Source organism: Vitis riparia, chromosome 19, assembly GCF_004353265.1.
Source record: "Vitis riparia cultivar Riparia Gloire de Montpellier isolate 1030 chromosome 19, EGFV_Vit.rip_1.0, whole genome shotgun sequence".
Taxonomy (NCBI): domain Eukaryota; kingdom Viridiplantae; phylum Streptophyta; class Magnoliopsida; order Vitales; family Vitaceae; genus Vitis; species Vitis riparia.
The window spans coordinates 5,241,662-5,530,019 of record NC_048449.1 but is presented as its reverse complement, the minus strand read 5'-3'; the positions used below and the strand labels follow the sequence as shown (position 1 = coordinate 5,530,019).

Here is a 288,358-nt window from a genome sequence, read left to right as displayed (position 1 = left end):
TACTCTTATTTTTATACAATACTAAAAAACCTTTTTGTTATTTAAATTCAACATAATATTTAAAACTAAATATTAATAAAACATGTTCTTCTCAATTCTCTTAGTTCAAAGAATGAATCCTTTAAAAGAACATTTAAAACCAAGCCTTAAGAAACATGATCAAAACAACCTCACATTGAAGGACTACTATTGAAATACTGATGCTATGTTTGGTTTTTGCAAAATATTAAGTAAATAAAAATATGTTAAAGAAAATAGTTATTTCATATTTGATTTAATATGAAAAATATGAAAAAAAATCAAATATAATTAAAATTAATTAAAAATTTATATATTTAAAAATGATTTAATATTTATATACTGATGAAAAATAAATGAAATAAATTTTAAAAAATATATAAAAATAATTTATTGATTTTGAATCCATATTTTAGTTTCTTTTTGTTTTTTCCTTTCGTTTTTTTTTTTTTTATTATTTTCTTTTTCCCATATTTTCCTCGAGCTTTCCGGCAAGCCTAAGAGAATCAAACCATTAGGTAAAAGGTTTTATCAATCACCGCTCCAGATTCAAAATTTTATCAATCATTGCTTCAGAATAGTAAAAGATGGCCGGCACAACCGCCAAAAAGAAGTCTGTACGTGAATTTTTGTGGCCTGTGCCACACGTTAACACCGGTGGTCCAACACGTCTTTAATAACATTTATGCACCCACTCACCCTAAAATAACAAGTTTCACATGCACAAAAGATGAAATGGGGAATTCTACATCACTCGAACATTGAGATCATAATTTGTCCTGCTTGTACGTACAAGGATGCCTTTTTTAAAATTTTATCTAGTAAAGTCATCAAACCCACCATGGGGGCTTTTTTTTTTTTAACTTTTGTAGCTTTAAGGGACACTTTTCACAATTCCATAATTCCACAAATTCCAATATATACTAAAAACGTCTCTTAATGAGATATCTTCTATAATTTCAAAAAATTGAATTTATACTAAAGATGTCTTTTAAAAAGATACTTTCCATAATTCCACAAAATCTAATATGTATTAAAAATTATGAAAATGATTTTAAAATTAAAGATGTCTCTCTTCAACATAAATTCAAAATTTTTTACTATATATGAAAATTGTGGAAAGTGCTTGTTCAAGAGACACTTTCAGTATAAACCCAAATTTTTTAAAATTATGGAAGGTGTCTCTTGAAGAGACACATTTGATATAATTCTATTTTTTGGGAATTGTGAAAGGTATCTCTTGACACCTTCTACAATTTATATAACTAGAAATAGAAAATTGAAAGTAATCAAAAGAAACATTGTGTGGACCCCGCATTTTGGCTCATGCGTTTCCCACTCGATGGCGAGCTCGATTTTTATTTGAAAAATTGATTTTATTTGATTAAGAAAATGACTTGGAGTCGCCACTTATTTTTGTTTTATTTTTAAAAGGGTAAACAAAATAAGAAAGAAAAACCCTAAGTGTGACTCCTTATTTTGGAAAAGGCGGTTTACAGAAAACCGGATCGAGTTCGGGGGTCAGGTTACTTATCGGGAAGGTACGGTAAGGACCATAGCACCCTTCTAAGTCCCTAAAGTCGGGTCTCTACTAATAAAATGAAGCAATCATGGCAATTGATGAGGGAATCAATAAATACTCAGAGTGATCATGCACATGCGAGAATCTAAACATGCATACAGAAAATGACCTAAGCGGATGTGGATGCGTACCTGGGCAACGAGCCACCATGCGCTATCAAGAAAGGAGGTTAGTGCATAATAACAATCACGAGATATATCACAGGGCATAATAAAATCTATCATTCATGACAATTAAATCAATCAATTATAAATTCACTTATGTGGGGCCCCCACCAAAGCCCGATTGATCTTGCACGAATTAATCTCACAAATTCCATTATTCTGAAATTATGAAAATGACATTCATGCTTATATAAAGTCAAGAGGAATAGAAGGTTTAGTTGAGAACCCGAGTGGAAATAAAACAGTTCGAGGGGAAAATTTGATTTTTGAAATTCATTTGAAAATTGGAGTCTCGAAAATTATTTGAAGATTGGAGTCTTGAGAATTAGATTTAAGAATTGAAATTTTGGATATTAAATTTGAAAGAAATTAGAATTTTGGAAATCGAAAATTAAGTTCAAAAATTGGAACTTTGAAAGAAAACTGTTTAAAAATGGAAAAATAAATAAATAAATAAATGGAATAATAATATAAGGACGAAAATAATGATTAAATAAATGGGAATATTGGAATTTTTTGAAATTGGAAATTAAATTCAGAAATCGGAAATTTTAAAGAAATGTTTAAAATAGAATTTTAGAATGAATAAATAAACCATTAGTGATAAATTAATGTGAATATGAGAATTTTTCGGGATTAGGAATTTAATTCGGAAATCATAAGTTTTAAAGAATTGATTTTAAATGGAGTTTTAAAATAAATGAATAAAATTCTAATGATTAAATAAATTAATGGGAGTACGAGAATTTTCGGGATTAAGAATTTAATTCGGAAATCAGAAGTTTTAAAGAACTGATTTAAAATGGAATTTTGAAATAAATGAATGAAATATTAGTGATTAAATAAATTAATGTGAATATGGGAAATTTTGGAATTTAGAAATTAAAACCGGAAGTCGGAAATTTAGATGAATTGTTTAAAATTGAATTTTAGAATGAACAAATGAAATAATAATAATAAAAATAATAAGGATTAAATAAATAAATGTGGAAATTGGAATTCCGGAAATTAGAAATTGAATTTAGAAATCGGGATTTTGAAGAATTACTTAATGATGGAATTTTAAATAAATAAATAAACAATAATAATAATAATAATAACAAAAATAATGATTGAATAAATGAATATGGAAATTGGAATTCCAGAAATTAGGAAATTGAGTTTGGAAATCGGGATTTTGAGGGATTGCTTGATAATAGAACTTTAAGTAAATAAATAAATAACAAGAATAATGATTGAATAAATAAATATGGAAATTAGAATTCCGGAAATTAGGAAATTGAGTTTGGAAATCGGGATTTTGAGGAATTGCTTGATGATAGAATTTTAAATAAATAAATAAAATAATGATGATTTGAATAAATTGATGTGAGAATTTAAAACTTCGGAAATTGGAATTTAAATTTAGAAATTAGAATTTTGAAAGATTATTTTAAAGATTGAATTTTTAAAAATGAGCAAATGAATAAATAACGATGATTAAATAAATTAATGTGAGAATTAAAATTTTGCAATTTGGAATTTTAAATTTAGAAGTCGGAATTTTGAAAGATTATTTTAAGATTGAATTTTAAAAATGAACAAATGAATAAATAACGATGATTAAATCAATTGATGTGAGAATTAAAATTTCAGAATTTGGAATTTTAAATTTATTGAGGAATTGATGTTTTTAGGGAGATAAATCATGCAAATTGAAAACAAAAGGGCTAATTTGAGGTGGGTATGGGCTTGGAATGGGCATGGACTAACTTAAGGTGGGTGAACAAATCAACTTGAAGTGAGCATGGGCTTGGAATGGACATGGGCCAACTTAAAATGAGAGAACAATACAACTTGAAGTGAGCATGGGCTTGGAATAGACATGGGCCAACTTAAGGTGGGTGAACAAATCAACTTGAAGTGAACATGGGCTTGGAATGGACATGGGCCAACTTAAAATGAGAGAACAAAACAACTTGAAGTGAGCATGGGCTTGGAATGGACATGGGCCAACTTAAAATGAGAGAACCAAACAAAGGGCCTTTCATCAACGCATACGGGCCTGGGCTCCAACTTAAGCCCACATCTCCAACTAGGCCAACTTAAAATGGGTGAGCAAAACAACTTGGAGCTTTTTATCTTCACATACGGGCTGGACTCCAACTTGAGCCCACGTCCACTAGCATAGTGACCCCAAACCTAAACGGGCCCAAGGGCCTCACAGCCCACAACTTGCTTTAAAATAATCAACTCAAACCATGCCCAATTGCACCAAGGCCCAAGGGCTCAAAGCCAATATGCAAGACCCACAAACATGAAAAAAACGTCCACCGTAGAGATTAAAATGAGCAAACTCACCAAACCTTTCCCTCTAGGATAAAGGATAAGGAAGTGGGGTGGTGTAGAGAGAGAAAGGTGGTAAGAAAGGATGGGTAAGGTGGGCATAGAAGGGTGGTGGCATGCATGGTTCCATGCATGGCTTCATGCATGTGGATAGGAAGTGGGCATGAAGAACGTGGTGTAGAGAGAGAAAGGTGGTGAGAAAGGATGGGTAAGGTGGGCATAGAAGGGTGGTGGCATGCATGGTTCCATGCATGGCTTCATGCATGTGGATAGGAAGTGGGCATGAAGAACGTGGTGTAGAGAGAGAAAGGTAATGATGGGTATGTGAAGGTTTGGAGAGAGGAAGAATGAAGATGGATATGGTGATGGAAGGGTTTGCATGGGTCTCTTGTACGTATGAAGAAGATGTGCATGGGGTGAGTATGTTTGATAGACTTGAAAAGAAAGATGGGTATGAAAGAACATATGGTATAGAGAGATAAATGAGAGGGGTGGGTAGTGAAAAACGGGTATGTGGTGTAGAGAGAGAAAAGGTGGTAGCATGAAGTGGGTATGCATGGGATGAATGAAGTATGGAGAGTAGCCATAGCTGCATGCATGAGTAGGGTGGAGGGGAAATGAATGGTAGAGGCATGATGAGGTGACGGACGGGGACATGGGTATAATGTGGGTATGGAGGAACATGAAGGATGGGTATTGAAGGATATGGGTGATTTTGGGGTATGGTGAGCATGAACAATGAGGATATGAGCATGGGGATGATGAAAGGCAATAAACATGGGTGCATGAGAGGTGAGGCTGTGGTGTAGAGAGAGAAACCATGCGAGTGAGAAACGGGAATGGGATGTCATGCATGGGGGGTGAGGTATGGGTGTAAGAAGGTGGGTGTGATGAATGGTGCATGGGGGACTAAGGTCTTGGGGAGTGGCATAAGCATGCATGGACATGCATGGCCATGCAAACGTGGCGGGAATGAACGTGAAAGGCATGAGGGTCGTGCTTCAATGGGTATGGGTATCCGGAGAACTATGAGCTTGGCGTGACGTCTCAAGCATGGAATTATTCCACATGGAGCTTAGGCATGGCAGAAAATGGACTTCAATGGAGGGCTTAGAGGTGGGTTTGGGGAGGTCCTTGCATGCACGGGATTTAAAGATGGAAGAGAATGAACATGGTGATATAATGAAAGGAAGGAAATGGGTTTGTATGAGGGAAAAGGATGCAAAGGACGGATTAGTGACATGAGGAGAGAGAAAAGGTGGTGGGATAATGAGCATGGTGGTGAAGAGAGAGAAAGATATGGACGGGTATGTGTGGTTTGTGATTTGCATGGAGTTAGTGGCATGGTGGAGAGCGAAAATGGTATGGGTATGAAATAATGAAGGTGGGATGGTGAGGAAAAGAATGGGTATGAAGACGGGGCATGGTGATGCATGACACTGACTTAGGATCGTGAAGAAGCCGATAACCAATCTGATGCTCTAAAATAAGGTCATTCATAAAGAAAGCACGTTGAACACCTCCTCTATACTCAAATAGGATGCGAGCCAAAACCAGAGTGGTGTCATTGAGCCAACTGAGCCTCCTTTGAGCTAGATCCACTTCCTCACAGCTCTCATATTGATTAAGGCCCAGAAAACAGAGCAGAGAATGGACGGAGTATGAAACATAAAAGAAAACGAGTAGAAGTGATTATCAGAGGTTTCATTTCATGAGTCATCCATGAACCTCCTTTGAGCTAGATCCACTTCCTCACAGCTCTCATATTGATTAAGGCTCAGAAAACAGAGCAGAGAATGGACGGAGTATGAAACATAAAAGAAAACGAGTAGAAGTGATTATCAGAGGTTTCATTTCATGAGTCATCCATGAACCCTCTGATTAGGTGAGAAAATCCATTTTACATACAACATTGAGGCACATCCATAATGGAAGCAGAGTATACCAAAATCAGCAATGGCAACCGTGAAAGCAAGATTTCATCCCAACAAACTAAACAACACTCAAAATATCAACAGCAACTGTGGAGGAGCAATAAGAATCAAAAACTAAAAATAAACCTTTTGCTTTCATACCTGAGAGTGCTGATGTTCTATTCCGCTTCAAACGTGCCTCAAACACTACTCCAAAATACCTCTGTAAAACGATCTCCACAGCACCTCTTCTCCACTCTAAACACACAGCTCTCTCCCTCTCTCTAAAAAAAATCTCTCTGTTTTTGTGTCTTCCTCCCGAAAACCTCCTTCTCCCCTGTTGCCTTTCCCTTCCTTCCTGTTTCTATCTTCCTTGGCAAGCCTCTACTTGCCCTACTGTTCCTCTCGTCAGCAAGCATGGTCGGCCATCACCTTCTCCTGCTGTTGCACGTCTCACGCCGTCGGGCTCCATGCCTAGAGAGGGGGCCCCCCACTCTCTTAAAAAAAATGCAATGAAGGAATGAAAGAAAACTCTAACTCTCCCCCCCGGGCCCTCACCTTCAAAGGGGTCTACACATTGGTTGGTTATCTTGAAGAGTGAAAAATTTGTCAATGTATATAATTTGGTAGATAAAGCTAGTGTGAGTAGAGCTGCACTTTTCACAACATCATAACCAAATTCAAATGATGTGAAGTTATGGTACATGAGTATGACATTTAGGTGAATGGAGCATAATATAATTTATTAAGAGGTGTGAAATCATACAAATTAGACTTTTGTGAATTTGGTATGTGTTTGAAAATTTCTTCTACTCATAAGAACAACAATATATAGGATACACAAAAGTCCTGAGTCTCACAATCGTTCGTTACTAGATGAGCCTTATATGTGAGACTATTTCTATTTTTCATTAACTTAGACTTTTGGGAGTGCACGTAGTTTAAAATTATTAGGTATCAAGGAAGATGTTTGACCTACCTCACCCTTCACTTGTAGGTGTAGACGTCAATTATTGAGTAGTACATGTGGTCTAACATTAATATAAAATTAAATTAGTTTGTATTTATAGTTACAATTAATTAAATTAATTTAAAGATAAAATTGGAGATGAAGATCAAAATATTTTTTTAATCGATATCTAGCTTAATATAAAATAGTATTTTTTAATATGAGATCCTAAACATCATTTTTCCTTTTATAAATATTATAATTATAAACAATATATCAATGATAATAGACATAAAATCAGTTAACTTTACAACATATATATTTACAATAGTTTTATTATTATTAATATATATGTATATATATATTACAAAAATAAGACGATTTCTCCCTTTAATTTGTTTTTTTTTTTTTTAAGAAATCATCTCTTCAAGAGACGGTATTAGATTTTTTATTTGAATTTTTTTAAAAGAATTTTTAGAAAGAATCTATTTAAGAGACGATTTTAGCTTATAATTATTTTTAGAAATTGTCTATTTAAGAGATGATTTTTACCCATATATATATATATTAAGAAAATAAATTATTACTTCAACAGAGAATTTTTGCTTCAAATCCAATACCTCTTTTCTAATTGGCAAAAATTACAATAGATTTGGAAATATTTTTTTGACTACGTAGCTTACGATTTTTTGTTTAAACTACCATATACTTATAAAACTCAATTGAAAAAGGACATGAGAATAGCTCAGAATCACATGGCATATGGAGGCTTATATATCCACATATTTTTCTCCCATTTAGCTAGGCAGGGTAGGTGGGATCACATGCACATGTTTACCATTTATTTCACTTTTTTTTATTTCTTTTTTTTGCTAACTTATTCTTTGAACTAAGAGAATTGAGAAGGTTAGGGTGGTTAGGTAATGTTTTTTTAATGTCTGATTTTAATTTAAAGACAATCAAATTAATTTAAACATAATAATGATTAACAATAAAATTTAATTTTTTAATATGTAAATGAGCAAAGTTTTTCATTATATGCACATATTTAATACTCAATTACAAACACAATATTTTAGAATGATTTGATTTAATTTACAATTAATTTGATTAGTTTTTTGAGTCCCAAATGGTTAAGCTTATTAATGATCACTACAAGGAAAAAGATATATGGTGATATTTATAACGAGTCACCATAAATATAGGATGTCACTACAATATAGTGTCACCTTCTCCACTCACACTGAAGACTGAACATAAAAATATTTTTTCAGCACGGAAGACTGAACATACGTTTTTCTACTATGGTTTGGAAGTTGGTTATAATATTTTCTTTGGACTTTCAGCACTCATATTTATAGGGCACCAACGCCGAACACGGGCCACGGCAAGATGACCAAATTGCACCTGAAAAAAAAATGTGGATGACATAAGCTAGGTGGGTTCCACGCGTAAACCACAAGTTCAAAAAGGTCAAAAGAAAACGTGTTGAATTACGTACGTTAATTTAAAAAAAAACAATTAATTTGTCAAACACCCTTAATTTTATAAAATATTAAAAACTATTTTTTATTATTTAACTTTAAAACCATTTTTAAAAACAAGCATAAGAAAATGACCAAACCCCCAATCTTCTAAATTCTCTTAGCTAAAAGAATAAATCGGTAAAAAAATAAAAAATAAAAAAGAAGAAGAAGAAGAAAAATGGGTGAAATAAATGATAATCCTGTGAACCCACCCACCCACCCACCCTGCCCGAGCCAAAATGGCAGAAAAACATGTAGATATATGAGCCTCTACATGCCATGTGATTCTAAGGTGTTCCCATATATGCTTTTCAATACAACAGGTCTCATTTAATGTGTCTTCCACATGACATCTCAATAAAATGTTCACTTTGAAATCAAAGGACGAAGGATCTCCAACCATTCAAACTGGAAATTTTGTAGTCAAGGCGCCCCCCAGTGAAGCACCACCTGCTGCATGGTTGCCGACACAACTGCCAAAAAGAACTTTATATGAATTTTTATGGCCTGTCCAACATGCTACAACCACTATTAATATATGGTAATTCATATATTAATTCATAATATATATTAAAATAGCATTTTTATTTATAATTTATAATTTTATTATTATTCAAATTTGACTAAAAATGATTTATTTTAAAATTTATTTGTAATTATAAAACTATTTTTATTTTTAATAAGACTTAAATTAAATTTAAGTAATACTATATAAATTGAATTTATAATATTTTTATACAATCAAATTAAAAAATTATTTTTAAAAATAACTTATGTAAGCAAATGTTTTAATTTTTATTTTCAAGGAAACTGTTTTTATAAATAATTTGTCACATACTTTATTTTTATAAAATACTAAAAAACTATTTTGTTATTTAACTTTAAAGTAACATTTAAAACTAAATATTAAAAAAATATGACGATACTGTTCTAATCTTTTGAATTGAAGAAATATTTTAAAATAATATTTGAAACCACCATTCTAATTTTCTCAATTCTCTTAATTCGGAGAGTAAGTCAGTAAAAAAGAAATATAACAAAAGTGAAATAAGTGGTAAACATGTGCATGTGACCCAATGAGCTAAATGAGTGAAAAATATGTGGTATATAAGCTTCTATATGGCATGTGATTCCAAGATATCCCAAATAATACAAAAGGTCTTATTTAAGGTAGGTTTAAACTTCATGCCTTCCACATGGCAGCCTCAATAATATTATTCATTTTGAAATTAAGACGATGAAGGATCTCCTACCAATCAATGTCGGAGATTTAGGGTCAAGGCGTCCACATTGAAGGACCACTTCTGAAATACTAAGGTTATGTTTGGTTCCCGAAAAATACTAAGGAAAGAAAAAAAAATGAAGAAAAATGATTTTTTCATATTTGGTTCTCCTATTAAAAATATAAAAGAAAATCAAATATAATTAAAACTAATTAAAAACTTATGTATTTTTAAATTATTTAATATTTATATTAATGAGTTAAAATAAATAAAATGAGTTTGAAGTAAAAAAAAATAATTTATTGACTTTTAATCTATTTTTTTTATTTTTTTTCTTTCCTTCTATTTTTTTCTTCTTTGTATTTTCTTTCTTTTACATTTCCCATCAAATTTTATGGAACAAACATAGCCTAAGGGAATCTAAGCATTAGGTAAAAGGATTCTCTTTCAAAATTTTGTCAACCATTGCTTCATAAAATTAAAAGGTGGCCGGCACAACCGCCAAAAACAAGCTTGTACGAATTTTTGTGGCCTGTCCCACACCTTAAAACCAGTGGTCCAACCTCTTTTGAAAAAGCATTGATGTGCACACTCACCCAAAAATTAAGACATGGAATCATATTCATATTTTGGATATTTCTTTTATGGTACGAACTCATGCGCCCACTCACCCTTAAATAACATGTTTCACATGCACATAAGATATCATAATTTATCCTGCTTGTAAATACAAGGATATCCTCGTATGCCTTCTTTAAAATTTTATCTAGCAAAGTCATCAAAAAGTTCTCTTTGTTTTGGTTTATTGAATTCTATGCTAGTGAAGGATATTCATTATTATTTTATGTCAATAATAGTTAAAGCAAACAAGGATTCTTGATCTCAAAATTGAGTTACCTCAACGTGTACACATATAATTTTTTATTTCAGGTACGACTCAATATTGGCCTCAATTTTTTGTAAGAATTATGGACCATAATTTATTCACTATTATCTACGACATACCAACATAAAGAATCTAGTAGGTAAGGAATCCTTTTCAATATCCTCAGGATGAGAAAAGGCATGAAGGTTAGGATGCAATATCCTAAATGTAGAAAATAAGATGCCTAAAAGTTTTGATATATAAAAAGCAACTTCAAAATGCTTGGATTATGGATTGTACCTACTCTTACTGTGTGTGCCCTTATAGAAACTAGTTTGAGACGTATTGATCACATGATTGTGGAATGATTTTAATGGTTAATCATGTGGTTTGTAAGGATATTGAAATAGGCAAAATTAAATTCTGGAGTGTTTAAACTCCTCACAAGTGCTAAACACACTCCTAATTTGAAGAATAATTTAATTTCTCTAAAAGTGTTAGATAGATCAAAATATGTTTATACAACCAGAAATAGAAAGTTGAAAGTAACCGAAAGAAACATTGGTTATCTTGAAGAGTAAAAAAATTGTCAATGTATATAATTTGGTACATAAAGCTAGTGTGAGTGGAGTTGCACTCTTCACAATATTGGAATTATATTCAAATGACATGAGTAGTGTTTTAAAAATCAAACCGGTCCAATCGATGACCTTTTAGGTCCAGTTCTCCTTTTTAGGCCAGTTGAACCATTGAATCACTTGGGCCGGGCGGTCTAGAAGAACAAATGGTTCAACACCCCTTTTTTTTTTTTTTTTTTGGTTGAGTGGGCCACTCTCTCACGGCCTAACATTAATTGCCTACCCTTTTCTTTTTTTTTTCTTTTACAAATGGATTATATTTGAACCCCAGGTTTATAAAGCACTTTATCATTTAGCTCGAATACAGTGGGGTTGGATCACATATATATGTTTATCATTTATTTCATTTTCTTTTGTTGATAGATTCAATGAACTAAGTGAATTCGAAAAATTAATCTTTTATTATATCAATAGAGTTGTTGCTTCAATTGTATGCATGTTTATTTTCCATTGTTTATCATATTAAATGCTATTTGAAGTAAAAATTTTGTTTCCCCATATATTTTCAACTAATATTTTGCTAACCCAAAAAAATAACAAAATTTGTGAGCACTACATAGCATTGAAATGCAATAGTATTTTAACTGTATCTTTTAATGGTAGAGTGCCTTGACTTTAAAATTTTCACTTTGATTGTTTCGAGATCCTTCATCATCTAATTTCAAAATGGCTATTTCATTGAGGTCACCAAGTGGAATGGATAAAGTTCAAGCTTACCTTAAATAAATCATTTTGCATTGAAAAAGATAAGGGAATAGCTTAGAATCACAAAGCATATAGATGCTTATATGTCCACACTTTTTCTATCCTTTAGCACCAACAGAGTGGGGTTGGATCACATGTATATATTTATTATTTATTTCATTGTCTTTTGTTGATAGATTCATTGAACTAAGTGAATTCGGACAATTAATCTTCTATTATATCGATAGAGTTATCGCTTCAATTGTAATTTGTATGCATGTTTATTTTCCCTTGTTTACTTATCTTAAATGATATTATATTTAATATAAAATTTGAAGTAGAAATTTTGTTCTCTATACATTTTCAATTAAAATTTCTCATGCCTTAAAAATCATTTTAAGGGCATGATGATTATTTCATATTTCAAATCCGGAAACTTAAAGTGTAAATGACTTAATTAAACATCTTGTAACCAAAATGCTACCCATTACCAAATTCTTATTTAAAGCAAATAAAAACATGTTTTTTTCTTCAAAACACAACTCTAAAAGTAATGATCGGAACAAGAGTTAAAACTAATAATATCAAAACACTTCACTAGTATCCAAAGCATTTCAAACTTAAAACAATCTAGATAGTCACTATTTTCCAAGATTCAAACAAAATGCCAAAAATACAAGTTTAAACTAAAATCCTAGCAAAGAACAATTTTTCATTCCAATTATTACTCCTCACCTAAGTTGAGAGTACCTTAAGGGAAATGAGTTCAAAGCCCAATAAGGAGCTTTGTACCATAACTTCACATCATTTGAATCTAATTCTAATATTGTGAAGAGTGCAACTCCACTCCCACTAGCAGTATGTACCAAATTATACATATTGACAATTTTTTCACTCTTCAAGATAAGTTGATAACCAATGTTTCATATGGTTACTTTCAACTTTCTATTTTTAGTTGTATAAACACATTCTGATCTATTTAACACTCTTAAGAGAAATCAAATTATTCTTCTAATTAGGAATGTGTTTAGTACCTATGAGGAGTTTAACCACTCCATAAGACATTTTGAATTTAATTTTTCCTATTTCAATATCCTTACATACTGCATGGTTAACCATTAAAACCGTTCCAGAATCATGTGATCAATATGTCTTAAACTAGTTTCTATGAGGATACATACGGTAGGAGCGAGTACAATCCATAATCCAAGCATTTTGAAGTTGTTTTTTATATGTTAAAACTTTTAGACATTTCTTATTTTCTGCATTTAGGATATTGCATCCTAACCTTCATCACTTTTTCTCGCCCTGAGATATTGAAAAGGATACTTTACCTACTCGATTCTTTATGTTGCTATGTCTTAGACCATAGTGAATAAATTATGGTCCATAATTCTTACAAAAAAATTGAGGCCAATATTGAGTCGTGCATGAAATCAGAAACTATGTGTACACATTGAGGTAACTCAATTTTGAGATCAAGAATCCATGTTTGCTTTAACTATTATTGACATAAAATAATAATGAATTTCCTTCACCAGCATAGTAATTCAATTAACCAAAACCAAGAGAACTTTTTGAGCTTTGAGGAATTTAGGGTTGCTCAAGAATGATGTGTTGATCTGGATATTTTAAATTTTGAATATCAAGCATAGGTTTGATGACTTTGCTAGATAAGAGTTGAATCGGGCAATTAAATATTATACAATATTTTCTCTACTAGAAAAATTAAAATAGAGCAATCTAAGGGATTTTCTTATCTTTTATTTTGAAAAGGATATGAGATTAGGTTAGGACCGTAGGTACACAGGTGGTATATAAATTATTTTTCAAACATGTTGGACCACTGGTAGTTAACATGTTGGACTCGTTCGTTTTGATGGTTGTGCCGACAAACTTTTTTCTATAGCAGTGGATGAAAAGTTGTTGAAAGACGAATCTTTTATACACAAAAGCTTCAATTGTGTTAATGTTTCAACTGTGGTTTTTCACACAGCGACTTGACTCTAAAATTTCCACTTTCATTAGCGGGAGATCTTTCATCCTCTAATTTATTCTTTGAACCAAGAGAATTGAGAAGATTAATTTTCCACATATCAATAGAGTTGTGGTATCAATTGCATGGATGCTGATTTTTCCTTTGTCTGCTTTTACTAAATGTTATCATATTTAATATAAAAAATTGAAGTAAAAAATTTTGTTCTATATATTTTCAACTACAATTTTGCTAAATAATTTGTTTGTTTTTTTTAAATAGCACAATTCTTTTGTGAATGGGATTGTAGACAAAAAAAAAAAACATGTTTTGTCCTCACCTTTGAGAACTTTTGGTTTACATGTGGTACTCAACTATATGGGTCGAAAATTTCCACTTTTATTGGTTGGAGACTCTTAATCGTTGAATTTCAAAATTAACATTTTATTGGGGTTGTTTTGTGGAAGGAATAAAGTTCAAGATGACCTTACATAAGACATTTTGCATTGAAAATGATATTGAAATAATTTAGAATCACATAGCATATATATATAGATGCTTATATATCCACACGTTTTTCTATCATTTAGCTCTAGCAGGATGGATTGAATCACGTACACACATTTCATTTGTTTTTTGTTTTTGTTGATTGATTCTTTGAACTAAGGGAATTCAAAAGTTAATCTTGTATATCAATATAGTTTTGTTTCAATTGCATGCATGTTGGTTTTCCCTTTGTCTTCTTCTCTTAAATGTTATCATATTTAATATAAAATTTGAAGTAAAAATTTGATCTCTCTCTATATTTTCAACTAAAATTTCTTACGCCTTAAGACACAATCTAAGGATATGACAATTTTTTCACATTTCAAACCCGAATACTCAAAATACAAATGACTCAAATAAATATCTTAAAATTGAGAAGTTATCCATTATTAAATTCCTATTCCAAGTGAATAAAAACATTATTTTCTTCAAAATTTAACTCCAAAAGTCATGGTTGGAACAATGATTAAAACTAATAGGGAATTTATAATTGCATCCACTTAAGCCCTCTTCACATCCATCCTTTTAATAAAAAATTTTAAGAAATAAATCTCTTGTGAAATCCCTAAAGTATCCTTCAACATAAAATAAAAAAGTAAAAAATAAAAAATAGAACCCATGTTGTTTGGTACTAGAAGACAGTACATAGCACGTGTCTAACACTTATGAAAGAATTGAAGGACCAAACATTTTAGTTATGTCTAACCTTCCAAGATCAAACATCTCAATTATGTTCGACTTTTCAAGATCGAGCATCTCAATTGCTTAGTCTTCAAGGACTAGTACTAATTGTCTCTAACTAAATCCTTAGAGCTTAGGATTCAATTAATGCAATTACATTTCTTATCAAAAGAATGTAAACATTGACAATAATTCTTTTGCCAAGACAAACAAACTAGAGTTAATTAAACATTGTCGGCTGAGGTAATTAAACATGTCTTCCTTTCACCTTTGAGAACTTGTGGTTTATGTTTGAGACTCAACTAGCTAACGTTATCCACTTGTTTTCCACATGCCATTTGCCATCTTGTGGCCGCTCTGCCCTATAAATATGTGAGTACTAGAGTAGAGGCAAAAACATCGGGCAATACCATCAGCAACTTCCAAAACCAAAGTAGAAAAAATGTCTGTTCATTCTTCAGTGCTACTTCTTTCTCAATCTAAAAATGTCAACCCAGAGGTTGGCCGGCGCTGCGCAAATTATCATCCCAGCATTTGGGGGGATCATTTCCTTTCTTATGCTTCTAAATTCACAGTAAGATATGCCTACTAGCTACTGGCCATTGTTACCTAGTGCCCCCATGCTATCTATTGGGACCCTCCTAGTGCATTAGAATGTCGTAATATAAAAAATTAAACAGCTTATTCAGGGATGCTGTGAATTTTTTTAACAGTGCGCTCATGTTTATTTTATTAATTGCTTCAATTTGATGGTGCAGAACACTGATGATCATTTGAAGCAACATGTCCAACAACTGAAAGAAGAAGTGAGGAAGATGCTAATCACTGCAGCTGATAATTCCGTGCAAAAGTTGCACTTGATTGATGCAATCCAGCGGCTAGGAGTGGCTTACCATTTTGAGAGCGAGATTGATGAAGCATTAAAACACATATTTGATGTTTCCGTTGTCTCAGCTGAAGAAGATGATGTTTATACTGCTTCTCTCCGATTTCGGTTACTAAGACAACAAGGGTACAATGTCTCATGTGGTGAGTCTTTTCACTCGTATCTTCATTTTTCTCAATACTGTGCTACACAAAATATTTAGGACAATAAAGTATGAAACTTTTGCCCTCTATTAATATGAACCTCACACCTCATTTTAGTATTATCCACAAATTGGAAACTCAAAGAGTCATGTTGTGTGTCATGCAAAGCAGATTTATTCAACAACTTCAAGGATAATGAAGGAAACTTCAAGGAATCCCTCAGCAGCGATGTGCGGGGAATGTTAAGCTTGTATGAAGCTACACACCTCAGGGTGCATGGAGAAGATATATTAGATGAAGCACTCGCTTTCACTACCACTCACCTTCAGTCCGCAGCAAAATACTCTTCAAATCCTCTTGCTGAACAAGTAGTTCATGCCCTAAAGCAGCCCATCCGAAAGGGGTTACCTAGGCTAGAGGCCAGGCATTATTTTTCCATATACCAAGCAGATGATTCTCATCATAAAGCTCTGCTGAAGCTAGCAAAGTTGGATTTCAACCTATTACAGAAATTACACCAGAAGGAACTAAGTGATATTTCCTCGTAAGTACACAATTATGTAGGACTGCTTATTTGTTTGCTTGAGATTTGAAATTAAGGAATTAAATTTCTTGAGGAGTAGTTCTTTCGAATTGTGTATTTTAGGTGGTGGAAGGATTTAGACTTTGCACACAAGCTTCCTTTTGCAAGAGATCGAGTGGTGGAGTGCTACTTCTGGATATTGGGGGTGTACTTTGAGCCCCAGTTCCTCTTGGCTAGAAGGATAGTTACTAAAGTAATAGCTATGACTTCTATTATTGATGACATATATGATGCTTATGGTACACTTGAAGAACTTGAGCTCTTCACTGAAGCAGTTGAGAGGTTTATTTCATACACTTCTTGACCTTTGGTCTTCAATCTCATTGTTGAATCCATATTTTGTATAGTCAATAATCCACTTTCGTGTTAAAAGTTCAGCTTCTGCATAGTCATTTATAATTCAAGGTACTTGATTTTCAGGTGGGACATCAGTGTCATAGATCAACTACCAGAGTACATGAGAGTGTGTTATCGAGCACTCCTAGATGTATACAGTGAAATTGAGGAAGAAATGGCCAAGGAAGGAAGATCATATCGGTTCTACTATGCGAAAGAAGCAGTAAGGCTTACAAGTAATTGTTTTACTTTAAGAAGAAATGACCTTAATTAAAATACTGATGAAATAAAAACCAAATCCATTATTCAGATGAAAAAGCAAGTTAGAGCATACTATGAGGAAGCCCAATGGCTTCAAGCACAACAAATACCAACCATGGAGGAGTATATGCCTGTTGCATTAGCTACCTCTGGATACCCGATGCTTGCAACCACATCCTTTATTGCGATGGGGGATGTTGTGACAAAAGAAACTTTCGATTGGGTTTTCAGTGAGCCTAAGATTGTCAGGGCTTCAGCCACAGTTTCCAGGCTCATGGATGATATGGTTTCCCACAAGGTATGGTAATCCTTATGCTGTTTCAGACTAATAACTTACAAATCAGTAAATATGTTAGGTACCATGAATTATTGGAGCTGTTACATATGTATAATTTCTGAATTGCTCAAATAATGATTATGTGATATCTCATATTAGATAAGGAAAAAAAAAATTTGTTATATAAGTATGAATTCCTTTTAATTTTGTAGATACATTTTAAAGTTAAGAGAGTTCTTTTGGCTCAAAGCAAACAATATCTATATAGTTGAGAACAGGTTAATGGTATAAAACCTGATTCTTGACCTCGATGTGAGGATTTGTTTGGCCCCGTGAAGAGTGTCTATCTGTTTGACCCCATAATCTCATAGGACAAAGAACATTGTGTCTGCATGAGGGGTGATTGTGATATCTCACGTCCTACATGGAGGGTCATTGTGATATCCTACGTCGGATAAAAGAGAAAGTTTTTGGTGTTATAGAAGTATGAAATCTTCTTAACCATGTAAATATATTTTAAAATTGTGAGGATCATTTGGACCTAAAACAAACAATATCTATATGATTAGAAGTGTGTTACAAATTTTATGTATTTGCATTTTCCACTAATCTGTATGATTCCATATTTATAGTTTGAACAAAAGAGAGGACATGTTGCCTCAGCTGTTGAATGTTACATGAAGCAACATGGTGCGTCGGAGCAGGAAACACGCGACGAATTTAACAAACAAGTAAGAGACGCATGGAAGGATATCAATCAAGAGTGCCTCATGCCAACAGCTGTTCCGATGACCGTCCTCATGCGAATTCTGAATCTTGCACGTGTTATGGATGTTTTATATAAGCATGAAGATGGCTATACCCATTCCGGGACTTTTCTAAAGGATTTTGTAACCTCCATGCTTATAGATTCTGTGCCAATATGAAGCTAGCTTTCTTTCTGCTGCTTTGTTGAAAAGATTGTCTTGCATTTTAATCTACTTTCTGTAATATGTAACTGGATGCTTTGTTCAAATTTTAAGAATGCTTGGCATATGATACTTTCCAACCATATAATTGAATTGATGATTTGTCTTTTTTTTATAAAAAAAAAAAAAATTATTTAGTGATATGGTATTTTTTTTTTTATTTAGTGTTATGATACTTTTAACTATAAGGACATTTCATGGTAAAAAGGAGTTTTTCACAATAAATTTATTTTCACACCGAATTTTTACTATTGGCGATGAAATATTTAGTTATGGTAAAAATTAATATTTAGCCATGACATATATTTGTATTAAATTATTTTCTTTAAGTTTTGGCCACAAAATTAATATTTATAACAAAAAATATTTTATCAGTGCCTACATATAATAAAGTATGTTTGTATTTATAAATGTAAATATACTTCATATTTAAGAATGAGAAGATACGGATCAAGCATCATCACCGTTCATTTTACTTTCAATGGGGTGTAAGTAAGTTTGTGAGTGAGTTGTGATGATGTGTTAATTAGCCAGGAGTACAAAGGGGAAAAGACAATAAGAGAGTTAGCAGAGCTTAAATCTGCATCTTTGTAGCTAATACGAACTCTTGCCTAAAGAACAAAGCCTTCTTATATGAACTCTTACTTGAAGAATGAAGCCTTCTCTTATTTTTGTTTGAGAAGTGGTTTTGGATCTTTGAGAATTTTGATTTCTAGGTAGAGAAGCAAAGTGAAAGAAGCAGAGTTGATTTGGTCAAATCTATAGCTTCTGGTAATTTTCTTGAAGAGATTTAGTTGGATCTCAAATATAATTTCTCTTAATCTCCTTTGTTGGAACTCAAACTGATTTTCAATCAATATCAAATTTGAAATAAGATGAAGTGGATTAACAATTAATCTCAAGAGATGATGTAAATTAGTATTGCAATGATAATTACATGTCTCTTTAAGCTTAATGTTTGCAAAATCTTTTTAATTAAGATAGTACATAGCTTTTGAGTGTAATCTTTGGGTTTATTTATTTATTTATTTTTACTTAAACAAAATTTTTCTTTCTATAGATGGACAACCGTTTTAATGTAAACTCATTTTTTCTAGATTCCTAAGCTATGTGTGATACATCATGTAGAGGTAAAAGATTCCATGGAAAATTGCAAATTGTTTTTGAGTTATCTCTTTTTTTCTTTTTTTTTCTTTCTTACTCTTCTAAATGTAGTAAATGATGATGTTATTTATAAAGACAAACTTGAAATGATACTCATGCAAGAAACAATTGTCATGTGGATACTCAATTGTGTTTGATTTTGTTTAGTTGTGTTTCAAGAAAGAATTGATTATATAGGGATAGGTAGTGGAGGCATGTTCTATACTTGAATGCATAGTTCATATTTTTTACAAATGGATGGTTATAAAAGCATATCCCTATAATTGGCCTATACAAAGGTTTCTATTGTCCAGAAGGTTAGTGTTAAGCAAGAAAATGTTTTTATTAACTATTTCATTTGAAATGTTAATATTAATATTGGATTTATTAAAAATGATATTTAAAGCTATTATAGGGGAGATGAATTAAAGGTGAACTACATAAGAATAACTTTTTTATAATAAAATATATTTAAGTAAAAAAAAATATTTCATGGTAAAAGGGTGATCTTTCACCATGAATTTTGTTTTTTTTTTAATGGCAAAAAAAAAAGACATTTTTACCATAATTGTTTTCATTAAACAAAAAAGAAGACATGTTGCTATAAACAGAAGAAAAATGATATATTGCTACAATTTTATTTTGTAATGAAAAGTGACATGTTCCATAAATTTTATTTTATGGAAAAATTATTAACTTTTCTATAAAATTAAATTTTATCGTTAAAAATAATTATTTATGGACTTATATATATCAATAAACTCACCATAAATAATTTTTTATGGAAAAAATTCTTCTACCACAAAATACTCTATTTTAATCACAAATTAATTTATGGTAAAAACCCATATTTGTTGTAGTGGATGGAATCCTTATTCTCTTTTGTCTCTTTAGTTTTGAAAAGGATACGACAATATCTTATCACCCCAAGGTATATGATTGGCTAATATTAATTTGATTAAGAAACATGTGCTGATGGAGATCTCCTTAAAAATATAGAAATCCACATCACACCGACGTTCCATTAACATGTCATTTTTGGGTGAGTGAGTTGATACAGTAACTAGAAAAATAAATAAATAAAAAATAAAAAATCTAAGATATGAACATTACCTTATATCTCTTAATTTAATTAGATGATCCTCTACATAAATATTAGTTCTTTTTTATGCTTTGTAATATTAATACTTTAATAAATTTCCCAGTGGCAACACTAACAAATGCTTTAATGATGATTTTACAATTTTGAATATTTTTATAATTTTCTATCAATCATTACAAAGCATGTTGGACCACTGTTATCAGGTTGAACAAGCTAGTCACAAAAATTCAAGCCAAGGGTCTTTTCAGGAATCATACCGGTAACGATTTTTCTGAAATAGTGGATGAAATTTTTTTGAAAAAGGAACAGTGGTCCTTAATTGTCTAATTTCAAAAGAACATTTTGTTGAGGTCGTCACATCAAGTTTACCTCAAAATATCAGTCTCCCTGTTGTGGTTTACGTGTGATTTACGTGTTGCTTACCATGTCTTTTCACATGCAATTTGGTCAGTTCATGGCCACTGGGCTCTGGATTGGAGCCCTATAAATTCGTGAGCACTGAAGTTGAGGCAAAAGCATCGGGCAATAGTATAACAAACTTCCAAGGCAAAGTAGAAAAATGTCTGTTCAATCTTCAGTAGTGCTTCTTGCTCAATCTCAAAATGCCACCCCCGCAGTTGCCCGGCGCTGTGCAAATTTTCATCCTAGCATTTGGGGGGACCGTTTTCTTTCATATGCTTCCGAATTCACAGTAAGATATATGTCTATTAGCTGCGCGATATTGTTGAGTACTAGCGTGCCCATGATAGCTCTTGGTACTCCCTATCATAATTAGAATGTTGTGATATCATAAATTAAGTGGCTGATCCAGGGATATTGTGAATTTTTTTGACAAGGCAATAATTTTATTATATTCATTGCTTCAATTTGGTGGTGCAGAACGCTAATACTGATTTAGAGCAACAAGTTCAACAACTGAAAGAGGAAGTGAGGATGCTGTTAATCACTGCAGCTGATGATTCCGAGCAAAAGTTACACTTGATTGATGCAATCCAACGGCTAGGCCTGGCTTACCATTTTGAGAGTGAGATTGATGAAGCATTACAGCACATGTTCGATGGTTACGTTATCTCTGCTGAAAAAGAAGATGATGTTTATACTGCTTCTCTCCGATTTCGGTTACTAAGACAACAAGGGTACAATGCCTCATGCGGTGAGTCTTTTCACTCATATCTTCATTTTTCTCAATACTGTGCTCCAGAAAATATTTACGATAATAAAGTATGAAACTTTTGCCCTATATTAATATGAACCACACACCTCATTTTAGTATTATCCACAAATTGGAAACTCAAAGAGTCATGTTGTGTGTCATGCAAAGCAGATTTATTCAACAACTTCAAGGATAATGAAGGAAACTTCAAGGAATCCCTCAGCAGCGATGTGCGGGGAATGTTAAGCTTGTATGAAGCTACACACCTCAGGGTGCATGGAGAAGATATATTAGATGAAGCACTCGCTTTCACTACCACTCACCTTCAGTCCGCAGCAAAATACGCTTCAAATCCTCTTGCTGAACAAGTAGTTCATGCCCTAAAGCAGCCCATCCGAAAGGGGTTACCTAGGCTAGAGGCCAGGCATTATTTTTCCATATACCAAGCAGATGATTCTCATCATAAAGCTCTGCTGAAGCTAGCAAAGTTGGATTTCAACCTATTACAGAAATTACACCAGAAGGAACTAAGTGATATTTCCTCGTAAGTACATAATTATGTACGACTGCTTATTTGTTTGCTTGAGATTTGAAATTAAGGAATTAAATTTCTTGAGGAGTAGTTCTTTTGAATTGTGTATTTTAGGTGGTGGAAGGATTTAGACTTTGCACACAAGCTTCCTTTTGCAAGAGATCGAGTGGTGGAGTGCTACTTCTGGATATTGGGGGTGTACTTTGATCCCCAGTCCCTCTTGGCTAGAAGGATAGTTACTAAAGTAATAGCTATGACTTCTATTATTGATGACATATATGATGCTTATGGTACGCTTGAAGAACTTGAGCTCTTCACTGAAGCAGTTGAGAGGTTTAATTCATACACTTCTTGACCTTTGGTCTTCAATCTCATTGTTGAATCCATATTTTGTATAGTCAATAATCCACTTTCATGTTAAAAGTTCAGCTTCTGCATAGTCATTTATCATTCCAGGTACTTGATTTTCAGGTGGGACATCAGTGTCATAGATCAACTACCAGAGTACATGAGAGTGTGTTATCGAGCACTCTTAGATGTATACAGTGAAATTGAGGAAGAAATGGCCAAGGAAGGAAGATCATATCGGTTCTACTATGCGAAAGAAGCAGTAAGGCTTACAAGTAATTATTTTACTTTAAGAAGAAATGACCTTAATTAAAATACTGATGAAATAAAAACCAAATCCATTATTCAGATGAAAAATCAAGTTTGAGCATACTATGAGGAAGCTCAATGGCTTCAAGCACAACAAATACCAACCATGGAGGAGTATATGCCTGTTGCATTAGCTACCTCTGGATACCCGATGCTTGCAACCACATCATTTATTGCGATGGGGGATGTTGTGACAAAAGAAACTTTCGATTGGGTTTTCAGTGAGCCTAAGATTGTCAGGGCTTCAGCCACAGTTTGCAGGCTCATGGATGATATGGTTTCCCACAAGGTATGGTAATCCTTATGCTGTTTCAGACTAATAACTTACAAATCAGTGAATATGTTTGGTATCATGAATTATTGGAGCTGTTACACATGCATTATTTCTAAAATTCAAATTGCTCAAATAATGATTTTGTGATATCTTGGATGAGGGAAAAAGTTTTTTTGTTATATGAGTTCTCCTTAATCATGTAAATGCGTTTTAAAGTTAAGAGGGTTCCTTTGGACCTAAAGCAAATAATATCTTTATAGTTAGGAGCAGGTTATTATCTATAAACCTCGATATGAAGGTCTGTTTGGGCCCGTGAAAAGTGTCTATCTGTTTGACCCCATAATCTCATGGGACAGAGAACATTATGTCTGCATGGGGGGTGATTGTGATATCCCACATCATGCATGGGGGTCATTGTGATATTCCAGGTCGTATATGTGAGAAAGTTGTCATTATGCATGCATATGGGATGATTGTGATATCCCACGTCAAATAAGAGAGAGTTTTTTTATGTTATAGAAGTACGAAATCTTCTTAACCATATAAATAAATTTTAAAATTGTGAGGGTCGTTTGGACCTAAAACAATGTCTATAAGGTTAGAAGCGGATTGTTATAGATTTTATGTATTTGCATTTTTCACTAATCTCTATGATTCCATATTTATAGTTTGAACAAAAGAGAGGACATGTTGCCTCAACTGTTGAATGTTACATGAAGCAACATGGTGCGTCGGAGCAGGAAACACGCGACGAATTTAAAAAACAAGTAAGAGACGCATGGAAGGATATCAATCAAGAGTGCCTCATGCCAACAGCTGTTCCGATGACCGTCCTCATGCGAATTCTGAATCTTGCACGTGTTATGGATGTTTTATATAAGCATGAAGATGGCTATACCCATTCCGGGAATTTTCTAAAGGATTTTGTAACCTCCATGCTTATAGATTCTGTGCCAATATGAAGCTAGCTTTCTTTCTGCTGCTTTGTTGAAAAGATTGTCTTGCATTTTAATCTACTTTCTGTAATATGTAACTGGATGATTTGTTCAAATTTTAAGAATGCTTGGCTTATGATACTTTCCAACCATGTAATTGAATTGATGATTTGTGTCTTTTATTTTTTATTTTTTTATTTAGTGATATGGTATTTTTTTTTTTTTTTTATAAGTACCAACACTACAATAAAATTTCATATTTGCCACTATACTTTTAACTATAAGGACATTTCATGGTAAAAAAGAGTTTTTCACAATAAATTTATTTTTCATACCGAATTTTTACCATTGGTGATGAAATATTTATTTATGGTGAAAATTAATATTTAGCCATGACATATATTTGTAATAAATTATTTTCTATAATTTTTGGTCACACAATTAATATTTATAGCAAAAATTATTTTTATCAATGCCTACATTTAATAAAGTATGTTTGTATTTATAAATGTAAATATACTTCATATTTAAGAGTGAGAAGATAGGGATTAAGCATCATCACCATCCATTTTACTTTCAATGGGGTGTAAGTAAGTTTGTGAGTGAGTTGTGATAATGTGTTAATTAGCCAGGAGTACAAAGGGGAAAAGACAATAGGAGAATTAGTAGACCTTAAATTTTCATCTTTGTAGCTAATATGAACTCTTGCCTAAAGAACAAAGCCTTCTTATATGAACTCTCACTTGAAGAATGAGGCCTTCTCTTCAATGATATCATGGTCATTTCTCTTTACATTTCCTTTTTCTATTTGGCAGCTAATAAAACTTTAAGAAGCGTATTATTTTTGGTTTTATGGAAGTGGTTTTGGATCTTTGAGAATTTTGATTTCTATGTTTGTTTGAGAGATTGATTAGTTGATTGATTGGAGATAGTGTAAGGTGTTTTCTGTAAAATGTCTTTGATGTGTGAGTTTTTTTTGTTGTTAGAGAAATGAAGGTGATAGGTAAAGAAGCCAAGTGAAAGAAGCAGAGTTGATTTGGTCAAATCTATAGCTTCTAGTAATTTTCTGAAAGAGATTTAGTTGGATCTCAAATATAATTTCTCTTTATCTCCTTTGTTGGAACTCAAACTGGTTTTCAATCAATATCAAATTTGAAATAAGATGAAGTGGATTAACAATTAATCTCAAGAGATGATGTAAATTAGTATTGCAATGAGAATTACATGTCTCTTTAAGCTTAATGTTTGCAAAATCTTTTTAATTGAGATAATACATAGCTTTTGAGTTTAATCTTTTGGTTTTTTATTTATTTTTTACTTAAAAATTTTCTTTCTATAGATGGACAACCGCTTTAATGTAAACTCATTTTTTCTAGATTCCTAATCTAAAAGATTCCATGGAAAATTGCAAATTATTTTTGAGTTATCTCTTTTTTTTTTTTTTTCTTTTTCTTTCTTACTCTTCTAAATGTAGTAAATGATGATGTTATTTATAAAGACAAACTTGAATTGATACTCATGCAAGAAACAATTGTCATGTGATACTCAATTGTGTTTGATTTTGTTTAGTTGTATTTCAAGAAAGAATTGATTATATAGGGATAGGTGGTTGAGGCATGTACTATACTTCAATGCATGGTTCATATTTTTTTACAAATGGATGGTTATAAAAGCATTTACGTAACTATAATTGGCCTATACAAAGGTTTCTATTGTCCAGAAAGTTGATGTTAAACAAGAAAATGTTTCTATTAACTATTTCATTTGAAATGATAATATTAATATTGAAGTTATTAAAAATGATAATTAAAGCTGCTATAGGAGAGATGAATTAAAGGTGAAACATGTGAACTACATAAGAAAAACTTTTTTTATAATAAAATATATTTCACCAAAAAATATATTTCATGGTAAAAGGGTGATCTTTTACCGTGCATTTTTTTTATGGCCCAAAAAAAAAGAAGACATTTTCACCATAATTATTTTCATTAAACAGAAAAGAAGACATGTTGCTATAAACTTATTTTATGGAGAAAAATTATATATTGCTACAAATTTTATTTTGTAATGAAAACTGACATATTACCATAAATTTTATTTTATAAAAAAATTATTAAATTTTCTATAAAATTAAATTTTATTGTTAAAAATAATTGTTTATGGACTTAATTGCAATAAACCCACCATAAATAATTTTTTATGGAAAAAATTCTTCTACCACAAAATACTCTATTTTAATCACAAATTAATTTATGATAAAAACTCATATTTGTTGTAGTGGATATGGAATCCTTATTCTCTCTATCTCTTTTGTTTTGAAAAGGATATGAGAATATCTTATCACCACAAGGTATATGGGTGGCAAATATTAATTTGATTTAGAAACATGTATGGATAGAGACCTTTTTTATTTAGAAACATGCATGGATTGAGACCTTTCTTTAAAAAGTTAAGACATCGACTTTTCATTTTATGTTAAAATGAAACCAGTTTTTTCTTGGGCGAGAGTTGATATAGTAGTTAAAAATAAAATCAAAAATCAAAAATCAAAGATATGAACTTTCCTCTACATCTCTTAATTATTTAGATGGTCCTCATGGTAAAACCCTATATTTGTTGTAGTGCATGGAATCCTTATTCTCTTTTGTCTCTTTTGTTTTGAAAAGGATACAAGAATATCGTATCACCACAAGGTATATGATTGGCTAATATTAATTTGATTAAGAAACATGTGCGGATGGAACTCAAACTGATTTTCAATCAATATCAAATTTGAAATAAGATGAAGTGGATTAACAATTAATCTCAAGAGATGATGTAAATTAGTATTGCAATGATAATTACATGTCTCTTTAAGCTTAATGTTTGCAAAATCTTTTTAATTGAGATAGTACATAGCTTTTGAGTTTAATCTTTGGGTTTTTTTATTTTTATTTTTTGCTTAAACAAAATTTTTCTTTCTATAGATGGACAACTGCTTTCATGTAAACTAATTTTTTCTAGATTCCTAAGCTATGTGTGATTCATCATGTAGAGGTAAGAGATTCCATGGAAAATTGCAAATTGTTTTTGAGTTGTCTCTTTTTTTTTTTCTTTCTTACTCTTCTAAATGTAGTAAATGATGATGTTATTTATAAAGACAAACTTGAATTGATAATCAAGCAAGAAACAATTGTCATGTGGATACTCAATTGTGTTTGATTTTGTTTAGTTGTATTTCAAGAAAGAATTGATTATATAGGGATAGGTAGTTGAGGCATGTGCTATACTTCAATCCATAGTTCATATTTTTTAGAAATGGATGGTTATAAAAGCATTTACGTAACTATAATTGGTCTATACAAAGGTTTCTATTGTCCAAAAAGTTGATGTTGAGCAAGAAAATGTTTATATTAACTATTTCATTTGAAATGTTAACATTAATATTGAATTTATTAAATAATTAAAGCTGCTATAGGAGAGATGAATTAAAGGTGAAACATGAGAACTACATAAGAATAACTTTTTTATAATAAAATATATTTCACCAAAAAATTTATTTCATGGTAAAAGGGTGATCTTTTACCGTGAATTTTTTTATGGCAAAAAAAGAAGACCTTTTTACCATAATTATTTTCATTAAAAAAAAAAAGGAAATGTTGCTATAAACTTATTTTATGGAGAAAAATGATATATTGCTACAAATTTTATTTTGTAATGAAAACTGACATATTATCATAAATTTTATTTTATGAAAAAATTATTAATTTTTCTATAAAATTAATTTTATTGTTAAAATAATTGTTTATGGACTTATTGCAATAAACCCACCATAAATAATTTTTTATGGAAAAAATTCTTCTACCACAAAATACTCTATTTTAATCACAAATTAATTTATGGTAAAAACCCATATTTGTTGTAGTGGATGGAATCCTTATTTTCTCTATCTCATTTTTTTGAAAGGGAGAATTATGTTTTAAGGGTAGATGGACCCCCAAATTAACAAAAGGTCCATGTAACTCTTCAAATTGAGCCCAAGACTCAATGAAAGTATGAAAATTGAGTTGAAGGATATTATCCTTCAGTATTTCCAAAAATGCCCTTTGTTGATTTTGAGAAAAAAAATTAATATTTTTGAAAAATACTTTTATTTAATTTAATATTTTTTTAAAATATTTTTTATTTAATTTAATATTTTTAAAAAATACTTTTATGTAATTTAATATTTTTTAAAAATACTTTTATTTAATTTAATATTTTTTAAAAAATAAATTTATTTAATTTAATATTTTTAAAAAATAAATTTATTTAATTTAATATTTAAAAAAATTATTTTATTTAATATTTTTTTTAAAATAGTTTTATTTAATTTAATATTTTTGAAAAAAAAATTTAATTTAATATTTTTGAAAACAACTTTTATTTAATTTAGTATTTTTGAAAAAAAAATTATTGAAAAATAATTATTTAACTTAATTATATAAAATATTTTATATGTAAGGGTATATTTGTCCGTTACTATTTCATATCCTTCAACTCAATTTGAAAAGTTATATGGACCTTTTGTTAATTTGGGAGCCCATCTACCCCCAAAACATAATTCTCCCTTTTTGAAAAGAATATGTGAATATCTTATCACCACAAGGTGTATGGGTGGCAAATATTAATTTGATTTAGAAACATGCATGGATAGAGACCTTTTTTATTTAGAAACATGCATGGATAGAGACCTTTCTTTAAAAAGTTAAGACATCGACTTTTCATTTTATGTTAAAATGAAACCAGATTTTTCTTGGCCAAGATTTGATATGGTAGTTAGAAAAAAAAAAAAATCAAAGATATGAACTTTCCTCTACACCTCTTAATTATTAATTATTTAGATGGTCCTCGTGATAAAACCCTGTAGTGCATGGAATCTTATTGTCTTTTGTCTCTTTTGTTTTGAAAAGGATATAAGAATATCGTATCACCACAAGGTATATGATTGGCTAATATTAATTTGATTAAAAAACATGTGCGGATGGAGATCTTTCCTTAAAAATTTAGACATCCACATCACACCAACATTACATGTGAATTGATACAGTAACTAGAAAAAAAAATCTAAGATATGAACATTACCCTATATCTCTTAATTTAATTAGATGATCCTCTACATAAATATTTGTTATTTTTTATGTTTTGTGAAATTAATACTTTAATAAATTTCCTATTGGCAACACTAACAAATGCTTTAATGATGATTTTACAATTTTGAATATTTTTATAATTTTCTATCAATCATTACAAAGCATGTTGGACCACTGTTATCAGGTTGAACAAGCTAGTCACAAAAATTCAAGCCAAGGGTCTTTTCAGGAATCATACCGGTAACGATTTTTCTGAAATAGTGGATGAAATTTTTTTGAAAAGGGAACAGTGGTCCTTAATTGTCTAATTTCAAAAGAACATTTTGTTGAGGTCGTCACATCAAGTTTACCTCAAAATATCAGTCTCCCTCTTGTGGTTTACGTGTGATTTACGTGTTTTCACATGCAATTTGGTCAGTTTATGGCCACTGGGCTCTGGATTGGAGCCCTATAAATTCGTGAGCACTGAAGTTGAGGCAAAAGCATCGGGCAATAGTATAACAAACTTCCAAGGCAGAGTAGAAAAATGTCTGTTCAATCTTCAGTAGTGCTTCTTGCTCAATCTCAAAATGCCACCCCCGCAGTTGCCCGGCGCTGTGCAAATTTTCATCCTAGCATTTGGGGGGACCGTTTTCTTTCATACGCTTCCGAATTCACAGTAAGATATATGTCTACTAGCTGCACGATATTGTTGAGTACTAGCGTGCCCATGCTAGCTCTTGGTGCTCCCTATCATAATTAGAATGTTGTGATATCATAAATTAAGTGGCTGATCCAGGGATATTGTCAATTTTTTTAACAAGGCAATAATTTTATTATATTCATTGCTTCAATTTGGTGGTGCAGAACGCTAATACTTATTTAGAGCAACAAGTTCAACAACTGAAAGAGGAAGTGAGGATGCTGTTAATCACTGCAGCTGATGGTTCCGAGCAAAAGTTACGCTTGATTGATGCAATCCAACGGCTAGGCCTGGCTTACCATTTTGAGAGCGAGATTGATGAAGCATTACAGCACATGTTCGATGGTTACGTTATCTCTGCTGAAAAAGAAGATGATGTTTATACTGCTTCTCTCCGATTTCGGTTACTAAGACAACAAGGGTACAATGTCTCATGCGGTGAGTCTTTTCACTCATATCTTCATTTTTCTCAATACTGTGCTCCACAAAATATTCACCATAATAAAGTATGAAACTTTTGCCCTCTATTAATATGAACCACACACCTCATTTTAGTATTATCCACAAATTGGAAAATCAAGAGTCATGTTGTGTGTCATGCAAAGCAGATTTATTCAACAACTTCAAGGATAATGAAGGAAACTTCAAGGAATCCCTCAGCAGCGATGTGCGGGGAATGTTAAGCTTGTATGAAGCTACACACCTCAGGGTGCATGGAGAAGATATATTAGATGAAGCACTCGCTTTCACTACCACTCACCTTCAGTCCGCAGCAAAATTCTCTTCAAATCCTCTTGCTGAACAAGTAGTTCATGCCCTAAAGCAGCCCATCCGAAAGGGGTTACCTAGGCTAGAGGCCAGGCATTATTTTTCCATATACCAAGCAGATGATTCTCATCATAAAGCTCTGCTGAAGCTAGCAAAGTTGGATTTCAACCTATTACAGAAATTACACCAGAAGGAACTAAGTGATATTTCCGCGTAAGTACATAATTATGTACGACTGCTTATTTGTTTGTTTGAAGTTTGAAAGGAGTTAGATTTAACCTGAGGAGTTCCGTTGAATTGTACTGTATTTTAGGTGGTGGAAAGATTTAGACTTCGCACACAAGCTTCCTTTTGCAAGAGATCGAGTGGTGGAGTGCTACTTCTGGATATTGGGGGTGTACTTTGAGCCCCAGTTCCTCTTGGCTAGAAGGATAGTTACTAAAGTAATAGCTATGACTTCTATTATTGATGACATATATGATGCTTATGGTACACTTGAAGAACTTGAGCTCTTCACTGAAGCAGTTGAGAGGTTTAATTCATACACTTCTTGACCTTTGGTCTTCAATCTCATTGTTGAATCCATATTTTGTATAGTCAATAATCCACTTTCATGTTAAAAGTTCAGCTTCTGCATAGTCATTTATCATTACAGTACTTGATTTTCAGGTGGGACATCAGTGTCATAGATCAACTACCAGAGTACATGAGAGTGTGTTATCGAGCACTCTTAGATGTATACAGTGAAATTGAGGAAGAAATGGCCAAGGAAGGAAGATCATATCGGTTCTACTATGCGAAAGAAGCAGTAAGGCTTACAAGTAATTATTTTACTTTAAGAAGAAATGACCTTAATTAAAATACTGATGAAATAAAAACCAAATCCATTATTCAGATGAAAAAGCAAGTTAGAGCATACTATGAGGAAGCTCAATGGCTTCAAGCACAACAAATACCAACCATGGAGGAGTATATGCCTGTTGCATTAGCTACCTCTGGATACCCGATGCTTGCAACCACATCCTTTATTGCGATGGGGGATGTTGTGACAAAAGAAACTTTCGATTGGGTTTTCAGTGAGCCTAAGATTGTCAGGGCTTCAGCCACAGTTTCCAGGCTCATGGATGATATAGTTTCCCACAAGGTATGGTAATCCTTATGCTGTCTCAGACTAATAACTTACAAATTAGTAAATATGTTTGGTACCATGAATTATTGGAGCTGTTACACATGTATTATTTCTAAAATTCAAATTGCTCAAATAATGATTTTATGATATTTCATATTGGACGAGGGAAAAAGTTTTTTTGTTATATGAGTTCCACTTAATCATGTAAATGCATTTTAAAGTTAAGAGGGTTCCTTTGGACCTAAAACAAATAATATCTATAAAGTTAGGAGCAGGTTATTATCTATAAACCTCGATGTGAGGGTTTGTTTGGCCCCATGAAAAGTGTTTATCTGTTTGACTCCACAATCTCATGGGACAGAGAACATTGTGTCTGCATGGAGGGTGATTGTGATATCTCATGTCCTGTATGGGGGTCATTATGATATTCCAAGTCATATATGTGAGAAAGTTGTCATTATACATGCATATGGGATGATTGTGATATCTCATGTCAGATAAGAGAGAGAGTTTTTTGTGTTATAGAAATATGAAATCTTCTTAACCATGTAAATACGTTTTAAAATTGTGAGGGTCATTTGGACCTAAAACAAACAATGTCTATATGGTTAGAAGCAGATTGTTATAGATTTTATGTATTTGCATTTTCCACTAATCTCTATGATTCCATATTTATAGTTTGAACAAAAGAGAGGACATGTTGCCTCAGCTGTTGAATGTTACATGAAGCAACATGGTGCGTCGGAGCAGGAAACACACGACGAATTTAACAAACAAGTAAGAGACGCATGGAAGGATATCAATCAAGAGTGCCTCATGCCAACAGCTGTTCCGATGACCGTCCTCATGCGAATTCTGAATCTTGCACGTGCCATGGATGTTTTATATAAGCATGAAGATGGCTATACCCATTCTGGGACTGTTGTAAAGGATTTTGTAACCTCCATGCTAATAGATTCTGTGCCAATATGAAGCTAGCTTTCTTTCTGCTGCTTTGTTGTAAAGATTGTCTTGCATTTTAATCTACAATAAAATTTCATATTTGCCACTATACTTTTAACTATAAGGACATTTCATGGTAAAAAGGAGTTTTTCACAATAATTTTATTTTTCATACCGAATTTTTACTATTGGTGATGAAATATTTATTTATGGTAAAAATTAATATTTATCCATGACATATATTTGTAATAAATTATTTTCTATAATTTTTGGTCACACAATTAATATTTATAACAAAAATTATTTTTATCTATGCTTACATATAATAAAGTATGTTTGTATTTATAAATGTAAATATACTTCATATTTAAGAGTGAGAAGATACAGATTAAGCATCATCGTCATCCATTTTACTTTCAATGGGGTGTAAGTAAGTTTGTGAGTGAGTTGTGATAATGTGTTAATTAGCCAGGAGTACAAAGGGGAAAAGACAATAAGAGAATTAGTAGAGCTTAAATCTGCATCTTTGTAGCTAACACGAACTCTTGCCTAAAGAAAAAAGCCTTCTTATATGAACTCTCACTTGAAGAATGAGGCCTTCTCTTCAATGATATCATGGACATTTCTCTTTACATTTCCTTTTTCTGTTTGGCAGCTAATAAAACTTTAAGAAGCGTATTATTTTTTTGTTTTACGTACGAAAGTGGTTTGGGATCTTTGAGAATTTTGATTTCTGCGTTTGTTTGAGAGATTGATTAGTTGATTGATTGGAGATAGTGTAAGGTGTTTTCTGTAAAATGTCTTTGATGTGTGAGTTTTTTGTTGTTAGAGAAATGAAGGTGATAGGTAGAGAAGCAAAGTGAAAGAAGCAGAGTTGATTTGGTCAAATTTAGAGCTTCTGGTAATTTTCTCAAAGAGATTTAGTTGGATCTCAAATTGATTTTCAATCAATATCAATTTTGAAATAAGATGAAGTGGATTAACAATTAATCTCAAGAGATGATGTAAATTAGTATTGCAATGATAATTACATGTCTCTTTAAGCTTAATGTTTGCAAAATCTTTTTAATTGAGATAATACATAGCTTTTGAGTTTAATCTTTGGGTTTTTTTTTTTTTTTACTTAAACAAAATTTTTCTTTCTATAGATGGACAACCGCTTTAATGTAAACTCATTTTTTTCTTGATTCCTAAGCTGTGTGTGATACATCAAGTAGAGGTAAAAGATTCCGTGGAAAATTGCAAATTGTTTTTGAGTTATCTCTTCTTCTTTTTTCTTTCTTACTCTTCTAAATGTAGTAAATGATGATGTTATTTATAAAGACAAACTTAAATTGATACTCATGCAAGAAACAATTGTTATGTGGATACTCAATTGTGTTTGATTTTGTTTAGTCGTGTTTCAAGAAAGAATTGATTATATAGGGATAGGTAGTGGAGGCATGTTCTATACTTTAATGCATAGTTCATATTTTTTACAAATGGATGGTTATAAAAGCATATACATAACTATAATTGGCCTATACAAAGGTTTCTATTAACTATTTCATTTGAAATATTAATATTAATATTGAATTTATTAAAAATAATATTTAAAGCTATTATAGGGGAGATGAATTAAAGGCGAAACATGTGAACTACATAAGAATAACTTTTTTATAATAAAATATATTTCACCAAAAAATTTATTTCATGGTAAAAGGGTGATCTTTTATCATGAATTTTTTTATGGCAAAAAAAAAAAAAGACCTTTTTACCATAATTATTTTCATTAAACAAAAAGGAAGACATGTTGTAGTGCATGGAATCCTTGTTCTCTTTTGTCTCTTTAGTTTTGAAAAGGATACAAGAATATCGTATCACCGCAAGGTATATGATTGGCTAATATTATTTGATTAAGAAAAATGTGCGGATGGAGATCTTTCCTTAAAAATTTAGACTTCCACATCACACCGACATTCCATTAACATGTTATTTTTGGGTAAGTGAGTTGATACAGTAACTAGAAAAAAAAATCTTAATTTAATTAGATGATCCTCTACATAAATATTAGTTATTTTTTATGCTTTGTAATATTAATACTTTAATAAATTTCCTAGTGGCAACACTAACAAATGCTTTAATGATGATTTTACAATTTTGAATATTTTTATAATTTTCTATCAATCACTACAAAGCATGTTGGACCACTGTTATCAGGTTGAACAAGCTAGTCACAAAAATATACTTCATATTTAAGAGTGAGAAGATAGGGATTAAGCATCATCACCATCCATTTTACTTTCAATGGGGTGTAAGTAAGTTTGTGAGTGAGTTGTGATAATGTGTTAATTAGTCAGGAGTACAAAGGGGAAAAGACATTAGGAGAATTAGTAGACCTTAAATTTTCATCTTTGTAGCTAATACGAACTCTTGCCTAAAGAACAAAGCCTTCTTATATGAACTCTCACTTGAAGAATGAGGCCTTCTCTTCAATGATATCATGGTCATTTCTCTTTACATTTCCTTTTTCTATTTGGCAACTAATAAAACTTTAAGAAGCGTATTATTTTTTGTTTTATGGAAGTGGTTTTGGATCTTTGAGAATTTTGATTTCTATGTTTGTTTGAGGGATTGATCAGTTGATTGATTGGAGATAGTGTAAGGTGTTTTCTGTAAAATGTCTTTGATGTGTGAGTTTTTTGTTGTTAGAGAAATAAAGGTGATAGGTATAGAAAAGTGAAAGAAGCAGAGTTGATTTGGTCAAATCTATAGCTTCTGGTAATTTTCTCGAAGAGATTTAGTTGGATCTCAAATATAATTTCTCTTAATCTCCTTTGTTGGAACTCAAACTGATTTTCAATCAATATCAAATTTGAAATAAGATGAAGTGGATTAACAATTAATCTCAAGAGATGATGTAAATTAGTATTTCAATGATAATTACATGTCTCTTTAAGCTTAATGTTTGCAAAATCTTTTTAATTGAGATAATACATAGCTTTTGAGTTTAATCTTTTGGTTATTTATTTATTTTTTACTTAAACAAAATTTTTCTTTCTCTTCAAATTGATGATTGGTAGTTTTTCATTCATACTTTCATTCGTTCATGTACAGGATATATATAGAGGGTAATCACCATTCTAAGAATGGGAAAGGATGATACAAGGAAAGAATAATATAAGGAAATAACAACTAATATCCTAATATCTCAACTTTCCTAATATCTCAATATTCTTAATATCTAAACATTTCTAATATCCCAACACTGAATGACATAAGGAAAGAATGATATAAGGAAAGCATTCCTAATATCTCAACACTCCCCCTCAAGTTGGTGCATAGATGTAACACATGCCCAACTTGTCTAAAACTTTTGACAATACTTGACTTGAGACAGCTTTGGTAAGGATATCGGCCAACTAATCTTCTGATCAAATCTTAGGCAATTCCACAATCTTATCATCCAACTTTTCCTTAATGAAGAATCTATCCACCTCGACATGCTTTGTACGATCATGTTGTACTGGATTATGAGCAATGTCACATGGGCTTTATTGTCACAAAACAATCGGATTGGTTGCCTAGATAGGTAACCTAAATCCTGTAAAAGGAGTCTTAACCATAATGCCTCACAAAGTCGTAGAGCCATACCTCTAAATTCTGCTTCTGCACTTGAACGAGCGACGACATTCTGCTTCTTACTTTTCCATGTCACAAGATTACCACCTACAAAGGTAAAGTAACCAGATGTAGATCACCTATCATCCACTGCACCGGCCCAATCAGCATCAGTATATACTTCTATACTCTGATGATCAACATTTTTTGCAAACAAAATTCCCTTCCCATGAGCATTCTTCAAATACCTCAAAATACGCATGACTGCATTCATATGTTGCTCTCCAGGATTATGCATGTATTGACTCACTACATTTAATGCATAAGCAAGATCTGGTCTTGTATGAGCTAAGTACATTAATCTTCCCACAAGTCTCTGGTATCTTCCCTTATCGGTTGATACTTGATTAGACTCAACACACAATTTCAAATCTTCTTCTATTGGTGTATTAACAGGTTGACATCCCGACATTCCAGTCTTCTGTAAAAGATCTAAGGCATACTTTCTTTAAGACAGAAAAAATTCCTTCACTTGATCGAGAAACTTCAATCCCAAGAAAGTATTTCAGAGGACCTAGATCTTTCATTTCGAATTCTCTAGATAGATAATTTTGCAGAGCTTTTCTTTCTTCAGGATCATTCTCTATAACTACCATGTCATCCACATATACAATGAGTGTCGTAATCTTACCATGTTGCTTTTTTCAGGAACAAAGTGTGATCTGAATTACTTTGACGATAGCCAAAAGCTCTCATTAACTTTGTGAACCTTCCAAACCATGCTCTCGGGGATTGCTTCAACCCATACAATGACTTCTTCAATTTGCACACCTTCTGACATTGCTTTTTTGACACCATGCATCCTAGTGGAAGATCCATATATACTTCTTCAGATAACTCGCCATGCAGAAAGGCATTTTTCACATCGAACTGTTGTAATGGTCAATCTAGGTTTGCAGCTAAAGATAGTAATACTCGAACTGTGTTAATCTTAGCTACAGGTGTAAATGTCTCTGTGTAGTCAATTCCATAAGTTTGAGTGTACCCTTTTGCTACCAATCTTGCTTTAAATCGTTCAATACTACCATCTGCCTTGTACTTCACAGTATAGATCCAACGACACCCAACTGACTTCTTTCCTGGTAGACATTCTACAAGTTCCCATGTTTCATTCTTCTGCAATGATTTCATCTCTTCATTCATGGCTGTTTTCCACCTTGGATCAGCTAAGGCTTCCTGCACACTGTTAGGAATAGTTACAGTAGATAATTGATTTACAAATGACTTATTTGATTCAGACAAACGATGGTTAGACACATAGTTGCTCATGGGATATTTGACTTTAGTAGATAATTCAGGTTCATATGTGAGTTTAGGAATACCTCTATTATGACGGTGTGGTAACCGTTTCATGAATGGATCAGGTTCCAAATTAAGAACACCCTCAACAGACGATGATTGGTTTGGTATTTCAGTGAAGACATCTTCAGACCCAAATTGTTGACCACTCATATCCAACTCGCCCGTTTTCTGGTTCACTAGTTCAGATTGTCCAGATTCCTCCTCCTCAGAGATATGATAATCATAATCGAGAGTCTGAATTTCCTTATGGTACTCCCCCTGAAGTTCAGACTCGAATGAAAAATACATCGAATCTTCATGAAACACCACATCCATTGTAATAAACATTCGTCGAGTTGGAGGATGGTAACATCGATATCCCTTTTGGTGCAATGCATATCCAACAAACACACATTGCAATGCATGGGAAGTTAACTTGGTGCGTTGGTGTTTGTGTAGATGCACAAATGCCATGCAACCAAAAACACGAGGAGGTAGATTTAGGACGGTTGGGGCAACTATGGCATTAGTAAGAGCTTGGAAAGGTATTTGGAAGTTAATTGAGCTAGAAGGTACCCGATTGATCAAGTATGCAGCAGATGTGATTGCTTCTCCCCAATAAGATATCAGTATTTTTGCTGCTATCAAGGAAGCACGAACAACCTCTAACAAGTGTCGATTTTTCCGTTCAGCGACTCCATTTTGCTGGGGTGTATTGGAACAAGTAGTTTGATGAATGATGTCATGTCCTTCCAAATACTTTTGAAGATCATAACTCTGATATTCTCCACCATTATCACTACGCAGAACCCGAACCTTTGCATTGTACTGAGTTTCAATCATTTTATGAAAATTTTGAAACAACAAGTTCACTTCATCTTTGGTCTTCATCAAGCATAACCATGTCATTCTGGTACAATCATCAATAAAAGTAACAAACCAACGCGAACCACTCAAAGTTGGGACTTTGGATGGGCCTCAAACATCAGAATGTATAACCATAAAAGGAGACGGGCTTTTATTCAAAATTAATGGAAACGAAGCACGATGACTTTTAGCCAATTCACAAATATCACAACGGAAACCAGAAATATCACTCTTTGTAAACAAACTAGGAAACAATTTTTTTAAATAACCAAAGGAAGCATGTCGCAAACGTCGATGCCACAACCAAATTTCAGACTTTTTCTTCTCCCCCTTAAATCCATCTGTCATCAAGGCTTGTCGCAACTTATTTGAATCCTTTGACTGCAAGTCCAAATAATAGAGTTTTCCCCGCTTAATACCACAACCAATCGTTTGTCTTGTTTGGATGTCCTTAAAAACACAAAATTTAGGCCAAAAAATGACAATACAAGATAAGGCTGCAGTGATTTGAGAAACTGACAAAAGATTGTAATTTAAGGATGGAACAACTAAAATTGAATCCAAATTCAAAGTATCAGTAAGAGTTAAGGATCCTTCCCCAATGACTGGGGTTGTGTTACCATTGGCTGTGGAAACAATTTTTTGTGAGGAAGGTCTAAGCGGTGAGACCTATCTAGAATCAAAAGTCATATGATCTGTAGCACCAGAATCAATTATCCATGCACTATTAATAACAGGTGTAGAAATATTTAAAAACTTACCACCATAATCTGTAGCGGCTACCAATGTAGAGGCTTTCTCATCAACATTAGCCTCTGTTTTTATTTCGGCAACAACTACAGTCGAGGTTTTCTTGGAATCCTTCTTCCGTTGATCACGATTGTGATCCCACCAATCTGGATATCCCACAATTTCAAAGCAACGACTCTTGATATGACCAATCTTATTGCAGTGAGTGCATTTGAAGGTTGACTTATCAATATTAGGGTCTGTCTTAGGATGGTTGGTCTTGGATTGGTCCTGCCAATTTCGGGTTGATTGTTGTCGGACTACCATAGCTGAGGTGTCAGGGTTGTCAGATTCTGCTTTCATATTAGCATGACATACTGCCTCTCGTCGAATCAGTGCATAGCATTCTTCCAAATCGGGAAGAGGATCTTTGCGTAGAATCTCTCCTTGAACTTGCTCAAAGTCACCACCCAATCCAGCAAGAAAGATATGCACCCGTTGTCGTTCAATGGATTTCCGGTATGCTGCAATGTCCTCAAGGTCTTTCATGACTACCTTATCCTGATGATCCAATTCGCAAAAAATTTCAGTTAACTCTCCATAATATCCAGAAAGAGACCTGCCATTTTGTTTGGCAGTGAAGGCCTTTTGATTCAAAGTGAAAACTTGTAATTCATCACTTCCATCATAGAAGGCCTTTGATAATGCACTCCAAATTTCTTGAGCGGTGGGTAAGCTTAAGTAACGCTTCATAATTTCTGGACTCATGGACATTAACAACCATCTTTTCACCTTTTGATTCTCAACATACCATTTTTCATATCCATCTTCTGACTCTTTTGGTAGATTTGTCTTACCTCGAATGTAGGAAAGTTTTTCCCGTTCGGCAATATGCATCTCCACGAGTTGTGACCAAACGTCATAGTTTGATTCAGTCAAAATAATTCCTGGATTGAAAGTACCTTCAGATTGAAAAACAATAGTATTTTTTTCACTCATTTTTTTTTTCTCTCGCAAAGGAGGGACGATGGTTGGCCTTACCGACAAAATATCCAGGATTTCAGTTCCATGGCTCTGATACCATCTTCAAATTGATGAATGGTAGTTTTTCATTCATACTTTCATTCGTTCATGTACAGGGTATATATAGAGGGTAATCACCATTCTAAGAATGGGAAAGGATGATACAAGGAAAGAATAATATAAGGAAATAACAACTAATATCCTAATATCTCAACTTTCCTAATATCTCAATATTCTTAATATCTAAACATTCCTAATATCCCAACACTGAATGACATAAGGAAAGAATGATATAAGGAAAGCATTCCTAATATCTCAACATTTTTTATAGATGGACAACCGCTTTAATGTAAACTCATTTTTTCTAGATTCCTAATCTAAAAGATTCCATGGAAATTTGCAAATTGTTTTTGAGTTATCCCTTTTTTTTTTCTTTCTTACTCTTCTAAATGTAGTAAATGATGATGTTATTTATAAAGACAAACTTGAATTGATACTCATGCAAGAAACAATTGTCATGTGGATACTCAATTGTGTTTGATTTTGTTTAGTTGTATTTCAAGAAAGAATTGATTATATAGGGATAGGTAGTTGAGGCATGTACTATACTTCAATGCATAGTTCATATTTTTTAGAAATGGATGGTTATAAAAGCATTTACGTAACTATAATTGGCCTATACAAAGGTTTCTATTGTCCATAGAGTTGATGTTGAGCAAGAAAATGTTTCTATTAACTATTTCATTTGAAATGTTAATATTAATATTGAAGTTATTAAAAATGATAATTAAAGCTGCTATAGGAGAGATGAATTAAAGGTGAAACATGTGTACTACATAAGAATAACTTTTCTTATAATAAAATATATTTCACCAAAAAATTTATTTCATGGTAAAAGGGTGATCTTTTACCGTGAATTTTTTTATGGCAAAAAAAAAAAACCTTTTTACCATAATTATTTTCATTAAACAAAAAAGAAAACACGTTGCTATAAACTTATTTTATGGAGAAAAATTATATATTGCTACAAATTTTATTTTGTAATGAAAATTGACATATTACCATAAATTTTATTTTATGAAAAAATTATTAACTTTTCTATAAAATTAAATTTTATTGTTAAAAATAATCGTTTATGGACTTATTGCAATAAACCCACCATAAATAATTTTTTATGGAAAAAATTCTTCTACCACAAAATACTCTATTTTAATCACAAATTAATTTATGATAAAAACCCATATTTGTTGTAGTGGATATGAAATCCTTATTCTCTCTATCTCTTTTGTTTTGAAAAGGATATGAGAATATCTTATCACCACAAGGTATATGGGTGGCAAATATTAATTTGATTTAGAAACATGCATGGATAGAGACCTTTTTTATTTAGAAACATGCATGGATAGAGATCTTTCTTTAAAAAGTTATGACATCGACTTTTCATTTTATGTTAAAATGAAACCAGTTTTTTCTTGGGTGAGAGTTGAAATGGTAGTTAGAAAAAAAAAAAAAAAAAAAAGATATGAACTTTCCTCTATATCTTAATTATTTAGATGGTCCTCATGGTAAAACCCTATATTTGTTGTAGTGCATGGAATCCTTATTCTCTTTTGTCTCTTTGGTTTTGAAAAGGATACAAGAATATCGTATCACCACAAGGTATATGATTGGCTAATATTAATTTGATTAGGAAACATGTGCGGATGGAACTCAAACTGATTTTCAATCAATATCAAATTTGAAATAAGATGAAGTGGATTAACAATCTCAAGAGATGATGTAAATTAGTATTGCAATGATAATTACATGTCTCTTTAAGCTTAATGTTTGCAAAATCTTTTTAATTGAGACAATACATAGCTTTTGAGTTTAATCTTTGGGTTTTTTTATTTTTATTTTTTACTTAAACAAAAATTTTCTTTCTATAGATGGACAACTGCTTTCATGTAAACTAATTTTTTCTAGATTCCTAAGCTATGTGTGATACATCATGTAGAGGTAAAAGATTCCATGGAAAATTGCAAATTGTTTTTGAGTTATCTCTTCTTCTTCTTTTTTCTTTCTTACTCTTCTAAATGTAGTAAATGATGATGTTATTTATAAAGACAAACTTGAATTGATAATCATGCAAGAAACAATTGTCATGTGGATACTCAATTGTGTTTTATTTTGTTTAGTTGTATTTCAAGAAAGAATTGATTATATAGGGATAGGTAGTTGAGGCATGTACTATACTTCAATCCATAGTTCATATTTTTTACAAATGGATGGTTATAAAAGCATTTACGTAACTATAATTGGCCTATACAAAGGTTTCTATTGTCCAAAAAGTTGATGTTGAGCAAGAAAATGTTTATTTCATTTGAAATGTTAACATTAATATTGAATTTATTAAAAATAATAATTAAAGCTGCTATAGGAGAGATGAATTAAAGGTGAAACATGGGAACTACATAAGAATAACTTTTTTTATAATAAAATATATTTCTCCAAAAAATTTATTTCATGGTAAAAGGGTGATCTTTTACCGTGAATTTTTTTATGGCAAAAAAAAAAAAAAAAAAAACCTTTTTACCATAATTATTTTCATTAAAAAAAAGAAAAAAGAAGACATGTTGCTATAAACTTATTTTATGGAGAAAATGATATATTGCTACAAATTTTATTTTATAATGAAAACTGACATATTACCATAAATTTTATTTTATGAAAAAATTAGTAACTTTTCTATAAAATTAAATTTTATTGTTAAAAATAATTGTTTATGGACTTATTGCAATAAACCCACCATAAATAATTTTTTATACAAAATAATTCTTCGACCACAAAATACTCTATTTTAATCACCGGTAAAAATCCATATTTGTTGTAGTGGATGGAATCCTTGTTCTCTCTATCTCATTTTTTTGAAAAGGATATGAGAATATCTTATCACCACAAGGTATATGGTGGCAAATATTAATTTGATTTAGAAACATGCATGGATAGAGACCTTTTTTATTTAGAAACATGCATGGATAGAGACCTTTCTTTAAAAAGTTAAGACATCGACTTTTCATTTTATGTTAAAATGAAACCAGATTTTTCTTGGCCAAGATTTGATATGGTAGTTAGAAAAAAAAAAAATCAAAGATATGAACTTTCCTCTACACCTCTTAATTATTAATTATTTAGATGGTCCTCGTGATAAAACCCTGTAGTGCATGGAATCTTATTGTCTTTTGTCTCTTTTGTTTTGAAAAGGATATAAGAATATCGTATCACCACAAGGTATATGATTGGCTAATATTAATTTGATTAAAAAACATGTGCGGATGGAGATCTTTCCTTAAAAATTTAGACATCCACATCACACCAACATTCCATAACATGTTATTTTTCGGTGAGTGAGTTGATACAGTAACTAGAAAAAGAAAAAAAAGAAATCTAAGATATGAACATTACCCTATATCTCTTAATTTAATTAGATGATCCTCTACATAAAAATTTGTTATTTTATGTTTTGTAATATTAATACTTTAATAAATTTCCTACTGGCAACACTAACAAATGCTTTAATGATGATTTTACAATTTTGAATATTTTTATAATTTTCTTACAAAGCATGTTGGACCACTGTTATCAGGTTGAACAAGCTAGTCACAAAAATTCAAGCCAAGGGTCTTTTCAGGAATCATACCGGTAACGATTTTTCTGAAATAGTGGATGAAATTTTTTTGAAAAAGGAACAGTGGTCCTTAATTGTCTAATTTCAAAAGAACATTTTGTTGAGGTCGTCACATCAAGTTTACCTCAAAATATCAGTCTCCCTCTTGTGGTTTACGTGTGATTTACGTGTTTTCACATGCAATTTGGTCAGTTTATGGCCACTGGGCTCTGGATTGGAGCCCTATAAATTCGTGAGCACTGAAGTTGAGGCAAAAGCATCGGGCAATAGTATAACAAACTTCCAAGGCAGAGTAGAAAAATGTTTGCTCAATCTTCAGTAGTGCTTCTTGCTCAATCTCAAAATGCCACCCCCGCAGTTGCCCGGCGCTGTGCAAATTTTCATCCTAGCATTTGGGGGGACCGTTTTCTTTCATATGCTTCCGAATTCACAGTAAGATATATGTCTACTAGCTGCACGATATTGTTGAGTACTAGCGTGCCCATGCTAGCTCTTGGTACTCCCTATTATAATTAGAATGTTGTGATATCATAAATTAAGTGGCTGATCCAGGGATATTGTGAATTTTTTTAACAAGGCAATAATTTTATTATATTCATTGCTTCAATTTGGTGGTGCAGAACGCTAATACTTATTTAGAGCAACAAGTTCAACAACTGAAAGAGGAAGTGAGGATGCTGTTAATCACTGGGGCTGATGATTCCGAGCAAAAGTTACACTTGATTGATGCAATCCAACGGCTAGGCCTGGCATACCATTTTGATAGTGAGATTGATGAAGCATTACAGCACATGTTCGATGGTTACGTTATCTCTGCTGAAAAAGATGATGATGTTCATACTGCTGCTCTCCGATTTCGGTTACTAAGACAACAAGGGTACAATGTTTCATGTGGTGAGTCTATTCCATCATATCTTCAGTTTTCTCAAAACTATGATACACTCCCATTAGTTATCACGCGAAGAAACTTAATACACATGCAATACTTAGGTATATGTATGAATATCATCTACAAATTTGAAACTCCTAGTTATGTTGTGTGTTGTGAAGTAGATGTATTCAACAAGTTCAAGAATAGTGAAGGAAACTTCAAGGAATCCCTCAGCAGCGATGTGCGGGGGATGTTAAGCTTGTATGAAGCTACGCATCTCAGGGTACATAGAGAAGACATATTAGATGAAGCACTTGCTTTCTGCACCACTCACCTTCGGTCCATGGCAAAGTACTCTTCAAATCCTCTCGCTGAACAAGTAGATCATGCCCTAAAGCAGCCCATCCGAAAGGGGTTACCTAGGCTAGAGGCCAGACATTATTTTTCAATATACCAAGCGGATGATTCTCATAATAAAGCTCTGCTGAAGCTAGCAAAGTTAGATTTCAACCTATTACAGAAATTACACCAGAAGGAGCTAAGTGATATTGCTGCGTAAGTTCATTATGTAGGACTGCCTAATTTGTTTGTTGGAAGCTCAAAAGGTATTAGATTTTACTTGACTAGTTCCCTTGAATTGTACTGTTTTTAGGTGGTGGAAAGATTTAGACTTTGCACACAAGCTTCCTTTTGCGAGAGATCGAGTAGTGGAGTGCTACTTTTGGATATTGGGGGTGTACTTTGAGCCCCAGTTTTTCTTGGCTAGAAGGATACTGACTAAAGTAATAGCCATGACTTCCATTATTGATGACATCTATGACGTGTATGGTACACTCGAAGAACTCGAGCTCTTCACTGAAGCAGTTGAGAGGTTTAATTCATACACTTCTTGATATTTGGTCTTCAATCCCATTGTTGAATCCAGATTTTGTATATTTATGTTAAAAGTTCATCTTCTGCATAGTCATTTATCATTACAGCTACTTGATTTTCAGGTGGGATATCAGTGCCATAGATCAACTACCAGAGTACATGAGAGTGTGTTATCGAGCACTCTTAGATGTATACAGTGAAATTGAGGAAGAAATGGCCAAGGAAGGAAGATCATATCGGGTCTACTATGCAAAAGAAGCAGTAAGGCTTGCCTGTGATTATTATACTTGAAGAATCAATAAGCTTAATAACACTGATGAAATAAAAACCAAATCCATTCTTCAGATGAAAAATCAAGTCAGAGCATATCATGAGGAAGCCAAATGGCTTCAAGTACAACAAATACCAACCATGGAGGAGTATATGCATGTGGCATTAGTTACCTCTGCATACTCAATGCTGGCGACCACATCTTTTGTCGGAATGGGAGATGCCGTGACAGAAGAAACTTTCGATTGGGTCTTCAGTCAACCTAAGATTGTCAGGGCTTCAGCAATAATTTGCAGGCTCATGGATGACATGGTTTCTCATAAGGTATGACAGACCTTATGACTTCTGAATTCAAATGGCTCAAACAATTATTTTTATATCTCTCTAGTTTCCAATAACCTTAATGATTTTAATTTTGTAGTTTGAACAAAAAAGAGGACATGTTGCCTCAGCTGTTGAATGTTACATGAAGCAACATGGTGCCTCGGAGCAGGAAACACACAAGGAATTTAATAAACAAGTAAGAGATGCATGGAAGGATATCAATGAAGAGTGCCTCATGCCAACAGCTGTTCCAATGACCATCGTCACGCGAGTTCTAAATCTTGCTTGTGTTATAGATGTTATATACAAGAACGAAGATGGCTATACTCACTCTGAGACCACTCTAAAAGATATTATAACCTCCATGCTAATAGATGCGGTGCCAATATGAGGTTGGAATTAGGTAGCTTTGCCATCCTCCATAAACACTGGAACCTTCTCTCTGCTGCCTCGTTGAAGAGATTATCTTGCATTTTAATTAATCCACTTTCTGTCACATGTAACTGGAAGTTTAGTTCAAATTTTAAGAATGGTTGGTTTATGATGCCCTCAAACCAGAAATACTATTGAAAACCAACTCTCATGAAATTAAGAGTCTGTTTGCCACAGCCCTTTGAACTTTTTTAACACAAAATTTTTATCTTTAATATTAGGAAGAATAGAAACACTTAAATCATTTTCAAAATCATTGTCAAAGGCATTCTAATTTTCCAGTATTAAGTCGCTGGCGCTTCTACAAATTCAGCCTGGCCTCCAGATTGTTATCTTCATCATTTACAATGCACCATGTGATGGTACCAAGCTATCCATTATTCATCTTAGCAACTTCCTACAAAAATCTATAACCATATGGAAGAACTCTAAACGCCAAACTGTAGCACAAAAGCACGGCCATCTGAATCAACGTCATGATACCAAAAGCCAAACTCCCCTTCAGAGACATTAATACTCTGATTCCGATCAGTGGTACAGTGAAATCAAGGTGTTTTATTTCTGTATGTTTGCTAGTAGTGCTGGAAACATAAGCTTACCTTAATTAGAAGATAAGGTATTATTAATGAAAAGATATAAATAAATCAACCCGTCAAATTACTTTTTTTTCGGTTTTGAAAAATAGTCTTTCATCCTAATAAGTGCCAAAATATGATTTAATTTCTAAAGGTGAACTAAAATATTTTTAAATTGAGTGATAAATTTTAGATTTTATATTTGAATAATAAATCTTAAAATCAAATGTTGGGATTTTTTGTAAATTATATGCTTCATGTTTGACTCTCTTCATTGAATTTTGTTGTTGAAATAATATATTTTAAATTTCTAATTTTGTTCCCATATTCAACTATTTCATGGTCTCAGTTTCAGCACACACACTGTACTTCACTATTATTTCATTATAATCCTATTTTTATTTTTTTTCCGTTTCTTTTATTTCATTTTATTATTTTTGCTCTATTTCTACTTTCATTTTAAAAAAAATATATACAGGAGTTTTCTAAAGAAAATGGAAAGTTTGTGTTTACACTTGCACTCCTTCAGGCTATTGACAATGCAGTGTCATACTGTAGTTTCTGAAATTATACTGCACCCCTAAGATTCCTCATCAAACCTCAGGACCACCCCTCACTATTAACTTGGCTTGTATTCTGATGTGATGGTCTGATTTTATAAAAATGCCAAGGCTACACCTGAAAGCTTCAAGGCTTTCATCTCATCTATTCTCCTTTTCTCCTTCTTCGGCCATTACATCCTTTTCTTTAAAAAACGATTTATTCCCAATTTCTATTGGTTATTCAAATTATGGTTTGCCAAATGAAGTCTTCCATGGTTTTCGATTGCATTTATGGTCCTAGGTGCTCAAGATGTATATCTCTAGTAAAGACAAACCAGGATATATCAATGGAGAGTACTTCCCACAGCCTAGCCTTCACTGATAGACTCGAGTTTTTGGGAATGACAAACCAAAAATGCAATCATAAAAGGACGGGTAATCAACTCAATGGGCCCGCCCTTGATCGGTAATTTTATTCGCTTCCTACTCCAAAAATGGTATGAGATTCTATTGCTGTGACTTTTTTTGTGGAACTGATACATCTCGAGTTTACGATTTGAAAAAAATAACAGTAAGAAAAAGCTTACTAACCTAATGAGACAAGCTGGAGGATCCATCAAAAAGCATTATAATGATTTGCATGGCTTATATATAGAGCGAGATTGATTTTTGTTGTCCTAACCTAATGAAGTGTGTTGATGATACTTAGAAATATCGATCTAACAAGAAGAGAAGGTTTATATATATTTTTGGATGGTTTAGATGATAGATTAGATAAGATTCAGAGTGATGTACTATAGATATGATCGTTTCCTACAATCCAAAAAACCTACGCTCGTGTCCAGAGAGAGGATAATAGACAGGCGATGATGATAACAAGTACAAAGATCACCACCAGTGTTATCATGGCATCAAAGTGAATTAGGGCTAGGCAACCACAACCATAAACTCTTCAAATTACCAAAATCGAGTCCCCTGCTATGGGAAAGCCAAACATGACCTCCAAGGTGAAAGTACAATTGGAAGGACGAGGTTGTAATCACTGTAAGAATACGGAACATACCCGTAAAACTTATTTTAAGTTACATGGGTATCCTAAGGGGTGGAATGAATCAATGGTGCGGAAATAATGAGAAGTCGTTTCAAATAGAGGCTTAGAACAAACAATCATTGTAACAACTAAACCACAATTATCCTTTATTCCTCAAGAAGAATTTCCAAACGACCCAACTACTGATAAGCCAAGAACAGAGGCAGAGGAGAACAGAGGAGTTGGTTACTAATGTCACGAGATGAAGCCCAGCCCACTTGTTGTATAGCTTTATTGTTATTGAGTTGTTATTTTTACCAGCTGTTATTTACAGCCTGTCTCCATGTACTTTGAACACTATATATATATATATATATATATATATATATATATATATATATATATATATATATATATATATATATATTAAAATATCTCTCTCTTGTCTCTTTAACAAAGAGAGTAGAGTCTTCAGCTTCAGTTTTTCTATCTTGGTATCAGAGCTCTCAGTCAAGGTTTGAATTTTTCTTTGCTTTCTCACTTTCTCTCTATTTCTCTCGATCCAAACATGGCCTCTACTCCGACACAGTCTTCTTCTTCCTCTGGTTCACTGGATCTGGACACAGCTCAACAATGGCGTCCATTCCTTCCTATCAGATGCTTAATCACACTCTGCCTGTGAAACTTGATCGGATGAATTACATCCTATGGAGATCTCAGATTGATAATGTCGTCTTTGCTAATGGCTTTGAGGATTTCATTGATGGAACCTCTATCTGTCCGGAGAAAGATCTGAGTCCAGGAGTGATCAATCCAGCTTTTGTTGCTTGGAGGAGACAAGATCGAACAATCCTCAGTTGGATCTACTCGTCGCTCACACCAGGTATCATGGCACAGATCATAGGCCATAATACTTCTCACTCTGCTTGGAATGCCTTGGAAAGTATTTTTTCATCTTCTTCAAGAGCTAGGATAATGCAACTCAGACTCGAATTACAATCCACAAAGAAAGGATCAATGTCGATGATAGACTACATAATGAAGATCAAAGGAGCTGCTGATAATCTAGCTGCTATTGGAGAACCTGTCTCAGAACAAGATCAGGTTATGAATCTTCTTGGAGGTCTTGGATCCGATTATAATGTTGTTGTTACTGCTATCAACATTAGAGATGATAAGATCTCTTTTGAAGCTATACATAGTATGTTATTAGCCTTTGAGCATCGTCTTGAGCAACAAAGCTCGATTGAACAAATGTCTGCCAATTATGCCTCTTCCTCTAATAACAGAGGTGGTGGAAGGAAGTTTAATGGAGGTCGTGGACAAGGCTACTCTCCAAATAACAATAATTACACCTATAGAGGTCGTGGACGTGGAGGTAGAAATGGACAAGGTGGAAGGCAAAATTCTAGTCCAAGTGAGAAACCTCAATGTCAGTTATGTGGTAAGTTTGGCCACACTGCTCAAATCTGTTATCACAGGTTTGATATCTCTTTTCAAGGTGGTCAGACTACTATTTCTCATTCTCTGAATAATGGGAATCAAAACAATATACCTGCTATGGTTGCTTCTGCTTCTAATAATCCTGCAGATGAGAGTTGGTATTTGGATTCTGGAGCAAGTCACCATCTGACTCAGAATTTGGGGAATCTCACCAGTACTTCACCATACACGGGAACAGATAGAGTCACTATTGGTAATGGTAAGCATCTCTCCATCTCCAATATTGGCTCTAAACAACTTCATTCTCATACACATTCTTTTCAACTCAAGAAGGTGTTTCATGTTCCCTTTATCTCAGCTAATTTGATTAGTGTGGCTAAGTTCTGCTCAGATAATAATGCCTTGATTGAGTTTCATTCTAATGCTTTCTTTGTGAAGGATCTACACACGAAGATGGTTCTTGCTCAAGGCAAGCTTGAAAATGGGCTTTACAAGTTTCCTGTGTTCAGCAATCTGAGACCTTATAGTAGTATTAATAATGCTTCTGCTTTTCATTCCCAATTTTCTAGTACTGTTGAAAATAAAGCAGAGTTATGGCACAATAGACTAGGCCATGCTGGTTTTGACATTGTTTCAAAAGTCATGAAAGCTTGTAATGTTGCTTCTGGGAAATACAAATCTACTGTTTGTTCTGATTGTCAGTTAGCTAAAAGTCATAGACTACCCACTCAACTCTCAAATTCTCGTGACATCAGTAACCAACTAGTAACCAACTCCTCTGTTCTCCTCTGCCTCTGTTCTTGGCTTATCAATGCAAGATGGGCTTACCATATGGCAAAGAACCCTGTGTTTCATGCTAGAACTAAACACATAGAAATAGACCTTCATTTTATACGAGATCAAGTCATGAGAGGAAAGATACAGCTGCACTTTGTTCCCACTGAAGAGCAGCCAGCAGATTTATTGACAAAGCATCTCACAAGTTCAAGGTTCTTGTCCCTCAAATCTCAGCTTTGTATAGCTCCAAGACCCTTTCACTTGAGGGGGGATGATAAGCCAAGAACAGAGGCAGAGGAGAACAGAGGAGTTGGTTACTAGTTGGTTACTGATGTCACGAGATGAAGCCCAACCCACTTGTTGTATAGCTTTATTGTTATTGAGTTGTTATTTTTACCAGCTGTAATTTACAGTCTGTCTCCATGTACTTTGAACACTATATATATATATATTAAAATCTCTCTCTCTTGTCTCTTTAACAAAGAGAGCAGAGTCTTCAGCTTCAGTTTTTCTATCTACTACCCTTAACAATCAAGGTACCTGTGATTATACATTACTGAGTTCTAACCAGGATGATTATAATGGATGAACAATTAACTTTAGGGCAACCAACCAAATGACATTTAATCCAAGTGACTTTATATCACTTAACCAAAGGACTAGTATTGTCAATGCAAATGGGGTTACATATCCGGTTACAGGGATTGGAACTATTACTCTCTCACCTTCACTCTCTTTATCAAATATATTACTAGTTTTATCTCTTTCTAATAGATTGATGTTTATGGGTCAAACCACCAAGGAACTAAATTGTGTTGCTTTAATCTACCTAATTTCTTCGTCTTTTTCAGGATATTCTCACCAATAAGATCATTAGGCAAGGTCCTAAGAAAGGGCGGTTGTACTACATGGATGATTTCAATTATGGTAAAGTTAATACTATATTCTACTGTTGGAAAATAAGGGAGAAAAGTTAAGAAGGAAAATTAGAATGAAATAAAAATTTGAGAAAAAATATAGTATTTTTTTTCTTTATGTGATTATTCTTGAACATCTGAAGGAAATAAAATAAAATTTTTAAAGAATTACTTTCCCTTATTTTATTTTTAAAGGAAACTTGGAAGAAAATAGAATGATAATGAAAAATGACCTCCAACATCGATACTTTATAACTAAATATTAAGAAAAAAATTTTAAAATTATATTTTTGCTTTAATTTGTAATTAAAATTAAAATGAGTTCTAAAAATTTAAGTTAAAAAACATGCATTGTGACTCACTCATATTCACAAAATAAAATTTATGGTACTATGTCTATTTGTGAAGTTGAAATATTTTTAAAAGTCATGTCCTAACTAATATTAATAAGATTATTAATCCATACTTAAAACCATCAAATATTTTGAATTATATAATCATATAATTTCATTTTCTAATAAACAAATACTAAATCAATGTCATTTCGACTCATAAACATTACATGAATTTGATTCAAAATTTGATATTTCTATGGATGAGAAATATGTAATAATTGTTTATACATTCTCAACAAAACCAAATCTTTCAACTCAAAACTCATTTCAAGTGATCTCAAGGGACTTATGTTTATCAATGTCCAAAATTTGTTTTTGAGACCAATAAAATTATCTTTATTTATTTATTTATTTGTTTATTTATTCAATTTCACTATCTTATATGCACAAATATTGTTTTTAAGACCTAACAAAATTGTCTTTCATTCACACTTCTAACAAGATTTTTCGTTTTTTGGAATTTTCCTGACAAATAATAACATATGCTTGTTTGTTAAATAATAGAAATTTAATTATGCATAATTATATTAATTAATTTAATAAAAAATAATTAATTACTTTTTATTTGATATCTAAATTTTTTACTATAAAATAAACATATGCAAGGAATTGTCATGATATTGTAATATATTTTTAAACGCAAATACTTAATCATTTAAAGATTTAATTTTTTCATTTATTACTAAATTATTTTTTCATAATTTTTATTAAATAATTTAAAAATGATATAATATTAACTTCATAAAAGTGTCCACGTGCATAACTTAGTATTAATATAAAAAATTTCAAAGTCTTTTTTAAGCCCACGGTATAAAAGGATTGCAAAATGACTTAGAGCCTTGGAACTGTTTTTCAACTTTTGATAATTTTTTTAGTAAAATATTATTTTTGAGAACTTATTTTGTAATGTTTTACTAATATTTTTTTAATTATTTTTCTTAATTTTACTTATTTTTTATATTATTTTTAAAAATAATTATATAAATATAAAAAATGATTAAAATAAAATATATTAAAAAATATTTAAAAATAATTTATGAATATTGTTCTAAACAAATTTTTATTAAAAAAAATACACCAATCATTGTTTCTAGAAACTTCTTAAAAAACGGTTCGTGACAACTGTTTTGAAATTTTTTTTCAAATACCACGCATGTCCCCAGGATGGGTAAGGTGGTAATTTCAAAATACCAACCGCAATATATAAGCAAAAAATTTGGGGTTTCTTCGTCGGAGGCCGCTATCGATCCTCTCCGTTCTCTAGTCGTCTTCTCTCATCACAGGTGTGTCTTTTCTTCTCTCCTCCTCGCTTCATTGTTCTCTGCTATTTTCTTTTCAAATGTACTGATTTGATTCGTATATATTTTTCCTGATTTTACCCAAGTTTTTAAGGTAATAAAATACAGCATCTGTGCATGAAATTTCTGTGGGGTTCAAGAAACTGTGTGATGTGAAATTGGGGAAAATTGAGTTTGATATGTGTAAGAATTCAATCTCAGGATTATATCCTCTAGTACAAATCACATACTTAACTACTGGTAGGTCAAACCTAACCCAATAACCAAGGAAAATTTTTTGGATGCTACTCTCATCATGGAGGCTGGGCTTTGAGTAGATCTCGGGTTTCTGTTACCACTCAACAAAGCAGAAACTATTTCATAGAAAATTTGGATATGATTCATTCCATTCTTCATATAATCTCATTATCATATATAGAAAATTTCCAAATTTTCAAACTAAAATGAGTTCATTATGTCTTTATTGGAACATTTTCTTTCAATAAATTGAGAGAATTTTAGAGATTAATACTACCTACTATTTTTGAAGTAGTGGTATATTTTCGGGTAAGATTCATAAGTATCAGTTCTCCATTGAAAACATCACTTTTGACATCTTATATTTGAATATATTTTCAATTATAGTTAGGAGTAAAGCATGTAGACCAAAATGTGAAGAGGACTATGGCCTTAGAGAGCTTCTGAGAGGACTAGTGTCCTTATGGATATGTGGCTTGGTTTTTTTCCCAAGGCCCATCTTCAGAATCACAAAGAGCAAACTATCCAAATAATTTTTCCCCAAAATTCTTAAGGTATACCACAACAAGGACAGACTTGTTGTACTGTGAGGATGATCACTCAAATTTTCTACTTATTAGTGTTAGAATTTTACTAAAAGGGTCTTCAATTTTAAATTATAACTTTTATTAGACATGTAGGGAAAGTCTAATGAGGCATTAAACCAACTGATGTCCCAAAGGGGAGTCTACTAGCATCTTTACGTAACTAGAATCCCTCCTCCCTCTCCTTCCCTCTCCTTCCCTCCCCCCCTCTTTCTTCCACATGAAATTGTAATAATTTGCTTTTAGTTTGGTAGAATTAAGCATACCTTAATCCTTCATTTGACTTGTATGATAACCTTCAATGAGATAATCAAAGCAGTAGGAAGAAATGTAACAGTGCAATCATGCATGCCATGACATGAAGTGACTGGAGTTATGAGCAAACTTGAGTATTCTTTCAAATTATGGCATTTTAGGAAGTTAAGAGAAATGTGATGAAGCTTCAGAGATAGGTTCACAAAGGGGAAGTTGTTGGTTTAGAGTTGAATTGAAATCCTTTGAGATTTCAATAGAGCAAGTCAAGGGGAAGATGGTTGGTAAGATAGTGGAGAGGGGTCGGGGGTTTTCCACTTGGATTAGGGTTGGTGAGAGGGGGCTTGCTCGATTGCTGGAAGAGGTTGAAACTTGTTGTGAAGGAAAGGTGGGGATGGTCTTCAATATGAGGTGGATCGAAGGTGGAAAGGGCTACAAGCTGGTTCTTTATAGCTACAAGGCAGGGAGATTCTTGCTGTGCTCTGTGCTGTCTATAAAGGAGAGAAGATTCTCCTTAGTTTTACCTGAGGAAAGGGATGGTTTGAGGGGATGGAAGACCCTTGCTTCAAAGTTGAGGGGCATTGGTTTTGTTCTTGAGCATAGGCATTTGGAATCTTCCAAGGAGGTTGTTCGTCCTTTTGGGGGACAGTAGAGGTGGAGGAGCATTCTTAAAGGGTGAGTATTATGCATAAGTGGTGAACAAAGGAAAGAAAGAGGTAGGTGAGGAAGTATGGGTTCAAGGTGTGATGGAGGAGGTGTTGAATAGCTTGAAACCGCTCAAGAAATGCTTGGTGGGGAGATGGGGGATGTTTCTGACCAGGTTCAGGATTTAGGCTCTTTGGAAGCTTAGGCTAGGCCTTCTTAGAGGGTGAAAGGTAATTTGCATCTATCCTTGCTGGGGGACTCTCTTATTCTTTTCAAATGAAGCAATTGAAGCAATTGAAGCAATTGACTCAATGTTGAAAAGTAATAGGGTTGGGGTACTGTGCAAATTAGATATTGAGAAGACATATGATCATGTCAATTGAGGCTTTTTACTTGCGGTCTTGGAAAAAATGGGTTTTGGCCAGAGGTGGATCAGTTGGATTAGTTGGTGCATTTCTACTCCAAGTTTCTTGGTTATTATGAATGGTACCCCTTTAGGTTTCTTCCAAAACTCTAGAGGATTAAGGCAGGGTGATCCTCTTTCTCTATATTTGTTTGTGCTTGCTGTGGAGGCGCTTAGTTGTCTCCTTGGAAGGACAAGGGAAGACGGCTTTTTGACTGGCTTCAAAGTGAATGGGAGAGGTGGAGAGGGTTTGGAGGTTACTCATCTACTGTTTGCAGACGACACTGGTGTGTTTTGTGAGGCCTCCCATACCCAATTGACCTACTTAAGCTAGTTGCTTATGTGGTTTGAAGCCATTTTGGGTTTGAAAATTAATTTAACAAAGAGTGAGCTTATTCCGGTGGGGAGAACGGAGAACCTTGATGAGTTGGCTCTTGTATTAGGCTGTAAAGTGGGAGTGCTCCCGACCACCTATTTAGGGCTCCCTTTAGGTGCCCCTTTTAATTCGTTGGTGGCTTGGGATGGAGTGGAAGAAAGATTTCGCAAAAGATTGGTTTTGTGGAAAATATAATATATTTCCAAAGGGGGAAAACTAACGTTGATTAGAAGTATGTTATCTAATTTTGCCAATCTACATTTTGTCTCTTTTCCGGATGCCAAGGATTGTGCGGTTAAGGTTGGAAAAAATCCAAAGGGACTTCCTATGGGGAGGTGTGACCTTAGATAGTAAGCCTCATCTAGTGAAGTGGGATACCGTTTGCTCTAACAGAAGGATGGGGGGCCTAGGTGTTAGGCGCCTTCACTTGCTTAATAAGGCCCTTCTTTGTAAGTGGATTTGGCGCTTTGCTTCAAAAAGGGAGGCCTTTTGAAGACAAATCATTAGTGGTAAATATTGGGATTTGGAAAGGGGTTGGTGCTCTAAGGAAGTGAGAGGAGGCTATGGTGTTGGTTTATGGAAGACCATTAGAAAGTTGTGGGATGTAGTTAGTTCTAATTCATCCTTTTCGGTGGGCAATGGGAAAATGATAAAGTTTTGGAAAGATAAGTGGTGTGAGGATGAGTCGTTAAATGTTTCTTTTCCCTCTTTATTTGCTCTTTCTAACTCTAAAGATGCTTGGGTGGCGGAGTTGTGGCAGCATTCTAATGAGAGGGGGGGTGGTTGGAATCCTAACTTCCTAAGACCCCTAAATGATTGGGAGATTGTTATTGTGAAACACTTTTTGGCAAGACTTCAAGATAAAGTGGTAGAACAGGGTAAAGAGGATAAAGTGTGTTGGGTTGATATGAAGAGTGGAACATTCTCTGTTAAATCACTTTATGCTAGCCTAGAGACAGGAAGGGTAGTGCAATTCCCTTCTAGTGTTGTGTGGAATGCGTGGGTTCCTCCTAAGGTGTGCTTTTTTGCTTGGGAGGTGACTTGGGGAAAAGCTTTAACTCTTGACTAGCTTCAAAGGAGGGAGTGGTCTTTAGCCAACCGTTGTTTCCTATGTTTTTCTCATGAGGAGCCTATTGACCACATCCTTTTGCATTGTGACAAGGCAAGGGTGTTGTGGGAACTATTATTCGTTCTCTTTAGAGTTTTTTAGGTGATGCAATCCACAATTAAAGAGACTCTGCTAGGTTGGCATGGTTCCTTTGATAATACTTGTGAACTGAAAAGGGTTTTGCTTCTAGGAAATAGTCGGCTTGAGGGGAAAGCTTTGTGGTTGGATTGGTGGAACCCTGATGTAGGTTGCCTCAGGGTCAAGGATTGTGTCAAAGAGGTTTGGATGGGAGTCTTAGGGTTACCTTTACATTTTTGGGGAGAACAGTTCTTCAAGAGGCTCGGTGATGCTTGTGGAGGTTTTGTAACAGTTGATGAGGAGACGAAGGAGAGACGACTTTCGTAGTAGGCTAGGATTCTTGTGAAATCCAATGGGAAGAAGGTTCCAAGAAAGTTGCATCTAGTGGTTGGGGTTGAGGTATATGAAATTTCTTTAACTCTGCGTATAGAGAAGTTTGAACTTAAAATCTGTCTATGTGATAAAAACATCAGACAACTATGTCTGAACTTATCCATTAAAAAGGACATGTTGGACAAACATGAATTCATAGACAATTTGTAATTTTGCATCTCCAAAATTAAGGAAACAGATTTTAAATAAGCATTTTCTGCTATATAGATCGTTAAATAATTAAATATAGAAAAGGATTCACTCACAGTTTTTGCTTTTCTACTCAATTTATATTAGGCTGTGCCTGGGAAGCTGAAAAAGAACTTGCCTTGAGGTATTACTGTAGTAAAAACTGTTACGATAGTCTTTAATTTAATAGAGGAAAGGGTCATTCTTAGTTGAATTGGAACTGAACCTAACCAATTAAGATATAAGGCTTTATCTATCAAAAATAATAATAATAATAAGATTTAAGGCTTTGTTGCTGTGTTTCTGCTATTCTTGTTTCTGTGTATAAATTTGAATATGTATATTATTTTTATCTGTGATTTTACTGTGTGTTTATATGTATGTGTGCACTTGTGTGTATAATTTGTGGTTGTGAAAGATAATTGAACTTTTGCCTGTAATCCTAAAATATATTGATTTGCTATCTCTCAGGCATTTGCAAGGAGCAAAACCCATTACTTTGTGAACAAGGGTTTCTTTCCTTCAAATTCATTCCTGTTGGATAATATTGAAAAGATCCGGTGTATTAATTTAATAATTGTACAGGTATGTTTTTTTTTAACACTTATCACTTGTGTCCTGGCTTTTTTTAGTTATTTTTTGCAGCAAGGAATCCATATAGAAAGAATATTTCATGCATAATGTAGGTACACAGGATGTCCCACTACAATAAATAACACTTATGGTTAAAACTCATAGTTACGTTTCTTAAAAAATGTGGCCAAGTGGTACTAAATGTGTGGTGACTATAGCTTCCAGTCATGGTGTTTTGAAAACTATGACACCAAACTTCTAGATATAGTTATGGCCATAAAAAAATCATGCCTAAGAAGTATGAAGGTATGGGGAAAAATATTGGACTTTTTGGTCATGATCATGATCATTGTATAAAACGTGACTAAGGTATGCCTTTGGTCGTGGTTGAAGTAAATGAGGAAAATTTCACATGGTGACTACTATATGACTGTCTATACAAAATGAAAAATGGCATCAGAGTTTTGATATGAAAACTGGGCAACCAATTTTACAGGTTACTTGTCATAGCGAAAACAAATGAATCATAATCCAATTCAGAATATAAACACTAACAACCTAATATGGGACTAAAATATCGTCAATTGGTAATTGAATATCCTAGTCCATGTTTGGAGAATGGCTTTTCCTGTCAGCCAAACAGCCCTTTAATGACAATATCGCCTTCTACTGACCTGTGCATAAATCAATCTGTATAAAATTAAAAATGGGTTCTGGTATTAATCTCCAACTGTAAAAATTATTGACTGATCCTCCCAAATGTCAAATAATCAATTATTAACAAATAATTGATAACTCAATCGTCTGTGACTTGAATTCCATTCAACACACAGACCAATAAATTTCCCAGTAAGCCAAACAGCCTCCAAATAGTGCATTTCTATCTATCAAAACAAACATATAACATTACCTACTCAAAATCAAAACCCCCTTTCTAGCTCTTGATCCAAAACCCTAATAATTAGAGCATCCCCAATCGTTCCACTACAAAGACCAGATTATCAAGTATAATAAACAAAACATACAATTATCAAAACAACACATTACAATAATAAAGACCAATTATGAAAATGAAATAAAATAAAACAAGAAAACAGAACACAAGATCTGAGAAAAATGGATCCAAACTGTAGTGAGAACAGATCCAGATACTACAAAACCCAGCAGAAAAAGTGAATTAAGTGCATCATACCAACTGAAAATGGCAATTTAGAACAGTTGTAGCTGCAACAAGGAGAGAGATGAAGAAGCTTTGCTTCTCTTGCAGCTCAGATTTTGTACTTTGGCAAGTGGACTGTAGAGAAAGGTCTTAACACTGTGTTGTGAAGGTGTGGCAAATTTGAAAATTTGTTGGAAATTAATGGCTTTTTTTTCTTATTTCTTGGCTGCCAATAGGGTCATGTTAAACACATTCCAGAGTTTATAAAAACTCCCACCTAACTCTTTGCATGCCTACCATATTTACCTATACATTCCAAAAAACAAATTCTAACAACTTGTCATTGAATTGGAAAAGTTATTGAATCATGGTTTATTGGTCAAATGAATGGTTGAAGCTTGGTTTAGTTGTATGTATTTATGGCTTTTTTTTTCTTATTCCTTTATTGCTAATAGGGTCATGTTAAACACTCATTCCATAGTTTATAAAAACTTCCACCTAACTCTTTGCACTCCTACCATATTTACCTATTCAATTCCAAAAAACAAATTCTATCAACCTGTCATTGAATCAGAAAAGTTATTGAGTCACGGTTTACTGATCGAATCAATGGTTGATTTTTGGTTGAATCATGATGTTAACATGACATTATATATATATATATATATATATTGAAAAAATGGAAGTGGCTTTATTTTTAAACTTTTTAATATTATTATTCCTAAGTGCCTAAGACTTTTTATATAGAACTAAATAATTATAAAATCATTCACTTATCGATTGGTCTATGATTAAGTATCATAGGTTGGTTTTATACTAATTCTTGTCAAAGTCTTATTTCCCGCATCTCTACAACTTGGCAGCCAACAGAATTGTGAGGGTTGGAGACATGTGGGACCAGAATGTTGGGATAGGAGGTTGGAATTTGTGTTTTATAAGAGATTTTAATGATTGGGAGGTGGAGTTGGTGGGTGAGCTGCTTCAAGCGTTAAAAGGCATCAGGATAACTAGGGAGGATGACTCGGTCTTGTGGAAAGGAGGGGGAAATGGTCAGTTTAGAGTGAAGGATGCGTACAGCTGGTTGGACAGGGCTTTGGATGTCAACTTTCCAAAAAATCAGATTTGGATGGGAAGGGTTCCAACTAAAATCATGTTCTTTGCGTGGGAAGCGACTTGGGGAAAGATTTTGACCCTTGATAGGCTCCAAAAGAGAGGGTGGCAGCTTCCGAATAGGTGTTTTTTGTGTGCTTGTGAAGCGGAAAGTGTGGATCACTTACTTATACATTGTATAGTGGCTAGAGTTCTTTGGGACTTTGTGTTGGGTTTGGTTGGGGTCAAGTGGGTGTTCCCAAATACTGTAAAGGAGGTTCTTTTTAGTTGGGGGGGGATTTATGTGGGGAAAAAAAGGCAAAAATTCTGGAAAGCTATCCCTCTATTCATCTTTTGGATGGTGTGGAAAGAAAGGAACAGATTAGCCTTTAGGGGGGGGAATTAGCAATTCAGAGGTTTAAAAATTCTTTTGTATGTAATTTGTGGGGATGGGCTAAATTGTACATGGAAGAGAAACCGCTCTCCCTTTTAGATTTCCTGGAGTGGTTGGCCTCCAGTTGAGGGGTGGTTTGTTTTTTGCTTTTTGCTTGTTTAGGGCTTTGCTGCCTGGTATACTCCCTGTATACATTGGGGTTTCTTTCCCCTTTTAATGAATTGTTGCTTACCAAAAAAAAAAAAAAAAAAGATAAAATTTCTAAGATATTATTTAATATCTTGAAATTAGTAATATTTATAATTCTATCAGCATTTAGTTAGTAAAATTTTAAAATTTCCAAGTTATTTAATATTTTGTAATCATTAATAATTTTAATTTTATTAACATTTAGCTATTAAAAAAATATATCAGGAGTAAAGTTAAATTTTGTTATTTAATTTGATCAACATTTCAATAATGATATGTTACATTATACTCTTCTTTAAGAAACTATCATATTGTTTTATCTCATCCTAAGTTTATGTAAATTATTTAAACTTTTAAATAACTAATCGAAGTATTGTGTGTATATTATATGTGAAAGAGGCATTTGGCCTGGTGGTTGGCTAGCTCTTTCTTTTGCTCAAGATCACACCATCAACCCCAGCCAAACTCAAAAAAGGTGAGAAATCAGGGATAAAAAATTGACCAGCCCAAACTCAAAGTAAGAAATGCCCAAAGTTTTTAACCCACTCAGTTCTAAGATAATCAGCCAGTTCATCTGGTTGGATGGTCTAACGGTCAGGTTAAATGGTTCTCCTCCAATTCAACATATATAATTGAGCAAAAAAATGAGAACCAAAACAGTCAGAGAAAATGATATACATCATAAACCCAAATCCTATAAGCCCATGTGTTCAAATGTTCAAACTTCACCACCACATGTTTGTTTCTGCAATTTATTAAGCCCACATGTAAGTCAAAAAATGGAGGCTACACATAAGGAAGGGTGTTGGAGAGCATGATGTACATTATACATCTAAATCCTACAAGTTTAAGCTTTTAAAAAAATTGGTTGTCCAACAAGCAGTTGGTAGTTCAACCAGTTGCACTGGTCTGTCCAATTTGATTGGACAAAGATGCACTTATTTACTTTGGTGCATCTGGTTGAAATTCAAAAGTTATTTAGGGTGTAGAAAATAATATGGTGTGGGAGACAAAAAAATGGAAAAACATGTGAGGTTAATTGCAATTTACTCTTAGCTTCCTACCAGAAGAAACTATCCCAGTTGATCATTTATTATAATATCTCACCACAACACTGAAAATGAACAAACACTTCTCATGCAGTTTCAGGAAATGGACTTCTGAGGAGTTGAACTCGTCTCCTAGTTTATTATTTTGCTTCGGTCTTTTTGAATGGCTTGAAGTCTGTGAGAACTATATTCTTTTGAAGAGTTTAATTGTTTTGCTTTAGTGGTGAAATCTTTGACTAACTACATGTGGATCGATTGGTTTATTGGCCAGGCTTAAAAGGAGTTGATGGCTTCAAAGTTGCAGCAGTTGCAATCCAAGGCTGCTCAAGCATCACAGTTCGTGGCAAAGCATGGATGTGCATACCACAAGCAGTTGTTAGAGCAGAACAAGCAATATGTGCAGGAGCCACCAACTGTGGAGAAATGCAATTTGTTGGCAAAGCAACTATTCTATACTCGCCTTGCTAGGTAATTCTCTAAATATCCTTGTCTAACTGATATTTGGTTTCTGTGTGTGTTTTGGTTCAGGTTGGATTTATAATGACCATTCTACAATTGGATCATTTCATGCTCTCTCTTTCATCAACATCTTGCGGCTTGGGGGTACCATCCCTTTGACATTGCGAGATGTGAACTATAAGGCTTGGTTTGGAATGTGCAGTACTCATATCTAGCTAGGCTATTATTTAGGTACCTTGTTGCTGGCATTTGAGTTCACGTTCTTAGCTGGTTGGTCCTTGTAGGTCTTCCCAAGATCACGCCCACTACCCACAACCAGCCCTTCTTTTTCAGCCTTTAATAGGTTTACAATTGCTTGCTGGATACACCCTCAGCTTCTTTCCACTCTCTTTGGAGCAGATGCAGCTGCAGATGCTGTATTTTCATTAAACAAATATTGACTTTTTCTTCAATTCTGATCTTGATTTTACTAGTTGGTGTATTGTAATGGAAATAGATGAAATGATTGATTTTCCTCTTGGCTTTCACAAGGAAAAGGGTTTGTTCAGTCACATTGAAATGCTAACTAGAATGGGAAAAGAAAAAGAGGTAAATGGACTTCCAAGAGGATGTGTTAGAATTTCAGCCTGGGGTCGGTTTTCTGATTATGTTTGATGAAAATCAATTGATATAAGGAGTTCTGTGCGTGCCTCTGACCCATCCAATTTGATGGATGCTTTAGTGCCTGGTTTTTTAGCATTAAAAAACAGATTGTATTTTCTGTTGGAGGCAGCTTTTGATTGTGTCTCATGATAATTAATTGATAAAAGAGCTTTGATTGTATTTTCTTTCAGTCACATATCTTTAAGAAGCTGCATTTTTTCCATTTGTAATCAGTAGAATGCTCTCACATGTAGAAACTGGAATTTGTCTACCCATCTATACACATTCTGAATTTTGATGCTACAGTGCTCTAATATAGATCATATCAAGTATATCAAGCAAAAGAAACTAGCTCTGTTTGTCTATATGCACATATTTGCTGTGTTTTTTTCCTCACTTGTTTTTATTTCCTACAGTATCCCTGGTCGTTATGAATCTTTCTGGAAGGAGCTTGATTATGTCAAGCACATGTGGAAGAACAGGCAGGAACTTAAGGTCGAGGATGCTGGTATTGCTGCCTTGTTTGGGCTGGAGTGCTATGCATGGTTCTGTGCTGGTGAGATTGTAGGAAGGGGATTTACTTTCACTGGTTACTACGTCTGAAAACAACCATTTGGTTAGAAGAGCTTGAGGGTGTTGAAGTTGTAAGCCTCTCTTGTCATCTGGTTGGTTTCAATCATTTTCGCTCTACATGCCAATTTTTGTATTTCTGCAAAAAAATTTAAGCTGAGGAATCAGAAAGTTTGATAGCACCAATAATCCATGTACTTGCATCTGTGTGAAGTGGCTTATATGGAAGAACCTTCAAGTGTTCTGTTAATTCCATTGGATGTCGTGCTTCAATGCAGACACGTTAATACAAACATGTTAATGTAAAAACATAAAGGCAATCGAGCTTTTAATGTGGTTGACCGATCATGTGGAATGCAAGAATATTTCATTAAATGATAGAGAATATTATAGGGGATAGGAAACAAATATAATTATTAAATCTTGAAATATCTTATATTTTTACCTTCTTTGTATCTATATCTTGAATCGTGTTCCTTCGGGTTTGGTTTTCTCTCTTTCATCTTCATATGACTTTTCTAAAATATTTATAAGGATGCTCGTCTTATGTTTTCTTATTTTAGAGGGAATTTAATTATAATATTATTCTATATAATATTCTTTATATATATAGTAATTAAGAATTTAAGACATTTTTCGGTTGTGATTATGATGATCAATTAGTAAATATATTTTTGTGATGCCTGTTCATATTGATCGGTCATTTTGGTTTTCTTCATTTGATCAATCTTAAGAATTGATTCGCCATATTTTTTTTTCTTTTTCTTTTTTAACATAGGCCATAGTTTAGAGATATTTGCATGAACAACATTTCTTACATTAGATGAACCAGTTAGGATGTTTTGAGTGGGTTGAATTTTAGGTTATATTTGGTTCCGAAGAAAAAAAATGTAAAGGAAAATGATTTTTTTATATTTTGTTGTCCTATAAAAAATATCAAAGAAAATCAAATATAATTAAAATTAATTAAAATTTTATGAATTTTTAAATTATTTAATCTTTATATTGATGAGTTAAAATAAATAAAATGAGTTTGAAGTAACAAAAAAAATAATTTATTAATTTTTAATCTTTTTTTTTTCCTTCATTTTTTTCTTTCCTTTTATTTTTCCTTTGTATTTTCTTTCCTTTACATTTTCCTTTAAATTTTTTGAAACCAAACATAGCTTAGGGAAGGTATGATCAATCAAATCTTCCATTTGATTCTCAGAAAAATTATTCTGCCCTTCCATGAGGTTGTGAGTTGTGGTCAACCAGCATCCAATCAACATTCTATGAATTGGCTCATGTTATAAAAACCACACATTCTAACCAGTGTCATATCTTTTATGGAAAATATCAAGTAAAGAGGAAAATAGAAAAGTAAAGAAAGTATTGAAATAAAAATAAAAACATATATTTAAAGTAAATAAAATTAGCATTTATTCTACTTCAAATTCATTTTATTTGTCTTAATTTTTTATATAATACTTAAATCATTAAAAATTGTATAATCTTTTAACAGCTTCTAATTATAATTTGATTTTCTTTGATTTTTTTCTTAATATCTTCCTAAAACCAACCATCACATCAATATTTTTGTTCTTATTTCATCTTATAGTTCTTGAGTGAACAAGTGACTGGTGTTTCTATATTTATTTATTTCTCTTAATTTATTTATTTATTTAATTATTTATTTAGTTGTGTGTGTACTCCCTTCAATCTTCTTCCTTCTCTATTTATCTATTATCTATTACTAATCTAAAAGTATGGGCTCATGGTAAAACTTTTTTTACCCAAAACTACCCCTAGAAGTGAAACTCTTCTACCCAAAACCCCTTATAAAATGATTAATTTCTTTTTATATAAAATAAGTAGCATGTCTTTTCGATTTCTATTCCTAATGATCATTGTTATGTCTTGGTTTTTCAAACTTTTCTTATAAAAACATCCTAGAAAAAAATTTAATTCTCTTTTATATAAATGAGACCAAAAGTCAAACCCTTCTTCAAAAAACCATAATAAAAAACTAATCCTTTTTTAAATAAAACTAACTAATATATTAAAGAAACTACCATTTTTAAACAATTTTATAGAAAATCTTTCTATTATCTATCCTACATTTAATAAGATATCTTTTCGATGAAATATACCTTTTTAAATGGAAAATGTCTTTTAAGATGAAATATATCTTTTGAGTTCCCCTTTTTCAAATGAAAGATGTCTTTTTGGTTGGTAACCGTTATAATGATCATTATTGGTTAGCTTTTCATTTTCCCATCATAATGACTTACCTTCTTCTAATTGGTTTGTGCCTCTTTCTTTTTGTGCAAGAGAAGATCAAACAATGATAGTCTTCATCATCTAAACCCTCACTCTCTCTATTCCTACTTCAGCAATGGTGAGAACTCACACCTTATAGGGTTTCTTCTGTAATATCTTTTGAGTTTATTTAGATGCCTACGAGATAAGTGAAAATAAAATAAACCAAAAATTTTCATCATTTGCCTGTCATTGAGTGTTCTTGTTTGAACAAAATGATTTAAGGTTTTAATTGATTTTATTGTTTTTTTTTTAGTTTTTTGGGAGCCAACCTAGTAGTCATTTAATGTTCAAACTTATTATCATCTTCATTTTCTACAATTTTATCAATTTTTTCTTATCAATTTTTTTTATGGGTATTTTTTGCTTGATTACTCTTATTTTTTTGTTCATTTTCTCAACTTTTTTATTGAATAACAAAAGTCAATTTGTTTTCTTAGGTGATATTCTATTTTACCTAATGAATTTGGGTCACTTGTATCAATATTGTGTTTATTTTTCATTATTTTTGTAGTACTCAAACAATTATGTGTTTTGTCCTTTCTCAAAGATTAGAATAGTCTAAAGTCCCCAAAGAAATCAAATTCTTCCTTGAATCAGGTACATGTCTAACATCACACAACATTCTAAGAACACCATCAACCATTTTAATTCTGATATTCTCTATTCCAGAAACTTTACATGAGACATCATTACCCATCAAAACAGAACCAGAATTTACTGATCTGTATGTGTTAAACCAATCTTTATTGGGTATTATATAATATGAGCATATTGAATCCAAAATCCAAGAATTTGTAAGACGATATGAACTGGATGAAATTGACAACATATCACCATCACTACTCTCTGAGTCTTCTTTTGCCACTACATTCATAGACTTTGATGAACCCTTTTTATTTTCCTATACCGAGCCCCCTTTCTTTTTCTTTAGACAATCTTGTTTCATGTGCCCCCTTTTTCCGCACTTATAACATTGTATGTCCTTTCTCTTCTTGGATTTAGATCGAGATTTATTATTACTTAATTCGCTCCGAAACTTGTTTCTCTCATGTTCCTAATTACTCTTTGCCACAAGCCCTTCACCTTGAGAACTCTCATCATTGGCTTTCTTCCTCATATTAAAATCTAAAAGAACACTTGTGTTTTCCTCCAAATCAAGAGTTTCTTTCCCCCACATCAGAGTTGTAACCAAATCTTCATACGTAGAAAAAGCATGTAGGGAATTCAGTAACATCAATGCCTTGTCTTCATCTTCGAACTTCACATCAATTCGCTTCAAGTCACTAATGATTTGATTCAACACATTGATATATATGCTGGCTTAGATCTGAGCCCTCTGTCATCTTAAGACCATACAGTTTCTGCTTAAGATACAACTTGTTCATCAACGACTTAGACATATACCGACTTTCCAATTTCAACCAAATTGTCGTCGATGATTCCTCATCCATGACATGGTGCATCACGTCATCAACCAAATAAAGCCTGATAGTTGCCGCAGTCGTCACTTCCAAATCCTTCCAATCTATGTCGTTCATTCCTTTTGGTTGTTTTCTGTATAATACTTTCATCATACCTTGTTGTAGTAACAGATCCTTAACCTCCTCTGCCATAGACCTAAATTCCCAAATCCATCGAACTTGACTATGTCGAACTTTGCATAAGAAATCCCAGACATCGGAACTTGACACTCTGATACCAATTGTTGATCTTCGTGCAATGATTCTTAGTGAAGAAATTAGAGAAAAATAAAAAATATACATAGATTTAATGTGGTTTGACGGATTATCTATGTTCACGGGAACAAGAAAAAAGACTTTCACTATATTACAATTAGGGTTACATAAAAGGGTATTTATACTAACTCTTGGGTATTGAAATTCCAAAAATACCCCTAAACTTCGCTCCCCTCGTTCCACTTCCCTCCATTTCAATATTTACCTTCTTTTTTTTTTCCTCCATATGTTTTTCACTCAATATGAGCCATATACTATAACACCTTGTTGTCTTAGTAACCGAAATCAAAGAGCCGTAGTATAAACATCATCATCTTCTTTAGTAGAGATAATGTAACCATCGAACACGAGTTGTAATGCTTCATCAATCTCACTCTCAATATGGTAAGCCACACCTAGCCTCTGGATTGCATCAATCAAGAGCGACTTCTGCTCGGAATCATCATCATCAATGATTAGCATCTTCCTCACTTCTTTCAGTTGTTGAACTTGTTGCTCTAAATAAGCATTAGTGTTCTGCACCACCAAATTGAAGCAATTAATAAAATAGACACTGGTGCATTGTTAACATAATCCACAGCATCCATGGATCAGCAACTTTATTTATGATATCACAACATTCGGGAGTCCCAATAGCTAGCATGGGTATACTAGTTAACAATGGTCAGTAGCTAGTAGACAAATATCTTACCGTGCATTCAGAAGCATAAGAAAGGAAATGATTCCCCCAAATGCTAGGATGATAATTTGAACAGCGCCAAACAACGACGGGGCTGACATTTTGAGATTGAGCAGACATTTTTCTACTTTGCCTTGGAAGTTGGTTATACTATTGTCTGATGCTTTTGCCTCAACTTCAGTACGTAACTCACGTATTTATAGGGCTCTAATCCAGAGCACAGTGGCCATAAACTGACCAAATTACATGTAAAAGACATTGACAGCATAAGCCACACGTAAACCACAACGGGAAGGCTACCGGTGCGATTCCCTAAAAAGAAAATGTTCTTTTGAAATTAGACAATTAAAGACCACTCTTCATTTTTCAAATTTTTTTCATCGACTACCGGTGCGATTCCCTAAAAAGAACTTGGTTTGAATTTTTGTGACCAGCCTGTGTGACTAGCTTGTTCAACAACATGCTTTGTTATGATTGGTGGAAAATTATAAAAATATTCAAAATTGTAAAATCATCATTAAAACATGTGTTATATATTTCTAAAAGGGATAATTATGTTTTGGCCTAATTGGACCCAAAAATTAACATTTGGTCCATATAAATTCCATAATTGATGGAAACGGTATAAGATGTTAAAAGACCAATATATCCTTCAAATGTCTATATATTACCATTTAAGGATATAAAATAGTGATCGACTAAAATACCCAATGACCTTTTTGACATAAACTTTTTTTTGTCTTTATTGCACCACTATTCATGCAACCATAATAATTTTATTTTAACAATTTGGATTTTTCATTGTTTTTAATTTTTTTTTATAAATAATTGAAAATCAGCATTATTTTCTATTTTAAATTATAAATAAAGAAAAATTATGTTCAAAAATTATTTTAAAAAATACTTTCTGAAAAAATGGTAATATGATTTATATTTTTTATATTTTCTTTTTGAAAACACATTTAATTAAAAAATGAAAACTATTTTTAAAAATAAAAATTGAAAACCTTATTTAATACTATTTTTTATATGAAAATAATAAAAAGAATTAAATTTCATTCATTGATCATCCATTTTTATTTTTTTCCATTAGTTATTTTAATAATAAAATAAAAAAATATAGTATATTTACAATTAAACAAAGAAATTGATCAATTATGTGTTTTTTGTGAGACTATCTTTTACATGAAAAATAATTAAATAACTAAATTATATATATTTATTACTCTTTTTAATTTTATTTTCTTTATTTATTTTTTGTCTAATATAAAATTTTAATATACCCATAATTAAAAAAGGAATAAATCAATTGTGCACATTTTAATCTATTAAAATAAATTAATTTATAATTTAAATAAATAAAATGAAATAAGTAAATAAATTTGGGGTTATTTCTATTTTTTAACATATCTTATATCAATATTTTTTATGGTTAAATAAATTTTTTATTTTTTTCTTTAATTCCAAAAATAAAATGAAATAAATAAATAAATTTGGTATTTTCTAACTGATCTTATATTCATATTTCTTATGCTTAAATAAATTTTTTATTTTTTTTCTTTATTTCCAAAAATAAAAGGAAATAAATAAATAAACTTGGCTTAAATAATAGTTTTAATTAATTTCTTTGTCTTATTTTTAATTACATTTTGCATTGAAAATAAAATAAAATATCGTTTTATTTGTTTTAATTATTTTAAATGTCAAACTATTGGGAACATAGTTTACACACTTATGTGAATATAATTTATACATATATATGAAATTTATACCATTATACAAGGTTATTACACTAATTGTACAAGGGGTGTACAAAACTATACATTTTGAACAATTTTTTTTTTTTTTCTTGTCATCTAAGGATTATGCATTCTTCTACCACAAATTCTTTTATTTCATGTACTTTATTTAACTCACATATAACCATTTAAATACTTACCTTAATAATGATGTTTAGAGAAAAATTTTGTTTTTGCGTTCTATATCCTTTTTTAAATCAAATCATTGGAAACATGGTTCACACATCATATGTGGCACATAATGTATGCATATGGATGAAATTTGCACTATTGTATAAGGGTGTTATACTAATTGTACAAGATAAATGTTCAATTGGACAAGACAAATGTTCTAACTATACAAGACAAATGTTATAACTATATAAGGGATATACAAGGTTATCATTTGTGAAATATTTTAATCAATTTTGGACTTAACTTTTTTTTTTTTTTTTTTTGTCTTGTCATCTAAGGATTGCGCACTCTTAAGGTACACATTCCTCTATTACACATTCGTCTTATGCATTTTATTTAACTTGCATATGAAATTCGAATACTTATCCCACTAATGATGTTTGAGAGAAAATTTTGTTTTTCTATTTTCCACTCTTTTTTTAAACAAACCAATGAAAACATGGTTAACCTACTTATGGTTACACATTGAATAGGGGGTATATGAAATTTGAGTCACTGTACAAGGTATTTACACTAAGTATACATGACAAATATACTAACTGTACAAGGGTGTATAAGATTATTATTTGTGAAGAATTTTAAGTGATTTTGAAAAACTTGTTTGTTTATTTCCCCTAATCGAGAATAAATGACATTTCTTACACACATTGGTTAAGGATACATTCATCTCATGCACTTTATCTAACTTGTATATGATCATTTGAATAGGTACCTCACTTATGATGATTGTAAAGCAAAATTATACAACAATTTTTCTTCATTTTTAAAACCAAACCAATGCAAACCTGGTTAACCGACCTATTGTCAAATATTCATGAGATGATGTATGAAATTTGAGTTATTGTACAAGGGTATTACACTAACTGTACAAGACAAATTTACTAATTGTACGAAGGTGTACAAGACTACTTTCTGTTAAGGATTTCAAGTGATTTTGAAAAAATTTCCCATTTTTTTCCACTCAAAGATTTTTTTTCCCCACTCAAATTCTCTCACTCAAGAATTGTTTTGAATTTTATTTTTAAATTTCATCATCAAAATTTTGTAATTGCATATTTTGTTTTTGTAATTTTAGCAATGTTCTTTCTTTCCACTAATTTTTTTTTTTTTTTTATGAAATTTTATCCAAATGAATCTATATTTAAAATTATAATCATATTTATCAAATTTTTTACTAAGATTATCTTTAATTCTTTTAATATATTTATACTCATTTATTTAAAAAATGAAAAACTAATTTTTTTTTTTTTTTTTTGTAAACATATTCTATTACCTTTCAAGTAAAAAATTAGATAAGTTTGAAAGTCAATAAAAAAAATTAAATACAACTTTCAATAATTTTTAGATAAAATTTTATATAATATATTTTATTTGAAATTTAATTTCTAAAGTTTAACTAAAAAATTGTATTAACAATTTTCTTATTGTGAGTTAAAATACTTTGTATTAATCTATCTAGATAAGAAAAATTATTAATATAATATTAGAATATCATATCTTAGTTATTTTTTTCAAAAAATTTATCTTTTTAAAAATTTTAAATTAAAAAATTAAAAATTAAAAAGCTAAAAGGATATATATATATATATATATATATAATAAAGTGAAGTGATAGTCAATTTTAAAATTTTTTAAAATATGGTTAATATAGAAAATATCAAAAAATAATTAAAAATAAGAGACAAATATAAATGAAAGGGTGATATAAATTTAAAATAAAAAATGAAAAATAAACTAAAAGATAAATATAAAAAGATAAAAAATATTTGGATGAAAAATCCCAAAATTTTTATCATTACTTATAATAAGAGCAAAAAGATTCAATATCTTTAAAAATGAAATACAAAAAAACTGTTAGGAATTTGAGGCTAATCCAAACTATGGTAATCATCCTAGGGGAGGGGTAAATAGGGTGATGGTCTTTTTTTCACAAATTTAAACCATGCAAAAATAAGAGATAATTATATGCAAATATATAATAAACAAAATAAACACAATTGCATATAATTTAAAAGAGTTAGGGAAGAGAGAGTGCAAACACGAGAGTTTATAGTGGTTCGACACTTCCTTGCCTACGTCCACTCTCCTCAACCTCCTAACCGAGTGAGGGTTCTACTATCTTGAAGCTTCAACCAAACTTCCAATCTCTTTACAATTGGATTATGGTTCCAATTCACCCTCTTGGACTTTTGGCTCCAAGCACCCTTTACACTTCTCAAGAGTTATCCCACTCTTGAACAACCCCTCAAGTGATACCTCACACTCGAGAAACATCCTTTAAAAGGTTTACAAATAAAATGATCTCTCAAAAATCCTAGTACAAGAACTTTAAGCTCAAATGATCAAACACGAGAGTTTATAGTGGTTCGACACTTCCTTGCCTACGTCCACTCTCCTCAACCTCCTAACCGAGTGAGGGTTCTACTATCTTGAAGCTTCAACCAAACTTCCAATCTCTTTACAATTGGATTATGGTTCCAATTCACCCTCTTGGACTTTTGGCTCCAAACACCCTTTACACTTCTCAAGAGTTATTCCACTCTTGAACAACCCCTCAAGTGATACCTCACACTCGAGAAACATCCTTTAAAAGGTTTACAAATAAAATGATCTCTCAAAAATCCTAGTACAAAAACTTTAAGCTCAAATGATACAAGAGAAACTAAGATTGGATGGTATACTAAAGATATGCAAGTTTGGGAATAATGGTGCACTCAAAAATAATCTTCCAACGCTCAAATATAATCAAGAATGATTTGGGAAGGTTTTTCTCATGAAACAATGAAGATTGAAGCATTTTTATAGAAGAAAAAAGTCAAACCAGCCGTTGGGGGTTCGATCGGTCAAGTTAGGGGTCGACCAGTTGACTAGCTGTTGGGAAAAGTGACCGTTGGGCCTCAACCGGACTTCGATTGGACCTCAACTGGTTGAGGTCCCACCTTGATCGGGAAGAGAAGGCCACTGGGAGAGAGAGAAACTTTTTGGCCTCCTTCAACCGATCCTCGACCGAATGAGCACAACCGGTCGACCGGTTGAACCGGTTGAGCCATTTTTTTGGCTCAACACTCAACCTTTTTCAACTTAAAACCTTTTAACACAAATTTGAAAATCATTTAACACAAGGTTTTAGTTGAAAACATGAAATCATTCAATTCTTAAGATATTTAAAACAATATTACTCTTGGATGATTTTGGTGCATAAATAAAGAATGAAATGCATGAAAGTCTTAGTGCACCAACAACCTTACAAAGAGATCTTAAGAAGTTTTGGTCTTTGAAAAACTCTTCTCTTTGAGGTGGTCTTCTTCTTCATGATTTCTCCTTGACTTGATTTGTCTTTGGATTGCCACTTTGGAAGTCGCTTTACCTAATCACACTTGAAATATGATCATTAGTTCTAAACCTTGTTTTGTTATCATCAAAATCAAGATTAACCAAACCTTGATTTCACAAAAACATTATTGCTTTTTATTTGACATAAAATAGAAATGTAGATTGGAAGAAATAGAAAAAAAAAAAAGGTTAGAAATGAGTAATGCTTAATAGAGAATAGAAAATGAAAAAAAAAATACAAAAAAATTGAAATTCACATTCACTTGTGCCTACGTAAGAGTTAAGGGTATTTTAGGGATTGATGAAAGACAATATCCTTCATCTTAATTTTCATACTTTGTTTGGGTCTTGGGTTTAAATATGCATGATATATAGACCAAATGTTAATTTTTGAGCCCAGTTGGGCCCAAAACACAATTCTCCCTTTTTAAAATTAAAAAATAGTTGTTACCACTAGGAAATTTATTAAAGTATTAATATTACAAAACATAAAAAAGAACTAATATTTATGTGGGGTAAATATAAATTAAAAGTTGTCAGACTATGAAAATATTAACAAATGCAGATATATCAGTATTTTACGGATATATCAAAATATATCAAAAAATATCGGAAAACATCAATGGATATTTTGACCAAAAAAAAATCAATAGAATGAAAATTGATTAAAACTAGTAAAAATATTAGAAAAAATAGAAAAAAATGATAAAACAATAATAATACTTATTAAAGTTGTTTTATTAAAGAAATTAATATATATGTAATAATATATGAATTTGAAAATATATTAATAAATTTGGAACATTATGTAATAATATTCGAAAATATATTAATATTAAAATGATAATATGTTTAGTTTGAATATATTAAAGTACAAAAAGAAATAATGATATTTAAATAAATATTTTTTATTTATAAATTTATATTTGTCTTACATTAATTAGTATGTAAAATAAATAATAAGATAATTAAAATTAACTTATTTGTACTAATTTTATTTTAATTAATTTATAATATAACATATATTAATAATTTATCAAAGATGTTATGACTTATAATATATATATATATATATATATATATATATATATATATATATATATATATATATATATATATATATAATTCCATACGCATATCTGAACCAAATGAAGGATTGGCTCAATGGGTGAGGCCATTTCTTGATTTGTTCTAGGACTTAGTTTCAAGCTTTACAGCTGTGGGCCTGCTGAAGTAATTTTTTAAGTGAAGGATTACAACAATCCCACATCTAAACTTGGAGAGAAACAATGTTGATTTGATAGATGTTGCCCCTTTAACTGCCCTAGGAATTAATGGGCGGGTCAGGTGGGCTAGGTGGGCTGATTGTCCACATTGGGCCCAATGGACCCCAGCGGATTTAGAAGAGATACAATTGGTCTCTGGTTCATTATTTTTAAAAATTAGTAGGCACGTTAATGAAACCAATACATTAATTTTTGCTTGATTTGGAGTTTATTTGCATAACCGAAAAAATTTGCAAAAATATGATATATGCAAATAAAAAACTATTTGAAAATGAGTTTCATAACTTTTTAATACTAATTAAATCAATTTTTGAGTTTTAAATTACTTTTAAAAATTAATATTTTTTTTATATATCAAGTATAGTATGATTTGGAATTTTTTTGTTTAATGGAAAATTTTAGAGAAATTAAATTTAGAAAGAAAGAAAAAATATTTGAAAATAATATCACATACGAAAATTTTTTGTATCAATATTGGATCATGATAAGAGAAGAAGAATGATAACATGTTAAATTTTATTTACTTTTTATGATTTTTTAATTTGTTTATATATATTTTTGCTTTTAAAAACCGATAAAAAATAACTTATATTTGCTTTCTAAAAGTTGTTTTAAATTTTACTTTATTTTTAAAAATTTGAAATAAAAAACAACCACGAAACAATATCATGAATTAATTTTTAAAAATAATTTTTTAAAACGGTTTTTTCATCACATGATCCAACAAACTTTTACAAACAATAAAGCCAATAAGGATTCAAGCCGAATAAAAAATCCTCCTACATGCTTTACATTGATAGTGGCATTTGTGATTCCAGAACAACATTTGAAGATGACGTGGAGTCCTGATCAGACATAATAATAAGATGTTAGATTAGTGGGATGCCAATTTCTTAAGGCAGATCTATCACAATAGTTTTGGGCAAAACTATTAATAAATTTAATCCCTAAACACCATTAAAACCTATAATCATCTCGTCTTCGAAGATGTATGTCAAAAATCGAAGCCCTCAAAATAAGCAATCAAAGCCTAAAATAAAATTACTCAAAGTTCATTTATCTTGTGATTTAAAAATAGTTTTTTATTTTTAAAAACAGAAAATTATTTTTAAAATTTTCTAATATTGTTTGACCATTATTTTTTAAAATTAAAAAATAAAGTAAAATAGAAAATAATTTCTAAAGAACAAGTAGAATTTGTTATTATTAATTTTTAAAAACAAAATAAAAACGTACAAAAATTTATAAAAAAAAAAATCATAAAAGACAAATAAGATATCATTCTTTTTTTCTCGACGATCTAATATTGATACTATAAATGATAAAATATAATACTCCTTTAAATTATAAGTACTTTTATAAAAAAAAAATAACTTTTTAAAAAGTTTTCATTAATCAAATTGTATTTGATAAATAAAATTTATTAATTTTAAAAAAAAAACAATAAGTATTATTGAAATCATTAACTAGTTTAATAACTTATATAAATAATTAAAAACTCTAATAGTGAATCAATTAATATCATAAATTTATGAACATAAATTGGTTTAAAATAACTATTATTTTTCTTTTATATAGAATTATTATTTTCTAATTTCTTTTCAACCAGACAAGTAAATTTCAAATTAAGCAAAACTTAATATATTTGATTCATTAACAAATTTAGTAATTTTTAGAAATAATTTGAAACTCAAATAATAAATTTATTAATACTATAAATTCATTAATAAAATTGGTTCATAATAGTTTTTTTTTTCTACTCATAAAGTATTATTTTTATGAATTTTCTGGCTGTAAAAATGAACTTTAAATCAAATAATACTTTATATTGAATTTATTAATGAGTTTAACAATTTTTAAAAATAATTTGAAAATAAAAAAATAGATCTAAATTTCTAATCATTAAAAAATAATAATAGATCAAAATGATTTTATTGCTTGTCCTATATATACAAATATATATTTTGAATTTAAGTAAATAAATTATAAATTAAGTAAGACAAATAAATAATTTAAATTCTTTAATTATTTAAAAAAATTTTAAGAATAATTTTGAATTCAAAAAAATAATCTAAATAATTAATGAAATCAAAACATTTTAAAATATTATGCATATGTAACGAATAACTTGACTCATTTCCATTTTTAAAAAGTTAAACTTTATTCAATATTTATTTTAAATAAAATAATATTAAAAATTATTATTATTCATTTCTAATAAAACAAATTTACTAGATATTAATATCGTTATGTTTCTAATATATATAAAATGGTATATTTTTTTATAAAAAAAAGAGAGTATAATTTATCATTTTATTATAATATTATTATTTATGTTTTACTAAAAAATATTTTTTAATTTATTTATAGTTATAAAACTATTTTCATTTTTAATAAGAGCTCAATTAAATTTAATTTATACTATATAAATTAAATTTGTAATTTTTTAAAAAAATATTTTTAAAAACAACTTGTCAAACATTCTTGTTTTTACAAAATATTAAAAAAAAAATTATTCTTTTACTTGAAAATAGTTTTTAAAAACAAATTTTAGAAAATATGTTCAAACTGACGCTAAATATGTGGCATGTCCCAGAAAAATTGGTTTGATATTAGACAGCCGATTTTCTTAAAAATCTGAGCTTGAAGTAAATCATGCACTCAGTCTAACATTTCTAACATACGTTTATTCATATATAATATTGTGCAGGTTACCCATGAATCACAACTGAGAAAAGAGCTAAAAGCTACTGCCAGAAAGTCTTCACAACAGCTGAACTTCATAGATTCCATCCAACGCTTGGGATTGGCATAGCATTTTGAAAGGGGGATCAAAGAAGCATTACATTCCTATAATCTGGATGATGATGATAATGATGACCTGGCCAATGCTTCTCTTCGTTTCCGACATCTGGGACAAGAAGGTTACGTTCCTAAATTATCGTAGGAGAAATAATTCCAAATCTATAATAGTTTTGTCCAAAAAAAAAAAGAAAAAATAAATTGAAAATGAAAAACTATATCATCAAAAAACGATTTATGAAATTTTTTTTAAAAAAAATATAAACTCTTAAAGAAATGATTTTTACAAAAAATAAAAAAATAAGAAATGAGAAATCGTCTCTTTAAGAGACGACAATAAAGTGAGAAATTTTCACTTAAATTGAAAAAAAAAAAAAACTTAAGTAGGAAATCATCTTTTAAAAAAACGATTTCTACATATATATATGTGAGAAATTCTCACTTAAAAAAAAATCAAGTGAACAATCGTTTCTTTAAAAGACGACAATAAAAGTGAGAAATTTTCACTTAAATTGAAAAGAAAAAACACTTAAGTAAGAAATCGTTTCTTAAAGAGACGATTTCCACACAAAAAATATATACGTGAGAAATTCTCACTTAAATTAAGAAAAAAAAAAAACCTAAGTGGGAAATCGTCTCTTAAAGGGACGATTTTCACAAAATATATATATGTGAGCAATTCTCACTTAAAAAAAAAAACTTTAAAATATCCACTTTTTTCATTTTTTTTATTCTATTTATACAATAATACAATTATTATAAATATATATTATAAAATTAATTAATTTTATTTACTAAATTTAATATATAAATAATATATTAAATTTAATATAAGATAAATAATATTTATATATTATTTTTTGTTTCACTTTGGAGTTTTTATTAAAAAAAAAAAAAACTATTATCAATTTTATATGAAAATTGAGTTTAAAAAAATGTTATTAATTTATTAAATAAAAAATTAAAAAACAAAAACCTCATAAATTGTGTCTTCAAGAAAGGATTTAAAAAAAAACTTTAAATTAATAACAAATTTGTTTTTTAAAACTCATTTTTTCACATAAATTGATAATAATTTTTTTAATTACAAAGTGAAAGAAAAAAATAATAGATAAATATTATTTATCTTATATTAAAATTAGTAAATAAAATTAATTAATTTTATAATATATATTTATAATAATTGTATGAGTATAATTAATTTTTTAATTCGAAATTGGATTTATAATATATATTTTATATTAAATTATATTATTTTTTTTATAATATATAGATAATTAATTGTATTATAATATATATTAAATTTTATTTTTTAAAATTTTTTTTATGAAAATCATCTCTTCAAGAGACGATTTCCAAAAAAAGTCATAAATTATCTTTTGAAGAGATGATTTAAAATATATATATATATATATCCCTTCCTCTACCTAATAAAACTTACCATAAATTTAAAATTATTTTTTTTATTACGATAATTTAAGAATTATTTTTAAAATTACCACACTCTTATCAAAAATCTTGACCGGTTGTTGTCTCATGTATATGTCATCTCCAATTACATAGATATGCGGGTCCATAAATAACAACAAACTTTCCAAATCATTCCAAGAAGGATATTATTTGTTAAAAAAATATATTTTTCCTTATCATCCAAATAGAAAATAATGATTTTTTTTCTTTTACCATTTTCCCCATTCTTTAAGAATCCAACATACTCTTAATATTCATCATTAAAAGAAAATATTACCACGACAAATTTTGAATAATTCATCCTTTTTTTACTATTATTAACCATTAGGGGACGTTTTAAAGGTAAAATAAATTTATATATAATCATAATTATTTTTTAAAGGTGAAGTTAAATTATATTTAATCATAAATCTACATATAATTTATTTATTATTTATAATTAAATGATATTAATTAAGATGAAAAGTATGATAATTAAAAATAATAGATTTGTAAGAAGTATATTTTTAGACCCAAAATCTATCATAATTTTATTTTTATATTAATTTTGAGTTCAATTTTATATTTAAATTTTAAATTTTAATTATATGTGATATTTTTAAATCACTTATCCTTTAATTATTAGTTTTTATTATTTTATAAATTATTTTATTTTTATTTATATATATATATATATTCTCTTTCTTTTCTCTCCTCTCTCCTCTCTCCTCTCTCCTCTCTCCAGTCACCTACCCCATACCCCATCACGTGCAAACACCATCCCCATCATCTATTCCCTCTTCTCCCTTTCTCTTCTTCATCCCTCATTTGGGAAGGGGCGGCCCCATTTTTTTTATGGGGGGCTCCCCATTTTTCATTTTTCTACCCAACCCAAACTCTAGGTGGGCGGCCCCCATTTTCTCCTTGCCTCTCCATTCTTCCTTTTCTTCCTCCCGTATACTCCACCACACCTCCCTTCCAGCAGCACGGCCACAGCACCCCCAACCCATTTCTTTTCCTCCGTTTTTTTTTCTTCTTCCTACCCACACACTGCCAATCACGAGACCACTTCACAGCCCCATCTTTCTTTTTTTTATTATCTTCCTCCCTTCCAACACACCCACATCTCCACCCGAACAACCACTTCCCATCTTCGGCGGTCTCCGTCGCCATTGCCGGTGGCGTGACGCCGGCGCCCCTCAAACCCCAATTTTCTCCTATTTTCTTCTTCTAATAATTAAATCAAATCATTAATTGAAAATAAATTGAAACTTATTTTTTGTAAATAAAGAAATTAAAATCACTAATTTAAAATTGTTTTTAATAAAATCCTTTAAAATTTCTTGAAAACTAATTTTTTTATTATTTAGTTCAATAAATCATTTTGCATAATTCTCTTATTATATATTTTTGTGTATTTTTGTAATTATATTTCATCATTATTTTTATGTATATTGATTTTCATCATGATTTGTACATACTCATTTACATGATTATTTTTCTTGATATCCATAATTAATTAATTAATTAATTGTCACAATTCCCTTAATTAATTTACTAGAGTCCATACGTATACAAGTTTAGAAAGGTGTTATGGCTCACCATCGTATAATTTGACTCCCGAATCACCATCGTATAATTTGACTCCCGGATACGGACTTAGTCTTTCACATATCCGTTTTTCCTTTAAGAGTCACATTTATTGTTTTTTTTTTTTCTTATTTTGTTTTTTCCTTTAAAATAAAACAAAAATAAGTGGTAATTCCAAATCTTTTTCTAAAAATCAAAATTTTCACAAATAAATAAAAAGTGAATCTCACCATCGAGTGAGACGAACGTGAAAAAACGCGGTCCACAATAATAAACCATTTTTAAAATTAAAAATTGAACTTCTTTTAAAATAAAGTATTCACTATATAAAATAAAATATTAATTATTATAAAATTTAAAGTTAAGATAGAATATTAAGAAAAGTTTAAGTACCGAAAAAATAGATCACCTATACAGGATATTTTTCATTTGCAGGTGGAGGTCTCTCAAGGAACCACGTGTCACCTCGTAATCGGCCTTCAGTGGATCAAGTAGTGTTTTGCATACGCTAATCAAGGAGCGGCACCTGGAAGAATCTCCAGAGAGGGCAGCATTTTTCTGTTATGAGGAGCGCATGAGAGAGGGGGAGGGCTGGCAGAAGCAGAGGGTGGTGTGGCTTTTAGGGGTAATGGGCAGGAGATATTTTCAGCAGGAGTTTTCTTTCTTGAGGGGTGAGGCTGCAGAAGGTAGGGGGGTTTTCTTTTCTGGGAGGAGGGCTAAGAATAGAGGGGAGGAGATATTAGCAGAGGATTTTTCTTTCATGCTGCAGAGATCTTTTGAGGAGAGAAGCTTTTGGTTGGTTTCTTGAGGAAGGATTCCAGAGAGCTTCTGGGGGGATATATTTAGCATTGTATCTTTTCTCGGAGAGCTTCCGGGAGCTTTTGGGGAGAGTTTTCTGAAGCATTGTATCTTTTCTGGGAGTGAGAAAAAGAACGGCGATTCTGGAGAGTGACTTGAGAGTGAGGAGGTGTGGGTGTTCTGGAGCTGGAGGAAAGAAACAAGTCACGGAGGAGAATTTGAGGGATATTGGAGAGAGCTTGAAGGGTAAGTTTGAGGAGCGGAGGAGAAGAAGTCACAGAGGAGGCGGAGTGGGGTTGCGGAGCTGCAGGGAGAAGGTGCTTTTGCTGCCGTTTTGGAAGGCCAGTGGAGAGGGAGAGCTCTTTCGGGGGCGAAGCTACTAGTTACAGGAGAGGAAAAACACAGCAGCTGCTTGCTCATTTCAGCTGGAGGGAAGCCTTTCAGGTGCGTTTTCTGGACCATATACTTGTTGCAGTAGATTTCCTTGATATTGTTGTGACTGTGCTATGAATAATATGTGCCTTGTTCTTCATATAAAATTTATGTAAGAGTGATCCGATTCCTTTTTATCTCTCCATTGGGTGCCTGAGTCATATCTTTGGGTCTTATTTCCACTTATTTTCCCACCTACACACGAGCCTATTGACTCCAACATGAAATGGAGCTCGGGTCAGTGTTTTTCTTTGTTTCAGTTGGTACTTTGTTTTTGTGCTGGCTCCCTTGCTGTTTATACCCTGTTCTCGATGGCCATTCATACCCTCAAGGAGAAGGGTCTTGGGCCAGCATGAACCTTCGGTTTTCATATGGGCACAGTTTCTAAATCTTGGGATCAGAAGATGGTTTCGTGGAGCATGTTTTCTGAGACGGGGGATTTTCTGCACATGAATGGGTTTTAGGAGGGGCCGTGTGGCGCCTCGAAAACTTTTGCGCTCGGAATCCGCTAAATAGAGTGAGGAAGGAGGAGACCCAGGTTCAGATAGCTCTGCTTTGACTATTGAGTATCTGAAACCCAACCCTTTTTACAGGGATTGCAATGACAACGGCTGTAGCTGCAGGAAGCAGCAAACTGTATTTCAGAGAGAGACACTGTGCAGGAGACAAAGTTATGGCCAGGCCTCTTGGGTTTCCGGTGTAACATTCAAAGGATGTCCGCATAATGGGTTTTCAGGGTCTTCTTGGGTATCCAAAATCCTTCAGATCCAGAGACTGGAGTTGCTGGTCTTCGCTATGCTCTTGAAGTTGCAAAGCCTGCGGATAAGTGTGCAATTTGCCTGAGAAAAAGACTACATTTGTTCCAGGAGTGGCATCAAATAGGGTGCTTGGTGACGCATCAGAGAATGAAGCTAAAGAAGATACTCCTTTAGAAAGAAATCAGGGCTTGGATGATGGGACAGGGGTGTTGACTTTATTGAAACTGTGGAGATTTTAAGTGAACATGCTCGTCTTAAAGCTGGAATTCTCGTGCATGAAGAATCTAGCAGCAATGGGGAGTACTGTGTATGGACAGCTGGGAAGTCCTGTAGCTGATGGAAAGATTCCAACACTTGTTGAAGCAGAAGGAAATCTCTGAAAACTTCTTTTGCTCCAAACATGAACAAGCCATATCGCGTGTGTGATGATTGCTTTACCCAGTTGAAGAAGGCCCTGGAATTTGGATTGGTTCTGCGCATTCCTAAAGCGAGGAGTAGTAATATGCTTCAGAAGTCCAACGAGATAGCAGAAAGAGACACAATGGGTCCTAGAGTACCGAGACAACTGTCCAGACTCTCATCAGTTGACTCATTCAGTCTAGCTGAAAGCAAAGCCAAGTACGAGCTACATTGACGGAAAAGTTAGCAATGCTGAAACATGTGAATGAGTTTGCTTTGAAGGGACTTAGTCCTCCACGAGGAAATAATAGACTCTCTGGAGTATCTTCCATGTTGCCAAATACAGCTGCTCTAGTCAGTGTCATTTGCCACTCACTTCGGCTGAAGGTCTACGGAATATTCAAGAAGCTGGAAGGGTTTGATCGTATGCCATCCTCAGGCAAAAGCCGTTTGCTCAGGTGGTGGTTTGTAGTCAGAGCTATCTGCTATTGAGAAGTCAGTTAAGCGGCGAGCCAACTGGCTGCATGATGAAGATCGGTCCACCACAAGCCACTCAACTACCTGTTATTCCTCTAGAATCCATTGGACTGCCAGATGATGATGTCCCGCTGCTAGCCCCTTGAGAGGCAAAACCTCTTCTGAGAGTTCTTGGGATGAATTATTAGCAAAGGTTTCAAAGCCGATGAGGAAAAGATGAGGAAGGAAAATTCTATTCATCCAAGACTGCCTTCCCAGACTGACGTTGCTATTGTCATGAATACAAGCGGCAGTACCGGTCTGCCTAAGGGAGTTATTATGACCCACGGGAATATTGTAGCTATCTCAGCAGCCGTGTATACTGTGATACCAGAATTGGGTAGCAAAAATATTTACTTGGCATACCTGCCTCTAGCTCATGTTTTTGAACTGGCAGCTGAGACTGTGATGGTATTTGCGGGCGTTGCATTTGGTTATGGTTCAGCCTCGACTTTGACGGTTATGTCTAATGAAATTCAGAAAGGAACAAAAAGGGACGTCTCTATGTAAAAGTCCACTCTCATGGCAGCAGTTCCTGCTATTTTAGATCGTGTTCGGGATGGAGTTCTGAAACAAGTTAAGGCAAAAGGAGGTTCAGAGAAGAAACTTTTCAGCACTGGATATAAGCAACGATTGACAGCTGTAGAAGGAGTTTGGTTTGGAGCAATGGGTCTGAAGCTGCATGAGGATTGGGGAACTACTCCTGTTGCAATAGATGATTGTTTGACTGTTACAGAACAATGTGACACCCAGGTGCTGGTGGTGGCCATGCTCCAGATATCATCAAAATGTGTGGTGTGAAAAATGTTCTACCCTCATCCACAAACCCAACACGGCCTTTCACTTTCAAAACCATAGATGAGCACCTTGACATGCTGATGGACTGCCATCACCTTGATAAGGATATTCCAGAAGATGTAGCCTTTGCTGAATCGCGAATAAGATCCGAAGCAATTGCTGCTGAAGACATTCTGTATGATATGGGGGTAATTGGCATTATAGCTTCTGATTCACAGGCAATGGGTCGCATCGGAGAGGTGATAATTAGAACCTGGCAAACTGCTCACAAGATGAAGTTACAAAGAGGGTCGATTGAGGCTAGTGGAGTGGATAACGACAACCTCCGAATTAAACGATGCATTGCAAAATATGCTATAAATCATGCAAGGGCTAACGGGTTTTCACGATTTGTCGTCTCCATTGAGGTGGGGAAGGTAGCTGATCTTGTTCTCTGGAACCCATATTTCTTTGGGGCAAAACTAGAAATAGTGATAAAAGGTGGTGTAATTGCATGGGCTGACATGGGCGATCTAAGTGCTAGCATCCCTACACCTGAACCCCACTCTACTGCTTTTGTCAGCAAGGTTGCTGCAGAATGTGGAATAAAAACTCATTATAGACTCACATAGAGGGTGGAAGCTGTTGGCAATGTGAGGATACTAACCAAACTTGATATGAAGCTCAATGATGCTAGTGGAGTGTGGTCACGAGTGCGATCTATAGGAAACGGGTTCATGTGACTCTGGATGCAATGGTGGGCTGATGAACACTGCTTTTGGGTACACACTCAAAGCTGGTGTTCCATGCACTTGAGGAGAGTAAGCAAGTCATTGAGAATTGCTCCTCACCTTTGTCAAGCTTTGCCATGCATGACGCCATGTCTTGACTGGTTTGAAGTTGTATACTACTGGATGGGCTTCAAAATCATATGATCCAGTGACAGCACCCACACACCAAATGTGCAGAAAATCATACCTACGGGCCCCGCTCCTACATGGCCACTTCCTCTCATTATGGCACATTTTTTATTTCCTTGTGATTTTCCATTCTAAATTGGTTTTCTAAAATCTGTTTTCTATAGTTTCTAGGTTCCAAAAATCTCATTTTCAATAAAACAGATTGCCATTTTCTCTTCAGCAATTCAATTTTCACATCTCCTCCGTTTTTTTTTTTTTAAATGTTTTAAAATAAGCATTAATTCAATTCCGTAATTCCGAATAATAGAATTTATGAAATTAATTCATGTAAAAATAAACGGGTTTTAGTGGGGGTCCCACATACATGACTTTATGATTGATTGATTGATTGATTGATTCGATGGTCATATATGATTGATTTATTCTACTCTATGACATGCATGAGATTATTCTTTAATTGTGTACTAACCCTCTCTCTTGATAGCGCATTGATCGTTTGATGCTAAGGTACGTATGCCCTGCTCTCACTTCGATCGTTCTTTATTGAGCATTTTGATTGTCACATGTGCATGATCCCTCTGAGTATTCATTTATTCCCTTATCAATTGTCATGATTGTTTCATTTTATTAGTAGAGATCCGACTTTAGGGGTGCTACGGTCTTTACCGTACCTTCCCGATAAGTAATATGACCCCCGAATCCGATCTGGTTTTTTACAGACCACTTTTCTAAAATAAGGAGTCACACTTAAGATTTTTCTTTCTTATTTTGTTTACCCTTTAAAAATAAAACAAAAATAAGTGACGACTCCAAGTCATTGTTCTAAAAAAATAACAATAAATCAATTTTTCAAATAAAAATCGAGCTCGCCATCGAGTGAAAAACGCATGAGATGAAATACGGGGTCCACAATATATATATATTTCAAAATAAATGATGATGAAAAAATAGTAGTCCTATTTTTATAGAATAAAAAATGATATTATATTTTTTTTAGTTTTAAATATATTATTCCAAACTCTATTATTTAATGAAAATTTAACTATTTCACTGCTATTTTTATCTTCTTGAGATATTATATGTAATATTTAAAATTTTAAAGGATATAATAAATATAAGGGTAAATTTGTAGAAAATAAATGAACCATTTTAAACTTCAATTCTTTTTATTATTAAAATTTTTTAATATTCAATTTTCAGTTATATTAAACATCACCTTATCTTTTAAATAATATTTAATAATTTTAAGAATTACAAAAAAAAAATTACACTGATAAAAAAAGTGAGGATAATATTTTAGAAATGGTCGTTTTTAATCTTTTTATTTATTTATTATTGTTTTTATTTTCGAATTTGTAAGCTTTTCATAGTCGGTTCACGATTTTTCTTTCCTTCTTTTATATTTTTCTTCTCTCGTCCTTTTCTTCCATTTCCCGGGGCTAGTGTAGGGCCAGATTGTCCCTAAGCCTAACAACACATGTTGCGTCTGCTCCTAAGCTATCTTCAAAAATCAGTGAACCAAAACAGGCCAGGGTCCTTCCTTTGAATACCCCACTTCCCAGACTCAAATACGTACACAAACAACTACAACACTTTCTTTTAATGTTTCTTCTCCAACCAAAATATGTCTCTTCCACTCTCAGTCACAGCTCCTATTCCAACCCAAAGGCTTAATCCTGAGGTGGCTCGCCGCAGTGCAAATTTTCCTCCTTGCTTTTGGGGTGATCGTTTCCTCACCTATACTTCTGATGATCCGGTAAATGTGCTTTCATAATTCATGGAAGCAAAAACATGTTATTTTCGGTCATAAGTTAGAGGTTATTTATGACTGTTTTTAAAAAATAGTTATCAGAAAACATGGTTGTTCTTAATATTACGCATCTTGAAAATTCAAATTTATTTTTTTATTACTTAGAAAACACTTATCGGTTTATTATAAAAAATAATATAGTCTAAAAAATAGTCTCAAAACACTATTTTTTATAAAAAAATATTCTATTCTGAAAAAAAAATATATATTTCTTCGATATTTTTAATATATTTGTAAAATCCAAGTACTGATATATCCGTATTTATCTATATTTCAAACATTGACAATAATTAAATAAAACTCTAAAAATAAGAGTATTCAAAAGAAAAAATAATTCAAAAATATATTTTTTTTTCCAAAAGCTTAACATGGAAAGGGGGAAATAAACATCCTCCTACGGGGAAATAAACATAAAGGAGGTTTTGATTCCATATTAGGCAACTAACCAATTTTCTCTGTAAGGGACATAAGATTAATCATGTTCCCAATACCTTCCCTCACAAGCAACCTTTTTTCTTTTTGGGCTGAACAAATTGGAAAAGTAAATATGTGGCGACCTTCCGGAAAATTTGATCTAATATTGGACAACCATTTTCTTAAAGTTAATTTCAGCACGAAGTATATCATTCACTCAGTCTTAACATTTCTAACATACGATTTGTTCATACAATTTACTGGTGCAGCTAACCCATGCTCGTAAAGTGCAACAAATTGAAGAACTGAAAGATGAACTGAGAAACGAGCTAAAAGCTACTGCCAGGAAAGTCTTCACAACTGCTGAACTTCATAGATTCCATCCAACGCTTGGGATTGGCATACCAGTTTGAAAGGGAGATCAAAGAAGCATTAGAGGACATGTATCAAACCTATAATCTGGATGATGATGATAATGATGACCTGACCAATGCTTCTCTTCGTTTCCGACTTCTGAGACAAGAAGGTTACCATATTCCACCTGGTAAAATCCCATGACCCATTGTTGTCTAAACATATATATGTCATCTGCAATTACATATCATCAATTGAATGGTCAACTTCGCTGATAAACAGATGTATTCAATAAGTTCAAAGACGACGAAGGCAACTTCAAGGAATCATTGACTGGTGACTTACCAGGCTTGCTAGCTTTATACGAAGCTACACATTTAATGGTGCATGGAGAAGACATACTAGAGGAAGCTCTAGCTTTCAGCACTGCTCACCTTCAGTCCATGGCAACCGATTCAACTCATCCCCTTGCAGCACAAGTGACTCGTGCACTAAAGAGGCCTATTCGCAAGTGCTTAACAAGGGTGGAGGCAAGACATTACATTTCCATCTACCAAGAAGATGGTCCGCATAATAAAACATTACTCAAGCTCTCAAAGTTAGATTTCAATCTATTGCAGTCACTCCACAGGAAAGAGCTAAGTGAGGTCACTAGGTAAGTTGCGGAACCAACAATATTCAGAAAGCTACATATTTGGCAATTTTCTCACTCTGATAATCTGTTGATATATCTTTAAGGTGGTGGAAAGGTTTGAATTTTGCCAAAAAGATGCCTTTTGCACGGGACAGATTAGTGGAGGGCTACTTCTGGATATTGGGAGTGTACTTTGAACCCCAATATTCCCTTGCTAGAAGGATCTTAATCAAAGTATTAGCCATGACATCCATCATAGATGATATATATGATGCATATGGTACATTCGAAGAACTCAAACTCTTTACAGAAGCAATTGAAAGGTTTGATACATGCATGCCCATCAAAATTGTTGGCTTAATTTCCAAATTTCTAGTCAAATTTCAAAAAGTTCCAAGGATATCTGTTGCTTCACTTTCAGATGGGATGCCAACAGCGTAAATCAACTCCCAGATTATATGAAGCCTTGTTATCAGGCTCTCTTGGATGTTTATGAAGAAATGGAAGAAGAGATGGCCAAGGAAGGAAACTTGTACCGTGTTCAATATGCAGAAGCAGCGGTTTGCCTCCAATGACCCTTCTTCTAGTTCCTTACTCTTTCATAAATATTTTGTCTATCTTCAAAAAATATATTGTAAGCTAGCAGGATAATTAATCTATTTGCAATATTATGTAAACTCAGATAAAAAGGCAAATCCAAGCCTACTTTGTTGAAGCCAAATGGTTGACCCAAGAATATACACCAACATTGGATGAGTATATGAGTAACGCACTAGTAAGTTGTGGTTACTCAACACTCATAACCACATCTTTTGTTGGCATGGGAGATATAGCAACAAAGGAGGCCTTCGATTGGGTTTTCAGCGACCCTAAGATGGTTAGAGCTTCATCTATCATTTGCAGGCTCATGGATGACATAGTTTCCCATGAGGTATTACATCACTTATGCTGCCTCAGTTGTGTTGTACTAGCTCTATGTATCCTTGATTTTCTTCGCTTTTCTTTTTGTGCAGTTTGAGCAAAAAAGAGGGCATGTTGCATCAGCAGTTGAATGCTACATGAAGCAACATGGGGTTTGTAAGCAAGAAGCATATGCTGAGTTGAATAAGCAAGTAGTGAATGCATGGAAGGATATGAATAAGGAGTGCCTCAAACCTACACAAGTGCCCATGCCTCTTCTTACACGTGTTCTTAATTTCAGCCGTGTGATTGATATTTGTCATAAGGACGAAGATCAGTACACACATGTTGGAAAATTGATGAAAGATCTCATTGCTTCGATTCTCATTGACCCTGTGCAAATATGAGCGGAGAGATGGTTGTATATCATGCTCTATCCTATATGTCATATGAAAATATGATTAATAATATTTTCCTATAATATTATAAGGTCTATGCTCATCTTTTAATGAAGTTTATATATATATATATATCTTATTATGATATCATCTTATCATGTTTAACAGTATTTCCGCAATTGTTAGTTATCAAAATCTCTAGTTTTCCAAGAATGGTAGTCTAGTATCAAAGGGTGCAGTATTTATGTTCCGGTTATGGTGGCAAGAGCACTTGCCATGACGCAAATTGCAAGCAATCCAAGATCTAAAGACTAAAGGTTTGGCCTATAGAATTTTTCTTTTGGGAGGCGGGGGGGTCCAAATTGACAATTAATCATCTAATTAACTTTATATTTAATTAAATAGATAAAAATATTCAAAATTGGGATTTTATGAAAAGGTGATGCTAAATCAGTCTAAAAAGATGAAGGATGGATCATTTTATCCTAATTTTTATTTCCATACTAAATATATCTTGAAAATATATTTATATTTACTAAGGTCCAAGAAGTTTAACAAAACAAACCAAATAATCAAAATTGTATCATTTATATTGTCTAAAATATAATCATATAAATATTATTCTAATATGATAATAGTGAGTAATATAAGAGTATTTTCTTAAAAGACAACTCTCGCTAATATAACATCCTTTTCCACAAAAATTACAAATGATACTTGAATTATTATTTAAAACTTCTTCCACAAAATGATCTTTGTAATACATTCATTTTTATAAGGCTTATAACTTAATCCATTTTTATTAAAAATATATTTTTTACTTATTAAAATCATAGTGAAAATCTTTTGCCTATTTGAAAATTTCTAAAGACATTATGTCAATCATTTCTTTTTCTTCTCGAGAACATATTTTTTCTTGAGATAGCTTTTTCACATGTTCCAAACTGTTTTTCCAAAACATTAAGTTCATTTTGGAGAAAAACAACTTTCTTTTTTTGAAAAAAAACATTTTTGTATCAGATGTCTATAAATCAAGGTAAAGTTTTTCAAAAATATTTTATAATTCATCATTAATAAATGAAGAATTTATCTCCTCTTTATAGTCAATGTAAAGCATAACACACATGTTAACAAACCATTTGTGCACTTTTCTTACATGAAGTCTTTATCATTCTTATTCAATGTTGTAACAATTATTTCCTTCTGTCTAGTGCTTAGGGTTTTTTCTTTTAATAAAGTCTTTTCCTCTATATCTTTTCAAACTTAAAATGTTTTATGAATTTTGCGCACTTTTTCCATTGAATATTGGTCTCTTTTTATAAATTTAATAATTAAGAATATAAGTGACATATTAAATTATATGAGTAATCAAGTATAAAAAGAGAAGAGATAGAGAAATTGCAAACTCAAACTCCAAGTAAGATGCGAGTTTTACTATTCTAAGACCTCCAACCCAAGCTTCCAAGCTTTAGGTTAGATTATGGTTCAGAGGGACCTTTGTAACAATAAAACTAATATAAGTGAATGTTCCCATTCGACAAATGATAACTCCTATTTAATCACTTGGCATTTTTTATGAACCAATAAAATAGAAAAGTTATCAAAATAATAATGTATTTACAGAAAATTTAAGAAAATAAAACAAATGTGGATAACAAACAACAAAATAAAATAAAAAGAGAGGAGGAACAAGTGTACCCTTTATAGTGCAATCCTTAACATTAATGGCCCTCAATAACTCCCAAGATGAAGCCTAATAACACACAAAAACTCTCAACCCTCTCACAAAATACAAAGACCCCTTCCCCCTACCCTTTTTGTGAGCCCTAGGGTTTTTTATTTTGTAGGCTTCAGCTTGTTTGTCTGTTAGCCGTCACAATAACACCCGTGTAAACTCAGAAATCCAAATCAAAACAAAATAAACTGAAGCACAATACGAAGCAGTAATCCAAAGCAATAAGGCTCAAGCTCGGTATAAACAAGTCTAACTCAAATCACAATCAAATGCCAAGGCCAATATAACATGCAAAGCCCAAAATGCAAACAAGCCCAAACCCATCCAAAGTATTACAGGTCAAATAAAATAAGGAGTCAAAGCCTAAATAAATAAAATTCAAAGCCCATAATCCAAACTAAAATAAATCTAAATCATTACCCAAACCCATGTTAATTATCCAACCAAAGGAAGGCCCAAAATATATATCTTAAGCCCAAAACAAAAAATAATTACTACAGAAATCAAAAGTAAACTTACCCAAATCTTTCTTCCCATGATGAAGAACAAAGCAGTGAGGTCGTGGTCGTGAAAATGGAGGACGACCATTGGTAGTTAGGGCGGGGAGGAAGACAACTTGCTCACTTGGGGCTCTTTTTCTTTGGTTCCTCTCCTGTTTTGGGCTTTGTATTTTTTTGGTGAGAGAATCTCGAGATTTTACCTGTATTTTTTTTAGTTTTATCTGTGAAAAGTTATTATTGTACTTTTTCCCCTCTTTTTATTTATTTCTTTTCATTCCAGTTTTGTAAATATAACTTTTTATTTTTCTGTACTAGTTATTTATTCGGTTCGTTTTTCATTCATTTATTTTCAATTTTTTTAGCATAATGATTTTGTTGCATCTGCTTTCAATCTTTTATTTTTATTTGAATAGTTTATTTTGTATACTTTTTGTGTATAGTTTAATTTCATTTTTACTATTAGGTATTTTCAATCACTAAATGTGTAAAAAGAATCAAAATTGAATTTTTTTTTTTTTTTTAAAAGGAACAACCGAACACTATTTTTGGTGAACTATAATATTTTTTTGTAAGAATTATAAAATTGTTATAAAATATTAGAATTTGTCCCATTGCAAGAACTTGTGAATAATTATTCATATTAATGTAAATCTTTTTATGATTCCTCATAAAAGAGAAAACCTTTAATGAAGTATTCATTCAAGTTCTTTCTCAACGTTCTATTTTCTTCTTTCTAGATTTCTTCTCTTTCACTTTATTTTCTACAACATGTTATCAACACGAGCATGATAGAGGAGCAATAGGCCATAGCAAAGGAATATGAAACTACAGCAAAGTCTAAAAATCTTGTCTATTTTCAAAGACTCTTACATATAAAGAAAAAGCTAACCCAAACATTTAGAATAAATTTTAGTCTATGACTTACTATTATTATTGAGTTCTAAGACATTTTAGTATTAATTAAATCAATTTTTAAGTTTCAAATTATTTTTTAAAATTAATAAATTTTATTTATCAAATACAATTTGATTTGAAAATTGTTTGATTAATGAAAAAATTTAGAAAAGTTAATAGAAATTTTAAAAAGTACATGTAATTTGAAGGGATATCATATTTTAGGATTTATTGTATTGGTATCAAATCATGGAAAGAAAAAAACAATGATATCATGTTCAATTTTATTTGTTTTTTATGTTTTTTTAAAAAAATTTATGTTTTTATTTTGTTTTTAAAAACTAGTAAAAACAAGTTCTACTTATTCTATACAACTTGTTCTCTATTTCTCTTTATTTTTAGAAAACAATGGTAAAATGGTATTATGAATTTTAAAAGCGGATTTCTATTTTTAAAAAATTAAAAAAAATGTTTTTAAATTAGACAACCAAACAAACTTTAAAATACGATAAAATTGGGAAAGGTAGAAAGAATGTGAGAATTCTTCACATTCTACCTCCCAAATTTGTCCTTCTTTGAATTAAAAAAATAAAAATAAAAATCTATTTCAAATGAATATGAGATTGTTTAAAAACACTAATTATACTTAGAATTAATGGAAATGATACACAAAAATTAAAAACATAAAATACTAAAAATTTGAGGAGAGCACAAACCTCACAACCTATACTTTTAAATGTAATTTTAAAAAATTGATTGTTGTAATTTGTTTTTTTTTTAAAAATAATTTAACCATTAGGAAACATTTTGAATTCTCTCTCAAATAAATTTTGACTCTTTAAGAAAAATTATAATGAAAGTGTTTTTAACGCTTCTATCATAAACACTTTTAAAAAAAATCAATTGATATTTACATATAAATCAATCTAAATGCTTTCAAAGTGTTTTAATCATATATCACATAACAAAATGAAGAAATTTTTTTTTTTTTTGAAGGAAACACTAATTAAGTATTAAAAAAAAATACTTTTAGTGACTCTATAAATTTTAAAATAGTTTTAAAAAAAATTATAAAATATCTAATTTTGGCAACAAAACAAAAAAAAAAATATTACCAAATGCTTCTAACATTTAAAAAATATAACCAAATCCTCTCTTTATATTTTGACAATTTTAACAATTTTATTATCATTTGGATCTAAAATATAAAATCATTTGACATATGACATATGTTGAAATTTATATAGGTGAAGGGGAATTATGATTTTTTTTTTTTTTTTGAAAAGACACGTTGTTTCTTGATAGACACAACTTGTTTTAAAGGATGTATCTTGTATTTAGAAGATACAACATCCTTCAAATAATGTGTTTGATGTCTTAAGATACAACCCTTCAAATGATGTGTCTAGTACTCTAAAGACGCATCTTTTATGATAAATCACCAACAAATATATAAATAAGGACCCTCGTGACATTATTCATTCATTCATCTATTCTCTCCACTCCTTCCCACCCACCCCCCTCCTCCTTTTTTGGTCATTCAAGCCCTTCTTAGTTTCAAGTCTAATCATTTCCCTTTTCTACCAAATATTTGGTACATAAAATAATACAAATCACCAAACGATTCATTGTTTCTTGTGATTTAAAGTGTTACTATATCAAGAAAATGATTTGATTGTCAATAAACCATAAGCACATAAAAGGGATAAATTCATCCTCTTTTTTTGGTCATTCAAGCCCTTCTTAGTTTCAAGTCTAATCATTTCCCTTTTCTACCAAATATTTGGTACATAAAATAATACAAATCACCAAACGATTCATTGTTTCTTGTGATTTAAAATGTTACTATATCAAGAAAATGGATTCATCGTTTCTTGTGATTTAAAGTGTTACTATATCAAGAAAATGATCTGATTGTCAATAAACCATAAGCACATAAAAGGGATAAATTCATCTTAAGAATATAGAATCAAATTCTAACATCGACTAACTTTATTTATGAGTTTCAATTTTCAACGTACTTTATTTTATTTGTATGTTTATCAACACACTTATTATCTACGTATTTTCAAGGATTTAGATAGCAACACGTACCCATAAAAACCTATTCAAAAAGTAAAAAAAATCACTATCATAAATAAAACCTTCTTACCTCAAGAAAACATTTACTCCTTTTAAGTGAGACTAGTTAAAATTCTCAATTAAGAAATTCTCAATTTGACACTGGGTTAGGTTTCACAGGTTTCACATGGGTTGAATATAGTTAAAATTAAGAAATGAAATAATGGAGAGCTTTTAAGTCTTAAATTGTTGGCTTGAACTTGTAATACGTAAGCAACTTTCCACCTAAGTCAATGGTGATTGGTGGAGCAGCAAGGAAATTATTATTCAAATTGATATGATAGAATGTGAATGGCATCACGATTTAAGTGTGCAGCAAGGATATAGCTATCACTATTTGAGGACATGAGGTGACATGGCATGTCATTAGTCATTACTATATGTTCCCATGAGTACATCGTGGCGTGCTGGATTCTTCTTTTTAAACTTTTATTTCCAAATTACAAATTATTAATTATAATAGATACTTTAATTTATAAAAAAAAAGAAAAAAGAAAAAAAAAAATAATGCTTAGTAAAAACCAGTAAAAAATAAGTAAATATTACAAAAAAAAATTATTATCTCAAATTTTAATAATTTTTATAACAAAATTTTAAACTATAAAATAAATTTTTATAGTTTTTTATTAGAGTATTTATATTTTTTCTAAGAAATATAACTGTTTTTTTTTTAATGATAAAAAAATACATCATATCAACCATGTTTCCTTCCTGAAGATTGAAATGTATGGTGCAGGGGACAATTCTTAATCAAACTCTGTATTCAAATTGTTTGAATAAAAAGTTATTGAATTTTGGTGACAAATGTATGTGTGTTAAATTCATTTTAAACTCGTTTATTTTTTTTTAAACCCTTTTCATTGGAGATAAAGTAGGATAGGTTTCAAAAAAACCTGTCCCATTATCTTTCCTATACAAAAATAAATTTGAAAAAATTATTCATTCATCTGTATTTGTTCAAGAAGAATAGGATTTGTGATTTTTAAAAATTTATGATTGTAATTTAAAAAAAAAAATTAAACATTTGAAAACATGTTGGATTCTCTCACAAATAAATTTGACCCAAGATTACGGTGAAAGTGCTTGTAACCCTTTTATCATAAGAAAAAAAAATCAATTAATATTCACATGGAAATCAATCTAAATGCTTTGAAAGTTTTTTTTTTTTTTTTTTTTTTTATCATATATTATATGACAAAAAAGAAAAAAGAATAAATATTTTTCAAAAGAAACACTAATCAAATATTTAAAAAAAAAAAAAAACTTTTTGTGACTATTATTTTTAAAATAGTTTTAATTTTTTTTTTAAATATCTAATTTTGACAACAAAACAAAAAAAATATTTTAAATTTTATCAAATGCTTCAAACCTTTAAAAAATATAACCAAATCTTGGGATAATACTTTGACAATTTTAATAATTTTATGATTATTTGGTTCAAAGATATAAAATCATTGGATACCGATATCTTCATCTCAATTATTTTATCATGCTTTGCCCAAATACACATGGCATGAAGTTCCATCAACCTCTATATATATAGAAGTAAAGTTTTGGTACTTGGAAAAGGTAACTATCTTTTTTTTTTTTTTAAATATTTACATTCCAAAATAAAGATGATTAAAAAAAATAAAACATGATATTATATTTCTTTTTTGCAGTTTTAAATATATTATTTCAAACTCTATTATTTAATGAAAATTTAACTATTTCACTGATATTTTTATCTTCTTGAGATATTATATGTAACATTTAAATTTTTAAAGGATATTATTAAAACTTTTTAATATTTAATTTTCAATTTTATCAAACATCACCTTATATTTTAAATAATATTTAATAATTTTAATAATTAAAAAAAAAAACCCTAAAAAAGTGAGGATAATATTTTTAAAATGGTCTTTTTTATATTTTTATTTATTTATTTATTATTGTTTTTATTTTCGAATTTCTAAGGTTGTCACGATTTTTCTTTCCTTCTTTTATATTTTTCTCCTCTCATCCTTTTTTTCATTTTTTGGGGCTAGTATAGGGCCAGATTCTCCCTAAGCCTAATAAATCCAAAAGATTTAAAATTTCAAACAGAAGAAAATCGTGCTCGTAACCTATCTTCATAAATCAAGCAGGCCAGGCTCCTTTACTTGAACAATTGCAACACTTTCTTTTAAGGTTTCTTCTCCAACCAAAATATGTCTCTTGCACTCTCAGTTACAGCTCCTATTCCAACCCAAAGGCTTAATCCTGAGGTCGCTCGCCGCAGTGCAAATTTTCGTCCTTGCTTTTGGGGATCTCTATTTTAAAAAAAAAAACTCACATAATACACATAATTCAAAATATTCTTTTATTTTTATTTTAAAAAGAAAACATCTTTGAGAGGTTTGTTTTGCTAAATAATAAAATTCTATTTGGGCATGTGATTTAAAAATAAAATTATTTTTAAAATCTAATACCATCGTTTGGTTGTTATTCTTGAAAAATAATTTCTAAAAATAAAGTAATAAGTTTAATAATTTTTAAAAATATTATTAGAAATTATTAATTTTAAATTATTATTTATTTTAATAAAATAAATCAATCATGCTTTTATAAAATGCTAGTATCCATATTTTATAATATTTATATATATATATATATATAAAATTTATGATTTTATTATAAGATTACTATTCATATTTTATTAAAAATTAATGATTTTTTAATTTATTTGTAATTAAAATCATTTTTATTTTTAATAGGACTTGAATTAAATTTATTTTATGTCATATAAATTGAATTTACAACTTATTTTTTACAAAATCAAAATAAAAATTTATTTTTAAAAATAACTTATCCAAATAAGTTTTAAATTTTTAATTTTTGAAAAATATTTTTAAAAATAACTTCTACTAGTGAATCAAAATCTAATTCCTCCTATGAATGAATTGAAATCCCACTTATAAATGAGATTTTATTTTCTTTTCAATTATTCTTAATTTCATTCTCATTCTCATTTAAATTATCCAAATATGAATCCACTCTTCATCCCCATTACCAAATATGTCCATCTATGTTTAGGTCATGGGATTTTACCGGGTGAAATATGATAACTTTCTTGGCTCAGAAGTCGGAAACAAAAAGAAGCATTGGTCAGGTCATCATTATCATTATCATCCAGAGTATAGGTTTGATACATGTCTTTTAATGCTTCTTTGATCTCCCTTTCAAACTGTTATGCCAATCCCAAACGTTGAATGGATTCTCTGAAGTTCAGCAATTGTACAGACTTTCTGGCGATAGCTTTTAGCTGTTTTCTCAATTCATCTTTCAGTTCTTCAATTTGTTGCTCTTTACGAGCATGGGTTACCTACACCAGTAAACTGTATGAACAAACGTATGTTAGATCGAATGCATGATATACCTCAAGTGTAGATCTTAAAGAAAATTGGTAAATATCAGACCAAAATTTATGGGAGATCACCACATAGGATGACGTTTGGTGATATTTTTTAAAACTTGTTTTAAAAAACCTTTTTTTGATTAAATAATAAAAAATAATTTTTAGTGTTTTATAAAAATAAGGTATTTGGAAAGTTATTTTTAAAAATAATTTAAAAAAAAAAAAAAAAAACCTTGTTTGAATAAGTTGTTTTAAAATTTATTTTTTTTGTTTTGTAAAAATATTGCAAATTCAATTTATATAATAATTAAATTTAATTTAGGTCTTATTAAAAATGAAAATAGTTTTATAATTACAAATAAATTAATAAATATTTTTAGTAAAACATGGATAATAATATTATAATAAAATCATAAATTATATTTTTTTATAAAATATATACTATTTTATTATATGTTATAAACATAAGGTATTAACATCTTCATAATTTTTTTTATTTAAAATGAATAATAATAATTTTAACAATATTTTATTTTAAATGAATGATGAATAAAGTTTAACTTTTTAAACATGTAAATGACTCAAGCTTTTCATTATATGTACATAATATTTTAGAATGTTTTGATCTAATCTTCAATTAATTACATCGGTATTTTTAATTCAAAATTATTCTTAAAAATTAAAAAATTAATTAAAGAATTTAAATTTTTAATTATGTCTTACTTAATTTATAATTTATTTATCTAAATTCAAAACATATATTTTTGTGTATATGAGAAACAACAAATACATGACTCATAATATATCGGTTTTGATATATTATTTTTTAAATGATTAGATCTATTTTTTGGGTTCCAAATTATTTTGAAAGTTTGTTAAATCCATTAATAAATTCATAAAAATATGATCATGTACAAAAAAATTATAATAAAGTCATTATGAACCAATTTTTATTCACAAAGTTATGGTGTTAATGGGTTTATTATTTGAGTTTCAAATTATTTTTAAAAATAACTTAACTCATTAATGAATTCAACACATTAAGTTTTATTTAATTTAAAGCTTTGTCTAGTTGAAAATAATAATAATAATGATTCTATGTAAAGGAAAAACAATAGAGTTATTTTAGACAAATTCTTGTCCATAAATTTCTTGTATTGATTGGATTGTTGTTTGAGAATTAAGTTATTTTTAAAAATTACTAAAATCGTTAATGAATTCAACACATTAAGTTTTGTTTAATTTGAAACTCATTTATCAAGTGAAAAACAAAATCAAACAATAATAATTTTATGTAAAAGAGAAACAATAAAGTCATTCTAAACCAATTTTTATCTATAAATTTTTTGTATTAATTGATTCACTATTTGAGTTTGAAATTATTTTAAAAATTACTAAATTCATTAATGAATCCAACACATTAAGTATTGCTTAATTTGGAGTTTATTTACCTAATAAAAAATTGTAAATATATATATATATATATATAAAGAAAAGGGAGAATTATCTTTTGGGGATGGATGGGCCCCAAATTAACAAAAGGTCCATATAACTCTTCAAATTGAGTTGAAGGATATGAAATAGTAACGGACAAATATACCCTTTAAGAACACATATAAAATATTTTATAAAATTAAGTTAAATAATTTTTTTTCAATATTTTTTTTTCAAAAATACTAAATTAAATAAAAGTAGTTTTCAAAAATATTAAATTAAATAATTTTTTTTTCAAAAATATTAAATTAAATTTTTTTCAAAAATATTAAATTAAATTCTTTTCAAAAATATTAAATTAAATATTTTTTTAAATATTAAATTAAATAAATTTATTTTTAAAAAATATTAAATTAAATAAATTTATTTTTAAAAAATATTAAATTAAATAAATTTATTTTTAAAAAATATTAAATTAAATAAAAGTATTTTTCAAAAAAAAAAAAAAAATTTCTCAAAATCAACAAAGGACATTTTTGGAAATATTGAAGGATGATATCCTTCAACTCAATTTCCATACTTTCATTGGGTCTTGAGCTCAATTTGAAGAGTTACATGGACATTTTGTTAATTTGGGGGTCCATCTACCCCCAAAACATAATTCTCCCTAAAGAAAAAGCTAACCCAAACATTTAGAATAAATTTTGGTCTATGACTTACTATTATTATTGAGTTCCAAAACATTTTAGTATTAATTAAATCAATTTTTGAGTTTCAAATTATTTTTTAAAATTAATAAATTCTATTTATCAAATACAATTTGATTTGAAAATTGTTTGATTAATGAAAAATTTTAGAAAAGTTAATAGAAATTCAAAAAAGTACATGTAATTTAAAGGGATATCATATTTTAGGATTTACTCTATTGGTATCAAATCATGGAAAGAAAAAAACAATGATATCATCTTCAATTTTATTTATTTTTTTTATGTTTTTTAAAAATTTTCTATGTTTTCATTTTGTTTTTAAAAATTAGTGAAAACAAGTTCTGCTTATTCTATAAAACTTGTTCTCTATTTCTCTTTATTTTTAGAAAACAATGATAAAATAGTATTAGGAATTTTTAAAAGCGAATTTCTATTTAAAAATAAATAAATAAATGTTTTAAATCAAACAACCAAACAAACTTTAAAATACAATAAAATTGGGAAAGGTACAAAGAATGTGAGAATTCTTCACATTCTACCTCCCAAATTTGTCCTTCTTTGAATTAAAAATAAATAAAAATAAAAATTTATTTCAAATGAATATGATATTGTTTAAAAACACTAATTATACTTAGAATTAATGGAAATGATATACAAAAATTAAAAACTTAAAATACTAAAAAATTGAGAAGAGCACAAACCTCACAATCTATATTTTTAAATGTAATTTTAAAAAATTGGTTGTTGTAATTTTTTTTTTTTTTTAAATAATTTAACCATTAGGAAACATTTTGAATTCTCTCTCAAATAAAGTTGACTCTTTTAAGAAAGATTATGATGAAAGTGTTTTAACGCTTCTATCATAAACACTTTTAAAAAATCAATTGATATTTACATATAAATCAATCTAAATGCTTTCAAAGTGTTTTACAATATGGAGAAACTTGTAGGTGTTGGAGGTGGCAGGTGCTGGTTCGTTGTGGATTCAAAATCTTTCGAGATTTTGATTAACTCAACAGGGGAAGCTTTGTGGGATCATTTTGGAGAGAAGTAAAGGTTTCTCCAATTGGATTAGGTTTGGAGATTATAGTTTAAGGAGTTTGTTGGAGAGAGTGGAAGCATGTTGCAGGGAAGAGAAACTCGGGAAAGTTATCAGAAGTTGGGAAGAGGAGTGGAGGAGATTCAAATTGGAAAGGCGAGCTAATGAGGCGAGGAGGTACATTCTCTATTCTATTTGTGATTTGGAAGCGAAAAGATTCAGTTTGGTGTTTCCGGAAGGTAGTGGGTTAATTAAGGGATGGGTTCTGCTAGTTGAAAACCTTCGTTCTTTAAGTATTTATCTTCTATCTAAAGATAAGGTGGGTTTAGGTATGGTAGAAGCTAAGGAAGAAAAGAGAGTTGAAGAACAGGAGAAGGAAGAGGAGAATAAGTGGTCTTTTGTTGAAGTATCAAAGGCAAAGGCGGGAAGAATAAGGGATGCAATGTGGATTCAACTTGGGGGCAAAGCTTTGAGATGTAGAGATGAGAAATTAAGGTGTTGTCTTGTGGGAATGTGGGAAACAGAAGTTGATCAATGTCTAAATTTAGATTGTTTAAGGTTATGGGGAAGACGATTATGGAACTTGAAAAGGGGAGTGAGGTTTTCATATCTGGGAGGAAAATATTTTCTTGCAGAATTTGAGGTAATAGAAGAAGCTGAAAGAATGCTGTGAAGGGGGAACCGACGTTTTCAGAACAGGTTACTTCATCTAGAGAGATGGGGTTCAGAAGCAGGTTGTTTTTGGTTTGGAGTTCATACAAACCAATGTTGGGTGAGGTCGGTGGGGCTTCCTCTTAATTTTTGGAACCAAGAGGTGTTCAGAAAATTGAGGGATAACTGTGGAGGTTTGGTTGCAGTAGATGGTGACATAGCTAATTTCTCTCAGCTTCGATGGGCTAGGTTGTTAGTGAAGATGGATGGTAAGGATTTACCTAGGGCGTTAAATCTGGTGGTGGGTTTTTTGTGCTTCGCAATTCAGTTGTGGTAGGAGATGCCACCTTGGGTGTTGATGACGGTGTCGGCGCAAGGAATGGAGTGGTCGCAGGGTAAAGAGGAAGGGTGTTTGGCTTCACACGTGGAAAGCAGAGTGGGGCCATCATGGGTACAAGGAACTATGGAAGCAGTTGAGGTAGGCAGTGATGAGCAGGTAGGAGTTGATTCTATGGAGCATGGTATGGGTATAGCAGGAGGTACCGAGGCAGGTGAAGAATATGATGGGAAGGGAAAGAGGACAATTGAGAAAACGGGTGATATTTTAGAAGGAATGGGTTTAAGAGGGAAAGGTAGTGGACTTAATGTATTTTGGGTTGAGTCAAGTAAGAGGAGAAGCTTTAAGACGATGGGAGCCCATGTAGGCTGTTTGTAGCCTATGGGCTTGGGGAAGCCCATGGCCCATGAGGGAATTAGGATGGGCTTTAGTCAAGAGGGTCATTACATTTCTTTTGGAATTTTAAAGGAATGTGGGCTAAGGGATTTGGGCCAGCCTATTCAAGAGGGCTTAGCCCAGATAGGTCACGATGGAGGTTTAAAGAAAGCTAGGGCTCTTGAATATCAGTCTTTGTGCGTGGAGTCAAAACTCATCGAGGCCATCATCGGTGTTGCACTGTGGGTTGAAGAATAAGGGGCGACTAAAGCAAATGAGGCCCTTGGAAGAAATTTCTAGGCATCTCCATCCAGAAATTTGTTCTTTTCTTAGCTTTGAGGATCGGGGACATCCTTCTTCTTTTTCTTCTTAAGGTAGGGGAAAAAAAGGAATTTGTGGCTAATCGAGACTTGGTGGCGTTCAAGGGGCCTTCTTTGGCGAACGGAGAGGGGATGGTTGATCTGTTGAGGATTATTGGGGCTGATGGAAGGGAGAGGGAAACTTTGTTTGACCTGGAAAAGGGTTTTAAGGAGTTTGACGGGGGAGAAATGCCGACAAAAGTTGTGGGAAGAGTCTCGGAGGAAGATAACAAAAGTGTCTTGGGATCGTGGATGAACGGAGATTTTGTGAAACTTTGCTGGTGTCTGGGTGTGCCTACTGAGGGTTTTGAGGGGGAAGTTTTATTGTTATTGAGAACAATGGAAGAGTAAAAAAATTTTAAGGGTGTTGCGGTAGGAAAAAGAATGAAGGTTCAAAGGTCTCCAAGTCAGAAAGATAATTGAAAAGGCTTGAGTGTTCAATGAATTATTGTGGTATTGGGAAGAGTGTGGGGTTACTTCAGATTGCTAACTAAAGTTGGGGTCTTGGTCCCGTGAGGGGAGAGGGGATTTCCGAGGTTGTTATGAAATTAAGAATTCTATCGTGGAATGTTAGAAAGGCTAATGATAGTGAGAAAAGAAATGTGATTAAGGCATTGATCAAGGGTCAAAAGGTGGATTTGGTGTGTTTACAGGAGATTGAGATGTAGGAAATGTCAAGGATGATGGTCAGAAACCTCAGAGTGGGAAGATGTCTGGGTTGGAAAGTACTAAATTCGAGGGGTGCTTCTAGTGGTGTGTTGGGATAAGATGTTGCTTCATTTATTGGAAACGGAAGTGGGAACATTTTCAATGTCATGCAGATTCAAAAACTGTGAGGATGATTTCTGTTGGATTTTCTCTGAGGTATATAGGCCTACGTTGAAAAAAAATAGAGAAGATTTTTGGGCTAAATTAGGTTCGATGAGGGGGCTATGGAATGGTCTTTGGTGAGTGGTAGGTGATTTCAATGTTGTGAGATTCCCTGTGGAAAGCAGTAGGGGAGGCATATTAACTTTTTCAATGAGGAGATTTTCGAAGATTATTGAGGATTTAGAGCTGAGGGACCTGCCTTTGCACGGAGGCTCCTTCACTTGGAAGGGAGGTTTGAACAATCAATCTCATTCAATGATCGATTGGTTTCTAGTCTCGAATGAGTGGGTGGGTCATTTCTCTGGGATTGTGCAGTGTGTCCTTCCTAAGTCGGTCTCAGATCATTTTCTAATTCTTTTAGATGAGAGAGGGGTGAGGAGTGGTTTGATGTCTTTCAGGTTTGAGAATATGTGGTTGAAGGAAGAAGGGTTCAAGGAAAAAGTGCAAGAGTGGTAAGCATGGCTCAATTTTAATGGGTCTGTGAGCTTTGTGTTAGCTTCTAAATTGAAAGCTTTGAAGCCGCTGTTGAAAGATTGGAATAGATTGGATTTTGGTAAAGTGGAGGTCAATAAGGCTTTGGCCTTGAATCAGGTGGATTTCTATGACAAAGTGGAATTATCCCAACCTCTTTCTGCTTAGGAAATGAATGCAATGAGATGAGCTAAAGAGGATTTTAAAAAGTGGGCTTTGTTGGAAGAGATTTCGTGGAGACAGAAATCAAGGGAAGTCTGGCTGAAAGAGAGGGACATGAATACTAGTTTCTTCCACATGATGGCCAACACTCACATGAAGAGGAACATGTTATCCAGGGTCAAAATAATGGAGTTTGGTTAACATATGAGAATGAGGTTAGAGATGGGGTAGTGAATAAGTTTAAATTAATGTTGTTTGCTGTTGGAGGTTGGAGACCCAGCATAAGGGGGATATCTTTTGAGATGTTGGAGGTTGTGGATGCAGTTAGACTAGAGGAACCTTTTTCGAAGCAGGAGGTGTTGGAGGCTCTTAAAGGTTTTTATGGGGTTAAAGCACCTAGGCCTGATGGATTCGCTATGGATTTTTGGCAATCATCTTGGGAGTTTGTGAAAGAGGAGGTCATGGGGTTTTTTAGGGATTTTCATAACCATGGTCGTTTCGTTAAAAGCCTGAATGCAACTTTTATTGTTTTGATCCTAAAGAAAGGAGAGGCGGAAGACTTAAGGGATTTCAAGCTTATCAGTTTGGTGGGAAGTCTGTATAAATGGTTGGCTAAAGTTCTAGCCAATAGGTTAAAAATGGTGGTGAGGAAGGTAGTCTCCAAGGCTCAAAATGCTTTCGTGGAAGGAAGGCAAATTTTGTATGTTGTCCTTGTGGCTAATGAAGTTTTAGACTCGGTTTTAAAAGGCAAGGATGGGGTAGTGATGTGTAAGCTGGACATTGAGAAGGCGTATGACCATGTGGAATGGTCTTTCTTATTTTTAATCATGAGTATGATGGGTTTTGGGAAAAAAATGGATTAGGTGGATGAAGTGGTGTATCTCCATAGTCAACTTCTCCGTTTTGGTTAATGGGTCTTCCTTGGGCTTTTTTCAAAGCTGTAGAGGTTTAAGGCAAGGGGATCCCCTTTCTTCGTACCTTTTTGTGATGGTAATGGAAGCTTTTAGTAGTCTTCTAAGGAGTGTAGTAAATAGGGGTTTTGTGTCAGCTTGTAAGGTGAGGAGCAAGGGTGGTAAGGGAGTTAAAGTGTCACACATTCTGTTTGCTAATGACATGTTGGTTTTTTATGGAGTTTCCAAGTATCAATTGTTGTATTTAAGTTGGATTTTAATGTGGTTTGAGGCCATGTCGGGTTTGAGAATTAACCTTAACAAAAGTGAGCTTATTCCAATGGGTAGTGTGGAAAATGCAGTGGAATTGGTTGCAACTATTGGTTGTAAGGTTGGAAGTCTTCCAACCACTTATTTGGGATTGCCTTTAGGAGCGCCTTATAGATCGCTGGTTGTTTGGGACGGTGTGGAGGAGAGAATGAGAAAAAAATTGGCTAGATGGAAGAGTCAATACATATCCAAAGGAAGTAGGATTACTTTGACTCGGAGTACTCTAGCAAGTATGCCCATTTACTTTATGTCCATGCTCTCCATACCCAGAAAAGTTAGACTGAGATTAGAGCGAATTCAGAGGGATTTCTTGTGGGGAGGTGGGGCTCTTGAGAAGAAGCCTCATCTTGTTAGGTGGGATTTGGTTTACCTTGAGAAGTGTAATGGGGGATTGGAGGTTAAGAGCCTTTCTATCCCTAACAAGGCTCTTTTGTGTAAATGGAGTTGGAGATTTGCTATTGAGAGAGAGGCTTTTTGGAACCAAGTGATTAGGGGAAAGTATGGGAAGGAGCACGGGAGATGGAGTTCAAAGGAAGCAAGAGAGGGGGTATGGTATGGGTTGTGGAAAACTCTTAGGAAGGAATAGGAAGTTGTAAGAAGTAGGTTGTTTTTTGTTGTGGGGAATGAGCAAAGGGTAAAATTTTGGAAAGATATTTGGTGTGGGGATGAACCTCTTTGTGTTTCTTTTCCTTCCTTATTTGCATTGGTTGTTTTTAAGGATGCTTGGGTTAAGGATGTGTAGTGGTGCAATGAGGGTGGGGGAAGTTTCTAGATCGTTTAATGATTGGGAGTTGGATGAGGTTTGCAGTTTTTTGTGGCCTTAAATAGGAAGCGAATTCAACAAGCAATGGATGATAAGGTGATTTGGAGAGAGACTAAATGTGGGAAGTTTTCAGTTAAGTCTCTTTACAAATCGTTAGTATCAGGTCATCCAGTCTCCTTCCCTTCGTCGGCTATTTGGAAAGTCTCGGTGCAACCTAGAGTGAGTTTTTTTTTTAGGGAAGCAACTTGGGGGAAGGCTCTTACCTTAGATTAGCTTCAAAAGAGAAGATGGGCTCTAGCGAACAGATGTTACCTTTGTCAAAGACAAGAAGAATCAATAGATCACATTCTGCTCCATTGTGAAAGGCAAGGACTCTTTGGGTGTTGTTTTTCTCTATGTTCGGGGTGCAGTGGGTGATGCCAGCCACTATTAAAGAGATGCTTTTGGGATGGAATGGGACTTTTGTGGGTAAGAAGAGGAAGGGTGTTTGGAAAGCAAGTCCTTTGTGCCTTTTTTGGACGGTTTGGAAGGCAAGGAACAAAGTTGTTTTTGAGGAAGAAGAGCTATCAATTCAAAGGCTTAAGTCTTCTTTTGTTTATTTTGTTTGGTCGGAGACAAAGTTGTCTATAAAAGACGGTCCGTTGACCTTAGTTGATTTTGTTGGTTGGGTGGCAACCCGTTAAGGGTGTGGGTAGGGCTACTCCTCGGGCCTTGGCTTTCTGCTAAGGTATGAGGAGTGTTTTTCTGTCTTGAAATTTAAGTCATTGCTTTGGTGGTTTTTTAATACAATCTCTTTATTTATGAAAAAAAATGCTTTTAAAGTGTTTTAATCATATATCACATAACAAAATGAAGAAAAAAATATTTTTTTTGAAGGAAACACTAATCAAGTATTAAAAAAAATACTTTTAGTGACTCTATAAATTTTAAAATAGCTTTAAAAAACTTTATAAAATATCTAATTTTGGCAACAAAACAAAAAAATATATTTTAATATTACCAAATGCTTCTAACATTTAAAAAATATAACCAAATCATTTCTTTATATTTTGACAATTTTAACAATTTTATTATCATTTGGATCTAAAATATAAAATCATTTGGTATATGACATATGTTGAAATTTACATAGGTGAAGGGGAATTATGACTTTATTTTTATTTTTATTTTTTTTAAAGACACGTTGTTTCTTGATGACACAACTTATTTTAAAGGATGTGTCTTATATTTAGAAGATACAACATCTTTCAAATAATGTGTTTGATGTCTTAAAATACAACCCTTCAAATGATGTGTCTAATACTTTAAAGACGCATCTTTTCTGATAAATCACCAACTCCATGACATTATTCATTCATTCATCTATTCTATCCACTCCTTCCTTTTTTTTTTTTTTTTTTTTGGTCATTCAAGTCCTTCTTAGTTTCAAGTCTAATCATTTCCCTTTTCTACCAAATATTTGGTACATAAAATAATACAAATCACCAAACGATTCATTGTTTCTTGTGATTTAAAGTGTTACTATATCAAGAAAATGGATTCATTGTTTCTTGTGATTTAAAGTGTTACTATATCAAGAAAATGATCTGATTGTCAATAAACCATAAGCACATAAAAGGGATAAATTCATCTTAAGAATATAGAATCAAATTCTAACATCGACTAACTTTATTTATGAGTTTCAATTTTCAACGTACTTTATTTTATTTGTATGTTTATCAACACACTTATTATCTACGTATTTTCAAGGATTTAGATAGCAACACGTACCCATAAAAACCTATTCAAAAAGTAAAAAAAAAATCACTATCATAAATAAAACCTTCTTACCTCAAGAAAACATTTACTCCTTTTAAGTGAGACTAGTTAAAATTCTCAATTAAGAAATTCTCAATTTGACACTGGGTTAGGTTTCACAGGTTTCACATGGGTTGAATATAGTTAAAATTAAGAAATGAAATAATGGAGAGCTTTTAAGTCTTAAATTGTTGGCTTGAACTTGTAATACGTAAGCAACTTTCCACCTAAGTCAATGGTGATTGGTGGAGCAGCAAGGAAATTATTATTCAAATTGATATGATAGAATGTGAATGGCATCACGATTTAAGTGTGCAGCAAGGATATAGCTATCACTATTTGAGGACATGAGGTGACATGGCATGTCATTAGTCATTACTATATGTTCCCATGAGTACATCGTGGCGTGCTGGATTCTTCTTTTTAAACTTTTATTTCCAAATTACAAATTATTAATTATAATAGATACTTTAATTTATAAAAAAAAGAAAAAAGAAAAAAAAATAATAATTAGTAAAAACCAGTAAAAAAATAAGTAAATATTACAAAAAAAAATTATTATCTCAAATTTTAATAATTTTTATAACAATATTTTAAACTATAAAATAAATAGTTTTTTATTAGAGTATTTATATTTTTTCTTAGAAATGTAACTGGTTTTTTTTAATGAAAAAAAAAAATACATCATATCAACCACGTTTCTTTCCTGAAGGTTGAAATGTGTGTTGAATAAAAAGTTATTGAATTTTTGTGACAAATGTATGTGTGTGTTAAACCCGTTTTAAACTCGTTTATTTTTTTTAAACCCTTTTCATTGAGGGTAAAGTAGGATAGGGTTTCTAAAAAACCTATCCCATTATTTTTTCTGTATAAAAATAAATTTGAAAAAATTATTCGTTCATCTATATTTGTTCAAGAAGAACTTTGATAGGATTCGTAACTTTTAAAAATTTATAATTGTAATTTAAAAAAAATTAAATATTTGAAAACATTTTGTATTCTCTCACAAATAAATTTGACCCAAGATTACGGTGAAAGTGCTTTTAACCCTTCTATCATAAGAAAAAAAAATCAATTAATATTTACATGCAAATCAATCTAAATGCTTTGAAAGTTTTTTTTTATCATATATTATATGACAAAAAAGAAAAAAGAAAAAAGAATAAATATTTTTCAAAAGAAACACTAATCAAATATTTAAAAACAAAAAAAAAAAACTTTTTGTGACTATTATTTTTAAAATAGTTTAAATTTTTTTTTTAAATGTCTAATTTTGACAAAAAAAAAAAGAATATTTTAATATTATCAAATGCTTCCAACCTTTAAAAAATAACCAAATCTTGGGGTAATACTTTGACAATTTTAATAATTTTATGATTATTTGGTTCGAAAATATAAAATCAATGGATACCGATATCTTCATCTCAATTATTTTATCATGCTTAGCCCAAATACACATGGCATGAAGTTCCATCTACCTCTATGTATATAGAAGTAAATTTTTTGTACTGGAAAAGGTAATTATCTATTTTTTTTAAAAAAAATATTTACATTCCAAAATAAAGATGATTAAAAAAAAAAAACATGATATTATATATATATTTTTTTACAGTTTTAAATATATTATTTCAAACTCTATTATTTAATGAAAATTTAACTATTTCACTTATATTTTTATCTTCTTGAGATATTATATGTAACATTTAAATTTTTAAAGGATATTATTAAAACTTTTTAATATTTAATTTTCAATTTTATCAAACATCACCTCATCTTTTAAATAATATTTAATAATTTTAAGAATTACCAAAAAAAAAAAACCCAGGATAATATTTTTTAATATTTTTATTTATTTATTTATTTATTATTGTTTTTATTTTCGAATTTCTAAGGTTGTCACGATTTTTTTTTCCTCCTTTTATATTTTTCTCCCTCTCATCCTTTCTTTCATTTTTTTGGGGGCTAGTATAGGGCCAGATTCTCCCTAAGCCTAATAAATCCAAAAGATTTAAAATTTCAAACAGAAGAAAATCATGCTCGTAACCCATCTTCATAAATCAAGCAGGCCAGGCTCCTTCTTTAAATACCTGACTTCCCAGCCTCAAATACTTAAACAATTACAACACTTTCTTTTAAGGTTTCTTCTCCAACCAAAATATGTCTCTTCCACTCTCAGTTACAGCTCCTGTTCCAACCCAAAGGCTTAATCCTGAGATGGCTCGCCGCAGTGCAAATTTTCGTCCTTGCTTTTGGGGTGATCGTTTCCTCACCTATACTCCTGATGATCCGGTAAATGTGCTTTCATAATTTGTGGAAGCAAAAACATGTTATTTTCGGTCATGAGTTAGAGTTTATTTATGATTGTTCTTAATATTATGCAACTTGAAAATTTGGTCTAATATTGGACAACCATTTTCTTAAAGTTAATTTCAGCTCGACGTATGTCATTCACTCAGTCTAACATTTCTAACATACGATTTGTTCATACAATTTGCTGGTGCAGGTAACCCATGCTCGTAAAGTGCAACAAATTGAAGAACTGAAAGATGAACTGAGAAACGAGCTAAAAGCTACTGCCAGGAAGTCTTCACAACTGCTGAACTTCATAGATTCCATCCAACGCTTGGGATTGGCATACCAGTTTGAAAGGGAGATCAAAGAAGCATTAGAGGACATGTATCAAACCTATAATCTGGATGATGATGATAATGATGACCTGACCAATGCTTCTCTTCGTTTCCGACTTCTGAGACAAGAAGGTTACCATATTCCACCTGGTAAAATCCCATGACCCATTGTTCTCTAAACATATATATGCCCTGCAATTACATATCATCGATTGAATGGTCAACTTCGCTGATAAACAGATGTATTCAATAAGTTCAAAGATGGCGAAGGCAACTTCAAGGAATCATTGACTGGTGACTTACCAGGCTTGCTAGCTTTATACGAAGCTACACATTTAATGGTGCATGGAGAAGACATACTAGAGGAAGCTCTGGCTTTCAGCACTGCTCACCTTCAGTCCATGGCAACCGATTCAACTCATCCCCTTGCAGCACAAGTGACTCGTGCACTAAAGAGGCCTATTCGCAAGTGCTTAACAAGGGTGGAGGCAAGACATTACATTTCCGTCTACCAAGAAGATGGTCCGCATAATAAAACATTACTCAAGCTCTCAAAGTTAGATTTCAATCTATTGCAGTCACTCCACAGGAAAGAGCTAAGTGAGGTCACTAGGTAAGTTGTGGAACCAACAATATTAAGAAAGCTACATATTTGGCAATTTTAATTTCTTCACTCTGATAATCTGTTGATACATCTTTAAGGTGGTGGAAAGGTTTGAATTTTGCCAAAAAGATGCCTTTTGCACGGGACAGATTAGTGGAGGGCTACTTGTGGATATTGGGAGTGTACTTTGAACCCCAATATTCCCTTGCTAGAAGGATCTTAATCAAAGTATTTGCCATGATATCCATCATAGATGATATATATGATGCATATGGTACATTCGAAGAACTCAAACTCTTTACAGAAGCAATTGAAAGGTTTGATACATGCATGCCCATCAAAATTGTTGGCTTAATTTCCAAATTTCTAGTCAAATTTCAAAAAGTTCCAAGGATATCTGTTGCTTCACTTTCAGATGGGATGCCAGCAGCGTAGATCAACTGCCAGATTATATGAAGCCTTGTTATCAGGCTCTCTTGGGTGTTTATGAAGAAATGGAGGAAGAGATAGCCAAGGAAGGAAACTTGTACCGTGTTCAATATGCAAAAGCAGCGGTTTGCCTCCAATGACCCTTCTTCTAGTTCCTTAACTCTTTCATAAATATTTTTTCTATCTTCAAAAAATATATTGTAAGCTAGCAGTATAATTAATCTATTTGCAATATTATGTAAACTCAGATAAAAAGGCAAATCCAAGCCTACTTTGTTGAAGCCAAATGGTTGAACCAAGAATATACACCAACATTGGATGAGTATATGAGTAACGCTCTAGTAAGCAGTGGCTACTCTATGCTCATAACCACATCTTTTGTTGGCATGGGAGATATAGCAACAAAGGAGGCCTTCGATTGGGTTTTCAGCGACCCTAAGATGGTTAGAGCTTCATCTGTCATTTGCAGGCTCATGGATGACATAGTTTCCCATGAGGTATTACATCATTTATGCTGCTTCATGTTGTGTTGTACTAGCTCTATGTATCCTTCATTTTCTTCGCTTTTCTTTTTGTGCAGTTTGAGCAAAAAAGAGGGCATGTTGCTTCAGCAGTTGAATGCTACATGAAGCAACATGGGGTTTGTAAGCAAGAAGCATATGATGAGTTGAACAAGCAAGTAGTGAACGGATGGAAGGATATGAATGAGGAGTGCCTCAAACCTACACAAGTGCCCATGCCTCTTCTTACACGTGTTCTTAATTTCAGCCGTGTGATTGATATTTTGTATAAGGACGAAGATCAGTACACACATGTTGGAAAATTGATGAAAGATCTCATTGCTTCGATTCTCATTGACCCTGTGCCAATATGAGCGGAGAGATGATTCTGTATCGTGCTCTATCCTATATGTCATATAAAAATATGATTAATAATGTGGGTCATGTATATTTTCCTATAATATTATAAGATGCGTACTCATCTTTTAATGAAGTTTATTGATATATGTCATATCTTATAATATCATCTTATCATGTTTAACATCATTTCCGCAATTGTTAGTTATCAAAATCTCTAGTTTTCCAAGAAGGGTGCAATATTTATGTTCCGGTTATGGTGGCAAGAGCACTTGCCATGATGCATATTCCAAGCAAACCAAGATCTCAGGGCTAAAATTTTGCCCTGTAGAATTTTGGGAGAATTATCTTTTAGGGGTAGATGAGCTCCCAAATTAACAAAAGGTCCATATAACTCTTCAAATTGAGTTAAAGTATATAAAATAGTAACGGACAAATATACCCTTTAAGAACACATATAAAATATTTTATAAAATTAAGTTAAATAATTTTTTTCAATAATTTTTTTTTTCAAAAATACTAAATTAAATAAAAGTAGTTTTCAAAAATATTAAATTAAATAATTTTTTTTCAAAAATATTAAATTAAATTAAAGTATTTAAAAAAATATTAAATTAAATATTTTTTAAAATATTAAATTAAATAAATTTATTTTTAAAAAATATTAAATTAAATAATTTTTTTTCAAAAATATTAAATTAATTTTTTTTTCAAAAATATTAAATTAAATTAAAGTATTTAAAAAAATATTAAATTAAATATTTTTTTAAATATTAAATTAAATAAATTTATTTTAAAAAAATATTAAATTAAATAAATTTATTTTTAAAAATTATTAAATTAAATAAAAGTATTTTAAAAAATATTAAATTACATAAAAGTATTTTTTAAAAATATTAAATTAAATAAAAGTATTTTTCAAAAATATTAATTTTTTTTCTCAAAATCAACAAAGGGCATTTTTGGAAATACTGAAGGATGATATCCTTCAACTCAATTTTCATACTTTCATTGGGTCTTGAGCTCAATTTGAAGAGTTACATGGACCTTTTGTTAATTTGGGGGCTCATCTACCCCCAAAACATAATTCTCCCTAGAATTTTTGGGTCCAAATTGACAATTAATCATCTAATTAACTTTATATTTAATTAAATAATTAAAATTTTTCAAAATTGGGATTTTATGAAAATGTGGTGCTAAATCAGTCTAAAAAGATGAAGGATGGATCCTTTTATCCCAATTTTTATTTTCTTATTGAATATATCTTGGAAATATATTTATATTTACTAAGGTCCAAGAAGTTTAATAAAACAAACCAAATAATCAAAATTGTATCATTTATATTGTCTAAAATATAATCATAGAAATATTATTCTAATATAATAATAGTGAGTAATATAAGAGTATTTTCTTAAAAGACAATTCTCTAGCTAATATAACATCCTTTTCCACAAAAATTACAACAGAATTATTATTTGAAACTTCTTTCCCAAAATATTTTTTATAATAATTTTCATTTTTATAAAATTTTAAATATATTTTTGACTTATTAAAATCATAGTGAAAATCTTTTACCTATTCGAGAATTTCTCAAGACATTATGTCAATCATCTTTTTTTTTTCTTCTCAACAACATATTTTTTCTTGAGACAGCTTTTTCACATGTCCCAAATTGTTTTTCCAAAACATCAAGCTCATTTTGGAGAAAGACAACTTCTTTTTTTGAAAAAAAAAATATTTTTGTGTCACATTTCTATAAATCAAGGTAAAGTTTTTCAAAAATATTTTATAATTCATCGTTAATAGTTGAAGAATTTATCTCATCTTTATAGTCAATGAAAAGCATAAAACACATGTTAACAAACCATTTCTGCACTCTCCTTATATGAAGTCTTTATCATTTGCATTCAATGTTGTCTAGTACTTAGGGTTTTTTCTTTTAATAAAGTATTTTCCCCTTTATCTTTTCAAACTTGAAATGCTTTATGAATTTTTCTATGATGAGATAAAAGTCTTTATCTTCACTTTCTTGCTCTTCATCTTCAATGATTGAACTTTTTTAATGTAACATCATTTTTATTCTTCTATTCAGCCTATTGATACTTATATTCATATTTATTTCATGAGTTAAAAGTGACCCGATGAATTTTCCAAGTGGGAGCATGGTGAGATCTTTTATCATTTAAATTGTCGTGACCTTCACTTCCCACTTCTTTAATAGAGACCTTAAAATTTTCTTGAACTTTTCAACTTTTTAAGTCTCTCCCAAAGCTTAAAGTTTATTCGTGCTCTCCATGAACCCAATTAACATTTTATTAATAAATTTAAAATCCTTCATAAAGGATAATTCATAGTTATGCACAAGAGTGTTGATTTTAGATTTTTTAACTTGGTTAGTGTCTTTATAAGTTATTTCTAAAAGTCTTCATATGTCTTTAATTGGTCAATTCAAATAAAGAGATCCTATTATACTCATTTCTATTTATTGAACAATGTAAATAACATATAGTTTTAGCATTTAATTCTGCATTTTATTATCTTTTCTTACACATTCCACTCACGACTTGCATTTTTTCAATTTTGATTGGAGTATTAAAACCATTAATTTTGGATGACTTCTCATAAATCATAATCAATAAATTCTAAAAACTAAGTCATTGTTGTTCTCTAATACCCATAATCATTTTCGAAAAAAAAAAATAGAGGTCTAGAAATTGAAAAACCTTCCATAGGTAGTGAGTTAGGTTAATTAGTTATTTGGCTTATGTGTTAAACTCTCCGTCAAACTCTAATACCAATTGTTAAGTTACATGCTAAACAATATAAGGTAATCGCCCGAGGGAAGAGGATCAACGTAAGGTACCTAAGGGAGAAGGAAGAGGGAGTAAATTGGGTGTTGGTCTCTTTTTATAAATTTAAGGATGAATATAAGAGACATTAAATTTTATGAGGAATCAAATATAAAAAGAGAAGAGATAGAGAAATTGTAAATGCAAGATTTTATAATTGTTTGCACAATATGGTTTATATCCACTTTCCTCAAACTCTAACTAAGATAAGAATCCCAATATTCTAAGACCTCCAATCCAAGTTTCCGAACTTTAAAGTTAGATTATGGTTCAAAGGGACCTTTACAACAATAAAATTAATGTAAGTAAATGTTCCCATTCAATAAATGATAACTCCTATTCAATTACTTGGCCTTTTTCATCAACCAATAAAACAGAAAAAACATCAAAATAATAATGTATTTACAAAACATTTAAGAAAATAAAACAAATATGTATAGCAAACAATAAAATAAAATAAAGAGAGAGGAGGAACAAGTGTACCCTTTTCAATGTAATCCCCAACATTAATGGCTCTCAAAAGCTTCCAAGATGAAGCTCTAATAACATACAAAAACTCAGTCCTCTCATAAAATACAAAGACCCCACCCTTTTTGTGAGCCCTAGGGTTTTTTTATTTTGTAGGCTTCAGCTTGCTTGGCTTTCAGTCAACACAATAATACCCATGAAAAAATCAAAAGCCCAAATCAAAACAAAATAAACCGAAGCCCAAAGCAATAACTGAAGCCTAATACCAAGCAGTAATCCAAAGCAATAAGGCTCAAGTTCAATACCAGTAAACAAGCCCAACTCAAATCACAATCAAATCCCAAGCCCAATATAACATACAAAACCCAAAATGCAAACAGGCCCAAATCCATCTAAAGTTTTACACTTCAAATAAAATAGGGAGTTAAAGCCCTAATAAATAAAATTCAAATGCCAAAATCCAAACTAAAATAAATCCAAATCATTACCAATACCCATGTCATAATCCTACCAAAGGAAGGCCCAAAACATATATCTCAAGCCCAAAAAAAATTCCCATGATGAAGAAGAACAAGGCAGTGAGGTCGTGCCGTCGTGGTTGGAAGCTGCCATGGTAGAGAAGATGGAGGACGGCCATTGGTAGTTAGGGCCGGGGGGAAAAGACAACTTGCTCACTTGGAGCTCTTTCTTTTTTTTTTTTTTTTTTTTTTTTTTTTTTTTTAGTTTCTCTCCTATTTTGGCCTTTGTATTTTTTTGGTAAAAGAGTGTTGAAATTTGACCTTTATTTTTTTTTTACATTCATCTGTGAAGAGTTATTATTGTAGGAGGCTTGACTGCATAGGGTACTTTTTTCCTTCTATTTATTTCTTTTCATTCCTGTTTTGTAAATATAATTCTTTTTCTATACTAATTCTTTATTCGGTTTGTTTTTTTTTTATTCATTTACTTTCTTTTTTTTTTAGCACAATGATTTGTTGTATATGCTTTGAATCTTTTATTTATTTCATCTTATTTTTATTTGAATAGTTTATTTTGTATAGTTTTTCTGTATAGTTTCATTTTATTTTCATTAATAGATATTTTCAATCACTAAATGTGTGAATAAAATAAAATTTTAACTTTTTTTTTTGAGGAAAAAACAATTAAAAACTATTTTTGGTAAATTGAAATATTTTTTATAAGAATTGTAAAATAGTTATAAAATGTGAGAATTTATTTCATTGTGGGAACTTAATTATATAAATTATTATCCATATTAATGTAGATCTCTTTGTGACTCGCTATAACGTAAAGAAAACTTATAATGAAACACATGTCAAACAAGTCCTAGGTTGTGTGACCAAGTATTCTTAAAAATTAAAGTTTAAAGAAGAAAGAAATAAAAATATATTTTTTTTATAATCTTAAATTTTTGGTTAGTTAATGAACTTCGATTTGTATAGGTATATGTCTCCACATGTACATAACTTTGATTATTTGTTTATTAAATTTGATTAAAACTTTGTAATCGCAAATAAGTGAAATTTTTTAAGGCAAGACACAAGTAACCTAGTTTTAAGAAATGATTTGCATATTTATTCAAATGGATCATATAAATATAAGAAAAAAAATACACCTAGATGTCAAGAGTATAAGCATAATTCGATGAATCAAATCCAAGAAAGAGGAACAATAATAATATCTAACTATGTGACACATAGATATGTACTAAGTACTCACACTTTGACCATTGCGTGTAAGGTTTTTGGGTCATAAGGGATTGGTTTGACTCAAACTCTAGTACATAAAAGTGTTTGGCCCCATCTTAATTTTAGGGCTTAGCAGTTAACCCACGACACACAAAACCCATGATCAGCAAACCCTTTCCTTTACTCTTTTTCTTCTTTTGGATCCTAAGAAGACCAACTTTAATTTGTCTATCTTAAACAATTTGTCCACGATGACTCTCCCAACTTCTAGTGAAGAGTTTCTAATGGGTAACTATGGATAACTACCTAAAATAATTGATGGATCTTTTGATGTGATGGAATAGTTTCGGTAAAGTTATTACTTTTTTACAAATATGTTTTATTCTCGTTGATCTTCTAAAAGTTTTTAATTTATGCTTTGATACCAAATATTAGAATCAAATATTTCATCATCTTATCTGAATCTTCAACTTAAACTCTAATATCAATTATTATAATCAATATAAGGATTAATCATTTGAAGGTATACAATAGAGTCTGACCGTACAATTCGCGTATCCTAAAACCATGACTCATCCTTAGACTTATAACAATATCTAATCATATTTGAGTTTGCACCCTTATCTCAATGCCAATTTCAACAATAATTTTTCTTAGGAAACAATATTCTTGCATATCTAATAATAATTATTTAATTTTTATATTATGTTGTTAATATGTATACATTGAAACTTCTTCTAGCTTGACAAGTGGGAACAAATTTATATCATGTGTTCGAATTGTAAGGGTCGCATGGTAAGAGAGGGGTGACTAGGCATGTTATAATTTTATTCTTTAAGAATGAAAAATGACTTTGAGATGCACATGTTGTGTGGGAACGGTTAAGCCTCATTTCCGATATAAATATGAATAAGTGCGATGTCAAATACTAGTATGACCTTATTAGTGGTTAATTGGTTTTTTTAATAACATAACTAAAAGAGTGTTATATTCTAACTTCTAAATTTTCCTTTTTTTTTTTTTTTTTTATAACTATACAAAATAAAAAAATTTGGAACATTTTAATGAAAAAGTAATTCTTATAAATCAATAAAATAGAATTTTAGAATATGAATTCTACAATATTAAGAAATTAAAAACAAATAAAAATAATGATTATGATATATAGATGATGATACAAAAATTCCCTCAAGAAGCATATCCCCATGGAAATTCCCCCCTATATGAACCCCGTTCAAGCTCCACAGCCACCAAAAAAAAAAAAAAAGGGAAAAAATAATAATAATAATTCCCCCTAATATGCCCCAAACGACCTCGTTCCATGAGGACCAGGACCTCGCGTCGCCGTTGCTCCGGGCGGTGAAGACCCGTGGCGGAGAGCCCCAGAAGCTGTGCATCGATGACATGCTCCAGCGGCACTGCGGCGAGTTTGGGGTGTGGCAACTGAGACACTTCGTTCTCACCAGCCTCGCTTGGGCTCTCGAGGCCTTCCACACCATGGTCATGATCTTTGCCGATCAGGAACCGGCGTGGACGTGCGTGAGCAGCCGCGGCTGCTCCGTCACGTCAACCAACGTTTGTGGGTTGGACCCAGGTTCGTGGGAATGGAGCGGCGGTCCGGGGAGCTCGACAGCGGCGGAGTGGGGACTGGTTTGTGAGAATAAATACAAGGTCGGGCTGGTTCAGGCCTTGTTCTTCGGCGGCTGCATGATTGGTGAGTTGACTCGGTTTCTTTGTCTAAGATCTCTGCCCTCCCATTCTCTCTCTTACGTGTTGAGTCTAATTTTCTAGTTTATCTTCTCTTAATTTAATCTTCGCATGCCTATGATCATCGGAAAATGCCCAGCATTTTGGACCAACCCATCTAGTTCCGATTTTACCCTTCTTTGGACGATTTATAATCGAAAGAGTTGGTATAAACGAGGGTAGAGTGGTCGTTTAATAATCGTTAAATCAAATCAACGTGAGACAAAATATTATAATTTTATATGTTTATTAGGGGTGGCTGTGATTGTGTAGGCTGTTATTTTCTGGGAAGTGTTTGTCCATATCCAGTTCACAAAACGATTTATTTTGATTTTTATTTTTTTTATTAACTCTTGAAGGCTACAGAATTTATTTCCAATATTTTTCCTTTTAATTAATTTTCAAATTTACGTTAAAAAATAAAAAATTCTATAATGTGATGACATCACTTTAGGAAAAGAGATAAGGTGGTGAGCGATAAACATGTGAATAAATATTAATAGCTTGGGTGGGATGTAACCAATATGAATCCAGAGAGACTCTGGGGACAGTGATACATGTGACTAGCACTTCTATCTTGGGTTGATTGTGAAAATCACCCTACCATTTCAGAATTTGACCACCTGTTTTAGTTGCTTTACACGCGGACTGAGTGTGGTTCTTAAGAAAATGCCATATCAGTAAAGAATGTGCTAGAATTGCAGGCATGAAAGGGGCAATCATGAAAGTGGGAAGAGTGAGAAAATTAAAGGGAAAGTTAGATTGCGGCCTGCAGGTATCGTATTGGCCTCTAGATCCCCAAAATGGGTTCTCTTTATTTCATCTTGGGATCATGACCTTTTCCATCATATCACGCTTCTTGGTACAACCCATGTGTTGATGGTCAATGATCATGGGGTAATAATGTATATACCAACAGTTCATCCATGGTGGATCCTGCTCACATTTGATAGGTTTGGTGATTGGGACCCTCGTGGAGTCCTGACAAGTTGGGTACAATTGGATAAGGATAGGCACTAGGAGTGCTGAAATTTGACTCAAGGAAATAATTCAAAAAGGTTCTAGTGGAAGCATGACATTGTTGAATCTTGATTATACCAACTAAACTTAAATTTCTTTAATCTTTGAATGGAATATAACAGAAGTATTCATTATCTCCCCATGATGTGAAAACTGTTCTAAAAGAGTGTTTTTTGATATCTATTTTTGAAAACTTTTCCTACCATATCCATAATTTTTGTGTTGTGTTTTCAGGTGCAGGAGTCTTTGGTCATCTCTCAGACTCCTTCCTAGGAAGGAAAGGATCTCTAACTGTAGTCTGCATCTTGAATGCCGTCTTCGGCTGCTTGACCGCCTTATCTCCCGGCTTCTGGGCCTACGCCCTCCTCCGTCTTCTCACCGGCTTCAGCACTGGCGGTGTTGGCCTTTGTGCCTTCGTCCTCGCCACCGAGCCCGTCGGCCCTACCAAGCGTGGCGTAGCTGGAATGTCCACGTTCTACTTCTTCTCAACCGGCATGGCACTGCTTTCTGGCATAGCTTATATTTTCCCGTCATGGCGCTCTCTCTACATCGCCTCCTCCCTCCCCTCCGTTCTCTTCGTTATACTTGTCATTCCTTTTCTCTCCGAGTCCCCCAGATGGTACCTCGTACGTGGGAAAATCAATGAGGCCATGGAAGTCATGCGCGTCATTGCCAAGTCCAATGGAAAGCACTTGCCTGATGGGGTCGTCCTTGGCCTGGACGAAGAAACCAACGAGAATTCAACTGATACTGAGAGTTATAAGGAGGAATTGTCCACCAAACAAGCAATATCAGGATCTCTCATAGATGTCATTAGGTCACCTATCACAAGGTTTCGATTATTTCTAGCAGTGGTCATTAACTTCTTGTGCTCAGTAGTGTACTATGCAGTGTTCAAAAAATCGGCCGAGTCCGGTACGACTCAACCGAGTCGTATCCTCCTCGAAGTGGACCGCGACAAGTCCGATACCAGATACTTAGACTCGGCCTGAATCGGTTGGACTCGGATGAGTCGACCGATATTCCGAGTTAACTCGGTTAACTCGGGGAAAAAATTCAATAGATTCTCTGGAAAAAGCCCCACAACAAATATTGATTTTTCAGAGAAATCAGAGATTCCTCTGCAAAAGAAAACCTATGAAACCTATGAAAATTTAAAAAAAACCCGTGAAGATTTGAAACAAACCTGTGAGTCCGTGACCCTTTCAAAAGCTTTAAAAAAGAGGCTCAGTTGAAGAAATCCACCATTGTCGGAGTCTATAATCTTCATCTTTGGTGCGGTGCTTGGTGGAACCGTGGAAGGTAGCAGATCGTGCCACGAGAGGCTGCGTCTTCGTGGTTTGGGGAAGAAGACAGAGGGCTGCCGGCTGCATCAGTGCATTAGAGCATCTTCGTGGTGTTGCTGTGTTGGGGAAGAAGAAGAAGAGGGCAAAACGTGTGTTGCTGTGTAGGGGCTGTTGTTGTTTTGGGGAAGAAGAAGAAAGAGGCAAAACACGGTGTTGCTGACTTGCTGGGGAAAAAGAAGAAACAGAGGCAGGGGGTTAGGGCAGCCTGGGCAGAGGGTCTCCTGTTTGACCGTAGGTAATAAATTCATATAAACTTATATTGAATAATTTAATTCAATTATAAAATAGGTTAGAAGCAGATAGCAAAAGTCTTGCAAATCTTAATGGAAGTCAAGTGTTCCTAATTTATATAATTTATTATTCCTTTTTAATTTAATATATGTAATCTCTATATATAATTAAATATTATTGCTATATATAATTTGTTATTCATTTTCAAATATTATTGCCATATATCTTATAAACTAAATAAGATATAATTAATAATTTTAAATTATTTCATGAATTTTTTAATTTTTAAAAATAATTTTGAAATTAAAAAACTAATCTATATTTTAAATTAATAACTTTCTTTTTATTAGCATTATCATAAATAACTTTGAGCAGATACTTTTATAACTATTTAAATAATATTAAATGTGAGACAATTTTATTTTTTTAATTTTTTGAGCTTATTTAATTGTATATATTTTTCTGATGATTTACATAATATTTTTATATTTTTTTGAATTTTCTAATTAGCTTATTTTACGTATCGCCCGATACCAGGCCGATACACCGAGACCGATACGCCTCGGGACCCTCCGAGTCAGTGACCGATACCGCGACTTTGAACCATGGTACTATGGCCTTAGTCTAAACGTCGTCAACCTTGAAACCAACCTCTATCTCAGTGTGCTGCTCAATGCCGTGGCTGAAATGCCAGCATACACCTTGACAGCAGTTTTGTTAGACAGGTTCGGGAGGAAGCCATTGGCGATTGGGACACTCTGGTTCAGTGGATTTTTCTGCCTTTTGGGGACACTGGTGAAAAGCAATGGGATATGGAAGGTTGTCCGAATGGTATGTGGAGTTTTGGGAATATTTGGGATGGCCGGAACTTATAACTTGTTGTTCATTTACACGACGGAGCTGTTTCCAACTGTGGTTAGGAATGCGGCACTCGGGTGTGCGACCCAGGCGGCGCAGATGGGGGCGATACTGGCACCCTTTGTGGTGGTGGTTTTGGGCAAGGTATTGCCATTTGCAGTGTTTGGAGCTTGTGGGATTTCCGGCGGCATACTCGCTTTCTACTTGCCGGAGACTTTGAACCAGCCATTGTACGACACCATGACCGGAATGGAGGATGCTGAGAAGGCATTGAAGGAGTAACAAAGGGTGGTTCTTAGTCAGCTCCATTAGAATGAGCATGTAATCAATATGACCTTGCTTTGGTTTTTTTTATGCTTTTGGGGAATTTAATTTTCACGTACACAAAAAGAACTACTCAGAGGTGGTTAAATTTGGATTGAGAGCTATTGACCCATCAGTTCATTCTTCTCTTTGGGCTCTAGGTTGAGAACCACACTCAGCCCATATGTCTGGGCTCAAGCTACACACTGTCTGCCTTGGTCCATGCTCGGGTAGCCAAATTTGACTCATTTTTAAAACTAGATTGATTGTTCAGAAGAGCTTTGCAGTGTGTTATATTTAATCTAAGTAAAACACTTCACACTTTAAAGAGAAAAATGTGTCAAATGGAAGTATAGTTTGATCTGCAACTACAAGGTTAATTTCATTCACCTCATGATATTTGTGTTAGATACACCCAACTCATTGAAATTTTGTCAAAAACCTCTTTTACCCTTCTTATTAGTTAATTTTATTCACCTCCCTACTCAAAGTAAGAGAGGTTTTTAATAAAAATTTCAAACCCACAAGGGTGAGGTGTATTTAGTCCAAATCTCGGTGAGTGAAATTAACCATATAAGTAACATTATTGCTTGTCCCATAGGATTGGAGCCATTATCTTTGAAGTGGACTATTAAGAGCCCGTGATGTCATGATGGGTTATGATACAACAAACTTGAAGGCTTGAGAAGTAACTATTTTTTAAGCTCAATAAGAGCCTCCATACATGTTTGGTTTATTTTGTTCAAATAGTTTATCATGAAAGTCAAGAAAATGTTACTATTCGTAGAATTTCTAATCAAACTTACATAGAAAGTCCTCTTATGATACCGATATTATTCTTTAAAAATTATGACCCGGATTTTAGTTTTTTGTTAAAATAAAAAATAAGAAGTTATCCCAAACAGTACTCTAAATATGCTCACATGTCTCTAAAGCTAAGTCATAAGGTACAAGATCAATAATATGCCTTAAATATAACTTTATGGTATAAATGTGAATCTCGTATTAGATAGAGGAAGAAATTTCCAACACTATGTGTATTGGGTTTTTCCTCAGCTTGTATATGTATTAGAGTATGAGAGTCTCTTGAGCCCTCAACGTGAGATCAATCATAATGGTTGTCTAATCTTACAATCATGTGAAACACAACAATAATGATGTGTCCACGTAAATGTGATTGAATTTTAAATACAAAGTATCTATGGTTGTACCCGCACCTACTAGGTGTATCAGTGTATGCCACCTAATTTTTGCGCCTACTAGTGCCTTCCCGGCCCATAGTAACACCACATATCAACAGTGCAGTTTGAACAAGACCTTTTCTTTCTTTATCTTTGGACACCCTTCTTGGCTTGTACTCCTTACCAATGGCCTACAGGAAAAGTGAGATTTGGATTTGGAAAAGAAAGGTTCATAGATCATAGGTGAGTGAGAAGGTAGCTTTACAATTATTAGAGATGTGTGATATTGGTGGGTGAGGGGTTGATGAAATAATTCCAAAGAGATGATGGGGAATAAGATGTGGACAGTTAGCCTATAATCGCCATCCCGCCTCCAAAAAGCAATCTTCTTTCCATTATCTTGGAAAGATTCATTCAACCACTTTTCCTTCACAAAAGTTATAAGCATAGAGCTGCAATCCCTACCATCTGTTTGAATTTTCCCATGTATCTTCCCCCAGCAGAACAATGCCCGCATTTTGCTAGGGTTTGGTAAGAGAAGGAAAGCAGCTATCTTTTTTTAGAGCGCTACGGGGTAGGAGTCAGCACATTAATAGGCCAGCAAGAAAAGAAAAGAAAAGAAAAGAAAATTAATTTGTTTCCCACTCCATTTTGTGATGATAAATATGAGAAAAAGAAAAGAAAATAGTTGAAATTATTTTTGAAACATTTTTATACGTTTTACCCAACGAAACAGTCTGACACCCCAATGATTGAAGGCTCGCCATGACCAAACGTTGAAAAGGTTTCAGTTGATCAAAGTCGTAACCACTTACCCACAAGAAAAAGAAAAATGGAGAAAAAATAAATAAATAAAGCTGGAAGTCCGAGATATTATCAAAACTTTCTCCATTGATCATAACAGCACTGAATGCTTTGCAACATAATATTTTTTAATTTTCGCTTTACTGTTGCAGATTGATTACATTCGTCCGTTATCCTATTTACAGGTTTTGGGTGATGGACACCACTCATCAAAACATGAACGGCGCCGGAGAGAACGTCGGCAGCGTCATCGAAATTTGACTTCGCCTGAAAAAATAATTAATTAATTTTATAAATCATTTTAGATTTCAAAACGACGTCGTATAATCGAGATCGGGGACTGGAACACATGGATTTGCTTACCCGTAATCTTCGTTGTAGCTCCGAACATGAATCTTGGTACTGGATGCGGCCTTCCTCTTCGGCGTCCTCTCCGACTCCGCCGGCCGTTCTTCCTTCTCCAGGATGAGGTTGTCCTCGGAGATCGAGCACAGAGACGGATGCTGTTGGAATATGTGCCCATAAACAAATGAGATTTTTTTTTATTTTGCTGATTATTAATATTTTTTTAAGAATTATTTCAATATTATTATTGCATACATGTTATCCATGCTTTATAAATATCGAAAACCCTAGATTATTTAATTGTAACTTTAAAATTGTATATAAGTGTTATATACAGGAGGATAATATTTAAAGTAAAATAATCTAATATATTCATAATTAAAAATTAAAGTTGGGATCTTTAATTTAAAATTACTAGCGCAGTTCATTACATTCTGAATGAAATGATCTTATCCGGATTGTTAATAATGAGATTATTGGAATGAAATCGTTTTATATAATTTGATTATATAGGATTGGAACACGATTAATTATGAATGTCTGATAAATTCCGTTATAATATAGAGCATTCAATATTAATCAATGATGGTCATATATGCATTGATCTTAATTATGAGTGATTAATAGACTCCTATTTATTGTATTGTATTTTTTGACATACCGGGTAATGACACAAATACATAGTGTCAAATTCTTGGTGTATTGGAAGTATAATAAAATAAATAGCCGGGAATATTAATATACAAGATGAAATCCATTCCTTCGTTAAGAAGTCAGATGGATGGTTCCCATAAGTATTGGTTCGGGCCTTGAATGATAAGAGCGCTCAATTTATGATTAGACCATAAATATATTATTCATTAGAGAACCAATGACACTTAAGGAGAAAGATATAATTAAAAAGGTTAACGGAAAAACCTAGCTTTAATTATGAACCGTTTATGGAGGATTGACTCATATGTAGTGACTATATCAATGGGCAATTCAAATCCTTTGAATATATTTAATTTTATAATTTTAAGAGTGTAATTCCAAATTTTTAGTGGAGTAATTTTGGAATTAATAATTTTGATTTTTTAATTAAGTTGTTAATTAATTGTCAAAATTATTGGAGCTTAAAATTATAATGTCCATAGTTCCTCTCAACGGCTCCATTAAAATTATATGAACATTTTTTTTATGTTGGGTTGATTTTATTAGTTTGGAATTTTGAATTCTAAATTAATTTCACACAATCTTGATTTGATTTATTTATTTTATAATTTGATTATTTAAAATATTTTTGGATACAATGTGGTGAAGACCACACTTACTTGTATTCCCTAAGAAACACTTTTTAAGTGGAGATCATGGGGAGAGATATTCTCTGCCTTGTTTTTCAAAATTCAAAATATGTCAGTTATTTTTTTCTTCGTGGTATTAAAAAGTTTTTTTTTCTCAATGTTTTTCGGATGATGGGATGAGAATACAAGTTTTCAATATATTAAGTTGTGTGATATAAAAACCCATAAAGATAAAAAAAAAAAAAAAAAAAAAAAAAAAAAAAAAAAGACGTCCTCTCGTTTTGAGTTCATCATTATTTGGAGAAACGTTAGAGAAAGATCCATGGTGCTTTAGAGGATTTGGAATTCTAAGATCCTTTTGGTGGAGTTCAAATTTATCAACCTAATCGCAAGGTACAATTCTAAATTACCTATATTTGTTATTTCATTAAATTAATACAAGTATTGATCATTGAAAAAAAAAAATTTTTTGAGAAATTTTTTCTGGCTTCCATTTTTTCTTTTATTTATCTGGTTTCAAAACCAACAATTGGTATTAAAGCAGGTTGATACTCTGTATTAATTTAATGAATGATTATTTGATAATCTTTGCATGGCTTTCGGTAGGCACTTTTGCATATTGATGTTTGTTTAATTTTATGTTCATGGTGATGAATGTTTGTGGGAATGGATTGGTCGTTTTTTTATTGGTTTCATGGATTTTGTTATTTTTGTAATAATTATTTTATTAGATCTTTTGTAAATAGGATTCTTGTTGTAATTCCTATTTTATAAGATCTTTTGTAAATAGGTTTACTGTTGTAATTGTAAATCGGTTTTGGGTTGAATTTTATTGAATTTGAGAAATTCAATGGAGACAACCACAATTCAAGGAAATTTGAATTTTATTGAATTTGAGAAATTCAATGGAGACCACTACCTTTCAAGGAGAAGATGAAGATGGAGATTTACAGGAAGACCCAGTTTTATTATTTGTATTTTTTTTATTTGGGTTGTATTTAATGTCCATGGAACCCGACCATTTCCGTTTTTATATTTATAAAGTTGATGATTACTTTGTCCTGCAAGGGGTGGAGCCAGGGGATTCAAACCCATGAAGGATGGGTATTCCCTGCTGGTACCACCAGGCTATGGCTCCTGGCTGGTTATGTATATGAAGAAGGTTTATTTCACGTTGCCCCTGAACTTTATCCCTAGCTCCACCACTACCCTTGTTTTAGCATGTCATTTTAGTTAGAAAAGTGCCTACCTATTTTTGCATGTCATGCATTCATGCGTTTATTTTTATTTTATTTTATATAATGTCACAGATGACTTAATTTATAATTTTAAATTGTTTAAAATTATAAAGGCTTAGTAATTTAAAATGTTTAAATTGTCTAAGGTTTATGAAACAATAGTTGTTTTATAAATTAAATACACCTTTTGCAATATAATGAGTGGGAGCGGGTAATATTACAATATAAACCCTAAGTCTCCACCATTAATACAACACTATGAGTTTTTAGTAGCGCTTAGAGACGCTTTGATTTCGTCCTCCCTATGGAAAGTGTCTACTAATTTCAATAACAAGGTTGTCTTCCATGAGACAGGATTTTAAGATGTATTTTAGAATTGACCTACCCTACGGCGGCAATTTCTAAATTAAGTCTTAAAAATCTGATATGGTGGGTTACACTCATAAAGATATAATTAAATTGGTTAATTATTTTCTTGACCGAACTTAAAGGAAATTAATAAGTATTAGAAATATGAGATATTTTGGATAATATCTATTAATTGAGAAAGTCTCATTTTAATTAGCAATTATTTGACCTACCCTACGACGGCACTTAGTTGTGGTAATTAAAATTCCTTAGGCTGTTAAAGTATATTTTTTGGTGTATTTTATCATGAGCATTCTTGTTTCATATTTACTTTGCCTTCAATTTTCTTATGATATTTATGCAATTATTTATTGAAAATATTTCTTATTTTTGTTCAGCAAATATGTCAAACCCAATTTTCTCACTTCTCGCCTCTCAAGTTTTAACTGGTGAAAACTTTGTAAAATGGAAAAGCAACATGAACATTCTTCTCATTAATGAGAACTACCACTTTGTCCTTAAGAAGGATTGTCCTCCAGTGCCTCCAGCTAATGCCTCCAAGGCTGTCTCAGAAGAGTATAACCGTTGGATTATTGCAAATAACAAGACCCGTTGCTACTTGTTAGCAGCAATGAATGAAGTGCTTAGAACTAAGCACGAGGGCCTTGAAACTGCAAGCAAGATTATGGAATCTCTACAGCAGATGTTTGGACGCCCCTCTGAGCAGGCCCGCCACGAAGCTGTGAAAGCTGTTATGAACAGTAAAATGAAGAATGGTTCTTCAGTTCGTGAGCACGTCCTTAAAATGATTCATCACTTTAATGAGGTTGAAATCAATGGAGCTAAAATTGATGAAAAGACCCAGGTTGGCATGATCTTAGAGACACTTTCTCCCTCTTTCCTCCAATTCAGGACACACTACATCATGAACCATAAGAAATGTAATTTGACAGAACTCCTGAATGAGCTGCAATCTTATGAGACCCTTATAGATGATAAGGGAGGCAAGACAAATATTGCTAAGGCTAATACAGTTGTGGGAAAGGCTTCTTCTTCAAGGAATAAGAAGAAGAGAAATGTGAGAAATCAAAAGGACAAGAAGAAGATCCAAAAGAAGAAAAGGAAGGTTGTTGAACCTAAACCTAAGGGGAAATGTTTCCATTGCAATCAAGACGGCCATTGGAAAAGGAACTGTAAGAAGTACCTTGATGAGCTGAAACAAAAGAAGAAACAAGGTAAATTAGATTTATTAGTAATGGAAACATGCTTAGTTGAGAATGATTTCTCAAGCTGGATTATTGATTCAGGAGCATCTAACCATGTTTGTATTTCTTTGAAGATGCTTGAGTCATCTAAGGATCTTGAAGAGGGAGCTTTCATGATGAGAGTTGGCAGTGGGGCAAGAGTTTCAACGACAGCAGTTCGGACAGTACGACTGTCATTTGCTAATAATAAATATTTGTTATTGCACAATGTTTATTTTATTCCGGATTTCAAACGGAATTTGATTTCGGTTTCAAAGTTACATGAACAATTTATTTCTGTTTCTTTTGATATTGACTATGTTTCAATCTATAAGAATGGAATGAATATTTGTTCAGGTTATGTTGATAATGATATATATTTTGTTAAACCAATTTTCAATAATTTACTTCAAACCGAAATGTTTAAAGTCGCTGAACCAACCCTAAAAGAAGAAAGATTTCTAATGATAAAAATGACACATATTTGTGGCATTTAAGGCTTGGTCACATTAACATAGATAGAATTGAAAGACTAGCAAAGGATGGTCCTTTGAGAGAGCTAAAAGTTGGCACTCTACCAGTTTGTGAATCTTGCCTAGAAGGCAAAATAACCAAAAGGCCATTTTCGGCTAAGGGTGAAAGAGCAAAAGTACCTTTAGAGATCATACATACTGATGTATGTGGACCTTTGAATGTCAAAGCAAGAGGGGGCTATGAATATTTCGTCACATTTATTGACGATTATTCAAGATACGGATATGTATACCTGATACAAAGAAAATCTGAGGCTTTCGAAAAGTTCAAAGAATTTCGTGCTGAAGCAAAAAAACAGCTTAGCAAATCAATCAAAACTCTTCGATCAGATCGAGGAGGAGAATACTTGGTTTATGAAATCAAGGACTACTTGATTGAAAATGGAATATTATCACAGCTCACGGCACCTGGGACACCTCAGCAAAATGGTGTAGCCGAAAGAAGAAATCGCACTTTGCTTGACATGATGAGATCAATGATGAGCTATTTTTCTTTGCCAACCTCATTTTGGGGATATGCATTACAAACGGCAGTATATATTCTGAACATAGTTCCATCTAAGTCAATCCCTAACACTCCCCTAGAGTTATGGAATGGTCGCAAACCTAGTTTGAGACATATTCGCATATGGGGGTGCCCTGCGCACGTGTTAAAGGGAAAAACTGGGAAACTAGAACATCGCTCTAAGGTATGCATGTTTGTAGGATATCCTAAAGGAACAAGAGGAGGTCTGTTTTATAGAGCTCAGGATAACAAAGTATTTGTGTCAACAAATGCTACGTTTCTCGAGTATAACTATATGGCAGATTTTAAACCTAGAAGTAAAGTAGTTCTGGAAGAGTTGCTAGCTGATGAGATCAGCCCCACGCCAACAACAGTTGTTGAACGACAAAGAAAAGAAACCACTACTCGAGATCTAACACCACCGCCACCACGACGTAGTGGGAGGGAAATAAGATTGCCCATTCGCTATCGTGAAAATGGAGAAGCACAAGTTGCAGTCACTGATGGCAGTGATGATGATCTATTGACATTCAAAGTGGCGATGGATGATGTTGATCGAGAGAAATGGCAGGAAGCCATGAAACTCGAAATAGAGTCTATGTACTCAAATTCAGTCTGGGAGCTTGTAAATCTACCAGAAGACATTAAGCCTATTGGTTGCAAATGGATCTATAAGAGAAAAAGAGGACCTAATGGGAAAGTAGAGACTTTCAAGGCAAGGCTGGTGGCAAAGGGTTTTTCCCAAAAGGAAGGAGTAAACTATGAGGATACTTTTTCACCAGTCGCCATGCTAAAATCCATTAGGATTCTCTTGTCCATTGCTGCTTATTATGATTATGAGATATGGCAAATGGACGTCAAGACAGCATTTTTGAATGGCCATCTTGAAGAGACTATTTATATGGTCCAACCAGAAGGTTTCGTGGTCAAAGACCAAGAGTAGAAAGTGTGCAAACTACAAAGGTCCATTTATAGACTTAAGCAAGCTTCTAAATCTTGGAATATCATATTTAACGAAGCCATAAAGTCTTATGGTTTTGAACAAAATCTAGGTGAACCTTGTGTCTATAAGCAAATAGGAGGAGATAAAGTGGTTTTCTTAGTTCTTTATGTGGACGACATTCTACTCATTGGAAATGATGTAGAATCTCTATCCAAGGTAAAGAACTGGCTAGCCGGCCAATTCCAAATGAAGGATTTGGGAGAGGCAAGCTACATTCTTGGTATCCAAATGACTAAGGATCGTAAGAATAGGCTTCTGGCATTGTCTCAGGCAGCATACATTGACAAGGTGCTTGTCAAGTTTGCAATGGAGAACTCTAAGAAAGGGAATTTGCCTTCTCGACATGGAGTTCATCTCTTTAAAGAGCAGTGTCCAAAAACACCGCAAAATGAGGAGAAAATGAGACGAGTTCCCTACGCATCAGCAGTTGGTAGTTTGATGTATGCAATGTTGTGTACAAGACCTGACATATGCTTTGCAGTGGGAGTGGTTAGTCGATACCAGTCAAACCCAGGATTAGATCACTAGGTAGCAGTCAAGCATATACTTAAATATCTGAGAAAGACAAGAAACTATATGTTGGTATACTTTGGTAGGGAATTGATTCCCATCGGATATACAGATTCTGATTTCCAATCAGATAGAGACTCTCGGAAGTCTACTTCTAGGGTCGTTTTCACTTTGGGAGGTGAAGCCATTATATGGAGGAGTGTCAAGCAAACTTGTGTCGCTGATTCAACCATGGAGGCTGAATATGTAGCGGCTTGTGAAGCAGCTAAAGAGGTAGTCTGGCTTCGCGAATTCTTGAAAGAACTGGAAGTTGTTCCAAATATGCATGAGCCAATCAGACTCTATTGTGATAATAGTGGAGCAGTGGCTAATGCCAAAGAACCCAAGAACCATCGCAAAGGAAAACACATAGAACGGAAATTCCACCTGGTAAGAGAGATTGTCAGTAGAGGAGACGTTTCAGTTGAAAAAATCGCATCTGCGAACAACATAGCTGATCCGTTCACTAAGACTTTACCGGCTCGGAGTTTTGAGCAACATCTTGAAGGGATGGGACTTAGAGACATGTCACATTTGATTTAGGGCAAGTGGGAGATTGTTGGAATATGTGCCCATAAACAAATGAGATTTTTTTTATTTTGCTGATTATTAATATTTTTTAAGGAATTATTTCAATATTATTGTTGCATGCATGTTATACATGCTTTATAAATATCGAAAACCCTAGATTATTTAGTTGTAACTTTAAATATTGTATATAAGTGTTATATACAAGAGGATAATATTTAAAGTAAAATAATCTAATATGTTCATAATTAAAAATTAAAGTTGGGATCTTTAATTTAAAATTACTAACGCGGTTCATTACATTCTGAATGAAATGATCTTATCCGGATTGTTAATAATGAGATTATTGGAATGAAATCGCTTTATATAATTTGATTATATAGGATTGGAACACGATTAATTATGAATCTCTGATAAATTCCGTTATAATATAGAGCATTCAATATTAATCAATGATGGTCATATATGCATTGATATTAATTCTGAGTGATTAATAGACTCCTATTTATTGTATTGTATTTTTTTACATACCGGGTAATGACACAAATACATAGTGTCAAATTCTTGGTGTATTGGAAGTATAATAAAATAAATAGCGAGAATATTAATATACAAGATGAAATCCATTCCTTTGTTAAGAAGTCAGATGGACGATTCCCATAAGTATTGGTTCGGGCCTTGAATGATAAGAGCGCTCAATTTATGATTAGACCATAAATATATTATTCATTAGAGAACCAATGACACTTAAGGAGAAAGATATAATTAAAGAGGTTAACGGAAAAACCTAGCTTTAATTATGAACCGTTTATGGAGGATTGACTCATATGTAATGACTATATCAATGGGCAATTCAAATCCTTTGAATATATTTAATTTTATAATTTTAAGAGTGCAATTCCAAATTTTTAGTGGAGTAATTTTGGAATTAATAATTTTGATTTTTTAATTAAGTTGTTAATTAATTGTCAAAATTATTGGAGCTTAAAATTATAATGTCCATAATTCCTCTCAACGGCTCCATTAAAATTATATGAACATTTTTTTTATGTTGGGTTGATTTTATTAGTTTGGAATTTTGAATTCTAAATTAATTTCATACAATCTTGATTTGATTTATTTATTTTATAATTTGATTATTTAAAATATTTTTGGATACAATGTGGTGAAGACCACACTTCTATCCCCTAAGAAACACTTTTTAAGTGGGGATCATGGGGAGAGATATTCTCTCCCATGTTTTTCAAAATTCAAAATATGTCAGTTATTTTTTTCTTCATGGTATTAAAAAGTTTTTTTTTCTCAATGTTTTTCGGATGATGGGATGAGAATACAAGTTTTCAATATATTAGGTTGTGTGATATAAAAACCCATAAAGATAAAAAAAAAAAAAAAAAAAAAAAAGACGCCCACTCGTTTTGAGTTCATCATTATTTAACGTTTCTCTAACGTTAGAGAAACGTTAGACGCCCATAAACTTTTCTTCCTTTTTATCTCAAAAGCTTAACCATTTTGTTAGAATTTCTAAATTTAACGGGCGGTTAATAATTTTTATCAACCCACGCTATTTTTAAGATTTGTTATTATTATCGATATGGATTATTCAGGGGAAAGCAGGTTTTAATTCATTACTATGAAAAAAAAAATTCTTTAACTTTTTCGGGTTTGTTTTTGAAGAAAAAAATCTCAAATAATAATAATAAAAATAAACAAAAACATTGATGTGGAATAATCTAATTGTCAATTAGTGTTATGACATGACAAGTAAAAAAAATATTTAAAAAAAGAATTATATGAATCATCAAAAAGTAGATGCTAATATTAAAATAATTGTCCAAGTTATTCAAATAAGATATTTGGTTTTGATTAGATCAAAGTGTCTCAAATATTAGATAAGGATGAAAGTAGGGCCAAAATATGGTAAGTTTGGACACAACTAGATCTCAACCTTTCCGTTCCATAATGGGCTAAGCTATTATAAACCTGAAATAAAATTTTAATTAATACTAAAATTTATTTGTTTTATTACATAAAACTATGATTATGTTAACATCATATTGTTTCAGACTTTAAGATTATAAAGTTTGGTTTTCAATATGTTTAATTAGCTATATAATTGATTATATAATTTTTGTTTTTATTTTTAAAAACAAAAAAAAAAATTAGTAAAGCCCTTAGAATTTTACATTAACAAAATAAAAAAAATAAAATAAAATAAAACATAAGGTAAAGCTAAAGCATTGCTTTTGAATGGAGACAACTTTTGACACTAAAACATTGACCCAAGCCTATTCACTAGTTAACGAATTCTCTAGTTAAGGAGTATTATATTACTAATAATTTAGCTTTCATGGGAGAAATTATATAGTTATCCATAAATAAGTTATCTCCGCAGTCACAAATGTACAAATAGATGGGTTAAAAATATCGGTCATGGTAGACATATTTATTTATTTTTGTCTCTCTCGTATGATGAAGGAGAAAAGACATTTATTTTTCTTTTAACCTTACTCGTATTAAATTTCATGAAAAATGCATTTGTCATAAAATAAATATTATTAAAAATTCATTGACTTTGTCTCACATAAATCTCAAATCATTCATTAATAGTTGATGGAGAGTGGTGGGTGTGAGTAGTTAGACATCAATTGTCCAATATACATTTTTAGGGTTGCTTACGTGTCATCTCCTCATTGGTAAAGTTCTCAACTATATGTAACTTGAGACATGACTATCCGTTCACATATTTTACACAGATGTTCAATTGTCATCTCATTATGGTTACTCGATTGATTGGGTAATATTTATATCCAAAATTATTTGGAGTTTTTAAACTAATGAAATGTTAAAAACAAGTATCATAATTATATGATACTGAATATATATTATTAAATATTTAATAATTGTTTGGTGAAGTGTCATGAGGGGTGCTACTGATTTGATAAAACCTAAGAATGTGACTACATTGTTTTTTCTTTTTTTAATTGCCACGTGGAAGTGATTAGTATACATTGAATCTTGAGAATTTGACGATTGAATCGAGGGGATACTTTGGACATTTTTCCTTTTTGTCCAAAGTAGACTTTGTCAACTCTGTGTATTTTGAAAGTAATCTTCAAAATTGTGGTCAAGCCTTCAAATTTTATAAGAAAAATGCTTTTAATTATTAAAAAAAACATTTTTAACATCTTCAAGATTACATTTGGAAATAAATTCTAAGGTGATGTTTTTATCGTTGGAATGAAGAATGAAAATGAGGAATCAATTATATTGTTAGTCATTAATATGTTTGGGTTGTTTTTAGAATGAAAATAAAAATAAAGTATTCATCAATATAAAAATCCTAATACAAGTGAGATTTTTTTTTTTTTTTTGAGTATTTTTTCCTAGTAAAAAAATCGAATATATTAATGAATGAAAATGGAATTAATTTATATGATACCATAACAATACCAATGTCATTTACCATATCAATACGTGCCAAGGGATTATGGAAAAATATAGTAATTTTAAAAGATAATTATTAAAATGCGACACTTTCGAAACTATTTCCAAATTTATCTTACTTTAAAAAAAATCGATTGAAAATTGTTTTGTAAAAAGACAATTTCAGTTTAATTTTGAAGTTGTCATAAATTTAGAAATATTTCAAAAATATCATATTTTAATAAATAAAAAATTTAATTTTTTTTCCCCAAAAATCCCTATACAACTCGGCCCCAAATCACAAAAAAAATCTTTCCACATAGAAAGTTTGATGGGCATTTCAGAGCACAAATATTCCACATGCATGCATATCTAGGAGTATCAAAAACGTACAAATGTTGATTCCCACCTAGCCAATCTCTTGATGTAGAGATTGATTTTATCAACCTTTAATTTCACAAATTAAATGCACTTGGACTTTCAACTCCTCAAGTTGAAAATTATATTTAAAAATATATAATATATAATAATTTCACAAATTGTTTAATTTCACAAATTATATATTTTCCTTTAGAAAATATATAATAATTTCACAAATTGTTTAATTTCACATACTTAAACAATTTTATAATATATTTTTTTTCTTTTCACTATTCTTCATCTTCCACGAGTACGCATTCTTCTTTCTTCTTTTTTTTTCTATTTTTTTTTTAAAAAAATACTTCCTCCGGTACACACATCTTCTCTTTCTTTCTTTCTTTCTTTTTCTCTAATATTTTCTAATCCTTAAGCCACGTATAAAAATATATTTATTTACTCATTTATTTATTTATTAAAATTTCATTTCTTAAATCTATTCATCTAAAAAATTTTGATTTTCCCTATTTTCAATAGAACGATCTATATTCCTAATTTCAATATTTTAACCTAAAAGTTTTAAATAAATTAACACTGGCCTAAATCAAAATCTTCCAAAGAATCATTTTAAAAAAAAAAAACTTAAAATTTCCCCATTTCTAACAATAAAACCACCAATAATCCTAAATTTTCAAATATTTTGATATTAAAACGAATTAAAAAAAAAACTAACTTTAATCTAAATTTTTAAAAAAATTCAAAGAATAATTAGCGTATTCAGAATTAATTAACGAATATAATATATTAATTTAGGTTAGAATCTTATCTAGAAAAAACCATAACTTCAATTCTGAATCTCTAACCCTTGAGCCCTACGATCTCTAATTCTCTACTTCTAATAGGGTTTTTTGAATGAAGAAGATAAGAGGAAAAGTTCAATTTATACATAGGATTTTTAATTATAAAAGGACTCTTTCACTCTTAATGAATTTAATTAATTACTTAATTACTTTATAAATTACTATTTTGCCCCTAGATTAAAATTTGGGGTGTTACAGATATTATATTTTTTATAGTTTTAAATATATTATTCCAAACTCTATTATTTAATGAAAATTTAACTATTTCATTGCTATTTTTATCTTCATGAGATATTATATGTAATATTTAAATTTTTAAAGGATATAATAAATATAAGGGTAAATTTGTAGAAATAAATGAATCATTTTAAACCTCAATTCTTTTTATTATTAAATTTTTTTAATATTTAATTTTCAGTTTTATCAAACATCACCTTATCTTTTAAATAATATTTAATAATTTTAAGAATTACAAAAAAAAAAAATACACTGATAAAAAATTGAGGATAATATTTTAGAAATGGTCGTTTTTTATCTTTTTATTTATTTATTATTGTTTTTATTTTCGAATTTGTAAGCTTTTCATAGTCGGTTCACGATTTTTCTTTCCTTCTTTTATATTTTTCTTCTCTCGTCCTTTTCTTTTATTTCTTGGGGCTAGTGTAGGGCCAGATTGTGCGTAAGCCTAACAACAAATCCACCACGTTAAAAATTTAGAACAGAAGATACTCATGTTGCGTCTGCTCCTAAGCCATCTTCAAAAGTCAGTGAACCAAAACAGGCCAGGGTCCTTCCTTTAAATACCCCACTCCCAGACTCAAATACCTACACAAACAACTACAACACTTTCTTTCAGGGTTTCTTCTCCAACCAAAATATGTCTCTTCCACTCTCAGTTACAGCTCCTAGTCCAACCCAAAGGCTTAATCATGAGGTGGCTCGCCGCAGTGCAAATTTTCGTCCTTGCTTTTGGGGTGATCGTTTCCTCACCTATACTTCTGATGATCCGGTAAATGTGCTTTCATAATTCATGGAAGCAAAAACATGTTATTTTCGGTCATAAGTTAGAGGTTATTTATGACTGTTTTTAAAAGATAGTTATCAGAAAACATGGTTGTTCTTAATATTATGCATCTTGAAAATTCAAATTTATTTTTTTATTTTTTGTATCAAAATACTATGCGCTTTTTGTTGTATTTTCAATTGTTTATCATGATTTTTTTATTACTTAGAAAACACTTATCAGTTTATTATAAAAAATTAATCTAGTCTGAAAAATAGTCTTAAAAGTTTAAAACACTATTTTTGACTGTTGAAATAAAAAATTATTTTTAAAAACAATCTTCTTACTTGCTTCAAATGTTTTGGTGTAGGGCAAGGAGTGATATGCCAAAAACTCGGAAATATCAATAAAAAAATCCTAAAAAATAGGGGAGCACACGCACACGGAGGAGAATTTTTCCTCCAAAAATCTTCTCGCCGATCTTCTGAAAAAATCAACGATTTTTATGAAAAGTCAATTTTTTGGGTGACTTTTCAAAAAACACCCGTTGTTTTCTTTCTTTCTTTTTTTTTTTTTAATGATTTTTATGATTTTTTTAATTATTCATTTTTAATTTATCTTTCATTTTAAATTTATATTATCCTTTTATTTTCACTACTTTTCATATTTATCTCATTAATCCCATTTTTTTTAAAATTACTACCACTTCACTCCTAAATTTTTTTATATTTATCATTGTAATTTTATTTAATTTCAAATAATTTTATTTTAAAATATTAAAAATGTAATTTTACTCAAAAATTGCTACAATATAAAAAAAAATTAATGAAGTTCTAATATTTTATAAATTAAAATTAATTTGATAAGATAAATTATTGATAAATTTAATTATTTAAATAAATTAATATTAATAAAAAGTTGTCACCACAAATTTGTAATAAAATGTCAAAAATTAAATCTCAAATAAAATATTTTATATAAGTTAGTTTAATTTTTTATTTAAAATGTAATAAAACATATTTTAATAAAAGTATTTTAAATTTTTTAAAATAAATTAATAAATTAATTTAAGCTAATTTTTTATAAATATTTGATAAATATTATCTTTAATCATACTTACATCAATTACACTTATAAAATAACTTTAATATATATTCTTCTTTAATTTATCATTTTTTAAAAGTTTTTGAAGCATTTACATGAATTTTGAACCATTTCTATTCGATAGATATTTTTATCAAAATATTCATCAATATTTCTTCAATATTTTCGATATATCAGTTAAAATTCAAGTACTGATACATTTATGTTTACCGATGTTTTAAACCTTAATAACAACTAAATAAAACTCAAAAAATAAGAGTCTTCAAGAGAAAAAACAATTCTTTTTTTTTTTTTTTTTTCTAAAAGCTTAACATGGAAAGTGAGAAAATAAACATCCTCCTATAGGGAAATATACATAAAGTAGGCTTTGATTCCATATTAAACAACCCACCGATTTTCTCACATAATATTAATCATGTTCCCAATACCCTCCCTCACAAACAACCTTTTTTCTTTTCGGGCTGAACAAATTAGAAAAGTAAATATGTGGCGACCATCCGGAAAATTTGGTCTAATATTGGACAACCATTTTCTTAAAGTTAATTTCAGCTCGACGTATGTCATTCACTCAGTCTAACATTTCTAACATACGATTTGTTCATACAATTTGCTGGTGCAGGTAACCCATGCTCGTAAAGTGCAACAAATTGAAGAACTGAAAGATGAACTGAGAAACGAGCTAAAAGCTACTGCCAGGAAGTCTTCACAACTGCTGAACTTCATAGATTCCATCCAACGCTTGGGATTGGCATACCAGTTTGAAAGGGAGATCAAAGAAGCATTAGAGGACATGTATCAAACCTATAATCTGGATGATGATGATAATGATGACCTGACCAATGCTTCTCTTCGTTTCCGACTTCTGAGACAAGAAGGTTACCATATTCCACCTGGTAAAATCCCATGACCCATTGTTGTCTAAACATATATATGTCATCTGCAATTACATATCATCGATTGAATGGTCAACTTCGCTGATAAACAGATGTATTCAATAAGTTCAAAGACGGCGAAGGCAACTTCAAGGAATCATTGAGTGGTGACTTACCAGGCTTGCTAGCTTTATACGAAGCTACACATTTAATGGTGCATGGAGAAGACATACTAGAGGAAGCTCTGGCTTTCTGCACTACTCACCTTCAGTCCATGGCAACCGATTCAACTCATCCCCTTGCAGCACAAGTGACTCGTGCACTAAAGAGGCCTATTCGCAAGTGCTTAACAAGGGTGGAGGCAAGACATTACATTTCCGTCTACCAAGAAGATGGTCCGCATAATAAAACATTACTCAAGCTCTCAAAGTTAGATTTCAATCTATTGCAGTCACTCCACAGGAAAGAGCTAAGTGAGGTCACTAGGTAAGTCGTTGCGGAACCAACAATATTCAGAAAGCTACATATTTGGCAATTTTCTTCACTCTGATAATCTGTTGATATATCTTTAAGGTGGTGGAAAGGTTTGAATTTTGCCAAAAAGATGCCTTTTGCACGGGACAGATTAGTGGAGGGCTACTTGTGGATATTGGGAGTGTACTTAGAACCCCAATATTCCCTTGCTAGAAGGATCTTAATCAAAGTATTAGCCATGACATCCACCATAGATGATATATATGATGCATATGGTACATTCGAAGAACTCAAACTCTTTACAGAAGCAATTGAAAGGTTTGATACATGCATGCCCATCAAAATTGTTGGCTTAATTTCCAAATTACTAGTCAAATTTCAAAAAGTTCCAAGGATATCTGTTGCTTCACTTTCAGATGGGATGCCAGCAGCGTAGATCAACTCCCAGATTATATGAAGCCTTGTTATCAGGCTCTCTTGGATGTTTATGAAGAAATGGAGCAAGAGATGGCCAAGGAAGGAAACTTGTACCGTGTTCAATATGCAAAAGCAGCGGTTTGCCTCCAATGACCCTTCTTCTAGATCCTTAACTCTTTCATAAATTATTTTTTCTGTCTCCCAAAACATATTGTAAGCTAGTAGGATAATTAATCTATTTGCAATATTATGTAAACTCAGCGATGAAAAGGCAAATCCACTCCTACTTTGTTGAAGCCAAATGGTTGAACCAAGAATATACACCAACATTGGATGAGTATATGAGTAACGCACTAGTAAGCAGTGGTTACTCTATGCTCATAACCACATCTTTTGTTGGCATGGGAGATATAGCAACAAAGGAGGCCTTCGATTGGGTTTTCAGCGACCCTAAGATGGTTAGAGCTTCATCTGTCATTTGCAGGCTCATGGATGACATAGTTTCCCATGAGGTATTACATCATTTATGCTGCTTCATGGTGTGTTGTACTAGCTCTATGTATCCTTGATTTTCTTTTTTTCTTTTTTTGTGCAGTTTGAGCAAAAAAGAGGGCATGTTGCATCAGCAGTTGAATGCTACATGAAGCAACATGGGGTTTGTAAGCAAGAAGCATATGCTGAGTTGAATAAGCAAGTAGTGAACGGATGGAAGGATATGAATGAGGAGTGCCTCAAACCTACACAAGTGCCCATGCCTCTTCTTACACGTGTTCTTAATTTCAGCCGTGTGATTGATATTTGTCATAAGGACGAAGATCAGTACACACATGTTGGAAAATTGATGAAAGATCTCATTGCTTCGATTCTCATTGACCCTGTGCCAATATGAGCGGAGAGATGATTCTGTATCATGCTCTATCCTATATGTCATATAAAAATAAGATTAATAATGTGGGTCATGTATATTTTCCTTTAATATTATAAGATCCGTACTCATCTTTTAATGAAGTTTATTGATATATGACATATCTTATAATATCATCTTATCATGTTTAACATCATTTCCGCAATTGTTAGTTATCAAAATCTCTAGTTTTCCAAGAATGGTAATATAGCATCAAAGGGTGCAATATTTATGTTCCGGTTAGGGTGGCAAGAGCACTTGCCATGATGCAAATTCCAAGCAATCCAAGATCTCAGGGCTAAATTTTGCCCTGTAGAATTTTAGGGTCCAAATTGACAATTAATCATCTAATTAACTTTATATTTAATTAAATAATTAAAAATTTTCAAAATTGGGATTTTATGAAAAGGTGGTGCTAAATCAGTCTAAAAAGATGAAGGTTGATGGATCATTTTATCCTAATTTTTATTTCCATTCTAAATATATCTTGGAAATATATTTATATTTACTAAGGTCCAAGAAGTTTAATAAAACAAACCAAATAAACAAAATTGTATCATTTGTCTAAAATATAATCATAGCAATATTAATATTATTCTAATATGATAATAGTGAGTAATATAAGATTGTTTTCTTAACACATGTTAACAAACCATTTCTGCACTCTCCTTACATGAAGTCTTTATCATTCGCATTCAATGTTGTCTAGTACTTAGGGTTTTTTTTTTTTTTTAATAAAGTCTTTTCCCCTTTATCTTTTCAAACTTGAAATGCTTTATGAATTTTTCTATGATGAGATAAAAGTCTTTATCTTCACTTTCTTGCTCTTCATCTTCAATGATTGAACTTTTTGAATGTAACATCATTTTTATTCTTCTATTCAGCCTATTGATACTTATATTCATATTTATTTCATGAGTTAAAAGTGACCCGATGAATTTTCCAAGTGGGAGCATGGTGAGATCTTTTATTATTTAAATTGTCGTGACCTTCGCTTCTCATTTCTTTAATAGAGACCTTAAAATTTTCTTGAACTTTTCAACTTTTTAAGTCTCTCCCAAAGCTTAAAGTTTATTCGTGCTCTCCATGAACCCAATTAACATTTCATTAATAAATTTAAAATCCTTCGTAGAGGACAATTCATAGTTATGCACAAGAATGTTGATTTTAGATTTTTTAACTTGGTTAGTGTCTTTATAAGTTATTTCTAAAAGTCTTCATATGTCTTTAATTGGTCAATTCAAATAAAGAGATCCTATTATACTCATTTCTATTTATTGAACAATGTAAATAACATATAGTTTTAGCATTTAATTCTGCATTTTATTATCTTTTCTTACACATTCCACTCACGACTTGCATTTTTTCAATTTTGATTGGAGTATTAAAACCATTAATTTTGGATGACTTCTCATAAATCATAATCAATAAATTCTAAAAACTAAGTCATTGTTGTTCTCCAATACCCATAATCATTTTCGAAAAAAAAAATAGAGGTCTAGAAATTGAAAAACCTTCCATAGGTAGTGAGTTAGGTTAATTAGTTATTTGGCTAAGGTGTTAAACTCTCCATCAAACTCTAATACCAATTGTTAAGTTACATGCTCAACAATATAAGGTAATCGCCCAAGGGAAGAAGATCATCGTAAGGTACCTAAGGGAGAAGGAAGAGGGAGTAAATTGGGTGTTGGTCTCTTTTTATAAATTTAAGGATGAAGAATATAAGAGACTTTAAATTTTATGAGGAATCAAATATAAAAAGGGAAGAGATAGAGAAATTGCAAATGCAAGATTTTATAATAGTTTGCACAATATGGTTTATATCCACTCTCCTCAAGCTCTAACTAAGATGAGAATTCCAATATTCTAAGACCTCCAACCCGAGTTTTCAAACTTTACAATTAGATTATGGTTCAAATGGATCTTTACAACAATAAAACTAATGTAAGTAAATGTTCCCATTCAATAAATGATAACTCCTATTCAATTATTTGGCCTTTTTCATCAACCAATAAAACAGAAAAAACATCAAAATAATAATGTATTTACAAAACATTTAAGAAAATAAAACAAATATGTACAACAAACAATAAAATAAAATAAAGAGAGAGGAGGAACAAGTGTACCCTTTTCAATGTAATCCCCAACATTAATGGCTCTCAAAAGCTTCCAAGATGAAGCTCTAATAACATACAAAAACTCTCAGTCCTCTCATAAAATACAAAGACCCCACCCTTTTTGTGAGCCCTAGGGTTTTTTTATTTTGTAGGCTTCAGCTTGCTTGGCTCTCAGTCAACACAATAATACCCATGAAAAGTTCAAAAGCCCAAATCAAAACAAAATAAACCGAAGCCCAAAGCAATAACTGAAGCCTAATACCAAGCAGTAATCCAAAGCAATAAGGCTCAAGCTCAATATCAGTAAACAAGCCCAACTCAAATCACAATCAAATCCCAAGCCCAATATAACATGCAAAACCCAAAATGCAAACAGGCCCAAATCCATCTAAAGTTTTACACTTCAAATAAAATAGGGAGTTAAAGCCCTAATAAATAAAATTCAAATGCCACAATCCAAACTAAAATAAATCTAAATCATTACCAATACCCATGTCATAATCCTACCAAAGGAAGGCCCAAAACATATATCTCAAGCCCAAAAAAAATTCCCATGATGAAGAACACGGCAGTGAGGTCGTGCCGTCGTGGTTGGAGGCTGCCATGGTAGAGAAGATGGAGGACGGCCATTGGTAGTTAGGGCCGGGGGGAAAAGACAACTTGCTCACTTGCAGCTCTTTCTTTTTTTTTTCTTTTTTTAGTTTCTCTCCTATTTTGGCCTTTGTATTTTTTTAGTAAAAGAGTGTTGAAATTTGACCTTTATTTTTTTTACATTCATCTGTGAAGAGTTATTATTGTAGGAGGCTTGACTGCATAGGGTACTTTTTTCCTTCTATTTATTTCTTTTCATTCCTGTTTTGTAAATATAATTTTCTTTCTATACTAATTCTTTATTCGGTTTGTTTTTTTTATTCATTTACTTTCATTTTTTTTTAGCACAATGATTTGTTGTATATGCTTTGAATCTTTTATTTAATTCATCTTATTTTTATTTGAATAGTTTATTTTGTATAGTTTTTATGTATAGTTTCATTTTATTTTCACTAATAGGTATTTTCAATCACTAAATGTGTAAATAAAATAAAATTTAAACTTTTTTTTTTGAGGAAAAAACAATTAAAAACTATTTTTGATAAATTGAAATATTTTTTATAAGAATTGTAAAATAGTTATAAAATATGAGAATTTATTTCATTGTGGGAACTTATATAGATGATTATCTATATTAATATAGATCTCTTAGTGACTCGCTATAAAGTGATAAAGACTTCTAGTGAAACACATGTCAAACAAGTCCTAGGTTATGTGACTAAATATTCTTAAAAATTAAAGTTTAAAGAAGAAAGATATAAAAATATTTTTTTTTATAATCTTAAAATCTTGATTAGTTAATGAACTTCGATTTGTATAGGTATATGTCTCCACATGTACATAACTTTGATTATTTGTTTATTAAATTTTATTAAAACTTTGTAATAGCAAATAAGTGAAATTTTTTAAGGCAAGACACAAGTAACCTAGTTTTAAGAAATGATTTGCATATTTATTCAAATGGATCATATAAATATAAGAAAAAAAATACACCTAGATGTCAAGAGTATAAGCATAATTCGATGAATAAAATCCAAGAAAGAGGAACAATAATAATATCTGTGTGACACATAGATATGTACTAAGTACTCACACTTTGACCATTGCGTGTAAGGTTTTTGGGTCATAAGGGATTGGTTTGACTCAAACTCTAGTACATAAAAGTGTCTGGCCCCATCTTAATTTTAGGACTTAGCAGTTTAATTTGTCTTTTTCTTTACTCTTTTTCTTCTTTTGGATCCTAAGAAGACCAACTTCAATTTGTCTATCTTAAACAATTTGTCCACAATGACTCTCCCAACTTCTAGTGAAGAGTTTCTAATAGGTGACTATGGATAACTACCTAAAATAATTGATGGATCTTTTGATGTGATGGAATAGTTTCGGTAAAGTTATTACTTTTTTATAAATATGTTTTATTCTCGTTGATCTTCTAAAAGTTTTTAATTTATGCTTTGATACCAAATATTATAATCAAATATTTAATCATCTTATCTGGAATCTTCAACTTAAACTCTAATATCAATTATTATAATCAATATAAGGATTAATCATTTGAAGGTATACAATAGAGTCTGACCCATACAATTCGCGTATCCTAAAACCATGACTCATCCTTAAACTTATAACAATATCTAATCATATTCGAGTTTGCACACTTATCTCAATGCCAATTTCAACAATAATTTTTCTTAGGAAACAATATTCTTACATACCTAATAATAATTATTTAATCTTTATATTATGTTGTTAATATGTCTACATTGAAACTTCTTCTAGCGTGACAAGTGGGAACAAATTTATATCATGTGTTCGAGTTGTAAGGGGTCGCGTGGTAAGAGAGGGGTGACTAGGTATGTTATAATTTTGTTCTTTAAGAATGAAAAATGACTTTGAGATGTACATGTTGTGTGGGAACGGTTAAGCCTCATTCCCCGTATGAATATGAATAAGTGCAATGTTAAATATTAGCTTGACCTTATTGGTAGTTAATTGGTTTTTTTAATAACATAAATAAAAGAGTGTTATATTCTAACTTTCAAATTTTTCTTCCTTTTTTTTTATAACTATACAAAATAAAAAAATTTGGAACATTTTAATGAAAAAGTAATTCTTATAAATCAATAAAATAGAATTTTAGAATATGAATTCTACAATATTAAGAAATTAAAAACAAATAAAAATAATGATTATGATATATAGATGATGATACAAAAATTCAAAAATAAATAATATCAAAATAATAATTCTTATGAGTTAGTTGAATAAAGATTATTTAGTATACTAATTTTATCATATTAAATAATTAAAAATGAAGACAAATTTTAAAGGAAATTCATTAAAAGTGAATCTCATAAATCAATTAAAATAAACATTTTAAATTTTCATTAATTTTATTGTATTAAGGAGTTAACAATAAAATGTTTTAATTTAAAAAAAATTAAAATTGTATAATAAAAAAGATTCGACAATAAAAATTATTATTTATTATTTTATAAATAGATACGTGAAAAGTAATCAAGGCTAATTTGTTCAAAATGGGAATACACGTGTTAACAACCCTGACGAGGGTCAAAAAGGAAAGCTTTGAGTGGGTGACTCTAGTGGCCCTCCTCAAGAAGCATATCCCCATGGAAATTCCCCCCTATATGAACTCCGTTCAAGCTCCACAGCCACCAAAAAGAAAAAAAAGGGAAAAAAAATAATAATAATTCCCCCTAATATGCCCCAAACGACCTCGTTCCATGAGGACCAGGACCTCGCGTCGCCGTTGCTCCGGGCGGTGAAGACCCGCGGCAGAGAGCCCCAGAAGCTGTGCATCGACGACATGCTCCAGCGGCACTGCGGCGAGTTTGGGGTGTGGCAACTGAGACACTTCGTTCTCACCAGCCTCGCTTGGGCTCTCGAGGCCTTCCACACCATGGTCATGATCTTTGCCGATCAGGAACCGGCGTGGACGTGCGTGAGCAGCCGCGGATGCTCCGTCTCGTCAACCAGCGTTTGTGGGTTGGACCCAGGTTCGTGGGAATGGAGCGGCGGTCCGGGGAGCTCGACAGCGGCGGAGTGGGGACTGGTTTGTGAGAACAAATACAAGGTCGGGCTGGTTCAGGCCTTGTTCTTCGGCGGCTGCATGATTGGTGAGTTGACTCAGTTTCTTTGTCTAAGATCTCTGCCCTCCCATTCTCTCTCTTACGTGTTGAGTCTAATTTTCTAGTTTATCTTCTCTTAATTTAATCTTCACATGCCTATGATCATCGGAAAAAGCCCAGCATTTTGGACCAACCCATCTAGTTCCGATTTTACCCTTCTTTGGACGATTTATAATCGAAAGAGTTGGTATAAACGATGGTAGAGTGGTCGTTTAATAATCCTTAAATCAAATCAACGTGAGACAAAATATTATAATTTTATATGTTTATTAGGGGTGGCTGTGATTGTGTAGGCTGTTATTTTCTGGGAAGTGTTTGTCCATATCCAGTTCACAAAATGATTTATTTTGATTTTTATTTTTTTATTAACTCTAGAAGGCTACAGAATTTATTTCCAATATTTTTCCTTTTAATTAATTTTCAAATTTACGTTAAAAAAGAAAAAATTCTATAATGTGATGACATCACTTTAGGAAAAGAGATAAGGTGGTGAGTGATAAACATGTGAATAAATATTAATAGCTTTGGTGGGTTGTAACCAATATGAATCCAGAGAGACTCTGGCGACAGTGATACATGTGACTAGCACTGCTATCTTGGGTTGATTGTGAAAATCACCCTACCATTTCAGAATTTGACCACCTGTTTTAGTTGCGTTACACGCGGACTGAGTGTGGTTCTTAAGAAAATGCCATATCAGTAAAGAATGTGCTAGAATTGCAGGCATGAAGGGGGCAATCATGAAAGTGGGAAGAATGAGAAAATTAAAGGGAAAGTTAGATTGCGGCCTGCAGGTATCGTATTGGCCTCTAGATCCCCAAAATGGGTTCTCTTTATTTCATCTTGGGATCATGACCTTTTCCATCATATCACGCTTCTTGGTACAACCCATGTGTTGATGATCAATGATCATGGGGTAATAATGTATATACCAACAGTTCATCCATGGTGGATCCTGCTCACATTTGATAGGTTGGTGATTGGGACCCTCGTGGAGTTCTGACAAGTTGGGTACAATTGGATAAGGATAGGCACTAGGAGTGCTGAAATTTGACTCAAGGAAATGATTCAAAAAGGTTCTAGTGGAAGCATGACATTGTTGAATCTTGATTATACCAACTAAACTTAAATTTCTTTAATCTTTGAATGGAATATAACAGAAGTATTCATTATCTCCCCATGATGTGAAAACTGTTCTAAAAGAGTGTTTTTTGATATCTATTTTTGAAAACTTTTCCTACCATATCCATAATTTTTGTGTTGTGTTTTCAGGTGCAGGAGTTTTTGGTCATCTCTCAGACTCCTTCCTAGGAAGGAAAGGATCTCTAACTGTAGTCTGCATCTTGAATGCCGTCTTCGGCTGCTTGACCGCCTTATCTCCCGGCTTCTGGGCCTACGCCCTCCTCCGTCTTCTCACCGGCTTCAGCACTGGCGGTGTTGGCCTTTGTGCCTTCGTCCTCGCCACCGAGCCCGTCGGCCCTACCAAGCGTGGCGTAGCTGGAATGTCCACGTTCTACTTCTTCTCAACCGGCATTGCACTGCTTTCTGGCATAGCTTATATTTTCCCGTCATGGCGCTCTCTCTACATCGCCTCCTCCCTTCCCTCCGTTCTCTTCGTTATACTTGTCATTCCTTTTCTCTCCGAGTCCCCCAGATGGTACCTCGTACGTGGGAAAATCAATGAGGCCATGGAAGTCATGCGCGTCATTGCCAAGTCCAATGGAAAGCACTTGCCTGATGGGGTTGTCCTTGGCCTGGACGAAGAAACCAACGAGAATTCAACTGATACTGAGAGCTATAAGGAGGAATTGTCCACCAAACAAGCAATATCAGGATCTCTCATAGATGTAATTAGGTCACCTATCACAAGGTTTCGATTATTTCTAGCAGTGGTCATTAACTTCTTGTGCTCAGTAGTGTACTATGGCCTTAGTCTAAACGTCGTCAACCTTGAAACCAACCTCTATCTCAGTGTGCTGCTCAATGCCGTGGCTGAAATGCCAGCTTACACCTTGACAGCAGTTTTGTTAGACAGGTTCGGGAGGAAGCCATTGGCGATTGGGACACTGTGGTTCAGTGGATTTTTCTGCCTTTTGGGGACACTGGTGAAAAGCAATGGGATGTGGAAGGTTGTCCGAATGGTATGTGGAGTTTTGGGAATATTTGGGATGGCCGGAACTTATAACTTGTTGTTCATTTACACGACGGAGCTGTTTCCGACTGTGGTTAGGAATGCGGCACTCGGGTGTGCCACCCAGGCGGCGCAGATGGGGGCGATACTGGCACCCTTTGTGGTGGTTTTGGGCAAGGTATTGCCATTTGCAGTGTTTGGAGCTTGTGGGATTTCCGGCGGCATACTCGCTTTCTACTTGCCGGAGACTTTGAACCAGCCATTGTACGACACCATGACCGGAATGGAGGATGCTGAGAAGGCATTGAAGGAGTAACAAAGGGTGGTTCTTAGTCAGCTCCATTAGAATGAGCATGTAATCAATATGACCTTGCTTTGGTTTTTTTTATGCTTTTGGGGAATTTAATTTTCACGTACACAAAAAGAATTACTCAGAGGTGGTTAAATTTGGATTGAGTGCTATTGACCCATCAGTTCATTCTTCTCTTTGGGCTCTAAGTTGAGAACCACACTCAGCCCATATGTCTGGGCTCAATCTACACACTGTCTGCCTTGGTCCATGCTCGGGTAGCCAAATTTGACTCATTTTTAAAACTGGACTGATCGTTCAGAAGAGCTTTGCAGTGTGTTATATTTAATCTAAGTAAAACACTTCACACTTTAAAGAGAAAAATGTGTCAAATGGAAGTATAGTTTGATCTGCAACTACAAGGTTAATTTCATTCACCTCATGATATTTGTGTTAGATACACCCAACTCATTGAAATTTTGTCAAAAACCTCTTTTACCCTTCTTATTAGTTAATTTTATTCACCTCCCTACTCAAAGTAAGAGAGGTTTTTAATAAAAATTTCAAACCCACAAGGGTGAGGTGTATTTAGTCCAAATCTCGGTGAGTGAAATTAACCATATAAGTAACATTATTGCTTGTCCCATAGGATTGGAGCCATTATGTTTGAAGTGGACTATTAAGAGCCCGTGATGTCAAGATGGGTTATGATACAACAAACTTGAAGGCTTGAGAAGTAAGTAACTATTTTTTAAGCTCAATAAGAGCCTCCATACATGTTTGGTTTATTTTGTTCAAATAGTTTATCATGAAAGTCAAGAAAATGTTACTATTCGTAGAATTTCTAATCAAACTTACGTAGAAAGTCCTCTTATGATACCAATATTATACTTCAAAAATTATGACCCGGATTTTAGTTTTTTGTTAAAATAAAAAATAAGAAGTTATCCCAAACAGTACTCTAAATATGTTCACATGTCTCTAAAGCTAAGTCATAAGGTACAAGATCAATAATATGCCTTAAATATAACTTTATGGTATAAATGCGAATCTCATATTAGATAAGAGGAAGAAATTTCCAACACTGTGTATTGGGTTTGGGTTTTTCGTCAGCTTGTAAATGTATTCTAAAAGTATGAGAGTCTCTTGGGCCCTCAACGTGAGATCAATCATAATGGTTGTCTAATCTTACAATCATGTGATACACAACAATAATGATGTGTCCACGTAAATGTGATTGAATTTTAAATACAAAGTATCTATGGTTGTACCCGCACCTACTAGTTGTATCAGTGTATGCCACCTAATTTTTGCACCTACTAGTGCCTTCCCGGCCCATAGTATTTAATCCTTGTGACTAACACCACATATCAACAGTGCAGTTTGAACAAGACCTTTTCTTTCTTTATCTTTGGACACCCTTCTTGGCTTGTACTCCTTACCAATGGCCTACAGGAAAAGTGAGATTTGGATTTGGAAAAGAAAGGTTCATAGATCATGGGTGAGTGAGAAGGTAGCTTTACAATTATTAGAGATGTGTGAAATTGGTGTGTGAGGGGTTGATGAAATAATTCCAAAGAGATGATGGGGAATGAGATGTGGACAGTTAGCCTATGATCTCCATCCCGCCTCCAAAAAGCAATCTTCTTTCCATTATCTTGGAAAGATTCATTCAACCACTTTTCCTTCACGAAAGTTATAAGCATAGAGCTGCAATCCCTACCATCTGTTTGAATTTTCCCATGTATCTTCCCCCAGCAGAGCAATGCCCACGATTTTGCTAGGGTTTGGTAAGAGAAGGAAAGCAGATATCTTTTTTTAGAGTGCTACGTGGGTAGAGTCAGCACATTAATAGGCCAGCAAGAAAAGAAAAGAAAAGAAAAGAAAATTAATTTGTTTCCCACTCTTTGTGATGATAAATATGAGAAAAAGAAAAGAAAATGGTTGAAATTATTTTTGAAACATTTTTATACGTTTTGCCCAACGAAACAGTCTTGACACCCCAATGATTGAAGGCTCGCCATGACCAAACGTTGAAAAGGTTTCAGTTGATCAAAGTCGTAACCACTTACCCACAAGAAAAAGAAAAATGGAGAAAAAATAAATAAACAAAGCTGGAAGCCCGAGATATTATCAAAACTTTATCCATTGATCATAACAGCACTGAATGCTTTGCAACATAATATTTTTTAATTTTCGCTTTACTGTTGCAGATTGATTACATTCGTCCGTTATCCTATTTACAGGTTTTGGATGATGAACACCACTCATCAGAACATGAACGGCGCCGGAGAGAACGCCGGCAGCGTCATCGAAATTTGACTTCGCCTGAAAAAATAATTAATTAATTTTATAAATCATTTTAAATTTCAAAACGACGTCGTATAATCGAGATCGGGGACTGGAACACATAGATTTGCTTACCGGTAATCTTCGCTGTAGCTCCGAACATGAATCTTGGTACTGGATGCAGCCTTCCTCTTCGGCGTCCTCTCCGACTCCGCCGGCCGTTCTTCCTTCTCCAGGACGAGGTTGTCCTCGGAGATCGAGCACAGAGACGGATGCCACTCCACCGACGACGACGACGACCGCGATGACCCTACTCTCTCCTTCCGGTAGCGCTTCCGGAGCTCCACCGTCCGCGATTCCTCGGGGAGCGGCACCTCCTCCGGCACTGCGGGACGAGGTGGCATCCCGCAGCACGACACGAACTCGAAGATGAACTTCATCTCGCCGGAGAGGCTGCCAACGGTCGAAATTACAGCAAAAGGCTTGCGAAAGTGGAATCACGGTATGTGCCAACAACGAGAAACTTGAAGCTTTCTCATTCCGGGTGGAACGGCGTCTTCTTCCGGTGAAGTGAGATTTCTTCTCTCCGCCACTCACGCTCGTTTTATAAAGAGATTTTCATTATTTTGTGCCATACAAAAGGAAAATTTAATAAAATTTGTCTTTATCACCAAGTTGGGTCGTCGTTCGGACGAGCTGACGTGGAGGTGGGCCCGACGGCTCCAGAGAATTATCTACTATTCGCAGCTCCTCATGTGTTGGAGAATGCCTTAAACTTTTCTTCCTTTTTATCTCAAAAGCTTAACCATTTTGTTAGAATTTCTAATTTTAACGGTCGGTTAATAATTTTTATCAACCCACGCTATTTTTAAGATTTGTTATTATTATCGATACGGATTATTCAGGGGAAAGCAGGTTTTAATTCATTACTATGTAAAAAAAAAATTCTTTTTTCAGGTTTGTTTTTGAAGAAAAAAATCTCAAATAATAATAATAAAAATAAACAAAAACACTTATGTGGAATAATCTAATTGTCAATTAATGTTATGACATGACAAATAAAAAAAAGGTATCTTAAAAAAAATTATATGAATCATCAAAAAATAGATGCTAATATTAAAATGATTGTCCAAGTCACTCAAATAAGATATTTTGTTTTGATTAGATCAAAGTGTCTCGGATATTAGATAAGGATGAATAAATCCTAATTTAGGATGTGCTCAATGATAAGTAGGGCCAAAATATGATAAGTTTGGACACAGCTGGATCTCAACCTTTCCATTCCATAATAGGTTAAGCTATTATAAACCTAACATAAAATTTTAATTAATACTCAAATCAATTTGTCTTATTACATAAAACTACAATTATGTTAACATCATGTTGTTTCAGACTTTAAGATTATAAAGTTTGGTTTCCAATATGTTTAATTAGCTATATAATTGATTATATATTTTTTGTTTTTATTTTTAAAAACAAAAAAAAAATTAGTAATGCCCTTACATTAACAAAATAAAAAAATAAAAAATAAATAAAATAAAATAAAACATAAGGTAAAGCTAAAGCATTGCTTTTGAATGGAGACAACTTTTGACACTAAAACATTGACCCAAGCATGTTTACTAGTTAACGAACTCTCTAGTTAAGGAGTATTATATTACTAATAATTTAGCTTTCATGGGAGAAATTATATAGTTATCCATAAATAAGTTATCTCCGCCGTCACAAATGTACAAATGGATGGGTTAAAAATATCGGTCATGGTAGACATATTTATTTATTTTTGTCTCTCTCGTATGATGAAGGAGAAAAGACATTTATTTTTCTTTTAACCTTATTCGTATTAAATTTCATGAAAAATGCATTTGTCACAAAGTAAATATTATTAAAAATTCATTAACTTTGTCTCGCATAAATCTCAAATCATTCATTAAGAGTTGATGAAGAGTGGTGGGTGTGAGAAGCTAGACATCAATTGTCGAATATACATTTTTAGGGTTGCTTACGTGTCATCTCTTCATTGGTAAAGTTCTCAACTATATGTAATTTAAGAATATTTTTCAAGCCTTGTATGACCCGAGTTCTCACGAACATGACTGTCCGTTCATGAATTCTACACAGATGTTCAATTGTCATCTCATTATGGTTACTCGATTGACTGGGTAATATTTATATCCAAAATTATTTGGAATTTTCAAACTAATGAAATGTTAAAAAGAGATTTCATAATTATATGATACTGAATATATATTATTAAATATTTAATAATTGTTTGGTGAAGTGTCATGTGGGGTGCTACTGATTTGATAAAGCCTAAGAATGTGACTACATTGTTTTTTTTTTTTTTTTTTAATTGCCACGATGGAAGTGATCAGTATACATTGAATCTTGAGAATTTGACGATTGAATCGAGGGGATACTTTGGACATTTTTCTTTTTTTGTCCAAAGTAGAATTGGTCAACTCTGTGTATTTTCAATTTTGAAAGTAATCTTCAAAATTGTGGTCAAGCCTTCAAATTTTATAAGAAAAATGCTTTTAATTATTAAAAGAAACATTTTTAACATCTTCAAGATTACATTTGGAAATAAATTCTAAGGTGATGTTTTTATCGTTGGAATGAAAAATGAAAATGAGGAATCAATTATATTATTAATCATTAATATGTTTGGGTTGTTTTCAAAATGAAAATAAAAATAAAATATTCATTAATATAAAAATCCTAATACAAGTCAGATATTTTATTTTTTTTGAGTATTTTTTTTCCTGGTAAAAAAATCGAATATATTAATGAATGAAAATAGAATTAATTTATATAATACCATAACAATACCAATGTCATTTACCATATCAATACGTGCCAAGGGATTATGGAAAAATACAATAATTTTAAAAAATAATTATTAAAATGTGACACTTTTAAAACTATTTCCAAATTTATCATACTTTCAAAAAAAATAATGGAAAATTGTTTTGTAAAAAGACAATTTCGGTTTAATTTTGAAGTTGTCATAGATTTAGAAATATTTCAAAAAAATCATATTTTAATAAAAAAATTTAAATTCTTTTTTTTTTCCCCAAAAATCCCTATACAACTCAGCCCCAAATCACAAAAAGAATCTTTCCACATAGAAAGTTTGATGGGCATTTCAGAGCACAAATATTCCACATGCATGCATATCTAGATGTAGGGATTGATTTTATCAACCTTTAATTTCACAAATTAAATGTACTTGGACTTTCAACTCCTCAAGTTGAAAATCCACTCACTCACAAAGTCCAAAAATATGACGTGGCAAATCCCATTACAATATTGGCCCATTTTATATGGGTTACTTTTCTTTTTCCTCCAAGATTAAGGTAAATAAAGTAACGCAATTGGAAATAGTGTCTAAAGTTACTTTAATTTATTAGTAAAAAAATGTACATAAATTGCATCCACCTAAGGCTCCAATTACTATAATATTCAAAAGACATTTGGATTTTTCTTTTTTTAGTGCATGAATCTCAACCTCAAATCCATTTTGATTCATTGGCGATTCTTCCCCATTTTTTGAGAGGACCAAAAAACCGGGATGAAAGGTCCGTTTTGAATAAAGAATAGTCAAAGAAGATATTGCTTGTACGTATCTCCATAGGTCAAATTACAATGTAGGAAAAAATATACATATCTTATGTCTGGCTACATTTTCAACTTATATGAGAAAATGCTAACACACCTCCACCACAAATATTTATAGCAATTAGAAGCTTACATGGTAAGGATGGTAATAATGTGGATTTTTTTGTACCCGTCTCGTCTTATCCCTAATGAGACCGGTTTGAAATTTAAATAAATGTGTTAGATATGGATTTGAGAGTTTTTTTAATGTCCAGGTGGATTTGGGTATTGTCTTATCCTACCCTATCCCAGTTATATATAAAATTAATTTACTTTAATTTATATTTTCTTATTTTTAATATATAATAATAATAATCATTTTTCATATATTTTAATTATTTATAAAATATATTTATTTTAATGTAATTAAAAAAATTTAAAAATTTAAAAATTTTCATAAAAAAAGTTAAACAGAAGGATGAGAACCGTCTTATTTAATTTTTTTAATAAAAAATGGATGAGAACTGTTTTAAATAAATAGGATAGGATTGGGATGACACAATCCATCCTGAACCTACCCCATTGTCGTCCTCAATACCATGCTCTCAACTCCTTCATACATAATCCCGCTCCTCCTTAACTTGGGTTTTTGCTTGTTTACCTAGAAAATATTTTCTTTCCATTTCTTTTTACACAAGCAATTTTTCTCTAGCGAATGGCATCACTGCTGAGAAAAGAAAACGCCATACTGTCATCATCTTGATTTATAATCCTTCCAACAAATCCCATACTGCCATAACTAGCGATACCTTTCTTATACAGCGACGTAGAATTAAGTCCCGAAATATCCCCCATTGCTAATACTTTCTGGCCATGAATTCGTTACATATTGCTTCAACGCCAAGGCAAATGCAATTTGTCCCCAAGCAAAGATTTGAAAATAATGTGCTGTCACATTGGTTACTTGTATACTATGACAAGGATAAATGCATAGATGTTTGAATTGGCACGCAGGCTTTGTATTCATCTCATTCTAGTCACATTATGTCTATAGGAAAGACACGATTCGATGAGTCAAATCATAGTATGTGAATGGTATATAGTAGGAAAGAGAGGTGGAAGAAGTAGAGATAGCTACGTAGGAGAGTAGGACATGTGTGGTTACTGGTTTGTCCTATGTCTCCATGCATTGGATTTCAGTCAAAATATTTGTCTCTTTGTCAGTGGAGGCGATCTTAATTTATGGAATGGCTCGACTCGTTGTAAGGGGAGACGGTTATTTTTTGTTTCTTTTTCTCTTTTGTTTGCCTATTTTTGACGCTTTTTCTATAAATCTACGAGTGCTTGATCACTTGGAAGAGTTCTTTAAACTAGTCTTAAAATTATTTGATCTCAAATTAAAGACTTAACGTCCACACAATGTCTTACATTACTCTAATTTGTTTTTCCTTAACCTTTTTATACTTTCATATGTCATTTCGGTTGATCACACGGTAACCTTAAGCCTTCGATGAAGAATAAGACATAATTTAAAAAATAAATAAATCAAAATGTTTGGAGCATATGTCAATACCGGTTAATTTAATTATATGTAATTTTTTACATTTTTTTATAATAAAACCAAATATATATGTTCTTTCAATATTTATTTTCTTAGTACTTCCTTAAAACCAAACTGTATTTTTAATGGACTCAAATGGGAGTTTCCGGTCAAAATAGTTTTTTTTTAAAATAAAAAATTATCAATCTAATCTTATATTGAAAATATTTGTCAAAATGGTGTGTTCGTACCGACACCAAATTTAATTTTATTATTTTTTAATTTTCTTGTTTTAAAACAAGAGTTGGTAACTGTCATTTTAGTTTTAATTTAAAAACTCAATTATTAATTAAAAATCACAGTTAGTAACTAAGGTTTTAATTTTAAAGTTAAAATCATAATCATCTACTCTGGTTTTATACACTAAAAAAAAAACAAAATTTCACTTGAATGGGCATGTGATGAGAAAGATTAGATTGACAAATATTTTTTTAAATGAACTATTTTCATTATTTTTTTCTTAAAAACACTACTTTGCCATTAAACTCCTCAAATGGGATTCCAAAGATGTGAATCAAATCAAGGCCTTGGCAGCATGACAGCTATGATATATTATTTGGGGCCTCATCAATGATGATTATTCCCCATGCATGGAATCTGGGACACAAATCAAATCCTGTCTTAGTAATTTTAAAATTTTTTAATACTTTCTATTTTTTAAAATAAAAAAAAAATATGTAAATAAATACTTAAAGTTTTATTAATTATTCCTTTAATTAATCTTTCTAACTTTCATCTTTTTTTTTCTCCATGTTTTAACAATTTTCAGAAATATTCTCAACAACTCTTTTTAATGAATATAAGTGATTAATAATCAAAACCACATTAAAAGGAAATGAAAATAAGTTAAAAGAAAAATTAAGATAAATTTCATAGTAACCATTGGAAGAAATAGGCTCAAACTTATAATTAATATTTGTTGAGAAAGACTTCCCCTTTTTAAAAAAAAATGATTTGATTAATTAAAATATTATTAAAAACAAATAAATAAATAAACTATTTTTTGAACTTTTTCTTTGAAATTTGATAATCTTTTCACCTTTAAACATCCAACTAAAGCATGTGACTGATTCTAGTAAATAGTCGTACCATCTTATCATTTTTAAATATTCAACAAAAATATTTTTATGTGACATGATCTTAGTAAAGAGTTGTACCCCATCAATATATTGGCATGATACAATTGAAATATCAAACACTTTCTTTAATGGTAGGTTGAAGTTGGCTTAGGAGAATCATATTGGTTCAACAATGCACAAACATCAAATTGGATTTAACATGCTTGATCAATGGCTTAACCATCAAGTCCATATTAAAACGAATGCAAACAAGAATATAGATCATGTTTATCTGATATAAAATATTCGGGTTCATCTACAATATAAAAGGATAACATACATATTTTCAAATCATATTATTTGTAATTTGTCTCATTTAATTGTATATTTATACTAGTTTTCTTTTATTTGTACTTTCATTCAACAGTTTAGATCTTATTATACATATTCAATGGTTCTATTTGTACTTTCATTCAACAATTTAAATCTTATCATACATATTCAATAGTTCAAATATGGACTTCAATAAATATTAATACGATATCTTAGCATTTTCCAAAATCTTTAGAATCTTTGAATTTTGCCCATTTAGTTAGTAGACTTAGAAGAGAAGGTTTGGGGTAGAAGGTCCACCCTCATTCATGATAACAAGGCTTCTCTCTCCCACCATCCCTGCTAAACTTGATGACAAATTTGTTTTTGAGTGATCAAAGGTTGCATTTCGCCCCCTCCCCCCCTAGTGTGAGTATAATAATAATGATCTTGAATTATTGAAGCAACTTTGCCCACTATTTTTCATTTGTATAGAGATCCATCCCCACCTTTAACTTGAAGCTGATCTCTTACATAATAAAAATGGTCAGATGCTCCTATAATAATCATAGCTTCAAATAAATGTTCCATGTAGTGGAGGTAGTTATGAAGGCTTGGCCACTGAGATTAGTTAAGTTAGCCAAAGTGCAGATCCTATTGTCAGAAAGTCATGGATGGTTAACAACATCCTTTTCTTGATTTGTCCTTTTCCCCCATCAACCAAGAGCATTAAAGTCCACTGCAACATTTAAATATGGAAAACCTAACCCATAAAGTAAATTTCACCTGCAAATGCTATGTACTATACAATAAAGCAGGTCAATCTCCAAAGGATCCAAAGACAATCTCCAGGAGTTGATTTCGAGGATTTGGGCATTAATTGCCAATAACCCATTGTCATGGAACCTCATAAAACCATAATGAATAATTTTATATTAAACCTGCTCCAAAAATTAACTTACCTCCTAATCACAAATAAACCATAACATTCAACTACCAGAGGGATGGCAGCAATCCAAATCAATTGTAATCTCCATTTCCTAGATGTATTATTAAGACAATGTAAGTAAACCCTAAGCAAACAAATCCCAAATGTACAGTTCAAATAATTACCCTTCAGGCATATTATTATAAACTGAGTTTCTGAAATGCAAATGAATAGAAAATAAAAATAGTTCCACATTATTGTTCCAACATGCACCAATTTGAAATCCATATACTTTTCAGTTTAGTCTGTGCTCAGTTCTCATATAAGGCAAATCTACACCACAAAATGAAGTTCCAGGGAATGGCTGACCAAACAACCTCACATGAGAGGAATCAATGGATAACTGTAGTTCATAAAAACTATAATTATAGGGAACTACAATTGATAGAAGCTGTTCCCAGACAAAATTGGTTTGAAGATGACAAGCTTGATCCGTTGAATATGGGAGTCATCAACGACCATATGGTGGAGCCCCATTGTTTTGAGGAGATGGAGCTGGTCTAGGTCTTGCATACTCTGCAAATATCACCCAACCATCCAGAAACTGCATAACACAAAAAAGGGAGAGTAGTCATCATTCACAATACCAAAAGAGGGAGGGTGGTCCTATTCAGAAAGAAATTTTAGCATCCAGCAAGTGAGCATGCTATGAATTGTGAACAATGATCCTTTCCTCTCTAGCCTATTGGGCCCATCTGGATACTTGGGGAGCACCCCTGCATTTTGAATGATGGTTTTAATGAATTTTCATTTGCCCACCAAAAAAGAAAAAAGAAAAAAGAGCAATCCTAAAGAACTATGGTGATAAAAAAAACCCTAGAGAAATAATAAAGAGTATGGAAGAGAATATATCAATAATACAATTCAATACTATTAGTTGGAATGTCTTTTAAGTGGGTATAAGTCTATATCTCCATTTGGAAAAAAAGAAAAAAGGGAAAATAAAAAAACAACACAAAAAGATAAAAAGATGAAATTTTTTTTTTTATGGGTAAACACAAAAGAGAATATATTAATTAGAAAAAAGAAGCCCGGAGGGCAACCCAGGCATACAGGAAGTATACAGCAAGTGCCAAAAGAATAAAAAGAGCAAAACAGGAGGGACAACAAAAACCTCACCCACCCTCACCTAGAGCCCAACCAATCAAAAAAGTTGATTAATGATGAAGGGTCAGCATCTATATAAAACTTTGTCCAAGACCATAAACTACACACAAAAGAATACTTCAACCTATATACTGAAAACGCTATCCTATTTCTTTCTTTCCACAGCGCCCAAAAAAGGCATAAAGGAGCCAGCTTCCAAGCTCTTTAAAATAAATAAATAATATATATACACTCTCTCTAGATTAGCTTGCAAAATAACATATAAAAGAGGTTATAACACAAAATGGGGCTAAATGCACTTAGAAACAAGAAAACACATGCATGAAACTCAAAATTGGACGAAGTTATGTCACCAATGGGGCAAAACAGAAAATTGTGGAACCAAAAAAGGGAAACCCAAATGAGAACAACAAAGTAACTGTAGTTTAAGAGCAGAAAAGTTTAGGAAAATAAATAAATAAATAGGCTACATGAAGACATTCTAGGATAACATGTAATAAAGAAAATTATTTACTAAGTTCTACCTTTCTAAAACAGATTCCCAGACACCAGGATGAATATTTCGCGAGGACACAGTCCCTTTATTTTCCCTCACATTCAGAGGATTGGCAGCTCAAAATGCCTAACTGCAGATTGTTATTTCTACTCCTACTTCCATGGGAAAATGTTTAGAAACCCAAAAAATTTCTTCATTCATTTGGTTTCTTAGAAGTTGGATGAGTAACTTATATATTGGCAATTTCGTGAAGAAGTCAATTGTGTTGTTATTTTGCTTAAACTAGAAGAAGCTCCATATCCATTTTGAAGATATTATAGAATAGGGATAGCAATCTACATCAACCCAGTTCAAGTCTGCATCAAGAACTTCTGCAACTTTAGTGTAAGCCAAATTTTCGAAAGTTCTTTTGCTCGAAAATTTTGCCAAGTTTCAATTTCAAACTAAGTATGAAAATTGAGCCCAGAGATCTCAAATTTTCAGCCCTAGAAATGGTTTAACTATCTAAAACCTTTTTTTGGGGCTTCAAAATTTACAAAAACTGGGCCAAGCCAGCAATATTGCAACTGGTCAATTTTTTTTTGATAAGTTATATTGCAACCGGTCAATCAACCCAGGCTAGCAGCTTCAGCCATGTTTGAACTTCCACTTTGACCAATTCAAGAGGAATACTCCACTACTTGAGATATTTAATTGCTTTTGAGAAGTCAAAGGCTCCTTTTTAGCTCAATAAGAATTTTTCCACCTGTCTAGGTAATTTTCATAAAAAATCTTATGACTTAAAACAAAAAATACTTAATATCTAAACCAAGAAAATGTTGCTTCTCCTAAAAGCTCTATTTAATTTGTACAAAAATTAATCTCATATTTAATGAAAATTTTACAATACCAATATTGCGCTTTGAAAATCATGAATCCTTATGCAAAAAGCAATTTCATGTTCGATGAAACTTTTACAATACAATATTGTCTTCTAAAAAAAATTATGACTTTGATGTTGGCTTCAACTTCTAGCTAAAGTCATAAACAAAAGTTATCCCAAATGAGGCCTTAGTGTTTCAATCTTTTTAGAACACTCATTCCCAAACTCCCAAACCCTAGTTGACATCTTGCCAAAAAATATATTTCTGCAAGTCTCAGAGAAAATCCTCATCTTTCTGAGATCAACTTTGCTTCAATACCCTTTTTTTCCTAATGAGCCTAAGTGCAAAGTTTCTGTAGACTTTTGAAAACCTTTCAAAATCAATTACTTCTAGAGATTAGAAATTGCTTCTAAGAAGCAAAACTTATGAGATACATTGATTCAGGAACTCCAAATTGATAATCCAGATATACAAAGCAATCCAGAAGGGTTCAGGCGCATGTGGATTCAAGCAAGGTGTTACATGAAAGACCAAGCCAGAAACCAGCATTGGATCCCAAATCTCTTGGATAGTAACCTGCAAAGCTTCAAAGTTTAATTTACAGTTGATTTGATTCACACCATTGATCCACAAAGGTCTTTGGCCGTAAAATTTCAGGGTTTCCACACTATATCTTGCCTCCTTTTGCATTTTTGCATGATTGATTTACTGTTATAGCATTTCAGAATTAATTTTTAACATTAATTCTTTGACAGACGAAATCGATTATACAAAAGACACATGATATACGTATATATATACACACATGTTATACAAAGAGCCAGAGAGAGAGTTTTCTACATCATTCAAGCTACTGCTACATCTGTTTCATTGTTATCAAATCAAATTTGTTATAATGAGAGAGTGGAATATCATGTCATCCTAAGTTTAGAATGTAATTGGATCAATTTCTCCTAACCTTTAAATGAAATGGAAATAAAGAGACCAATGTGAATGTCAGCTCACCTTGCCATCCATGCCCTTTATACCTTCAGCGGCATCTTCTAAGGAAACATATCTCACAAAACCAAACCCCTTGGAATATCCTGATACACGATCAGTCACTACTCTAGCTACAAAACCACAAAAAACCAGTAATTAGTAATTCAGACATAGTTGTCTGAACTCTGAAGAACTCTTGTAGAAGAACAAACCATTGACCACTTGACCAAACTTTGAAAATGCCTCATGAAGCCCTTCTGAAGTAGTGCGCTTGCTAAGCCCTGTAAATACATTAAGAGTAGAATATTATCAAATAACAGTGACTTTAGAAATACTATGAAACCTATATTCAAAATGAAGGATCAAATTAGATTCATGAAAACAAAACATCATGCATATCAAAGACCAAAATACAACCAGAAACAAAAACTTCATTCAGAGAAAGCATTCAATATTCAGCAAAAACCTAAACAAAAGAAAACAAATAAAAAGAAGCAAGGGAACAAGTAAGATAACTTGAAAAGATAAACCATGGTCCTAAAATCCCTTTGTATAATCTCTCCTCCCTCTCCCAATACAAAACCTTCATTCAAAGAAAACAAGACTGAATTTCAACATTCAGAAAAAACCTAAATAAAAGAAAACAAATAAAAAGAAGCAGGGGAACCAAGTAAGATAACTTGAAAAGATAAACCATGGTCCTAAAATCCCTTTGTACAATCCCCTCTCTCTCTCAATACAAATAACTCTCGACTTATTGACCCACAGACTCCTCCAACTTATTCTTTAAGATACTTACAAAGTATGTGTACACCAACTCCACAGGAGCAGCCCATGGGCCCAACTTTTATCTTAACCTACCGTTGGGAAAAAAAGGGTGCAACTCAGGAGGACCAACCCATGAATTCTTTTCCAGACTTTGGGGAAATTACTTAGGCTAGCCTATAAGTTGGATGGCTCAAGCCACAGGATGCTGGATGCACCAGAAGTGACCTAGGTGAAGCCCCCTCAGGGGGATTAACCTTGATCAAGGTAGATGGCTGGTGAGTGTTTCAGTTAACTTGATTATCTTTATGAGGTTATGGGATTGTAGCTGTGGGGCAAGGACTAACCTTAGTTTAGGAACAAGGTTAGGAGATGGTTGTTTGGGAAACAGATGCCACAAGGATCACTTGCCTGCTCAACTCAAACGGAGCTGGACCCAAGTCATGGAAAACAGGTGAACAGAAGATGAACTGGATGTGCAAGTGCAAGGTCTCTCACAATTTCCAGAAACAGAATGCCTGCAAAGTTCTCATGCAAATTTTGGCCTAAAACCCTCAACACCTAATAATATCTTTAGGCAGCCTCCTTCCCATAGCTCCAGGTTGCTTGGGAGGGACTATATATTGACTTGCTACTAACACATCATGTTGGAACCAAGAAAATATGTGGAACCAAACAACATTTATTTATATTCTTTTCAATTCATGCAGGGCAATCCAAATTATGGAGGACCACCTGCAAAACATAAAAAATCCTCCAATGCTCATGTCAGTGAAGACTTTTGTAGGATGAGAAGTTCTTAGTATAAAAAGTGCATCCTCCAAACTAGAGTTATCAAAGGTGATCATTAGGGTTGCTAAAACCACCAAGAGTAAAAGTCACCTCTTAAAGACCCAAGCCAAGCGGGCTTCAAAGAGGCGACACCTAGGCAATCGCCTTGGGGATAAGGTTTAAGGTGTAGAGGAGACCGCCTTTGACCTTGGACTAAGGTTAAACAAACTTAGATTGTAGTACAACTCAATCTAAGATTAGACTAAAATAGAGTATACAAGTTATTTTTTATCATAGTGATAATGAGATAAAGGGCTATCAATCTAATCTTGATGGAAGTGATGACGATTTTAATTTCAATTATGACTATGATGATGATGCCTAAAGCTTTTCTAAGTTCATTCTCTTATTTTGTTTCTATTTTGATTTTTGGATGTTAGAAAAATTAGAATATGCATTTGGACAAGATAAATTTCTCTTAATAATATGATGTTTCTTCCAATGTGGGGCATAATGTTTAATACTTTGAATAATTACTACCACTTTGCTAATTCTATAAGATACCATGACAATGGAAAATTTAATAGTGTTGACTGTTGAAGATGATGTTTACATTGATGAAGTACTAAATAGATAAATATATGTGTACTCTTTATTGTCTTACTATACTTGGGCTACCACCTTGTTTTTCACCTTCCTCAGGCTAAAAGGAGTCCTATCACCTTGACTTTGCCTTTTGCTTTTAACAACATTGTTCCAAACCTTTCCTTTAATGGTTTTATTTATAGCTAACATCAGTATTAGGATAATAATTTACAAATGATGGATAATAATCTCTAAATGATAGAGATTAGGATGTTGTTATTAGGATAATAATTTTCGGATGATGGATATTAGGCTATTATTATTTTAAATATTTGTTGGTATGATCTTAAATTAGAAATCAAAACATCAATATTTGACACATAACCACTCATTTTCACACTTTTTGGGCTTTAGAAAGTGAGAAACTCCATATGACTGTAACCACTCTAAATAGGACTTGTATCAAGACCTTGAAGCCTCGCTTTGTCATGAGGATGGTGCCATGGAGGCTTGCCATAAGGCTACTATTACTGAAGCTTGTCATGGGAATATTGTCATTAAAGTTTGTAATGAGACCACTACAATTGAAGCTATGCACTTTGCTTTTAACTTTCTTTCAAAGAAGAGACACTCACTTGATCTTCTAATAAAAAATAAAACAAAATATGCTTAAAATGGAAAAAAAAAATATAGGAATATGAGACCCTTTCATTAAAAATAAAAAAATAAAAAAGAGATAGTAGATGAGAAAAAAAATTCCCAGTAACAAAGAATGTTTTTCATAAAAAAATATTTTAAATAAAGAATTTTTGTCATAAAGAAATAAACAAAATTTAACAAATCTAGGAATTTAAGAGATAATTACAATTCTAACATAATAAAGGAACTCATAAAAGATCTATGTTTTTACCATTGTAGTTTGACATAATAAGAGAACTTGATTCCCAGATTCAGCACCAATTGTAGAAACCAAAAAATATTTACGGAACCTAACAACATGTCCTTTCACTACTTCCAACCATTGGTCTCATCTGTAGGCATCAAGTTTCCCTTATAATGTTATAAGTGCAATGGTAAAGATAGAAATTTTTTATATCATCATCATCTCATAAGCTGTTTGAAAGGAAAAATGTGTGTCGTTGCTCCCTTATGCAACTTTTAGACAATTTTAAAGAAAAGGAACAGTAGATCGTCTAAAAATGAGAACCATTCTTGTCAAGGGCCAAAACACTCTTTTCTTTGTAATCTCTAGGCATAGTCTAAGTTTTTTTTTTTTTTTTTTTGACAAGTCATAGTTTAAGTTGTTTATAGATTTTGGTCCTTCATCTTTAATAGATTTTGTTGATTGGGGGGTGTTGTTTTGTGTTGGCTTCTATTCTTTTGGTGTTGCCATTAAGCGTTTATTGCAGGCTTCATGTGTATGTTGGGGCACTCTATAGACGTTTCCTTTTATAAATTTATCTAAAATATTTCTATGAAAGAACTATTTGGTACCATGAAAATTGTTTTAGTCTAAAGACTCTAAACTCCTTCTTTATGAAAGGACTCATATTCCTATTTATATATAAAATAAAAAAATTTAAATAAATAAAAAACATTTTTTAGATTTTTCTATCATAGCAAGTGAGTGACTCTTATTTGATGGCAAATTAAAACCAAGGAGCAAGCCTTAATGGAACAACTTCATGGCAAGCCTCAATAGCTCCAGCCTCGTGGTAAGTTTGAATGGCACTAGCCTCGTTATACAGCATGACTCCTAACTCTTTGATGTGAGCCTCTTAGTTAGAATAGTCAAACTCACATTAAATTTTCCCTTTTTTGAAACTAAAACACTTCAAGAAAATATATCAAAAGGGTGTTATGAAGGACATCACTACAAGCACCAAAGTGGCAAAAGGTTGGGAGAGTTTGTATGAGGTTCAATTCCCAATGGGGACAAAAACCTACCTATAAAAAAAAATGAGGGAGCATTACTACTAGTTAATCAAATAACAACAAATATAAAGATGATATCAAATAGTTACGTTTTGATTTTAACAACAGATATTACCAATAAATATTTAAACAATAATAACCTAATATGCATTACTATCCTAATAACCCATGGGTTATAATTAAAGCCACCAACTATAAGGTGATTGTGTGCTTTTTATACTAAGTATTTTTTATCCCAGAAAGCTCCTTCCTCGTAGAGTTTTCTTCTGTTTTGCAGGTGCAGGTACTCATCCACTGGACTAAGGAATACAATCAAAATTAAAGTTGTTTGACTCCACATATTTCCTGGTTCCAACACATCACTGTTTCCATGATTCAAAACCCAAAAGTTTCCTTGTTTCTTCTATATTTGTCATTTTGTAGTAAGTTTGCTATAGGACTCAAGCTGCCAGCCCCATAAAAAAAAAAGGAATAAATAAATAAATTAGTTCGCCCTTCATCGTTTTCACATATTCCTATAGTGTTCTGGAAGAATGAAAAGACCATTGAAAACAAACTGAGCTCGAGATCAACACCAGAAGATGCTCCACAAAGACCTTTACACATCTTTTGTACCATAAACGAAGAACTCATTTCAGCACAACGAAATAACGAATCAAAACTATAGAACTCCAAAGGTAGAAGAAAAAAATGAGATGCCAAAATCTAATAAGAGGAACGAAACCACCATTTTCTTATTCGTATCTGAGGTAACAAAAGAAATAATAAATAAATTTAATATTCGGTTAAACCCTAAACCCTACAACCGAAACCCAAAAGCCAAAATCAAAAGGAAAAAAAAAAACTCAACCGAATAACTACTAAGCGGTGTTTTTGTTTACTGAAAACCCAAGTTTGAGTTTAAAGTTTATCCATTTTCTAACTTTTCTAGGAAATCAGACAAGGAATAGATGTATTTCACCGATATGCAAGACCAATGACAAAAAAGTAGGAAAAATAAAACAAAGGATAGATTTGTGGTGATACCAGAGACGAAAAGGTTGGTGGAGGGCTCAGCCGGAGGAGTGGCAGGAGTGGCCGCAGTGATCGGCGGAGGAATGAAGGTGGAGGTTGAGAACAGCCGCCTCAAGCTGCGAGGGGCCGCCGCCGCTGCTCTCATCGCCATTTTGGGGTTTGGTTTGGGGGGTTTAACACTCTCTCTCAATCTTCGTAATCTCGGGCACTTGTCGCACGACTATAACAATCCTCGGTTTTTATTTCTAGAGAGAGAAGATAGCGTAATTACCATAATACCCTCATATATTTGACAAGTAGGGTTAGAAATTATGTTGACAAAAGGGTCCTTTCCTACGCGGTATGGGCTGTGGATGGTGCAGATACAGGGTTCCGTCCAGGCCCAAATCAAAGTTCCGTTCAAGCCCAACCTAAATCTCTAATAGAAGGACCCATGCATTTTAATTATGAAAAATGATTAGTTTTGGACTCCAATCAATTTAATGGAATGTGTAATTTTGTGGAATAAATAAAAAATAAAAAATAAAATAAAAACCAAAATACCACACCACTTCTAATCTACATCCAAAATTCTACTCATTCGTATTAAAATCGTCCACTTTTTCCCTCTCCATTTTTATAATGAGATGATAAGAAATGAATGTACTTTAACAGAATTCATTTCATTACCACTTTTTCTAGTACGATACCAGAAATAATTCATTAAAACAAAGTTAAATGGGATGTTTGGTTTGTAGGAAAACATCAGGTGCTTGCAAAATTCGTGATTGAAACCACAAGACTTTACCCAATTCCAAGCATCCCTGAATGAGTGATTGATACTCATTATTGATGAATAATTAGCATTAATACCACAAAATGATCCATCAAAGCCCCCTCACTCACACAATACCATAAGACTAGTTCGACTAAAACAATCATAATAACCAAGTAATTCTTCAAGAAAAAAGACATCTAGGAAACTAAACTTAGTCCCAAAAAAATGCCACTTGAGTATACCCTTCACTGCAGTATTGCCAATGTGACCAAGAGAAAACAAAAACAGAGAATAAAACAAGAAAAACGCCAGATGTTTCAAAATCTCTCTAAGCCTTATCAGCTTTGGCTGCAGTAGCAGCAGCCTGTCCTCGGAGACGACCAGTCCTCCTGGCAGCGATGAGACCAACCTTCTGCCCAGGTGGGGCATCACGGCGAACAGTGCTGGCATGACCAATATGCTGGTGGTTACCACCACCATGGGGATGCTCCACAGGGTTCATGGCCACACCACGAACCTTTGGCCAGCAGTTACGCTTGACCCGGTATTTATGGTATGCATTACCGGCCTTAAGCATTGGCTTCTCAGTTCGGCCACCTCCAGCAACCTGACCAACCATGGCACGACAACCACTTGGTATAATCTTTTTTGCCCCAGATGGAAGTTTAATCCTGTCAATGCAAGGATGCCAAACAGGAAAAGTATCTTAGATTAAGGCTTATTTTTAACCCAGTATAACAAAACCATAAACCAGATAGATCAGACGATAGATCAAAAATACAACACCCATGTGATCAAGTAAATGAAAAAAAAAATTCCAATACAAGGGCATTGAAGTAAAGGAGGAACCTAATATGAGACTTCACTTTTAATGGCTGTTTTAAAAGCACGCACTGCCAATGATAAACAAAAAGAAAGATAGAGCAAACAAAAACATATTGATGATTAATGAAATTAAGAAGACTTTACTTTTTTTAAGGCAAAGGAAAAGAAAATGATAAAATGTATAAGCCCTTCCCTTGTATCTTACAAGAGATGAGAGAGCTCTCAGCTTGAAAGAAATAAGGAAATGGCCTATTGGATGTTCCTATGTGCCTGCAACGGAACTCAAAGCAGCATAGAAACGATTGCTCACTCGGTTCTTTAAAAGGCAATGCCAAGAAAAACACTTAACTTTCGAAAAAAGCAAGATTTTCAAAAAATGCATATTCTCTGGAACTCTCACAACCAAACAAAAACCTTCATCTTTCCAAGTCAATAGACCAAATTAACTTCATCTTCTCTCAGAAGCCAGGACCCAATATCCTCATCCCGAACAAATAAAGTGTGTTAGTAAAACCAGTGTAAAGCCGGCATCAAGGAAGATGCCACACGGACATTCATGCTCTTTTCTTAGAGCTAAAAATCATTCTTACCCACAAACAAATAACAAATTTTCAATAACATATAGCTTGATCAATAAACTCCAAGATCAGATTTAGTTGGCAGGATTTGGAGTTTGTGAGCAATCCCCATTCATATCTCTGGAGATGCCAGAAATCAAAGCATGAAAATGATTTTCATTTACATTTCCATCTCTATTCCAGTCACAAAACCCCATTAAATTCCATAACCCAAAAAGAAAGCATTTAAAGCAACAAGATTTTTATCATACAAAATTCTGTTATCATCAATAGAGCAAACACTTCTAATGACAAAAGAAAAGAAAGATATAGCAAACAAAAACATTTTGATAATTAATGAAATCAAGAAAACCTTTAATTTTTTTTAAGGCAAGGACAAGAAAATGATAAAATGTATAAGCCCTTCCCCTGTATCTTGCAAGAGATGAGAGAGAACTCACAGCTTGAAAGAAATAAAGAAATGGCTAATTGGATGTTTCTATATGCCTGCAACGGAACTCAAAGCGGCATAGAGATGATTGCTCACCTGGTTCTTTAAAAGGCAATGCCAAAGAAACACTTAAATTTCAAAAAATAAAATGATTTCCAAAGATGCATAATCTTTGGAACTTACAAATATCCTTTTTTTAGCAGAGGAACTTAAGGATAGCATCAACCTTAAATGTATCTACAGTCCTTCCTCACAATCAAACAAAAATTCCCATTCATCCGGGTCAATAGACCAAATTAACTCCATCTTCTCTTAGCAGCCAGGACTCAATATCCTCTTCCAGACAAATAAAGCGTGTTAGTGGAACCGCGGTGTAAAGCAGACATCAAGGACAAAGCCGCATAGTTAATCATGCTCTGTTTTAGAGCTAAAAATCATTCACACCCACACAAAAAATAACAAATTTTCAATAACTTCACATACAACTTGACCAATGAACTCCAAGATCAGGTTTAGTTGACAGGATTTGGTGTGTTTCTGCAATTCCTATGCATGTCTCTGTAGACAACAGGAATCAAAGCATGAAAATGATTTCCATTTCCATTTCCATTTCCATTTCCATTCCAGACATGAAACCCCCATTAAATTTCATACCACTAAGTAAACCCAAAACGACAGCATTTCAAGCAACTAGATTATAATCATGCATAGCTCCATCATCGTCGATAGAGCTAAAATCATTCAGCCCAAAACAAGTCTTTTTTAAATAAAAAAAAAAAATATTTCAACCAGACTTAAAAGTCAACAGCCCGCAACAGTATGACAACACTGAACACTGAAACTAAACCCCAAAAAGATTATTTGAATCGTAGAGTTAAATCAAGCAACTGAAACACAAAAGGCAACTTCTCCATATTTCAACCAAACAAATCAGATCATTAATCTTAAAAATCAACAACCCCATTAACACTGAAAGCAAACCTCCAAAAAATGAATCATTTGAAGCAAAAAAGTTAAACCAATGATACCCACATTCAAATAACAACTTCTCAATATTTCAATCGCACAAATCAAATCAATAAAATCAAAAAGAACTCAACAAGCAGAATCAAGGACGACAAAACTGAATCCATACCTAGAGGTTCCATTGTCCGGGTTGTGGCTAACCACAATGGCGTAATCACCAGAAGCCCTAGCGAAGACCCCACGGTCACCAACATGGTGCTCAACGTTACACACAACGGCACCCTCAGGAATGGATCTGACAGGCAATACATTTCCTACAACGAGATTGGCCTTTTTTCCACAATAGACGAACTGGCCAGTGTACATGCCTTCAGCGGCCACGAACAGCTCCTTCTGATGCTTGTAGCGAAAAGGGTGACGGAAGGTAACTCGGGCGAGCGGAGCGCCTCGACCAGGGTCGTGGATGATATCGGTGACAACGCCCTTGAGGTAGCCATTGCGTTCACCGAAGTCGAGGCTGCGGAAGCGAGCTGGACCCTTGCGGTGGTGGGTGTGGGACTTGAAGACTGAGCCAGCACCTTTACGCTGAGCTCTGATGACTCGACCCATTAGGGTTAGGGTTTCGGGGGTCTGAAAGTTGGGGATGGAAAAGGAGGGAAGGGGAGGAGAGAGGAGTAGCGAGATTAGGGTTTTAGAGGTGATGTGGGCTGGGGGTTGCCCTAGGGAGTGTTTGGTTGGGGAAACAGGATTTTCTCAAACTGAGTTAGGGTTTTCCGGTATTGGAATAGGTGCCATTGGCAAAGGTTGTGTTTGGATGGGTGGAATTGATGGGTTTTTGGGTAGGAATGCAACAGGGCGGGTTTGGTGCGGGCACCCTCATCTAGATCTGTCCACGGCACGGCCCTATGCCTAGCGGGCCATTACAGGCTAAAGTGCTGGGCAGACACGGCCCACTTAAAAATCGTGTCGAACCGGGTTGACCCATGCAAATCAAATAGGTGACTCAACATAACCCATAAGCTTGTGGCCCAATCGTGCCTATTATGTTGTATCGTGCCGGCGGCCTATGATTCATGTGCCACTCACTTTCTTAAAATTTTTAATTTAATTTTTTAAGTAATTTTGTCTTAAATTTTTTTATTATTAAATAAAATTTCTTTTTATTACTTTAAACACCTCTAATAATTATACTTTTTATTTTTTATATTTATATTTATTGAGTTTATAATTGTAAAATTTTTAGAAATGTTAATTTTTTATTTTTAAAAATAGTAAAAAAAATTATATTTGAATTTTTTTATCAAAATAACAATAAATTTAAAATAAAAGAATATAAAAAGAAATAAAATATAAAAAAATAATAAATCATTTATTTATTTACCTCTAAAACTATCCTAGTTGTTAGAAGAGGTGTTATAGATATTCAACATAAAAAATATTAATAGGGAGTGATTGATTTATTTATCTTTTAAACTAGTCGTTATATAATTATTTAAAAAGATAATATAAATATTTGACATCAATTAAAAAAAAAAGTAAAATTATTAGTTTACTTTTTTATCCCTAAAACTAACCATTATATAATTATTAAAATTAATATTATCAACATTTCACATGTAATAAAAATAAATAAATAAATAAATAAAAATATTTTTAAAAAGGTCAAGTAGACATGGTAGACTGTCTCTTTAGACCCAACACAACCCTCTCCTTTGGGTCGTGCCGACTTGGCCCACTATAGTAATTGGGTAGTGTCAACCCAACCTGACCTTTAGCGTGTCTGGCCACGGGCCAAAATGGGTAGCTCAGTCTATTGGGCATCCCTGACTGATGAGTCATCCCAATCTTTTCCTATTTATTATCAAAGAAAAAAATAAAACAAGACAATATGAAAACACAAAATTCATATACCTGTTCCACCTAACCCAGATTAAATTTTCAAAATTTTTAATTATTTTTTATTTTATTTTTAAATTTTTTTAATTTTATTAAAAATATAACGTAATTTATAAATAAATAAATATTAAAAATATTTATAATTTTTTTTTATGAAAAGTAATATTATATACATCATAAAAAAATTAAAAATAAAACATAAATTGACTAAAAAGTAATTTTTTATTAAACATTAGATATAATTGGGGTAAACGGTATAAAGTCATATATGAACCTATTCCGGTATCATGTTTTTAAATTTTTTTCAAATATGCCTTGATCCCATATATTCTTATCTCAAACTTTTCCCGTTAGGAGCTAGAAAGAGATGCCCAAACCACCTTCCCTTACCATTCTTAGTTTTTTGTAGAGGGTTGGGATATTATATATTTATATGGTAACAGTGATTCTTTTTCAAACATAAACCTACACTTATACCGAAATAAGCATAATTTTGACATAAAAAATTAATGTAATTACATCTTAAAATGATAAAAATAATTTTAAAAATATCATAATTTTAGAATTTCACATCTAACTCAACTTTAAAAAACAAGTTAACATATATAAAAAAAAGTGAACTTATGATGAACAAGTTCAATGTAAAATGTGAATTCAAAAAACAGGTTTAATGTAAAAATCAAATGAAACTTTTAAAAACATTTTTATTTTGAAAAATAATAGTATTTGATTTTTAGACTGTAAATTATTATTATTTAAGTGCTTATATGATTTGAAAACATAATGTACAAATTTCATGAGTTTCTCATTTTATTTTATTTTTTAAGAAATAATATACATGCTCATTATCAAACATATGGTATAATTCTGATAACTTAAGTTAGGATACAAGGAATTAATAGAAATAATTGTAATAAACAGTATGGGTTATGGAAAACAATCTACAACATGAATGGATAATTTTTAAATAAATAATATAATGATAATTTTTTGTAAATATGAATATTAATATTGCATTTTTTTAAGAATGATAACGTCAATCAAATATTACAAAGAGAAAGAGTTGCTTCTTCAAAGGTTTGGAACATCATCGTACATGAGGTGAAAGGAGAAATAATTAATAATAGTTAAATAGAAAATAAAGACCGAAGACAGTCTTGCAATTAAAAATGAAAAAAGAAAAAAAAAAAGGGAGAATTTGTTTTTCAATCTTTTTGAAGACACTTCTTTGGCCAACTTCAAAAAATAACTCCCATTTTTTTTTTCAAATAATATTTTCATAAACTTCTTAATATAATTTTGGTAGGACACCATAAATGTATAAATATGTTAATTGCAACTATAATGGTTGGAGGTCCACTTTCATTTTCTATTTATGGGCATTGTTCATAAGAATGACAATGGATAGATTTGGGATGGGTGACCAATCCATCTTATTTATTTATATTTATTTTCATCTTTACCTAAAAAACAAATTTAACATTTTCCTTACCCCGTTCAATCTTTTTATATTTTTTTCTATCTTTTTAGCCTTTTTTTTCCATTTTTTTACTGATAAAATTTTAAATGGTATTAAAAATAAATATAATTTATAAATAAATAAACATTATAGATATTTATAATTTATTTTTCTAAAAAGTAATATTCTATATATGTTAAACAAAAGTTGAAAAATGAAAAAAAAATCAATTAAAATTAATTCTTATTTAATATTATATATAATCAAGATGAGTAAAATAAAATAAAACCCGAACCCATCTCAAACCCGTTTACATATTTCCAAAACAAACCTGCCTTATCAAGGGCGAAACAAGATAAGTAAAAAAAAAAACTCACCTCATTATACTCCCTATTTATACATGGACCACAAAGAAAAAATGAAAAATGTGAGTTGAATGCAATACAAATGCAATCATAGGCCATAACTTTCATTTATTATCCAAAATGGTTGTTGAATGATCAATGGATAATAGATACTCAAACACGTTACTTTACGTGTAGTCTTCTTTTTAAATAAGCATGTGAGGCCCATACATTAAAAACTTGTACGTGGGCCAATAAGCGGGGAAAATAACAAAGTCATAATACCTCATTAATTTTCCTAAACAAGACTTTAATATCCTATTAAATTAATAAATTATCAATTAACCTAACTAATAGTTTAAATTGCTAGGCATTGGGTGTAAGAATGAAAACTAAACATCATTGTCACTCAAATTTTGATTCCTATCTTCTATGTAGGTTATGATTAATTTTCGTCCTATTTTCATTCCTGTTTCCACGTGCCAAACGCTAGTGATTTGGCACAAGCAATGGGCCATGCGGTGACTTGTATAGAAAAGTGACCTAGATGGGCCATCTAGGTAAAAATATGGCAAGCAAAGACTACTATAGGACCATAACTTAATGGAGTATCCAAAAGTAATCTCTCAAGGCTGCCATCACATTTGGACTTCGTTTTCATCTTTGACAAATGAAACTCACCACTCATGCCTTCCCGACAAGTCATTCGCTCATCCTTTACATGATCTTTTTTTCGTCATTCAACTCAATCTGAAAGCTTAACCCTTTTCTGGATTGAGACTTATATTTTACGCTGGCTGCCTACCCTACCCAACAAAACTTGAAGTTGATACGAAATGTTGCTACACTCAAGGTTTAAGTTAACCCATTTTGAAACTTTTTATTCAAATGCCTTCCCTACAAGCTTTGCCTCTAAGCACCAAGACTTCCTATGCAGGTTCTCCTTGACTGCCAACATCTCCAAGCCTATCCCTGAACTCACCTTCTACCACAAGAGAAAACCCAGACTTGCTGTTTAAAATTTCTTCTTCAACCATATTTTCTTCAACTTCACATTTAAGATAATAACACAATTTCAGTTTAGTTTAAAACTTCCCTCACAGCAATCTAAAACAAACTCATTGTTCATGGTCTAGAAACCTCACCATGGCAGTCTTGCTGGTCCTGTTTTTGATGAGCTGTCTCTTCATGAACTCTGAATCCATCAGCAGAGTTGATTTCCCAGATGGGTTCATCTTTGGAACTGCTTCTTCAGCTTACCAGGTAATGCTTTTCATTTTTCTGAACTTCAATTTCTTCATGATGTATTCAATGGAATGACACATGGAATCATATGTTGTAGTTTGAAGGAGCTGTGGATGAAGGAAACAAGGGAGTTAGCATATGGGATACTTTCACAAGGCAACCAGGTAAGAGTTCAAAATTATTCAATTGCAATTTGATTCTATTAACACAGCTTATGACCCAAGACAATAATATTTAGAGACGGGTTTGATATGTTGATCTTGTTTGTCTGTTCTACCAGGGAGGATCCTGGATTTCAGCAATGCAGATATGGCAGTCGACCAATATCACCGGTTTAAGGTGAATTGTGAAGATACATTGGGTTGACTATAGATTTGCTTAATCGGTTTAGAGTACAAAGGCATAAGTTGATTGTTTCAATCTTCTTGCACCAAAAATTAAAAATGAAAATAGAAGAAGAAAAGAAAACTTTCATTTCTTTCCATTTTTAAAGCCATTCCAGTTTTGATGTCTTTTTTTCCCCATTTTTTATGTCAAGTGTATCCCTTGCAAACTTCACAAGAAACTTGTACCTTAAGCTCAAGCAATAGAAAAAGGAAAATAAATAAACAAATCAATAAACAAATAAGAAACAAGATGATGATGATGATGATGTGCCACTAACCTCGATAAGATAAGCATAACATCCAAGTAAGGCAATTAGAAGCATTTTTTTATTTAGTCAACCAACGACTGCACTTTTTCTCTCAAGACTGAGAAGTTAAATTTCAAAATTTACAGACTGATATAGACTTGATGAAGGATTTGGGAATGGATGCTTACAGATTCTCAATATCATGGTCAAGAATTTTTCCTAGTAAGAAAAGAATCCATCCTTATTTTTGTTTTCCTCTAGTTTTTGCTTATCATTTGTTTAACTTTTAATAACTGTCTTAGAATATTCCTTTTAACAGATGGTACAGGAGAACCGAATCTGGAAGGAATAGAATACTACAACAGTCTTATAGATGCTTTACTTGAAAAAGGTTTCTCAATAACATGACTCATTGAATCTAATTCTCATAGAATATTAGATTATTGAAGGTTTAGCTCTTGTTTTCTATCAGGAATTCAACCCTATGTAACTCTCTATCATTGGGATCTTCCACAGATGCTTGAAGATAGATATGAAGGATGGTTAAGCAAACAGATAGTGTAAGTACATCACAATTATCTATGGTATTTTCATGACATGAAACAGACTTAACCAATAGCCTCCATTCACTCACAGAAAAGACTTCGAGTATTATGCCTCTACCTGCTTCCAAGCTTTTGGAGATAGAGTCAAGAACTGGATCACCTTTAATGAGCCCCACGGTTTCGCACTCCAAGGTTATGACACGGGTCTTCAAGCTCCTGGGAGGTGCTCCATTCTTGGGCATTTGTTCTGCAAGACAGGAGAATCCTCCACTGAACCATACATTGTAGCTCACAACATCCTCTTGTCTCATGCTGCAGCTTATCATAATTACCAGCTCCATTTCAAGGTATTCCTGTTCATGAATATGATTGTCTTATAAGATATTCTGGTTCTCCTATCAATTAAAAGAAAATGACAAGAATTTTATTTTCCATTTATGAGGGTCTTTCAGGAAAGTCAAGGGGGTCTAATTGGAATGGCACTGGATGCCAAATGGTATGAACCAATATCTGATAGTGATGAGGACAAAGATGCTGCACGTAGGGCAATGGACTTTGGAATCAGATGGTAATTTCTCTTGTGGGCTATATAAAGCTTGAGTTACGGACATTAGCAAGAAATCAATTCCAATATATGAAGTGCATGACACCAAAAATTGACTCAGGTTCCTTGATCCACTTTTCTTCGGTGAATATCCACTGTCAATGCAGAGGCTTGTGGGAAAGAGACTACCAGAGATCTCACCAAAAACAGCCAAGTTTCTGTTGGGGTCCTTGGATTTTGTTGGCATAAATCATTATACCACATTATACGCCCGGAATGACAGGACACGAATTAGGAAATTCATATTGCGGGATGCTTCATCTGATGCAGCGGTTATTACTACCTGTAAGATGCCTAGTCGCTATTTACTGCATCTAAAAATAAAATTAAATAAAAGTCAACTAAGATATGAACGGATAATCATGATGAAATGTTCTTGAATGTAGCTTTTCGAGGTGGAGAAGCTATTGGAGAACGAGTAAGTCACAACTTCTTAGGCCTATCATTTACTTAAACATACCAAATTAAAGCATGCTCATGATTTCTTCCTCCTTCAGGCAGCTTCTCGCTGGCTACACATTGTGCCATGGGGCATCCGAAAGTTAGCTCGATATGTGAAAGATAATTATGGCAATCCACCGGTTATTATAACTGAAAATGGTGAGCAGTGTCAATCTTCTAAGCTAAACATTGACTTTCACAAAATAACATGATTTAAACTCATGAGTGCAGGCATGGATGACCCAAATAGAGGTTCTATACCTTTAGAGAAGGCTTTGCAGGATGACAAGAGGATAAACTTTCACAGGGACTATCTCACAAACTTATCTGCTGCTATAAGGTAATGGAAAGTCCCAGATGAATGCTTGGTATGATTTCTCTTGGGTTGTCTGGCATGTACTTCTCTTTGAGGCCTTGGATTCTGTATATGACACCTAACAGAAAAGTTAATTACAGGCAAGACAACTGTGATGTGCGTGGTTATTTTGTGTGGTCTTTGCTTGACAACTGGGAGTGGAACTTGGGCTATTCTGTCCGTTTTGGACTCTACTTTGTGGACTACAAGAATAACCTTACAAGGATTCCAAAGACCTCCGTTCAGTGGTTTAGACGTATTCTCAGATCCAACAGTGGTCTGAGAAACCAGTTTTAGAATCTAGCTTGAAGAAATTAAAACAAGCTCATGTTGTACCCCATAATGAAATTTAAAATAATTTTTTAGAAGAAAAAAAAATTGGTGAAAAATAACCATTAAGATGTGGGTTCATGAAGCATTCTTCCCTTTCTTTTTAGCGATGATATAATTCCAATTTATTGAAAGCAAATGTAAACCTGATTCATGATTCTAAAAGGGAAAATAATCCAAATTCTTAACTGTCCATTCAAAGAGATACAAGGGATGAAAGAAACACCAAAGACAATCAAAGTAAAACATCAAAGCAGCAAATTGAAGAAACCAGGACTCAGGGAGGTAGAAAATGACTTGATTTAATCCAAAAATAGAAAACTACATTAGCCTGAAAAGAAATGAATACAAAGGTCTTTCTCAACATAAAGCAATTTGGTAACTACAAAGCTTGAGGTTTATGAAGTACTTGCAGAATCAAAAGCTAAATATGATGCTGTACAAGCTCTCTAATAAACAAATAATATGCTCATATACTTCTAATGGCTAATTCAAGCGGCAAAATTGAACACCAATACGCATTTATTCAAAGAAAACAATCAGAACCTCAAAGATGAGGAAGGATTTGAAACAGAAGTAACAGTAATTTTTCTAACGTTCCAATTTTCTGGCTTCCATAATAGCAAGTACCTTTCCCTATGACATAAAATCATATGTAAATATCATGATTGGATCTGAAATGAATACAAACATAATATGGGTATGTCATCAGTTTATACTAAAATAGGTTATCAAAATTGAACATTCAATCCTACATTAGAGATTCAATTCAAACAGAGAGAGTACACAAAGAAAATGCGCATAATAGAATATGAGCCAGATTGGAAAAAATCATGTCCCAAGAATTCACTTCAAATTCTCTTCTGCTTCCCCCAGATTCCTCGACCTCTGTTTGGTTGCTAAGAAAGCGTAAGAAAAAGAAAACAGAATGAAATTTTGGCATCCTACAAAATCTGTTGTTTCAGCTTCCGAAAGTTGAATCTCAGCTCCACTATACATGGAGGTTTATTTTCTAAGATAACAAACAGTGAAAAACCGAAGCTTAAAGAAAGAAAAATAATAATAATAATAAATAAGCCTGCCTCTTTTATTTTCCTGCGTTTTCTCGGCAACCAATCAGAGGATAAGGCCAAGGGAGCAAATTCTGGTTTCCAAACGGACTGGGATTGGCAGCTTCATCGTCGCTAGGGTTCTGCTTGGGGAGAATCAAATTGTTTCATCTAGTTTAATTCTAGTGGGAGTGTTTGGAGTGTGGGGAAGCGCGGAGGCAAGAAACAAGTAAACAACTGCTTCCAATTCAAAAGTCAAAAAGAAAAAGTGTTTTAAGAATATTAAAAGGGAGAATTACCCTTAAGGGTAGGCTGGGGAAAAAAATGACTAATGAGGGTGGGTAAATTTGATGATTATTGTAAAGGGTAGGGTAAAATTATGATAATTCCTCTAAAGACCTTATTTTGTTTAAATGTCAATACTACCCTTAATAAGTGAAAAGTAACAGAAACTAAAAAAGAGTTTATTCTCCCTTTCTTTAACCTACCTGGAGCTGAGTTGTAGAAGAAAAAGGGGAAAGGAAAAAGGTGCGCACTTCAGGTCATTCTCTGCAACCGATACACAAAACTTGTTTTTTTTTTTTGTGAATCTAGCAAGAAATCCATTAAAGGTCAGTTTTTTTTTTTAATACAAAAAAAACGTCAGTTTATGGAAAAATAAATAAATAATTTAAAAATCGGATTGAATAAAGGAAAAGTTAATAATTTTAACAATGTAACTGTAAGATATTAGATCTGAAATATTGAATGAGGTTTTGAGAAAGAAATTACATTTTTTTTAAATGTTATTTAAATTTATTATTTTGAATTTTTTTATATTATTTAGGTCATATTGAAGATGTGTTTTTAGTTTTAATTTATTTTCTAGGTGAGTTGTTTGATATGATTATTATTGATTTCCATTGAAAAGGTTTGCACTTTAGTTTTGTTGTTAAGACTTTTTGACATGATTGAAGAAAAAATGTTCTCAGTTGTTTCATGCTTGTTTGGGACCACTTTGTTTGTGTATTTATAAACATATTTGGATTGTCATTGAAAACTGAAATCTCCTTTGTACGAGACCACTTTGTCTTTTATTATGAATTTGTTAAAGAGTTCAGATCACTATATTTTTGTTATAAATTTGTTACCTTTTTGTATAAGTATTATTTTGGTATGATGAGTCGAATGCCTAGTAGTTTGAAGGTTGTGTAAAAGAACCATTATTTCAGTTATAAAGTATAAGTACAATACAAATGTAATATAGTTACAATGAAAAAATATTAACATTATGATACATTACAATATACCAAAATGACAAAATATTGAATTATTTTTTACTGAATTGACATTTCTAGGCTATCATGTTGTATTCCTATCATAAAGCATCCTTGTAAGCCAAAATTATAAAAAAAAAAAAAAACAATAACAAAAATACACTATTGTAATTTCAATACATGAAGTTGTTGATGATAATCCAATGATGGATAAAAAAAAATCTATAAAATTAATTTTTTTATATAAAAATATAGAGGTATAATAAAAATACAATACAATTACAATACAAATACAATAACATTACGATACATTACGATAAGGTAAAATTTTGAAAATGTCAAATTTCTTATGAAACTGGGCAATTATAGGTTCTTTGGCATATCCCTAACATGTATAATATACAACAAATATTGTTATTTATTATATAAAATATGTCTCAATTGATTATAATTTTCATTTGTTTATTTTGTATTTGTTGTAAAATTTTCATTGATTGTAATATTGTGAAATAGTTGTTGATGATAATCCAATGATGGATAAAAAAAAATCTATAAAATTAATTTTTTTATATAAAAATATAGAGGTATAATAAAAATACAGTACAATTACAATACAAATACAATAACATTGTGATACATTACGATAAGGTAAAATTTTGAAAATGTCAAATTTCTTATGAAACTGGGCAATTATGGGTTCTTTGGCATATCCCTAACATGTATAATATACAACAAATATTGTTATTTATTATATAAAATATGTCTCAATTGATTATAATTTTCATTTGTTTATTTTGTATTCGTTGTAAAATTTTCATTGATTGTAATATTGTGAAATAGTTGTTGATGATAATCCAATAATGGATAAAAAAAAAATCTATAAAATTAATTTTTTTATATAAAAATATAGAGGTATAATAAAAATACAGTACAATTACAATACAAATACAATAACATTGCGATACATTACGATAAGGTAAAATTTTGAAAATGTCAAATTTCTTATGAAACTGGGCAATTATGGGTTCTTTGACATATCCCTAACATGTATAATATACAACAAATATTGTTATTTATTATATAAAATATGTCTCAATTGATTATAATTTTCATTTGTTTATTTTGTATTCATTGTAAAATTTTTATTGATTGTAATATTGTGAAATAGTTGTTGATGATAATCCAATGATAGATAAAAAAAAAATCTATAAAATTAATTTTTTTATATAAAAATATAGAGGTATAATAAAAATACAGTACAATTACAATACAAATACAATAACATTGCGATACATTACGATAAGGTAAAATTTTGAAAATATCAAATTTCTTATGAAACTGGGCAATTATGGGTTCTTTGGCATATCCCTAACATGTATAATATACAACAAATATTGTTATTTATTATATAAAATATGTCTCAATTGATTATAATTTTCATTTGTTTATTTTGTATTCGTTGTAAAATTTTCATTGATTGTAATATTGTGAAATAATTGTTGATGATAATCCAATGATGGATAAAAAAAAAATCTATAAAATTAATTTTTTTATATAAAAATATAGAGGTATAATAAAAATACAGTACAATTACAATACAAATACAATAACATTGCGATACATTACGATAAGATAAAATTTTGAAAATGTCAAATTTCTTATGAAACTGGGCAATTATGGGTTCTTTGGCATATCCCTAACATGTATAATATACAACAAATATTGTTATTTATTATATAAAATATGTCTCAATTGATTATAATTTTCATTTGTTTATTTTGTATTCGTTGTAAAATTTTCATTGATTGTAATATTGTGAAATAGTTGTTGATGATAATCCAATGATGGATAAAAAAAAATCTATAAAATTAATTTTTTTATATAAAAATATAGAGGTATAATACAAATACAGTATAATTACAATACAAATACAATAACATTGCGATACATTACGATAAGATAAAATTTTGAAAATGTCAAATTTCTTATGAAACTGGGCAATTATGGGTTCTTTGGCATATCCCTAACATGTATAATATACAACAAATATTGTTATTTATTATATAAAATATGTCTCAATTGATTATAATTTTCATTTGTTTATTTTGTATTTGTTGTAAAATTTTCATTGATTGTAATATTGTGAAATAGATTGATTTGATTGTCGGTGAAAGAAGACGTACTTCTAAATTGGTAAATGGACTTGGAAAATTCCATTTATGGCTACCTTCATGAAGGAGGGGAGATTGTACCTAAGGAGGATAAACAAATACAATACAAGGGTGGACAACAAAAAGACATGTACATTGGACAAAGGATGTCATATGCTGAATTTGTTTCAAAGCCATGTGAACAGTTGGATATTAATTCAAATGGATATACATTTCATTACACCCTTGAGTTTGATCCATCTACACTTCAACAGTTGGATGATGATGAGGACATGCATATGATGTTATCCCATAGTTATGATTATGCTCGTATTTATGTATTAAAACGGACTCGAAGAGTAGAAGTTGAAGGAGGTATAGTCAATGTGCAAAATGATTATTGGTAAGTGATATATCTTGTATTAGTTGTCATTAATTCCATGATGCAAAGTGCTTTTAATATTAATTAACTGAGTGTGCTATAATATGCAGTCACAATAGTACGGAGGAAACACACAATTCAGTTGCATCATGTCAAGCAAACAATGAGTCTAATTTAGGACTTTCTCAAGGCTTCATGTCCAGATGTGCAGAAACTGAAGTTATGCCACATGATTTAAGTCTTTGTTCTCAACCTATTATTGGGAGTGGGCATAGTTTTCCTAATGCAGATGAATTTAGAAATGCATTATATACGATGTCATTAGTTGGTAGATTTCAATACAAATTCAAAAAGAACTCTCCAAAGCGAATATCTGTGTGTTGTTTAGTGGATGGGTGCCCTTGGAGAATAACTGCTAATTCAGTAGGCACAACCAAAATTTTGAAGGTTAACATCTTCATTGATGTATACAATCATTGTGCAGATGTTGAGTGTTCAAGCCAACCTTCAATGCGGGGAAGGAGAGGTGCTCGTGTTATAGAGCAAGTAATAAGGGCAACCCCTCAGTATTTGCCCCGTCAAATTTGCAAAGACTTCAAGAGTCGGTATGATGTTTCATTGAGTTATAAGCAAGCTTGGACATACAAAGAAATGGCAAAAGAGAGAATATATGGTCTTCCAGAAAACTCATATATGTTGTTGCCATGGTTATGTCAGAGATTGGTAGACATTAATCCAGGGACGATTGCTGAATATAGCAGACAAGATGGGCATTTTTGGCAATTGTTCATTGCACATTCTTTTTCAATTCAAGGGTTTTTAATGGGTTGTCGACCTGTTATTGCAATTGACTCAACTCATTTGAGTGGACCTTATAGGGGCTCTTTATTTTCTGCAACAGCTTATGATGCTAATGATGGCATGTTCCCAATTGCATTTGGTGTTGTAAGTTCAAAAAACTATGAGGATTGGCTATGGTTTTGCAGAAATTGAAAGACATACTTCAGATAAAGAGGTAGTCATAATATCAGATATGCATCAAGCAATCCTTCGTAGTGTTCTCAACTTTTTGGAGTAGAAAATCATGCATATTGTTATCGTCATGTGAAAGAGAATTTTAGTAGCTATGTGACGAAACATAGTATGAAGGGAAAAAAATGTAAAATGGATGCATTGTTGCTACTTGATAATGTTGCGTATGCTAGGTTGGATGATGATTATGTTGTAGCCATGGAAAAATTAAAGACATATAACAATGACCTAGCGAAGTGGGTTGAAGAGAACAGTCCACAACATTGGGCAATGTCAAAGTTTGCCAAAAAACGATGGGATAAGATGACAACTAATCTTGCTGAATCATTCAATGCTTGGCTGAAGGAGGAACGTCATTACACAATTTTCAACTTAGTAATGACACATATGGATAAGTTTGCTCATCTAGCATGTGATCATATGGGTTCTACAGAAAATTGGAAAGCTGCAATTGGCCCAAAGACCGAGGAAAAGTTGTTGGAAAACATTATAAAGAGTGGGTCATTGCCTGTATATCCCTATGTTGGTGGTGTGTTTAAGGTATTCAATATGAAAGTATATGTAGACGTGAATTTGAGATAGCGTACATGTACTTGTAAGGCTTGGCAAATGGCCGGAATACCTTGTGAGCATGCATGTGCAGCAATACGCCAGATGAAACAAGATGTTTATGAATATGTTGACTCATATTTCAAGCTTCCAATGCAAGAGTTGATATATTCTGGACACTTCAATTCAATTCCAAATCACAATATGCCTATAGTTGATGCTGATGGATGTGTTCATGATGCTCAAGATCGCTTATATCCTTCACTTAAACCTCCATGCTCAAAACGACCACCTGGAAGGCCTCGACACCGTCGAATAGAGTCTCAATTTAGTTCAAAAAGGCTTATCTTCTGTTCACGATGTCAAGTTGCAGGCCATAATCGAGCTTCATGCAAAAATCCATTACCCGCTCCATGATTCTAGTGTTATGCTTGTTTGGTGACATGCTACTTTTTATCTTATTTTGATTGTGATGATATGTGTGGTTTATGAAATTAGAATCTGTAAGAATTTGTTTTGGAACTTACTTATTTACTTGATTGTCATGACAAAGATGTTTGTATTACATATGCCACTATTTTAGACTTATGATCTTATCATTATTTAGGGTGGTTTGTAATCATGTTTTTAATGTTATTTTGAAGATCATTATTCACTTTGTACATGTTCATTACATTTGTTTAACTTGTTTTCCATTGAAATACAGGTTACATCATGGCATCTTCAAGTGCTTCATTTAGAAATATAAGAGGTAATACTAGAAATGGTGAATATCTACTTTATCATAACTGTATGTGTAAATGTTCACCTAGACAGAGGGCGGCTGTTAGAATCTCTGAATCAAAGGATAACCCAAATAGGTTATATTATTGTTGTCAATATGCAAATACTAGAGATGACTGTCATTTCTTTAAATGGGCATTCCCGGAAGGAAATGGTGATGGCAACACCTACCAAGAACCAGAAGAGGTTGTTCAAAGAAGAATGTATGGCGTGGATGAAGATTTTAAACATATTTTAACAAGAATTGAGTTCATGCAGAAAGTAGTTGTAGTAGGACTATTTTTATTTTTTGTTCTATGTTTGAAAATTGCTTAATCATACACTTACTTCATGTCTATTAAGTTTTGGATTATATATGTAATGCTTAATTGTATTGTACTTTGATGTATTTGTATTTGCAATTATTTGTAATAGGTTATTTATCTCCATTATGTGGACTTGTATTAGATTTTTAATTATAATAGTTCACAGCTTTGCCTATATTTTTAATTACATTTACAACATAAATTCATTAACATTACGATAAAAAAACACTAACTGTATGATAAATTACAACATAAACTAACAATGCAATCTTTTGACTAAATAAAGTCCAATTTCTTGGGTTGATTACCAATTTCTTATATATAATGGTTCAATAATTTTTTTTTCTAACCTCAAATTAGAAATGTCTTCTTAGCTTTGATAATGAGTTGTTGTATTTTTTTTTTTTTTTTTTTTAAATTGCAACGATCTGAAAACATTATAGAATAGAATTATTCATAAACTTATTTGCCTGTAAAAATAAATTATATTAAAATTTTAATTTATTAAATTAAAATCTATTTCTTATTTTTCTATTTTTTAAATAATTGTTTTCGTTGAAATGGACTCAAAATGGTAGCTTTTACCATGCAAAACTAGAGTGTAAAACCTTTTGTCATTTAGTTATAAAGACTTTGAAATACTTGAAATTACTCTCTTATAGGTTTCTTGAAAATGTAATATGTTTAATAGGAATTTTTTAAAATAAGATAAAATAATAGACCTCATTGTGTGTTTATTACTACAGTGAAAAAAAATTGCTACAATGAATCAGTGATTGTGCAATTTTATGTTGTTGGAGTTATAATAATAGACCTCATTGTGTGTTTATTTTATGGGTTAGATTTCTCATTGTATGACAATATAATTATGAAATCAATCTCATATTTTGGAGTTTGGGAAATGATGAGAGATTCAAACAGGTTAGCATAGGCTTAATGGTTTTTTTGCCATGCTGAATATTTTTTGCACGTAAGTCTGATCCCAAACTTTGTGAAGTACAACAAATATGACAGTCTTTTTGTTTTGTTATTGATGTTGTTATTTCAATTCTACTTTGGCAGAAAAAAAAAAAAAAAAAAAATTGATCACCCAAGTAGCTGAGCTAAGTTATCCCAGATTAGCCTATCATTGATGCGTTGGAGTTATCAATGTGTGATATCATTTTGATACCATGGAGTTTGGGAAATGATGAGTTGATAGTGCAATGCCTACGGCAATTCAGAGAAATTTGAAGATCACAAACAAATGATGCCATAACAATAATTATTAATAAATAGTAGCAGCTATGAGTTCCAAACAAATTAGTTGATGTAAGCCAATTTGTAAAAAAATATCAGACTAGTAAATTTGGAAATGGAACTCCATCAGACTATAAAAAAATATCAACAACTATAAACCAAAAAAATTACAACATCACTGATCCATAGCCTGGTAGACATTTTCCCTGACTTCATTTTCTGGAGACATTATCAGTTGTGTTAGGAGTTTTTCCCTGTACTTTATGACCTTGTCCTGTACAAAAGAGTATATAATATAATATTAAGAAAAATTCATGATCATAATATATATATATATATATATATATATATATATATATATATATATATATATATATATATATATATATATATATTATTCACCACAATATAATACATTTGCAATTGCACGAGAAATTCCACGGTTACTCCATAATTGCATAAACTTGATCACAAATATGCCACAATCCGTTCTGCAAATAGTAATTAAGGAAATTATAAGTCAATTGGGTATCAAATTAGTAAATTTATAACCTGATTTGCTTTCCATGGTTAAAGAGGAATACAAATCTTGCAACTTACGGATTCAATTGTTGGACAACTTCTGGAACAACAAATTCAAATTCTGTCATGTTCACTGATGGTCTTCTTTCTTGAATCCCAATGACAGTTGACAAAACGTTCACCTTAACACAATATACAATTATAAATATGGACATCTTTAAAAAAATAATGACAACGATTCACATAAGTAATTGGACTATAACTATATTTACCAGTTTCTCTATGAAGGCATCCATCCGTTTTTTCCTTCCGTCAATTAATGAATCCAACAACTCTATTCTTTTCGCATGAATATTCAAAATGATCAAATACCAATGATTTTTCCTGCATATTGGTATGAACAACTAAAAGGAACAAAAAAAAATATAGAACAATGATTTTATCAAATTACTTGTGTTCATGTATTTTCTGCACAATACTTAAAAATATCCAACTACAAAGTACTTTTATTAAACTAAATAAAACCTGTTCATATGTGCACAACCGAGTATTTTTTAAATATTTCCATAAATTGTTACATATGTATTTTGGAGATAAGGAACCCCTCTTGTTTTCCACATCAGACTGTAATAAAAAAATTACAAACCATACATTAGATTAAAACAATCTACGTAAAACAAGAAAACCAATCTATAATTCTTACAACATACCTTACCACAAAGTTTGGAGATAAGAAATGCTTCCTATTTTCTTTATCCATACCATTCAAAATTCGACAATGCATGGTTACAACCTTCATGTAAATTAATGAAAATTAGATATATAGTTTTAGAGTAATTTTATCCTAACTTTACATAACTAAATATGAATACCTTATTGTCAACCAATTTGTCGGGTCCCAAGCATTTCAAGTCAAACCTTGTCAAGAAGAAATTGTGCATGGAACATAATATTTGGCTACACATAAATAATTATGATGTTAGAAATTAAAACTAATTATTTTAATTGCCTATCTTAATTGTATTTGTTTATACTAAATTAAGTTCAACCTTACCTTTCATCACGTGTATCGTCCAATGCATATGCCAAAACTTGCTTTGCTACAGATGAAGACGCTGAAAATTTGATTGACGGTTGTACCACGTATGGTGATTGTAGGGCAGTAGCATGTCGACGTAGCCGATATGAACGTATTGGAGGATGTCCAGTCTCATAAGGAATAATAGCATTCATCTGAACTTCATCCTCAACTATATGTATAGAAAATAAAAGAAAATAAAATTCACTAATGAGAATAACACTTTTTTGATTTGGAGAACACTTTTCATATTGAAAAAAATAGCTTCATAGCTTATTGAATTAAAAATAAAAATAACTATGGTCTTGTTAGACCACAATTTTTCTATTCTCCCAAAAAAAAACATTTTTGGTAATTGAAAAATATATATATAAAAAAAAAAATTTATTTTTCTTAAATACAGAAAACATAATGTTTTTGAAAAATATGTCAATTATTTTGACTTATTTTAAAAATAATTATATAAATACAAAAAAATATGATTAAAAATAGGATATAATAGATAAAAATTATTTTTAAATTAATGATAAAAAACAAATTAAACAAATTTTATGGTAATAATTTTTAAAAACTATACTAAAAAAAGTTTTATGGTAACAATTTTTTGAAAATTATTCTAAAAAATACTTACCAATGAGAGCCTCAATTTCCATAGAAGGGCTTTCATATCTTACTTCTGCCTCCCCCACCACTCATAATTCAAAGGAAGACACAAGGAAACTAAGCTCGAAAACTGAGCCACACAGCAGCATGGTCTCCTCTCCATCTCTCTTTCTCTCGATGCATATTGCAGCAAAAGAGAAGCATTGGAGAGCAGGCAAAAAGAGTAAAAGACAGCCATAGCTGCTCTCTCCTCGGTAGAATGAAATCCTGCTATGAAAAACTAGTTTTTGTTTAGCAAAACCCAACCCCAAGTTTGATAAAAACGATGCGTTTTGTTTCTTCTTCACCTTCTTGTAAAAGACTATCCACTAAGCTCTCTCCCTAGTCTGCAAGTTTAGTGTTTTTGGGAGGTGGGTTTGAAGCAAAAAACTTATATAGTATAAATATAATTGCAGGAGGACACAGCAAAAGGTGACTCTTATCATGTAGGTCTTCTTTCCTAGTCTATATACTTATTGAGTTATAATAATTTAGTGGTCCTTCAAACCATTATAGCCCTTTAACCACTACCAGTTCCCATATTACAATCAACAAAATCAATTATATGTTCAAACTTGTTTTTGATTTTTAATAGAATCAAAACAGCAGAAAATACATCTCAGTTGATTCCAAGTTTAACTAGGGATCCAGGAACATAAGAAAGTAGCTCAGAACAGCATTTTCTAAGAAATTTGACCACTGCCATGATTACATTTATTAAGGAGTTCAAGGATTCAATATTTTTTCTCATATATTTTCCTCCAGCTTCTCGGCATCCAGACATATTACCTAAATCAACCTCTATCAATAGTCATAATACTAAATAAATTGGCACAGCCCAATTCCAAATGGGTTTCAGAATTAGACCAATTGCATCTAAACAAAACCATGTTGATTCATCATCAAATCTTTTAGCTAATCACAAACACAAGCAAATACAACAACACTAATAACAATGACGGGTCTGTTTGGATGCTGAGAAAGTAGAAAATAAAAATTAAAGAAAAAACGTGAACTCAAACAAAAACCCAAATACCCGATACCCACATTCTTTGTAATCTCAAACAAAATCAGTAGCCTAGAAATCTTTTCTTAAAAATGAACTCAAACAAAAAAACACCCAAACAACTCCTCTAACAGAGCCTAGAAATCTTAAAATTATTTTAGGACCTGCAACACGTGAACTCAAAAACCCTAAACAGAGCACTTGCATATGTGAACCAATCTATCTCTTCCCAGTGTGCTAGGCTTTTGAAAACCCCTTCCTTTCCCCTGAACAAATGAGTTGTATAGAGAAAGAATATGATCCCCAAGGATGAGGATAATCATTTAGATACAACAGAATTGAGGAAAAAAAGACAAGCAGTGATATGGTATAATGAAAAAACATGATTAGCAAGGATCTAATGGAGGAATGGATGAAACAGGCTGAATAGTGAAGAAGATTGATGTAACCGACCGTAAGTAGTTGACTGAGGCTTATTGAGTATTGAATTAAGTTGTTCTGAGGCCTTCCATCTCTGTCTTAACTAAGAGTTCCAAATCTGGTCAACATAGGCTTCCAAATTTGTGGCATGTTGAGACTATTCCCATTTGGGGTTGTGTTATTTAAGAATGAGACTAACCTTCTATACAAAGATCCTCTACTATATGGCATAAGAGAATAGCTTTCAAATTACAGACTAACTATATCTAGACCAAGGGGATATTGAACTTAAAGCAAACCCATCCTATACAGCAACTCGAGTGTTTTAAACAGGCTAACATTTGGTTCTGTAGATCATGGGATATTTTAACATCATTTTCATCTAAAAGCTTTTTGAATCACTAGAGTGAAAGTTATAATTGAATGAGACCTGGCTAATGACTAGAAGAGAATGATTTCAGGAACAGGTAGAGGCATGTATGAACAGAAACTAAGGTAATAACTCACCACAGCCAGCAACTGCACAAACAACAGATCCGGAACTACATTCAAATCATGGACAATCATTTTTATCCAACATATTCTTGGTAGAGAAAAAAAAAAGTGACAAATAAGTTTATCAAGATTAACTCAGACTTTGAATGCCTAAAGACAATCTACAAAAAATGTAACCAATTTCTCATAATTTTCAAGGGTTAGCACAATTTACAAACAGAAATACACTTTCATAATTTCATCAACCAAAGACAATTTAAGAATATAAATAATGGTCACCATGATAAATGAAGGTGCAACAAGAAAGTTAAAGCTTTCATGACAAGATCAGACATGGAAAAGCACCAAAAAATGTACCTTATTTTCCCTTGTTTCCCTTCTTTTGACATCACTGTTGAGCATTATGATCATAATTCACACAGAACATCTTACAAAAACAACAGCTAATCCCTGGGTAACTTGTTCATTCAAGATGCACAAGACATGAACTGGAAATGGAAACATATATCCACTGCACTTGTTCACAATTTACATAGGAATTTGTGGACCACAGGGCAAAACATAGGCACTGTGTCTTTCCACATCGATTAAGGTAAACAGATAGACTAGGCAAATAAAGAACCCAAACTATACTCTTTGGCTACTTATGTGATCACCCCAGATTCCAACTATACGATAAAATAAATCATAGAAATAACATTTTGATGCTCTTCATCAGGATATCAACCAATCTTTGAGGCAAACTAGGCTTTCCAAGAAATAATAAGATGAAATCTAAAATCACATTTGTAAGCAAGTTCATGGATTAAAGAATTAGAGTTTTAGAGATAGAAGTACTGTGAAATGAGACTCAATTGCTCTATTAAAATCCTAAAACCCAAAATAAATTTGGATTGAGGGTTACCTTTGATCATATCAACAATGTCGAATGAAAGTGGAACGTCTTTCCAACTGTATAGTCTCGGATGGAGAGTAATGGAGGAGGATAATGAAGAAATTATCGCTTTGGGGATGAGGTGAGGGTTGAGGATGCCGGTTGCAGAAAGCTATAAGGATGGGTGGGCTAGGGTTAGGCGTCGGGTTGAGAATCGTACTTGGATTGGGATAGATTTGGAAGGCTTTGTGAGGACTTTACCTTGGACTAGTGGGGAAGTCTGCTTGAAGTATCAGTTACCCGGTGAAGATCTCGACGCTTTGATCTCGGTTACCAACGATGAGGATCTTGAACACATGATGCTCGAGTACGATCGATTGTGCCGCCCATCCAACAAGCAGGCCAGACTCAGGTTATTTTTCTTCCCGCTGACCCCTCCTGCATCCACCAGTTTCGGTTCCAACGAGACCAAATCGGAGCGGCAGTGGTTCGTGGACGCACTGAATTCTGTGCAGATCCAGCCTCTGGAAGGTTCTTCACCTCAGGCGGCGGCCTCCGAGACCAATCCGGATTTTCTATTTGGGTTGGATAAAGGGATCGTTCCGCCTCCCCCCGTGAAATTTCAGGATCCAACGCCTCCACCCATGGTTCCAGATGTGCTTTCCAAGGATTATTCAGTGAGATCGGATCCAGGATCGGAAATTCCTTATAAATTATAATTTTAGAATTTAATTGAGGGTAAATTGGTCTAATAAAAATGTTAGGCCTTCAAAAGAATTATCAAATTTACCTACCCTCATCAGTAATTTTTTTCCCCAGCCTACCCTTAAGGGTAATTCTCCCATATTAAAACTACTTTTTATAAATATTTTAAGAAATAATAATTAAGTAACAAGGTAAAATGCAATAAAGAAAAGAATAGGGGGGAAAATGCAAATAAGGATTTTTATCACCGTTCTCAAATCCTATAGTCATCCCATCAAATGTCCAAAGTCATAGCCCAGCATGAAGCATAGTGTGGTCTATTGAGAAATGGTGAATTGAATTCAAGATGGAGGCAAGACTCTAACAAGTGGTAACATGAGGAAGTTGACATTGACATTCATAAACATGCAGTACATATCTCTACATCTAGTGAAACTAGGGATATAATGGCATGCCACGAGGCAGTTGTTCTCAAGAAAAATGTTGATCATCTCTATTAACTTTTGGGTGTATTTAATTCTATTGACTAAGGTGAGTAAGTAATGCAATGTAACCTAAACTTACGTGGAAGGAAGTCATACCTTACAATCTCTATATAAAAAGCTCGAATTCCCACTAAAAGGATAGTTTTGAACTTAATTTTGTTTTGTTAACCCGAATTTTAGTTTCCATTTTTTTGGCAACTTGATTGGAAGACAACAATTGGCTTACTTGACTTATGATTACTTATTACCATCGATCTTTGCAGTCTAAGATAAGAAATATGGACAATTATGTTTTAGGGAGTTCATTTGTTGATAATGAGTTAAATGTCCTTATAAGTTGTATAATTGATAGTAATGATATAACCAATACTCTCATGAAATCAAAGAAGGACATCGTATGATAGGTGTGCATGAACTATACCAACCTCAATAAACTAATAGACACATCACCTATTCATGAGTTCCTATCTTTTATGGATTCCTACATCAAATAACCAAATGTCCATGTAATAACTGAATGACAAGAAGTTATTCACTATCAAGAGAGGGTTGTAGTATGATGTGCTGCACTTTAAGTTGAAGAATATGAGGACAACCTATCAAAAGTTGGTAAACAAAGTTTGTACGTAGGGGATATGGAAAACTATGGAGATATAATTGGATTATATGCTTATCAAGGGCCATAACAAAGGAAATCACTTTTAGCACCTACAATATGCATTTTTATCGTAAGAAAGCATGAGATAAGGCTTAATGCTAGTAAATGTGCATTAAGTGTTAATACAAGGTTCAAACTATTCAAAATTCCTAAGTGCTAGTGAACTTTTTTGGTAGAATTCTCCATCGACTTTGAGAGTGATGATTTCAATACCTAGATGTTAAAAGTATATATAGGTAGGCTACTTGACCAATAAGAAAAGGTTAGTGTGGTCTTGATTTCACCAAAGAATTAAATAACAATGGTCAGTTGACATTAAAATTAATAACAACGTGCAATAAATATTTCTACATTTAATGAAGCATGCCAAGAAGTATGGTGTCATTTCATGAGGTGACCATTCCAATAGTTGTGGGAAAGAAGTTTATCACCTCTATTAAGACATTTCATACCTTTAATGCGATTAATAGGGTAAGTAATGTTATTTAACACATCTTGCTTATAAAGGAGATCATATTATACTTCTCTTATATGAAGATTGAATTATGTTAAAACAAGTTTTAAACTTGTTTTTTTACACGACACTCTTAACTTGGTCTCTATTACCATGGTTGACTTATCATTGGAGCACCATTGGGCCACTTAGGGTTTGGTTGCTAATTTTCCCATTGATCTTTGCATTTCCCTTGCTTTTTCTTATAATGTAATAGGGTCTAAACTTCATCCGCTTTAGAGTAATATTATGTTTTTGGAAAACCTTTCAATTTACCTTTTAAAATTGAAAATGCTCCTAATTTCATGATCACTTCTGTTAGTTTTTATGAATAAATTCCAAAAAAAAAATAAATAAATAAAATAAAATACACAAATAAACAAATTTGAGGTAGGCATTGCCGCAATGGGCAATGGATGGGCTAGAGGGAGTGACCCAATAACCGGCTTAAGGGATGGGTTGGTGACTAGTGTGTTATATCACGACTATTATTATCCACGAAACTCCATAAATACCCTCTTCTCCGAGAGGGCATCGATCGAGCACCTTTGTCTTTGCTCCATTACCTGTACTAGGTTCAAACAGCAGGGCCACATTGGAATACGGCTTTTTGCAATATTGCCCATGAAGCGAGGGTACACAGAATCTCCATCAACCTCTCTTGGTCCACCGCATTCCAGATTCAGACACAACCCAGAAGGTGAATTTCACTGGAATCTCCCTCTGTCGTTCATTCTTTTGAAGTTCTTGGATGATTATTTGCTTGATTTCTGGATTTTGGGACATGGGTTTTGTGGTTTAGGGGTTGCCCTTGGTTTGGTTGCTGGGAAAGTAGAGGAGAATAAGGGAGCGTGAAATTTAAGCCCTTGAGTTAGGATTTTCTTTCGGGTTTCACGGGCAATTTATTGATGGCTTGGCTAATTTGTTGATTTTTAGACCTGAGTTTTGTAGTTTGCATGCTTTTGAGTGTATTTGGTTGATGAGAAAGCAGAGGGAAAGGGAAGAAAATTAAGATTTTGAAAGCCTTTTGTTTAATGTTGTATGCTCCGGTTTTTGAGAGAAAGTGATGCCTACAATTAGTGATTATTGTACGAGGGTTAGTTGAGAATTGAGAAGAGGTTTCTGTTATCTCAGGTGAAACTCAAAGTTTGAACAATCTTTTTTTCCTGTTTCCTGATTTTCTGACGACCTAAATAGAGTGCTCTTTCTTTAATTTTTTTTAGGTTATGTTTAATTGTTGTATTTTATTGTCTTAGGTGATTCACAATTTCTAGAGGATGAAAGCACAAAGAATTTTGCCCGGAAAGTGGCCGACCATTATAGTGCCAGGACCAATCAGACCTTGGAAGAACGAGAAGCAAGTCCAATCATTCATTTGAAGAAACTCAACAACTGGGTATGACTTTTAATCTACTGAAATACATTGTGAAGTTACAAGCATTTGATGAATTTGTGTTGTTTTGATATGTTTGAATTTTTTATCTCATCGAACAGATTAAGAGTGTCCTCATTCAGCTTTATGCTCGTCGAGGGGATGCTGTTCTTGATCTTGCTTGTGGCAAGGTGTTATAGAGCTTTTATATCTATCAAATTGAGTGGCAGTTCTTTGATGCTAATATTCTTTCTTGTTCTTCACCCTTTTTTCACTAGGGTGGTGATCTAATCAAATGGGACAAGGCAAAGATTGGATACTATGTTGGCATCGATATTGCTGAAGGCTCGGTAAACTGCTAATATACTTCTTTCTGTTTCTTGAAACTCTCTTTCTGTTGGACTTTGAGGTGGATGAAATTATAATTAATGCATGAACTGGAGGCCATTTGTGCATTTTTCATCATAGTTTGTGAGATTTCATAACTTGATTTGTTCAAACTGGCACCTTAATACACTCATTGTTTGATTTCTTTTTTTCTTGTAAAATGAACAGGCAAAAATAGCAATAACTAGTCCATCTTATGTCACTACTGGCCTCATGTTATATTCATAAAAGGCTGGTATAATTGCATGTTCCTGTTACCACTCTGTATAAGGTGCCATTAATACTTGGGTTTGAGCCTTTTCCCTTATTAAGGCATGGCAAGAATTTTGAATTTTTTTCTCAATTGTCTCTGCTGTTGCATGTTTGCTGTTATAAACTTGCCTATCATTGTGTTTGGCAACTATGTACAGATAGAAGACTGCCGTACACGCTATAATGGTGACGCAGACCATCATCAACGGCGCAAAAAGTTCACATTTCCGGCTCGCCTTATATGTGGAGATTGTTTTGAGGTAATTGCTGTTATAACAGCTAGTTTTTGTAATACATATCGTTTCCTGTATTTACTGGATGGTTTTGTTCTATGCTGATATCAGGTTCGCTTGGACAGAGTTTTGGAAGATGATGCACCTTTCGATATTTGCAGTTGCCAGGTGAGTGATTCTCTTGTAGTTGAGGGAAGCCTGTTGACTGTTCTTTAGTGAGTAAAAGATTATATTAAAATACTTGGTTGTGGAACACTTGTTTCTTCTTAAAGATTACCTTATGTATTGTTCTTTTTCTACCTAAGTTCTATTAGTTTGTTTGGTTGTTACTATAATTATCAGTTTGAGCTCCAGAATGTTTGAGATTGAAAATCAAGATGTCGCATTTTCATTTTTGGAGTGACTATTATTTGAATATTTGAAATAGATTATTCTGGGACTTGGTAGCAGGAGACTTGAGAACTCTTTGACAGGACTTACTTTTACTTTCTCACATTCCTTAGCACAACAGAATCATTCCTTTTTCTTTCAAGTTTTTGAAATTCAAAATGTTACTCCATCTTATTGATTTTGTTTCTTTGTTTTTGTTTTTAGCACTTGCTTTTTTTTTTTTTTATAATTAAAATCATGTAGTTGCTGTAATGCTAAATAATTCAATAAATGATCTGCATCTCAAATTGAATTTAAACATAAGAAGTTAGTGTTTTTTTTTAGTCCTACAGTTTCATGAATTGGTCTTCCTGTTCCTTCAGCATTGAACTTTCCAGGTCATGTTGAATACTGGTTTCCAGTGAATCATGCAAACATTAGATATAGATTTTCGAGGCTTCTTCAAGTTTCATTAGATGAATATTTGATTAATTTAGATCATCACCTGATTAAATTTTGCAGTTTGCTATGCATTACTCATGGTCTACTGAGGCACGGGCACGACGTGCTTTGGCCAATGTATCAGCATTACTTCGTCCAGGAGGCATCTTCATTGGAACGATGCCAGATGCCAATGTTATCATCAAAAAGCTTAGAGAAGGTTTTATCCTGTGCTCATGATATTCTCCTTGGTCTTGATTTCATCATTTCATACCATTTCTTTAACAAATATAAAATGCATTAGAAATGTGCATTTGATGGCATGTGGATGCTTGATTGTAATGACTCCCAATTGAGCATTAAGCTGAGTGGTCAAGACTCAACTCAACTCTAGAATGCTTTATTTGTACTTGCAAATCCCATGAGAGGGTATTGAAATTGGTTTACATGATGGGAGCATCAAGTTGGACTTCTAGTTGAAACCAATTGTCTAAGATCAGGAAGATTGAACTAAGGTCCTAAAATATACAAGAACATGACCTTCATAACAATCCAGAAAAATAAAATAGCAGAAAGCCTGACTTGTGCAAAAACTCAGCTGGTTTGTTGTTATTGTGAAGTTTATCTTTCATTTAGGCTAAAAAACCAGCAAAAGCTGGTGGTGGATTTTATTCTTAGTTTACTCTTCAAGTATGAATGGTGATGGCTTGCATCTTTGTAGTGTTCTCCTAGTGAACATTTTATAATGGATTGCTCTTGGACTTCAATTAGTTTGTCGTGGCTTAGTCTTTCTGGTAGTTCGAAGAAGAAGAAGAAGGAAGAAAAAGAAAGAAAGAGAGGAGCGATATGGTAGTTTGGGTTTGGGTGCTGACATTTTCAAAAGTTTTTCCTAAAAAAGAGGGCCAAAAAAAAAAAATGCTGTTCAGTTAAAATGGGGGCTAAAGGCCAAAATGACATTCTTCTGCCTTGAGCTTAAAAAAGTGGAAAAAATAGATGAGGTTCACTTCTCAAGCACCACAGCTGGGGAGTAGCTGCATGCTTGGGCTAGGTACTCCAAACACACCTTCAACCATTATGTGCTAAAGACCTTAAGTGCCAAAGAACCCATCATAGTGAGATAATCCACAGTTAAACTGACGAATGGAGACAGCTGTATAGGTGGGATGCAACAATGTCCTGAATCTCTCTTGAGAGATGTGCAAACTATAATGCAATAGACAATAAGTTAGAAGCCCCAATAACAAGATCAGAAGAATTGCCTGGATAATGACAATAGAAGAAGTTGATCTTCTTTATGTTTTTTATTTAGACCAAATAACTACGCCTGATTTCTGCTTCATATTCCCACCATACCTCAGATTTTGAGCATGTGGTAATGATGTTGTCCTGTTGATGATCTCTTGTGATATTTCCAATCCCCATTAACCTTGGATTGCCTAATTGGCTTCTATTGATGCTAAGCATGACAGAATTCATGGAACATGCAACCAAGGGGGGAGATATGGTAGAGCATGGTGGAGATCAACCTGTCATTCATGGTTATTCTCATTGATGATAAGAATAACCAACAGCATGATGCTATTTTCAGAGTGTATACTCCTTTGCACCTTCTTAGGTGCTTTTAAATTGGTTATTCTTATTGATGAACTTCTTGGTTATTGCAAGTTGTTTCCAGGATAATGATTTATTGACTGTTATAACTTAAAGTGGGAAAATGGAGAAACCTTCCAAGACATTTGACAAACTTGGAACCTATTGATACTTGTAAAAATTTCTAAATGAGATATTGTTTGATTTAATTTTAGGATAGGTGAAATCTATGAAGCTTTTGTACCCTCTCAGAGCAAATTGTATTGCGTATTGTCAATACGAAATTTAATTTTAGGGTAGGTGAACTCTATGAAGCTTTTGCACCCTCTCAGGGCAAATGGTATTGCATTTGTCAATATGAAGTTTCATTTCTCATCCCTAGTGTATGTAACCATTGGAGCTTCTGTACATGGAATATCTGTTTTGTTGTTATTGATGGAATATGCTTCTTAACCTGACTGTGCAGCTGAAGGGTTGGCCATTGGTAATAGCGTATACTGGATACGATTTGATGAAGACTTTTCTAAAAAGGTGGATTCTTTTCTCATCTATTGTGATTACATAGTTTTTGAGAATTTGTTTGTGCTACTGGAAATTGTTTTTGATGCTCCCTTTATTTGATTCAGAAATTTAAAACTTCTAGTCCCTTTGGTATCAAGTACAAGTTCCACCTAGAGGTAATGTTCTATTAAACTTCTTTATTATAAATCCTTTTGCTAATCTTGGTTGGTATTTTTCAGACTGAATGATGTGCACTATGTTAATGTTTAGATTGTGTGTGTCAATGAGATATATTTTACCGCAATTCTAGACTATATTTACTTGATTACCAGTTTTGATTATGATCCTGCTGCTCAGCTCTACCTCGATTTCTTAAGTTACAGAACCACACAATCCAACCCATAAAATAATATTGAGAAGAATGAGCTTTTGTTGCAGGATGCTGTTGATTGTCCTGAATGGATTGTCCCATTTCATGTCTTCAAATCATTGGCAGAAGAGGTATAGTTTTGACTATCAAGAATTTTTTTGCTTCTGATAATGCTGACAAAACTGCCATACCTCACTAAGACATACATGTTACCCTTTTCCCTCTGCCATTAAAGTGGCCACCTCTTGTGCTTAAACAACAAGATAGATATACAAGGAAAGCCATTGACAAGCCAGAAATTTCCTTTTTTGTGACAAGTAACAATTTAAAGAGTATCCCCTTCCTATTGGATGGCTGGTTTGCTGATTTTCTTGGAAAGGATATTAGGGATTATGTCCATGTCATCTGGAGAGCAAAAGGAGAAAGCTCGACATTATTGTAAAAATAAAAAAAATAATAAACAAGGACATAAACAAAATGCTCATCTATCAAATATGGTTAATGATTTTTACTTATAGACAGTGTTTAGAATCCATCAAAATGTTTTTCCACTTTTACATCTCAATCATCTCATACCTTTTAATATGGGCTGTTTAACTTTGAGGCATTAGTGAGTTTGTGTTTGGCTTTTGCAGTATGATTTGGATCTAGTTTTAGTGAAGAACTCACATGAATTTGTGGATGAGTACTTGAAAAAACCAGAATTCGTTGAGCTTATGCGGAGGCTAGGTGCTTTGGGTGATGGAAACCAAGACCAGAGTAAGTCCAATTCCTGTTTGTTTCCCTCCCATGTATCTTTTTTTTCCCCTCTCATCTTCTCCCCTTACCCTTCTTCAACTTGTGTTCTCGAACTTGTGTTCTCATTCTAATGATGGAACATTTCTCATTTGCCTTCTGAAATTGTGCATCATTTTCACATCTCCAAAGAGTATTGACTTTTAAAATCTTGTCTTTCAATGTTTAGCCACATTATCACAAGATGAATGGGAGGTAGCTTATCTGTATTTGGCTTTTGTGTTGCGGAAGGTGACCACTGAACCCTTGTAAAATAACCATATTAGTCTCTATGTGAAATTCTCTCCATACTCCACCATGTTTTGTAATTTGAGTCTTTTGAATGAAATGCTGTGTTTGATTTCAGCGAGGTCAACCAGACCGTACACAAGTGAATGGCAGAAGAGATAAAGGACAGATGCAAATATCAAAGGAGGATATCATGTACGTTGGCACTGGGGTTTAAACAAGAATCAAAACCAGGCCCTTGTATCTCCATTTCCAAACTTATAACAATAACAGAGCCTGCTCCCTGAAGCATGGATCAGCCCGCATAGCCAAAGGGGAAACATGTCAAGGTCACAAACTCAAGATGGCTATTCAATTTTGTAGAATCACAATACCAGTTTACAGTTATTTATTTTGTAATGTCTGGACAAGGAATGCAAGAATCAACCAACAGCGAATGTGGTGGTTTACTTCACACCATGCAGAAAAAGGAAAAGGAAAAAAAAAATGAATTTCTGTGTATCTGTGGTTTGATTGTCATTTTATGCAAATAAGAGATAGGCAGCTTCTGCTCCATGGATCCTTGATTGAACTTGGATGCTTTTCAGAGTAGGATTTTTGTTGACCCTGCAAAGATGGAAGGCATCTATATTCACCTTTTGAAAATTGGTACATGTTTTTGGAATATTTGAGAACCATGTTTCTTTGTTTGATGTGCATCTCAATGGGCAATACATGGCCTCAGATGAGGTCTATGGTGTCATAACTCCTAATTTTGTGGTGTGATACTAACATGGATGATCCAGAGGATAAAGAAAAAGAGAGTTTGAAAAAATAACTTTGATACAAGAGAGAAACATATATAAGTTTTGAGAATACAAAATTAAGTTCAACCGCTGTGGAAAACGGTTTCTTATTCTTTAAATAATTTATTAATTTTAAATCTATTTTTTATTTCCCTAACATTTTCACCTCAACCTTTCTAAGAACCAAGTATGGTCTTAACTTTCATTTATTTTTTTTTTTAATTTTTAGGGATACCAAACAGATCCTAAGAGTTCTAAGACAGCATGAGGTAAGAACTAGTCTCAAGTCAACTCTTTCCTATCATACCGAATGCAGAGAAATGTAACTCAAGCACCATCTAATGACACCACAATACAAAACCTCTGGTAAATACAACTTCAATAGACAAAAATAAACCATCACCCAAAATACAAATAAATGAAACCTAAATGCCAGAGTGCAATTCTTCACAGAAAAACCCTCAAGCTAAGTAACAATCCAAGTTGGGAATCTCATGGTCAAAACTAAAAAAAAACACTAACACCCATTCAAGCAGCACTTTGGGAGATACCACATCAAATGTAAATCTAATAGCATTTTTAGAAAGCTGAGAGAATTTAGAATAGCAGCAAATGGAACAGAGGACAGCTGATGGCATAAATATTAGCCCAACACCAACAGACTTCAAATCCGCTGTACATAAAAACTTAGTCAAAAGAGTCTTTTGACTACTAATTCATTACTGCGATGTATATAAGATATGGACCTAATTATTCATATTGGCATCCTAATAAACCAAATACACATATAGGATAGGGTTCGTAAATTCGACAAATTAAACCCGTTTCATCACCACCACCATGATAACCATCACTGCCAGTCCTGTTAAGGATGCTCCAACGCCCATATTCATGACCTGTCCTTCCGGTTTTTCATTGGAATCTGGAGATGACTTAACATCAGCAGCTGGTCGTCCAAAGATGTTGCCCACTATCTCAGCCAGTGAAAGCTTCATAGTCTCAAGCAGAGACGCAAACCAGGAACTCAGGCTTCCAGAATCCCCTGCATCTGATGAATCTTCAAAGCTCTTTGGGGTTTCCTTATTTTGAAACCTGCTTCCAGAATCTCCTTCATCTGATGAATCTTCAAAGCTCTTTGGGGCTTCCTGATCTTGAAACCCAGTATCTGCAACAGATTCCTCCACATCGAGACCCATACTGGGGTAAGGAGCACCTGCAAACAGCAGAGGGCAAACTTAATTTGGAAGCATCCCACATAATAAGAGCGGAGATCACTGCAAATGAGGTAACCAAATTCTCACATGTTTTTTGTGCCTGCAGGAATTCCACGAGCGCTTCATTTTGCATCACAGCACTCCAAACATTTGGGTCACTTGCAATTGAAGCAACAACATTCTAAAAACAAAACAAAAACCTGATATTTAGTCATACATGGGGAGATTATTATCACTGTCCTGCAACAGAAAGCTAACACAAATAGAAAATGGCTGTAGAATCAGATGTCCATACATAGTTGACTTTGATTAGGCATACCATTATAATCTATGCAAGGCAGTTCAATTTTGGAACTTCATTTGCATCTTGGAGTATTCTAAAATTAGAAAACATGAAATGGAGTTTAATTATTGGGGTTTTACCAAGGTTTACTATGAACTAGCCACCATGCAATTCAATGCTCCGTTAGTTGATGGTTGCAAACATTTCATTCAAGAACATCAGCAACTTAATCTAATAGCCCTTAAAACAACCCAATCAGAGTATCCCATTCATTAAATTCCATCATCACAAAGAAATAAATAAAATCAGCCTAACCTGTGCTGCAGGACTATCTTTCAAATATGCGAATGCCTGAATAGCATGTGCTGGCACAGTGGCCACTGTATTCTCAGTAGTAGCAACACATGCTTTGGTCTCCAAATGATCAGAGTTTGCAATCTGAAGCAGACCCAACTGCTGAACCCCGGATCTGATAGACCTAGACGGTGACAGATATAACCTGAAAATTCATGTTAAGCAACATAGTAAAACATAAGATTATGCTGAGAACGATCCAATTGGCAAACCCACCTATTATCAGTACTGAATATAGTAACACGTTTTGGACCTAATTGTTAATCCACACATTTTGAAACGGACCATAAAGCTTTGGTACTATGTATGATGGCAACCTAGAACTCCAACTGTGCACTATTCCCCTGTTTGGTTAATGAGAAACCAGTGGACAGGGGAAAATAGAATCACTCAAAAACATCCAAAGCTATTTTAAGAATTTTTTCCGTAATGGTGCTCTCCTTTGCTCTGCCTATTTTAAGAATTTTCCTGTACTATTGCTTTCCTTTTCTCCGTCCGTCTTTTTCTCGGCAAATAACCAGAGGTTGTATAGATTGAAAGTGATGAAAATGCAAAATTTTCTACTGAAACTGAAATAAAATTGAAATTATTCATCAAATATCATAGAATTATTAGAAATATAACTGATCCAAAGCATCTTTTAATTCGGAAGTGGCCTCTTTCGCCTCCTGAAGAGTCGGGACTCCTCCAAACACAACCCTAGGCAGCGGCTCACCGGTACCGACATTAATCTCCTCCTCGACGCTGGCGAACTCCCAGTCGTCAAGCTCCCACGACGGCCTCTGCACTGCCACAGGGGCGTCACCGAGCTTTGCGGAGGAGATAACAGAGGACACAGGGACCGTGGCTTTACGGGCCGCTGCGGCCATCGGTTGCTCCACCGGCTGGACAGCGGGAGCGCCGCGGAGGCCGGCGTTGACGACGCCGACTCCGGCCACCTTCGCCGCGGTCCTCATCACTCCACCACCCATGATGTTTTCTGCGAAAAAACAAACCCCCGAAATTGGCAAAACCTCCGAGCGAAGCTTCGTATTTAGAGAGAGATGGAAGATAAGAAGTTAAAGCTTGAGCGCGGAGAGAGAACGTGATTGGGATCTAGACACGTGGCTAATGCAGGGAGTAAGCTTAATGATGAAGCATGAAAGTCATGAAATCCAACGGTTGAAAATAAAACGATCAGACCAAATTTAATGGGTGGTTACATGATATATCCCCTGATTGTACGCCTGAAGTAACACACGGGTGTGATGAGTCGTACCGTTCCATGATTTGGTGGGCCAACCCCTACGAATTCTAGTTAAAATTAAAAATAACGAAAAAAAGGAATGAAGATGAGGATGAAAGATAAGATGTCATCGTATGACAAAAAAGGAATTAAAATTTTAATTTATGATTTTTTTTTTTAAATGATTCATGATAATGAAATGAAATTGATCTTTAAATAAATAAAATATAAATTTCTTTTTATTATATTCAATTACTATTTATTAGACAAGGAGATAATCACTCTTTATTATTAGAAAATGATAAAAAATAATATTAAAAAGGGTATTATTAAATTATGTCATTTAGGATTAAAATTAATTTTCAAATATGAATCATTGGGATTTTGAAGATTTAGTATTTTAATCTTCTTTTCTATATTTTAAGATCAATTTTTTTTCAATACAATATATGAGTACCCTTTTCCATAATGGATGAAAATCCTTAATTTGTGATAATTTTCTATGATATGTTTGAATTCTATTTTATTTGTAACCTTAAAAAAGTTAATAGTTATGAAGTATTTTTATTAAAAATATTGAATCACATTTCAAGTATTTTTTCATATTTCTAAAACATCCAAAAATATTTATTTTAAGTTAAAATACTTTTTAAAATTACTATCAAAGATTCAGAAAATAAAACTTGATTTAAAAATAAAATTTCAATCTTATCACTGCGTATCTATCTGCTATTAATTTAGATATGACCATCCAGAATCGTTATATCTATTTAAATTACTTCTTTAAATGTGTTTTTTATGAAAACTTATAAATATTTATTTCAACTTTACCTTCTCAAACCAAATTTATTTAACAACATAAATTAAAGATAAAAAAAAATTGTTAAAAAGGAATAACATAGTTCAAATAATAATAATAATAATACAATTCCTGGTAATGGATTAAGAAAACAAGTATAGATTTCAAAAGCAAAATTAAATATTTGTCCTTTGGTATTTATTTATAGTATTCATAAATTAGAACCAATGTATAGTTAACTTTTGGGCAGGCCAAGTAAGTATCCAATGCCCACCAATTGAATACCGTATGGATAATAATGAATCATAGTAAAATGGTTGAACTTTAATTATTAAATTTTAATCTTATATTTGATAAAATTAAATAGTCCAAGTTGAGGATGATGATTAAAAAGTGACAGACAGAAGAGACCATTCGCATGGGGCCCTAAAACATTGAGATGACAGACCGACCTTCAACGAATAGATTCCAATATGGGAAATATCTTTACAGATGGCAAATCCTATCATTATAAGGCCCCACCCTCCAAAAAAAATAATTCTTACATTTTTTTTATCATACATATGTATAATAATTTACCTGGCCGATTGAGACATTTTCTTTTAATATATGCTTTTGGCATCAAAATGTGTGACATCCTCCATCGAAATCTTCACATTGTTACAAAATTGATCCTGGATTCTAATCCCAAGATGTAAAGAAATGAATCCATCTATGTGACTTTCCTACAAAATTTGACTTAATGAGTAGTGCCCCCTTTGTCACAAATTTAAAACTTGCTTTTGACATGAGAATAATTTTTTAATTTCATCAAAACCCATTTTGCAAATCATATTTCAATATTATAAATATTTTTAAAATTATTAAATTTTGTTTTAAAAAACAAAAATAGAATTATTAGAAATCATGTCTATATATATATATATAGAAAATATCTAAAAATAGATGAATATGTGAAAAGTGAAAATTTTTGGAGGGATTCTTTTTTGAAAAATAGAGAGAGACCATAGGATACCCCGTAGGAAGCTGCTGTGTGGACCCTACCTTTCCCGCCCATCATAAAGCAATTCCATTCTCCCACTAGGCTCCCAAATTCCAATAGAATATAAACAAAAATGAAATTCCCAACCTTACTTTTTTCATAATTCCAAATTTACATCCACGGGCCCCTTTTTCCTCCCACTATTAAAAAAAAAAAAAATCATACTATTATTAGATAATTTTATATTTGAAAACAAGTTAAATATATTGTTTTTAGAAAAACATTTTAAAAATTTATGCTTTTTATTGAAAAATTTTTAAAAGCATATCTAGAAATAATCCTAAGTTATATTTTGAATATCTTAAAAAACAATAATTTTCAAATATAAAAACAAAAATCTATCTCAAATTTTAAATTTTTAAAAAATATAAAATAAATTCACTACCATTGATATTTAAGGAGAGAATAATATAAAGAAAGGAAAAATAAATTATTATCTTAGACATTAAGGACAGATACTTTGCTTTGGTTATCAACAAATCCTTTATCTTTACAGATTAAAAAAAAGGGAATGGAAGAAAAGTTAGAAGATTAGAACTTCTAATCTCATTACCAAAACCAAAACTGGATTCCATATTTCCTACAAAATCATCTAAAAAACCCTAAAATTATGACTATATATAATTACATTATTGATTATTCCTATTATCATTACATTTTAAAATCAAAATTCCAAAATGGCTTCCCATTTTTTTTTTTTTCTATCTAACAAACTCGAATCCTTTCTCCTTCCTCACGTTCTTCTGTAAAGAACCTGCATCCAAAAAAGACGTGATTTAAAATCAATATAAAATTATATATTGGCAAAAATATTCAAAGGCTGAGGAGTGCTTGTACCTTGTATTGTAACTGATATTATTTTTATTTTTGGTCTAAAAGTGTTGTACCTTTGAGTATTTTTCAAAGAAAAGTTTTCTACATGTTCTCTGTTTGGTCGCCGAGAAAATTCAGAAAAGAAATGAAAAGTAAAAGTGCTTCATTTTCTGCTGTTTAGGCGATAAGAAATGGAGCGTCAGGTTTTTATTTTCCAGTTTCTTGTCATTTTGTTTTCGTGGTTTCTCAGAGATAAAAAGGAAAAATGATCAGTTTTTTTTGGAGGAAGAAGAGCCATGGATGAAACATTAAAGGCAATTCCGTTACAAGATCAAAGAAGATATTTAGAAAAGAAAAAAAATCAATTCGCTGAAATGAAGAGAGATCCAGACACAAATTTACCTTGAGGTTTGCAGTCAGGTGGATCCTCAAAGAGCGAAAGCGAAAGCTGCTTGTGAGCGAGGCCGATGTCGAACAAAATCAAGCCAGAGTTGGGATCATCGACGATGATGTCCTTAACGGGAAGCCAGAGAAAGAGCTCCTCCTGGGTGAGACCGACGACTCCAATGAGGCCGCCGTAGCTGAGATTGGCGGTGACGACGCTGTCGAAGTAAACTCTGGTCTCGAACTTGGTGAGGCAAGGCCCGTCCAGGAATACCTGGAGGCGGCCATCGGGATCGAGGGTGTAGGACCGGACGGCCTTTGGCAGGAGCCCCGCTGGGAGGCCACGGGAGCGGAGGAGGTCGTGGATGGTGTCGACGGCTGAGGAAAGGGAGAAGAGGAGAGAGAGGAACCCCAGAACAGAGAACGCCATGAATGACGTCGGGGTTTAAGAAGGTGGTTTTGTGAGCGAGGTGATGAATCAGACGATGAAGGCTAGGAATGGAGGGAGCATGGCAAGTGGGGAGACGGTTTAAAAAGGGAGGTTTTATTTATGATTTTACTTAACTGCCCTCTCGCGGTGGTTGCCCCGGTGGTTGATTAGGGTTCCATGATTTGTTTTCTAATGCGTCATTTATTTGGCTTACAAAGGGGTTTTGGCATCTTGGGTTGCCCCTTAATTAATTTTTTTTTTCCTAAAATGACCTCAAAATAAATATTCTAAATATGAAGCCCATTTGGAGGGTTAAGGTCAAATTTTGAATTTAGTCTTTATTACCAACCCAAAAAATTTTAAAAATTATTGCCTGAAGACAAAACTCGATGCTTTGCATGGAGTGGCACCTTCTTACTTGCTTGCCTTTAAAAATTCAATGTAAATTGTTGTTTTCTCAACAGAAAGAGAAAGAAAAAGTAAAATATGAAAAAAATAAATGAATAAAAAATCCCAAAGTGGGTCCCGTCTGTTTGCATGATATATACATGTCAACCATGCAATAGTAGAAGCTGGTCTGCTCTTTAACCCATTGCAGACAACTTAACCCAACCAAGGTTACCACGCAAGGGCATTTTCGTCAATCAACATATCTCCCGGATTTTGTGCTCTTAGCCGTGTAACGGCAGCAGCCAATGTACTCCGATGGTCACAAGTGGTATTCCAGAAGTTTTAGACGCAAGTTGAGAGTAAAATGGTAATATTATAGCCTATGGTTATTTTGGGTACGATTCGGTTCCGTGGAATCTGTGCCAGATCTGAATGGCAACGGAAGCTTAACGCTCGGAGGAAATTACGAAGTTCTGAAGACTTATAAATAAGAAGGCACGGGAATGTCTGTTATTCGCCGTTTTGCCACTGTGGGTCACTGGCAGGGTCATTTTGGGAATAAAAGGGTAAAATTGATGATGATTATAGGGCAGAGGGGCCTGTATGTGTGGCACCCCACGGCCTCATTATTTATGACACGTGGAGGCGAGTGAAACCGGGTACCCCTTTTGCAGGTTCGTTGATTCGTTTGTTTTGGCCCTCTGGGAAAGCATGGGCTGGGAGTGTGGACTGGGAGAGCCGGTTGCCAGTTGGAAATGGCCCACGTGTGGATTATAGGGGTTCCCCACGCGTGGTATAGAACTCAGCTTTTCAATAATTAGTGGACCAAGATCGTAAATTTCGAAATTTTAAGAAAGAAAAAAAGTTTTTTTTTTTTATAAAAAAAAATCACTTCAAACTATTTTTTTCAAGTATTTTGGAATTAAAAATATTTTTTTGTAAAAAAAATACAAATATATTAAAAAAAAAAAAAAGAGAACTAAAATAAAACTAAATATTTACGAATGGAAACAAATTGTACCATTTGAAATAAAATCCCCATTTTTTAGGAAAAACAAAACAATAATAATAATAATAATAATAATGGAAGAATATGGAGAAAAGAGATGGCAATTGGTGGTAATGATTGATATTCCTCCGAAGCTGAAGCAAGATTATTGAAAACAAAAACGCCAAAGAGGAAACTGTGGCACACCCACAAAGCCTAACAACCTATGAATATAAAAATCATAGACTTTGAATTAAAAAAAGTTGTGAAATGATATTAGTGAATAATAAATAGGCATGATGGTGTCCAGACATGGGATTGGTCAGTCATGTGAGTGCATCCACAGAATCAATCACGGGTCATTGGTTTTCTCCATAGCAAATTTATAGTGAATCCAATGTAGTAAAATCCAAAGGGAAAAAGTGGTTTCTTTTTCACATATTTTCTTATATGAAATCATTGGCTTGTCTTAGGTTTGTCCTACTTTCCCCTCTTCTCACGTAATACACGCACTTTAATATTTCATGTTTTGGTAGTGGATACTGGATATAGTGACTTCCAGTTGGAGCTTGGAAGGGAAGCAGAGTAGGCGTAAGAGTGGGGTAGGATCAAAGGCGGAGCCAGTCTTTGGTCATGATATTGACGAGCCATTCCTCTTAAAAGTGGTACAGAGCTTTGACTGGCATCATGTGGATAAGGAGAAAGCGACTGTCGTGGTTTTTCCATGGTGGGCTTTCTGCTTTTTCTTAATGGGTATTGGCCCTTGAGGCGGTTGCAGAGCTTCTCTTCAGAAGCTGATCGACTGATACATGGTGGCAGAGGGCGTGGAAATGGCTTCTCAGCCTGTCAACATTAAAAACAGCAATGTGTAACGGGTTTCAACATGGATATGGGATCTGGTGAGCTGTTGGTTGGTTGTGCATTGGCTGAGGGGTTTGTCGAATTGAAGGCATGAATGCATAGTTGTTACATGGGGATGTATCAGCCGATGGGTAGTTTGTGCAGCAGAGAGGTTATGAAGAGAGAGAATAAAGTTGCAAAATGCATGAGGATTGTTGGCTCAACGGGGTCGAAGACTCATTCGAATGGTGAGCTCAACAACTCCCTCATCAAACTGGAAGGCGGGCATGGATCTTGTGCAACATAACCTGTTATGACGGAAGGTTGGGGTACACCTGTACGATCTTCCCTTCCACAGTCAAGTTAGTAAAAGAGTAGGAAGGAGGACGAAAGCAATGTATGAGCAAAGGGTTGGCGGAGGAGTACGATGTTGGAACAGTGTGCCTTTTCGAAAGAAAAAGCAAATGGTGTAAATCCCAAGAAAGAAAAGGCCAATGGTGTAAATCCCATACCGGAATGGGATTGAAACCTTTTTTTTTTTGGGTTTGTATTGCCTCACTTAATTAGCCTCATAGGCTTATTGATAGGAAAGTGGGAGATTCATGCCCCAAGGGGCCCCAGCCCACTTGAATGGGATTTCAAGTGGTTTGGCCCAGGAAACTATAATATGCGCACAAACAAGTTAACTAGTATTTTTCTACATGTCCTAATGGTCCCTACTCAAGATTTTAGTTCATGGTGGCATACGTTTTAAGGGATATTTTGGGTATATAATTCATAAGCATATATAATAAAGTTTTAGTAAAAACGTAAAAATGTATTAAATCTTATGAAATGACTTTTTGAATGGGCTAATTAATTCATTAGAACCTAAATGGGTTGGATTATGTAACCCAAACTTGATTTGAGTTCAAATCGCTTAAGCCCACAAAGAAGCTTATCTAAACCCTTTTAGGGGGAGAGCTTTAGTCTTGTAATTCAATTTTTTGAAATTCTTGAGAGAGAAGGATATCTTTTTCTTATGCCAAGACTTGTGGAGGGAGAGATAAGGTGGAAGATTGTTGGATAGATGAGTTATACAACGATCATTATAGTTTTCAAGTTTCCATCGGATGAAAATCGATTTAAAAACATCCAAATTGCAAGTTTGAGCTTTCTAACACTAAATCTTTACTTTATAATGGTTTCTAAAACCATTTATTTCAACTACGATAGGTCTAAAGTGCCCTTGGGATAGTTGCATGCACTTTATTTATATAGAGCCAATGAACAAAGTAATTCAAAGTTCCTAACAACTAGTGTTAGATCCCTAAGTTAGGATTTTGCATGTTATATCTATTTTAGGGTATGCTTATTTTTCTTACAAGGTTGTTTATTCATCCTATAGCTTAAAAGTATAAAAAAAAATGTGTATTGATATTAATATGATGAACATATTTGTGATTAAATGAATATAAATAATATTTTTTTTCTCAAGATGGGTTGTAAGCCCCATAAGAGGTATAGAATTTTTCTTTGTTGTAAAAATCCAATTTTTACATTAATAGATTGGTTGTAAACTTCAATTTGAAAAGAGTATAGGACTTTTCTTTTCCTTATAAAAGTTCATTTTTTTTTATCAATTTATATAACCTTGGGAGAAGATGGAAGCGATCAAATCATTCTAAAAAAAAAAGAAGAGTTCTTGGATGGAATCACAACCCTGAATTTGACTCAAAATCGAGGGTGTCTTCCATGCATTTCATAGGGCAAGCCACTAATGGTTTTGAAGATTAGGAAGTTACCAATCCAAAGCTTTAAGTGATTCACAAATTAGAGTTAAAACCAAGGAGATATGGCTAATTGAAGCAACAAGTGTACGTTGACACCATCTTGTTGAAGAGTTTGAGTGCCTAGATAAGAGCTCAAGTGCAGGCAACAATGAAGCCGACATGGGAAGAGGGGAGAGTTAAAACCAAGGAGATATGGCTAATTGAAGCAACAAGTGTACGTTGACACCATCTTGTTGAAGAGTTTGAGTGCCTAGATAAGAGCTCAAGTGCAGGCAACAATGAAGCCGACATGGGAAGAGGGGGGGGGGGGGGGGGGGGGGCTCAAAAATGGCTCTTTGGGAGTTTTTAGTTTAGGCTTCATTCAGATTTTATTCAAATTTTAATGCAACAAGATTCTTCATGGAGAAATATTGTTTAATTATTTCTTAGTTTATTATATGTTATTTATTATATTGCATTAATACATTTTCATGAGAAGATTTTCTTAAAACCATTTATTTAAATTGGTTGTTCCTAATAAGAGTGTTATTCATTTTGGTTCTGATACAAGTGATTCTCCAAGCTCTCCCCATGAGAATGAAAACTACAAGAGAAGAAGGTATCTAAGATGATCCTCCAAATTCTCCTCTTGAAGACAAGAAGGAAACCATCTAATTTGGACATGAATAGTTCAAAGATAAGCAATCAAATAACAATTCTTTCAGCACAAGAATCTCATGATAAAGAATCTATGATAAAAAAAAAATTACAAAAATATTTTGAAGTTTTAGTAATTAAATGAAGCTATAAAACATTTTGAAAATACTTTTCATAATAGATTGTTTAATTCATTTTAAGGAAATAAATATTTTTGCAAGTTTTTTATAAAGAATATTTTATGAATTATCAAAAGATAATATTTTTCTTAATTAAATTACTATTTTTAATAATTTTTATTAAATAATTAAAAATTATATAATATTAACTTTATTACCTGTCCCTAATATACCAGTGGTTAATTGCCTACCATTCATCTTGGAGACTAGGGTTCATTTGTAACTTACACGTGTCAATTTTGTTATTGTTCTCTTGGGGATTTGTTAGAAGGTTGCTATGTTATAAATACTATTTTTCTGTTTTTAATAACAAAAATCCATTTTCTAAACACAATTTTCCATTTTTAAGTTCTAAAATACAGTTCACAATTAACATAACAGACCCCATAATTCCTCCCCCCCACCCTCCTTTTTTTTTCTCCTTAGTTTTGCCGAGTCCTATTTATCATTTTAACCAATAGGTGGATCAGACCATAGAAAATGAGGCAAGAACAAGGGAAAAGGGAATTTTGCAGCATAAGAAATTATATAATCACTCATACAGGTGAAAAGAAATGATATAGCATCCAAACAAGAAGATAAAAATATGTCCTAACCGTTCATTTCAATCAGGACCAATGAGGAGATCACCCACCTCTTGGACCACCCATTATTGGTACCCTGCATAATTCACCATGATGAACTTTTGCAGGCAACAAGAGGAATGATGCAAGGAAATGGTAAATGGAACAATAGCTCAATGTCTAATGGCAAATCTAACAGTACAAGAACAGAAGCATGAAAGTGCAGGTGCCTATCAAATTCCACAATTAGTTCAATCCATACATCTAAATATCATACTTCCAAAGCTAAACTACACAGGAATAGTTTGATCACACAAATGAGATACCATTAAAGAGGTAGATTTGGATTAACTAAATATTCCTCAAGTGTTATCTTCCATCAAAGTTCTTACAGGCTAACAGAACATTTTCCATCGCACGACAACCATATAACCTGAACTCTACAAAAATCTAAGGACGGATTTGAGTATCCACTGACAAATGTCCTCATATGTAACTAACCATTATCCATTGTAGATCAGTGTAACAGCCACCTCTAGAGAAAAATATTAATGAACTGCCAATACAAAATAAAGAACAGTTACTATAAAAATCATAACAATACGATTTATAGAAACATGCGAGGTATCTAAAATTGGATACCTCATCCAGAATTTGATTCTGAGCGGCTTGCTTCTTGTCGTGGTCGTCTTTTTTCAGCAGGAGGGCCATCTCTTCGTCTTTCATATCTTCTGCTCTCATATTTTGATTCTCTTCGTTGTTTTGGCTGGTAAGTAGGGTATGTGCAAGGAATGATCTCCCCATTTATGTATTTATCACCTAAAAACCCACAAGATGAAAAGGAAGATAGTATGACCATTAGCCACAGCAGTAAAGTAAAACCGTTCCTTAATTTCACCAGAGAGTTGAACAAACCAACCTCCATAATCCTTATTCTTAACATCTATGTATGAATCTGGCAGCACCCAAAGAACGCCAGGCAACCCTACATAAATAAGGAAACAGTGCAAAGTGATTCTCCAAAACCCATGCAAGGGACCGTCTATTGAACAGTCAAGCACTGGCAATATTCACCTACCCTTGAATTTTTCAGATGTTTCTTCAGACACAGTGCATTGGAACCCAGTATATGTGGTGGTGCTAAAAGCATACATATTCTTCTTTGCTTCTTCCATGCTGTGCAGAAAACGCCCAGGTGAGATCAAGAACAAAGAACCATCAGGTAAAACACACTCAACAATCTCCCTAGTTTGAAAAAGTTCAACACTCTTCTTTTATCCTCAAAGAGTTACAATTTGAAATCCATTAGTTCAGTGCATAGGGCCATGTTATTGAAGCATCAAATGGCAGTACTCTATACAACTCAATCTAGCTTAGCCTACACTGGAGCTTTTAGATGCATTTGTTGTATCATCATCTTCAAATTAACATGGCACTTAAAGTGAAAAAGACAAAAAAAAAAAAAAAAGGGAAAAAAGCAGGAAGAATATTCATTCTCTTCCCATCTATGGCTTCCACTCTTCCCACTGATTGCTTTCTAAAATCTCGAAGATACAACTAACATGTTTCCATGTCAACCCAAGAAAAGATTTTGGACCCAACATGCAATAAGGGGTTCATTTGATGAACCAATCATAACCCTCTCAAAACAAGAAATATGTAGTCATTTATTGACTCCAAATTTATTTTTATCTCTTATTTTTCTTCACTTTTTCCTTCCTTTAACTTTCCTTGATATTTTCTGCTCTTCTCATTGTTTTTCTTTTCTTTGCATTTTAACTCGAATTTCCTAGGAACCAAACATAGCCTAAAGAGAAAAAAGAGGTTCCCTGAATTGACTAACACAAAGATTGTATTAAACCTATAAAATGGTAGGTTAGGTCAACACTGAGTAATTTCGAATCTCAAATCTCATTGGAGAGTCCAACATTTCATTTCCAAGATTCCCTCTTAATACCAAGCCATGCTATAGGTCCAGCAAACTCGCCCCTTCTCTTATTCCATTACACATACAGCATAAATAACCCTGATTTTGTGAAAATTTATATCAAAATACATCTAAGCATTTCGGGAAATAAATCATTTTTCTTTAATTAAAGAGAAACCACAACCATGGAATGAAAATTCAATACAAGGAACACGCTATTATCCCATAACAAGTTCAAATGCCTAATCATTTCCTTTTTCTTTCATGTCATTTTCTCGACAATCAAACAGAGGACAGGAAAAAGCGAATCGCAAGAGAGAGTACCTTCCCAGTACAGTAGCGAGCGTGTTGAGATACGTATCGATCATCTGCTCTCTCGTGGGAGCCGGGTCTTTGGGGAACTCCATGACAATGAGCCAGTGGTTATAGTCACAGCCGGGTAACATAATCGTTTCTCTAGGTTCATTGCTGCTGCTCCGCTTCGATGAGTACTCGCCATCGCTAACGGCGGCTCGAATCGGACGTACGGCGCCAGAGCGGGAGGTGAGTCGCGGGCGAGAGATTGAGTTGAATCGGAGGGGAAAAGCGAGTTGGACAGTGGACCTAGGGTTTGGGTGGGAGGAGGAGATTAGGGTTTTGAAAGTGAAGGAGGTGGTGGTATATGTGGTCGCCATTGGAGAGAAGTGAATTGCAGAGATGAGGTTTGGAGTTGGTATTTATGTTTGACCCCCTGGGCCCCGGATATTTCTTCTGGTTCTTGGGCTGAGCCCAAGTTACATTTCAGGTAGGTGGCTCCTCAAAACGACGCCGTTGAATATTCTTCGTTTCTACTTGAACTTTTTCTGTTTGTTTTATTCTTGTAGTTAGGTTCACCTATCCAGCCCTAACCCAACCCAACATTTGGGTTGTATAGATAATCATTTTCAGGATTGAGTTTGATTTAAATTTTTTCAATCTAGACTTAATTTGAGTTAGGTTTGGACCAATGCCAAATTTAATATTTTTATAATATTTATAATGCATGTTACAATAAAGGATGAATTTTGGTTATAAGTTATTCCCCCTTTACTTCTAAATATTATTGCAGATGTATGGTTTATTTATTTTTCTTCTTTGTATTAATTAATTTTACTCTATTTTGCTGAATTGGATTTCTTTGCAGGGGTAGAAAATTTGTTGTTGTCTCTGTTCTATCAAAGGCTCTAGGGATGTCGGAATAGAAGAACACTCATCTTAGGATGAACTTACTACTTAAATGCTTTTACCAGTTATTCACTTAACACTTGGCTACCTAGCTTTTGCCGAAGACACAATAATTGGTATGCTAAAGGTGCATCCTTTTTAGTATTTTCATACCAAGAAAATGTCATTTCAATGTTCTAATGTCCACACCAAATATGGATCAAACTGTCTCACAACATTCTAAATCCAGGTTACGTACTATTTTAACGGGCGAACAACCCAACCCTTTAAATATATTATAACCCGTCAATGTGAACTCTCGACGAAGGTTAACTTGTTATCTTTAAAGTAACTTTTATCTATTGAACGATGACCCTTATACTCAATACTGTTATATCACTAAGGTTTACTTTCGTCCTTACTCAGTAGGCAGGTCATGCACTCAAGCTCCCTCCCACCTTTGCACTCAAGGGCCAATCTTCATCTAGCTTAAGAAAACCTTTGCATGCCTCCATTATCTTCTAGGAGGCTACTCCTCATATAAACTTCCATTTAAGATTATCCCTTGGCCTAGAGATCTTGACAAAAATGTTTTTAGTGGAAAGAGTGTAATTTATAATTTTTCAGTTTCTTTGTGAATCATTTATTAGAATGACTTTAACTAACTATTTGTTTTAATACACTTCTTAATTTAAAAAAAATATATAAAAAAATTAGAAAATTTACAAAAAAACAAAATATTTTCTAAAAAAAATATTGATTTATCTTATATTTTTAAAATTCTAAAATTTGGGATAGTAATTTTTTTTATTTCTCAAATAAACAATTTTTTAAAATTCTAAAAAAAAAATTATATCTTACATAAAATTATAATTATTGTCTAATTTTAAAAATAGAAAACAGGAGTGTATTGAAATAGACATTAAACTTATGGGATTCAAAGAATCAAAGAGAGAGAAAAAAAATTATCTAAGGCTTGTTTTCTTAACAACATAAGAAAGACTACATACAAAATAAAGTTATGTAAATAGGTTCACAATCAAAGAAAATTAAAATACTACATACAAAATAGAGTTGTTCACAATAAAAATAAATAAATAAAAAAAATTAAAAGATTATATTACCCTTGCTCCTAAATAGTTTCACCTCTTTCTTTACTCATTTCCATAGTGGGTCACGCAATTTATTTATTTATTTTTTCATCTCTTTTCGCCATGAAAGGTGGCACTGTTCATTACCCAAATGAAAATTGAAAATAACGAAGGTTTTTTTGTGTTTGATCTTTTTCTAAGATACTAGAGATAGTGATATACAGACATATATATCAATGTGTATGCGTAATGTATTGATGGCTCTAACATCTAGCAACCAGCTACCCTCATATGCTGTATAAGGGCTAAGCTATCATGGCTATGTTTGATCCTCGACGACTTCCAATTCCATAAGCATTAGAAAGTCTAGTTGAACTTGAATCAAATCGAAAATAATTACCAAAAAAATGGCACTGAGGCCTAGTATAGAAGATGACACATTTGAATAGCTTCACTTGGCCAGTCTACTCCCAATGCCCCATTATTTCTAAAGTTTACAGGCCAATACAGCCGTAATTACAAAGAACGAACTCATGGGCTGAACTTGGGTTGGGTCTTAATTGGTAGGGCCTCAATTCTGAGCCTGAATTTGGGCTGAACTGGGTTAAATGAATTTGGAGAATATTCCCTGAGTGCTGATCTAGAAGCCCAACCTCTCATAATGGGGCAACTGCCTAATTGTTTATTTTGTATGCTGGTTTGGTGGCTTGCAGATTGCATTCGATCTTATATCTTGTCCTCCTTAGGAGAAATTGGAGAAAATTCACTTTGATATGGGACTTGGAATTTGGTCTAAGTAATTTCACTATCTCCCATTTTCTTTTAACACCATCATCAGCACTTTTGAAAAGAAAACAGCCACTTCCCAAGAAAATAAATAACAATAATAACCCACAAAAGAACCATTGCACCCAATAATAGTACTTCCACAATCACAAAATCACAATTCCATTCAGACCGATCTCTCTCTCTCTCCCTCTCTCTCCCTTTCTCTCTCTCTCTCTCTCTCTCTCTCTCTCTCTCTCCAATGGCCAAGTGGTTAAGGGAGAGACAAAGAGAAAAACAATATAATGGTTATGTAAAGTGATTCTACTCCCTCTATATTGTTTATTTTATCAATCTTGTCCAACAGTGTCTCTTCCCATTCATTTCTTTAATGGGTTGTAGTTAGTCACAGCTTTGATTCAACACTTAGCTTGAGGGAGGAGGACCAGGACGAGGACCAGTCACCAGTCTAGTTGAATTCAACAATGCTGGATGTTAGGAAGACCCTAGACATCCACTTACTCCTCAACGCCCCCCTGATTGCTGCTTCAACTACTAACAATATCATTAGTATCATTAATATATAAATGATGCATGTTCCTCACAATCATTCATTAAAGATATAGTCTCCTTCTCTTTTTCTAAATGTAAATAAATTCGACAAGCGTGACACCCGTGTTCAAATTATTACTCTTAATCTTTGTTTTTAAGTATTTTACCTTCAAACATTGTTAGAGCATATGAAATATTCTTCGTAAAATAACTTTATATTATAATTTAAAGTTATAAATGATTTTGATTAATCAATTTAATATTTTAATGATTTAAAAACTTAAATAATTTAACTTAAAGTCATCTTAAGTTATTAAGTAATAAATTTTATCAAACGTTATTTAAGATTTCATTTGAAAATTGTTTATAAAACACATTCTCCAAAGTTACAATAACAATTAGTTTCCTAAAATTAATATAAATACATGATAATTTGGGAAAAGTGAAATTTGATTCACTAATATGAAAAAAAGAATTCCGAATTTTTTAAATTAGTATTATCTTCATTTATTTAAAAATAATTTGAAATATATGCACTTTTTAATAACTTATTCAATTATTTTCAAAAATATAATTTTTATTTGTCATATCATTTAAATCAATTGACAACTAAACTCTCTATATAAATATTTCCATTCCTTTTAGTTATTTTATTACTATTATTTTATTATTTGAGATTTTTTTCTCTCTCTAGAAATAAACACCTCATAGGATTATTATTTAGTTTCCTAAAAGTTTAAGAAATATTGTGCAAAAAAAGAAAAGAAAATCATATTTAAATAAGATAAATGTATATATTTTTTTTATATTTTATTGAATTTTAAAAAGAAATATTGTCAAACAAATCATATTTGATCATAATTAACAATTTAAAAAATAATGAGGTTGTTTATTAAATAATAAATTTAATAATATATAATTATTTTAATCATGATTAATTTATTTAATATAAAATAAATAATTAATTATTTTTATACTATATATCAAAGTAAGACTAGTAAAACATTTTATATCTAAAAACTCTTACAATAAATTTTATTCTCAATTATATTAAACAACTATTAATATTATATAATAAATACAAATTTATTATTGATTTATTTATTATTAAGAATATGAATTTATTTTTAACTTATTAATACTAAAATAAACTTTTTTTTTTTTTCAAATTCTTACTTTATAATTCTCTAGAGAAAAAAAAAATCTCAAATAATAAAATAATAAAAAATTTAAGATTATTTTTGTGATGTCCCACATCGGATAAAAGTGAATGTTCCTAGCATTATATATGTAGAGATTCCTTTTAATTAAGTAGACGTATTTTAAAATCGTGAGGGCCCCTTAGGCTCAAAGCGGATCATTATAATTTTTTTTTATTGTTTTTTAAGTTCTCGAATGGAGTTTTGTTCTTGAAAATGAGCGAAAATGGTAAACAAACCACCCTAAAATCTTTTGGATGATGGAGGCGATGAGGGGGAAATGGGCCATGAGGAAGGGCCCATGAAGGAAACAAGGGAATGATGCCCCACGTGTGGGTGGGGTTGGAAATTAGGGAAGGGGTGGTCAGTCAAAGTCCATATTCTCCAGGCGGGGGGGCGCGGGGCCGGAGGGGCGGTGGGGGTGGTAGGGGCCATACGTGTTTATGTCCACCACGTGTGAGGGCGATATTGAAGTGTGCCTCCTCCACAACCACCCAAGTTGAGCCGTCACCCTCTCACCAAATGTGACATTTCACGTGAACTTTGCCCAACGCCCTGCCCCCTCCTTTAGAATTTGGATGAGTGGCCCTTAATCACCTTCCCCTCTCCCTCTTTACAAATCATTAATATTTTATCATCTTTTTCTTTCTATATATATAATAATAATGCATAGCCCACTCACCAAAAGCCCCCCCACATCTCAATTTCCAGTGATTATTAGCATGATGATGATGATTATTTTTTTTCAAATTCCAAAGTCTATAATAAAATCATTGAATTTCCCATTTCTCCATCATATATATTCTTTCTGATGGGATGTGAGAAGGCTTCATTGGAATGTATGTCTAAGCATATTTAGGTAGTTGAAGTAGTCACCCCTGTAATATAGCTAGATGGATCATAGATAGAATAATATTTGGGCATCTTTTTCTGGGTCAGACTCAGGAATAGTTGTTTGGATGAAGAGAAATTTTTGACAAGGATAGGATTGTGGATGAATCAGGAGCTGTTGTGTTGTCGAGGTAATAATTGATGGGATCCTTGTCATTCTGGCTTGAAATGTCTGGAAAAAGGAGGAGGAGGGGGGTTGCTTTTGGGATCGCTCTCAGGGAAATATGCATCTCTCCTTGAGTGTAGCTCTCAATCGCTCTCCCGGCTCTTCTTTGGCCACGATTATTATTATTATTTTTATTATTATTATTGAGATGATGTGATAATTATCATTTTCAATGCTCCGACATCTACACCTCTCATGAATGCTACTGCTGTCCATCGTGCTTTTCCTATTAATCGACATTTTTATTTTTGCTCCTTTCAAGTCTTACCATTCCCACGTCAACCCAAAATAATTCATTTCTATGTACATATTTCTTTTTCATTTTGTTTCATTCGATTCAATTCTTCTTCTTCACCCTTTTTTCTTTTGTCTCCCTTCGCATTGTCTCGTAATTTAACTTAGTTTTAGTTTTTTCTTTTTATAGCTTCTGCTTGTCTTATTAAGCGTTGATTTTCATATAAATAATGTTCTATATTTACATGTGAAGAGATTTGAATTTAAGTTCAATGAGCTCTTGCAACTTAAAAAATTCAAGAAAATGTTAAGAAAATTTTGAAAAAAATATTTAGGTTTGATTTTAGGAATACTAGAAAAAGAAAAAAAAAAATTCATTGTGAACGATATGCAAAAAATTCTTTTAATCCAAATGGTTCGAAGGACGTTCTATTAGGCAATCTTCACTTTTATTCTTACTGTTCAAATAATGTTCCTTCTTCATATGATGGACTTGATTTACGACACTTGATTGTTTAGTGTTTTCATCATTTTCCGATTGAAGATCCTTTTATGAAAGAGAATAAATATAATTAAAATTAATTAAAAACTTGTGAATCTTTTAATTATTTAGTTTCAATGGATTGAATTTTTTTTAACAATTTTTTTTAATCTATATACTTTCTTGTAACTAATCATAACATTATCATTTTTTTTTGTTTCCTTCCATGTTTAGTTACAAGAAAGTATTAAAAACAGAAAAAAAAAAAAAAAAAACAATGCAAAGGAAAATTGTTTTTCTCTCCATTTTATTTCTTTTGTTAGGCTATGTTTGGTTTCCAAAAATTTGAAAGAAAATACAAGAAAAGAAAACAAAGAGAAAAGAAAAAGTGAAAAAAAATTAAAAATAAATCTAAAATTAATAAATTATTTTTATACATTTTTTCAAACTCATTATCTTTTTCTATTATATAAAAATTAAATAAGTTTAAAATACATACATTTCTAACTAATTTTAATTATATTTGATTTTCTTTCGTATTTTTCACAATGAAACTAAACATGAGAAAATCATTTTCCTTAATATTTTTTTTTCTTTCCTCAGTACTTTCCAAAAACCAAACATAACCTTAAACTTTCCCAAAACCAAAAAGCCTAATAACTTTTTCTTCCATGCTTATACAAATTTATCTCTACTATCTCCTCTCATATATATAAATAACCATAAATTTGAAAATGCTTAAATTTAAATAATTCTAATTATATTGAATTTCTATTTCCATATTTTAGAATAAATTAAATAATTTTTTTTGAATTGATTATTATTATTTTATTTGGGTCGTTTTCTTGGTGTATTATATGAACATCTAGTTAATGTCTTGTCTCTCTTGACATCTACTTTTTCCTTATCTGTTATTTGTATTATTAATTAAGTGACCAACTAAACTTTCATTTTCACTAATGTCTAATTTTCATAATGCTCCACTTTACATTATTAAGTCAATGCCTCGCCTTTTCTAAATGTCAAATTTTCTATTTTCTTTGTTTGGTGGCATTCCACTTTTTGCACGTTTATATTATTAGTCAGCAGGTGGATATGTATCAATAATAATATTATTATTAATTGATTACCCTTATTTCATATTTTTTTTAAAAAAAATAGTTTTAAAAAAATTAAAATATAAAATTTTTTGAACACCTTAAATTTAAATTTTTTTAAAGCGATTATAGATACTAAACTAATATATGATTTTTCTTTGTTTTGATGGTAAAATTAGTCTTTTTTTCTTACCTTTTCGAAAGGGATGTTTTTAATTTTTTATATCGAGGATTGAAAATGCTCAAAATCTTTTAGAATAACTAGAATTGCATCACAGTTGTCAAATGTAGGGAGGAATTTTTTTGCAAAAGGAGGACCTTTATAAGAATTCTTTTCGCACCCCTTTCTCAATAATCACAAGAGTTATCTTCCCTTCATCATTTCATGATTAAGGCTTTACACATGTCATTGCCTTTGTGATTGCTGTAAGCTTTGTTGGTGTGTGAGGATAACAACAGTTGTGTTTATCCTTTTAGGTATAGGTCGGTCGATCAAGTCAACTTACCAGTTTGGAGGTTGTCTCTTTTTATCATTCTTATTTTAGGGTGAGATGAATTTATGTACTCTCAGATTTTGAGATAAAGCATTCTTGTTATGGTTTGATTTTTGATAACTCCAAGGACTATTTTTTTATTATTTAATTGAAAAATAAGTGCTCATCCTTCCATAATTATGAGCTGATTTTCACAATCATATGATAAAGGAAATTGGAACTTCAATTGCTTTTCAAATTGTCACTTTGGATGTTTTTCAAGGGGGCCTTTTTTCTATTTTTCTTTGGGTGTGTGTTACATGTGAATGCATAAGAAGTCCAATCACCTTTATTATATGTCACGATTATTTTCAAAAAACAGCTATAAATATCTTCCCTTATGTTCCATCTTGTCTAACATGTAAAATATCACACACAAATTTTGTGCTAATAAGTTGTTTTCTTCCTCTCAAATTATTTGCTCATTTGAAATCTACTTGTCAAAAATAAAATAAAATAATAATAATAATAATTAAAACCCATTTAAAATATAGGTTGAATTTGGATATGACATCACTCATAAAATCATTGGAGGGTGGGGTCAACTCACCATGTTTACATCTCGCTTTTGACTTAAAAAATAATAACTAATTTTAAATTCACATTTTTCTAGGTAAAAAAATGGTAATAATGCAACGTTGTTAATGAAACAAATTTAGAATTAAAATAAATAGATTTTTGATTTTTTTTTAAAAAAACTTGAGATAGATAGTGTTTTGATTCTTTTGAATGAAAAATATTATGAAAAAAATTATAATATTTATTTTATTTAAAAACATATTTAGCTTAAGTGTAATTAAATTAAAAAAAAAAAAAAAACCATATGGGTGGGTATGAAAAAAAAAATTAAATAAAAAATTGAAAATTAAAAGAAATGGTGAGGAGTGGATATTGGACAGGAAAAGAGTGATATGTCCAAAAAAACCTAAAAATACGGGTGGGAGGGGTTTGTTTGTTATCTAAGTAGGGGCCGACCGAGCCACGAACTTCAAAGGACATGCCCACGTGGATTGCGGTGCCCTTACTGGCTTATGCCACTCTGGGTCCCACCCACGCTTTCCTCTACACGTCAGGTCAACGCCAACTTTCTTGCCAAGTGTCACGCCTCCATGCGTGGTCCCTTCTCTCCCCGGATTCTACGCTTATGGGCACTCGTGATTTCATGCACTCTGGGGCCCACCCGACAACGGGGATCGGTAGATACGTGTATTTGTCTCCTTCTCTCTCCGTATCCCGGTTTCGTCGCCGACTTCTGAACCTCTTTGATTCCTTGCCATCTCCTCCTACCCCATCTCTACGATTATTTCATTACCATAAATGTTAGTTATAGCTTCTTCTTTCGTATTTGGAAAATTCTGCCCTACTTAATAATAAATTAATAATTACCATTCTGAATTCAGATTTAAATTACTAAATAAAGGAATAAGACTTTCATCCAATAAAAAAGTTTATTTATTTATTTAAATTTCACAAGAAGTAAAATGAATCAAATACAAAAATATAAGTAATTTTATTTTATAAAAAACATGTGAGGATTTTATTTACTTTATTTTATTTTTTACAATCTAATAGATTAAAACAATTTGTAATAGCTTCTTAAATACAAAAAACATCTTCGTCAATTCTCAAAGATGATGTTGATGTAAAGAGATTATATGAAGATATAAGTAAGTTTTAAAGCATGTTGTATTGTTCTTGATGGTCTCTTATTTCATTCTTATCTTCATTGACCACTAAAAGTTGATGTTGGAACTTCACGTGCTGTTAAATGTGGGATGTCATAATAAATAATTTTTTATTTACTTTAATTATAATATATGAGGGTAAATAAATTAATTTGATAATTTAAAATAAATTTTAAGTAAATTTTATCAAACAATTTTAATATTTAAAATAAAAATTAGATAATAAGTTTTAAGTCAATAATTTAAATATAATCTAACTTAAAATCAACTTAAATTATTAAATAATAAATATTAAGTTTTAACAAACGCCCTTTTAATTATGAAATATTTTTAATATATATATATATATATATATATATATATATATATATATATATAAATGAATTATGAACTAAGATTTGGTTAATCTCGATTTTGATGATAACAAAATAAGATTTGGAATTAATGATTATATTTAAAGTATGATTAGACAAGAAGATTTTTAAAGTGACAATTACAAAGACAAAATCAAGTCAAAGGAAAATCAATAAGAAGAAAAAGATATCAAAGAGAAGTGTTTTTTAGGACTTAAGCTTCATAGGATATCTTTGTAAGGTTATTGGTGCACTAGGTCTTTCATATATTACATTACTAATTTATGAACCAAAATCATTTAAATGTGATTTTGTTTTAAATTGGATGATTTCATATTTTTAACTAAAATCTTGTGTAACATGCTTTCCAATATTGTTTAAAAGGTTTTAAGTTGAAAATGATGGTTGTTGAGCCAAAAACAACTTAACTGGTTGAATTGGATGAAGAATCAATTGACCTGTTTAATTCAACCGGTTGAGGGGTTTAAAAACCTTCTCTCTCTTTCAGAATACTTATTTAACCGGTCGAGGTCCAATAGTTACTTACCATGCATTAAATGCTAATGACTAGTGAACTGGTCGAACCAAAGCTTGACTAAACGAACCCCCAACAATTAATTTGACATTTTTCTTCTATAAAAATGCTTCAATCTTCATTGCTTCAAGAACTTAACTTTTCTAAACATTTTTTAAATATATTTAAGTCTTGAGAGAATGTTTTTTAGTGTACTATTGTTTTAAAACTTGTATATCATTAGTACACATTTCAATCCTAGTTTTTTTTTTTGTACATTTAAGCTTAAAGTTTTGTATTAGGATTTTATGAAATTATTTTTTATCTTCATTTGTACATTCTTGAGAGGAAGAATTTAAGTGTAGGGTATCACTCAGGGATTCTTAAATGTGGGGTATCACTTAATGTGTTATTCAAGAGTGAGGTATCTCTTAAAGATTGTAAAGGGTGCTTAGAGCCTAAAGTTAAGAGAATGAATTGGATTCATAATCTAATTGTATTGCTTGAATGCTTAATTTGGAAGCCTTGAATGCTTGAGTTAGAAGCCTTGAATGCTTGATTTAGAAGCCTTAAATTAGTGGAGCTTTAAGTTTGGGATTAAAGTTAGAAGATAGTGGACGTAGGTCGGGTTGCGCCAAATCATTATAAAAATCTTATGTTTGCATTTTCTTTTCTCTATTGTTTTACTTTATATGTAATTGTTTTTATATTGTTATATTATATATTATATATAATTGTCTCTTGCATTTACATAATTTAAATTTGCAAAAAGAAATCATCATCCTATTCACCTCCCTCTAAGGTGATTACCTTAGGTTGAATTAACCCATTTTTTTTATAATATGAATGAGTTTAAAAAAAAATTTATTAACTTTAATAATACGGTAGCATATGAGAAAGTACTAAGAAAAGAAAAAAAAAAACTTAAGAAAAATGAAAAATCATTTTCACATGTTTGATTTACAGTAGAAAATAAGAAAAGAAAATTAAATTTAATTAATGAGAAGAAACCTATGTATTTTAAAATCATTTAAATATTTAATAAAAAAAGTCAAAATAAATGTAAAAATAATTTATTAACTTTAAATTTTTAATCTTTTTATTTTTATTTTTATTTTCTTTCTTTCACTTTTCCACATTTTCTTTCCATCTCATTTTCATTTAAAATTTCTACTTATTTTTCCTCTCAATAATAACAATAATAATTTGTAAACTCTTTTTAATATAAAATATAACTCTTATTATACACTTTGTTTTTTATTTTTAAATAAAAAATAAAAATAATTTTTAAATAAAATATACAAACTTTTAAAGATTTACATTGAAAAATAATTCTTTTAAAAATCCAGGTATAAAAAATTTTACTTTCTCAAATTTAAAAATTTTAAAAATATAAGATAATTCTATAATTTTTGTACAAAAGGTTGGACTTTTTGTGACAATAAATAATAATATAAATTATTTTTCTGATGTTGCATTTCAACGCTGTCAACTACCTAATCCATGGCTGTGGTTGCTTTCAAATGTCTTGTGAATCACGAACTCATCTTCACGTCAACCTTATCCGTATAAATTTCATAAAATATTTTTTCTATTCACAATGCTTCTCTACGTGCCACAACTAAGTCCTATTATATCAATTAAATGTTCTTGTCACCCCTTTAATAGTGTAGTTTGAGAAAATGTGTAGTGTAAAAAGTTATGATTCCATTGATTTTTTGAGAAAAAGTTAGTGGTATCGATACCATTCGAAAGGTGGAAGCTAAGACAAAAAAAGAAAGATTCGATCATTCGAGTATTATCAAATTATAGCAAAAAGATGAGAAAAAGGGATATATATATAGAAATGATAGAATCATTTCTTATTGGACTAAGTACAAATATGATTCATGTAAAGATGAGATGAAAAAAAAAAGAAAAAAAAAAAAAAGAGTCGATATCTATGAATTCAAAGGTTCCAACATAAGCATAAATGAAAGAAAAAAAGAAGTTGAATAAAAATTGAAAGCACATCTAAAATCCATCTAATTTGGTTTAAATGATATGTTTTTGAAAGCAACTATAATTAATTTTGGTTTGAAGTTCAATAACGTAAAATATAATGAATATATTTAAAAATTAATTTGACCATATTTTTTAATAATAATGAATCATTTTAATGGAATCTACAACATTTATACAATAATAAATTTTTAAAAACTCATCAAATATTGAATAATATAAATATAGAAGTGTTAAAATATGGTAAAATTTGGTTTTTCAATCTTTCTTATTTTTGTTTTTTTTATGATACTGAAAAATTGTGTGGGTAGTGCAAGCTCTTAAATGCAACTGTCATTTTCTCTTTAATATTTTCTAAAAATAAAAATGAAAAAATGTTTTTCAATAAATATCTTGAAAAGATAGTCAAAGGTTGTGGTTGTAACTATCATTTTCTATTTAATATTTTATTAAAAATAAAAATATAAAATTTTTAAATAAATATTTAGAAAAGGAAGTTAGGTAAAAAGTCATCGTCTTTAATTTTTTATGTTAATTCTTGAATTGAATTTTGACCATTTTCTAATTTTCTAATCATCGAGTATTCTTGAATTGAGTTTTGATTCATTTTAATTACAGATTTCAAATCTAAAAATCGATCCACATGTTATAAGGGTTTATAATCCTATAACCCTCGATTCTAATACCAATTTTTAGATCAATTTTGAGATTGACTTTCATTGTTGGAAACATGAAAGATATAGTGTATCCAAAGATTCCAAACATAGAAAAGGGACATTTTTATTCTAAAAGGTTATATCTTTCATGATTTTAAAGTGGGGAGGGGTTAGTGGGGTGTTATCTTTCAACCAAATATCCCTTAGCTTATCCATACTCCATAGCACCCTGAGTAGAAATTGGAAATAGGTAAATACTAAATAGTATAAATGTAAAATACAGATGGGTATGGTACATTTGATATAGTTCCCTGCACCACAATGACCACACAAATGGACAGAAGCAACACCTCATCAGGATTATCACTGAGAGATTAATGAGTTGTTTTCTCTCTCTCTCTCTCTCTCTCTCTTGAAGCTTTCTCTGTGAAGATTGTCTTTCTCTTTCTATCTCTGCGATTGTCCCCCTCTTTTTCTGGGTTTGTCTGAAAGCAATTGATTGATAATTGTCCACCTGACCGAGTCCTGAAAATCTGTTACAAAAACAGACCTGTTCTTGTTTGATTCTTTTAGACAAATGGCCAAAGCCCTCAGAGGGGAACACTCTCTGATCGAATCATCTTTCTTTTTCCCTTATCTCTATTGCCCCTCATAGACACAACCCCTCCTCCTCTGCTCTTTCACCACTGCTTGTCTCCTTTTTCACTATGGTGATTTTCCCTTTTTTATCTTTCAAGGGTGGACCACAAAAAGCTTCTGCGGGATAATGTTGGTGAAAACTGGTTTAATCTCAAGTGTACTTTGGTGAGTAATTGTTCTTTTTCTGATGCCGACGTCCAAAGATTTTGTTGGCGGAGAAAGAGAAATTCGTAAGGTACATATGTTTCTTGTTGATTCTAACAGTTTTTATAGATATATAGATAGATATAATGGCTTTGTAATTGAGAAAAATTAGACAGAAGAGCTGGAAAAAAGAGCTTCCTTGGAGAAGGAACTGTCTTTGTACATGGCTAATCCAAAGTCTCTATGCATATTAAACAACGGTTAAAAAAATCGAAAAGAAAAAAGGGAAGATAAGGAACATGGAAAAAGATGGGTCAATTAACCTAAAAAGGGCTTAATTCTTTTCTTCCTTCTAAGATGATAATGGTGATGATGATAGAAAGGGTTGAGAGCAGTAGTCCACCAAATTCTTCAGTTCTTGTTGCACCATTGCTTGTGTCCAGGAATCCATTTGGGGCACTTGGGGCTGAAGTAGTTGGACACAACCCTTGAGTTCAATAGCTCAATGATGGGCGCAAATTTCACACACCGTGGGGTCTTGTACTGGTTTATGGACGCCCCTAGGCTAATGGCATAGTCCATCAGCTTGTCGAATGTCCCTGACTCCACAATCTTCATCTCCAGTGGCCCAATCGACTTGTCTGAGACCCTGCCTTGCCGGTACACGCTGTTGAGGGATTCTTCGACAGTCAGGCAGCAGTCCTCGAAAACAGATGGAGGAATTGGGGTTGACCCCCTCAGGCTCAGCTCCCAGTACAGGACATAGTGGCCTGGAATTGTGGTGGTATCCGCATAGCTTGTGTACTCGGTGAGAGTCGCGTCGAACGGCATCAGGTGGTTCACCGCATTCTTCACCGCCGCCTGCAGCTCAACCTCATCCGTCTTATCGGAATCGATGCTCAACACCACATTCTTCCGGCATACGAAGTTGAACTGGGGTGCCTTGTTCTTGAATCCGGCCACACGGAGCACATCTCCTACTCTATACCTATACAGCCCTGCAGCATCAAGTTCATGACATATATATCAGCATACATTTGAAAGACAAATGAAAAAAATTAAGTCAATTATGTCGGGCAACTGACCGGCATAAGTGGTGACGACCAGCTCATACTCCTGCCCAAGCTTGACATCGACGAGATCGACCAAGTCTTGTTGCTCCTTGTCATTGAGGGATTTGGGGACAGAGATGGAATTGGTCCCATTGTTTCTGTGAACGGGCAAGAACTCGAAATAGGCCATAGTGGGAATGAGGGTGTAGGAGACTTCGCTTGGCTTGCAGAGAGGGTTGAGGTTGACACCAAAATAACACTCGGAAGAAGCATACATGGTGCACACTAAAGGGAGGCCATTGCTATAGTAATCAAGAGTTGGAATGTACTGTGACATGGTCCCAGTCACAATTACATCCACATACTTGGTATTAGGCCATAGCCTTGTGATGATCCCTTGCCATGACTCCTTCCTACATTCACCCTCCACGAAATCCGCAAGCTTGGGATCGGGTTTAAGCACCCTCATGACCGCCTCCCTCACGGAGGGGTCGGTGATTTGTTGGTCGATGGTTCCAGTCCTTATGTCCCTGCAAAGAAGAGTCCAGTGCTTCTCCAGGAAGCGAATTGCCCGAATGAAGCCGGAGGCGAACACGGCGCCCACCCGGAGGACCTCCTTGTTCTGGACAAGGCCACAGAGCATTTGGGAGTACATGCTCTGGTAAGAGTCTGGACAGAGAATGGTTTCGTTTGGGCTAGTGTAGTTGGTGTAAGGGTCATAAGGCCTCTCCCTGAAATGGGAGCTTTTGTAGTAGCTTGTGAGCACCGGGCGTGCCACAAGCCCACCTGGGGTTTTGGCCTCAGACTTAATGAACAAAAAATACATCCCTTTTCCCTTTTCGAGTCCCTGAACGGACTGGCTCATCACCGGCATGAGCAGACTATAAAGCAATGACCTCCTCTCCAGCTCTTCTTCTATGGTTGGCATCAGCTTCCTCTCCCCGCCAGAAGTCCCCGAGCTGCAAAGCAAAGCAAATAAAAAGCAACCGCATTCAGTTTCAATCCATTTGAGTACACATTCTGAAAAGCCTCTCACCCCAATTACCAACAACGAACAATACCTTGTGAGGAACTCGGAGATGGGGTTGGAGCACAGAATCAGAGAGGTATCCCCATTGGCGATACGGGTGATATCAGGCTGCAAATCCTCGTAGGTGATGACAGGCATGAGTTTCTTGAAGGTGTCACGGTCAGTGTGGCCGCCGAGGCCGTGGCGGTGCAAGTACTCAACGTGGGCATTGCGGGTGAGAATTTCAGCCAACACCCTCTTCTGGACTTGATCAGCGTTGGTGGTGACATCTTCAATGAACTGAAGAGCCTTCTTGTTCTTCTCTGCCAGACAGTAGTCGTGCCCCGTTGCTTTGAATGACTTCTTTGGAGCTTCAGGCATGGTTGGTTGCAGAGAGAGAGAGAGAGAGAAGAGGGATGATGAGTAGAAGAAGATGGTTTTTGGGTGCTTGAAAATGGTGAGAGAAGTGGGTATATATAGGAGAAATCAGCCATCCCCATGCTCCACCTTAGGGTTTAAAAGCGCATAAACTATTCCCACAGGTGAAGGGCATCCTTGGAATTACCCCCCACTTTATGATCATTTTGTTTTTAATTTTTTCAACACTCTTTCATCACATAAAATTAAATTATGCATTCCTCAACCTCACTCTCCTCCTCTCCTCCTCTCTTCCTCTCCCTCTACCATGTCTTAAATATATCATCATCATATAGAACCTCTAAAGCTTATTGTACTAACCACCCCCAACTACTTGAGGATGGTGGAGCCTACTCCTTTGTAAAATTCACTTGTAACACAAAATCTTGGATCAATCCATTCCGAGTTGATGTCCATACACTTAATTTTAACTCGCCTTTAATTTTGACTTTTGTACGCTAAGTAGGAATCCCATTATAAAAATTCTCCTGCCCTCATTCTTATGCTCCTTGGGATGCCACCTTGACAAACTAGAGTGTGCTTGTCGTACAAGAAAAACAGGGCCACTTTTGAAATGCATCCTCTCACGGTATTTGAAGGCCAATAAGAGGAGGAGAATTTTGACTGCCCATCTCCGGTAAACATGCAGTGACTTCACCGGTTACATGTGTGCTTGTACCGCGGGTGTTCCTCCAAACCCCGGCAACCACTTTTCTAATATCTTGGTTAAGAAACATCCTCTCATTTTAATATATAGTTTTTGTATAAGATTTATAGGTAGTTATGGAATTAAACAAACAGCCTCGTTAATAATGAGAACGAGTGATGGGGGTTTCAAGTTTGGGGATTTATTGCACACAGGAAGGAGTTTCTTACACTACTTTCCAACCCTTGTCCCCCTCTTTCTTCCCTTCACGTACCTACTTTTCCAGCAACAACCGACTGGCGGCCGTTGATATTGATGACTAATAGACCATTGCCATACCTAATTCCCCCTCCGCCCTTGATGTAGGCGACCTCCCACGAGATCAAACCAGTTTGAAAACCTACACAGCATGAGAGAAACGACCGAGCCTAACCAAAAATTGCAAATACATTTTGTAGAGACTTTCCATGTACAAACAAAGTTGATTCTGTACGGAATATCATAAGGGAATGATGAAGATGAACTATTCCTTAGCTGGCATTTGGGATATACAACAAACAAAAAAAAAAAAAAAAAAAGGGGAAAAAAGAAAAATTCAAAGTCTTCCCATTTACATAGTTTGGTGGAAATTTGGCCATCCTTGAACTTGACTTCTTTCCGGGTTTGTTTAGGCTTTTTAAGCTTGTGGGTTAAAACTTTTCCCCCCCTCCCTAGAAAAAGACAGAAAAATGATTGATGTTGAATTCTTGCTGAGTGATTTTAATGACGGACATGAGTGATGGTATCCCAATGTCATTCTCCAATATATTTTATTGTGCCCATAATGAAAAAGAAATTGATAGTTTACCTAATTTGATTGATGTAGATCTTTATATTAATAACCTTACTCCTTTTGAGACCACCTTTTTAACGAGGAGTAAGCTCTTCAGGAGAATATCTTTCTTATCTCTCACAAAATAGCATATATACTATTTCTTCAATCACACCATTTAGGTGTGACAAGGAATATCATATGCTTAGTTGAAAAATATTTGAAGTCATTCTATAGAGGATTCTAATAGTTACTTCCTCATACGTCAAATTAAACCATTCACATACATACACATATACTTATCACTATTCTATTGCATTTGCATTTGCATTTACATTTCATCTATAATATCATTTGATATTTAAATTTTTCTTTAAGTCCTCGTGTTTGACTAATTGAATAACGTTTCCTGTATATTTTGATGTTTTAGAATTATTTGTTTTTTTATTCAATGGTTTGAATCTTATTATAGATATTTTTAATGATTGAGATGAGATGGGTTTGATAAGTTGTGGTTTAGTATTTTGTTAATATTTATTTATTTATTATTTTATTTAAAAAAAAGAATGATAGGAATGGGAAGAAATGTTAAGTCAATGATACGTGTTTTTAATCCTTTAATAAGGAATTGTTTGGAAATAATTTTGAAATTTATGCTTGGGTTTTTTTAATGTGTGATTTTAGTTGGATGTAATTGTCAATATTTATCCAGAGGAAAAATGGACACGTCAGCGTGAAAAGGGCAGGCTTTTTTCCAATGTCGTATCCAGGAAATGCCCAGAATTCAGGAGAGGTTGTTGGGTAAAGGGCACTCAAAGTGACGTCATTGACACGTCACCCCACAGCCTTCCCACCAGGATTATGATCTGCAACCTAGCCACGTTTTCCAACCCCGGCCCTCCCGCCACTTGTCCTCCTCCCTCCCCCGGCCCCACTTTCGCTCTCGTCACGTGTCGCCCTACCCACCCCGTTGACCAGTCAACACCTGACCCCTCTGCCCTTGATTCTGACGACCAGTAACGCCATCCAATGGCCAGGAACGCACCACAGCTAATCCATAAACTTATAAATATCTTTTTTCTATTTTTAAATTAAAAAAGAAAAAAAAAAGGAGACCGTTGCTTGAGGGGGGAGGAATCCTGGGACGGCGGGTGCACCGAGGCAGGTAGGGCCGCACCCAAGTGGGGGGTGCATCGTGCTTGGTGCAGTGGCAAAGAGTTTTTGGGGAATGTTCAAGTGAGAATGTGTGTACGTGAGACTGTGTTGTCTACGGGAGACACAAACAGTAATGCAAATCTTTGACCGTTGACTTCTCACCTTATTTTAAATAAAAATAAGAAATAAAAAAAATTGTTTTAACATCTCGAGAAAATACTGATATTAAATATAAAAAAACCCAAAAAATAAAAAAAATAAAAAATAAAAAAAAGCAAGTGAATGTGCAAAATCCTCAAATCACTGCTCTTCTTCACTGTCTCCCATTATCCATGCTCTCTGCTGTCGCTCATTAATTCTTATCTGTTCATATAATTTGACTAATGGGTATTGATTTTTGGGCCTACAAATTCATGGGGTTGTCCTTGGACTACTAGGGTTTATTGCCAAGATTAGGGTTTTTGTCTATTTCTTTTTTCAAAAAAAAAAAGAAAAAGAAAAAGAAAAAGGCATTTCATTCAATCTTGAACTACTAAACATAAATTCAACGACTTGTTGACCATGATAAATCCATTCGATAAACCACCAAATTTTTCCATTGAGGAGGGAATATTACAGAAGATCAAAACAAATATGGACTCACTGAAATTAATGTCAGTTGTTGTTACAAACAAAAACCTTGATTTAGGCTCAATTGTCGAAAGAAGAAGATGAAGTGGTTTGCTTTCTTGTTTTACCTGCGGACAAGGTTTTACTTCGAAGGTGGGAAAGCAAAACTAAATCCACAGAAGTCTTCATATTTTTTAGTATGAAAAATCATTTCATTTAATCTTGAGCTACTAAACATAAATTCAATGACTTGTTGATCATGATAAATCCGTTCAATAAACCACCTAATTTTTCCATTTAAGGAGGGAATATTACAGAAGACCAAAACAAATATGGACTCACTGAAATTAACGTCAGTAGTTGTTACAAACAAAAACCTTGATTTAGGCTTAATTGTCGAAGGAAGAAGATGAAGTGGTTGGCTTTCTTGTTTTACCTGCGGACAAGGTTTTACTTGGAAGGTGGGAAAGCAAAATTGAATCCAGAGAAGTCTTCATATTTAGTATGAAAGATTTGATTGATTCAATAAAACATCCATCATGTATGATCAGCTTGTAGAGCCCTTTGCCCCCATATAAAACTGAAGGCAACAATTATAAACTCTCTCATGCAGACAGTCTTCTACGTAAAATAAACAAGAGTAAGCGAAGACACGTGAAGTCCAAGTTGCAGAAGGGCTATTCTCGTGTCGGATATGATGCATGATGATATCGTAACATGTGGGGTATCGCATGTTGAGTTAGAAGGGGCTTGCAGCACGAGGGGAGAGCCAGGATCATGGATTAAAAAACAAAACCCTAATTTGTTTTTATATAGTTGCTTACACGGGTTGCAGACCGTGGCATGCATAAAGAATATAAACAGCTTTTTAGGAGATAATTTAGTTAAGGAAATCGATAATGTGGTCCATCTTATATGATGTGGTGGGATTGGGGGTGTGGCATGGAAGATAGTTCCACTGACTGTACTAACATGGAGGCATTAGTTTAATCCAGTGAAGAAATCATAACCAGATCGTCAGGGCAGGATCCTGCCTTAATGCGACGGTTTTTCGGGTTTATTACTGTGATTTAATAAGCCAGATTAGTCTGGACCAGGGTTCTAATTGGCTATTAGAGATTCCAATCAGTGTAAAAACTGTAAAGTAATGTGATGCTTCACATGCCAACTTTTTAGCTTGGAATTTTTATCATGGCACACAGTTAAGGTCAGCTGGCTTATTGAATTCTTTTTCTTCATACTTCTTCAAAAGACTTTGGAGTCTGTGTTTTGAAATATTTTTGCAAAGCTTTTTCAATTTCTTCATGGTGTTTTCTTTTTTTGAGTTGTTTAGGCACTGCCCACAGAAAGACTCATGCAGCTTCCAATTCATGTAATCATGAACTCCAAGACTGCCTGAGCTAGCTTTATCATTTTTGGAGCCCTACCTTGCTGTATTATTGCTGGAATCTTTTCATCTTTCCTCATCAGGTGAAAAAAAAAAAAAAAAAAAGTAATGTACCAACAAAATCATGGAATCTGAAACATGTTGAAAGAAGGAAAATTTTGTGTGGCATTGAAAGCTATAGATCATATTTCTTGGAATGCCTGTGTCCCTATTTCTATCATACTCCTATGTCTCTGTTGCCCCCATTTTCTTCCACTGTGACCCCAAATCCCTGCCTAACTCTTAAGTCTTCGTTGACGTGGAGGATGGTGCCTGGAATCTGCTCATGCCCGTCAAAATCAGCCAACTTTATGCCAGCAAGTGATCAGAACTTTTTTTGGTGTTCAATATTGGGATAGAATTTCTTTTCCTTGATATTTTGAAGGAACTTCAATCATATACAATGTAATAATGCCAGTGCTCAAAGCTTCAAATGGCGTTGCAGGAGTAGACATCACAGAAGGATCATATAGTTCATAGCTTCCTTTCATTTGGATTATGATCCTAATTGAAAAATTAGTCTTTGAAGTGTTCATAGTGGTATGCTTTTCAAATTTAAACAAATTCTAATTCGGATGAAATTGACAGCAATGATCAGGAAAAGGGGCCGGGATCAATATATAAGTTTAGACTCTTAGTACTAAAGATATTGTAAACATGTAGGCCTAGTTCCATGAATACAACATCCCCATTAACTCTCTAATGCATGCAGAGAAGTCCTCAATCCTCATCATTAATACCTGCACCTTTTAAGTATCAAGTGCCATATATTTGTATATATGTCACATGTCCACAAAGGGCGGAGTCCTCATGTTTAAAGGCAAAAAGGTTCAAATTTGAGACAAATTTTTTGAACTTTATTCTTTTCCATAGTTGGGTTATTAGGCATGCAGTGCTTTCACAATAATTGGCATGTGATAAATGGCTTGAATTATTTCTTGTGTTTGTGATCATCTTTTGGATGCATTACTGGAACAAGAAATCGTTTAGATTCTCTCGATTTGTAGGGCTAATTAAACACGTTACCGACACGTGTAATTCGCCTTGATTTGCCGACATGAGAAGCATCATGATCGAGAGGTAGAGAAATAGAGTATGAAGGGTGCATGTAAATGTGAAAGAGGTCGGCCAGGTACTTGGCTCGTACCAGATATAAGGGCATGCATATGGGCTCTTGCATGCTTGAATAAGAAACTAAAGGTGAAAAGTATATGGATGGGAGTAGTTAGCTTGCTTTATTGCTGATTTGAAATGATGCCATGTTCTCCACTTCATGCACCATACAGATAACACAGTACCACACCATTACTACAAAAGTGAAATCCATCTCTATCAGTATTTTTCACCTCCCAACACAAGTATCAAAAGCCCACTAGCACAAAGGCAAAGGGCACTGCAAATTTGACATATTTCTTTTCTTTTTCTTTCTCTTTCTTTCCTTTTCTTTTCTTTTCTTTTTACCCCAAAGCTCAATCAGGAATCATGGACAAGAGCTTATGGGGAGAGTGCTGAAGTCCTTGTCTCTGTGACTTTATCCATTCTCACCAAATAACTGTTGCCGATGACTTTGGCTTTAATTTTGTACGTGTTTTTCATATGGCTTATCCCTCCGTTGGCCCCTTTATTTCTTTCACTTTCATGGACAGTGATTTTACCCATTTGAGGAATGGGTGCTTCCCCTTCATGGCTTCTGCTTTCATTTCCTCCTGGTTCGTGATTATGGGGCTCCTGGTAGATGGGTCTTTATCCATTTACTGTTTCTGCACTCTTGTCGGTCAAGTGCCCCTTGACATTAGAGATACTGTTTTATGCCCATTGCAGTCAATCCTCCACCTACTGGAATAATCCTCACTTATTATCAATGTGTATGTGCATGCCACTACTCAGTGTCAAAGGGAGCTCCCAATTATTGTGTCACTTCAAAAGTATCTCTCTTTCCTTTCTCCATACTATTAATTTTACCATTGCTGGATGTTGTTACAGTACTTATTCCTTACTACTTAATTTTCCACTTTCCTTACCACCCACTATTATAAACAATTAGCATGTCGAATTTCATCGACTGTCATGTTAAGCGATAAAACATAAAGCGATAAAGAAGAGGGCACACCCTCATTTTGACTTCAATTTCCTTGTTCCATGAGATCTTTTCAATTTCCCTAAGGGCGTACTTATTAGGGAAATGAAAATATGAAGATACTTAGGAAAGCAGTCCATAGGTGCTGAGGCACTCATCAAAAAGTTGTCCCTCAGATGTATACCCTACAATCTTTCGAGAAAGCTGTCGAAACGCCAGATGTACCCTACAATCAGTGTCTTTCAAGAAAAAATTGGAACCCCCTCCAACAAATTAAGAATGAAAACCTCAAAAGAGGATGTGCCCCCTACATGGTTGCTCCTTAGTCACATACACGTAGCACCTGAACAAGCACATGTCCATGAATATGGACTGTATCTCAAGTGGAAAATGATGTTTTGGGGTATCAAAGTACAGATATGGAATTGGTCGAAATACACATGATTTTCTCAAACAATGGTTGGGAACAAATATTGGTTTACAGTATATGAAGGTTCCCAACAGTACTAAGTCCACCAAAAAAGTACATGATAAGGAGTAAAAGTACCATTACAGTTCAAAGTACAGATTTGGGAGAAAGGGCTGCGGATTAACGAAAAAGAAAAGGTAGTGAAAATGAAATCGGCTGTGATCAATATAAAAATGTAAAGCAAGTAGATGTTTTGGTGTTCTGAGTTTGTGGATCCAACAGGGTGATTAACATGGATTAAACATGTTGGGTGGGGTTTTAGCTTTTAGGGGATATGATTAGGGTTAGAAATTCTTGTTTTAAGATTGAGGCTTAGATTATAATCATGCTGGTCATGTCTGTGGATCATACAACAGGAAGATATAAAATAAAATTTAAGCAAAAATGAAGTGCCAGCACTAGATGAATGGCTACATGGCCTACACAGAAACTCTAGTCAGGGAATACTTCCTAAATAGGAAAAAAGAGGGCATTTAACAAAATCATTGTTGTTGCTTTGCAAAGATTATTAAATATTTGAACCATTTGAGGTGTAAAAAAAAAAGAAGCAACCAATTGGGCAACTGGGTTGTGGCCACAAATCACATGGTATACCAATAAAATGAGCTTGTCGGCTCACTTTTCGCGGTTGGGATTGGTAGAATGGTGATAACATTGTGCGCTGAGGCCCAAACACATTGATTATACACTACATAGTCTAAGAGGATAAACATTAATCTAAAGTTGAAAACATGACAAGATGGATCAAAAAGGAAAAAAAAAAGGAATGATGACAGATAAAGATGATGACTAGTTGGGGGGGTTTTTGTGATACTAAAGCAACAATTCTCCATCGTTAGGCAAACTCTCAGATTCCCTTTGAATGACATATTTGGTTCCCTAATCAAAGGCCAATACACTTAGTGATCTAGGCAATGGAGTTTATGTCCAATCCTAGTGATTGGATGGCATTGGTAAAAACTTTGAGCCCATTGTTTTGTGTCTCCCAGTTAGGCTAGCCTGTGGGGCCTAATGGTGCGGACACCCGCTTGACCACAAAGTACGGGGAAAAAAGTCTCTCTCTTTTACATGATGATTGCAGTCATATGGAGTGGGGGCAGGCATACTTGAGCTTACTATAGTTTTCATAGCTATTTTCTTTGCTCTTCCTTTACAACTTTCCATTTGTTTAAGGCATGGTGTGATACAGAGGGAGATCTAGAGAGGTTGGGGGGCATTAGACCATGTAAGGTGGGGAACACATTCATATGGAAGTTGAAACCTGAGAACCAAAAAAAAAGAAAAGAAAAGTGAATAAACATATGCAAATAGGTTGCGTATGACCGTCTATCTTGCTCTAAATGGGATGAGGGGATTTCTATATTTTCCAATACAAACAGTTTTAGGAGTGGGGGTTGTGGACCATACCTGCATTGAACAAATGCTGGCTTGTCTGGATAGTGGTTTGGAATATGAAATATGCAAATACAAGCCTGTTTTTCTCTTCTTTTAGTTTTTTTGGGATCATTTTTTTTTTGACTTGTATCTCGTGTTTTGGGAGGGGGTGGTGGTGTTGAAAGATAGGGGCTTTGAAGAGGGAGGGGGGGTGTTGGGGGCCCATCTGCAAATGCATCTAAAAAGGGAGGGGGTGTGTCATGTCCCCCTACAATTGGCCCCCCCCATGAAGAATGGAAAGGGGATTGCATAATTATGTCTTGTTCAAGTATCCTTTTTGGCCCCTCCATTTGCCCTATTCTCCTTCAAAGGGTGGGGATGAACATAAGCTCAGCTTTGAGTGTTTGCCCCCACAACCCCCCCTCTTAAATGAATCATATCTGTTTTCTGATGGCAGGTATGGGTTAGGAGTACCTGGACATGGGTGCGTGGCTCATTGCCTTCGACCGCCCTCCTTCAAAAGTATCCATTTTTTTTTAATGTACATTTTCGTGTATAACATGTGTGTATGTATTGTTACTTTTGGACAGTCATCATGTAAAGGATGGAACCATCGCCTTCTCCTCTGCATTAAGACACCAGACCAGGCATGCACAGTCAGTTTCATGGGGCTTGTGGAGTGTCCAAATTTCAAAATGCATTCATGCATATGCTTAAAGAACCATGATGGACCCTCTGAGCAGCACTCAACTCGCTGACACAGGTAGGTTTTCTCATCTTCAAGAAAGTGAAAGTTTTGTCCCTCAATATTTAATCACCACCTCCTGCGATTTGTCCCCTATGTTTCCCCTCTCATGCCAACTCCTTACAGTGTCACTTTCCTCATTAACCATGATCTTGCACAAACAATAGTCACTGTACTGCAGCTTCCCACAAATTACACTGGATTCTGTCTCCTTTTTCGCAGAAAATTTTCACACACATATCTATGAAGCTCCAAACTTGTTTTTATTGGATTCCGTCTTGTATGTCTTGTATCGCATGAAATTTCTGATTCAATGTAAGTAAAAAAGACGGTGTTTTCGCCTGCATTTTGGAAGTTTCACATGGGTCTTCAGAGTAGGTCTCTTTAAGGGGGAAATGGCTCTGCCAGGGAAGTAAATTGTTACACAGAATCGCATTTCATTGAAACAGGTCTCCAAAATTTAAGGTAATTATATGTACAACTTTACTGTTCTCTGCAGCAGTGGTCGGTAAGATATGATGTGTTACCCTTCGATGAAAACTTGGGGGAAAAGGACAAACAATAATGACTCAATGGGGATCAAGACTCAAAAGAGTTTGAGGTCATAATACACCCAGTGAAAGACAAACTCCTGGTACATTCCTCATTCACCTCCTATTATTGTAGTAAGGTGCAGTTTGAACCCATCATGTTTTGTATGCTCCGTTAACAAGTTCCTGTGCCCAGCAGTCTCATGTTCAACAAGAACTGGTGCTGAGCGCAGACAAAACTTGTTGCTTGGTCACAAAAAAACCAGAAACACACAAGCACAGGAGAAATTTGACCCGGTATTTTTCTGTGTGGTTTCCTCTCAGCAACTAAATGTAGGAATTTGCTCTCAATATTTCCCTTTTTTGCCTAACTTTCTGATGGCCTAACAGCTCCCTTGAACAAGAAAAGTGTTCATCAGCCATCTGGATTGAATGCTGAAGCGTATCTTACTTCCAACTGTATGAAGCAATAACATTAGATGTGAGGGTATAGAAAGTAACATCCATTCAATCTTGCTCACATGATTTGACTTCTGTGACAAGCTCTAATGATCTATAGCCGGAGATGTACCATATGCTGGGCAATGTGAAATGTAACATCTCACTCAAACACTGAAACCGCACCATCCCAACTGCATGCAGCAATCACGTTAGGTAAGAGGGGATGGAAAGCAACGTCTATGCATGCTTGCTCATATGCCTTGATTTTTCGGACAAGTTCAGATGATCTGTAGTCATAAAGGTATATACAACCATCTGAGGAGCCTGAGGCAAGTTTCTCACCATCCAAACTGAAGTTGCACTTGATGGGGAACCCAGAAACTCCATGGTTCTCATACCTCTTGTACTTGTCTAGTTTGAAAGGAGGGCATGACGAGAAGATTGCAATATAATTTCCATTTGATTGCGCAATGAAAAATGGATCAGATGGATGGCATCTAACGCAGGGACAGGTATAGGCTTCCACATAAACCTGATACAGAAAGAGAGAGAAAAGAAAAAAAATAACTTTGCTGAATTTTTTATTTCACACAAGATAGAACAGATTGGAGAATAGGAAATGTTAATATCTTACTGCATAAAAGGTCAAAACACAGTTCACATTTGATCCATGTTATTACCAAAATGCATAATGGAGCTAAGTATAAACAGTCTAAACACATCAAATATGGCAAATCTACATATTACAGCACCTTAAGAACAGTAAAATAAACCTTATTGACACAGCATGCCAATGATGAGGACATGCTTATGTTTAATGAAATGTCACCTAGATGGGTATTTTCATATCAAACCATCTAACTAGAGTTCAAAAATTGACAGATTGAACATTTGACCAAATGGGATGCAATTTCAAATTCGCATTGATATAGCATCATTTAAAATGAAATCCTTGAAAGGTAAATCAAATGAGACAAATAATGCATGAAGAGGATTAGAAATCCTCCCTAGTTGCCATATTCTCTAAAACTCAATTCAGTGCCTTGATAAAAAGAGATTTGAGTTTGAAGCTCTCTTTTATGAAAGAAATTCATTAGAATTTTCTCACTCACATAGTCCATGAAATTAAGGTCAAGTTGACACATGAAAAATATGAGAAGGTTAAAGGAAAAATAGTGCTCATACTCACACATGGACAAGTTCACAGATTTGGGCACGATTAAACTAGATACACATCAATAGCTTAAAACACCTATTCTGATCAAGATAAAAAGTTAAAAGAGAAACAACCTTTTTTCTTTTAATTTAATTTCAACACAGTAGAAGATATGGAGTTCTTATATCTCAAAAAATGCAAAATAAATTTATTAAATCTGATTATTATTTTAATAAAGGCATCTATCTAATGGAACACATGAAAATCTATTTTCCATAGGACCTCCATCAATATTTAACTCTATCAATGAACAATACAACTACTTGATAATATCAGGAAGATGGGATATATCTTCCACTAGAGAAAGGAGGAAATGGTGAGGCAGTCTTACCTGATTAGACAATGGAACCTGTCGTGAGACATCCCAAACAACAATAGAATTCTCACTCATGTTACTTCCAGACACATCACTGGAAGAGATAAATTGTTTGGCATTAACAGTGAATTCAATGTCAAGTATTGGACCAAGACCTCGAATGTATTCATGAACTACCTTGCCAGTTCTAATATCCCATAATCTGAGGCGTCCTTTTGATCCCCCAGACAGGAAGAGGTTGGAGTTGTCTGGATGGAGCTTTATGACACCAACCACCTGATCCTCTGTAAAAATCTGAGTTTGCAACCCCTTCTCAACATCAATTAATCTTGACGAGCAGTCATATCCACAAGAAAGCACAGATAATCCTTGCTGCAACCACTTGACATCTTTCACTGCTGCATTATGATAGCTGAATTCACGTGCTTTCTTCTGATCTCTACTCCATACATTCCATATGCAGATGGCATGATCCATTCCAGCGGAAGCAAGAAGATGGGCTGTTGAGGAACTTTAATTAACATCTCAACAAGATAAGTAATATACATCATAAAAATAATGCATTATGATGAAACAAAAATGATCAAAAGGACAACCTGAAATTTAAACAAGCTGATGAAGTTGAAATGGAACATGCAACTTTAAACAGTCAAAATGGTAGCCCGCAACTCAAACAAGCTAATAAATTTGAAATGGGATATGCATGCAACTTTAAACAGTTGACAGGATGACCTGCATCCCAGAGAATCAGACAGTGAACGGTATTATGAAACCCAGTTTAGTTCCTCTTGTGGTTGGGTTGATGTCCATGTTCTGACCAATTGATCTACATTTAAAATTGTAATCTAATCCAACTAAATTGTTACATTACAAACATTAGGATGTTATTTGAATTTTTTTTTTAATTGCAGGCTAATCCATTCTATTATTCAATTTCTGGCCCATGTTAGAAAACACCAATGATAAATTGAAGTGACATGTCAAAGAGTATTATATGCTGCCTTATTGAATTATGATGAAATACTAATGTGCATCCAATGCAGGGGTGGCTCAACAAAATTTGGAGCCTTATGCATAAACTTTAGATAAGGTCATTTTAAACAATTATATTAATATAAATAACATCATTAATGTAATAAAAATATAATTATTTTTATATAATAAACATGATCCATTTTGAATTTATTGGTATTACTTTTTAACATATAAAATTATTAATCAAGATCTTATGTTGTGTCATTTAAAACTTTGTTATTTTAGTTGTGAAATTTAATGATATTCTATACAAGTAATAGATGCACTTAAGAAAAACACAGCTTTTTATATATAATTTAGTGTTTCAATTATATTATTTATTTGAAAAATAAATACAAACCATCAATATTAGAAAACTCAACATGGTTAAAACATATTTATCATCAATATAAGACCAATCTTGATTCATTAATTTTTTCATTATTACCACAAATTCCTTTTTTAAGGTATTATGCAAAGCTAAAGACCTCATTTTGAATGAAGGTCTCTAACATCTAATTGAAATGATACTTCATCAAATTTTCAAAGATGAAATTTAAACCTTATGTCCAGTAAACCTAACATGTAATGCATTGGGTTGTGAACAAAATTGGAGCATCTTTGAAAATGTAAGTGACCAAAATAATTACAAGTAATAGTTTAATAGAGTCTTGAATGTAACTTAAAAGTTAAAAGTTATAACTTTAAAATATATTTATAAGCTTATAAATTTTTGTAGATTCAGAGCAAGAGGAGAAATAGGTATCATCAACGCTTGAATGATTTAGTATACATTAAGTATAATCGAGCCTTGAAGAGAAGATACAATGAATGTGACACCATTGACCCAATTTCCTTGAAAGATATAGATGATAGCAATGAATGGTTGATAGGAAGAATGGAAGATGGGGATTCTTTTTTTTTTTTTTTGATAGGAAGATGGGGATTCTTATGGAGGTGCACAAGATGATTTTGTATTTGATGATGATAATTTGACATGGGGTGGTGTTGCTAGAGCTACTGGAGTTGAGGAGGCTAGACTTGATACTAGAACTAGAGCAAGCTCAAGCATAATACCACTACCGAGGGGGATAGCTTCAAGTTCTAGAACTTTGCCTTTTCATTCACTAATAGATGAAGATGAAGATGAAGATGGAGAAATGATTGATTTAGAAGATGAGGAAGATGGGAAAGGTTACAAATGTGATGATGGAAATGATGATGATGATTTTGTTGATTTAGATGACAAGTGATGATTAATTGTTGTGGACATTTGTTATTCAAGTGTTTTTTAATGATGTTTTTGAATTGTGGACAAATTTCATGTTTTGGTTTGGAAATTTTGGATTTGGATACGTATTAGCAATCATGATGCTTTGTTGTTATGCTTTGAGTTCTTTATTTTTATGTTTTTTGTTGATTAAATTGAAGTTTTGGATAATATTGATGATTTATGTGTTTAGGACATTATTAAATTTGATTATATTATATAAAAATATATATGTAAATTAGGGTGCGCCTCACTTCACTAAAGCCCGCGCCTTAGGTGCACCTTGCACCTCAGGCTCTAGGAGTACTTTACGCCTTAGTGTGCCTTGAGAATTTTAAAACTATGGTGGGGAGTGTCCATTGAAAGACAAATTTCAGGTCTTGTTTCATTTGGCTTCTCCAAGAAATGCTTGGATGGCAAATCTTTTGGAAGCAATTAGGCAAACAAGGTATTGATTCCCTTATTTTTAGAAATATTTCCTTCATGGAAAATTGGAGATGTTGCAAGCTTTTGCTTCATTGTACTGAACTGGAGGCTAGCAAGGATTGATAATTTCACTGCCAAATCATTCAATAGCTTTTTGAGCCCAAATGTGTCTACTTCTTTCCTTGCTAAGGAGCTTTTAGGTCATCTAGTGACTCCTAAATCAAGCTCATGAAGCAAGGGTGGACTCTAGTTGGTTGGTCTTGCCTTTGAAAGTGGTAAGATGAGTCTGCTAATCATATTATCACTCTCTATGCGATGGCCTGTAATTTGTAGTCATTGTTGTTTTCTCTATTTGGGATCACTTAGGTAGTTCCTTGATTGGTTAAAGACCTTTTGTTGGGTCAACATGGAACCCTTGTTGAGAGGAGTTGAAAGAGGTAGTGGAGACTTACCCCTCCGCTTTTTGGTCCAATTGGGAAAAGTAGAATAGAAATTTTTTTATTTTATTTTATTTTACTTTTTTATTTTTTATTTTTATAGGTAATTTGAGCTTGAATTAGAAGCGGCGAAAACGGTACACACGAAGTATACAATCAGAATGCCAAAAAAAACTAGGCAAAGAAGACAAAAAACCTTTCCCCTAACTAGACATACGGCCATTCTATAAAGTCAATCATAAACAAAATATGATCCTCTATAAACACCCTAGTCCAATTAACAAGAGTATACAAAAAGGAGTGTTTTAAAGCTTGGTTCGACCGTTTGATATCATTGTATGCTCTTTCATTTCTTTCCTTCCATAAGGTCCGCATAAAGGGGTAGCCCTCCAAGCCTTCTCCCTCCTCTTACCCACAAAGGCACCATGCCAACCAAACAAATTCCTTTTAATAGAAGAATGCAAAACCCACTGCACACCAAAAAGGGAGAAAATCAAACTCCAAAGTATTGTAGCCTTTTTACAAAACAATATTAAAAGGTCGGAAATATTCCAAGTAGCACCTATTCGGCATATTCCATCCCCTCTTTTTGAGCAGGTCAATGGTTGAAATTCTGTTCCAAGATGCTTCCCAAGCAAAAAAGCTCACCCTCACAGGAGCCCAAGACCTCCAAGTAAGACCCCAAGGAAAAGGGTCACTATAGGCCCTCATGAAGGAGGGGTAGAGGGATCTAACAGAGAAAATGTCATCCCTACTTTCCTTTCAACTCAATACATCCTCCAATTCTCTTCTCACTACCAAAGGATGCTATTTTCGGAACAAGCCCTCCACCTCTTCCAATTCCCAATCATTAAAATGCTTTGAGAAGTGAGGATTCCAACAACCCGACTCTCCACTCCCCTCCGAAGCATTTGACACCTACTCATCTTTGTTAACCGTCAACCAGTATTGGTAAAATTGATGTATTGGTAAAAGACATCATTATTAGATTTTTTTTTTAAGGCTCTTGGTCAAGGGCTTTGTCAGATTCTAATGTTGATAAACTCACAGAGTTAAAATTGTTTACATAGATTATAGGTTGTTGTATAACTTTCCTTTTTCTTATGCCTTCACTTCTTTTTATTGTTCTTTGTAATTCTCCAATGAACTTGAATCATGTATGAGTTTTTGTCTTGCAGCACACAATGCACTTCTTTTTAAGTGCTAAAAATGACAAACCAAAAAGGAAGAAAAAAAGAAAAAAGGAATGGGACCTTCAAAAGATGACATAAATTAATAAATTTTCCCAAACGGTTGCAAATAATCAAGCATGATTGTAGTGCAAATGAAGGACAAGGTCAACGTTTCAATTTGAAAAATACAGCCAAAGATGGTGACAAAGGGATACACCAAACATCCAGCATCAACCACTAAGGAAGTTGGCACAAAGCATAAATTAAATTCAACAAGGGCTCGCTTTATAACAGAAAAAATTCTCATAAACCATTAGTTGGAAGCTAAGAACCATCTTAATCAAGAAGCATATCTAGAGACCCCCCATTTCTAACTTCTGTAGCAGTAAATAAAATTATATCGAAAAGGAACTTGGTTAAAAAGGTTTATTTCTGCAAGATTCTTTGTTAGAAAGATTAGCCACATTGGACAGTGAGGCGTTTAAAGTTGAGTGGAATACATGGTAGAATGAAATGGAGGAGGACATTAGAGATGGTGAAGTTCCAGATGACAAGTGGTGTTCTTAAGCTTGGAGAGAATCTCGAAAATATAGAAGAATCTAGGAGAATAGGTTTTCTTGTGATTGTTTCTTGTAGGAAATGGAGAGTTTCATATTGCTCTAAAAAGGTAACTCATTGAGTACCATATGATGATGCAGCAGCTTCTGGTGAAGATATATGTCTTACAAACATTGGTAGTCCCCTCTCCTCGTTTTGGCTGAAATGACCTTGATGCATGTCAATCCATCCCCAGAGAGCTCAAAAAAAATCCTGAAGTACTAAGATGATGTTTGATAAAGTTGAAAATTAAGCACTAAATCATAAAAGTGAAAAATGTTTGGTATTAACTAAAAAGCTTAAGTGCAGATTTTTTTTTTTTTTTGACAAATAAAATGATTAAAATTCGAACATAATCAATTTTACAAATTTACCATCACACTCGCGTCAAGACATATGGATCATTCCTAATAGATTTAGTATCATCTGCATTAGTCATCCTTACATATTAAACAATCACGTAAGTTAATACTGCATGATCTTATAATATATGTCCCATAATTTTTCTTTGTTCTTTTTTATCAAATTCTCAAAATTTAAACAAACTGTATTTATTGCATCTATAAAACAAAACAGTTTGTTCCTCTATATTATAGAAAACGACCAAACTTAGATAATAAAATATTAAAAAAAATGCACCTTGTTTGGGTACAAGGATTGTTTAAGCGTAGTTTAATTACACCCTTGAACTTTCTTATAAAATATTTATAAAAAATAAGCCCTGATTTATGCAACTTGTTTCATAATAAAGAATATGTTATAAAAACCAAATATTTTTAACAAGAAAATTTAATGAAAATAATTTCTAGAGAAAGATATTACATAGAGGGAAAAAAAAATCTTACTTGACCTACTAAATTCAAGAACCATAAGACATGGGATTGTGTAAATAAATTATCACACATACACATGCATAAAAAAAATACAAATAAATTGTATTTAAGATTTTCAAAATCATACTTAGCATTTTTTATCTTTACTCTAGGAACAAGAAAAACTTTTCAAAACTCTTATTATTGACAAATTAATTATGGTAAATCATAAAGTAAAAGAATTTCTCTAGTAGTAAAATTTTATCATAGAAAGGATTTAACATTAAAAATGTCAATTAAAAAGTAATTAAATTTTAATAAAAAAAATCTCTTTTAGTAAAATTTTTAAACAGTAAACAATTTTGTTTTAAAACAAGAGGTAAAGTTGGAATTAAAAAGTTGTAAAATTTTAGAAATCATTTGTCATGTTTTGTTTTAAGTGGTTAGTTGAGTCTCTCTTACTAAAGTATTAAGTAGCTTCCAAATAGTTTTTAATTTTACATGGTTTGTAATTTTTGTTATCAAATACAATTAATTAATGACACCCAATAATTTTTTAGATTTTCAGTACTTATTTTAGTTATCAAACACTCCCTTAATAATGGAAGGGTCAAACTCATTAGCACAATGTGCAATGCCCATATTGGAATCCTAGCCCACACAGAGCCTTGCTTCCAACTAGGGCAAATGTATCAGCATTTAGGCACTGTGCCAAAGATGACAACTTCGAAAGGGTATAACAGAAAATTATATAGATATTTTGGAGAGATATTAACTGTTTTCTTGGCATCAAGGGCTAAAGAATCATCCTCTTAGGTGCATACAACATCACCTTCACCCAAAGAAGAAATAGGGGAACCCACTGGGCATCTGCTATAAGTAGGCATTCACACTCTATGCACATTCAAAGAACCAAGGCATCTACCTAATGGTACGCATCTTTGCATGTATACTATAACACTATGGCACAAGAAGAGGTATGGAGATAGCAAGCATGGTCAACGGTAGAAGACACCAAATAGCATGCTTGTGGAGAATTGCCTAGTTAGATGACATTAAATGTATATTACAGGTGGTGCTCACCCATTGGTTATGCTACAATGATGCCTACATATTGCAAATTGCTTATGTGTTCAACAATCAACTCAAAGGGGCTACTTATAGGTATCAAGGAAACCATCATCATCCATTAAGCATTCGGCCAGTACATGCATTTATGTGTACTTGTCTGTGTGGCCATTTATGCATGTAGCCACAGTTATGTGTCTCCATATATTAACTTTTTGGGTTTGCCTGTTGAACATCTTGTGTCCACGTCCACAAGTCATAGGAATAAACAAATTGAGGTAGATCAGCACTTCTAAGAAGTTGGCAACCAGCTTATTCATACTTGTAGGAAAACAGAATAATGGACTACTCATATTTTGACGAAAAAGGGAACAAAGATCATTATCCTGAAATTCTGGGCTCATCATCCATATTAGCCTATTCTCCAACTTGAATGAGAATGTAAGCAGGAGTTACAGGGTACCTCCCTGCAAGGCAGCATATTTTGGTATCCTTTTACAATCTGGCCACATTTAAAGTTACCAAGAAACCTAGGGTGGGGAAATCAGACAATCACTCCCATCCCTCTTTTCTCATTTTTAAAAACCCTTTTTCCTGTATCACTCTACAAACACCCTTCATTTTCCCCACACAAACCAATTGACTCTTAATAAGTTCATTCTCCTCCTCCATCAGCCATTTGATGAACAACTTGGTACTTTTGTCTCCCTCCTTAAATCAAATAGTTTGCAACCCCACTATTTGATTCTTTCTCATCTTCATCTCCTGTTTCTTTTATGATGTAAGATCTCTTACTTTCTTCCCTTGAAAAGTCCTTAAAATGTGAAGAAAACTCCAACCATTCTTTTTTAGCCATAAATTCTACTATCATGTGCAAATTGCCCTCATACCTAAATGGTCCAGTTTTGCATGTCAACTTGCTGCTCTCCATCGATCTTAACTACAAATACTAAATGTTCCCCCTTTTCATGTCACAAAAGGTCTATCATTGCAAAAATAATTTAAAATCCAGTGACATTGATAAAGTTCTAGAAATTTGATTCCATGAACCCTAATCCTGTCCACAGTTGTGTAATATTAAAATATTAAAGGAAAGCTAGCAAGACTTCCAAACATTTATTAAAGCAAATGAGGCATCCATATCAAATCTTCAAAGAAAATATAGGTATTGAATATCACATTAGATGCTTGATATGACTAAGTTAAACCACAAAAGGACGGACAGCCATTATCACCACTCAACTGAAATTAAGAGAAATAACTCTCCAATCAAATATTTCTATGATTGGGCTTTCACAAGCATATGACTGAGATTATTTATTTTTTTTCTGATAGAAAACAAGAACATGCATTAATAAGCGCCAAAAAAGGAGGGGGCGCGCCTTACGTATACAGGTTGTATACACAGAAACAAGCCAAACACACCTCAAATAAAGAAAGACCACATAAACAAAACAAAACAAAGCAAAGTTAACCACAAAAAAGAGTATCTAGGAAAATCAACATAGAGGGGAAATCCAGCTCAAAGAATCCCTAGTCCACTAAAAAAGAGTCCGAAAGAAGAGATCCTTTAAACCCTGGTAGGAGAGTTCTTTTAAAAGTATACAAGAAAGCATCCAGTGCATATGAAGGGAGTTGCTTAATGAACCTAAATTCTGTGATCTCTATCATTTTTCCCTTTTTAAAGACTCATCTTTGGTTATCTAAATCCGACCTTGGATTGCATGAAAAGATTTCTATTTCAAATGCTTAAAACCATTAATTAGGACCATAGAATCTAAGAGCTATCATAAAATCAGAAGAAATCAACCATGCTAAATGACGGATTGGTTCCCCTGATGACTCCACAAAAACAACAAAAAGGTTTTCACCACAAATGTATGGGGAATTAAGACAACTAACCAAAGAAGTAAATGGAATTGATAAGAAATTAAAGAGCAAACAAAAATTTCAACAAATTCTTGATTAAGAGCACTAACCATGGGCCGGTGACCACTGAATAGTATTGACAGACTTTTTGTGGCTCTTCAAATCTACGGACAGCCTTTCAGATATTCGACCTAGCTGTGAACGGCCCTTTGCTTGATGCCTCAATGATGACAAGATATCACGTGGTAGATCTGAATCTGAAATACTACCCATAACTAAACACAAGAAAAAAACAATTACTTCAGGCAAGCAAAGCAATATGTTTCGATCAATGGAATCAAGAATCAACTTCAAGAGGGCATGATCATCTAACAAATTTCTTTTTTTTTCCTTAATATGCATGTAAAGAAACTTGCTCAATAATTTAAACTACGATAAAACAGTCACACTAGAAAATGACAGACTATGGAAATAAAGATCTAGCACTTGAAAAAGAGCTTGACAAAATCTAAATATACAGTTACATCCTTTTATTGTCTATGTGTGCAGCTCTCCACCAAACATAGATTTCCATGAGCTTTTCCAAATGCTGACCAATCCATAATGAACATTCTTTTACCCTCTGATACCCAGACTTTTCAATTTCAACCAATGTACGTGTACATGTGTTGACACGACATGACATGGGGTGTGGGCATGGGATCCTTATTGGATACTCTTATTTTACTTTGAATGTAGTTGTTTGATTTTTTCATTGATATTCTTCTATTCTTTCAAATTTCTTAGTAATAATTACATTAGAGAAAAAGAAGAGTTAGTTAAAAAGTGATTTTTTATAAAAATATTTAAGGAGAAGAGGAAAAAAGGGATTAGAGGGAAAAGATGTGAGCTTTTAAAATGATATCCTCACTTCCATTTTTTTTTTTAATTTTCTTTTTCTCTTTTATTATGTCCTATAGCAGTACTCATGCCTGTTTTTTAGATCCTTTTTAGCTAAGTTCTTGTATCCTAAAATTTGAGTTGTGAAGGATTAGACACCTGAATACATACCCACATCTACCACGCATACCCAAACCCATGCAACATAGGTTATACCCTCACATCCAAACCCATACCAGCACAAGGAAAGACAAATCATAAAATGTTAACCTAACCAAAGTTTTGATCCCATGCTAAGCTATCATTTTTTTCTTTTTGATAAGTAAGAGTATTGTATTACAAAAAGGTGCTAAAATAGCGGCTTAAGATCTAAAGAAAGAGACGCTTACCCCTATATAGCTGAAACAAAAAAACTGTCCAACAAGATGTACAAAAAACAACCCTTCCCTCAATGGAAACCCACCCAATCAATGAAATTAATTAACGTCGAAGGACCATCTTTTATAAACAATTTAGACTCCGACCAAAGTAAATGTGCAAAAAAACGTTTGCAGCTTTTGAATGGACAGCACACCGCCTTCAAAGGCAATTTTGTTCCTTGCCTTCCAAACTGACCAAAACAAGCATAAAAGGGCCCACATTCCAAACTGCCCTATGTTTCTTACCCACAAAAAACCCTTTCCACCCCAAGATGGTTTCCCTAATTGAGGACGGAAACACCTAAAATACTCCTAACAAAGTAAAGAACAACTTGCACACTTCCCTTGTCTTTTCTCAATGGAGAAGAAGATGGTCTATGGACTCCTCATGCGCTTGGTACAAATAACATCTATTTGCTAAGGTCCAACCCCTCTTCTAAACTTGGTATAAAGTTAGAACTTTTCCTCATGACGCTTCCCAAACAAAGAAGCTTACTTTTGGCTGCGCACTAGAGTTCCATATTATCTTCATTGGGAAACACCTTGTTGAGTCCAACTCTAAGGCTTTGTAAAGAGACTTTACCGAAAAAATGTCATCCTTTGATTCCACCCACCTCACCCTATCCTCATCCGCAATCACTCTTTTCCCACTCAAACACAACAACAAGTTTTCCATCTCATTTATCTCCCCATCATTAAAAGGCCTAGAGAAACAAGGGCTCCAACAATTCAAACATCTTTCACTCAAGCCTCTTTGGAAGTAGTTAAGGCAAATAAGGAGGGAAAAGATTTGCACAAAGGTGTAGTTCCACATCACTTGTCCTTCCAAAAGCTCACCCTCTGCCCATTTCTCACCACAAAAGAAATTCTAGAGCTAACAAGGTTCCCAAGCTTCCTAATTGCTTTCCATAGGCCTACACCATACCCATCCCTAACTTCTCAAGAACACCACCCACCACGCTCCTCCCCATATTTCCCCCTTATTACTTGATTCCAAAATGCCTCTTTTTCATTTGCATAGCGTCAACTCCATTTGCCAAGGAGAGCCTTATTGAGCATAGCAAGGCTCTTCACCCCCAGCCCTCCTTTTATTTTATCTCGACCAACCATCGTCCACCTTACTAAATGAGGTTTTCTCTTTAGAGGCCCACCTCCCCAAAGAAAGCCCCTCTAAATCTGCTTCAATCACATTCTAACCACTCTTGGTAATTGGAGAATAGACATACCATGCTAAGCTATCATATTGGCCTAAAAGCTTAAGTTGTTAGCTATTGGAGTCCATGATGCATATCAAGCTAACATTACTCACCCCAAATATTCCTTTGTGGTTAGAGGGGCTAATGGATCCACCAATTCTCATCCAAGAAATCTCCTACGAACATTCATACAAGGCAGCGCCATATAAACAGTACCATCAACATATAGCTCCAGATCTAAAATTTCTTGTATCTTCAAATAGGATATCTAATTCTTATCCTTTTCATTCTCTGCAAATCATTGAAGTTCATCGAGGATGCTCGAGGTAATACCCAAAGGAACATGATAAAACAGTGTATTAGAACAAGATGATCAGTTTTATGGCCAAGAAAAGGTTTCTAACTGCCTGAGTCAGTAAATTAGGCTTCACTTGCAATGCAAAGGTCTGTTATGGATTTCACTACTTATCAAAAAAAAAAAAAAAAAAAGGTCTGTTATGGATTTCATGATCTATGCTATAAACGAATGATATATTGATTCTTTCAGCCATTGATCCAAGTGCAACAGAGCTATACCTTAACAGAAAACAGTTTTTCCGCCAAACATTCCTCCTCTTCCCTTCTCCTACAGACTCAACTGCATGTCCATCCGTAGGAGTTGAATAAATTTTACAAAAAAAATAATAAGGTATAGGAGAAGCCTTTCCAATTTGCCTATCCGAGACGATCAGTGTCACGATATGAAATTGTATACACAATCAGTATCATTCAAATTCCATATTTTGGAAACAACATAGTGAAGCATGAATAAGGGATGAGAAGAATGAGAAAAGCAAGTACCAGGAGATGCAGAGGCAGCCGGATTCGGAAGGGGAGGAGAAAGGGCCGGGCTGAGGAGAGATCGCTCTCTCTTGGATATGTATCTGCCAGCAATGAGAGGGTAGGGTTTGGGGAGGAGAGGAGGGTTTTGGGGTTTAAATCGCTTCAATGGAGGGGGTGTTGGTTCTGCTACTGGTCGTGGTTCGTCATCGTCGTCGTCTGAAGGAGTAGAGTACGCATTGCACAGAAGATCCATGGCAGATTTGGGACTATGCCCTGCTTCAATTCTGATTTCTTCTTTTATTCCACTTCATCACAGTGGAAAAAACATAAAAAATATACAATCAACATCAACCTAAGATATTCGAATGGGAAATGACGCATCTCGGCCCAGTGGAAATATTTGGTCTTAGCCCACAGGGCCCGAATTTGGGCCTGTTGCAATCAGGTGAAATTGGGCCAAACAACAAGTATGAATTTCTCGAAGGCGTTAGCATGGCAATGAGTTGATTTCATGGTCTTGAGATCACAAATTTTTGTAGTCTTTAATCATCAGCTATCCACCCAATCCTCAACTTCCCATTCCATAAAGAATTTGCTTCATTTGTGAGCAAGGAGGTCTTTCTTTTTTTGTTTACTTAATTCTAAATACAACTTAAAACTCAATAGTATTAAGTTGTTTGTTTTTTCTAATATTTTATTTTTGTTCGGTATTAAAAATAAAGAAATATCAATATATTACTTTTAACATTTTAAAAAGCTAAATATTTTGAACTTATCTATTTAGTAAAAATAAATAATAAATTAACAAAAAGTATAAAAATTAACAATTTGAAATATGAAAATAAGTTGCTTTTAACAAAATGTTAAAAAAAATAAACAACATCTAAGGGTTTGTTTGGTTGGTGTTTTCAAGAATTGTTTTCTGTTCTTGAAAACAAAAAACACTAAAAACTTGTTTGGTTGAGAAAATTGTTTTTGTTTTTTTTATTCTCCGTGTTCTCAAAATGACAGTTTTTAGATAACAAAAAAAAGTTGTTTTTCCCCTTTTTTTACTGTTTCCAAAAAAAAAAAAAAAACCATAAGAAAACAACTGTGTTTTTTTCTTCCCGTTTCTTGGTTCTGTTATTTGAATGAGATCTAAGTTTTTTTTATCATGTGTTATTAGTTTTTTTATTTTTCCTATTTATATTTTCCCTTTTGGATGCTGAGAAAAGTGGGGAACGAGAAAGAAAAAAAAAATCCTGATTTTTCCCGCTTCTTAGTTTTGATTTTTCTTGAGTTGTTTTGTTCAAGGAAAACAAAAAACCTACTTAAGGTTACGGAAGAAAAAGAAAACGAGTTGCTTATTGAGAGAGTTTTGCGGGTGATTTTTGTCTCAATTTTGAAGAAGATAAAAGATGGTAGAGAGTGACAACAGTAATATGTAAATAAGTTAGTAATATTGGGTAAATACTTTTTTCAATATTTGAATGGTAAATATTTTTAAGGGATATGAGAGTCATTTGTATGGATAAAATGGTTGGTAATTTTTTTTTTTATATAAAGTGAAAATCTATTGGTCAAAGCATATTGGTTGGTAAAATATATTGGTCAACACAAATATAACACTATCTTCGGTCGTGGGAATCCCTTGGAAAGTGACTATCTTCAAACTTCACCTTACTTGCATTTATTTTCATGTCCTATTTATTTTATTTACAAGCTTGTTAGGTGAAATTAGTTGTAAAAATTAAATTAATTCTTTTTAAAACTTTTTATCTCATCTTAATAGAATATACTATAATTTTTAATAAAATTAAAGATTAAATCAAGAAAAAAATGTTAATAAAAATGATTTTATCATGATTTATTTTTAAAAAATATAAAAAATATTTTTATTTTAAAATTAATCAAATATAAAATTAATCAAACTATTATCATTTTTATTTACTTTTCTTTCATTTTTCCCTAATTTTTGTTTCAAATTTTATAAAAACTAAAAAAAAAAGTATTTAAAATCTAATTAATATCGAATCTATTTTTAAAATTTTAAAATGAAAGAATTTTTTTATTTAAATGAATTGTGTATATAAAAATTATTTATAAATTTATAATATAAAGTTATTTGAAGAAAACACTTTATTAATTGGAAGAAAAAAAAAACATCTTTCAAACATGTTTTTTGTTTTACTTGTTTTAAAAAACTTTTTTATTAACTCAACCAAACATATATTTTTTTTTTAAGAACAAAAACTGTTTTCCAAAATTCAATTCCCAAACACAATTTTTTTTTTTCTAAAAACACAAAAAACGGTTCTTAAAAAATGTTCTCAAAAACTGTTTTCTTAAAAAATGTTTTAAAAAACAGCAACCAAAGAGGTCCTAACTCTCTAATGTGTTTTGTTTGAAATTTTAATGGGGTCTAAATGTTTCTAGTACATTAAGTGGGTGTTTGATAAAATTTAATATTTATTACTTAATGATTTAAGTTAATTTGTTGTTAAATTATTCTTAGTTTGTTAAGTGATAACTTATTATTTGGTTTTTACGTTAAGTATTAAGGTTATTTGATAAAATTAACTTGAAATTTATTCTAAATCACCAAATTAACATTTTTACCCTTGTTCGTTTTAACAAATATTTATCATTATTAATTTTAACTAATATTTATTTTTACTAAAGCTTAAAGAATAAATTTATTTGTTAAATATTCATATTTGAAGTATAGGAGATATGTATTACAAAATATTTATTATAAAAAATGAATTATGAATGTGAAGTCATAATTGTAAAATATACTTTAATTATATGTGGGCAAATAAGACAAAAAATTTAATATTATCAATAAGTTTACTATTTAATATATTTGGCAAATCAACTTAATAATTTAATATAACTTAATAAATAAGTTATTAAGTAAATTAAATATATTTGATAAAACAATTTAATATCATAACTTAAAATAAAAAATAACTTTAAGTATTGAATTAAAATAGTTAACTTATTCTTAATGTCAAGTCTTTTTTTTTCTTTTTTACCTATTTTACCCATATCTAATGATTTAGAATAAATATTAATTTAATTTTACCATATAACCTCAATACTTAAAAAAAAATAAAATTAAGTCAATAACTTAAAAATAATTTAATTTAAAATCAACTTAAATTATTAAGTTCTACCAAATATCCACTTAAGCTCACTATTTAAAGTTATTTTTAACTTTAAATTGTGATAGTAAGTTCTCTTTAATGATTTAAATTAAATTATTAAATTATATTAAATTGTTAAATGGATTTAGCAAACACTTTCTAAATCTTGTTATGTTGGAATGTAAGTATATAAAAAAAATATATTTTTTTTTAAATATTCTCATTTGAAATATGAAGTTGGAATGATATAATATTAATTTTTATTCCAAATTAAGAGGAAGTTAAGAGAAATTTAGTCATATTAACACTTCCAAAAACAAAACAAATGTCACCCAAATTTAAGTACTAAGTGTTGCCCACCATATCCCCAAGTTGCTTTGTCTTGTATGTAATAGAAAATAAAATGATTCAGAAGGCATAATTTTAGAACATTGTTTAATTTTTTAATTTATATGTCACATCATATTAATTTTTTTGATAGGCTAATAGAAGAATATTCTAATTAATGATAACCTTATACATTTTTCTTTGAATCAAAACCCATTGAAAGACTTAAGTTTTTTTCTTTTCAACAGAAAAAAAAAAACATGTATGAACAAAATATTGATATGTAGCTTGAACATCAATCATGACAGAAGAAGAAAGGGAATGTAAAGAGTGGGTCCACCCTATCTTCTTCCTCCTCCCTATACCATCATGTAGATTCATGGAGGCTTTAAAATAACTCCACTGGCAGTCCTAAAGTCACTTAGGGTTCCCTGACAAAAGAAAAATGAGGTCATGCTGTGTAGCTTATTGTTCAAACTTTTATTGAATCCTTTCTTCATGGTTTCATTGAGAAGGTTTGCCTATACTTGTCATATTTCTACACCCAAACCATTAGATTCTTGATAAAGTTCATTCTCCTCCTCCCCTAGCCATTTGATGAAACAATTTGTTATTATTGTCTTCCTTCTTAAATCTAGTAACTTGCAGCTTTAGGCCTTCAAGTGACATCTTCTAGACTGCTCAACTGCTTGCTTCTTTGTCTATCATCTCATGTAAAATCTCTTCCTCTCAATATATGGAAATCTGATTCCATGAACTCCAATCATGTCGGATCATGTCTTAACCCTAGAAAAGAAGTGACAATCATAATCTCTACTGCAACTGAATTTTAGAGTATATTTAATAATATTTTTTTTAATGAAAGTGTTTTTAAAAAAATTATCTCTCAACTATTTTTCCATGAAGTACTGATAGAGATTAGAAATAATAATGCTACCCCCACTTGCTAACAACACTATACACATGCGACTGATGTACGTATGTGGCCCTTGCATTGATCTTACCTCCACTGCCTACCCATGCATGGGTCGACTCACAAGAAATGTAGTTAGCTCACCAATTGACTCTTCATATTTGAACTTGTTGGTTTGCTCTTACATCATTATTATTTATACACTATCTGAATTGACACTTGGTAACCTATGTGGGTATCCAAGAGGGACAGAGACTAATCCCTTTCTACATGCATAGCCCCACCCCTAGATACATGCACACTATAAAGTGATTTTTAAAATTTTTTATATTGTTTGATTTTTCTTCAAAAATGTTTTTTTTTTTATAGGAAGCACTTTCTAAAAATACTGTCGATTTTACCATCTATAGGAAATTCAATAAAATATTTCTATGATTGGGCTGGTGACCTCCATGAAATATCATTAAGCATTAGGTAAAAATGATCAATATAGATTATTATCATCTTTTTGGATGAAAAGGGCTTTTAAGCCCAGTGGAAATCAACTGAAAATTTTAGTTGGTCTTAACCAACAGGCCCAAATCTGGGCTTGTTAGTTGTGGCAAACAGATGGCATTGGGCCAAAACTCAAGACAGTTTGTATGAATTTCATGGGTTTGAGATTCTGACCAGGAGTACAAAGTAATAATTTTTTAATTCTTGGCTTTAGAATATTGAATATTTTACCATCCCCTACTGAATTTGGATTGACAAGAATCAAAGGGCCATGACTGATCATGAAAATGATGACCAAAAAATCCAATGGGTGGAAAGTAATAAGACTGGCTTTTTTATGAAGAGATTAGAATCTAGACCAGCTGTTTCCCCTCAAATGGAAAAATAAGTGACAACAACTAAAATTTAGTAATTTTGAAGCTTCATATTTCCATTATCAGCCCTGCATGATCCAAGCACAAATGACCTTTCTCTCTTGCTTTGGAGGCTGAAATTACTTGTTGAACTTCTCCACCTTAGTGCGCATTCCTTCAAGAAGAAAAGAATCGATTCATTTGCAAGCCTGGGATATTATGAAAATATAATATTATGAGAAAAAAAAAATCCTAAAACTTGATTTAATTCTCACCCACCAAAGAAAACAAATAAAGTGTAACCCCGCATGATACTACTAGGATTACGATTGAAATTTGAAGTTTGAATATTATAATGTGTTTAATGAGATTGTGAGGTTAGATGACTTTTCATATATACAGTGTCAAAAAAATTTTCTTCTAAAGATGATATTTTTATCATGATTCATAAGATTATAAGACTACTAAATTAGAAAGTTGTAGATATCATTTACGAAGTCTCATGTATAGATATCATTTACTCTAATTTAATGAATTTTTTTGGTTTTAAAATAAGCCTATATAATTATGAAAAATTCACGATATATTTTATATTAAGAACTTCTTTATTACATTTATATTTTAGGTAAAAAGATAAATATTACTTAAATCGAATTATTAACACATTTTTTATCATTTTTTCGACCTGTCTAGCCTTCTACCTAATATATATATATATATATATATATATATATATTTATTTATTTATTTATATGTTTAAGCATGTTGATAATATTAGAAAATTGCTTATTTTTAATTATTATTTCCCATCATTTTAATTTTTTATAGGCAAATACAAGAATATTCTTATTAGTATATCATATCATTCTATATTTTTGCTTTGAATCAAAGCCCATTTGAGGAACTTTAGTCTTAAAAAAGATACAAGTATGGACAGGAAAATATTGATATGGGGCTTGAACATCAATCATGACAAGCGAAGAAAGGGAATACAAAGAGTAGGTCCATCCTATCTTCTCCTCCTCAATACCATCATGTAGATCCACGGAAGCTTTAAAATAACTCCAAATGGACAGTCGTATAAAGTCACTGCTGTGTAGGGTTACCCTATTGAGAAAAGAAAGTGGAGAAAAATGGAAGTTTGTTAATGATGCAACAATGAGGTCATGCTGTGGGATTGTGAATCTAGAAACTGAGCCAACTTGTCACTTGAAGCCTCTGGCTGCAGTTGGATTTTGTGATTGGTGCTGTCATGGTGCCCAATTGCCACATGGGTGTTCTTGGTAGATTCTTTAATACCACATGATTGTGTCATTATCTATGAATTTTGTTTAAAAAAATTTGGACCCATTTTGATACAGTTATAACTTATAAGAAGGGGTTGTTATTTAGTGCACATATTTCACAAGTTCTCTCCAGAGAAGTAATTTTTAGAATTTTTATTTTTTATCTTTAAAAAATACCCTTTAGGTTTAATGTCTATTAGGTTGGATCATAATGTGAGATAATTGAAGGGTTTTGATACATGAGTCGATATTTCTTTCTCCAATAAGTATAATGCGTAGGTGTTCGGTAAATCAAATGAATGAGTTAAAAAAACTTAATGACTTAATTCATATAAATTTTAAATTTTTTTGTAAACATAATTTTAAATTTAAGTAAGAATAAGTTAATTTTAAGTATTAAATTAAAATAATTAACTTATTCTTACTTAAATCTAAAACCATATTTATAAAAAAAATTTGAGATTGATATACATTAAGTCACTCAGTTTAAATTATTAAGTCATTAAGTCATTAATTTCAACCTCATTTTCATTTTGATAAACTACTAAATATTAATTATAAATATCAAATCATTGGAAAATAATATTTTTGAAAAATTATATCATGTTTTAGATATGGATCTTTTATTTTAGAAATATTTGGTTAGAATGGAAGATACAATTCTTAAATTGCGAATCTAACCCTTTTTTATGTTTTTACTTGAAATGTAACTTATTTGTATTTTATTATTTCAAGTATTGACATGTAAATTTTCAAAGAAAATAATATTTTCACAAGAAAATATTATTTTCACAAGAAAATAGTAAGAGTATTTTTATCGAAACGAGACAAAAAAAGGACAAAGAGTTAAATTTCAAAAATTAGGTTTTTATGGACCATTTTAATTAAATAAGCCTTTATTTTAATAGCTCGGATGAGTTATTTCTTGGTTTTTGGTTTAGTTAGAAAATGAAGTTAGAAGTGAAAGTCATAAGTTTTAAAAATAGTATTATAAAAGTATTATTAAATATGATTTTTTTTTTCCTAAGTCAAAATAGAACAAAAGTGATATTTTTCTTTCATATTAAGGTATTTTAGATCTTAAGTTCTTTAAATAAAATTAATGAAATTGATATAAAATCTCTTATGAAATTTGAAAAAAGAACTTTTAACTTCTTCCATCCAAACAAGGCCAAGCATAGTTGTTAGTGTGCATGCACCATAAAGATATTTTAAAAGTAAAAAAGCTTTATAAGGCAATGAAAAGACTAGTAAACAAAACATTATTACTTTATTACACTTCATGAGTTTATTCATAATCATTTAAGAGACCACTGTGACCAGACAATCTTGAATCAGCAGTTGGTGGAATCCCATGGCATGGCATATTCAAAAGTTTAAGGGAATGGAATTGAGGAGAAGCCTGGTCCATGATTTGAAATTTTATACTTAAAAAATTTGTAATAAAGTTGAGGGGGACTCACTAGCTTTAATACCAAATGAAAATTTTAAGAAATTAATACAAACAACATATATCACACAGCCAGAAGACAAAATAAATAATTGAAAGGAATGTGAAAGAAAGCAAAAGAAGACAAGCCAATGAAACAGCTTTTCTCAACCCATTGTCTTCAAATATTGTAGGATTGTAAGAAAGTTGTGCAAGGCATGTGGGGGTCCCAAAATGACTCAAAAGGAATGTTTCATCAAAGAGGGTCAAGTATCCATGTCAACTCCACCCATGGAAGAGAAGACCAATTTGGTGACAAGACATGAGCCCCCCATTAGTCAAATTCTTATTTACTGGCTCACAGGAACCCCCTTTTCTTTGTGGTGGAAAATGCCACAGTTTATCCTATTTTCAACTCACAAAATTCAAACAAGTCAATCAAAAGAAAGAAGGTCCTATAAGGCACAGACCCTGAAAAAAAAAATAAAAATCTCTATCTCAAGGAAGTCCAAATGGGTCTGTCTTCCAAAATTCAAAAAGAAATAGAAAAATAAAGAGGGGGGTGTATTTGGATTAGGGTTGGTGAGGATAGCAAGGATTTGGACAAGTTAGTGAAGGAGAAAACTTTAGGGTTTAGTTTTTTATATAGCCCATTATTTGGACTTTAAGATTTCATATTTTATGATTATCTTCTTGAATGGGGCTGTCAAATCCCTAGAACTAACTTGAATATCTTATGTTGTCACTAAACCATCTGTCATATACATCTTGTTAATTATTAGAATAATAAACAAGGGGTGATATATGGGCTATTTTTAAATCATTTATTTGCATTATTTTAATTTTCTAGGGTTGAAAACCATGACCTACTGTTCCTTTGGAGCCAGCTTTTTAAAAGCTAGAGTACCATCTTTTGGCTATTGTTTATCAGATACTCTAGCACAACAAAGTGGAGTCTTAGTTGGTTTCGTATGAGGAATATATCAATGTGTGGGGGTTGAAGTCGGGATAAGGTAGTATTTTATAGTGAATAAGCAAAGTATGCACTTTATAAATGAAGCAAACTAAAACTAGGCAATTGTATGGTACATGGTATGCAATATATTAACATCCAAAGAATATTCGTGGAAAAATATCGAATTATTAGAAAAGTTAGTGACATTATTCCGATAGATATCTTTGATCATTTATGAGTTAATTATACCCGTTAAGTCTAAGAAGATTAATTTATAGCTAAAAGATTCTATACAGATCAGCTTATTTTCTAATTTGATAAATAAAAATGCATGAGCATGCGAAGAATCGAGTCATTTGATTTATATGACAACTTTATAATATTGTTGAATCCATGATGGTAAATTTATCATTTATGATTATGTTATCGTTGTACAAATTATTTATTAACAAATGCATAATAAGAAAAAGATAACTTCATCAATTATTATAGTGAGGAAAATGTTTATATGTGTAGTGCTTTATTGTAGTGGTTTTTATTATCTTGTTGACTCGGTTTTTTTTTTTTTTTTTTTCTCTTCCTTTTGGTATTTTATTTTTGTCATTTCCTTCACAACTTTGAAGACCTAATTAAAGAATATTAGGATATTAAGTCGTTAAAAAATGAAAATAAAATTCTCATTCTTAAAAGCTACACCCCCAAATTAGAAACCCACTCACAAGGAAAACCTATCAAATTTGAACCATCCAATGTGAAGTGTCACCTCTTGCACAAGTCAATCTCCAAAATCATATCAGTTGACTACTCCTCAATGGTTATAATCTCTTGACTTCCATCTATGCCTTTAAAAAATTGTCCCATTTGATGTCACTCACTCCTGGTCACCATTTTATCACATCACAAATCCAATTAAATGCCAATTTAAAACACTAATTAAACCATATATATTATCAAATTCATCATACTCTTGTTATTTTCATATGATTCTTTAAATTTATTTTTATTTTTAATATAAAAATTAAATAATTTAAAATTTATGTATAAATTTTATCTACATGAAAAAAAAATTTAATGTTTTTTTTTTCATTTTTAGTATATTTCAGAACCAAATATAACTTAAATTATTGAAAATATAATTTAAAGATAAGAATAATTTTAATATTTTTAAATTTTTAATTAAATAAAACTATTTTTCGTATTTAAGAAAAAAATACTATAAAAATTATAAAAGTTTATCCAAATGCTCTTAAAAAAATATAAGAAGCTCTTCCAAATGGGACGACTTAATCGTATTAGTTTTCAATAAACTCATCCTACTCATCCTATTCTTACTCAAATGGTTGTCTAAATCAAAGTCATAAATAGTACACACAATATAAGATATATTTTTTTTTCCCATGAAACAAACAATTTGATGGATGATTTTTTTAATATAGAGAAAAAGTGAAATTAAAAAAAGAAAAGAAAAGAAAAAGAAAAATGGGCGGCAAAAACGCGGTTCCCGATTTACTCTAGTTTAGGGTTGACTTAAAGGGGGGTTTGAATTGAGCAAAAAGAAAACATGTGAATGGAATGGGAGTTGGAGGCAACACATGGTCACCCATTCTCAGCTCACTCACCCTCCTCTGCCTTGTCTCTTCTTCTTATTTTGTCCCTTTCCACACCTCAGCCTTATCACACTGTGACATAATTTTGAACCCACAATTCTCCACTCATCTCTCTCTCTCTCTCTCTCTCTCTCTCTCTCTCTCTCTCTCTCTCTCTCTCTCTCTCTCTCTCTCTCTCTTTCTCTCTCTCAAAATTACTTTTCTCTAAATGCCAAGTGAAATTAAACAACAATATTATGATTTATTAGAAGTAAACTAAGGAGTATTGGTTTATATTCACATGGGAATGGAGATATTATTTTTAGGGTTTATGATTGAGTTATATATGGAGGAAATGATTATCAGTGGGTGGAGACAAACTCTATTTTCAGGAGTTCTCATGGATGGATGAGGGGAAGTGGGACAATCCAATTAGGAGACTCCAACTATGAGTAGTAATTGATGGTGTTTGGGAGACTCCATGAACAATTGGGAGTCATTTTATGGACTTTGAAATTCTTTTGAGAAAAATAATTAAGCTTATTTTAATTACCTTAAAATTAGTAATAAATGGAATGATATCTAGGTTATGGGTCAAGGCATAGCTACACGTTGGGAGAAGGATTGTTATAGATATAACAAAAACTGATCGATGAAAAAGAACCATATGATGAAAGTATAAAATTGAAAGTGGTTAAGTATCGTTATGAGTCTCGGATAAGTCAAGACTTAGAGATGAATGTTTTATATGAGATATATAAATCTCATATATTTTTGAATGATTAAACTTCAAAATTAATGTGACATTGGATTACAATAAAATGATTAATTGTATTTTATTGATAATTAATTAGCCTTTAAATAAGATAATTAAGTCTCTGATCCTAATAACTAGTATTGAAGATAATCTATGAGTTTGAATTATAAGAATTCAATATATATGACATCTTGAAAAAAATAATCATTATAAAATAATCGTATAGGATAAGTTACGACTTTGAAATGATCTTTATGTTAAAAATGAGTATATTGTGTGGAATGGATTAAATTTCATTTTTTGTCGAACGATCAGGTTAAGATGAATGCATTGATAGTAATAAAATAAAATAAAATCTAATTTTAGTGTATGGAGACTAATGACAAATTAGACAAATTAAAATGAAAAGTAATATCATCAATTATAAAATAATAAAATCTAAGTAGACTTGGACTTGATTCATGATGTTTTTGATATTACGAAGAAGCAAAGAGATGAAAGAAAAAAAGATGGTGAAGAAAGGGAGGGTGTGAAATTAAGAGAAAATGGGAGGTGGGGTTGGAGTCAAATGATTAGGATGGAAGAAGGAATAAATCAGTGTCAGGGCTCTGACTCTTAGGAGGGATGGAGGGTGAGGGTCCCACGTGTCTGTGCACGCGTGCACGCCGCGTGGACCCCACGCACACTCAGTTGACTTTTTTGTTTTCCGCTCATTCTTCTTCCCTCTCCTCATCACCCATCACCCATCACCCATCATCTTCACCTGAAACTCCCACCTGCCGCCTCCTTGGAATTCCATTTCCAGGAGAACGCACAGCTTCCATCAATCCCATTCCTCTTCTGCCCCCAAGCTTAAATGGCCAACAAAACAGATATTTATTAAGCCCAAAAAAAAAATAAAATAAAAAAAATAAAATTCTACCCATGTAGCTTCATGGTATTAATAATCATGGGGACAAATTATAGAGATTAGATGTGGGTGATTAGCATAAATTAATGTAATTTACCTGTGTAGAAGACAAAATACTTGTTTAACACGAGAAAAGCAATCATTTAAATTTGACATAACCCAAAATTAACAGAAAGAAATGGAAAGATTCACCTAACCAAAAGTCTAAACCAGAGACTGAGATATTTTTTTTTTACCAATAAATGGGAACGATTGGTCAACAAAGGAACTGTGGTACTTTCAGAGATGTGTTGCTCTCAACCCACACAATTTCTCATATCATCGACTACAATTTTGACACAATCTCTCTCTCTTAGGGTTTGACGCACTAAGGTGATCGTCAACTGGCCTCCTTCTTGATGTTGTGTTTGTAGAAAAATTAATGATAAAATATGGGGGGGTGGGTTGGCTCATTGTTTTGGTCAATCTTGGGTCCAAATATGGATCTACTCATGGCTAGTTGGAAAATTGAAAATAATGAACAAAAAAGGCTCCTTTTAATATAAAATATTTATATTTAACAATTTAATCTTGAAAAGTATGATAGAAAACCACTTCCTCGAAGTTCATGTGTTTCAAGAAAATGCTCGGTGGTATTGTGCCAATAAAAACTTTAATTAATATAATATTAGTTTCTATACAAGGTTTTAATGTGATTCAATTAATCATATCTATATTTATGGATAAGGAAAAATCTTTTCACTATACCATAAAAAGTATAACCGAACATCTTCTATGAACCAAATACAGTCTTAATGATTTACCCTAGGGAGACTACTTCAATTTTTCTTTATCAATTTGTTTTCTTATTTGAGTTGACATGACCAAAAATAAGTATTCTTATTTGATGATTTTACGCATTTGTTGAATATAAGTTTTTGCATGGTCTATACCATATCTTAAAGGCACTTTATTTTGGTGCTCTCCTACTTGATATTCACTTATTGTCATTGTTTTACTTTGATAAAGTTATTAGGTCAACTCATTTACTACATAATTCTTTTTGCTTTTTTGATAATTTGTAATTGATCATACCATTAAGTACTTGTTATCTTTAAATTTATGTTCTCCACACGCTTCAACTTCAATTGAAGTATAATAGTCAAAGATGAGTTAGAAATTAATGTCATGTCCAATTAATTCAATTGAAATAAAGAATTAAGTGGGTAAAAAGTAAGTTTATAATTATGGTAATCTTGATTCAAAATTTCAATTTAATGAATGATATTTTTACCCAAAAATCAATTTTCATTGTGGAAGTATTAGAGAAAGGGGGAAAAAATGGAAAGAAATCCAAATTCTCATTTGGTTTGCTATAAAATTAGTAAAAAATTATTTATGATACAAATTATTTAAAACTTTATTTATGTATGAAAGAGAAAATAAGAAATTCTAAGTTGTGAACTTTGGAGATAATCCAAGCCCACTCTTGACCTCTTTGCCACTGAGAAACCAAGGTCAACCCACAAAAGATATTCCTCCAAACCAAAAAAAAATAAAAAAATATTAACATAGTTTGGTGAGGTAGAAAAAAGGAACATCCTTTTGACCTGGCATCCCCTGATTGGGCAATTTCTATCTATACTTTTTCCTCCCAATAGCTTTGTATAAAGGAAAGTTTTATATATGTATATATTTATATAAATTTATTTTTTTTAAAAAAAGAGAGAGGGAGAGAGAGGGAAAAAAAAAAAGGAAAATGAATTTCCAATTTCAAAATGACTTTTCCTTCTGTCCTGTCATGCTTGAAATGTCAACCAAATTCCGGAGTCTCATGGACACACCCAAATGGTTTCTTATTTATATAAATAGCTGAGATGCAGCTATTCGTGTTTCATTATTTCATGGTACCCTTTGCAAGTACAGAAGCTGAAGAAGAGAGGTTGATCAGAAGGTGAAGCGTCTAAACTGCATAGCCTCATCATCAAAAATATCAAACGGAAAGCACAAGAAGAGGAAGAAGACGACGAAGCAGCTTTTTCAGCTTAATTCCCAGCCATGGCGGATGAGTTTCAGACCGGTATTTGCAGCGGAAACTGGTGGGATTCATCGAGGAACAGGTATGAAAGCGCTTCATCGCCTGCGTCTACTGTGCTCACGAGTGTGGGAAGCTATGCATGGCAACCGGATATGGTGGACATCAAGGCAACTAGGTCTGCTTCCATGGATTCGGTGTCGGTCTCCGGTACTACCTCCGTTGTTTTTCCGGACACCCAGAAGATGCAAGGGCCTGATTCTTCCAGTGGCGGTGGCGGCGGTGGTGGCGTGTTGGCGGATCCGAATTTGCAGATGATGGGTCTAGGCCTATCATCCCAGGCCATGGATTGGAACCAAGCGTTATTGTAAGTGAAGTCTGAAACCCTAAAACAAGGGTCGATTAAAACTCTCTAGAAGATAAATAATTCGATTTTGCTTTACTTAAAAATTTTGTACAGGCGCAGTGGAAAAGCTGAGAGCAGCTTCGGTTCGATGCTTCAAGATCAAGACATGAGCTCGAATTCGAATTTTAACGCAGATCAAGCTCAATGGAGGCAGAAACTATTTTCGGGGAGCTGTGAAGATTCATCAGGGACCGAGTATAAGCAAGTGAACCGGGGTTTTTCGCTGGATCAGCCGCAGTTTAGTTCCCATAGCAGTCCCGGTGAAAGTACGGTGACATGCCAGGGCCTACCGACAAGTTTTCAGGTAGATTCCTCAGTGTATGGTAGTCCTTCCACCATACTACAAGGACTATTGGGATCAGATCATCAGCAAAACCAGTCCTCCTTCGAGAACCGACCGATGAATTATCCGTATTTAGGAACCTATGGCGTTAACTCTAATGAGTTCTTGCCTTCCTGGTCTAAAGTCCCTCAATTCTTGAGAACTTCACCTCCAAAACAGCCATCGCATACCCAGTTACACTTCTCCAACAACGCGCCCTTTTGGAATGCATCCGCGGCGGCCATGGCTGCTGACAGTAGACCCAGCTTCTCACCAACCTTGCAACCTCAATTTTCCACACCTACCTTCAATGAAAAACCAAAGGTGATTAATTATTAATATACATGATTGGGTTGCACAAGGTAACATCTTTATTATGATTAGGGTTTTATGTTTTATTCAGGTTTTGATGTTAATATCTTTCATCTATCAATTTTTCCAACAGAATTCTTCAGAGATTCGGGACATAAGCTCAGTGGCGAAGAAAAGTAGCGGTGAAACAGGAACCAAAAGGCCACGAAGTGAGACACCATCGCCTTTGCCAGCTTTTAAGGTACATAAGTTCAAAAAATCTTTTGACAAGAGGGAGCTTTAAGCTTAGCTTTTTTCCCCCCTTTTTTCCATTGACATAGATGAGAACTTCTACCTATGCTCTTAGGTGAGGAAAGAGAAGATGGGGGACAGAATCACTGCACTCCAACAATTGGTTTCGCCTTTCGGAAAGGTAATCGAACACTCATGAATGAACAGTACTTTTTTAGCTATGGAGGAATGTCATGAGATGTCATTTTCCTTCTGAATTCATTAAATCTTACCAGCTGTTTGATTGATCTAGATCGTGCTATATGTTTTTTCAGACTGACACAGCCTCAGTGCTCTCTGAAGCTATTGAATACATCAAGTTTCTCCATGAACAAGTTAGTGTAAGTTTGATGATAGAGAAGCAAATAGTTTATTCCCATTGATGAACTAACAAAATGTATAGAAGTTTCAGCCATTTCTAATACATATTCTATTAATTTTTTTCCATATAATATCAGGCTTTGAGTACTCCATACATGAAAAGTGGAGCATCCATACAACACCAGCAGGTACAAAATTCTCTTTCTTTCCTGCTATATTTGCGTAAAATAATTGAGTGATGATAAGTTGGTTTAGTATCGGATAGATTTAAGGTTCTTTTTCCATCTCCTTCAACTGAAATCCATTTTCTCACCAAACATGCAGAATTCTGAGAAGTCTAAGGAGCCTGAAGGACCCAGACAGGATCTCAGAAGCCGAGGACTGTGTCTGGTACCCGTTTCAAGCACCTTCCCGGTCACCCATGAGACCTCTGTTGATTTCTGGACACCTACATTTGGAGGAACATTCAGGTAGAGGAAATTAACTGAGCCATCGAAGTCTGAGGCACAGAAACCAATTAATATATTTCTCCCCAACTATACTATCTACCTAATCAAACCCTAGCCAAGCTGGGAATGATAAGATCAACCACGACAACAACAAAAGTACAGAAAACACAGCAGCCAGCCATGTACTAATTAAAGAAATGGTGACAGACAAGGAAGGAGGAGATGGCCCTTCAAAGAACAGGCCATTATTAGGGTAACAACAGGAAAATGTTTGCAGGTTTGGCTGATAATTGGCACCAATGAGGCTGAATAAAGTATTGTAATGATTGAAGAATTATGGATAAGTACTAGGGGTGGGAGGCATGGTTTAGGATTAATAGAAACAGGTGCTAATGCTTAGTTTTAGAGATAATTTGTTGTTAATTAGTAGGTGAATTTAGCAGAAAGGGAGGATAAAGCTGCTAAGCTAGCTAGAAGGTTTTATTTGTTCATGTTTTGTGTATGTATTTGAATGTGAATAGAGCTGGCACTACCTTTAGTTTAAGAGAAGAAAGAAAAAAAGTGGAAACAAAGAGAAAAGAAATGAAGGGAATAATTGAATTCCAGAATAGAAGTGAGTGTATGTGGGGAGGTCTCAAATTGATTTGAAATCTTTCACTTTTGGTTTGTTTATGTGATTGGAATATGTTAGTGGTAGTCAGAGGCTGACCCACATCTCCACCTTTTAGGGTTTGGTTTTTTCTCTTCTTTTTTTTTTTTTTTCACAATTTTTGTTTTCTTTGGCATGGTTTAATTTCTTTTTAAAAACCTATAAATGGGGGAATGTTTGTGGGTATGTGCAGGAGCTATCAGTCTTGCTTTTGTGCTTTTCATTGAATGGTCACATTGAGGAGGCTCCATTGGAAGGGGAGAGAGAACAATGACAAATCTTCCTCTTCTTCTCTCTCTCTCTCTCTCTCTTTCTCTCTCTTTTTCTCTCTCTCTCTCTTTCTCTCTCTCTTTCTCTCTCTCTCTCTCTCTCCATTGGTTTTCTTTCCTCAATGGAACCATGTTACTGGTTCTAGCTCCTTTCTTCTTTCTTTTATAATTTTTTTCTGGTATTATTTGGAATGACATGATATAATTTTCTTTCTTTGAATTTCAATTCTAAGTTTGAAATTTTGAATTAGATGAATTACATATTTTTCAAAAGGTTTATCATTTTGGTATATTTGGATGTTTAGTGGCATCAATTAGAAAGAGGAAAAAAAAACAAAATCACCATCAACATCCATTCATTTATATCATTTCCCTTGGACAGATGATGATGGCCATAAACAGAAATAGAAAATGACTGAGAACACATCTTGAATAGGAGCATGACATCCATTTCCATCTTTATTGTTTTCTTCTGGTTTTAATTTTTTTCCTTTTTGTTTATTTGTATTTTATCAGCCACATACTAATAATCTTCAATTCATCAATAGGATCTAGTAATTTCTAAAATTTCAAACTCGTCAAGAAAAGTTTTGAAAAAATTGGCATTACAGACAACATCCAAAATTTGGCAAACGTTACTTCTTAACGTTGAAATTATAATTCATCCGAGATTCTTGTTGGAGCAAAATATGTTTTCTTGTACTATGAATTTGAAATAGAGAAAAGTCATGTCAAGAAAATTAAAATAATAAGCATGGGTTGACATTTTTATAAACGTTCACGACATTCAAACATTTTGGTATTACTTTGATCCAACAACACAAATGAAAATTATTTTCTTAGAAATTCCTTTCTTTATGAAAACAAAAAGATTGACAAGTTTTATTTTGTTCTAAAATATAAAAATGATTTAATAATTTTTAATAAATGACTTATGTGTAGGACTATCATTCCCTAACACCAGGATTGGGGATTGATCCCTCTAGATCTAAATGAGCCCGTAATACTTTAAAATACGTTAAGATGAACCCAAACATATATTTTAGTAACTTCCTTCTTAATTTTTTTTCCTTTTTCCTTTCTTTATTTAAGAATAGAAAACATTTCCTTACTTCCGGCTTGGAATAAACTCCTACATTTAGCTTCTTCATGAATATAAATGAAGATTCGGATTCTGATTGATGATGAAAAAAAGTTCAAAAAATTGAAAGAAAAAAAGAAAGGAAAAATAATGAGTCTTAGGAATAATCCAGGTAATTTTCCCAGTAGTGTAATGTGGATTGTGGAATGGCAATCTCTCAGAAAAAGAAATACTTATTCTTGAAGTATCATTGAGATAACAGACTAAATCATCAACAACTTTATATGATTCTACCAGGAAAAAAAAGGAAAAAGAAGAAAAGAAAAAGTAGTTTCATCAGAAAATCTACTTGATTGGTATATATTTGAAACCAACTTTACATCTTACTTAGCAATTGGCTCAAGGGTACCATATGGAATTTTTTGGGGATCAGAACCTGGTGATCCAGGACTTTATGGAGAACTAGAATTAATTTTCTTGGGGAAGATCAGCTTTCCTGGAAAATGAAAACAAAAAGTAAGCCTCAAGGAATCATTATCAGGGTTATTATACTGGTGTAGTGTTATTGACTCCAAGCTCTTTCCAGCTTTTCTTTTCTTTGGATTTTAGCTTTTCTTTTCTAAGTTTATAGATTCCTAAAGGGCCATGGGCCATGGTGACGTCCAAATGCTAATGTAGGCCAACTTTCTCTGATTCAGGGTTTTATTAGTTTTCTTTGTTTATTTTGAAAGCACTTTGTAAGCCAAAGCAGCTTTCTTGGAGTGATGCTACTTAGGGCTTCTCATTAGACCTAAAGTTTAGAATGAGTTCGATTACATTTTAAATTACTTTAAACTAATGAAATGAGACTCAAATTGCTTTAAAATTTACGATGATTAGAAATTTATAATATTATTTAGTCGTTAAAAATAATAATACCGCATCGAAAACATACAATTAATTAGTAGTGTTTTCGGTAAGTGAGAATAAGAATAAAAATAGAGGTGAATCATAATCCCATGTAAAAGTATGGAAGGCAATAAGAAATGGGTTTCAGATGGGAACACCCATATCTCGATTCACATGACGGGCATTCAATTTTTTAAAAATTTAGATTACATAAATAAATAAATAAATAAATAAATATTATAATTCATTAATAAAAAATAATTTTTGAAAATTCTAGTTTTATAATTCATTTAAAACCAAGACATGATGGGCATTATCATCCTTAACTTAGAAGAGAGTAGTACAAGCTATAAAGAGAATGAGATTTGGTTTTCTTCCTCATTTTCAATTCCAATATATATATTGGAAATTGGAATTATATTTGGGGGGGCTCTGGATTGATTGGCTGTAATAATTTTTTTCCATGACCTTCTCCACGTATCCATGAAGCAAAGCAGAGAAGTCCACAAAAGGGACACTATCATTGCTAGCCACTATACCAAGCAATGCTTTATTACATTCGGCTGTAATAATAAAAAGCTTCAAAATTTCTTTGTAACGTGTGCTTCACTAAGCGAACAAGAATTTTGTGACCTATAATAATTACAGCTTATAATACACCTCACCCCATTTCAATAAAATTTTGGTCACACCTACTAGGAAGGACGATTGATATGGATGTGATGAAGACTAGCTTCTGGAAATTTAGGTCTCGTGTTGACTATGGAGGAGAAAGTAACAAATTTCCAGATTTTGGGGTATAGATTTGATTTTGCTGGTGGGAATTGGGCGTGATGGATGGAATTGAATGCACTTTACAAGGAATATATGCTGCTAGCAAATTAATACATAGTCAAGAGTAGTAGGTACTTGTTAGCTGTCCAATCTGTGGAGTGTATCATCTCCACCCCTACTTTCCTTCTGTAACATCAAAGATTAGGCCAAATTTTAGATTACATTCCTAAGGACTTTATTGGTAGAATCCAGGTGGTGTGTATGATTAAAGCCCCCCGTTAACAGTCTCAATCCCAGTAAATTTCCAACCTTCACTGCTGACAGGAAGGACCTCTCACCTACCTAATCTATACCCAGAAACCAATAGAAAATGACAGGGATTAATTGTTACCAATATAAAATTCTGGGTTTAGTGTGAAAGGGGGAGAAAGAGGACATTTTTTCAAGTTGGATGAGCAATCTTACTTTTATCATTAACAGAAACCAATGTTCTGAGTACATACAACACATAGAGCATATACCAAACACAGCAACAATTATTCTTTTTTTTTTGTTTTTTGGCAATCACATAGAAATACGGAACTTAAATTCTAGAAGTGAAAAAATGGAAGAATACAAAACAATCTCAGAATAGGGAATGGATATTAAGCTGCTTCCTTGAGCTTCTTTGTGATGCCAGCAATGTACTTTCCCTGGTGGAAAGCTTGCTCCAATTCGAGCTCAGATGGTTGTCTTGAGCCGTCCCCGGCAAAAGTTCCTGCACCGTAGGGACTCCCGCCTTTCACCTTCTCCATCTCAAACATGCCAGCTCCAAAAGTGTATCCAATGGGAACAAAGATCATCCCATGATGAACCAGCTGAGTAATTGCAGTCAACCTACAATGTCTCAAAAATTTTCAAGTTAGTTCTTCTTTGGATCTGAAAGTTTTTCAAGGGTTGATCAACTAGGTAACTATGATATATGGACTTACGCAGTAGTCTCTTGTCCACCACCTTGAGATCCGGTGCTATAGAAGATCCCAGCTGGTTTACCTGCAAGCTGTTGTGTTCTCCATAGGCCACCAGTAGCATCAAGAAATGCTTTGAATTGAGCAGCCATCATTCCAAATCTTGTAGGGAAGCCGAAAACAAATCCATCAGCCTCAGCAAGGTCAGTCGGTGTAATTATTGGTGTATCACTTTTTGGTGGTGCACTCATCTTGCCAAGGACCTCCTCTGGTAGTGTCTCAGGAACCTGTTCCCCATGCATCCGAAAGTTAGCTCGAGTATTTTCTTTTACGTATTGTAGGGAAGAATAAAACTAGAAAAGAACTCGAAACATAGACTGGAGTATTAAGAATTTTTATTTCTGTTAAACAGTAAGTAGGAAACATTTGCTTGCACAAGGCAAAGAATGTTTAAAGGTGGCAACAACCTTCCCGACAGAAGTAATTAGGAAAGTAAACGTCCCTGTCCTTCAAAAATTGGTGAAGACAATTTCCAGTATTACATCCATTGGAAATTTACAAAGAATCACAAAACTGAAATTTCAAGAGATGTACTTAAAAAATTACAGTTGGTAGCTATCTCAATCAAGTTAAAAGGTCAAGTCTCAACATCCAGAGCAGCCCGCAGGGACAACTAAGAAACCTTTTTCTTGTCACAAGACTTGTTGAAGAACTAAAAATATTTAAGGTAAAGATGTTTAAGATGGATAGATATCAGAAATCTGGAGTGAAAACTAGAAAGCGTATAGGCTGCAGGAATTTTACAAAATAAGGGAGAGCAGAGATGCTAGATCATGACATCATAACTATGACAAGAACATGTGGAAGTTTTCAGATAAAATTAGAACCAACCAAGAACAAAACCATGATGGAAATAGTGACAAAAAATCTGGAAACTCAGATACTGAAAAAATGTCTCACTCAAAATACTAAATACGGCAAAATTTTAAGAGAGACAGACAGAGATAGATAGAGAAAGAGGGACAGCAATTGAGAGAACATGCAACCAACTCTTAAACAGTTAGGAAAAAGATTAGGAAATGATGGTGAGTTGGATTAGCCATTCAACTGAAACATACAACTCATCACTTCTAGAACCTTAGAAAGGACAAAATCACTAGATTAATTTTTCCTCTCACTAATCAAGTGTACCAACTGCATTGACAATTTTTTTTCTTGGTAATCACACAATAACATTACAAGTTAATCATTTGCAAGCCCATGTGCCCTTTTCTCTGTGGATGTATCTCTTTACGCCCCTTAAAATCCGTGTTACATTTACTTCAATTTTTCTGTGGTACTATAGTAGGGAACCTGCTAAAAGATCAGAATCTAGTACTTTATTGAATTAACAGTGCCTCACAATCCATAAACTAGGGAACAGAGCTTTAATCAAAGTGCTCTTCAAAAGGTAGTCTTAATCAAAAGTAGTACCCACTTGCTCATATATCTGCCAGAATGTGTATTAATACTACTTCAAAAGATGGGAAACCAAACATGCATCCCAAATTTTGTTTGTCTTGGTTTATTTCAATATGGAGTCAAATCTGAAACAACCAGTAATAACTAGCACATACCTGCCATAGTTTGGCTTCAACTCCTTCAACAGATGCAGCTCCTTTCTTTATCTCTTCTGCAAGCTTCTCTACATGTCCATACATAGAGTAGTACCTGTAGCAGGATTATAAAGTTTCATCATGAACATCTATATAGATGTTAAACAATCACATAGGAACTATTGTACCATGTAAATATTAAGCTATTACACTTTTTTTTTTTTTTGAAACAGGTAAGAGTTTGGTAAATGCAATTAACATTTATCAAAATTGTTTTTAAGAATTGATAAAAAAAATTTTAACAAAATAATGAACATCATTGTTTACTTCCAAATAAGAAAGTGATGCACCCCATTCATATAAAAAAAAAAAAAAAGGAAGGAAAGATTGTAGCAAGTACGTGAGAATGCAAAAAAAAAAAAGAAAAAAAAAAGCTGAAACCTGTATCACTGTTAGTTAACATAAATTAACTAGAAAGTGTACATAATGGCAGTGAGAAGCAAATTGCCCTACTTTTATAGAATAATTCAGCATAAAAATATAATGCTGAGAGATTAAAAATTGTGAAATGCATTTTCTATACAAATATAATGCACAAGTCAAATAGTGGAACCTTTTTATATCGAAGTTTAAGTGGCCAATATTAAAATATACAGTATTTGTAAACTTATCATAGTGTGGAAATTTTTTTATCAAATTTTATTTAGACCATAAGGAACAACTTATAGTTTAGCACACATTTATTAATTTTCAGTTCCATATCTAGAATCCAGGACTTGATGAGTGAAATTGATAAGTTTTTGGTAAGAATTTCAAGTCAAGAAGATACATACAATTATGTGTTCTCTAGTTTATGAGACCAAGTACATTACTCCATTGAAAGGTTTGCATCAGCATTGTAACATGTTTTTGCACACAGCATTCAGAAGAGTAAGGGACAAGTTGGAACCCATGAGTTGAATGGCATAACATGACCCACTTTATAAATTCTTAAAAAAAAAAAAAAAAAAAAACATTTTTATGTTCATAAGTACAAAATCATAATTAAGAATAAAAAAAGAAAGCAACATACTTTTATTTTGCCACTGATGGTTATTTAGGCTAAAATACATATGTCAAGGTTTCTGTTGAGTTTTAAAGACTGAAATCACCACTATTGAGAGAAAAAAATTTAAGGATGTACTAACTCTTTGATTTAAGCTGGTAGTCAAAAATTTTCCCTACAGCATTCAAGTCAACTCAATGGCATCACAATGAGATATCCTAGCAGTTCCATAAAATACCTACAAGAGATTAAATACAACCTCTCCTGCCCTTTTCATTTACTGTTATTATTTGTTAGTTCCTTCCTCCACTGATATAAAACAGAACTGCAAAGTTACGCCACCTAGCCAAACCAGTTTGTTTGGGTTTGGGGATATTTAGGTATATCTATTTATTAATGGAACTTTGATACAAGCCCTAGTATTCAGTTAGGTGGGAAATGACTAGAGAAAATATCTAAAATATACCAACTATGATAAAACTATTCCCTTCTCATTGATTGATGTTGAAGGGAGAATTACCAACGTGTAATAATATTGCCTTACGAAGCAAACCAGAAGTGAAAGGGTTTGCAGCTGTCTTTTTAGATTCTTTAAATGTCAATGGTACCCTTACATGAAAACCTGCAAGTATCATCTCCATCTTAACCCTTTAGTCTTGTATTATTCTCTTATCAATCAAAATCTTAGCCTCATTTTTTTCAGCTAGAATAATTAGCTGCCTACAGATTTTGCCAGGAAAGGTTTTAATTGAAAGAAAATGAAAGTTCCACCAGAACATTACAATAATATTTCTGATTCTCTATTCTTTTAATGAAAATCAATTTCTTTTAAACATTTATATAGAAAAAGAGACATAGACTACCTAAGTTTCTTCTGAGGTGATAAACCATGTCGATATCACCTTCCCAGTAATTATGAAATAATCCCTTATAATTTCATATGAATAAGTAGAACTGCAGGGAACTACAGCATTTCCTAGGTATATAATCAGGTAAAAATGATTTAATAATATGAGAAATTTTCATCTATATTCAATCAATAGATTAAGTAGGCTAAAGCTAATGCCGTAATGGCAATTAAAAGCCCCCATTTTCAACCATGCAAACCTGGCAGTTAGTGGTATTATTTATATAGAGATTTACAAATACCATGAAAGCAGAACATCAAACTACATGTTTCTTAAATTTAATTTTGATTAAAATCAGAGATCAAAGAAGGACTCCACCAAAAACACAATTTGACTGGAATTTCAACTTTTTCATATTTTTAAATTTATTTGACAAGTCACCACAACCACTGAACCATCTTTTTCAAGAAACAAACGAACTAAAAATATAAGCAGCATTTCCCAGCTCAACAGCTGTGATAACCAATTCTAACTATAAAAACAACATAACAAATACAGCACAATTCTAACGGATCGAGATAAAATTTTCTTTCGCACTTCATTTCTAGCCATGGAAAAGCATCAAAGCAAATAGATCCAAGATTTAAACCAGAAAAGTACAGAACTTAGAAAAACCTAAAGTGATCAAACAGGACAAAGACCAAAACGATCACAATACCTGAAGAATCCAATCAAATCCAAAACAAAAATTAGAAAAACTAAACAATCAGAAAAACCTAATTGGCGCAATGAAATGCCAAACAAATTTTATTGAAGTTTAGAAAGAAAAATCCAGAAATGCGCAAAGGCATACATAAATATACAGAGATTTGTAGAGAGAAAAATTTTAGAGAGACTCACACAATATACACTTTGGTCACCATTGTTGAACTCCTGAAAGCTTTCTTTCGCTTCTCTCTTTTCTCTCTGTGTATTGGGTAACGTTGACGATTAAAAATGGAAGAGAGGGGGGCTTTATATAGAGTTGCGGTTGGTTTAATTTATGGATTTAGCCCTAAATTAATGGCTAATCACAAAACTAATTAGGTACCAAAACGACACCGATTCGTTTCAGAACGGCGCCGTTTTTGTGGAGAAGTGGTTACTCAGGATTGGTGATGATATGTTGTTGTCACGCTCATCATCATTTGAAGTACTCTAGAAAATGCCATTTTAATATTTTTTAAAATTATTATTCCCAGGAGTTTTCATAGGAAAGAAATATAAGGACAAATGGAAACCAATTTTTGTACACGTGGACAAATCATATGGCGCGCCTCGAAGAATCTGGCCCGTTGACTTTGCATACAAAAGGTGAACAGTTGGAAGGCAACTGGGGAACACCAAGGTACATGGTCAATTATTTGAATCGATCAATTTTGGACGCTCCATTGGACGATTTTATTTGACTTTCTTTTATCCAAAGCCTGCACAAATTCCAATTCCGTGTCATATCCTGCTTGCTTGCAGATCAGAACTTACCACATTTTCCTTCAAAATAGACTCTTCAAAATTTGATGATTTAGGGTTTTTTCTTTGAAATAAAAAAGCAATAATTTATTTATATTATAATTATAATTATAATTTATTAATATTTAAGTGTTAATTAATTAATTAATTATATATATATATATATATATATATATTAATAAATTAAAATTAAAATTAAAAAATGGATATAACACCAAACCATATTTTAAATTTTTTGTAATAAGATTTCTATATATTAACAATTTTTCTTGTATAAAAAAAAAAAATCAGCGTAGGTAATCGTGACATGGCCATGAGGTCACTGATTTTTTATTTTTTATTTTTTATTTTTTGACCAAAATGTTGATTAATTTAAAAAAGAAAAAAAAAATACAAGTGGTGCCTTCATGACTCTGCGTGTTCTTAAGAGACTAGGACGTGATATATTGTAATCATGTGCCAGGGACGGTGTATCATGTTAAATTATATTTATAATTTTTATTTAATTATTTTAATATCCATGTTGGAATATTTTATTCTGATTTTTTTTTTAAACATTTCTATGGAAAATGCCAAAACCCTCTTTTTTATGTCCTTGTTGGTTCCTAGGTTTAGTAGTAAGGATTAAAATTATAATTTAATACAATATTCTAGGTATGGATTTAATTAGTTTGAGCGCCAGTTGGATCTGCATTTTTGTCGAGTCAGATATTAAATTTAGAAGCACATGCAATTATTCCACATTTATTATCCTTCCAATTAAAGCCAAAAATAAATAAATAAATAAATAATAAATAAATTTGGTAACCATGACATGGCAATGAGTCAACTTTTTTTTTTTTTATTTTTTATTAATAAAATTAGAATTACTAAAAAAAAATAAAGGTTGCTGTTGAATGGGGAATCTTGAACGAATCTCGAAAGAAAATAAATAAATAAAAAGATTATATAAACGAGGCGGCTCATTGACTTTGAATCTTATTGTAAGAACCCTCCCATTGTGAAAAAATGTCTCTAAAAATAAGCAATATATAGACAAATGATTTAAAAACTTAAAAAATAGATAAAAAATATTTCAAATTTTTAAAGAAACTTTTATCTAATAAAATATTAAATAGCAGTTTTTAAAAACACTCCTTAAATAGATATTATGGACTTGTTTGACCGTTTTTTAAAATAATTTTTGAATTTTTTTATTCTTATAAAATAAAAGTTTATTTGAAAATTTAAAATATTTTTAAAAATAAATTTTATATCTAGTGTTTTATTTTTAATTATTTTATATTTTTATATAATTATTTATTAAAATAGTCCTTAAAAAATAAGTGAAAATAATATAAAATAATTACAAGATATTATTTGAAATGGAAAATAGTTTTCGATTATTAAAATTTTTTTTGCATTTTTCTTAAAAACCAGTTTCGAAACCGACCCTGTTATTTTATTTAAAAAAAATACATTTTTAAGTATAAAGTTTTTATTTATTTATGTATTTATGATGACAACAATCATAGTTCATAATTTGAAGAGGAGCCCCACAAAATGGCATGCATGGAGAAAATGAACTAATGGCTGTTGCTTCAAGAATTCCACATGCCACTGCAGCCTCCCTTCCCCCCATAATGTTGAAGCCTGCTGCCTTGTTGGAAAAGCTAATACAAGTCACAAATGTCTTCAATGCTACCCCCTAATCAATTCATATCATGATATGGGAAAGGTGTTATAAGTATAAAAATTAATTACATTAATTTGATAATAGAAAAGAGATGATGGTGGTGGTGGCGGTGGTGGTGGTGGTGGTGGTGGTGGTGGTGCCTAGCCACTTTAACAGACCATGAACAGGTCTCAATGTCTTTTGTGTTGGAAGCTGCCAATGAATCTGGGTGTTGGTGGGGGGCTCTTTCAATGCATTGCCCTTCCAAAACCTCATCATCAATGTTTAATTATTAATATTAATGTGAAAAGGTTTTGCCCCACCTACCCATTCATTTCTATTAAATTCCTTGGACCAAAAAAGCAGCCCACTCTTTTTCTTTTTTTTTTCTTTTTTTTTTTTCATACAAGATTGTCTTGATTTCTATCCATACCATACTTGAATGTGGAAATTAATTATTTTTTTTAATAGAATGGTTTCATTTCTTTGTACTTAGATTTTATTTCTTCATACATAAGCTTCTTTTTTAAAAAATTTATTTATTTAAGGGTTTAAATTCAATATTAAAGGTTTTTATAATGGTATGAGAATATGTAGATAACTTAGCAAGTTAATTTAATTCATTAATTATGTTAAATATATCTAGTAAAATAAATAATATTATGGCCTTAAATGAAAATTGATAAAAAAAAAGTAATATCTTTAATTTAAAATAGTTTTTTTTTTGTCTCATTACATAAAGTAAGATGTATTAAAAAAAATTAAAACAACTTGCTTTAATTGAAAAAAATAATAATAATAATTCTTTAACACTCCTCATTAACTTTCTATCACACTTGTCAACTTTTCCTTTTCCTTTGTTGTTGTTTCTTTCTCATTAGTTTATTAATTAATATGATAAAAAAAATATCAAATTTACTAGCTTAAAAAAATTCTTAAATTTTTTTATTCAATAACATTAAGTTAATAAGTTTTGAATTAGGATATTCAATATAATTAATACTAAAATTATTTTAAGAAATTAAATATTAAATTTTAGCATAGTAGCTTATCATGTAGTACATAACGTTCAAAACAATTCATTATTATAAAATACTTATTTTATTAGTGTGATATCCCATATTGGATAAGAAAAAAGTTTTCGATGTTGTGTATGTTTGGACTACTTTTAACCATAAACACATTTTAAAATCATGAGAGCGATTAAGGCATAAAGTAGACAATATTTATACAATTAAAAGTAAATTATTACAAATGGTATCAGAGTCGATCTTTAACTCTAATATGGAAACTTATTTGACCTTTTAAGGGGTATTGTTTGTTTGGAAGGTTGTGTTTGTATCAAGGAGAGAAGGGGGAGGGAATGTGTAATTGTGATTTCGTACATCAGATAAGGGAAAAACTTCTTAGCATTATATACATGTGGACTCATCTTAACTTTGTAAGCACATTTTAAAGTCCTTATAAATACATTTTAAATTTGTGAGGACCACTTGAGTTATCTACACAATTGAGAGTGCATTGTTACAAATGGTATCAAAACTAATCTTCAACCTTGGTGTCAGAATTTATTTGGTTCCGCAATCCTATAAAATGAAGACATCATATCTTCATGAGGAAAGGGAAAGGAAGCGAAGTTGATGGTAATATCTCATATTGAATAGAAGAAAAAGTTCATGACATT

The 288,358-nt window shown here is 32.6% G+C and overlaps 26 protein-coding genes, 1 long non-coding RNA gene, 1 other non-coding gene and 2 pseudogenes across 35 annotated transcripts; 20 read left to right on the top strand and 10 right to left on the bottom strand.

The window, feature by feature from the left end:
* The first annotated feature begins 15,504 nt into the window (after window positions 1-15,504).
* LOC117908514 ((-)-germacrene D synthase-like) lies at window positions 15,505-18,626 on the top strand. The gene is made up of 7 exons (XM_034822144.1): window positions 15,505-15,663; window positions 15,848-16,118; window positions 16,290-16,662; window positions 16,765-16,983; window positions 17,122-17,260; window positions 17,348-17,596; window positions 18,208-18,626. The coding sequence occupies exons 1-7, from the start codon at window positions 15,532-15,534 to the stop codon at window positions 18,499-18,501; spliced, it is 1,677 nt and encodes a 558-aa protein (XP_034678035.1). The 5' UTR covers window positions 15,505-15,531; the 3' UTR covers window positions 18,502-18,626.
* A 2,691-nt stretch (window positions 18,627-21,317) lies between these two features.
* Window positions 21,318-24,482, top strand: LOC117908515 (annotated as a pseudogene).
* Window positions 24,483-29,951: 5,469 nt separating this feature from the next.
* Window positions 29,952-33,077, top strand: LOC117908513 ((-)-germacrene D synthase-like). The gene is made up of 7 exons (XM_034822143.1): window positions 29,952-30,108; window positions 30,297-30,570; window positions 30,741-31,113; window positions 31,214-31,432; window positions 31,570-31,708; window positions 31,796-32,044; window positions 32,708-33,077. Exons 1-7 carry the CDS (start codon window positions 29,977-29,979, stop codon window positions 32,999-33,001), a joined length of 1,680 nt encoding a protein of 559 aa, XP_034678034.1. The 5' UTR covers window positions 29,952-29,976; the 3' UTR covers window positions 33,002-33,077.
* An 11,402-nt stretch (window positions 33,078-44,479) lies between these two features.
* On the top strand, window positions 44,480-47,124 carry LOC117909329 ((-)-germacrene D synthase-like). Of its 2 annotated transcripts, none has more exons than XM_034823329.1 (7): window positions 44,480-44,630; window positions 44,819-45,092; window positions 45,252-45,624; window positions 45,722-45,940; window positions 46,065-46,203; window positions 46,288-46,536; window positions 46,634-47,124. In XM_034823329.1, exons 1-7 carry the CDS (start codon window positions 44,499-44,501, stop codon window positions 46,925-46,927), a joined length of 1,680 nt encoding a protein of 559 aa, XP_034679220.1. In that variant the 5' UTR covers window positions 44,480-44,498; the 3' UTR covers window positions 46,928-47,124. The 2 variants fall into 2 exon arrangements, with proteins under 2 accessions (XP_034679220.1, XP_034679219.1); XM_034823328.1 differs by having other exon boundaries at window positions 45,249-45,624.
* Window positions 47,125-53,850: 6,726 nt separating this feature from the next.
* On the top strand, window positions 53,851-64,688 carry LOC117909377. The gene is made up of 4 exons (XM_034823396.1): window positions 53,851-53,930; window positions 58,661-58,774; window positions 62,914-63,110; window positions 64,160-64,688. The coding sequence occupies exons 3-4, from the start codon at window positions 62,929-62,931 to the stop codon at window positions 64,344-64,346; spliced, it is 369 nt and encodes a 122-aa protein (XP_034679287.1). The 5' UTR covers window positions 53,851-53,930; window positions 58,661-58,774; window positions 62,914-62,928; the 3' UTR covers window positions 64,347-64,688.
* Window positions 56,074-57,955, top strand: LOC117908088. The gene is made up of 2 exons (XM_034821765.1): window positions 56,074-56,353; window positions 57,741-57,955. Exons 1-2 carry the CDS (start codon window positions 56,074-56,076, stop codon window positions 57,953-57,955), a joined length of 495 nt encoding a protein of 164 aa, XP_034677656.1.
* Window positions 64,689-82,921: 18,233 nt separating the features above from the next.
* On the top strand, window positions 82,922-84,878 carry LOC117908087 (long-chain-fatty-acid--CoA ligase 1-like). The gene is made up of 7 exons (XM_034821764.1): window positions 82,922-82,958; window positions 83,289-83,331; window positions 83,432-83,521; window positions 83,658-83,760; window positions 83,863-84,006; window positions 84,135-84,310; window positions 84,518-84,878. The coding sequence occupies exons 1-7, from the start codon at window positions 82,922-82,924 to the stop codon at window positions 84,876-84,878; spliced, it is 954 nt and encodes a 317-aa protein (XP_034677655.1).
* A 12-nt stretch (window positions 84,879-84,890) lies between these two features.
* On the top strand, window positions 84,891-85,777 carry LOC117908086 (urease-like). Its single transcript, XM_034821763.1, has 2 exons — window positions 84,891-85,038; window positions 85,122-85,777. The coding sequence occupies exons 1-2, from the start codon at window positions 84,891-84,893 to the stop codon at window positions 85,775-85,777; spliced, it is 804 nt and encodes a 267-aa protein (XP_034677654.1).
* A 1,881-nt stretch (window positions 85,778-87,658) lies between these two features.
* On the top strand, window positions 87,659-90,668 carry LOC117909419 (annotated as a pseudogene).
* Window positions 90,669-105,854: 15,186 nt separating this feature from the next.
* LOC117909152 lies at window positions 105,855-107,412 on the top strand. Its single transcript, XM_034823049.1, has 3 exons — window positions 105,855-106,414; window positions 106,545-106,662; window positions 106,789-107,412. Exons 1-3 carry the CDS (start codon window positions 105,855-105,857, stop codon window positions 107,410-107,412), a joined length of 1,302 nt encoding a protein of 433 aa, XP_034678940.1.
* Window positions 107,413-111,511: 4,099 nt separating this feature from the next.
* Window positions 111,512-114,052, top strand: LOC117908731 ((-)-germacrene D synthase-like). Its single transcript, XM_034822423.1, has 7 exons — window positions 111,512-111,675; window positions 111,890-112,163; window positions 112,254-112,626; window positions 112,716-112,934; window positions 113,033-113,171; window positions 113,295-113,543; window positions 113,627-114,052. The coding sequence occupies exons 1-7, from the start codon at window positions 111,544-111,546 to the stop codon at window positions 113,918-113,920; spliced, it is 1,680 nt and encodes a 559-aa protein (XP_034678314.1). The 5' UTR covers window positions 111,512-111,543; the 3' UTR covers window positions 113,921-114,052.
* Window positions 114,053-120,166: 6,114 nt separating this feature from the next.
* LOC117909627 (organic cation/carnitine transporter 4-like) lies at window positions 120,167-124,685 on the top strand. The gene is made up of 3 exons (XM_034823710.1): window positions 120,167-120,622; window positions 121,909-122,554; window positions 123,860-124,685. Exons 1-3 carry the CDS (start codon window positions 120,208-120,210, stop codon window positions 124,389-124,391), a joined length of 1,593 nt encoding a protein of 530 aa, XP_034679601.1. The 5' UTR covers window positions 120,167-120,207; the 3' UTR covers window positions 124,392-124,685.
* Window positions 124,686-139,462: 14,777 nt separating this feature from the next.
* LOC117908721 ((-)-germacrene D synthase-like) lies at window positions 139,463-143,507 on the top strand. 2 transcript variants are annotated; one of them, XM_034822405.1, is made up of 7 exons: window positions 139,463-139,625; window positions 141,343-141,616; window positions 141,709-142,081; window positions 142,169-142,387; window positions 142,486-142,619; window positions 142,745-142,998; window positions 143,082-143,507. In XM_034822405.1, the coding sequence occupies exons 1-7, from the start codon at window positions 139,494-139,496 to the stop codon at window positions 143,373-143,375; spliced, it is 1,680 nt and encodes a 559-aa protein (XP_034678296.1). In that variant the 5' UTR covers window positions 139,463-139,493; the 3' UTR covers window positions 143,376-143,507. The 2 variants fall into 2 exon arrangements, with proteins under 2 accessions (XP_034678296.1, XP_034678297.1); XM_034822406.1 differs by having other exon boundaries at window positions 142,486-142,624; window positions 142,750-142,998.
* A 5,227-nt stretch (window positions 143,508-148,734) lies between these two features.
* Window positions 148,735-151,851, top strand: LOC117909596 (organic cation/carnitine transporter 4). The gene is made up of 2 exons (XM_034823664.1): window positions 148,735-149,235; window positions 150,520-151,851. The coding sequence occupies exons 1-2, from the start codon at window positions 148,821-148,823 to the stop codon at window positions 151,692-151,694; spliced, it is 1,590 nt and encodes a 529-aa protein (XP_034679555.1). The 5' UTR covers window positions 148,735-148,820; the 3' UTR covers window positions 151,695-151,851.
* A 1,931-nt stretch (window positions 151,852-153,782) lies between these two features.
* Window positions 153,783-154,588, bottom strand: LOC117908629. The gene is made up of 2 exons (XM_034822289.1): window positions 154,092-154,588; window positions 153,783-153,995 (listed from the first exon to the last, which is right to left on the bottom strand). Exons 1-2 carry the CDS (start codon window positions 154,394-154,396, stop codon window positions 153,938-153,940), a joined length of 363 nt encoding a protein of 120 aa, XP_034678180.1. The 5' UTR covers window positions 154,397-154,588; the 3' UTR covers window positions 153,783-153,937.
* A 7,033-nt stretch (window positions 154,589-161,621) lies between these two features.
* LOC117908871 (organelle RRM domain-containing protein 2, mitochondrial) lies at window positions 161,622-170,279 on the bottom strand. The gene is made up of 4 exons (XM_034822669.1): window positions 170,044-170,279; window positions 165,174-165,242; window positions 164,986-165,092; window positions 161,622-162,058 (listed from the first exon to the last, which is right to left on the bottom strand). The coding sequence occupies exons 1-4, from the start codon at window positions 170,180-170,182 to the stop codon at window positions 161,966-161,968; spliced, it is 408 nt and encodes a 135-aa protein (XP_034678560.1). The 5' UTR covers window positions 170,183-170,279; the 3' UTR covers window positions 161,622-161,965.
* Window positions 170,280-170,831: 552 nt separating this feature from the next.
* Window positions 170,832-174,304, bottom strand: LOC117908869 (60S ribosomal protein L8-like). The gene is made up of 2 exons (XM_034822668.1): window positions 173,757-174,304; window positions 170,832-171,459 (listed from the first exon to the last, which is right to left on the bottom strand). The coding sequence occupies exons 1-2, from the start codon at window positions 174,194-174,196 to the stop codon at window positions 171,117-171,119; spliced, it is 783 nt and encodes a 260-aa protein (XP_034678559.1). The 5' UTR covers window positions 174,197-174,304; the 3' UTR covers window positions 170,832-171,116.
* Window positions 174,305-178,134: 3,830 nt separating this feature from the next.
* On the bottom strand, window positions 178,135-181,218 carry LOC117908431. 4 transcript variants are annotated; one of them, XR_004650192.1, is made up of 5 exons: window positions 181,017-181,218; window positions 180,775-180,905; window positions 179,871-180,063; window positions 178,432-178,638; window positions 178,135-178,334 (listed from the first exon to the last, which is right to left on the bottom strand). It is a non-coding gene; the product is annotated as an uncharacterized LOC117908431 (long non-coding RNA). The 4 variants fall into 4 exon arrangements; XR_004650193.1 differs by having other exon boundaries at window positions 178,298-178,638; window positions 179,829-180,063; XR_004650194.1 differs by lacking the exon at window positions 178,135-178,334 and having other exon boundaries at window positions 178,342-178,638; window positions 179,871-180,628.
* On the top strand, window positions 178,414-181,628 carry LOC117908430 (putative beta-glucosidase 41). The gene is made up of 13 exons (XM_034822010.1): window positions 178,414-178,549; window positions 178,629-178,695; window positions 178,812-178,870; window positions 179,312-179,387; window positions 179,485-179,556; window positions 179,638-179,725; window positions 179,802-180,057; window positions 180,163-180,278; window positions 180,376-180,599; window positions 180,701-180,732; window positions 180,812-180,914; window positions 180,987-181,095; window positions 181,212-181,628. The coding sequence occupies exons 1-13, from the start codon at window positions 178,433-178,435 to the stop codon at window positions 181,405-181,407; spliced, it is 1,515 nt and encodes a 504-aa protein (XP_034677901.1). The 5' UTR covers window positions 178,414-178,432; the 3' UTR covers window positions 181,408-181,628.
* Window positions 181,629-185,942: 4,314 nt separating this feature from the next.
* LOC117909151 lies at window positions 185,943-187,270 on the top strand. Its single transcript, XM_034823048.1, has 2 exons — window positions 185,943-186,298; window positions 186,388-187,270. Exons 1-2 carry the CDS (start codon window positions 185,943-185,945, stop codon window positions 187,268-187,270), a joined length of 1,239 nt encoding a protein of 412 aa, XP_034678939.1.
* Window positions 187,271-189,839: 2,569 nt separating this feature from the next.
* LOC117909695 lies at window positions 189,840-189,933 on the top strand. The gene has a single exon (XR_004650426.1). It is a non-coding gene; the product is annotated as a small nucleolar RNA Z122 (small nucleolar RNA).
* Window positions 189,934-195,377: 5,444 nt separating this feature from the next.
* Window positions 195,378-195,941, top strand: LOC117909150. Its single transcript, XM_034823046.1, has one exon. The coding sequence runs from the start codon at window positions 195,378-195,380 to the stop codon at window positions 195,939-195,941; it is 564 nt and encodes a 187-aa protein (XP_034678937.1).
* Window positions 195,942-198,069: 2,128 nt separating this feature from the next.
* On the top strand, window positions 198,070-204,793 carry LOC117909397 (mRNA cap guanine-N7 methyltransferase 1). 2 transcript variants are annotated; one of them, XM_034823431.1, is made up of 13 exons: window positions 198,070-198,263; window positions 198,820-198,959; window positions 199,058-199,126; window positions 199,214-199,285; window positions 199,733-199,834; window positions 199,919-199,975; window positions 200,699-200,837; window positions 202,674-202,738; window positions 202,834-202,884; window positions 203,147-203,209; window positions 203,714-203,837; window positions 204,043-204,104; window positions 204,220-204,793. In XM_034823431.1, the coding sequence occupies exons 1-13, from the start codon at window positions 198,188-198,190 to the stop codon at window positions 204,316-204,318; spliced, it is 1,119 nt and encodes a 372-aa protein (XP_034679322.1). In that variant the 5' UTR covers window positions 198,070-198,187; the 3' UTR covers window positions 204,319-204,793. The 2 variants fall into 2 exon arrangements, with proteins under 2 accessions (XP_034679322.1, XP_034679323.1); XM_034823432.1 differs by lacking the exon at window positions 199,058-199,126.
* Window positions 204,794-205,482: 689 nt separating this feature from the next.
* LOC117909312 lies at window positions 205,483-207,759 on the bottom strand. The gene is made up of 4 exons (XM_034823305.1): window positions 207,362-207,759; window positions 206,699-206,882; window positions 206,188-206,281; window positions 205,483-206,099 (listed from the first exon to the last, which is right to left on the bottom strand). Exons 1-4 carry the CDS (start codon window positions 207,706-207,708, stop codon window positions 205,702-205,704), a joined length of 1,023 nt encoding a protein of 340 aa, XP_034679196.1. The 5' UTR covers window positions 207,709-207,759; the 3' UTR covers window positions 205,483-205,701.
* A 2,516-nt stretch (window positions 207,760-210,275) lies between these two features.
* On the bottom strand, window positions 210,276-211,514 carry LOC117909244. The gene is made up of 2 exons (XM_034823196.1): window positions 211,019-211,514; window positions 210,276-210,557 (listed from the first exon to the last, which is right to left on the bottom strand). The coding sequence occupies exons 1-2, from the start codon at window positions 211,428-211,430 to the stop codon at window positions 210,505-210,507; spliced, it is 465 nt and encodes a 154-aa protein (XP_034679087.1). The 5' UTR covers window positions 211,431-211,514; the 3' UTR covers window positions 210,276-210,504.
* A 5,493-nt stretch (window positions 211,515-217,007) lies between these two features.
* Window positions 217,008-219,423, bottom strand: LOC117908425 (multiple organellar RNA editing factor 9, chloroplastic). The gene is made up of 5 exons (XM_034822005.1): window positions 219,050-219,423; window positions 217,877-217,974; window positions 217,718-217,783; window positions 217,441-217,617; window positions 217,008-217,354 (listed from the first exon to the last, which is right to left on the bottom strand). Exons 1-4 carry the CDS (start codon window positions 219,397-219,399, stop codon window positions 217,442-217,444), a joined length of 690 nt encoding a protein of 229 aa, XP_034677896.1. The 5' UTR covers window positions 219,400-219,423; the 3' UTR covers window positions 217,008-217,354; window position 217,441.
* A 13,623-nt stretch (window positions 219,424-233,046) lies between these two features.
* On the bottom strand, window positions 233,047-235,490 carry LOC117909560 (indole-3-acetic acid-amido synthetase GH3.6). The gene is made up of 3 exons (XM_034823606.1): window positions 235,022-235,490; window positions 233,994-234,919; window positions 233,047-233,906 (listed from the first exon to the last, which is right to left on the bottom strand). Exons 1-3 carry the CDS (start codon window positions 235,348-235,350, stop codon window positions 233,320-233,322), a joined length of 1,842 nt encoding a protein of 613 aa, XP_034679497.1. The 5' UTR covers window positions 235,351-235,490; the 3' UTR covers window positions 233,047-233,319.
* A 9,621-nt stretch (window positions 235,491-245,111) lies between these two features.
* Window positions 245,112-259,482, bottom strand: LOC117909630 (WD repeat-containing protein 25). The gene is made up of 4 exons (XM_034823715.1): window positions 259,201-259,482; window positions 255,977-256,141; window positions 247,217-247,701; window positions 245,112-246,201 (listed from the first exon to the last, which is right to left on the bottom strand). Exons 1-4 carry the CDS (start codon window positions 259,433-259,435, stop codon window positions 245,830-245,832), a joined length of 1,257 nt encoding a protein of 418 aa, XP_034679606.1. The 5' UTR covers window positions 259,436-259,482; the 3' UTR covers window positions 245,112-245,829.
* Window positions 259,483-273,217: 13,735 nt separating this feature from the next.
* LOC117908519 (transcription factor bHLH123) lies at window positions 273,218-276,086 on the top strand. 2 transcript variants are annotated; one of them, XM_034822152.1, is made up of 7 exons: window positions 273,218-273,702; window positions 273,796-274,387; window positions 274,509-274,616; window positions 274,722-274,787; window positions 274,921-274,980; window positions 275,104-275,154; window positions 275,291-276,086. In XM_034822152.1, the coding sequence occupies exons 1-7, from the start codon at window positions 273,359-273,361 to the stop codon at window positions 275,438-275,440; spliced, it is 1,371 nt and encodes a 456-aa protein (XP_034678043.1). In that variant the 5' UTR covers window positions 273,218-273,358; the 3' UTR covers window positions 275,441-276,086. The 2 variants fall into 2 exon arrangements, with proteins under 2 accessions (XP_034678043.1, XP_034678042.1); XM_034822151.1 differs by having other exon boundaries at window positions 274,921-274,986.
* Window positions 276,087-279,523: 3,437 nt separating this feature from the next.
* Window positions 279,524-284,516, bottom strand: LOC117909670 (NAD(P)H dehydrogenase (quinone) FQR1). The gene is made up of 4 exons (XM_034823767.1): window positions 284,412-284,516; window positions 281,640-281,733; window positions 280,048-280,310; window positions 279,524-279,952 (listed from the first exon to the last, which is right to left on the bottom strand). The coding sequence occupies exons 1-4, from the start codon at window positions 284,432-284,434 to the stop codon at window positions 279,721-279,723; spliced, it is 612 nt and encodes a 203-aa protein (XP_034679658.1). The 5' UTR covers window positions 284,435-284,516; the 3' UTR covers window positions 279,524-279,720.
* Between the last annotated feature and the right edge of the window lie 3,842 nt (window positions 284,517-288,358).

Bases quoted from the DNA above. Each gene is read 5' to 3' on its own strand.
- LOC117908869 (XM_034822668.1), bottom strand. From the start codon at position 174,196: ATGGGTCGAGTCATCAGAGCTCAGCGTAAAGGTGCTGGCTCAGTCTTC. The intron at 171,460-173,756 runs GTATGGATTCAG...TTGCATTGACAG, and splicing joins CCGGACAATGGAACCTCTAG to GATTAAACTTCCATCTGGGG.
- LOC117909244 (XM_034823196.1), bottom strand. From the start codon at position 211,430: ATGGCGTTCTCTGTTCTGGGGTTCCTCTCTCTCCTCTTCTCCCTTTCC. The intron at 210,558-211,018 runs GTAAATTTGTGT...TTTTGGATGCAG, and splicing joins ACCTGACTGCAAACCTCAAG to GTTCTTTACAGAAGAACGTG.
- LOC117908514 (XM_034822144.1), top strand. From the start codon at position 15,532: ATGTCTGTTCATTCTTCAGTGCTACTTCTTTCTCAATCTAAAAATGTC. The intron at 15,664-15,847 runs GTAAGATATGCC...TTGATGGTGCAG, and splicing joins CTTATGCTTCTAAATTCACA to AACACTGATGATCATTTGAA. The intron at 16,119-16,289 runs GTGAGTCTTTTC...CATGCAAAGCAG, and splicing joins AGGGTACAATGTCTCATGTG to ATTTATTCAACAACTTCAAG.
- LOC117909150 (XM_034823046.1), top strand. From the start codon at position 195,378: ATGCCGGTTGCAGAAAGCTATAAGGATGGGTGGGCTAGGGTTAGGCGT.
- LOC117908629 (XM_034822289.1), bottom strand. From the start codon at position 154,396: ATGAAGTTCATCTTCGAGTTCGTGTCGTGCTGCGGGATGCCACCTCGT. The intron at 153,996-154,091 runs GTAAGCAAATCT...TTATTTTTTCAG, and splicing joins AGCTACAGCGAAGATTACCG to GCGAAGTCAAATTTCGATGA.
- LOC117908425 (XM_034822005.1), bottom strand. From the start codon at position 219,399: ATGGCGACCACATATACCACCACCTCCTTCACTTTCAAAACCCTAATC. The intron at 217,975-219,049 runs GTACTCTCTCTT...TTTTCTGCACAG, and splicing joins CTCGCTACTGTACTGGGAAG to CATGGAAGAAGCAAAGAAGA. The intron at 217,618-217,717 runs GTTGGTTTGTTC...GTGGGTTTTTAG, and splicing joins TAAGAATAAGGATTATGGAG to GTGATAAATACATAAATGGG.
- LOC117908519 (XM_034822151.1), top strand. From the start codon at position 273,359: ATGGCGGATGAGTTTCAGACCGGTATTTGCAGCGGAAACTGGTGGGAT. The intron at 273,703-273,795 runs GTAAGTGAAGTC...AATTTTGTACAG, and splicing joins GATTGGAACCAAGCGTTATT to GCGCAGTGGAAAAGCTGAGA. The intron at 274,987-275,103 runs GTAAGTTTGATG...ATATAATATCAG, and splicing joins TTCTCCATGAACAAGTTAGT to GCTTTGAGTACTCCATACAT.
- LOC117909151 (XM_034823048.1), top strand. From the start codon at position 185,943: ATGGACTTGGAAAATTCCATTTATGGCTACCTTCATGAAGGAGGGGAG. The intron at 186,299-186,387 runs GTAAGTGATATA...TATAATATGCAG, and splicing joins AATGTGCAAAATGATTATTG to TCACAATAGTACGGAGGAAA.
- LOC117908087 (XM_034821764.1), top strand. From the start codon at position 82,922: ATGGAGCTCGGGTCAGTGTTTTTCTTTGTTTCAGTTG. The intron at 84,007-84,134 runs GTACCGAGACAA...TTTGCTTTGAAG, and splicing joins GAGACACAATGGGTCCTAGA to GGACTTAGTCCTCCACGAGG. The intron at 84,311-84,517 runs GTGGTGGTTTGT...ATGAATTATTAG, and splicing joins GGCAAAAGCCGTTTGCTCAG to CAAAGGTTTCAAAGCCGATG.
- LOC117909329 (XM_034823328.1), top strand. From the start codon at position 44,499: ATGTTTGCTCAATCTTCAGTAGTGCTTCTTGCTCAATCTCAAAATGCC. The intron at 45,093-45,248 runs GTGAGTCTATTC...TGTGTTGTGAAG, and splicing joins AGGGTACAATGTTTCATGTG to TAGATGTATTCAACAAGTTC. The intron at 45,941-46,064 runs GTTTAATTCATA...CTTGATTTTCAG, and splicing joins TTCACTGAAGCAGTTGAGAG to GTGGGATATCAGTGCCATAG.
- LOC117908871 (XM_034822669.1), bottom strand. From the start codon at position 170,182: ATGGCGATGAGAGCAGCGGCGGCGGCCCCTCGCAGCTTGAGGCGGCTG. The intron at 165,093-165,173 runs GTTTGTTCTTCT...GTGGTTTTGTAG, and splicing joins GTTTGGTCAAGTGGTCAATG to CTAGAGTAGTGACTGATCGT. The intron at 162,059-164,985 runs GTGAGCTGACAT...TGTGTTATGCAG, and splicing joins TAAAGGGCATGGATGGCAAG to TTTCTGGATGGTTGGGTGAT.
- LOC117909670 (XM_034823767.1), bottom strand. From the start codon at position 284,434: ATGGTGACCAAAGTGTATATTGT. The intron at 281,734-284,411 runs GTGAGTCTCTCT...ATCCTGCTACAG, and splicing joins GTGACCAAAGTGTATATTGT to GTACTACTCTATGTATGGAC. The intron at 280,311-281,639 runs GTATGTGCTAGT...CATGGGGAACAG, and splicing joins TTGAAGCCAAACTATGGCAG to GTTCCTGAGACACTACCAGA.
- LOC117908731 (XM_034822423.1), top strand. From the start codon at position 111,544: ATGTCTCTTCCACTCTCAGTTACAGCTCCTGTTCCAACCCAAAGGCTT. The intron at 112,164-112,253 runs GTAAAATCCCAT...GCTGATAAACAG, and splicing joins AGGTTACCATATTCCACCTG to ATGTATTCAATAAGTTCAAA. The intron at 113,544-113,626 runs GTATTACATCAT...CTTTTTGTGCAG, and splicing joins ATGACATAGTTTCCCATGAG to TTTGAGCAAAAAAGAGGGCA.
- LOC117909397 (XM_034823431.1), top strand. From the start codon at position 198,188: ATGAAGCGAGGGTACACAGAATCTCCATCAACCTCTCTTGGTCCACCG. The intron at 199,286-199,732 runs GTAAACTGCTAA...AACTATGTACAG, and splicing joins TCGATATTGCTGAAGGCTCG to ATAGAAGACTGCCGTACACG. The intron at 202,739-202,833 runs GTGGATTCTTTT...TATTTGATTCAG, and splicing joins ATGAAGACTTTTCTAAAAAG to AAATTTAAAACTTCTAGTCC.
- LOC117909152 (XM_034823049.1), top strand. From the start codon at position 105,855: ATGTTGTTTGCTGTTGGAGGTTGGAGACCCAGCATAAGGGGGATATCT. The intron at 106,415-106,544 runs GTCTTTCTTATT...CTTTTTTCAAAG, and splicing joins GCGTATGACCATGTGGAATG to CTGTAGAGGTTTAAGGCAAG. The intron at 106,663-106,788 runs GTGAGGAGCAAG...ATGTGGTTTGAG, and splicing joins GTTTTGTGTCAGCTTGTAAG to GCCATGTCGGGTTTGAGAAT.
- LOC117909377 (XM_034823396.1), top strand. From the start codon at position 62,929: ATGGCTTCAAAGTTGCAGCAGTTGCAATCCAAGGCTGCTCAAGCATCA. The intron at 63,111-64,159 runs GTAATTCTCTAA...TATTTCCTACAG, and splicing joins TTCTATACTCGCCTTGCTAG to TATCCCTGGTCGTTATGAAT.
- LOC117909560 (XM_034823606.1), bottom strand. From the start codon at position 235,350: ATGCCTGAAGCTCCAAAGAAGTCATTCAAAGCAACGGGGCACGACTAC. The intron at 234,920-235,021 runs GTATTGTTCGTT...TTTGCTTTGCAG, and splicing joins ATCTCCGAGTTCCTCACAAG to CTCGGGGACTTCTGGCGGGG. The intron at 233,907-233,993 runs GTCAGTTGCCCG...TTGATGCTGCAG, and splicing joins GGTCGTCACCACTTATGCCG to GGCTGTATAGGTATAGAGTA.
- LOC117909630 (XM_034823715.1), bottom strand. From the start codon at position 259,435: ATGGATCTTCTGTGCAATGCGTACTCTACTCCTTCAGACGACGACGAT. The intron at 256,142-259,200 runs GTACTTGCTTTT...TCTTGTGTTTAG, and splicing joins GGCTGCCTCTGCATCTCCTG to TTATGGGTAGTATTTCAGAT. The intron at 247,702-255,976 runs GTTAGTGCTCTT...GTTCCTCAACAG, and splicing joins TCAGTGGTCACCGGCCCATG to CCCATCTTCTTGCTTCCGCT.
- LOC117908430 (XM_034822010.1), top strand. From the start codon at position 178,433: ATGGCAGTCTTGCTGGTCCTGTTTTTGATGAGCTGTCTCTTCATGAAC. The intron at 180,915-180,986 runs GTGAGCAGTGTC...TCATGAGTGCAG, and splicing joins GGTTATTATAACTGAAAATG to GCATGGATGACCCAAATAGA. The intron at 181,096-181,211 runs GTAATGGAAAGT...AGTTAATTACAG, and splicing joins AACTTATCTGCTGCTATAAG to GCAAGACAACTGTGATGTGC.
- LOC117908513 (XM_034822143.1), top strand. From the start codon at position 29,977: ATGTCTGTTCAATCTTCAGTAGTGCTTCTTGCTCAATCTCAAAATGCC. The intron at 30,571-30,740 runs GTGAGTCTTTTC...CATGCAAAGCAG, and splicing joins AGGGTACAATGTCTCATGCG to ATTTATTCAACAACTTCAAG. The intron at 31,114-31,213 runs GTAAGTACATAA...ACTGTATTTTAG, and splicing joins GAACTAAGTGATATTTCCGC to GTGGTGGAAAGATTTAGACT.
- LOC117909596 (XM_034823664.1), top strand. From the start codon at position 148,821: ATGCCCCAAACGACCTCGTTCCATGAGGACCAGGACCTCGCGTCGCCG. The intron at 149,236-150,519 runs GTGAGTTGACTC...TTGTGTTTTCAG, and splicing joins CTTCGGCGGCTGCATGATTG to GTGCAGGAGTTTTTGGTCAT.
- LOC117909627 (XM_034823710.1), top strand. From the start codon at position 120,208: ATGCCCCAAACGACCTCGTTCCATGAGGACCAGGACCTCGCGTCGCCG. The intron at 120,623-121,908 runs GTGAGTTGACTC...TTGTGTTTTCAG, and splicing joins CTTCGGCGGCTGCATGATTG to GTGCAGGAGTCTTTGGTCAT. The intron at 122,555-123,859 runs GTACTATGCAGT...CTTTGAACCATG, and splicing joins AACTTCTTGTGCTCAGTAGT to GTACTATGGCCTTAGTCTAA.
- LOC117908721 (XM_034822405.1), top strand. From the start codon at position 139,494: ATGTCTCTTCCACTCTCAGTTACAGCTCCTAGTCCAACCCAAAGGCTT. The intron at 141,617-141,708 runs GTAAAATCCCAT...GCTGATAAACAG, and splicing joins AGGTTACCATATTCCACCTG to ATGTATTCAATAAGTTCAAA. The intron at 142,999-143,081 runs GTATTACATCAT...TTTTTTGTGCAG, and splicing joins ATGACATAGTTTCCCATGAG to TTTGAGCAAAAAAGAGGGCA.
- LOC117908086 (XM_034821763.1), top strand. From the start codon at position 84,891: ATGGCAGCAGTTCCTGCTATTTTAGATCGTGTTCGGGATGGAGTTCTG. The intron at 85,039-85,121 runs GTCTGAAGCTGC...TGTGACACCCAG, and splicing joins AGTTTGGTTTGGAGCAATGG to GTGCTGGTGGTGGCCATGCT.
- LOC117908088 (XM_034821765.1), top strand. From the start codon at position 56,074: ATGGGTTTTGGCCAGAGGTGGATCAGTTGGATTAGTTGGTGCATTTCT. The intron at 56,354-57,740 runs GTGTGTTTTGTG...TTTTGCTTCTAG, and splicing joins ACTGTTTGCAGACGACACTG to GAAATAGTCGGCTTGAGGGG.
- LOC117909312 (XM_034823305.1), bottom strand. From the start codon at position 207,708: ATGGGTGGTGGAGTGATGAGGACCGCGGCGAAGGTGGCCGGAGTCGGC. The intron at 206,282-206,698 runs GTTAGGCTGATT...TTTTGTTTTTAG, and splicing joins AAGATAGTCCTGCAGCACAG to AATGTTGTTGCTTCAATTGC. The intron at 206,100-206,187 runs GTGAGAATTTGG...TGCTGTTTGCAG, and splicing joins CCTGCAGGCACAAAAAACAT to GTGCTCCTTACCCCAGTATG.